This window comes from Phoca vitulina, unplaced genomic scaffold (assembly GCF_004348235.1).
Source record: "Phoca vitulina isolate PV1807 unplaced genomic scaffold, GSC_HSeal_1.0 scaffold31, whole genome shotgun sequence".
Classification (NCBI taxonomy): Eukaryota; Metazoa; Chordata; class Mammalia; order Carnivora; family Phocidae; genus Phoca; species Phoca vitulina.
This window is the reverse complement of record NW_022589734.1, coordinates 19572847-19786532: the sequence shown is the minus strand read 5'-3', so window position 1 is coordinate 19786532 and position 213686 is coordinate 19572847. Positions and strand designations below refer to the sequence as shown.

The following is a 213686-nucleotide window of genomic DNA, read 5'->3' as shown; positions in this document are numbered from 1 at the left end:
ATATATATATATATATATATATATATATATATATATATATATATATATCCCTAAAAGGTAATGCATAAATTGGACTTCCTGAGTGACTTACAGGGCTCTCTATTTGAAAGATTGCTTGTGATCAATTTTGTATTTTAGAGCAAAGACTCTTTACAAAGCAAGTTATCATCTTTTTAATTTACATATTTTTTTGGAAATCTATGCTTGCTTGAAACAGTGGTTCGACCCTGAACACACATTAGAATCATCTGGAAAGGGTTTAAAAAATATTGACGTCCTGTCCTACCCCAGGAGATTTTTAACTAATTGGTCTAGAAAACGGCCCAGGTATCAGTATTTTATTAGTGTATTTTTATTTATTTTTTGCTTCAAAGTTTTACTTTGAAATAATTATAAATTTGCAAGAAATTCCAAAAAAATAAAGTACTGGAGGTCCCATGTACCCTTCACCCAGCTTCCCCCCATGATAATCTTGCATAACCATAGGACAATATCAATTCCAAGAAAATGAACCTCTGCTGAGTTTATTCAGATTTTTTTAAAAAAAGATTTTATTTTTATTTTATTTATGAGAGACAGAGAGAGAGAGGCAGAGGCAGAGGGAGAAGTGGGCTTCCCACAGAGCAGGGAGCCCGATGCAGGACTCGATCCCAGGACCCTGGGATCATGACCTGAGCTAAAGGCAGACGCTTAACTGACTGAGACCCCCTGGCACCCCGAGTTTATTCAGATTTCATCAGTTTTACATATGCTTGCACGTGTGTGTGTGTGTGTGTTTCTAGGCAATTTTACCACATGTGTAGATTCATGTGACCACCCCACAAGCCTCGCTCATGCCCCCTCCCTCCTCTAACACCTGCAACCACTTATCTGTTCTCCATTTCTATAATTTGATATTTCAAGAGTGTGATGTAAATGGGATCAGAGAGTATGCAGTATGTAACATTTTGAGATTGGCTTTTTTCACTTAGCATAATTCCCTTGAGATTCATATAAATCATTGCATGTATCAACATTTTGTTCCCTAGTAGTCCATGGTATGGATGTACCACCATTTATTTAACCATCCACCCACTGAGGGCATATTTGGGTTGTTTCCAATTTGTGGCTGTTATGAATAAAAGCTGCTGCAAACATTCATGTAACAGGTTTTTGTGTGAACCTTAATTTTCATTCCTTTGGCACAAATGACCAAATGTGGAATTGCTGGGTCATATGACAAGTGTGTGTTTAGTTTGATAAGAAGTTGCCAAACTATTTTCCAGAGTGGCTGTACGTTCCCACCAGCAATGTAGGAGTAGCCCAGTTTCTCCCCATCCTTGCCAGCATTTGGTGGTATCGCTATTTTTTTTTTTATTAGCCATTCTGATAGTTGTGTAGTGATATTTCCTGGTTTTAATTTGCAGCTCCCTAATCGCTAATGATATTGAACATATTTTCATGTGTTTATTCACCATCTATATATCCTCTTGGGTGAAATGTCCCTTCATGACTTTTGCCCATTTTTAAATTGGATTGTTAAATTTAAATTTTAAATTTATCATGAGTTTTTGAGAATTCTTTATATTTTCTAGATATTTTCTGTTGTTGGATATATGGTTTGCAAATATTCTCTCTCTCTGTAGCTTGTGTTTTTATTCTCCTGAGTGTCTTTCACAGAGTAAAAGTTTTTAATTTTAATGAGACCCAATTTTTCAATTTTTCCTTTATGGATCGTGCTTTTGGCATCAAGTCTAAGAACTCTTCACCAGGACCTGAGTCCTGAAGACGTTTTCTTATTTTTTTTTCTAAAAGATTTATAGTTTCATATTTTATATTTACATCTGTGATCCATCTTGAGTTAGTTTTTATATAAGGTATGAGATTAATCTGAGATTCATTTCTTGCCCATGCATGTCCCATTGCTACAGAACCATTTCTTGGAAAGGCTATCCTTTCTCAACTGAATTATTCTATCTTTGTCAAGAATCAGTTGGGCATATTTATGTGGGTCTATTTTCTAGGTCCTTTTTTCTGTTCCCTTGATCGGTGTATCCCTCCATCATTACTAACACTGTCTTGATTACTGTAGCTATATAAACGTTAATATCGGGGAGAAGTGATTCCTTCCACTTTATTCTTCTTTTTCTAAATTGCCTTAGTGATTCAAGGTTCTTTGCCTTTCCATGTAAATTTTATAATAAGCTTGTCTATGTCTTGCTGGGGATCATCTCAGGACATTTTGATTTAATTGGCCTTCAACAAAACCTTGACCTCAGTAATTTATAAAAGCCACCTCCCCCCCCCCCCCCCCCCCCCCCCCCCCCCGCCAGATGATTCTGATGTATAGCCAAGGTTGTGAACTTTGGTTTAAAGCTAGACACAACTAAACAAAAATTGTTTTTGGAGAATGTATAACCCAAGTGTTGGCTTGAAATTTTGAATAGGTGGGGATCTTCTAAGAAAAATGGATCATGAAATGAAATTTCAAGAAGTGAAAGGACAAGAAATAATCTCTTAATGGCTGGGTAGTCTTTATCAAATGCTCATCCAAGGAGGTGGAAGCCTACATTTGAAAAAGTAGCTCAACTAATCTTTTTTTTTTTTTTTTAAGATTTATTTATTTATTTTAGAGAGAGTGAGAGAGTGAGCAGTGGGGAGAGAGAAACTTGAGCAGACTCCACGCTGAGCACAGAGCCCAACATGGGGCTTGATCTCACAATCCTGAGATACGACCTGAGCTGAAACCAAGAGTCTGATGCTTAACTAACTGCACCATGCAGGGGCCCCTGCTCAACTAATCTTTTTTTTTTTATTATTGTTATGTTAATCCCCATACATTACATCATTAGTTTTAGATATAGTGTTCCATGATTCATTGTTTGTGCATAACACCCAGTGCTCCATGCAAAACGTGCCCTCCTCAATACCCATCACCAGGCTAACCCATCCTCCTACCCCCCTCCCCTCTAGAACCCTCAGTTTGTTTTTCAGAGTCCATCGTCTCTCATGGTTCGTCTACCCCTCCGATTTCCCCCCCTTCATTCTTCCCCTCCTGCTACATTCTTCTTCTTTTTTTTTTCTTTCTTAACATATATTGCATTATTTGTTTCAGAGGTACAGATCTGAGATTCAACAGTCTTGCACAATTCACATCGCTTACCAGCCCTGCTCAACTAATCTTGATGAAGCTCCAAAGAGTGGAAAGAATCGCTGTCCAGCCACAGAATTCTCACTTGGCTTGAACGCACGAAAGACTTAGGTACCGTCTTGGCCACACCTATGGAGGCAAGATACTCTAGACGGGTGTGACACAATTTAAGAATGTGAAAGCATTTCCTCCTCCAGGAACATGGTGATAAAAAGAAATGTTGAAAGTTTAAAGGATTTTAAAAGGTGGGTTAGCTCTACAAGGTATTTTGAATCCTGAGTTATTAAGATGATACCATTTCAGAGCAAATTACAGTCCTTTTCCTATCTTCAACAGCATACCAGGTAGCTGGCACCACCAAAGTTTGGGTCTGAAAAGAGATAGTTTGGGGAAGCTGGATGTTTGTTTGCAGCTACATTTATATTTCTCGAGGCTGCTTTCTGCAGTGCTCACAGAACCGGGAAAGAGAATTCTTGACGTTTTCTTCCCCTTGCCCAGCTCATTACCTTCCCCTGCTGGTGATCTCTCTCACAGTGAAGGAAACTGGGCCACCTCGCAGCACAACCCTCACTTCCCGCCCTCAGAGACCCTTGCTCACGATGAAGTTTCCTGGTCTCCCAACTCCAGCCGTTCTGAAGGTCTGACGCAAAGACCCCAAGTCTGTGTTTTCTTTTGTTTTGTCTTTAAAGAAATGTAATAATTGATTAGGTATCTGGTGGTGTAGGCCAAAATGTTTGGGGAAAGCAAAATTTCTTTGAAGTTTTATGTAAAAGTCCTTATACAGTTTACATCATCCTAAGTCACAACATACTTATATTTGCTTCTGTTGACAGTGCATTTCTCCCAAATCTTTTATTTTATTTAAAAAAAAATTTTTCCCCCCAAATCTTGTATTAGAGTCACCCACTGTGACAAGAAGTCATGAGCATCCTGTGGCTTCGAGTCTCCGCCGTGGGTTGCAGTACGTCCTCCTTCATCGTTGGTGCACCAGTTCAAAGACAGGACTGAGAGGCTCTCCTAGCTGCCCGCTCTCTCCAGCGGACTCCCCCACAGAACGTTCCCCTTTCTGTCAGCAGCCACAACCCTCCTCTTTTCACTTCTCCCGACTTCATCAAGAACGTGACTGACCGTGATCTGTTCGGTTCCCATGGATGTTCCCCTTTTCTAGGCTTGCTACCCTCACAAGGAATGAGACAGAAGCGTTCTGGGGTCCGGCTTCTCATTTGAAATGTCATGAGGAAGCTTCCCGGCTCTGGCCGGCCCATGAGGCATCTTTACTAAGAAATGGTTCCTCCCCTGACATATAGGTTGCTGCCTCTCTGCCCCTGCCTCAGTCTCTCTCCATCAGCCCCCCTGCCCGCCCGCCTCAGCCTTCGCTGCCTCTGTGGCTTCCCCCTGCCCCTTCCTCCCCGGCCTTTGGGACCTCACTGCCCAGCCCCCGAATCAGTTCCATGGCCTCCTCATTTGCATTCAAGGAATTTAGAAAGTTGTTTCTTATGAACACAGCCGTGATAGAACTAAACATCAGTACTGGGCTTCCACAGCCAGAGAGTTTGTAAACTGACTTGGAGCTGTGGTGTTGTTATGGGGTTTGTCAACCACAGACCCAAACTGACTGTTGTACTTTATGTGAGTTAGTCTTGCTCCAACTCCACTGGAAGCTCCTGAAGAGCAGGGACCGTGTCTTCTATTTTTTCTCCCCACATTTTCCATAAGCTTCATTGAGAATTGAGAAGGATGGGGGCCCCTGGCTGGCTTAGTTTGTGGAGCTTTCGACTCTGGATCTCGGGGTGGTGAGTTCGAGCCCCACATCGGGGGTAGAGTTTACTTAAAAAAAAAGAATTGAGGAGGATGTCAGAGATGCAGCAAGAAGAGAGATGATAAAAGAAAAGAGCACGGGCTTTGGAGTCTGTGTGGGTAGAATAATGGCCTCCCCAAAGATTGGCCACATCCCAATCCCCAGAACCTGTGAATTAAGGTTGCAGGTGGAATTGGGGTTGTTCATCAGCTGACCTGAAAGTATATTATCCAGGTGGGCTCAAGAGAATCATGAGGATCCTTTGAAATACAGAGGCAGAAGAATCAGTGACAAAGTGATGTAATATGAAAAGGACCTGAGCAGCTATTGCTGGCTTTGAAGACAGAGGGGACCCACAGACCGTGGCCATCGTGGGCAGCTTCTAGAAGATGGAAAAGGCAAGAGGATAGATTTTCTAGAGTCTCCAGAAAGGAATGCCACCCTGCTGACACTTTCGTTTCAGCCCGGTGAATGAAACTCATTTTGGACTTCTGAACTCCAGAATTGGAAGATAAAAAGTATCTGATGTTTACCCTCTCCCTCTACTCCTCCCCTGCTCCTGCTCGTGCTCTCTCTGACTCACTCACTCTCTCTCAAATAAATAAATAAAATCTTAAAAAAAAAAAAAACAAACTGATGTTTCAAGCCACAAAGCTTAGGGTAATTTGTTATAGCCACAATAGAAAACTAATAGAGTCTGCCAGTTTCCTTGCTGCCACCTTCGAGCTTTATATGAATTTTGGCAGGCTACATGACCTTCTCATCTTCAAAGCAGGTAGAATGACACAAACTTTGAAGGACTTTTATCAGGATTCAGGGAAATAACTGTATATGTACTTCTGGCACAATACCAACACATAGCTGATGCTTCGTGAATGTTCTCTTTCCTATAGAAACGATCATTTCTAACTTATACTTGATCTATGGATTTCTTCTTTTTTTAAAAATTAATTTATTTATTTGAGAGAGAAAACAGCATAAGCAGGGGGGAGGGGCAGAGGGAGAGGGAGAAGGAGAGAGCAGACTCCCCATAGAGGGTGGAGCCCGAATGGGGGCTTGATCTCAAGACCCTGAGATCATGACCTGAGCCAAAATCAAGAGAGGGAGGCTGAACAGACTGAGTCACCCAGGCGCCCCCTAGGGGTTTCTGATAGATCCTTGATTCATGGTGAGTCAGCCTTTTCTTGAATACCCTGAATGACAGGGAGCCCACTCCACTATTTTTGTTTTCTACGTGATTGTTATTGCACTCTTCTCCCCAGTTTCTATGTACTAGTTTTATTCTGTCTTTTGGAGTTAATTGGAATAAATAGCCACGTGGACACTGCTAGCCTCTAAATTGCTTTTGTGCAAGTCAGAAAAGAGACTACCTCTTTCCAAGGCCCTTTTCTTTCATCTGTTAGAAAATTGTTATAATGTATCAATTTTGTAGAACCAGGCACTTTGTTGCCACCAGTCAGAAAAATGTTGCACTAGATGTACAGATCCATGGTGTCTCTGAAGTGAATGGTACCCCTTAAATGCAGCCCTATGGGCTGGGCATGATTTGTACATCCCATTGTGGGACCCTTGAGCGACCACTGATTTATACAATGCTTTACATTTAGATATGTTTTCACAAAAGCAATCTAATTTGCTCTTCACAGTAGTCTGTGAGAGAGGTAAATAGGATCGTCTTAATTTTATTAAGTGGGGAAATGGATTCAAATGTTTAACAAATGCCAACAATCACAGAGCAATGTGGTGGAAAACCGTTCTGACCTCCAACTTTCATCCAATTCCTATTCCTTTAGTTTCTTATCCTTTGTGAAATCAAGTGAATGTCTCCATGATTTCGGACAAGTGATTGATAAAAATGTTCATAAGGTCAGGCCTGTTGGAAGAAGAAGGGGGATTGACTGAGTGATTCCTGGTGCTAGCCGCTGTGTTTGATATAATCCCATTCTCTTGAGAAAAAAATCATTATAGCCATATTACAGATAAGGACATAGATAGATTAGCAAGTTGTTCAAATTCCTGAAACCAATGAATAGTAAGTATAGAGATGGTCTTTGAATCCAATTCTGTCTGCATTCAAAGGCCAGTGTTTTCCTTCTCTAATCCACGCCACATCTCACACGGCAGGCCTCAAATCGTTCTGGATTTTAGACTCCCTGTTATCTCTTATAGGTCAAGGTCATATTTTATTTGTGTTTGGTTGCTTCCTTCCTTCCTCCCACCTTTCCTGAATATCTTTTTAAAAATCAGAGTTAAACAGAGCCTGCAATTGAAACTATTTCTTTAGACCCCCTACCTCCAACCTCTAACCCTTTTGGTGATCCATTTGCAATTATGAAATCAGAATTCCTGTCTTGAATACTTCCCAAGAGCCTTTTTCCATTTAGAGGAGGACTTGCTGATTAATTGATAGTAGGCACTCAATGAAGATTTTTAGAATTTAATTTAGGGATTCCCAGGGAGCCAGCATACTTGGTAAACCTTATAACTACCGGAATTTTAATTTTATCATTGTTTTCATTTGAGAATACATTTTAAAGTTTTGTTTTCACCTCCTTCTCTCCTCCATTTTACAATAGCAAATTAACTCAAAGGGGTTGAATAAACCAAACCTGGGCAGCTAGCTGGTGAGGACATCAATATCGGAATGAGAAAAATGGGTTCAGTTTAACAGAGATAAATATATCTGAAATTTAGAGCTGAAGTGGGCATTTGTTTTTATTAAAAGTCTGATATCCATTGCCCCTTCTTTTGGTCAGAGAACCCTATTATTTTTTCTTGGAAAGTTACTCCCGCCCCCCCCCCTTTCCTTTTTCTTTTCAGTCTGAATGTGGTTGGAGTGAATTCAATCCCAGCTCCGCAGATGAGCATGTGGTACAGGCCTGGCCGATCAGAGTGGTGCATTCCTTGCTTGGGTCAGGGGAGACCAAGTGACCCATCCTGAGGTGGGCCCGTGAGACTCAGACCTGGGATTTCTGGTAAGAGGACAGAATCACTCTGGTTACTGAGAAGGTAGGACTTTTAGCCTGGAACTGCAGGCAGCCATCTTGCCATCTTAAGGGGAGCATTGCACAAGAATGGGGCCATTCTAGAGAAACACGAAGCCTAGATATGGTGGAAAGCCAGTCCTGAAAACATTGAGACCCTGGATCTAGAGGTCTTTGAAGTGTGAATACTCTTAGGCTTTTCAGTTATCCAACTAATTAGTTATGTGAGACAGTGAATCTCTGTCTTGTTTGTTTGTTTGTTTGTTTTAGTTGGGTAAGAATACTTGAGGGCGTCTGGGTGGCTCAGTCATTAAGCGCCTGCCTTCGGCTCAGGTCATGACCCCAGGGTCCCCTGCATCGGGCTCCCTGCTCAGCGGGAAGCCTGCTTCTCCCTCTCCCACTCCCTCTGCTTGTGTTCCTGCTCTCACTCTCTCTGTCAAATAAATAAAATCTTTAAAAAAAAAAAAAAAGAAAACTTGAAATGGGATTTCTGTCACTTGCAACAGAAAGAAACAATGAAAACTTGATCAAAAAGCCAATTGATAAGTATAGGATTGGGAGACATGGCCTAATAGCTATGCTATTCGTGTGGAAAAGGATCTTAGTAGAAATCCTTAACTCATATTTAGTTGAAATCTGACTTCCTGAAATAGGTAATATTAGGTCTCAGTTCTATACTGAGGAACCAAATGAAATAATGAAAATTTACTTCTATATGGCAGGGATATTATTAAGTTCTAGAAAAAGCTGATGATAGTTTCCATCTACACTGCACTGGCCATTTCTCATTTGGAAGGTTATTCTCAGTTTTGTGAAATGATTTTAAGAGAGATGGGGATAAAGAATAGGGTCTCAGGAGGAGGGGGCTAGGATGCGATAGGATCTTAAAATCACACCATTATTGAAGGAATAGAAGTTTAGATAAGAGGGGCACTGGGGTGGCTCAGTCAGTTAAACATCCAACACTTGATTTTGGCTCAGGTCATGATCTCATGATCTCAGGGTCATGAGATGGAGCCCCAGGTCAGGCTCTGTGCTGGGTGTGGAGCCTGCTTAAGATTCTCTCTCTCTCTCTCCCTCTCCCTCTGCCCCTCCCCATCTCCCTCTCTCTGAAAAAAAAAAAAAAAGAAAAAAAAAAGATTAGGCACCTGGATGGCTCAGTCGGTTAAGTGACTGACTCTTGGTTTCAGTTCAGGTCGTAATCTCAGGGTCATGAGATCAAGCCCCACTCCACCAGGCTCCAGGCTTAGCTTGGAGTCAGCTTGGGACTCTCTCTCCCTCTCCTTCTGCCCCTCCCCCCTGCTTGAGCATGTGCATACTCTCTCTCTCTCCCCTCCTAAAATACATAAATAAATCTTTCAAAAAAAGTTTAGCCTTCCTGTTTTAGAAGGAAGGCTTCTAAAACCTTCCTTTAGGAAGGCTAAGCCTTCACTTTCTTAGAATAAAGAAAGGATCTTTATTTTATTTTATATTTTTTATTATGTTATGTTAATCACCATACATTACATCATTAGTTTTTGATGTAGTGTTCCATGATTCATTGTTTGCATATAACACCCAGTGCTCCATGCAGAACGTGCCCTCTTTAATACCCATCACCAGGCTAACCCATCCTCCCACCCCCCTCCCCTCTAGAACCCTCAGTTTGTTAAAGAAAAGATCTTTAGAATAAAGAGGGATCTTTACATAGATTTTTAACTGCTGTCAATTGGAAGAAAATTTATTTTATCATTTTCTTTTCTTTGGCAGAACTAGGAATAGTGGTTAAGAGTTTCAGAAAGGCAGATTTTAACTCAATATGAGCAAAATTTTTAGATAGTATGCTCCTTCCCCTGTATCTATCATGGGTTACATATGAGCCCCATTTGTTGGTTATTGTCTTAGAAGAACCAGTTGACATGAAAGTGTTTTCACTGTTTAAACAGAGTTCCTTCCCGTCCTCCAGTTAATAACTGAGAGCAGACTGTGTTTGTCTGTGCATCATTATATCTGTATGGTCTGAGACAATGTTGGATAAGTGTTATAATATATATTCAACAAATGTATGAATAAAAGTGTTGTTGGTTTTCTAAAGTTACTTCAAAAACAATGTTCTACCTGTCTTAAGACTTTGTGAATTTATATAATTGACTTAGATTAGCGAAATATTAATTTATACTTTTATGCTACAATGCTAAGCACATAGCAGGACTTGACCTCTGTCTACTAAAAAGGAATTGTGGCTTCATTTAGTTTCCATATACTTTATATAAACTAGCCCTATGTCCTCTCATACTGTATCATATTGATGGGATAACTTCCCGCCAAAAAACACTTCTTGAAGAAGGACTATGTCTTATCAAACTCCATATGAAAGTACTGGGAGGTTCTAGCTCAATAGGATGAGAATAAGAAATGGAAATAGAACAATGAGAAAGGAAGAAATAAACTGTAACTTTTAAAAGAAGATGATATGGCTTTCTACATAGAAAACTTAAAAGAAGCTATATACAAATACATTAACAATAAAAATGTAAAAGGTTGCCATATATAAGATGATAAATCAATTTCAAGAGTAAATTACAGCAAACAGGACACGTAAGGTAAAAAAGAAAAATTTACAAGTGCAACAGAAAACATATAGAATTGTTGAATCACCTGTTGTACCCCTGAAGCTAATGTAGCATTGTGTGTCAACTATACTCAAATCAAAAAAATAATAAAAAACTATAAAACTAAAAAAAAAATTCAAATAACTCTTACCTTTGTGCGGCGGTGATGCACTGGGAAGGGGCACACAGGGCTTTTTAAGGCACTGACTTCCAAATATTTTATTCACTTTTTCCCTAAAAGAATTTTGAAAAACCATGCATTTGCTCCTACATTTTAAAGTTAACATCAAAAATATTCCATTATAAGTTGAAAAAGTTGCAAAGAATGTAGTTTCCAACATATTGTAAATATTGACATTTTAAAGTAAAACTGCTATATTTGGCTCTTAAAAGTATTTAATAGAATATAAAACGGTAATGATCTGATACCGTCACCAACAACCATTTAAAACACACAGAAATAAGCTCTTAATATGAAAAAACATGTAAATCTTCCCTCTTTCTCTTTGAATCATATTTGTACTCACTTCCTCCACAAATCTTTGTCCTGATAGGTGCGTATGCTTGAAAGTCTTCTACTGATTACCCTTTCAAATTTTCCAAAACAAGACGCATGTAAATGTAATTCTTGACATTCATCTAATTTCCTGGCATCATAAGGCTATAAGGTAAAAAAAAAATCCTTTGGGTGCCTGGGTGGCTCAGTTGGTTAAGCATCTGCCTTTGGCTCAGGTCATGATCCCAGGGTCCTGGGATCGAGCCCCATGTTGGGCTCCCCGAGCAGGGAGCCTGCTTCTCCCTCTGCCCACAGCCCCCTCCTGCTTGTGCTCTCTCTCTCAAATAAATAAATAAAATATTTTAAAAATTAAAAAAATTCTTCTAGATGGAGTTATCTTTTATAATTATTACTAAATGCTTGATCAAACTCAAATATGTTATAAATATTGATAAATAATAATTTAATATGAAAAGTAAAATTTACTAGAAATACATCTCTTTATAAGAATCATGATCTTATTTCTATGCCTTTAATGAAGAGAAAAGTTTCTACCGGTAAGAACTGGTAGGACTAGCAGTTAGTTTATTTAAATAAAAGATAGAGGGGCACCCGGCTGGCTCAGTCAGTGGAGCATGTGACTCTTGATCTCAGGGTCATGAGTTCGAGCCCCCTCTTGGGTGCAGAGATTGCTAAAAAAGAAAAAAAAAAAGAAAAACAAAGAAAAACTAGGAGATGGAAAATTATAAGCATTTTATAGGGTGAAATAGGAGGAATCTCAGTAATTACAAAAAGAATCATAATATACTCATTAAAATAGGTTTTAGTTACTCCATTAAGTGCCACATATCAAAATGGAACAAAATTACATAAAAGTTTTATCTTTGGGTTTTACCCAAAGTTATCCTGAAAATGTTGGCAGTCCCAGAAAACATTCCGGTTACATTGAAAAGAATCAGAATCATTCTGCTTCTTTAGCTGATCAAGATGTTTTTATTTCCAGCAAATGATACACCCTAGGAGAGAGTATTGAGAATAGCTGAAAATAAATGCTTACTTTTAAGATATGGGGAAAAAAGCCCACGTTTTGAGTGTTGAATATTTCTTGTCAATGTTCTCTTTGTTTTGGCCTCCAGGATGTTTTCCCCACTCTTTGAAAATGGTCCAGGGAAGGAAGAGGTGAAAATCATCACTGCTACCCCTCCATCCTTATCACTGTCGATCTGATTTCAGAGCATCTCCACAGGAACCGAAATGTTTGATTCTAAAACTCATGCTTTACTCTTAACAGAAATATATATAAAATGGGAAACAAAGAAAGCTCTGTGGGTTTACTGTACCCTTAATCCTTCAGGAGACCTGGCATCTGGAGATGAGAAGGTTTACACCCCAGGAATGGTCCACTGTGAGATTTGCAAGGGTTGCTCTGGTCAAGTGGAAGGATTATGTTGAACTCAAGAGTTCTTAGGCAAATTGGCTTTAGGTAGAGTATATACGGAATTTGGGTGTCTAGCAGTAGACTTCCTGAAACTGGTAGGTGCTTATGTATCCTAGAAAGTCCTTATGTACCCAGGGATGGGAGGGTGAGGGTGGGAGGTTGAGTCTCTATTTGAAGAGCACTATTGATGGTATTCCTGATGTTCTGTTTCTTAAAACGGGTTGAGGGAACATGCATACCTGTTTTACTATTTTTATTGAAATTACTATTACTATTTACTATTTTTATTTAAATTAAATATATGATAACACTTATAATATGATGTATCTTTCTATAAATATAGTTTAAAAAATCTATGATGTTTGCAGGCAGTTTTATTTCTCTCTCTCTCTTTCTGTCTCTCTGTCTCTCTCTCTCTCTCACACACACACACACACACATACAAGGGGAAACTGCAGCTCTGGAAGATTGGGTTCATAGTGAGAGAGGGAAGCTGAAGGACTCCATAAAAGTCTGTTTTTGCTCCTTTTCTTGCTTCTATTCTTGCTAGGCCCTGTACCTCACCCCACTTTACACAAGCCTCATAATGCATATAGGGTTTGTCCTCCTTGTAAGGGACAAAGAGTTACTGATTTCTTTAAAATCGATAACATTTAGGGAAGGACCAGATGAGAATGACCGGATAAAGCCATCATATGCATATTCCAGACCAAGTGCACTGGACATCTTGACACGAAGGCCTCATGGCTCCAAGGAACAACACCTGGGCCTTTGTCTTTGTTCTTTGTCTTTGTGCCTGGGGGACACATACACCAGACTACTGTCCTCACTAAAAACTTCCAGACCCTGAACAAAGATGAGACTCCCTCCTTTCCTTTCTGAGTCTCCCAGACACTCTGTACCTGCATTCTCTTTATACCTTTAATAAACTCTTTCACCTCCTGCTGCCTCGGGATTGATTTCCATCCTGGGGGAAGCCAAGGATCCTCTTAGTTGGTGCTGCAGGGGACCCCCTCTGGGTCCTCAGACCTGGCCTTCCTGCATCAGTAGGTGTGTGTTCTGTGAAAGGGGTCTATATGCAAAATGACCTCCAAAGGCCAAGGGAGCTGGAAGACTGAAGGAAAAGTTCGATAAGTCTAGCTTGATGAGAAATGGTTTATTAGGGGGACTTAGGGACAGAAATATGTCTTGCACTGCTGCAACAGGAATAGATCTTTGCAACCCCACCCCTGGCTAAGACCTGCTTTTATAGTCCTAGAGGCTGGGAATACATGCTGGGGACCACCCAGAAGGAGAATGTTTGAGAATAGGTGTGTGTCATCATCTTATCTCCAAGGCAGATCCAGGATGTTATGCCACCAGGGAGTACTTAAGGATGTGGTTAAACAAAAGGAAAGAATGTGCGGTGGGGGGCTGTGCTCAAGAAGGTTTTAGGTCACAAAAAGGCCATCATAGCAGATTTGTCCAAGATGGTGTTAGTCTGGTTCACACAGTGTGACAGTTGGGAAAAATGTAAAATTTTCATAGCTGGCAGGAGAATTCATCTCAGGGAAAGAACTGTCTTAAGAAGGAAAATAATAAGCCCTTTAATGGGATAGATTTTAAAGAACTTGGTAAGCAAAGTGATAGTTCAATCGTTTTACATTAAAAATAAAGGAATTTGGATAAACTGTTACATATATGGTTAAATGATATTCATATGGGCGTCAAGACCACTCAACGGGGAAATGACCATCTCTTCAATGAATGGTGTTGGGAAAACTGGACATTCACATGCAAAAGAATGAAATTGGACCTTATCTTCCATCATATCCAAAAATTAATTCAAAATGAATTGCAGACCCAAACGTAAGACCTAAAACTAAAAACTCCTAGAAGGAAACATAGGGGAAAACTTAATGACATTAAACTTGGCAACGGGGGTGCCTGGGTGGCTTAGTTGGTTAATCGTCTGCCTTTGGCTCAGATCATAATCTCAGGGTCCTGGGATCAAGCCCCGCATCAGACTCCCTGCTCAGGGGGGAGCCTGCTTCTCGCTCTCCCTCTGCTGCTCCCCCTGCTTGTGCTCTCTTGCTCACTCTGTCTCTCACTCAAATAAATCTTTAAAAACAAAACAAAACAAAAAAACTTGGCAACGTTTTCTTGGATACAGTACCAAATGCATAAACAGCAAAGTACAAAGAGATAAGTGGAACTACATCAAACTTAAAAACTTTTTTGCATCAAAGGACAGACTCAACAGAGTGAAAAAGCAACCTACAGAATGGGAGAAAATACTTGCAAATCAAATATCTGATAAGGAAGGGATTAATATCCAGAATATATAAAGAACGCCTACAACTCCACAACAAAAAATCAAACAACCTGACTTAAAAATGGGCAGAGGACCTAAATAGCCATTTCTCTAAAGAAGATATCCAGATAGACAACAACCACCCGAAAAGATGCTCAACATCACTCATCATCAGAGAAATGCAAATCAAAACCACAATGAGAGATATCACATTATACCCATTAGGATGACTACTGTTTAAAAAAATTACAGAAAATAGTAAGTGTTGGCAAGGATGTGTAGAAATTGGAAGCCTTGTGCACTGTTGGGGGGAATGTAAAATGGCATAGCTACTATGGAACACAGTATAATGGCTCCTCAAAAAATTAAACATAGAAGTATCAAATGATTCAGCAATTCCATTTCTGCGTATATACACAAAAGAATTGAAAGCAGGGTCTCAGAGTATTTACACACCCATGTTCATAGCAGCAGAATTCACAATAACAAAAAGGTGTCTGTTGATGGATGAAAAGCTCATGTGGTCTATACATATAATAGAATATTGTTCAGCCTTAAAAAGGAAGGCAATCCTGTCACAAGTTATTACATGCATGTACCTTGAGGACATTATGCAGTATGAAATAAGCCAGTAACCACAAGACACAACCATATGATTGCACTTACATGGGATATCTAAAGTAGTCAAATCCACAGAAACAAAGTAGAATGGTGGTTACCAGGGGCTAGAGGGAGGGGAAAAAGGGAGTGATTATTTAAAGGGTATAGACACCCCTGTGCTCAAACCCCTGCAGTGGCTCCCTATTGCAATCAAAGGAACTGTAGAAATTGTTATAATGGTCTCCACGGTCCCCATAGCCTATTCCCCAATGCCTTGCTGGCCCATCTGCTTTCTCTCTCCCCCCTCACTTACTCTGTTCCAGCCTTCCTGGCCAGACTGATGTTTCTCTATCCTGCCAGGCCTATTCCTGTCTTAGGGTCTTTGCTCTAGACAATTCCTCTTTCTGGAATGTTCTGTGCCCAGAAATCCTTGGCTTCCTTCAAGTCTTCGTTCAAATGTGACTTTCTCAATGCAGCCTACCCTGACCACCCTATTGAGTATGTACATTGTTTACCCTGCTGTACTTTTATTCTATGTACTCCTCATCTTCTGGCATACTAATATTATACTTTTTTATTGTTTATGTCTTCCCCTGCTAGAGTGTGAGCTCCATTGGGGGAGTGATTTTTGTCTGTAGCTGATGTGTATTCCAAGCACCTAGAATAGTGCTTTATAAATAAAGTCTCCTTAATAATTATTATATTTGTTCAGTGTTGAATCAGTCTTCACAAGCGAAAACACTGTTTCCCCAAGTGAATCTGGGGAATGCTAATTCTGAAGGATACATCATGTACACAAAAAATGTCCTGTGGTCAACTAAGCTTGATGTCCCTTTCTTGGAGATTGACAATTGACATGAGTAAAATTTTTGTGAAAAACCTAAACTTGTTTTACAGGATACTCCATGAGAATTGACCAATAATGATTGAAAAATGTTTAGGAATAAGTGAAAGTTGCAGAAATGGCCCATTAGGAATACAGGAAAAGATCCAAGGGAATAGGGGCAAATACCTACTTCAGTCCTATAAATAACAGACTTCACTGTCCACTCAGCATTTAGGGCTGGCCAGCCTAATGTGCTGACCAAAGGCTGCCCAGGCTCTGAAAAACAAGCTGGGTCATGAGGACTTAAATTAGTGGAAAAGAGACAGTCATGAGTCCTGTTGGCTGCATTGATTGCTAGGGAATCATCTATCCATTCAGTCCAAAATATGGTTGTACAAAAAAAAAAAAAATTAAAAAAATATGGTTGTGCTTGGCACTATCACTGGGTCAGGTGCAGAACAGAAAGTGAAGAGGAGGGTGAAAAATACAAGAGCTGAGAGAGATTCCAAGTGGTCTCCACGAGGAATACAAAGACTGGGCTTTAGAGTTAATGTTATGGAGTTCTCTGAAACCTATGATGAAGGTGACCTCGGCAGCCACACCCACAGTGAGGCTGGAGGTGCTGCAGAGAGAGTGGGGGCTGAGCATGTCAGCACACCCAAAGACTCCAGGGCCATCAGGCAAGGCCCTACCTTGCTTTTTTTTTTTTAACTGCAGCCAACCAGAGAATCCTGGCAGCATAAGCAGATAGGTTTCTGCCTATCTCTATATTCTCAAGTATTATCTTCGATCATACTTTATTATTCATAGAACACTTCTTTGGCAAGAGTGAATATTTGGAACACAGCCAGAGAAGCAGGAAGTAAGGGGGGGGGGGGAAGGTCTCTGAATATCTAAGATAGACAGTATGGAGTTTACTTAAGATTGAAATACTTCACTTCTTCCAAAACTCCTTAGGCACTAAGCCAAAGCCTAGTGAAGACAATCTATGGAGTTGCCCAGATCATGGGAGACCCAAAATGGCGGGCAAGGCAGCAACAACTGAAATATGAGAGCAGGAGACTGAAAAACTAGAAAGTAGACACAGAAATTGAGGAAGTTCACCTCTTTGGGCATAATTTTAGGGCAAGGACAAACTCTTGATGCATCAGCAGACTCCAAGACGTAGCTGTTATTGCAGGATGGGTTCTTATTCACCATAATGCCTGACTCACTGATAAAAATTCAGTTGTGGTCACTAACTCCATTTACGTATGTGGGGACGCATTTTGGGAAGCTCTCATGCCCAAAAGATTAAAGTTAAAAATAAAATGTCAGCTCATAAAGGGGAAGCTTCAGCTAAGCAGAGTTAATCAATTTGTTAATTAATCTGTTCCTTTTCTAGGTTCTAGGCTCCAGTCCTGACATTAAGAAGTTGTATAAAATCATAGTTATAAATATCGTTCTGAGTATTTTTAGTTAATGGAGTTTTGTTAGCAGGATTTATTTCTGCATTCCATTATCAGTGATTAATTTCTGCTTTGTATTTCTTATAAATGGTTTCTCTTTCAGAGGTTGGGATATTATTTTGGTTTCTTTTGTCTTTAGACATAATTGCATTTCCTTGGTGCATCCATAGGTTAGCACAATGAGATGAGATGTGTTGATTTATCTTGAATGACTAAATTGTACAGTATCCTTAGGGAAAAATGCTAATACTTAACAGTAATAGCTAAATTTGATAGATGCTCGGTTATATTAATTTATTCATTTTCTGAACATGTACACATATAAAACAATGTTTAACTGTGATCTCAAGTTTGAAAATATGCTAGGCAGGTAGGTGGCAAAATACTTTCCAAGCATGGACAGGTTGAGCTAGAATGTGAAGAAAATGGAGCACTCATTGCAAAATCTAAATTCCCTAAGGTTTTGTGGGTGATGTTTAAAGAATCTGCTCACAAAGCAAGAGCGATACCCATCGTGGGTCAATTTAGACCATTCTTCAGATTAGCTTTCAAATGTGAAGTGTGGAGTTTAATGTCCTATGCAGGCAACAATTTCTGCTGTTTTCCTGAAGGTGGACTCCTTGTATAATAAAAAGATTTCTGTATAATTAAAAACAACAATGGAATACCCAGGTTTGAATCCTCCTTTCGCTGTTCATTAGCTCTACATGCCACCTGCAAATTACTAGAAATTAGTATTATGGATAAAAATGGAGAGGATGATGGTAACATAATATTAAAAATGATAATATTTCCTGCCCTTCCAACTTCATAAACTTTTCGGGAGGATCAGAAAGGATGATACAAATGAATACGCTTTGTGAATATTATGTAGTATTATTAAGATGGTAACCTTATTTTTACATGGGTTAAATCACTGTAGATGGTGTTAATGTGGTTTGGTCGGTGATTATCTTCGATTGAGTCTCTTCTGAATGGATTATTAGAATTTTATATTCTCGAGGGACTAAGTTATACTTTTGTAAGCTTTGAGGACTGTTTTAATTCAGTTTTGTTGTCTGCTTATCTTTGGCTGGTTCTGGCCATGCATGTGACGGGTCTTGAATTTTTATCAGTCCATAGTATCATGCTGCCTTCCCTGAAACATGACAGAATTTTTTCCATATCTTTTTGTCTGGCCTTTAATTTTAAACCAGTCATGAGGATGAGCACTGGGTCTTCTGGATGAGTTCACAATCTGAGCATGGTTCTGTAAGGGAGATTAAATGACTGATCTTGATATCAAGACTTGTTCTACTGCAGATAGAAAACAGGCAAGACAGGGGCGCTTGGCTGGCCCAGTTGGTTAAACGTCTGATTCTCGATCTCAGCTCAGGTCTTGATCTCAGGGTCGTGAGTTTAAGCCCGCATTTGGCTCCCACACTGGGTGTGGAGCTTACTTAAAAAGAAAAAAAAAAACAAAAACCGAAAAACAGACAACACCCCTGCCACCTCATTTTTGAACAGTAAATGTAATTCCTGTCCACGGGGATGACAGGTGCGTCATGTGTGTGGGTGGGCCTCCTGATAGAGAAATGCTTGGTTTTAGAGGAGGCAATGCGACGTAAGGACTGAGCACCCAGGCTCCGGAATCAGACATGGTTTTGCTTAGCCTCCCTAAGCCAACCATGATACTTAACTTTGTAAACTCCAGTTTTCTCATCTGTAAAATAGAGATTATAATAACATGGGCTATTGAAACAATTTTTGTAAAGTTATAGCTAATATATAATAATCATTATGATGAATCTATAGTTGATAAAGGATGTGAACAGACATAAATGGGAAGGAAAAGAGAGTGATGTGTCCATGGTGGAGCTCTTATATGTCTTAGAATTGTAGCCCATCCTTCAGAAGCCCGTCTAATTAATCTGTAATAGAACTGTTCCGTTTGCTTGATATTGCAACATCAGATAGTTCTTTTAGCATTAATTGTACCACAGTATCAATAGAACAGAACTAGGAAGATTTAAGTTCTGTGACATTTTGTTTTCAAGATCTAAGCATAGTTACTGCATTTTTAAGGGAAAATTTTAAACTAGGTTAGAACCTGTTTTGTTGAGCTGAAGAACATCTGTAGAGGGCTACTCTCTTCACATCTATGTCAATGTGAAGACCATTTTGGGGAGTGTGAAGAGCAGAGATCTGTTTGTAGAAGATTACGAGTGGTCTGAGTACTTCCTTCATAAATACTACCCAAACAGGCCTACTTTTCCTTTCTGGGCATTCACGTCTAAGTGCTGATTTTTTTTTTTTTTTTAAGATTTATTGATTTATTTGAGAGACAGAGAGAGAGAGAAAGAGCGCCTAAGTGTGGAGGGGAGGGGCAGAGGGAAAGGGAGGGGGAGAGAAAGTCCCAAGCAGACTCAGCACTGAGTGTGGAGTTGGATATGAGGTTCAATCTCACCACCTCGAGGTCACAACCTTGAGATCTGGACCTGAGCCAAAACCAAGAGTCCCACGCTTAACCCACTGCGCCACCTAGGCGCCCGGATTTTTTTTTTTTTTTTTTTGAACAGTGCTTTCAAGCCCCTTCTGCCCTCAGACACCTCACTTCAGCTGTCATCCTGCTCAGGGTGCTTTCGTTCTGGTCAGTTTCCAGAACTGTGGTATCTAATGAGCCTGTCTAGCCTAGTTGATGGGCAATCATATGCCTGTGTCAGTGTGAATGTGGGTGTGGTGAGAGCAGAGATTGTCATCTGCTCTTGGTGGTCTCCCCATCTCCATGGGGACAGGGAATGGGGGTAGGGACATTTTTTTTCCCCCTCAGAGGGGGAACATAGGTTGAAAAACTCAGGCCTGACAAGCTTGTTGGTGATGAGCTCCTCCAGAAGGCAAGACTGAGGGCTGAGCTGTGGAGGGGAAGTTTTACTAGTGTCTAGGAGGGCTGCAGGTGGATCTGAAGCTGGAGGCCACATGGATAACGATAGAAGGTCGGCCTGAACGTCACTGCCCACCTGTTCGGAGTCTCCTTGGCTCAATAACAGCTCCCAGGTAAACTGCTGATGCAAAATCTTTGGGCCTCGTTTCCCCATGAATCCTGGGGGTTCACATCAGCTCCCTTTTCCCTGGTTTTCTACCCATCAGCTCAGAGCCCCGCTTTCCTGAAAGCTTTCTTCATCAGCGGGCACACGGCAATTCCTGGGAAGAATCTTCAAGACTTTCAGGATTCTCCAAACCCATTAATCAACCGAAACAGTTTTCCCAAGTGCCGGTGATACATTTGTCTCCGTCTGGGAACAGAGAGGAAGTGTCCCCCTTTTGAGAACCTGTGCACGAAAATATGTATCAGAATGCACACATAATAGAAACACCGTTTCTTACAGAGGTAAAATAATTCTCAATCCAAAGGGATGGGAGGAACGATCAGAGGCTGGCAGTCCTCTGCATTTGCTGGTGTGACACAGATCAGAGTGTAGGAAACTATGTCTTGCTCTGAGGAACGTGAAGAGAGGGAGTCTGGGTGGGGGGCTCCTTGGGCTTCCAGCCTCTGGCAGATTAACCCTCCGCAGCAAGGACTGCGAGGGAGAAACCTCGAAAGGAGAGCGCAGGAAATGCTAGCGGGCGCGGGGACACGGAAGGGGGAGCCGAGACTGCAGCGAGACCACAACAGGGTGGGGCCCCGGGGGCTCCCCAGGGAAAGGCGCCCGCCGGGGTGGCCGGGGTGGAGGTGGCTGCGCGGGGCGGGGGAGGCAGGCCGGCGGGCTCGGGAGGAGGAAGAGGACGGGCGCCTCCCGCCCCCGCGGCTGCCCGCCAGCAGCCGCAGGGCGAGGCGACGGCGCCCGCTGGCGTCGCTTTCCCTCTCCCGGTCGGCCGGGGTTCAGGCCGGGCTGGGCGGGCCGGGTGGCGCTCGCGGCCGGGCTCCGCTTCCCCACTTTTCCTCCCTCCCTCCTCCTCCCGGGGCCGTCCCGGGCGGCCGAGCCAATGAGCGCCGAGAGGAGGGCAGCGGGAAGCGGAGCGCGCCCGGCCGCGGCCCTCCTACCGCGCGCGGGGCCGCCGCGCCAACGCCAAGTTTGCACCCCGGGAGCTTGCGCGCGTCGCGGCCCCCCGGCCTGGTCGCTCGGTGCCCGCGAGGGAGGCGGCCGCGCGTGCCTGGGGCAGCCGCCCGCGAGCACTCGGGCTGGAGGCCGGCGAGCGGGGTGGCACGGGCTGGGGCCGGGACAGCCGCCTCCCGAAGATGCAGGATGGCAGCAGAGCCGCCGTCCAGCCTCTCCTACCGCACCACGGGCTCCACCTGCCTGCACCCGCTCAGCGAGCTCCTGGGCATCCCTCTGGACCAGGTAACCGCGGGCGGCCTGGCCGCGCCTGGGGCGAGGGGCGCAGGGACCCTCGTCCCGAGCCACTGCGGGCGTGCGGGCCGGGGGGCACATCTTAGCCACAACACCCCCCCCCCCAACCTCCCCAGCAGATTTTATAGCTACACGCACTCGACAGGTGGGCGTTTTTTCTAACTTGATGTTTTTGTTCTGTAAGTGTGGGGGAAAAAAAATTGGTATACCCTGCAAGACAGGTTCAAATGAACTTTTTTTTTTTTCTTTTTGAGGTTTTGGGTTGCCTCGTTTCCTGTAACCAAGTTCTAAAGTATTGTGTTAAGTGAATCAAGTGTTTTTTTTTTTCTCGCACCAGTGTCGTCGAGTCTTTATTATTTTTAATCTAGATACCTCTACTTAATATTGTGCTCGCTTCGGCAGCACATATACTAAAAAAATTGGAAAGATCTCCCTACTTAAAAGATAAGGTTGATTAGTCTGTAGGCTCCAGCCTATACCTTTGGAACAGAGACTTGGGTTTTCGACTTTGGCGGTGAAACTTGTCACATCAGGGGGTGGCAATGTTTTGTACCATGTGCTATGTCCATCGGAAAGGGAGGAGTTACACCAGGACCCTATGGTTTTCTGAGGGGCTTTACTTTATTCAGTGGGCTTATCCTTGAGGTCCCAGGCTCCTGAGTGAGTTCGGTTAGTGGGAGAAGAGAGGCACCGTGGAAGTTAGTTGGACTGTCCAGGAATTGTCTGCTACTATTAAAATAGAAAATGGCAGTAAAGAACAGTAATTCTTGGTAAGAAATCTGCTGGAGGGTTGAGGCTGTCTTACTCATTTTCCTGTCTCTTTAGGTGCTGCAAACTAGATCTGCTATGTATTTCATAGTGAGTCAATAAATACATGTTGATTTAAATGGAATGGGGAGTGCCGGAGGGGGGCCCATTGTATTCTCATTTGGTTTCATACTGAGGTTTGCTCCAGGTTTCTTCCTTTGCTTTTTACTAGTGATTTTTTTTTTCTTTCCTCTTCTTCTTCCCCCCCCGCCCCCCCCAAACGGGAGTATACCCGCTGCCCTCTCCACTCACATTCCTTCTTCAAGGAGGAAGTGAGAGCTGGCTGTTTGCCTTATTCAGATACTGTTTACTGAGCCACCCCTTCTACCTGGCTCCCTCCAAGGATCTGATGCAGAACTCCACCTCAACCGGGCCAGTTGCCTGCTCATCAGTTGCAAAATCCAGAAAGTTAACAAATTGGGAGAGGTATCAGATGCTAACTGGTGCTTCTGTAAATTACTCTTCAATTCCTAGTGAGGATGGAAGAGATCCAGGGACCTGGGTAAAGGCAGAGATACTAGCAAATTCTTTTGCTCTGAAACTACCTCAGCTCCCAGCTGAATTTCCTTAAGAGGAATGTGTTTTGTACTTACCCCTTCAGCCCCAGCCCCACCCCCATCAGAATTTATTTTAATTGCATTTTCTGTTTTAAGTTATTTGGCATTGCTAGAGAGAGGAATCCAGAGAGGCTTTTTGTTTGGAAAGGGATAGTTAGGGGACCCCCGACAAGTTACAACTGGGAGGTGCTAGTATGATGTTCTTAAGTGCTTTTTAACTGCATCCACCCCATACTCAGTCTCCTAGATTTCTGTCGAAGGAACCTTGTTTTTAATTTGTAAAAAAAAGAATAAAAGAGCCTTAAGGATGTGGAAGGCTGGGAGAAAGGGATTTCTGGGATAAACTGAAGGAGAAATGTGGGTGATGGGCAAGGAAGGAGCCCTTGTGATCTCTTGGATCTTCCGATGGCCCCAGCACCCTCCAGCAGGCTCACGTTCTGAGTGACTTTTGATGGGAGAAGCGTGTATAGGGCAATGCCCCAGCTAGCTCATTTAAGGCCGGGGGAAAATCCCAAACCATAAATAATGTGGTTTGAGGCTAAATTGTGGCTTGGGAATTTGGAAGCTTGATGTGTTTTTCTCCCTCACACTTTCAAAGCCTTTTTAAGGTCTTCGAGGTCAGACTGGACCTGCTCTGCCAGCAAACTTCTTTTGTGACCCGCCGGCTGGTATTCAGCCTCAAAGAGCCCCAGTGTCCTCATGGGTGAAATCAGATCTACATTTTGGAGTTGGGAAATTTTATGTAGATCTGAAATGCCCTACATCTGAAAGGTCCTTCATTCAGACAGGGTCCCAGCGGACAACAGAATTTAACTCAGTGGGTTGCAATGAAGAAACTTTAATGAGCTACTTAGAGGCATGTGGGCAGCATTCAGGGGATGGTCAGGTACCAAAACCTGGACGCGGAAGGGGAGAGGTGAGGGTGTCCTGTTGCCATCGCCCAGTGAGGGCTGAATCCAGTCCCTGCTGAGATGCAGGTAGGAGGCAGAAAGAGAACCTCAGCCCTTCTCCTCTCCACCCTACAGCCTTTCCTCTCCACCCTACAGCCTTTCCGTCTCTTGTCCATTACCCGCAGTGGTCAGACCCTGCCCATGGGTGGCTGATCTGGGGTGCCCGGCTGATGTGGTCTACAGGGGCTCCACCCCTGGGACAGAACTTGGAAGAGGAAGGTAGAGCCAGATCTGGAGGACAATCCAAGGACAGTAGCACAGTCCTTAATAAATGCTTCTGTCCCATTAGAGAGTGACTTTTTATTGGCCTGCAATATGCTAAAAATGATAAAACACGTACTTTTGGTTACTCAAGTAGCTCTTCATATGTCACTGGGAGACATTGAATCTTTCCCCCCCCCCCATCTTAACATTTCATGCTTATATTCGTAATTTCTGAATTGAAGGCGCTTCTGAGAAATGTCTTTGGCCTCTGGGTGTCTCCATGTGGACTAGCTCATTATTCGCAAAATAATAACATAGCATTCTACTACGTGAGTGAAGAACTCTTTCCTTATTTTTCATTTGCTCCTTTCGTTTGTTCTGTGAACTCCTGGGGGAAGCTTGTGTGGGATCGTGAGGAAAAGTCTATGGTTTTCATTTCCCAAGGACTTCACTAGTCTGACATCCTTCTAAAGATGTTACATGTAAAATCATCTTCTTTAATTAGAAACAAGTAGAGCACAGAATTCAGATGCAGAGGGTAGGAAATGAAGGATGGCCGAGGAAGCTCCACAGGTGCCTCACAGATGAGTTCATTGAAAGCTGCATTTCTAAAACACCAGTCTCTGTCTAGCAAGTATGATGCCCTGGCAACTGGTAGGATTATTCAGATAGAAAGCTTCACTTACGCAGGATAAATTAGGTAAGAACTTTTTCTTTCCCATTTAGAGTGAATCAGGGAGCAAAGGATAAGTGTTTTGCCTTATTTTTTAAGTCCTCTATCTGCTCATGCCCTCTCGACTTGGTCGTGGAGTGTGTCACAGTCTGCCTTTCAACTAACCATAGCTTTCAGAGTTTGCAAGACTGATGTGGCCACCGTGATGGACGGATATTGTTGACGTTATTAATTTGCATGGTGTGTGGTCATATGCTAGTGAAAGCTCAGGAAGAAATGGTTTGCTGGCTTTAAGGAATTTCCAATTGAAATGGGGAGGGGCGGGGAGCTCGGTGCCAAGGCTGTTTTTACCCACCGGTACCCCCAGACTTTTGTTTTTGCATGAAGTATCAATTCATTGTTGAATTAGGATTCCTTGTTTGGGTTTCATTCCCCGCCCCCAAGCTAATCAGAAAAAGGGGTAAGGGAAAAATAGCTCAGGACATAAGAACTCAGGAAATGATTTTGAGATTAAAGCAGCAAAGGTTTAGGGACGCCTGGGTGGCTCAGTCAGTTAAGCGTCTTCCTTCTGCTCTGGTCATGATCCCAAGGTCCTGGGATGGAGCCCCTGCATCTGACTCCTTGCTCAGCAGGGAGTCTGCTTCTCCCCCTCCCTGCTGAGCAAGGAGCCCCCTGCTACTGTTACCCTGCTCATGCTCTCTCTCTCCTTCTCTCTCAAATAAATAAATAAAATCTAAAAAAAAAAAAAAAAAAGCAGCAAAGGTTTAGGACAATTAACGTAAGCTTGTGTTACAGTTTAAAAGGCTGGGTGAACGAAGACCCGCTCTAAAGACCTGGCATTCTTGACTAATGGTGAGACCAGTAGTGAGTTTCCATTATTCCACTGGGGCCTCTGACCACAAGGTTTCTTTCCTTGCCTGGAGCTTTTAGTCACTGGTTGGTTCCCTTGCCCATTCTTGGAAAGCCCAACCTTCACGTCTCTTCTTACCTAAATCTTGCCCTTGGTTCAAAGCTCAGCCCACATTCCACACTCATTATTCAATCAATTAAATATTTATCTAATGCTCTTAGTGCCAGGTTCCTGGCCAGGTGGTAGAAATACAAGGATGAAAACAATCCAGGTCCCTGTCCCGGAAGAGCTTCTGTACCAGAAGAGGAGACAAAGGGCCCATGTAAGTCCCAGGTGCTGTACATTCCCCGGCTTGTGCGGGGGCTAACGGAGGTTTGCAGATGGCGCCTGGTGGAACGGAGAAGAGAAGGCCACGGGAAAGCCACGGGACGTGTTGGATTCCTGTAGAATTTACTATTTACCTTTGACATGCTTTACATTTGACACTTAGTAAGCATTACCTCCTATTGTGAGTTAGCTTGCTGTGTTTATATGCTGAATTTCCAACTAATTTAACGTCTCCTCAAGGGAGCGATTTTATCCCTTCTTGTGTTCCAAGGAAATAGTAGGTACTCCATAAATATGTATCACTAGTAACATGTGCCAGTGATAATGATATGCATTATCAAACTTCAGCATATGGAAGGGTGTTTTTAAAGAGGACAGCAGATCGGCTTTTGTGGGGGAAGGGTCCTTTGCCTAACCTACCCCAGCCACTGAGGCTGCCTGCAGGCTCTTCCCTTGGGCTTCTGCCTTGATCGGTCCGCTCTGCACCTTGGGGCTATCCAGTTCATCCCAGCTCAGGATGGGTGTGGGCACGTGGCAGGCCATAGAACATCAGCCCTGCAGAAAGCTGCTCTAGTTTTCTTTTTTGACCTCAGTAGTTCCTGCAAAGTCAGGTCTGCTCTCCCCTTATATCCCTTTCATTGCCTGATACTGGAAATGATTGGCTAGTAGGAGAAAAATAATTTGGTGAGACTGCAAACACATACTGAGTTTCTGCTGTGTTCCCCAAGAATTCCTTGGGGTGTGTTGGGCTGTGATGATTCAAACAGGAATAAAATGGGGCCCATCCTCAAAAATCTTGTTGGGTGAGGCGGGGACAGATTTGTCAACTGGTGTTAAATGCTGCATGCTGTTCCTGGACCAGCATCAGCCTGGACACTAGTTAGAAGTGTACATTCTCTGCTGAGTCCCCCTATCTGCTGCTCTGTGGGCAGACACAGCCCTGGGTGGTTTAGTGAGCCCCCTGCAAAGTCTGAGAACCACTGCTGCACACAGCTAACTGGGATACAAATTAATTGAGCATAGTGGAGGCAGAACGAGGGAAAGATCTACTCTGCTTTGTGGGGGGTGGATGAGATGTGGTTGTCGGAGAGCATCTCGCAGGTGAGGAAGGGCACAAATTGGGTCTTGCGGGATGAAGGAGACTTTATCAGGCACGGTGGGCAGAAAGAACAGCACATACAGAGGTGTGGACGAGTGAAACTGTGCTTTGTTCTAGGAACTGAGAGCCCACTGAAGTGGGTAGTGGGCTGCTGTGTGCGGACTGTGGGATCTGGGTTGGGGAAGAGACCCGGGGTCCCGTCACGAGGAAGCCAAAGGGCTCTGGTGAGGTGTTTGCACTTTATGCTACAGACCAGGGGTCTGCAAACCTTTTCTGTAAAGGGCCAGACAGTAGATATTTTCGGCTTCACAGGTCCTGCAGCCTGTCACAACTCCTCAAGTCTGCCGCTGCATGAAAGCAGCCATGGGTAGTAAGTAAGTATTGACCACAGCTGTAGTCTCATGAAACTTCATTAATGGACCACTTGTGAAATTTCAGTTCCATGTAATTTTTTTTTTTGGCTCTAGAAAATTATGTCTTTTTTTTTTTTTTTTAAGATTTTACCCATCCATTTGACAGAAAGAGAGAGAGCACAAACTGGGGGAGCGGCAGGTAGAGGGAGAAGCAGATTCCCCGCTGAGCAGGGAGCCTGACGTGGGGCTCCATCTCAGGACCCTGGGACCATGACCTGAGCCGGCTTCACTGACTGAGCCCCCTAGGCATCCATTTATGTCTTTTAAAAAAATTTGTATTTAAATTCAAATTAGTTGACCTATAGTGTATTATTAGTTTCAGGAGTAGAATTTAGTGATCCATCAATTGCATATAACACCCCGTGCTCATCACATCAGAGTTTCAGAGAATTTTTAATGCGTCAGAAAATTTTTTCTTTTGTTTTCAAACCCTTAAAAAATAAAAAAAAAAAACTTTTTTTTAAAATTTTTTAAGCAGGCAGGCCACACAAAAACAGGCAGTGGGCTGGGTTTGGCCCGAGGATTGGCTTTTGCAGACCCTTGCTAGAGACTCATTGTCTAACTTAGAGTTTGGTGCATGGACTGTCATGAGAATCCGCTGCCATGTGTCCTTCTGGGATCTGGCCCAAACTGGAGAATGCAGATGCTAGGGTGGAGGGGCTCCCCAGGTGATTCTCAGGCCAACTGAAGTTTAGGGCCATTGTTACCATCAAAGGGAAGGCCCCAAAGGGCTTAAGTCGTGGAGAGATTTTCATTTTGTGACATTTTGTGAAGTGGTGCGGGACTCATGGCTGAAGGCTACAGGGATGGAGGGGGGCAGGGGTCTGAGAATGAGTGAGGGCGCAGGGTCGTCTTTATGGGGGAGTGGAGAAAGAGCCGCCCCGGGTCAATTTAATGCACTGCTGAGCGTAACCAACCCCCTGAAAATCACCCATTTTTAGAGGCACAAGTTTGTGCCAAAATGTGATTTTTCTCTTTCGGCGGCTCCTTCTAGGAGCAAAAGCAAAACCGTTGGGCATTTGCAGAGAAGGTTGCTGGAAAGTTAAGAAGGACAGATGTTGAAAGATGCTGCCGAGTCTTGGAAGTGATGAGAATGAGAAGGGAAACAAGCCAGAACTTGGAGGGACGCTGAGGAGCAGGTGTAGAGGAAGAGAGGGAAGGAAGAGAGCTGGGAGGGCACTGAGGGTTTTTGGGTAGAGCAGTGGAGGTCAGCAGAGGGAGGGAGGTCCGCAGTGGGATGATGAGTCATGGAGGAGGAGGAAGTCAGGAGCGGCAAGTGGCTGCAAGTTGACAAGGGGAGCTTGGTGGCTGGGCACGAGGGTCGGGATGAATGGCAGGCTCCTGGGCAGGTAGGGGTGGCCCCCCTGGGATCCCGGAGTCCTGATAAGCCCGTGACCGACCCTGAATACTGCCGTCTTTCCTGGGACTGCACACAAATGTGGTGGAGAGTTCCTTGGTGGTTCAGCGGAGGTTGCTCTCCGGAGGTGGAGGGCAGCTTGCGGAGATGGTCTGAGAATATCAAGCAGTAAGCTGTGTGGAGGGCAAGACTCTGAGGAATAAACTCCAAATTCCATAGTATTGAGAGGACAGGGCTGGTGGAGTTGGGGACTGTCCCTCGGTCTTGCCCTGCAGGAGAATGAGCAGTCTCCATTCTAGGGGACTCTGGGGGAGTCCAGGAGTTGGGTGGCCCCACTGGAAAGTGCTGACCAGTGTCTCAATCTGGCGGCTCAATTTGACAATAATTGAAGGGAGGATGGAGAGAGTGTAGGCATGACCATATACTTCCTGGCATTTTAAGCAGAGGCCTAGTGGGTCCTGGAGCTTTAGCCCTCCTGCTGTGGGAACAAGAGGTGGTTCTTCACAACCTGGCCTCAGTTTACCTTTCTGGCTTAATGACACCAAAAGCTCTGTATATTGAGTGCTTGTGCTATCAGGCCTCCAGTCGGCTGCTGTACGTCCCGGTCTCCTAGGCACTGCACTGCAGGCCACCCACCACTTACTTCGCTGTGCACCGTGCTGTCACCCCAGTGGGCTCTTTATTTCCTGCACCTCAAATGCAGTATGCCTTTCGCCCCTGCCAGCTTCCTGCCCATGCCCTTCCTTCTCTCTGAGCCTAGTCCTTCCCGGTTCTTATTTCCTAGCTCACCTCCTCCTGCTCTCTGTCACCCTGGCCCTGCTGTCTCCCTCCGCTCCAGGGCCAAATGGGTCCCTTCTTTTTTTTCTGTCTCTCCACAGCATTCTGCATACCACATTGTGGGTCTTACCTTAGGTCTTCGATATTTACTGGTCTTTCTGCTCTGCCTGACTCTGGGAGGCTTCTTTCAATAGCTACTTATTCAGCATCGTATGCCAAATACTGGGTTAGAGTGGGGATACAGAGATTAGTGAGGGTCTGTGCCCCGGGCCTATCCGGGCATGGGGTAGTGGGGATTCCTGGGAGCTGCCGCTTTAGGAGGAGAAGGGGAATGTGCTGGGCTGGGATCAGGTGGGATGGGCAGAATATTCCAGGAAGAAGCAGCTGTTTGAGCAAATGTACTGAGTGAGACTTGACTGGAGAGAAGATGCACATTCTCTGTGGGCAGTGACTGAGGATGAATCTTTGTCGTCTTGGTGTGCTTAGTACACCTTAGGATTGTAATAAATGGCTGTTGATATGGAATTTTATTTACATTCTTGCATTGGAATGAAGGAGTAAATTAAGTTAAACTTGGGAGCCAGTTCGTTTTACCAACTGCTTATGTCTGTATCTGGTTATTTGGAACCTGCAATTCAGTTGATAGGCCTAATTTTTTTTTTTTTTTTTAAGATTTTATTTATTAGAGAGACAGCGAGATCACGAGGAGGGGGGAAGGGTAGAGGGAGAAGCAGACTCCCCATGGAGCAGGGAGCCCAATGCCGGGCTCCATCCCAGGACCCTGGGATCATGGCCTGAGCTGAAGGCAGATACTTAACCGACTGAGCCACGCTGGCGCCCCAATAGGCCTGATTTCTGACGGAAAATTTAACAGAAGGCCCAGTTGCTGATAGTTGGAGGTCAGGCTTGGCTTGTTTAAATATAAAATTCTCTGTTCCCATTTTTATCAAATGGGGTTGAGGTATGCATTGCTTGGAGTTATAAATGCAGATATTAATGTCAATTTAGGGCCAGTTTTCTCAGATTTGCGTGAACCACCCGGGGAAGTCTCCTTTAGCAGCCTGTGGTCAAGTCCCATGTATAAAAGATGCCAAAAACCCAGAACATCTAAGAGTCTTACAGCACGGCCTCTGAAAGATTTCTGAAAAAGATTCTGTCTCAGGAGATACAATCTGGAAATATGTTTTGTAGCAGCGACTTGTAAAAGGAATTCAGAATGTGTAATTTAATAACAGTACTTGGTGGTGTGCTTTCCAGAAGCTTTCTATTTTAAGTAAGTCAACCCTTTCAGTAAACAAGATAAAGGGGAAACTTGCTGCAGTCTTATTAATGGCAATTTCTAGCAGTTTCACCAAGGATCAGTGTCATCAGTAGGAAAAGAAACTTCATGTAGTTTATATGGGTGAAAAATGTGCTTTCCTGAAAGACCACCATCCCTTGGGCTTACAAAGTGTGAGCACCTACCAACACGATGAACTCATTAACCCATTTGTAATGTGTTTTTTGGTTATCCAGAAGTTGTGCCCTTGGTGAATCAGGTACTGACCCCCTTGTAATCGTGGGGCTCTGCCTACAACTTTCTACAGTAGTGAGAGGTTAATCTTTTATGCCTTAGTAATATCAATCTGATTCAAAGGAGGGTTTGGAAAGTCCACAGCAGCATTAAAGCAATTTTAAGTGTTGAACTCAGATTTCTGCTCTCATAGTGCCGGAGATTTCCCAACGTTCCTATTACAAATATTCCATTCTCAGGTGTATTTACCAAACAACAGCTCCGAGCTCAGGTTCTAGTCTCATTTGCAAAAGAGCAGGGGTACCTTTGAATAGATTTTGTTCAGGTGGTTCTAACTTCTTACTTCAAACAAGGAATGAAAATGAAAAAGACCGTGGTTTGTCCCCCCCCCCCCCCCGCCCCCCGCCAGAGCCCCCTGTGCCGCCTCCATCATCTGAAACAGCAGAGGTATTCAGCAGAAGGTTGCTAAGGCCTAGAGGAAGTTGCTAAATTCAGAAGTCATTTTGTGAAATTCCATGAAGTGGTTTAACTGTGAATGTCACCAAGTTAAAACTTATTCTTTTTTTTCCCCCTGGCATTGTATTTTACTCTGTCTTTGTTTTTATTTAATTTTATTTATTTAAATCTTAAAAAGTATTTTTAACTAATTAATTTTGTTCTTTTTATTTTGTCTAAGTACAGTAAAAAAAAAATTAGTTTTCTGACTAGGTAGCTTATATGCTTAGTATCAAAATCACTGAAAAGAGGCTATAATGAGGGGTCCCCCTATTCCCCGCCTTTGCAGCTGCCTGGATCCCCTCCCGCTGATCACGAGTGGCATGCTATCAGAGACAGGCTCTGCACACATGTGCACAAAATCTTTTTGTTTGTTTTTCTAATAATGTACAGCTCTTCCACTCCTTGCCCTTTTTTTTTTTTTTTTAAACTTAACCATGGTCTTTTAGGGAGTGATTCGTATCCGTATAGACAGAGCTTTTGTGACATTTGACTTCCTTTCTGCCTTTTACTGAGAGTTCTGTTTCTGTGCTTCCAGGAACAGCTTGTCCCTTAGCCAAGGCTGACAGTGTTGGCAGCAGTGGTGGGTGAGGAGGTTGGGGAGGGGTCTTCCCACATTGGCACCGCTTCCTCTGTTCTCATTCCTAGGGACTATGGTATTAAACAGCAAAAAATCAGCTGAGTGAATTTAAAGATCAAATTGGCTTTATTCAACCTTTCATGAATTGGGCAGCATCTCATCTAGCAACAGAAAGGAGCTCTGCCAAGCTGTGGAAAAGGAAAGATTTTTAAATGCAGAAACGGGAGTGGAAGAAGGAGTTTAATTAGCACAGAATGCATTGTTTCAGGCAAGGTCCCCTTCCTAAGGGGATCAGAAGGGTCTCTCGGGAGGGATTATCTCACTAGTGCTGACCAGGTAATTCCAAGTTGATTGGCTAAAGTTTACATTCCTAGGGAGTTGAAACTGCCATTAGGTAGATATTCAGTCTTTGCTGATTGGGGCTTAGCACAGGTGACTCCAATTTGGGCCTGCTCTCTCCTTTATAACAATGGAGAGCACCGAGGTTCCCTTCCAATAGCTACATGTGGTGGGGAGAGAGATTGAGGTTTGTTTCCAGTTTCCCCTCAGATGGAGAGAAGTACACTCTGGACTGAGGCATGAGAATATGAGAGATCCCCGCAATTCTTGAGTCACGGGGATGAAAATGGCTCTACCTCTAACCAGCCTGGCATCGGCTGCACTTCTCCAGACCTCTTGGTATGCCCATCTGCTGGAAACCTATTTAGCTCTGAAAGTCTGTGATTGCTGCATCTTCAGTAGTACCAAGGAAGGCTTGGTTTTACATCACAAAGAAACACTTTTTGAGGGTAAAACCCACAAACCAAGGCTCTTTATTTTCCACTTTTTAGTGGATGTAGCTAAAAGGATTGTACGTATAGAATTTTACTTATTTCTGCAAATGAAATGTGTGCGTTTTGGTGCACGTTGGTGGAAGTGAGTTAACCTTTGGAAATCATCTCTCTTCCCTCTGTTGGGGTGGAAGAAATTTTCTCTGCCCTTCACAGACCTTCTAGCTGGACTAAGAGTCAAATTGACATGAGACAGATTAACAGGAGAAAATCAAATTTAATAGTGTATGTACAAGGAATCCACACAAACATGGAAATGCCAAAGACAGGCCACAGGAAGCCTATATGACATCCTGAGCTAAGGAGAGGGGTAGGGTCTGGAGATAACAAAGGGGAGGAACACCATTAGCAGGAAGGTGAGGAGATGTTTGGAAAACAAATGTTGCCCTGGAATGCAAATGAATTTCTTAGGTAAAGAGGAATCTCTGTTAATAGCTCTCGTCCTGGTACCAACTGTCCTTTTCCAATGTAAATTTAGGCAGTGGAGGGGGAGGTAAAGAGCTTTTCCTACACCTGCTGGGTTTTGATTGCTTTTGACTCAAAATAATCTTCATGCCAAAGTGGCCCATCTTGGGGCTTTGTCCTTGACCACCACACCCCCTTGTTAGAACAAGATCAGAATTTAGGAATTGGTGTGCTTTACTCTAGAAAAGAGATCATGTAAGGGAGAACTGCTATTCCTTGTCCACTGGGCTGTTGAGCTGTTTGTCTTCCCTTCTCCATTCTTCTCCAAACAATACATGTTCACTTGTCTGTAGATTATTTAACAAAAGGGAAGCAAACGAACATTTATATGAAATTATATTCAGAGGGTCATCTTATACAAATGTGGAGGAAAGGACAAAATGATTTTTAAATTTTTTTAATGTAAAGCGCCTGTGATGTGGGAAACAAGGGCAAAAAAAAAAAATATTACATTTCCTTACTACATATAACCCATTGGCAAGTCCTTGAAACAAGCAGAGTGACCTTCCTCTAGGAGCTCAGCCTCGATGTTGACACTTTGCTAAAGGCAAAAGGCAATCTTAGCCCAACCCCCCAGGATCCTGTAAGTCTACTTTAACATGTAAAAATTCCTTTGGAAACTTCTTTTTCCTTTATCTCTTACCAGCCCCCCGCACCAAGATATATGTTAGCAAGCATATGGCCCACTGATATACAGCTAGCCCCCTCATGGTCCTGGGAACCTTGTTTCCAGAATACCTTGGAGGTTTGTGCTACCCCTAACCCCCACCCAACTTGAAAGTATATAATGAGTCACCTGTCACAACCCCAGTGCATCTCTTTCTGCCCACAGGTCCTGGCCCTGTGCTTTAATGAAACCACCTTTTTGCACTGAAGATGTCTCAAGAATTCTTTTTTGACCCTTTGCTCTGGACTCCATTTCCATATCACCTGGAGGTGGAGTTTACAAAGGGTATAGCAGTGGACTATCTCACATTTATTTTCATAATCTCAGCTTCATTGAGTTAACATTTACCTCAGTTTTATAGTTAGCTTTACCAAGTTGCAAAACTTAATTTGACTTATGTGGTTTTTATCTTTCTACTGAAGTATTTGAGTGTCTTTAGGCCTATCTTTATCTGATTGCCAGTTCTGTTATCTTAGTTTAAAAGAAGAGCAAAATGTGGTTGTAAACTAAAAATAATCATTTCATCAAGATTTAGGGTGGGGCTCAATTTCTTAATATTGATGAATAATGAATTATGAGTGTGCATCTTAGCTAGGTGGAATTGTAGAGAGAATTTGAAATTGGTAGTGAGCTATAAAACAATTTAGAAATTGACCACTTATGAGTTTTAAAGATTTTATTTATTTGAGAGAGAGAGAGAGAGAGCATCAGTGGGGGGGTAGGGAGAGGAGAAGCCCGCTGAGCAGGGAGCCCGGAGTGGTCCTCAATCCCCGGACCCTGAGATCACGACCTGAGCCGAAGGCAGACACCCAACCGACTGAGCCACCCAGGTGCCTCCACTTATGAGTTTTTATCAGAGCTGGAAAACCATATCTTGTGTACTTGGCAACCTTCAAACGTTTATTAGAGTTATATGTGTCTAGCTTTGGTCCTGTGTTGCAAAGTTTCCAGAAGAATTGGAATGTTAGAAAAGAGCAACGAAAATGGTCATAAGAACAACTTAACTTCACAATTATGTGAAGACTGCTAAACGAAAGGAAATAACTTTGAGTAAAAAAAAGTGACTAAGGTTAGCAAAAGCCACAGAGCATGGAGGGGCCATCAGTGAAGACCTTAAAATGCTGGTTAGGCAACTGTAGTAGGGGTGTACCCGTAATGCATCTCATTTCCCCAAAAACGCCTTGAACATGGTTGCTTCAGAGAGCTCCTTTGTTGTGTTATTTTGTAATTAGCCCTCAGAAGCTCAAGTGAAAATACCAAGGGTGACAACAGTATTTTAGGAAATGATGTGCACATCTTTTAAAGATTGCCCTTTGCTTTGTAGTAGATGGATCACATTCTTCGGTAACATTTTTTTTTTTTAACTTTTTGTTTTGGAGTAATTTTAGATTTATAGAAAAGTTGTAATGATAGTCCAGGGAGTTTTTATATATGCCTCAGCCAGTTTTCCCCAGTGTCAGCATCTTACATTACCATAGTACATTTGTCAAAACTAAAAAAATCAACATGGATATAGAACTATTCAATGAATTTCAGACTTTTCGAATTTCACCAATTTTTCCACTAATATGCTCTTTTTATTCCAGGATCCTGTACCTTGCAATTCACCCATTTTTTTAAAAAAGTGTACAGTTCAAAATGTTTTTTAGTATAGTCACAGAGTTGTGTACCCATTGTCACAATCTAAGTTTGGAACATTTTTGTCCCGCCTGCCCCAAAGAAATCCCCATATCATAGGCAGTTCCTACTTCTTTTCAAATCCTACCTCCCCTTGTCTCCTCCTGCACAGTCCCTGGCAACCACTAACCTACATTCTTTCTCTGCAAATTGACCTATCCTGGCTGTTCCTATAAACGGAGTCATAACAATGTGTGTTTTTTTGTGATTGGTTTCTTTACTTTTCAAGGGTCTTTGGTGAGTTTTGATTGGGTACTCATGCTCTGTTGTATTTTAACTGTAGGGATATTTTGAGACCTGGATTTAAAGCACAATCCTTTTAAGCAAATTTGGGTTTCCTTCTGCCAGGGCACCTGGGAGCACTCCCAATCTGGGCTCACTTAAATTGCATTTTCTCTTTGGATTTTTTTTTTTTTTTTTTTTTGGCCATACAGGGCATGTAAATTTAGGCCTCCAAACTCATTCTCAGGGGCATCTTTGTACATTTTGTCTCTCCACCGAGAGTCATAGCCCATATAAACACGCATCCCACTGTCTTGGCTGTGGGAAGAGCGATGTTCCCTAGTGAGGGGTTGCCTTTCAGGAGTTTAAGAGCAGTCTGGCTTCAAGACATGACTTCACTGCATACATGGTCTCCAGCCCTTCCTCCCACCTCTCCTTTCTTAGCCGGCTTTGTCCCTGGTGCCGAAACTCTGGACTCTCTGGAGCACGTACTCGCGTAATGTCTCATTTCTGCTTTTTTGCATTTCTGCTTTCTTGCATTTCTGGCTTCTGAGGAATTTTCTTACTTTCCCTCCAGTTCAGCTGTGCATGAACATGATCAAGCATGTCAACATGAGCTCATGTTTAGCTTAATAAGCATAGATGGTTTGCAGGTAGGAATATTTTCAGATGTGTGTATATTTAAGAGTTCATATATACACATATTTCCTTTCACTGTCTGCTGAAAGGGTCCGCAGGGAGTGACAATCCATTAGCAGTGAGTAAACCTGTACCCAGATCTTGGCTTCTAATACCTTTCTCCAAGACAAAATAAAAAAACAAACACAAAAACAAAGCTCCTAGTGATGAGAATGTGTCAAATTGACATAGGAACCCATCAAAAGAGCTTGGAACGGGTACAGCTGGAAACATTTGAGCAACCAAGTAAAGAAGCCTTATATTATAGAAGTATAAATTATTGATCTATAATCTGTAGATCATAAGCCAAAGTATAAAGCAAACATCAGTGAGTTCATGCTGACATAAATAAATAACTGAATAAGTAAATACATGGGGGAAAATAGACAAACCTCCTTGCAGAATTCCAAATAATGCTCTTCCCTTGGGGAGGGGGTAGTATAACTTTCCACTCCATGAGTGTGGGCCGTGCGTCGTGACTTCCTTCCAAAGAGGATAGTATGGAAAGGGAAGGTGGGGGGAGAGTAGTTGGACAGTGCAGGAACTTAATAAGCCTGACCTCAGCCAAGTGACAAAGGTCAACATCAACAGTGATAATTATATAGGTAGTGTGTTCCCCTTAATATGGTGTGGGGAAAGCGACACTCTGTCATCTTTCTTTCCAAAATCTGTCACCCTTGTCTAATGATGAGAAAAGCATCAGACAAATCCCAGTTGAGGGAGTCTACAGAGGACCAGACGAGTATTCCTAAAACCATCAAGGTCATCAAACACAAGGAAAGTCTGAGAAACTGTCATAACCAAGTGGAGCCTAAGGAGATATGACAACTAGATGCAATGTGGTTTCCTGCACGGGATTCTGGGACAGAGAAAGGGCACTACATAAAAACTAAAGAAATCTGAATAAAGTATGTGTTCATACATATTTGGAATTTTGGTATTTCAGGGCAGAAAAGCTGGGGCAGATAGGGTAAGTAAGTAAAGATATGGATGACAGGTGGAAGGAAAGCTCTTTTTTTTTTTTTTGGTAGGGACCATCGTGAAATGGAAGGGTGGCAACCTAAGCTGATATGTGAGTAGGTTTCGTGTACCTAGGAAGTGTGAAAGAACCTTTTTATCAGGTAAACATTACTTATCAACTGAAATGCTGGGGTTGTCAGTTTGGGTGTGTTCACAGCCACCAGAGTGGTTTTGCATGTGGGAATATTAGGAAAATCACCTGTTTTCTAAAGCAGACACTGAGGCAGTTTTTTATTTATCAGACAGGTGGGTATATAAAAGATACAACTTCTTTCTCTCTCTTCTGATGAAAAGGAAAATACAGCTTAAGCCCTGGGGAGGTATATGGGTCATAGATACCCTGATTCTATCATCTGGCAATATTTCTACTTTCAGCTTCCGGGCATAGTGCTAATCTAGCTATAAATAAAACTTTTTACAATGAGTGCTTCCTATATACTGTGCTAAATAAACACTGCACGAATTATCTCATGTAAGCCACACAACACCTCTGTGTGGTAAATCACATCCCCCCTGCCCCCATGAAAACCTGGGAAAACATATGTGACTTGTGTGAGTTCCCATGGCTGGTCAGCAGTGCAGCTGGGATTTCAATGCAGGAGTTTTGGGTTCCAACCCTGGACTCTTATCCACTCTTGTATTTTATGTCTAAGGGTATGAAATGCAGCCTCAAAGCAGGAATGGGTAGGAGAATATTTGGGAAATCTGGGAACGAACTAGAATGTAAAGCAGTTTTGCAACTGCCCCGTTTGGCCGTTGTGCAGTCGGGTACCATGATCAGGGGAGTATGTTCTGCTCTCCTGTCCATAGCAGGTGATAACACATAAGGGCAGGTGGCCCCAGTCTACTCTATGCTGGGGCAGTCACAACACCCACCCCCAGTGTTTAGTGCTGGGTTTTAAGAAGAACATTGGAAAACTGAGGTATAGCTGAAGGAAGGTGAGCAGCCTTGTACCTAGTTCGTATGAGGATCGTTGAAGGAAGAACGGGTGTTTGACTTAAAGAAAAGCCTCACATATGATATAACAGTTTTCAGATATTTGAAGAATGTAATTATGCTGTGTCCTCAGAATTAAACTCATGGGACAGAAACTTTAGGGAGGTAGGTTTCAATTCATCAGAAATTTCTTTATTACTGAGAGTTGTGTAGATAAAAGAATTGATGACCATTGAAGTTCATGAGTCCCCCATCCCTGGCAGTATTCAAGCAGAGGCTGTATGATGACGATTCCTGTCATCAGGAGCTATGCCCTTCCTTCCTGTTGTCCCTACCTGTGTGCCCTGAGTCCCATTTCTTATCCAGCTGACACTCCACATGATTCTCGTTTTAGTATTAGTTGACATTTCAGTGGTTTAAGGAGCAACATTTCTCTGTGGGCATTTATGGATCACAAGAAATGTAAGGGTTAAGCAGTAGAGGAATGGTTAGATTAAATCATGGTATTTTCAAGCTATGGAACCACATACAAGTATTAGAGAGAATGAAGGCAGATTTGAAAGATGTCCGTCACATTGAATAAAAGCAAGTTGCTGAATGACATGTATATTATGATCCCATGTCCCATTTAAATTAAAAAAAATCAAAATGCTCTTCCTCTCTCTCTAGTTCTGGAATGATAGTTACCAAAATGTAGCTAGTGGTCACAGTGACCTTGATGCTCTCAACAGTCATCCAGATTATTGGGGAGGGCCAAGGAAACTTTAACATTTTTACATCTCTATTTTTTTTAAACATAGTATTTTGGCAGGTAAAAACCTTAAAAGGAAAGAGCTTCAAGACCCAAAGGAGTGAAACAGTTGTGCGAAATAACAGTGTGGTGTGGTGGTTGCTTTCGGGCTATCCTGGTCATGGAGCCCATAGGGTTGCGGAGAAAGGTGTCAGGAGAAGAAGAAGATGGAGTTGTTATACACTTGGAGTCCCAAGGATCTTGGCAAATGGGACTATGCTTGACAGGAATGAGGAGACTGAAAATAGAGGCTGACTAACAAGGTGAAACAATGTGACTTCTGCTTGGGCTATGTTAAGATGAGAGCAGGATTTCAAAAATGAAATATCCTGAAGGGAAAGTGAGCTGTGATCGATCAGAGCTGCGGGAAGATGGAGGTTTGGAGATCACCGCATCTGAGGGCAGGTGAAGCCAGGAAAAGGCGTAAACTTGGGGGTAAAGGGCGAACTGAGACCATGGAGACTCACCCTGGCCAACGCTCCTGCTGAGCATGTGTGGAGGAGCCAGGAGGGGCACGTTAGAAAAGGTAATTTAGACTAGTAACTTGAAAATGGGTGAGGATAGGAGGGGTGTTGCAGGGGCCTCAGGTAGAAGGAAATGGACATATGTGTAGACCAGTCATGAGAGCAATCTGGTGACTTTGGAAGAGAGACAGGAAATAATGGCAGGAAGGATCAAGGGGAGTTTGGAGATTGTTTTTTAAGATGGGAGTTGTCCACGTTTGAAGACAGCAGTGAAGTTGAAACCTGGGGAAAAGAAGCTGACGGACGTGGTGGCGCCCAGTGGATTAAATGCGAGGACACCAGGTCAGCTGAGGACACCGACAGAAGGCCTCTTCTCCACCCAGGACGGGGCTGGGGATGGGTTTGACTTACTTCAAGGTGGAGACAGGAAGAAGGTGGGGTGCTCCTGCTGAATAGCCTTGGCTTTGGTCTTTTGGTGAAAAGATGAAAACTAATTTACCAGGGGCGCCTGGGTGGCTCATTCGGTTAAGCATCTGATTCTTGATTTTGGCTCAGGTCATGATCTCAGAATTCTGGGATGGAGCCCTGCGTCAGGCTCTGCACTCAGCAGGGAGTCTGCTTGAGGATTCTCTTCCTCTCCTTCTGCCCCTCACGCTCTCTCTCTCTTTCTCTCTAAAATAAATACATCTTAAAAAAACCCTCCTAATTTATCAGTATTTATTGTTCAGAAAGAGTGAAGTGGACGGGAGCCATCAAAAGGGTGGAATGGAGCTCAAAGTGTCCGAAAGATGTAAGGCATCTTAAGGGCCTAAGGCATTCTAAGGCAGTTCAAAGTATCTGGTTTACAGCACTCATTCCCAAACAGTGGTCACCATCGGAATCACCTGAGCGGCTTTTTAAACACAGGGAGGCCTGGGACCCACCCTGAACTTTCTGAGTCCAAATTCCTAAGAAGTCCCAGTCTAAGACTCTTAAGAATTTAAAGAATCAATGTACCCTTCAGGAGCTGCCTGGGATACGCCGGGGGCCTTTTAACAGAAAACATGACTTTCCAGAGTGTGAATACTCTGAGTATTGTGTGAAGGTTTGCTTGTCTGAGCATTGACCCCTTCAGGGACTTGTTCTAAATTTTTGCTCACTTGGGAATTTCAAGTCTCCCATGGTGATCAGGCAACTTGCTATTTCTCAGGCTGAGGCAGCCTCTCTGTATGTGCAAATTATGTGTTTGTTCACTGTTCTTAGCCTACCATGTCTCATTCCTCCATGACTCCAAAGCATCCCTGACTACCCCTCAGTCCTTTTTCTCTGGGTGCTCTTCCAATTCACAGAGTTGCCTCTTACTCATGCTTCCTGTGGTGTTCCCATTTTACTTTTAAACTTAGGGAGAAAAGCAGTGTTCTCTTAAATTTCTTCCTTTCTTGACCTAATGGAAATGATTCTTTTTCTACTTTTTCCTTCGTATGAATTCATCCAGGAGTCTCACTCTTAGTGATGTGACTCTTTTCTTTCTTCTCCGCTTTGTTGGAGATAGAGAGTGGTGAATCTCTTCTGGTTTTGTAAATTATCTTAAATTTGTAAAAATGAGAATTTGGAACTATTTTCGTAAGGGAAGTGGGAAGAAGAAAGGGTCCTCTGGGGGACCACAGCAGAGACTTGCCCTGGAGAACATTCCCCACTAAATGTGTGTGGAAGTGCCATTTAGATACTTGTGCTAAATATGTTACATATATTTTGTTATGGAATTTTCCAGATTATCCTAACAATAATCGTATTCCCTTCCTCATTTGGCAGACAAGATCCAGGCTCACTGAGATTAGATTACTTGCCCATGAACGCCCAGCGAGCTAGTAGCAGAACTGGTTGTCTCATACCGATGATGTCCATGTGCTTTCCAATATGGCATGCTTACCACTTTGTTTGTGTCTTCAGAATTAATAATGTGCCCATGGTAAGAAGGATGGACCTTTGAAATGGTTCTTGCAAATGCAGTTGTGGGTTTTTAAACATTCCAGACAGCTTAGGAATCCTCTTATATCCTTGGGAAGACTTTATGTTAATATCTGAAATGAGCAAATTGTGATGGTCAAAGATGTTTCAGAGGAATAAACAGGCTATTTTTATCCCAAAGATGTTTAAGTTTGAAGTAAATGTTTCCAAACAACCTGGTAACTAGTTTTATGACCATGTTTACAGGCTGCAGGTTTTGCTTAAAGCTGAATGGCTTCTCCTTTGCTTTCCACATGTCAGAGTGTGGAACTTGTTCAGTTAACTAGAAATTAATCATGGGGAATAACTCAAGGCTCTGTGGTTTTTCTTCTGAATTTCTGGTTCGTTTATTTACTTTCATAAGTAGATGGCTTTTTTCTCATGTGGTTTTCTTAAGTTCCAGACCCAGTTAGAGTTTAAACCCCTTTACATTGTCTGAGATGTATCTTTGATAGAATATTCCTGTTTGTGCTACTTCTTCAAGGACTACCCCAGGGCACTGCCTCAAAGCCATGGCAGTTCAGCCTGGCATCTTCGACTCCAGATTCAGACCAGCAGCCAGCCAGAGAAGAGTTTGTGCAGTAAACTTGCTTCAGACAGCAAGTTCTTATCCATTTCCTTCCTTCCTTCCTTCCTTCCTTCCTTCCTTCCTTCCTTCCTTCCTTCCTTCCTTCCTTCCTTCCTTCCTCCCTCCCTCCCTCCCTCCCTCCCTCCCTCCCTCCCTCCCTCCCATCCATCCATCCATCCATCCAATCTTCCTTATAGCCTCTCTTTCTGCTTCGCATTCCCTCACCCTGGGTTTTAGGAAGGGTGATGAAAGTCAGGGCACATAGGTTTTTAAGTGTTTAGGACTGGAGAGTAAGGACAGTGGGAATGGTATACCAGAATGACCACTGAAGATGGACTACCTGCTGGTGCAGGCACTGTGGAGAACAACATGGAGGGTCCTCAAAAAACTAAAAATAGAACTCCTCTATGATCTAGCAATCCCTCTTCTGAGTATATACACAGAGGAAATGAAATCACTATCTTGAAGTGTTATCTTCATGCCCCATATTCATTACAGCATTATTCATAATAGCCAAGATATGAAAACAACCTAAGTGTCCATCAATGGATGAATGGATATAGAAAATGTGAGATCTCTCTCTCTCTCTCTCTATATATATATATATAGTAAAATATTATTCATCCAAAAAAAGGGAAGGAAATCCTGCCATTTGTGACAGCATGGATGAACCTTGAGGATACTGTGCTAGGTGAGATGAGTCAGACAGAGACAAGTACCATATAACTGTTTCACTTATGTGTAAACCTAGAAAAACTAGATGTCTATAATCATATTGAAAATCTATAGATTCTTGTTCCAGAGGCAGAGAAGGGTGGGGTGAAGAGGGAATGAATGAATGGAATCCTGGCAGGTGCTGAAGCTTTCAGCAAATTCCAGCCCTCTTATCCCCATTTCCTTCCTCCTAATGATTTATTGATGTGAGGCAGTAGATAAAGGCAGGGAGTCGGACACAGCTGGTATTAATTGCCTGGTAGGCCTTGGGCAAGTTACTAACCCGCGTGTGTTGGGCACTGTCCTAGGTGCTGGGCTTACAAAGATGAGTTCCTTGCCTATAGGGGACTCAAGCTTAGCTAGAATACAGGCTACACAAATAATTGCAATTACATGTGGCAATTAAAATGTTAGGTGCAAAGAGGTGGTGCAGAGTTAGCATAGAGGCAGACACCCAGCCCATCGTATGTGTCCAGGGCTGGGAGTAGGAGGGTGGAGTGAGGAGGGAGAGAGGCAGAGAGTTGGGGGTCAGGTGATGGTCGGGGTGGGGGTGTACCTCTAGGGCTTGGGAGAGACATGGCTGGATTGTTCTAAGCAGTGCATTTAGTAGAGGATGGTTTGAGTAGGTACAGGTACAGATGAATTGCTCACCACAAAATTTGGGGGAGTTTTTTGTTTTTGTTTGTTGGTGGAGGGGATTTAGCTTTGTGATGGGAAGTGTCCTCCGGGTCATGCCCAAAGGGAAGTACTAGAGGAAAGTGGGTGCCACCACTTGGCCACACATGTCCATATGCTCTTGCAAGGCAGCTGCACCTGGTGGAGAACCAGGTCCTCTCCACATGCTTAGGGTGGAGAGGTAAATTGGTAGAGCCACTTTGAAGGACAGCTTTTGGCACAGTCTATGAAAATTTAAAAATGCACATGATTGTTACAGCAATTGCACTTCTCAGTATTTATTCCCAAACGTGCACAAGCAGGCCTGGGTGAGGATGCTCACTGGAGCAAGCAATAATGAGAAAATGCAAGCACCTGCTACGTATCCATCAATAAGGGAATTGCTAAATAAACCATGTTCATTGCATACCATGAAATATTATGCAGCAGGTTAAAAAAAAAGACAGTTGCTCTATATGGACTAACATAGTTCTCCATGACATAGTTTTGAATGGAAAGAAAGCAGGTTGTAGAATGATAACTACAACCTGGTACCCACTTATGAAAAATAAAACAGAAGCCTGTATCCATTTAATGTAAGGAAAAGGTCTGGGGAGACAAACACTTCAAACTGAAACCTCCCCTGGGAGGATGGGAAAGACTGGAGTTGGGTGGTTAGAGGAAATCAAAGGGGGCTTATCCGTAAAGTTAACACATTTTCAAACAAGGAAAAATTACTGATGTATTACATGCAAAACTCAACTTTAAAAACACTCCTCAGGCTATTTTTGGTGCATTAGATAAACTGTTTCCCAAACCTGCCTGAAGATAGGAATGGCCTGGAATGCTTGTCAAAAAACCCCCGGATTCCCAGCCCCAAGAATCTGTATGTTTAATAAGCAACCCAGGGGATCCCTACCCCCAAAGTTGGGAAACTAAGCTAGAGCCAGCCCCAGATATTACTCTGGAATTTCACTTTTCCTGGATATTTCTCAGCCTTGTTTGTTAAAGTGAAGCAAAAGTCACTGCTAAATGATGCTTGCTCTTGCTTTCTTCCCTGGGGATCACGTGGAATAAGAGAAGATCCAACATGCCTTGGTCCATCTCCAGAATCTAAAATCTGGAGGTAATGGTATGGTCTGTGCAATGTTGAGAGCTGGTCCAAATTTAGGGAGTCTTGTAGACGCACACGGGCTAGTGATCCATCTAGGGACTGAGTTAGCCCTCAGCCTTGGCTAGGTGACTGAGGGTCCTGCTTTCCAAGGGTGGCTGCTCATCCCTTGTCTACCTTCCTGCCAGTGTGGGCTTCCAGCTATTCCAACTGCCATCAACTATTCTCCGTCTCTCTTTCTTGTGAATGGCATCTCTGTAGACAGTGTCCCATCCTCCGCCTGTTCCCCCATCCACCCATCTGCAAGATGACCAGGGATGCTGTGATCATCAGACCTGGCTTTGCCGGCCAGCCTGGACTTCCCCATCAGCACCAGCAGCTGTACAGAACCCCGGAATGCTTCCCTGATGTTAGGTGGGGCCTCTTCCTGCCCATCTGGCTGTGAGTTCCTGGCCAGGGACCCCCCCCTGCCGGGTTCCTAAGATACATTTCAATTTTAGGGGAAGTGATGTCAAAGATTTTGGAGCTGGGTGGCAGGCCTTTCGGGGAGTGCCTTGCTGCGACCACGGAGGTCTTCAGGGTCTTGTCCTTAGCTTTGCTAATTAGTCTAGAGTCTTGATTTTAATTTGGGAACTTACACTTGATGGGGCTCAGGGATGGACACTAACCAAACAGAATACCTTTTTATCCATTCACCGTGACTAATACAACTGATATACAGGATGGGAATCCTGATGTTGGGCAGTCATTCCATTTATATCCCATACAGGACACTTGCCCTGCAAATTCAAAGTATAATAATCATAAGTAAAGGGAGTCAGCTGGGTGGGCGTCATGGTCACGGTGACTGAGCTATGCTGGTCAGATGGAGCCAGGTGCATCATATGGCTGTGGCTGGGTCAGCTGGTTATGGTACCTGTTCACCCATAGGGTGCTCACGTACTCAACTTGTTTTTCTTTTGTTTTTTAATAGAATCCTTGCAGACCTCCCCTTTCTGTAAATACATTATCTTTTCCAGGTGGATCATAGTACCGTGGATTAGATTATGGTTTTAGTTATATTCCAGCCTCAAGGACAGGGCAGCCTGCCAGCTACCTTGAGTGAGAGAGTAACAAAGGGGAACAGAGGCCAGGGAGTTCTCTGTGGCTGTAGTCCTAGCTTCACCTCTCTGGACAGGAGCGAGGGATAAGGCCAGGGGACTTGCAGTATCTGAAGAGCGCGTATGTCAGCTTGTTTTGATAAATGTAATACCAGTCCTTTCCATTGTGTTTTCCAAATTTTTCTCCATCAGTGATGACATCTCCATTATGTTCCAAAGTTATAATAACTGTTGGGGTGTGAGGGTTTCCATTTTCACCCCTGCCTGGGTGAATGGAATCAATTGAGAAATATCCACAGGTCTCAGCGGGGATGCTGGGTATCAGCTTGGATACTGGGAAGGCTAATATGGAGATGTTAGTATGGCACCGGGCTAAGGAGGAACACCTGCAAATCTGGGTTGAATGGATTTATCCCAGTGGCGGGTGGGGCGGCTGCCTAGCGGGGCGCCCCAATGGCGGGAAGAGGGTGGGGGAGACTGAGCAGCCTTTGGAGAGGCATCTCAGGAGAGAGTCTGGATTCTCAAGGTACTGCTCCCTCCCCTAGAGGAAGGAAAGTCCCCACTAATGTCAGCCATACCCTCCCTTGGACAGACTGAGTGAGGGGATGGGGGAAAGGAGAGGGTTTCAGCTCAGTGTTCTAGAAAGGAGAAGTCTTTGATTATATGTGGGCCCAGGAGGAAAGGTTATCGGCTTGTAAAGGTTTGAGTAACCTTTGGCTTGAGTAAATACTCAAATTCTCATAGCAGCTCTGGAAGTAGGCTGATACTCCCCATTTTATGACTAAGGAATTTGAGTCATTTGTTCACGGTGCCCAGGTCTATGTGGGGGAGCAGGGACTTAAACCCAGATCCCACCGATGCCAAAGCCCAAGCCATGCTATCACGCCAGGTTCCCTATGAGATGTGTGTGCTACTCTCCCTTCCTTAAATTCACTGTGGGTGGAAAATCATCTCTCTGTAATCTGAGGCACGGGATGGTACATATGTGTACCTGTGCCCTTTAATCGTGCTCTACACGCATAGCGTCCTCTTAGTGTGACTCCTTCTTCAACATCTGGTTCCCGTGCAGAGGTGAGCTCTCTCTGATGCTCACGGGGCTTGGGTCTTTTGCGTGTGGGGATCAGCCATACCTCGTGCCTGAGTGGTCTGTGGTGCCTGCTTCACGCCTTTCTCTAGAAGGCGGGTACCAGAGCACCTGCTGTTTTTGTGCAAATAGTAGCAGGTAGCCCAGTGCCTGAGCCCATCCAAGCTCTCGGGGTGACTTATTTAATCGAATAAGTGTCTTCATCCACTTTTGCATCCGAAAAGAGGACCCGAGGGAGGGAGAAGGCCAGAGGGAGAAAACAGAATAAAGTGGGAGCAGGAAGAAGGAGAGGACAGAGGGGATGATACTAAGGGAGTGAAAGAAAATGAATTTTAAAGAGGGGAAGAGGACAGGAGAGGTCCTACAGTGGGCATTTGACTTGGGCCAGGGTGTTGTGCCTCCTCCTCTCCCTGAGACAGTCCTGCCCCTTTTGGGGGGCTCTGGCCACCTTTGTCTCTGGCAGTCCTTGGAGGGGGGCACACAGCAATGGCCAGTGTGGTCTCTTTTGTTGTGTCCTATTCATAATTCATCAGTGGTGGCCACCAAGATGGGAAATGCCCTCAACAGGCAGGTATTTTGGTGGCTGACAAGTAGGCGAGGTTCAATCACCTGGTTTCTGTTTTTTAGCATGCTGTTAGCACTGCCTAAAGCTGACTGGTCCAAGGTCATCATTTGCTACTTTATTCTATTTTAATTATATATCTCATGAAACTCAGTTTCGGCTACATTGCACTGGTTTCTGGTCATTTCCCTTTAGTTCCTGAATTTCAAGTTCTAGATGTTTTGTTGTTTTTGGTGCACCCATAAGTGGGATTGTTTTCTTAATTTTACTTTCTGCTGCTTCATTATTAGTGCATAGGAATGCAGCAAATTTCCATACATTGATTTTGTATCCTGCGATTTTACTGAATTCATTGATCAGTTCTAGGCGTTTTGTAGTGGAGTCTTTAAGGTTTTCTGTCTGTGGTATCATGACATCTGTAAAGAGTGAAGTTTTACTTCTTCCTTACTGATTTGGATGCCTTTATCTCTTTTTGTTGTCTGATGGTGTTGCAAGGACTTCCAGTACTGTGTTGAATAAAAGAGTAGGGGCACCTGAGTGGTGCCGTAGGTTGAGCATCCTACTCTTGGTTTCGGCTCAGGTCATGATCTGGTTATGGGATTGAGCCCCACATCAGGCTCCTCGCTCAGTTCAGTCTGCTTCAGATTCCTTCTCCCTCTTCCTCTGCCCCTCCCTGTTCATACGTGCTCTCTCTTTCTCTCTCTCTAAAATGAATAAATAAAATCTTAAAAAAAAGTGGTGAGAGTTGACATCCTTGGCTTGCTCCTGACCTTAGGGGAAAAGCTCTCAGTTTTTCCCCATGGAGGATGATGTTTGCTGTGGGTTTTTCATATAAGGCCTTCATTACGTTCAGATATGTTCCCTCTAAACCTACTTTGTTGACAGTTTTTATCATGAATGGATGTTATGCATTGTCACATGCTGTTTCTGCATCTATTGAAATGAGCATATGGTTTTTATCCTTTCTCTTATTGATGTGACATATCATGTTGATTGTTCTGCAAATATCGAAGAACCCTCACATCCCAGGAATAAATCCCACTTGATTCTGGTGAATGATTTTTTTAATGTACTACTGGATTCTGTTTGCTAATATTTTGTTGAAGATTTTTGCATCTATATTCATGAGAGATATTGGCTTTTAGTTCTCTTTTTTGGTAGGGTCTTCATCTGGTTTTGGTATTAGGGTAATGCTGGCCTCGCAGAATAAATTTGGATATTTTCCTTCCTCTTTTATTTTTTGGAATAGTTTGAGAAGAATAGGTATTAGCTCTTCTTTAAATGTTTGGTAGAGGGGTGCCTGGGTGGCTCAGACGTTAAGCGTCTGCCTTCGGCTCGGGTCATGATCCCGGAGTCCTGGGATTGAGCCCCGCATGGGGCTCCCAGCTCCGCGGGAAGCCTGCTTCTCCCTCTCCCACTCCCCCTGCTTGTGTTCCCTCTCTCGCTGTATCTATCTCTGTCAAATGAATAAATAAAATCTTTAAAAAAAAAAAATAAATGTTTGGTAGAATTTGCCTGTGAAGCCATCTGGTCCTGGATTTTGGTTTCCTGGGAGTTTTTTGATTACTGATTCAGTTTCATTGCTGGTGATTGGTCTGTTCAAGTTTTCTGTTTCTTCCTACTTTAGAATTATATGTTTCTAGGAATTTATTCGTCTCTTCTAAGTTGTCCAGTTGGTTGGCATGTAAGTTTTCATAATATTTTGTTACAATTGTTTGTATTTCTGTGGTGTTGGCTGTTATTTTTTCCCTTGCATTAGTGATTTTGTTTATTTGGGTCCCCCTTCTCTCTTTCTCTCTCTCTTTTTATGAGTCTAGCTAGAGATTTATCAATTTTGTTGATCTATTCAAACAACCAGCTCCTGGTTTTATTGATTTTTTTTTTTCAGTTTCTATATCATTTATTTCTGCTCTAATCTTTATTTTTTCCTTACTTTTGTTGAGTTTGGGTTTTGTTTGTTTTTCTTTTTCTAGCTCCTTTAGGTGTAAGGTTAGGTTGTTTTATTGAGATTTTTCTTGCTTCTTGAGGTAGGCTGTATTGCTATAAACTTCCCTCTTAGAATCACTTTTGCTGCATCCCAAAGATTTTGGACCATTATGTTTTTTTGTTTTGTTTCTTTTTGTTTTTTAAAGATATTATTTATTTATTTGAGAGAGAGAGAGAGCACGAGCAGGGAGAGAGGCAGAGGGAGAGGGAGAAGCAGACTCCCTCCTGAGTAGGGAGCCCGATGTGGGGCTCGATCCCAGTACTCAAGGATCATGACCTGAGTCGAAGGCAGATGCTTAATTCAGCCACCCAGGTGCCCCTGGATTGTGTTTTGATTTTCATTTGTATCCATGTAATTTTTATTTCTTCTTTGATTTCTTGGTTGACCCATTCATTGTTTAGTAGCATGTTATTTCACCTCCATGTATTTGTGCTCTTTCCAGATATTTTTCTTATGGTTGATTTCTAGTTACATAGCATTGTGGTCAGAAAAGATGCATAGGAATGAACCAAAGAGATGAAAGACTTCTACTCTGAAAACTATAAAACACTAATGAAAGAAATTCAAGACAATGCAAAGAAATGGAAAGATATTCCATGCTCATGGGTTATAAGAACAAATATTGTTAAAATGTCTATACTACCCAAAGCAATCTACACATTTAATGCAATCCCTATGAAAATACCAACAGCATTCTTCACAGAACTAGAACAAATATTCCTAAAATTTGTATGGAACTACAAAAGATCTTGAATAGCCAAAGCAAGTTTGAAAAAGAAAAACACAACTGGAGGTATCACAGTTCCAGGTTTTGAGTTATATTACAAAGTGGCAGTAATTAAAACAGTATGGTATTGTCATAAAAATGGACACATAGATTAATGGACTAGAAGAAAACCCAGAAATCAATCCACAGTTATATGGACAATTAATCTTTGACAAAGTAGTAATGAATATCCAATAGGAAAAAGTCTCTTCAACAAATGTGTTGGGAAAACTGGACCATTTTCTTATGCATTACACAAAAATAAATTCAAAACAGATTTAAGACCTAAATATAAGACCTGAAACCATAAAAATCCTTGAAGAGAGCACAGGCGGTAATATCTCTGACATAGGCTGTAGCAGTATATTTCTAGATATGTCTCCTGAGGCAAGGGAAATAACAGCAAAAATAACCTATTGGGACTACATCAAAATAAAAAGTTTGTGCCCAGTGAAGGAAACAGTCAACAAAACTAAAAGACAACCTACAGAATGGCAGAAGAATTTACAAATGACATATCTGATAAAGGGTTAGCATCCAAAATATATAAAGAACTGATATAACTCAACACCTAAAACCCAAATAATCCAATTAAAAGATGGGCAAAAGACATGAACAGACATTTATCCAAAGAAATCATGCAGATGGCCTACAGACACATGAAAAGATGCTCAACATCATTCATCATCAGGGAATGCAAATCAAAACTACAATGAGATCTCTCTTCAAACCAGTCAGAATGGCTAAAATCAAAACCACAATAAACAATAAGCATTGGCAAGGATGTGGAGAAAAAGGAACCCTCATGCACTGTTGGTGGGAATGCAGATTGGTACAGTCACTATGGAAAACTGTATTGGAGTTCCTCAAAAATTAAAAATAGAACTACCAGTAACCATACTACTATACAAATATAAAAACACTAATTCAAAGGGATATATTTATTGCAGCATTATTTACAATAGCCAAGCTATGGAAGCAGCCCAAGTGTCCATCAACTGATGAATGGATAAAGATGTGGCATATATATGCACAGTGGAATATTACTCAGCCATAAAAAAGAATGAACTCTTGCCATTTGCAATAACATGGATGGAACTAGAGAGTATTATGCTAAGCAAACTAAATCAGCCAGAGAAAGACAAATACTGTATTATTTCACTCATATGTGGAATTTCAGAAACAAAACAAGTGAACAGTGGGGAAAAAAAAGACAAACCAAGAAACAGACTCTTAACTATAGAGAACAAACTGATGGTTACCAGAGGGGAGGTGGGTGATGGGATGGCTGAAATAGGTGATGGGGATTAAAGAGAACACTTATCATGATGAAAAACAATCACCACCACCACCACAACAAAACAAAAACAGAAACAAAACACAAAAAACAAAACAAAAAACCCTCACTTGCAAACCACCCAGGAGTTCAGGACTTTTGAGCCTTAGGTCCCCATTCTCCTGGGTGGTGCCACACCAATAAATAAATAAATAATTGCCTTTCTTCACTGCCAAAAAAAAAAAAGTTCTAATTAAGCCTTTTGGTGCCTCTAATTTGAAAATATTTTATAAGTTTACATAAGGTATGCCATTTATTAAATGAAGTTTTCATTTTATTCATTTGTCCATGGATACACTGTATGTTTTTAAATTTTAAAAAAGTAACAAATCATTGGTATTTGTTAAGTGGTAGAAGAGAGAGTGGGTGCCATATTTAAAAGCCAGAAAATCTATTTAAAGGCCAGAAATTCACATAATGTTTAGGGCAGCTCACAGTGGAATTTTGTTGGCAGATTCACCAAGTGCAGACAACTCTGGACTTTAGTTAACCAAAAAATCAGAGCAGCTGATTCTGTGAAGGTGGGAGGATAGAGTATAGATAGTCCATGGCCAGTGATGTTTATTGGAACAAGAAGAGGTTCGTGAGTGCCCCAGAGAGTCTGCACTGGGGCGTCTCAGAGAGATGATAGGAGTGAACAAAGATGGAAGATTGCAGGGCTGTGTGGGGAATAATGGACAGGAGATCCAGAGATAGCAAGTGTGGTTGGACGTGATTGGGAGAGGAACAGGGGAAAACTGAAGCACGTTGGAAGACGTCAAGCTACCTCAGAGGTTTGTTGAAAGAGCCCAAGGAGTATCTGCTTTCTGGGTCAACCAGATGAGGCTCCTCTCCTCAAGGAGGACACAGTCTACTAGTGGAGATGACCCGTCCACAGATACTTGAGGTACAAGACATGACGTGATGGGTGCAGTTGGCCCAAAGGAGCCAATCGCAATGGTTACCAGAGGGAGGGGGAGATTCAGTGTTTGCCTCTCCCCAATTCTTTGAGGGAAAGAATTGTTTTGTTTTGTTTTTTTAACAAAACATGGTGGGCAGGGCTTGAACTCAAGACCCTGAGATTAAGACCTGAGCTGAGATCAAGAGTCAGATGCTTAACTGACTGAGCCACCCGTATGCCCTTGGTTTTTTTTTTTTTTTTTTAGTCCAACTCTTGGCAAGATCCTGTTACCAATTAGACATCCAGAGTATGTTTGGTGGGCTGAACTTTAAGAAAGAGTGACTGATGGGATAGCCTTGCTCCACCCATTATGTTGGTGGCAGTGCAGTGTATTTATTTCCCACACTGTCTGTGTGGTTACCAGTGACCATGTGAAGTGAATCAGTTAATCGTTAGCTGGCAGATGACAGTCGGCCTGCTGCCTTCGGCTAGTAGTAGATAGCCATAGGAAGCTCAGTGTTCGCTCTGGAGGGAAACGGTCTCATTTGGGGATGGCCTAGAAGTGTATTCATTGAATAAGCAAGTTGTGACTGTGTCCGCATTATGTACAAATTTTAGGAACTTTGCTGTTTCATTATGTGCAGGTACCCTTCAGCCTCCTCTTCCCCATAGAATTTATAACCCTGGGAACTAGTAGCAACAGGCAGTAACTTCTGCCTTATACTGCGGAATGGTCCAATTCACACGCAAAACAGAAACAAAAAACCCACAATAGGAGAAAGGAAGTTGCATCTTGGCTTAGTGGGGTTGTGAGGTGAGTAGATTTCTTTTTTAGAGTTTATACCATTGCAAAAGCTGAATTATATACTCTGTAGGACTAAGGGGTTACACATAAAACCCATAGGACGTTTTCCTCCATATTGAGATAGACTACCTTTAATGCTCAACTGTGAGCTCAAAGGACATGAGTCTTGTAAGTGACACTCGGTGCCAGCTAATCTGCCCAGTTGTCATTCCTTCTGCCATCAGGGACTTAGAGAATCTGGTGTCAGAGGAAAGGGAAGGAGGAAGTGAGGTGGTGGGGGTGGCGTCCGGCAGGCTGGCTGCGCTTTGGCGGAAATAAAACAAAAGTGAGAAAATAAAGTTTTAGCGATAGCAAACATTTTAGGATAATTAAAAACATTTGCCAAGTTTCGTGAAAAATCTTTGTGCTTCACTTTATTGTCCGTATATATCTGTATAGCTTGGTGGACTTTTTTTTTTTTTTTTTTAAATAGACATATTTGTTATTATAGCATCCCCAAGGCAGGTCTGAACCTTCTGTTTGCTGCTTAAAATAATGAAGCAGGAGAGAATATTTAAGTTCCTGAAGGTCAAAGGCCAATGCACTGGCAAAAGGAGACTTTTAATTGTTGAAACACTAACAGTTAGGGTCTTTATTAGTGTTTTCCTCCGGATAATGACTGTGGGCAAATAATTCTTCATGGTAGGTTAGACTGTTAAAAAAGTTTTAGTGTTTCTCATATGTATGAAATAGCTTGGTAAACTGTCCAGTTCATTCCATCTTTAACATTAATAATTGTGAGGCCAGACCGCCTTACTGTCTTTGAAATGGAGTAAAAAACTGATAGTAAATACTCTCAGCTCCTTTGGGTCTTATTTTCTGACTGTTTAAGCCCTCACTTTTACAAAAATTAGCTATTTCTGAAGTAAAAGTAATTTATGATAATGATAATAATGAGTCCTTAGATTTGCCAGCACTATTCTAACTATTAATGTTTTACATAATTTAGTTCACTAAGACCTCAGAACCGCCCTAAGTGGAAGGGCTTATGTCTATGATGTAGATAAAAACATTAATAAGTAGTGGGTGGATACAAAATTTGGATCTGAACAGACCCTAGGCTGTGCTTCCAACTATCCAGTTACAACACTACACCATATTAATCCTAAAATAAGCAAAACCAAAAATGCACCCCCTCACACTCAAGCTCCAAAATTACCTCTTGCAACAACCCTTATGATGCTATTTGGCTTCTTGATATGTGTTGCAATTATATGTATGTTTTTCAACAGGTAATATTTTTTTTCTTGAATTTCTCTTGAAGGGGAACATAAAAATTTCACCTAAGAGCTTAAGCTTAAAATTCTCCACTTAAGAGAAAGCAGTGACTGTGTTGAAGATAGTTTCTTACCTTAGGCCTTTCTTGCTATATTATTTTATTAATTAAAGAAAAATTTATTGTGGGCTCTTAAAGGGGACCCACCTGTTAGGGGAGGGAATGGTGTTTCGATGCTTCTGTCTGTTTCCCCTACTTGCCCTCAGAAGTCTTCGTTTTGCATTTCAGAACTTCACAGGCCATGGCTTTGCTGGAACTTTCTTTTTTGACTGTCTTAGTAAATAATATATCCAGCTTGAATTAATTTGCCTCTCACGGATGTCAGCGCCTCTGTTCTGCCATATGCCCATCGTGTCAGACATGAAAATGGGAATTAAAGGAATTTTGAAAATAGTAACATTTTGCTTTGAGAATTCCTCTCTGTAATTGGTTACTTGATACTATTTTTAGTCCATGTGGGTCCCGTGAGTGGAACTGTGTGCAGGTCCTCTTGATTTCCTCAAGCTACTCACAGGAAGCGGCCCTTGCTTCTTGAGCCCCAATTCACCCGCCGGCTTGCACTTGGCAGTGTGATGGTGCGTGACTCTGGCAAGGGCCCCCTGGAGCTTCTGTAGATTGGTGGTCTGGGTACCTGGGCACCTGATACTACTTTTTTCCCCCACTTTTCCCTCTGATGTCTTAGTTTTTCTCTAGGGACACCCAGCAGCTTTGCACTGTATCATGAAGCTCACTTTGTATCTGAGATACGAGCAATGCAACCCCACCACCTGGAAAAGGCGTTGCACCGATGTCCAGGCACGTTGCACCTATGTATACATATTCCTTGCATCATGGTGGATCTGGAGTGCACCACAAGAATTGCAATTAGTGATTGCAGCACAGATTTGTTTAGTTAGTGTGCTACCATTTTGTAAGGTTCCTTCAAACCCTGTAGTTTATGTAAAACAAACATTTGCAGAAGACCTGACAGTTATTATTAGTCCTGCTTTTCATTGAAGTTCGTAGAGGCTCCAGTACATCGCCCCCTGAAGGTTACTGGGGCCAGCCAGGCAGCCTCTGGAGCTTGGCCCATGGGATGAGGAAGGCAGCAGCTTCACCTCAGCCTGGTCCACGCTGTGTTTGCTCAAGACTGACCGTGGGGCATTGAGAAGAGGTGGGAGGAATGGTGAGAACACAAGGTTAGAGATGTCTTTGCTTTTCAGCTCTAGAGAAAGAAAGAAATCAAGCAGTCTTCCCATCATTTAAGCCTGAGTATAATTTTGCCTTTACCCAAATAGCATGTGACCTACAGATGGGGTCATTCTTTGGAGCCACCAGTTGTGGGGGCTACTGAGTGAGGCCTGTTATAGCTATCTGTGTACTCCCACCCCCCTTCCTCCCAGGTTTTATTTCAATTTTCTAATTTATGTCTCCTTTGCTTCTTTACCATTAGATTTGGATGGTGTTAATTACATCCAAATAGTTATACATTCATTCATTCTACACAGTTTAAATACTTATTATGTGCCAGGCACTGTAATAGGTGCAGGGATCCAAAGAGAAACAAGCCAGTAGGGACGCCTGGGTGGCTCAGTCGGTTGGGCGTCTGCCTTCGGCTCAGGTCATGATCCCAGAGTCCTGGGATCGAGTCCCGCATCCGGCTCCCTGCTCAGTGAGGAGCCTGTCTCTCCCCCTGCTTGTGCTTTCTCTCTCTCTCCCTAATAAATAAATAAAATCTTGAAAAAAAAAAAAAGCCAATAGGTTTCTGTCCACAAGACCCTCACATCCTATTGGAAAAACAATTGGATTTTGTCAAGAATCTTAATTGTTTGGGCTGTCAGTTCTGATATCTGAGTTCTATAGTGGTGTGGTAAGAAGTGACTTTAACCATATCCTTTTGATCTTTTCCCTTCTTATTTATTTGCCCTTCCCCAACATTTTTGTCTTCATCATTTCTCTGTATTTTAAACCCAAGATTCCTAAATATTTACCAGCACTGCCTAGCTCTGTATGTAGTACTCAGACTTAAACAGTTGTCCGATTTTTGGTCTGTCTCTTCCTAAGTCAAACAGAATTTTAAATCTCTTTTGTGCCCTCCTATTTGTGAACAGCAAAATATATTGACTCTATTTCATATATTTTCCAAAATTAGACATTAATCATTTCTGATGACATATTTCCATTAAGTTGAGGTTTTTTTTTTTTTTTTTTTTAGAGAGAGAGAGAGCGTGAGAGAGCATGCACCTGCGCACCCCGGGGTGGGGTGGGGGAGGGGCAGAGGGAGAAGGAGATGGAGAATCTTGAGCAGACTCCACACCTAGCACATCCTCACCCGTCGTGGGCTCCATCTCATGACCCTGAAATCGTGACCTGAGCTGAAATCAGAAGTTGGTTGCTTAACCAACTGAGCCACCCCAGTGCCCCAATTCATGGTATCTTTTAAAAACCTGTTTCAATCTATGAGTACTTTTTTGGAATTTTAAGATTTAAATTTTAGATTAACTTTCTGAAGTATTTTTCTTCTGTGGGAGCCAAGGTCTAGAAAATACCAGTTTCTATTACTCAGACCACAAAGTTCCAATTTTGTGTGACATGGGATAAGAACGTGCCTTTTCTTCAGAGTCCCTCTGAGGAAGCTAAACCATGTTCATATATTTCTGCCTGTTTTGCCTTTTTCCCTATATGTTTTTATGTATCTTTTCATGTTGAAATGTCTATTTAATACACTACTGACATATATATATATATATATATATATATATGTATATATCTAGGTTATATATGCAGATGCATATTTTACACTTATGTGTTTATAGGACTTTGGTCGTTCTCCTTGGGCTTTTCTTGGAACAGAAACTTAGGCACACAGGGTACTTGCTAACTAAGATTTGGAAAGGCAAAAATGCTGACTTCACATTCTGTTTGGTATTAACAGCAAAAGTTGAGAAAGCAAGACAGTAGACCCTTCTTTGATTTCTTAGGTAGTGTAGCCATCCTTAGGAATCAGCTTTTCGTAGCAGTTGGTACCACAGCATATTTATTATCTTTCTCTTTTGTTTTCCTTCTGTTAAAGAATGGAATAGAGTTTCCTGCTGTCAGTGAGGCTGCTGAGGTCAGATTAAGGGGCTTAACTTGTTTCCTTTTGTAGTTGGGGGTGAAGATTAGACGGGAGAGACCATCAGGTTTGCAGTGTTTTAATTACATCTAAACAGTTGCACATGAGATAATTGATTTGATTATTTATTGATTTATAGAGAGTGCGCACATGCTCTGGGCAGGGGGGTGGGCAGAGGGAGAGAGAGACTCTTAAGCAGGCTCCACACCCCAGTGCAGAGCCAGACCTGGCAGTCAGTCTCACAACCCTGAGATCATGACCTGAGCCGAAATCAAGGGTCGGATGCTTAACTGACTGAGCCACAAAGGTGCCCCAATTTGTTTGATAATTTAAAGAAGTGACACCTATAACTCAAAGAACAACACTTCTTGAAGTCCTCCATGGCTCCAAAATAGTCCATTCTTGCATCTCAAAATGCCTTCCAGTAAACATTTTCTGAATGCCTAGCAGAGGTCTGACACTATGTTCGTTACAGAATAAAGAGTAAGCATCATCTTCAGAGCCTTCTCTTACGTTTTCTCTGCCCTGCTTTTCATTATCTACCTTTTCTTATTCTCCTAACATGCTGCCCACTCACCCCCTTGCTCCTGAGCATGCCATTCATTCGTTCTTTCATTCATTCATTGCACTATCGAGAACTTAATCTATAGCAAGCACTGTGCATACATTGATCAAAAGAATGGATGTGGCCTCTGCCTTCTTGAAGCTGTTGGTCCAGGTAATGAGATCATTAGAACAGAGCACAAGAAAGGATGTGATTGTGAAAGCTGAAGGTGTAGTGGGAGCAACAGGAGGGAAGGCTTCCTGGAGGAGGTGACCTCTAAGCTGAGATCAGAAGGACTGAGGAGGAGGAGAGATTAGTAAGTGGCTGTTGAAGTTGTCCAGGTGAAATGAATGGTAGGTAGATGTAGAGAGGGGAGCAAATGGATTTAAGAAAGATTTAGGAGGTAGAATTAATAGAGTGAGGAGATTAATTCTATCTGGGGGGCATGGAAGACAGAAGTACATTTCTCTGGTTTCTGGCCTGAACAGTTGGGTGGTTGAAGGGTCTCACCCTTAGAGCAGAGACCTAGCAAGAGGAATAGATGGAGGGGAAAGACGATGAACTCTGTTAGGAACATACTGGAATTTAGGTTTCTGTGGTTTACACAAGCAAGGATCCCAGTAGGCATGGCGTATATGTATGGGAATTCAAGGGGGGCATCTGGGCTGGAGAAAAAGACTTGGAAGTCACCAGCTGGTATTTGAGGTATGGGAGTAAGAGAGGTCCCTTGGCATATAATGGGGCATGAGAAGAGGAGCTGGCCTGGGATGGCCCCCCAAAGGACACCGTTTCAGCAGGAATGGGCAACAAGGGAGCAGCTCTCACAGGAAAGAGGTAAGGAGTGATCAGATGGGTAAAGACAACCAAGAGAATGAGGTGTCAGGGAGTCAAGAAGAAAGAGCATGGAGTAAAGCGCAGGGTCAAATGTGTTCCTGGCAGGCAAAGAATGGGTATGGTTCCTTGGCTTTGCAAACTAGGGCATGGTGGTGACTTGGGCAGAGCAGTTGTGGAGTGTTAGGGATATGCCATGGTTTACGGCATGAAGGGGAGGTTATGAAATGGAGCATGATTCTAGGGATTCTTTGGAATTCAATTTTTAAGATAAAATCCCAACCCCTCCCTTTTCTCCTATGACTGCATAGGTGGAAGAATTAATAGGCCCTGAACGAAAGCATGCTTACTACTGGAAAAAAAATTTTAACCTGTAGTTGGTGCTTTATTTCCTACCTTTGAACACTGTGTATAGGTTGCTGTTGAGTAGGCTAAGGTGTTTTTGTTTTTGTTTTTTCAACAGGATGCAGTTTCTTTGACTCTTGCTCCACATTGCAGTTTCCCTTTTGTTACAAACACATATTCTAGAGAAGGTGATCCCATAATAGGAGCTGAAAATAGCTTCGTTCCTAGGGACCAGGCAGATTTCCCTCTTATAATGGTTCCCCATGATACAAGGGTCACCAGCCGTTGGGTCTCTCTACACTTGGAGCTCTGATATCTGTGTTGTATCCCATTTGGCCCCACAAGGTCTCTTATAAAACCTAAACGGTGATGTGTTTTATTTTCAGTATAAACTAAATTAAAATTAATCCTGCTGTGAGACTTTGGAGAATTTCATAACATGCTCAGATAATTGGTTACACCCTAGGGAATTGCACAAGAAAATATAGTCCTGGTTCTGCATTTTCCGTTGTCCCCAAAGATCTCACTCAGAGTAGCATCTTCAGTAGCAAGTAGTATTAAGGGTGATAAGAAAGTGTATATTTCAATGGAGGGCATATTCTTTGGAGTGGTAAAGTTTTTACTTAAGTCCACCAGGAAAGAAGTTGTTCAAATCAGATTTTTTTTTTGTTTAGGAGACAACATAGGTTGTTGGGGAGTGAGGCAAGTTGTGAGTCGCTTTCCTTCCCTCTCATTAAATAACCTTATTTAACCTCTCCATGTTACCCACTGGGAAAACACTGATGCTATTTGTACTCTCTGACTCCTTAGTGATGTGAAATAACCAAATGCAGTGTGTGTGTATGTGTGTGTGTGTGTGTGTGTATGAGAGCGCATTTGTGTATATAGTTACTTTTTTATAAGAAAGATGACACTGTGGTATCATATAATTAATTCATGCTCCATGCTGGTTGGGCTTCTGTTTCTTGATTAATTCTATTTCCAATGTATATGCCTTAGAATGTTAAAATAAATAATGTGATTTGAAAAAAAAATGGTAGGAAAAAAATGAATGTGGCCTTTTAAAGCACATTCACAAACTCACCTCTCATTTGGGAAAGAAGGTGGGTTAATTGTGTTTTTCATCTAGGACAGGTCTTTGACTACACAGGAGCATGGTATGCATTTGGAGGGCCATCAGTGTTTTTTTGGTGGGGGAGGGGTGTTTCATCATTTATATGCTTTCTATTAAAGGATGTGTAGAGACATTGGTCAACTATAATTAGTACTTGAGCTTTTCTCCTTGCTACTGTGTTGGAAAAACAGCTTGATGGAAAAAAAAGAAAAAAGATAATATCTAGCACGCCCTGAACAGGCAGTGTGTTAATCACATGACATGTATGAACTCATTTAATTCAATGAGGGTAGCTATATTATCATTATCATTTGAGACACAGGTTAAGTAACTTGGCTAAGGTTGTCCAGGCAGGGTTTGAGTTAGGGTGGAATCTGTCTTCAGTAGGTTGACTTCACAGCGTGTGTTCTTCACTCTATACTAGCTCTCATCACTATTGATTAAATCTGTGTGCTTAATTCATCTGCATAACTCTCCCTTTTTATAGTAAATCCTTTTTAAAAATGTTAACGTAGTGGCCAATAAAGTCATTGGCCAAAGGTCAATAATAAATGAAAAGGTGCTCAACTAGCAGTCAGGAAAATTACTACAATACCAGTGTTTTACCATCTGGTTGAAAAAGTTAAACAGATTCACAGCATCCAGTGCTAGCAAGGCTGAGGGTTAAAGGAGACCTAGGCATATATGATGGTGGCAGTAAAACATTGCTTCAGCTGTTAGAGAAAGTATCTGTTCATATTTATTCAAATTTTAAATGAATATACCATTTGACTAAACTCCTAGGACTTTATCTTATAGACATAAAATCTCCAGTACATAAGGATATATATGTACAATGATTTTTTTTATGGTGCTATTTGTAAAGGTCAAAAAAACCCTGGAAACCACTTGGAAGTTGGAAACGGCTTGAGTAAATTATGTCACATACATAATATTGAAATTTTGGAAAGCTGAAAAGATCCTTTTCTTCCCTCCTGGATATGGACCAACTTGGAAATAAGACCTAAGAGACAGAGGAAGATAAAAATATTATCTTTATTAATGATAAAGCTGATTGACCCAACTGGTTACCTATCTCTTTACCATTGAATGAGACTGACTTACGCACCCAGCCACTGGTTGCTGGGCAACCATACAAGACCCCCTGGGAAGGACAAAGCAGGGAGCATAGAGCAGAAAAGGCCCTTTCTAAATGCAGACCTGCCTCGAAAGAGAGAAGTTCAGAAGGTCTGAACTAGGCATGCTCAGTGTTCCCTCTCAAATTCACAAGTTGGCTAAGTCATTCCTGCTTCCCAGGGGAGGAGGAACTGAGGGGGTCAGGGTGGAGACCTCTCATATCTTTCCTTCTAGGGAATGGAGTGGAAATTATCTTTATTTCTATGGAAAATAGAAAACATTCCCCACTCCAACACATATTATGGAATATCATGCAGCTTTAAAAAGTACATACTAGCTCAGTGTGAATAGATGTGGAAAGATGTCTGATATTTTGTTAAGTGAAACATTGAATTACAAAGTAATTTTTTTACCATGATTATATTAAAGGAGAAACCGATATGTATGGGTATGTTTTTATAAACATAGAAAAAAGTATTAAAAATTGACTCCAGTTTGCGAAGAAGTATGGTGGGTGGTGTGTGTAGAAGGTTGGGGATTGGGGGGGGGACCATGAGCTTTTTTCACTGTATATCTCTGTATCTTTCAGTTGTTAAAATGAGCATTTATTAATTTTTTATAAGAACATAAAATGAGATGAAAAAGAACCACCATGGCATCTTCAATTGACTCCATTTATGTGTAGTTTTGCTAGATGCCTGGGAGAAGGATGTGAAGTTCTTTTGACATATTTCATCTAGTCCTCACAATATAGGATAATAGTTTGATTAGTTTGGATGACTTTTGTCTGTTCTGTATGAGTCATTTGATTTTCTGATTCGTTTTTATTTTTATTTTTTATTTTTTTATTTTATTTTATTTTTTCTTTTTAAAGATTTTATTTATCCATTTGACAGAGAGAAACACAGAGAGGGAACACAAGCAAGGGGAGTGGGAGAGGGAGAAGCAGGCTTCCCATGGAGCAGGGAGCCTGATGCGGGGCTCGATCCCAGGACCCTGGGATCATGACCTGAGCCAAAGGCAGACACTTAACGACTGAGCCACCCAGGCGCCCTTCTGATTCGTTTTTAAACCTTCTACGAAAAGTGAGGTGTACAGTGAGCTGGACCTTTTTAGTAGGTCTTCTGCCAGTTGGCAAAGCTTTTCTGTGATGGGGTGGGGAGTGTCGGAGCCAAAATGTAGCCAGAGATAGTCAGCCAGCAGGTAAGTCAACAAAGTATTAATAAAGACATCTTAGGTCACATTGGGCATGGAGTTCTGAATCCATTTATAAGGTGGAAGCAGATCTGTCTGTAGAGTTAGGTGCCTCCAGCCATAGATCCCCCCGTCCAAGTCTGCCCTCTGTGGGCCAGTTTCTTTACCTATAAAATGAGGTGCTTGCACCAGATAATTGCTAATAGTCTAAGATTCTCTTGTCTATTTTATGCCTGATTTAAAATCTTTAATTACTCTGAAATAGACTTATTAAACTGCCTGTTACCTCCCAGTTAGCAATGTAAGTTGAAGTTGTGGTTCTCAGACCTGGGCTGCACATTAGAATCATCCAGGTACCTTAAAAAAAAAAAAAAAAAAAGATGACTGGTCTTCCCCCAAATTCAGAGTGGGGCCCTAGAATCAGTCCCTTTTATTTTTTGTTTTATAAATAGCTCCCTGGTTGATTCCAGTGTTTAGTGTTGAGAGTCATTGCCTTAGGTCTTGTGCAGTAGCTGACTAGTGGGCAAAATAGCATCGAGTAGTCTACATAGTAGCTCATTAGCTGACTTGACAGTTTATAGCTAACCTGATACACAAAGTACTTTCACCTCTTATTAATGTCCATTACAATCTTGTGAAGTGCATGTTGTCATTATCCCATATAACCTTGTAAGTGGTGGGAGACTCTTAGTGGAGGTTACTTTTCACTACGGAACCCAGTTGACAAAAGGCAACTGTAGGCTCAGCTGGGTGGATTTGGGTCATGTGAAAAATAATACACACACACATATACACACACACACACACACACATAAACACATTTATATAGGTTATATATTGAATATACGTTAATATATATACATCACCACCCCACCACACACCTGCTTCTGGTGGTGATCTCTATCTGTGTATAAAACTTGTTATACTCAGGATCTGGTCAAGATTATAAAGCCATAATCAAATCAGTAATCAAAAGCCTCCCACAGGAGCGCCTGGGTGGCTCAGTAGGTTGAACGTCCAACTCTTGGTTTAGCTCAGGTCATGATCTCATGGGTCATGAGACTGAGCCCTCCATACTCAGTGGGGAATTTGCTTGAGGACTCTCCCTCTGCCCCTCCTCTCTTTCTCTCTCTCAAATAAATAAATCTTAAAACACACACACACACACACCTCCCCACAAACAAAAATACTGGACCATATGGTTTCATTGGTGAAGTCTACTGAATATTAAAAAGGAGGATTAGTAACAGTCCTTTTTAAACTCTTTCAAAAAACAGAAGAGGAGAGAACACTTCCAAACTCATGTTATGAGGCCAGCATTACCCTGAAACCAAAACCAGACAAGGACACCACAAGAAAAGAAAATTATAGGCCAATATCCCTGGTAAACAGAGATGCAAAAATCTTCAACAAATATTAGAAAACCAAATTCAACAATATGACAAAAGTCAGATGCCATGATCAAGTGGGATTCATCCCAGGGATTCAGGGATGGTTCAGTATCTGCAGACCAATCAACATGATTCACCACATTAACAAAATGAAGGATAAAATCATATGTCAAATGCAGAAGCATTTGACAAAATTCAACATCCATTTATGATAAAATTGACAAGGTGGGTATAGAGGGAACATTTCTGACAATAATAAAGGCCACATATAACAAAACCACAGCTAATACCATATTCAATGGTGAAAAGGTAAAAGCTTTTCTTCTTAAATCAGGAACAAGGCAAGGGTGCCCGCTCTCACTACTTTTATTCAACATAGTACTGGAAGTCCTAGCCAGAGCAATTAGGCAAGAAAAAAAATAAAAGGCATCAGAATTAGGAAGAAAGAAGTAAAACTGTTTCCAATTGCAAATGACATGATGTTACATAGAAAATCCTACAGACTGCACCAAAAAACTGTTAGAACTGGTAAACAAATTCAGTAAGTTGCAAGATATGAGATCAATGTACAGAAATCTGTTGTATTACTATACATTAATAATGAGCTATCAGAAAGATAAAATAATTCATTTACATCACATAAAAAAAGAATAAAATACTTCAGAATAAATTTAACCAAAAAGGTGAAAGACCTGTACATTAAAAACTATAAGACATTGATGAAAAAGATTGAAGAGAACAGAAATAATTAGAAAGATATTCTATGCTCATGGATTAGAAGAATAAATATTGTTAAAATGTTTTCCATACTACCCAAAGCACTCTACAGATTTAATGCAATTCTTATCAAAATTCCAATTGCATTTTCGACAGCAGTAGAACAAACAGTCTTAAAATCTGTATGGAGCCACAAAAGACCCTGAATAGCTAAAGCAATTTTGAGAAAGAAGAACAAAGCTGGAGGCATAATGCTTCCTGATTTCAAAGTATATTACAAAGCTATAGTAAAACACCATGGCATTGGCATAAAACAGATCAGTGAAACAGAGTAGAGAGGCCAGAAATAAACCCTTGCATATATGGTCAATTAACTGATAACAAAGGAGCCAAGAATGATAATGGGGAAAGAACAGTCTTTTCCTTTTTCTTTTCTTTTCTTTTTGTTTGTTTGTTTATTTTATTTATTTATTTATTTATTTATTTATTTATTTATTTATTTATTTTATTATGTTATGTTAGTCACCATACAGTACATCATTAGTTTTTGATGTAGTGTTCCATGATTCATTGTTTGCATGGAGCACTGGGTGTTATATGCAAAGAACAATGTTTTCAATAGACGATGATGGGAAAACTGGATAGCCACATGCAAAAGAATGAAACTCGACCACTGTCTTTCACCATATACAAAAATTAACTCAGAATGGATTAGACTTGACTGTAAGACCTGAAACCATAAAACTCCTAGAAGGAAACAGGCAGCAAGCTCCTTAACATAGGTCTTGGCGATGATCTTTTGGATTTGAGGCCAAAAGCAAAGGCAACAGAAGCAAAAATAAACACGTGGGAATACATCAAAGTAAAAAACTGCACATCAAAGGAAATCATCAACAACGTGAAAAGGCAGCCTATGGAATAGAAGCTATTTTGCAAATCACGTATCTGATAAGGGGTTAGTAGCCTGAATATATAAAGATATCCTACAACTCAATAGCAAAAAATAATCTGATTAAAAATTGGGCAGAGGAACTGAATAAACATTTTTCCAGAGAAGACATACAGACAGCCAACAAACACATGAAAAAAGATGATCAACGTCACTCATCATCAGGGAAATGCAAATCAGCACAGTAAGTACCTCACACCTGTCAGAATGGCTGTTATCAAAAGGACAAGAAATAATAAGTGTTGGCGAGGATGTGGCTTAAAGGGAACCCTCATGCCCTGTTTGTGGCAACGTAAATTGGTGCAAACACTATGAGAAACAGGATGCAGGTTCCTCAAAAAATTAGAAATAGAACTACCATATGATCTAGCAGTTTCACTTCTGGGTATTTATCCAAAAGTAATGAAAACTCATAACTTGAAAAGATACCTGCACTCCTGTGTTCATTGCATCATCATTTGCAGTAGCCAACACATAGAAGCAACCTCAGTGTCCATTGATGGTTGAATGGATAAAGGAAGTGTGTGTGTGCGTGCGCGCACGCATGTGTGCATGTGATGGAATATTATTCAGCCATAAAAAAGGAAAATTGCCATTTGTGACAATATGAATGGACTTTGAGGGCATTATGCTAATGAAACAAGGTACAGAAAGACAAATATCATATGAGCTCACTTCTATGTGGAATCTAAAAAAACCCCAAACCTCACAGATACGGAGAACAGATTGGTGGTTGCCAGAGGTGGGGGCTGGGGGATGGGCATAATGGGTGTATGGCGTCAAAAGGCACAAACTTCCAGTTATAAAACAAGTAAGTCATGGGGCCGTAATATACGGCATGGTGCCTTGTAATTAACAATACTGTGTTGTGTATTTGACAGTTGCTGAGATAGATCTTAAAAGTTCTTATCACCAGAAAAAAAATGTGTAACAATGTGTGGTGATGGATGTTAACTGGACTTATTGTGGTGATCATTTCATAATATATACAGATATCAAGGGCGCCTGGCTGGCTTGGTCAGAAGAGCATGTGACTCTTGTTCTCAGGGTCATGAGTTTGAGCCCCATGTTGGGCATAGAGATTACTTAAATAGGTGAATAAATAAAAACTTAAAAAAATATATATACAGATATCAAATCTTTTTTTATACACCTGAAACTAGTGTGTTATATGTCAATTATATCTTAATAAGAAAAGATTATAAAGTTGCCCCAAACATTTCACTTCTTAGGTCAGTGGTGTTTCCTTCTGCAGGGTGTGTCCCTTCTTCCCACTGGCAGTCTAAGGCTCCTCACTCAGACCTTATTCTGAGATGGTCCTCCCTGACCTCCAGCATCCCATCTTACTTCCATCCCACATCCAAGGCTGGCAAAGAATTGCAAGCAGGTGTACTGGACCAGAGTCAGGACACCTTAGTTCTCATCCCAGCACTGACACTCTGTGGGCTTGTGACCTGGGCCAAGTCATTGACAGTCTCTGGGCTCCACGTCTCTTGCCTGGAAAATGAGATGTTGGAATTACAGGTGAAAGTTTAAGCAAATCATCCATGGTGGCTGAGCAGATGGACTCTGGAGCCAGATTCCCTGAGTTTAAATTCTAGTGTTGCTACTTACTAGGTATGCGGTGTTTGGGAAAATGTCTTAACTTCTCCGTGACTTAATTTACTCTTTTATAAAATGAATGCCTCAAAGAGCCTCAAAGGGTTGTGAATGTTGAAGGAGTAACACAGAAGGACTTCAAGCAGTGCCTGGAATCTAGTTCACGCCCTACTGCTAGTTATTATTATTGTGCTGCCACTGTTGTCCCTTTCAACTGGCTATCAATGGAATTAATTCTAGTGGGGAGATCACTTCTCCAGAGGATATGGGTGGGTGTTTGTGGACAGGGTTTTCAGGACTCCTCAAATGGTCCCGAATTCTTTTCAGACTTCCCTTCCTCTTTGGCCCGGGATTAGAAGGATATGATTTATGGGGTGGGAGACAAGCTGGAGTCAGACAGATCCTTACGAACCATGTCACCCACATATTTGAAGGTTTGACCCTGCCATGGCTGAGCAGACAGCATAAACATTTTTTTGCCCTTGTATCCACCGGAGTTCATTTTTAAAGCGTTTTAAATCTAAATCATAACTAATGCATGACATGATATTTACAGAATAGGGTAAGCCACAATTCTTCCTGTGCAATCTAAACGAACCAAGTACACAGGATGGTTTTTTTTCTTCTGCAAATTAAGAGAGGGATTATCTCATTCCAGAGGGACTGGATGACGCACTCTGAACCGGGAGAAGGAGGCTTCTGATGTGAGTACACAAACTCCGGAGAGAAAGTCTGTGGAAGCCTCAGAGAACAGTTGTGGCAAAGGGCGTTGAGCCCGGCAGCTTGATTCAGGTCCCCGCCCCCACCCTGCAAGCCTGAGGGGCGACCTCAGGCCGTGGCTAAGTTTAAGTCCCGGTCGTGCTCTGCACTTGAGGGGCTTTGGGGCCCTTCACTTGGTGCCTAAGATTCCTCAGTAGGACCTTGAGGCTTGCTGAGAAGATTAACTGAGGTAATGGGTGTGAAACATTTAGAATAACAGCCAACAATTATATTCAAAAAGGATAATGCATATAAAAAGCTCTGTAGTCAATACAGCATGTGATTTACATGTGATTTCTTCATTAATCAACAACTATTCATTGAATGTCCAATCTTTAAACCTTATAATACTTGGGTATCTTTATGTTTAACATAATGTATCTTTATGTTTATCTTTATGTTTAACACTTCAAGTATTATGCCTATAAAGTTCTATGCTATGAAATAAAAAAAATAGAATAACAGCCAACAGATGTGAAGCTCAGAAAATGTACACGCTCAATGAATGCCTATTATTACTTAAAACTTGTGTGTTTGAAACAAAGCCTAAGGCATAATGAACTTTCTCACCATGTGTAAACCCATTGTAGGCCAATGAGCTTTTTTTTATTAAAGATTTTATTTATTTATTTGAGAGAGAGCCAGAGCACCTGAGAGAGTGAGTGGAGGGGGGAGGGGCAGAGGGAGAGGGAGAAGCAGACTCCCCCCTGAGCAGGGAGCCTGACAGGGGTGGGGAGGTGTGGGGGTGGTACTCAATCTCAGGACCCTGGGATCATGACCTGAGCCGAAGGCAGACTCTTTTTTTTTATTACATAACATTTTATCTTTTATTTTTTTATTTTTTATTTATTTAAATTAAATTAGCCAACATATAGTAAAACATCATTAGTTTCTGATGTAGTGTTCAATGATTCATCAGTTGCATATAACACCCAGTGCTCATTACATCACGTGCCCTCCTTAATGCCCATCATCCAGTTACCCCATCCCCCCACCCACCTCCCCTTCTGCAGCCCTCACTTTGTTTCCCAGAGTCAAGTCTCTCATGGTTTATCTCCCTCTCTGATTTCTTCCCATTCATTTTTCCCTCCCCTGAAAGCAGACTTTTGACCGACTGAGCCACTCAGGCGCCCCTGCCAATGATCTTTTGACAGCTGTGGGGTCAGGGGGGGAGGCAGGGCCGGTAGCTGGGAAGCTCCTCTCCTGTGTAGTGGGTTGAGAGACCCCTCCAGGGAGTAGGAGGCTCCCACTGATGCCAAGACTCGCAGCTTCCTCACAGCTTTGCCTTTGGGGCTTGCTCACTTTCCACACGTGGGAGCAAGGAAAATGAAGTCTGTTTCATTCCAGGGGTTTGAGTAGAGGATTTTCACTGAGTGGTGTGATGGGTTGAATTGTGGTCCCCCACCAAATCCAAATGTTGAAGTCCTGATGGACTGTATTTTGGAGGGAGGGGCTCTAAAGAGAAAATTAAGTTACAGTGAGGTCATTTGTTGGGCTCTAATCCAATGACTAATAGCCTTATAAAAAGAGGAAATTTGGACACAGACTCGACAAAAAGGAGAGCACAGGAAGACACAGGGAGAAGGTGGCCCATCTACAAGACAAGGAGAGAAGCGTCAGCAGAAATCAAGCCTGCCGACACCTTGAATTCAGCCCCGTAGCCTCCAGGACTGGGAGACAATAACTTTTTTTTTTTTTTAAAGATTTATTTATTTATTTTAGAGAGAAAGAGCTCGTGTGATGGGGGCTGAGGGGCAGAGGGAGAGAGAATCTCAAGCAGACTCCATGCTGAGCTCAGAGCCCAACGTGGGGCTTGATCTTACGACCTTGAGATCATGACCTGAGCTGAAACCAGGAGTCGGCCCCTTAATTGACTGAGCCACCCAGGTCCCCCAACAATAACGTTCCTTTGTTTAAGCCTCCCGGATCGTGGTACTTTGAGGTGAGGGGAAGAGGTAGGGTGGACTGAGTGAGAACTAAGGTCAGGTTTTCAGCCCCAGCTCTGCCACTCGCTAGCTTTGTGAATTCAGCCACCCGACATAACCGTTTTGATTTTCATTCTCCTCCTGTGTAAAGTGGGAGTCAGCTACTTCAGAAAGTTGTTACAAAGCTTAAGTCGAATCATTTACATAAGGTTTAGCACTGTGCCCGACACGTGGTGAGCACTCAGTGAATGGCATTTATTGTTACGGTGGGATGAACTGTCCATTAGAAGCCTGTGTGGTTAGGGGCGCCTGGGTGGCTCAGGCGGTTAAGCATCTGCCTTCAGCTCAGATCATGATCCCAGGGTCCTGGGATCGAGTCCCGCATCGGGCTCCCTGCTCAGCGGGGCGCCTGCTTCTCCCTCTGACCCTGCTCATGCTCTCTCTCGCTCGCTCGCTCTCTCTCAAATAAATAAATAAATAAAATCTTAAAAAAAAAAAAAAAGCCTGTTTGGTTATAAATCACGCACATTGATGATCAGTTTTTTTTTTTTTTTAAAGATTTTATTTATTTATTTGAGAGAGAGAGAATGAGAGACAGAGAGCACGAGAGGGAAGAGGGTCAGAGGGAGAAGCAGACCCCCCGCTGAGCGGGGAGCCTGACGTGGGACTCGATCCCAGGACTCCAGGATCATGACCTGAGCCGAAGGCAGTTGCTTAACCAACTGAGCCACCCAGGCGCCCTGATGATCAGTTTTAAATAATATTTGCTTATGCACAAGCTTCGAAAAAAATCAGCTCATTACAAATTTCAAAGCATTTCTTGCTGATGTTCCAAACTGCTTGGAAATGGAAGCACAACAAGGATCTCTTTGAAAGCGCAAAGTAGCTGAAGAGTATGGTACAAACACTTTTTGTTCTGTGGTACTGAAGGGAATAGCATTTCGTGTCGTCTTCCCCAGCCACCTTTATTTGTAGGAGGTCATGCAAAAGAGTACTGTTTGTGGAGGAAGAATGGCTTGCCTTTAAATAAGGAATTGTTTAATTAGATTGGTTTTGTCTGGGAGCATATAAGGCTGTGTTGCTGAGAGAAACATTCCAGGCTTGGATGGTCGCCTGCGCCTCATTGGTGAGCCACTGTCGTAGAGGAAATAATTTTGGACTGTTAATATTTGCTGTTCAGTAAAAATAGACGGCTTGCATCTCTTCATTAGGACGAAGGCAACTTTTTTTTACTCCTGGCAAAGTTCGTTTCTTGGAAGAATATGAAGACCACGGAACAGAAATCCCCAAATAGGGGCACCTGGGTGGCTCAGTCGTTAAGCGTCTGCCTTCGGCTCAGGTCATGATCCCAGGATCCTGGGATCGAGCCCCTCATCGGGCTCCCCGCTCAGTGGGAAGCCTGCTTCTCCCTCTCTCACTCCCTCTGCTTGTGTTCCCTCTCTCGCTGTCAATCTGTCAAATAAATAAATAAAATCTTAAAAAAAAAAAGAAATCCCCAAATAACGCCTTTCTAGCAGTACATTACAGCAGGAGGATTTAAGACGTACATTTGAAAATTGCAGCACAGTTTGTGCTTTGGTGAAACAGGGAGTCAGACCCTTGGGTGTGTGTTTTTCTTGCAGTGACTTTGAATTCTTGCAAGAGCCTTGGAAATGGAGCTCTTGTTGAATCTGAGGTATGTCAGGCTTGCGTGTGTGGAGAGTGATCGGAACAGCAGCTCTACCGTTTCCTTATGCATAAGGACCCACACAATGCTTTAATTGTGCAGAGCGTATTGTTGAATATCACAAATAAAGTGCAGCTTTCTTTTCTGCTCGGGAGGGGGTGCATCAGCACAAAAGTAAAGACATCCCACATGTTCCTTTTAAATGTGAAGAGTTTATTCAAGAGCATCGTGGTACATATTTTTATTCTCTTTGGCCGTCCACACTGTTACCTTGACATTTTGCCACCTATAAACATGTTTTTCTTTAAGAGGAAGCTTGTGACAGGTTGTTTTTTTTTATTTATGCCCAGTTCCTCCCTAAACTTTATCTGATGTAGGTGCTAATAAATGCAACCTTGAAGCTAGAGTACGTAGAATTAAATGCGGATTTCTAGGAGTTTCTTAGATTGCCTTGGTTGTGTTGTGTGTGTAAGAAATTCCACATGGAGTTTACAACTATAAATTGTAAAAAGAAATTTTACAAAAAATTGGCCTGGATTCCGGTCACCCTGCAAAACAGCAAGATTCCGTTTTGGATGTTATGTTTGCCTTTTTCCTAATGCCACTATTGTTTTTTTTAAAACAGTTGTAAGCATACATACAATTTTATATTCTGTGTTTTTAACTAGTTATAACAAATGCTTTTCATTTTATCATAGGTGCTTTATAATGCCCATTTTTAATACTGTTATACTGTATGGGTTTACCATTAATTACTATCCGTCTTGTCCTGTGTTTGAAAGGTAGATCTTCCCTCATTTTGTCTTATAAATAATGCCTTCACATCTTCTTAGCATTTCGCTTTTTGTCATCCAATGAATTCATTTCCAGGAATTGGTTGAAAGTATAGTATTATAGCAAATACTACCACAGTACTTTCAAAAAGGATTATAACGCAAGGTGCATCCTTGAGTTGTTTCATGTGTTAACCAATGTCTTTACTAATTGTTGAACTTTTAGGTCCCTTCTTCTTGCTACTAGAAATAATATTGAGGTGAATATTTTTTATGTAAAATTTTGTGCACATTTCTAATAGGGATGATGACAATGGGTTGAAAATTTACAGCCACGGATAGAGATGCAAAAAAAATGTAACTTTCAAATTCCTTCCGGCTAAACTTAATCTAGCTTTCAAGCTAAATTGCCAGTTATGGGCAGCTCCCTTCCTGTTTAAGGCTGGTTATGTTAAAGGTTTGTCTACGTCTCCCGCTAGGAATAAGCTAAGCCCTGAGGGGTCTAAAGACCTTTGTAGCCTCGGTGAGGGCTTCGGGTCCCTGTGCTGTTGGCGCCTTGCTGGCCTCTACTCAAGTGGAGCCTCTCCTTTTGGTTTTGGGTGTCGTCCCCTGTACCCTGTAGCATCTTCTGTGGCTCCTGATGGCAGGTTCCTACTAGTGTTCTCAGTGCAACTGCGGGAACTTCTCAGGCCTGCCAGTTCTCCGTTGGTCTCTCTGCTGTCCCCAGAGCCTGGGAGAGGGGCCGGAGTGATGCCTCTGGTCCGTGTATTTCATCACCCTCTGAGCCTCCTGGAAACAGTGCTGGCCATCCATCTCCCAGGGCTGCATTCCGAGAAGCCCGGTGACCAGTCTCCTACAGAAATACCCGCATCCTTCCCCCAGACTCCTTTCCTAAATTTGTAGAGGCTGCTTTGACTTTTTTCAGATATATCTCTGCTTTAGGTTTATGAAACCCTGCTTGGGAGCTGGAAAACCCAGACATTGACTCTTTGTCATAAGCTGCATTGCCTCTCCCTGCGGAAGAAAGGACGCATGGAAAATTCTGGCAGCTGCCTGAATGTTGGGTGGGAAAGGGAATCGGTACAAGGGCAGCAGGGAGGAGACTGAGGAAGCCAGTTTGTAATAGCTCAACAGAAGTTACCGTGTATTGAATTATTCTACCCATAATTTGTGTGTTAATGTAGTGGGTGTAGAATAATATTAATAGCAGGTGCTTGTCAATGCCAGGCATTATTTCAAGTAATCTTAAGTATTCTTTAGTTCCAGCAACGCTGTGAAGTGGTACCACTGTTATTACCCCCGTCACAGGATCTAAGAGTCAAAATGCAGCAAGTTCTTGTAGCTCTTCGGCCAGTAAGTGGTGGATCCTGGTCTTGCAGCCAGGTATCGGCTCTGGGTCGACTCCTGCAACCATTGGATCTGTTGCTGGTTGTGGGATGGGCGGTCACAAATACTTCGTGTGATTATTATTATTATTTTTTTTAATTTAAATTCAATTAGCCAACATATAGTACATCATTAGTTTCAGATGTGTTCAATAATTCATCAGTTGCGTATAACACCCAGTGTTCATCTTCATGTATGATTATTGAAGGTATATCTTTTTCTCTTGTAATTCTTGTAATTTGACACTCTTCTTATGGAAGTTTGCTCATTTCATAAAAGGTGGGTTTTTTTTTCTTTCTTTCTTTTTTTTTTTTTTTTACTATTTAGGAAGACATGATCCCTTTATTGTTTTGGTTTGTTTCTATACATATATGTATATACATATATATATAACTTCACTAACTTAGGTGTTTCTCCAATTTGGATAAAGAGACCTTCCTAGTTTCAACTGCTAGTAGTCACCAGACTTTAATATCTGTATTATCTCAGGCCAGTGATTTGCTTTCCAGAGTTGTGTAATTTTTAAACCCTGTTTATTCTGGAAAGGCTCAAACATACACAGAAGTGGAGAGATTAGTGGGATGAACGTTCATGTGCTCAGCTCTTGGTTTTCAGCTCATTGCCAATCTTGTTTCATCTATACCATGATCCATGATTTGTTAACTATGGCTCTCCTGACACGTTGGGCCAAAAAATTCTTTGTTGTGGGGGGCTGTCCTGTGCCTTTTAGGATGTTTTAGCGGTATTCCTAGCCTCTACCGACTAGATGCCAGGAGCTTTCCCCTACCACCTCTTCTGGATTATGACAACCAAAACTGTTGCCTGCGGGGCAAGGCATCCCTCATTGAGAACCACTGATTTATACTCATTCCACTCTCCCCATTCTTTCAAGATTATTTGGAAGCAGATCCTATACCTCAAATCAAACCCATTGTGACTTATATTTCTGAAAAACAGTGCCTCCCATTTTATTGGCCCTATGTAGAGGAAAGAAGCAAGATCTCATCCTGTTCCTATATAAATTGTCATGGCAGCCTGCCACGGCTGGCCACAGAGATGGTCACAGTTCATACCAGCTACTGAGTTGATATGAAGTAGCAAACACAAAGAAATTGGTGTCATATTTTAGCCTATACTTTTTTTTTTAATTGTGGTAAAATAGACAAAATACAAAATTTTCCATTTTAACCATTTTTAAGCATATAGTACGGTTCAGTGACATTAAGGACATTCACATTGTTATGCAACCATCACCACCACCCACCTCCAGAACTCTTTCCATCTTGCAAAACTGAAACTCCATATCCGTTAAATAATAGCCCCATTCCTTCCACCCCTCAGTCTGTCTACTGTGAATACACCATTCTACTCTCAGTCTCTATGAATTTAATTACTGTATTCCAGGTACCTCACTTAAGTGGAATCACACGTTTGTCCTTTTGTGACTTATTCACTTAGCACAATGCCCTCCAAGTTCATCCATGTTGTAGCATATGTCAGAATTTCCCCCATTTTAAGACTGAATAATACTCCATTGCATAGATAGACTGCATTCTGTTTACCCATTCATCTGTTGATAGACACTTGGGTTGATTCCACTTTTTGGCTATTGTGAATAGTGCTGCTGCCATGGGTGAAGAAATATTCCTTCACGACCCGGCTTACAGTTCTAGATAGACTACATTCTGTTTACCCATTCATCCGTTGATAGACACTTGGGTTGATTCCACTTTTTGGCTGTCGTGAATAGTGCTGCTGCCATGGGTGAAGAAATATTCCTTCACGACCCAGCTTACAGTTCTTTTGGGTAAATACCCAGAAATGGGATTGCTGGACCATATATAATTGTATTTTTCATTTTTTGAAGAACCGCCATATTGTTTTCCACAGTGGCTGCACCATCCTACGCGCCCACCAGCAGCGCACAAGGGTTCTAATCTCTCCTCATCCTTGCCAACACTTATTATTTTGTTTTTGTTTTTTTTAAATAATAGCCATTCTCATGGGTGTGAAGTGGTGTCTAACTGTGGTTCAGCGTGTGCCTTTTAAGATGAACTTAAAAGTTCATCTGGTAGTTGAAAAGCAATTCTGTTAGAAGCCTCCTGGAGAACTGAGCGGTGCTGTTGTGTTTCCACTTTTGCCTTGGAACAGTTTGCCGGGGAACATTCAGATAGCCACCCGTGACTCACTCCCAGGAAGAGGACGGGGGAGTGGGTTGTTTCTGTGTGTGGGAGGGAGCTTTCAGTTCCTAACAAAGTCTTGCGTTTCGGCATTAACTACTGACAGTTAAGGGAAAGGATTCGGGTTAGGTTAGGATCAGAGACCATTAGAGCCAGAAGGGACATTAGAGATCAGGTCTCCCAAATCACACATTTGGCCCCTCAGTCCCCCAAAATATTGAAACCCAGAGCATGTAAGTCTTCTTTTCTTGACTTGCTGGTAGTGACAGTGTCTTGACCCTGTCCCCAGTATCTGGCATATAGCGTCAACCAGTAAATGTTGGCAGAATTAATCAATGAATTACCTAAGGTCGCCCAGCTGACACCTGAGAGTCAGAACTAGGGCATTCAGATTATGGTGGCAGAAAAATGGCAGATTGTGTCAGTGATCCAGTGAGCCTTTCTTTCCTCTTTATCGATCACTGGGGGTGACAAGATCAGATGGTGTTTGCACGGTGATCCTTATTCTTCCTTGGAGGGTTGCAAGGACACACCTTCTTTAAGACAAGCCCAGCTGACAAGACCGTCTGGAGGCTGAGGAGGTATGGGCCAGCTGAGTGACAGGCACCAAGCTGAGCAGGGAGCCTGATGTGGGGCTCGATCCCAGGACCCAGAGATCATGACCTGAGCCAAAGGCAGACACTTAACCATCTGAGCCACCCAGGCGCCCCCATAACTTTGACTTTCTACTTGCCAATTCCTTTACGTTTTGAACCTTGCTGAAATGGTTATTTTTCTCTCCAGTGTGTGTGTGTGTGTGTGTGTGTGTGTGAGAGAGAGAGAGAGGGAGAGAGTTGGTGGTGGCGTATTTAGGCTACATAAGAAGGTATGACCGTGGGGAGGTGGGTGGGGGGTGGGGTAACTGGATGATGGACATTAAGGAGGGCACATGATGTGATGAGCACTGGGTGTTATATGCAGCTGATGAATTATTGAACTCTACATCTGAAACTAATAATGTACTATGTGTTGGCTAATTGAATTTAAATTAAAAAAAAACTATGACCACATCATGTAGGCTAGGATCACAATTCACCTTCTCTCTGTCTTTCAGGGTAGAAAGTGATGGCGGGCAGTAGCGGGACTAAATTTTTGGAGAGACCAGTGAACACGAATGATCTAATAGAGGGGGAAACTCAGCACAGTCATTTTTTAAAAACGAAACGAAAGGGGCATCTGAGTGACTCAGTGGATTAAGCAGCCAACTCTCAATTTCGACTCGGGTCTTGATCTCAGTGTCATGAGTTCGAGCCCAGCATGGAGCCTACTAAAAAAATAAATAAATAAATAAAACGAAACAAAAAATTCTCCGAAGGTATTTCTGTGAATCATCAGGGGTCCAAAGTAGTCTTGGTTTTTACTGGGAAAACAAAGTGAGCTCAGGCGGAGCGAGTGTTCCTGCCTCCAACCCCACCTCAGTGGCAACCCTAGTGAATGTCACTAACAGCTACTGTTTTCTGTAGTGTGAAAAACTGTGGAGGCTGAATTTGAGGCTCTATTCAGATATTTGTATCCTCAATCCCTTTTCCATTAAGTGTCTTCCAAAAGCGAAGTTTTCACTCCAAATACTCCGGGAAGTTTGAACCACTCTTCCATGTGTCATTAATGATTACATAGCTTGATATATTTTGGTTTTAGGTTAAATCAGCTGATCTTTCCCACGGGTATCAGGGAATTACTTTATATTTTCTTTCAGGCCCAGTATTTTTGAGAGATAGACCAGTGAGATTTTTCTAAGGACATTTGTTTTTTTTTTTTTTTAAAGATTTTATTTATTTATTTGAGAGAGAGAGAACGAGAGACAGAGAGCATGAGAGGGAGGAGGGTCAGAGGGAGAAGCAGACTCCCTGCCGAGCAGGGAGCCTGATGTGGGACTCGATCCCAGGACTCCAGGACCATGACCTGAGCCGAAGGCAGTCGCTTAACCAACTGAGCCACCCAGGCGCCCTTTTCTAAGGACATTTGTTGCCTGTTTTGCACAATTGGACAGGGTTTGGCATTGGAAGTTTAAGGCGGGATTGTTTCTTTTTATGTGTGGATTTTCGCTCCACCCCTTGAGCTTGAGCGATGCTCTTGTTAATTTGGTGTTAATTTAAAATGAGCAAAATTAGATCAAAACAGCTGACTGATGACTTTGGAGAGAAGCATTTAGTTTTTTAGGTATTCAATGAAGGAAGCTTCATGGACTTGATTCATTTGCGACTCTACAGGAACAAGTGTTTTATCTTAGGAAAGTACTGGGGGTGGGCGTGGGGTGGGGGAAAGAGACCCAGCAAACTGACCCCGCAGTTGCTGAGGCCCTTGTACATTCAAAAGCACTCGTGTGTGGGTGGAAAAGCCACCTTGGCTAGCCTTAAAGGATTGGGAACAAAACTCCGGTTCCTCGCTTCTTACACCAGACGGGGGCATGGGGAATTTTCAGTCTCCCGAACCATTTCCAAACGAACACTCTGCTGAGGAAACAATCCAAGTCCAAGTCTTAGAGGCACCTTGGTGTGGAAATCTGGAAAGAGTAGAGAGAATCCGCACACAAGGAAAAGGGTAATGGTTTTGAGTCTCTCTCTCTTCTCCTCCCGTACAGGTGAATTTTGTGGCATGCCAGGTCTTTGCTCTGTTCGCTGCGTTGTGGTTTCGCATCTACTTAAGTCCTGGTAAAACCAGTCCCAATGTCCGGCACGCATTTGTCACCATTTTTGGCATCTATTTTGTCATCTTTTGTTTTGGCTGGTGAGTATGAGCCTCAGAAATTCTAATCTTTATCATTTGGGTGTTTTGTGGCAGTATTCTTGGCATTTTCCAGGCGCCGAGGAAAGAAATGTATTTACTCCTATTGTAGCATAATGGGGATGTCCCAGGAATGTCCATTTACTCTAAGAACCTAGAACCAATAAACTACCCGTTGGAAGTCAGTTCCGTGAATTTTGCTACAAATTATGCTTCTGCTGATCTCCCCCTGGGTCATGTAAATAGGATACTATAAAGTTTCATTTTCCAGGTGAGGAACCTTTCCTACCTGTTGTAGATATTGGTGTTTTTCTTGCATTACTGCTAGGGGTAATTGGTGTTAGTCCTATGCTGGGAGTAGAACAATAGTTTTAGTGCTGGTTTGAGGAAACACGAGTCATTTCTCAACAGAGAGAGCCTGTAGATGACACCTTCCTCTACTAGGTAAGCTGGCCAATTACCCTGGGAGTGGCCCTTCTGGGGCGGGGGCGGGGGGGAGTTTTAGGAACCAACCTTTCTAGAATGACAACTTAAGGAAATTTGTGAATTTATTCAGGATACTAGAATACTGCTCTTCAGCCTCCAATAAAAATTTGAGAAAGGATGATGAGTATTTTGAAGCAGCTACTAGGTGAAAGTCTTGGTATGTGGGAAAGGTCAGTTTGGGTCCAGGTGCTTTAAAATAAAAAAAACAAAAAAACAAAAAAAACCCACCAAAACAACAAAAAGTTCTAAAGAAAGAAAGAATGCTTCTGGACTCTCAGTTGTATGTGTGCAAAAGTATAAGCATTCCACTTATGGATTGCTGACATGACCAGCGCTGCCGTTGGCAGACTGTCATGACTTCCTCCTGCCGTTTCAAGATCTAGTACCTTAATTACGCAGAGTAAAATACTTGATTTATTTTCTCTTACACAAACACGAGTTAATGGCTCACGTGCTTCTTGGTGGGGGCGGGAGGTGGAGTGGCGGCATCATGGGGGTCCAGTAGGTCTGTTAATTTGGAATATAATTGGTGCTCCTCCTTCTCTCCGTGATGTCTTAAAGGTACTCCATACACCTTTTTGTGCTGGTGTTAATGTGCTACGGGATCATGGTCACCGCAAACGTATCCAGTATTCACAGGTAAGGTTCTGGGAGCAAGCCAGGCCACATGAGGTTTTTCGTGACCTCTGAAATGTGTTTCCAGGGTAAAGGGGTACCTTCCCCATTTTGCCGGCCACATGTGGCATATCCTAAGTTCTCTGGGAGTGTCAGAAGGAGAGGTGGTGACCCCTAAATGCTGGGAGTGTTCAGAGGACACTTTGCAAACGTATCAGAGTAGAAGCAGCTCTGTGGTAGCCTCCAAACTGGACACAGTCTAAATGGTCACCACAGCGGGATACTACTCCAAATAAAAAGGGGGGAATGATTGATAACACACAGTCACATGGATGAAGCCTCAAAATAAATAAGTGGAATGGGGCGCCTGGGTGGCTCAGTCGTTAAGCGTCTGCCTTCGGCTCAGGTCATGATCCCGGGGTCCTGGGATCAAGCCCCACATCAGGCTCCCTGCTCGGCGGGAAGCCTGCTTCTCCCTCTCTCACTCCCCCTGCTTGTGTTCCTGCTCTCACTATCTCTCTCTCTCTGTTGAAAAATAAATAAAATCTTTAAATAAATAAATAAATAAATAGGCGGAACGAAGGACGCCACAGAAATTCTGTTCTTGAAAATGCAAACTAACTTGTAGCGGCAGAGATCAGATCAGAGGTTACCTGGGCTGGGACGGTCCGGGGAGATGGTGAAGGGATCAGAGAGGCAGGAAGAAGCATGCAGAGCAGGTGATGGATATGTCTGTTACCTGGAATTTGGCTGTGGTTTGCTGTGTACTTATGTTGAAACTTTGTGTACTTCAAATATGTACGGTCAAATGTTAAAAGAGGAAGATGTATTCTTACTATGATATTTTGATTTAAAAGTTATAGAAGTAACTTAATTCTGCCTTGAAGGCAACATGCTTGGATCATCGATTCGGACACCTGGGTATCTGTTTAGCATTGTCTGTGTTTCCCAGGGTCTGTGTGAAACCTCAGTATTAATTCTGCCTTCCAATAGTGCCGGAATGTAAGCTCTATGAAAACAGAGTTTGCTGTTGTATCCTCAGAGCCTAGAACAACACTGGGCACAAGTAAGGGCTCAATAAATATTTTTGGAATGACTGACCGAACACCTTTGAAAAGACATTTGCCCTGTTGTGACTTCTTTTCTGATGACTTCTCTGAAAAAGCAGATGCCTTCTTTCAGCTCCGGAAGGCTCTTTGATTAATGAGACGATTAGCACAATAGTTTTCCTTCTGAAAATCATTGAAATTTAACTTTTTCATGTATAATCTTGTACATCACTTGTAATAAATGTCCGGTTTTCAAGGGAAAATATTTTTTGCATGATTCTAAGTTTTATTTTCACCCAACTCTGTCCAGATGAGCTCTGAAAAAATGAATTGTAATCATCTCTCTTCTGAATGCCTTCCTTGAAAGGGATTGTGTCACTCCTTCAGAAGGGAAATGGGAAATCCATATTTCTAAGAACAGGTTTTGGGAATGCTTGATATTATAGCAGAATGCTGTCTTTAGTGGGGGGTGGGGTGAAAATGTCTGGCTTTTCCCAAACTTGAGTTTCGAAGCAATTCAACAATGAATAAAAATGTTGTTGCATCTCTATAGCACATTTTTAACGACCTTACAAATTGTGACTTGTCAGCTCTCGCCACACTTGTGTGATGCTGACGGGGTGTGGACCATTTCAGAGGGTCAGGAACCTCCACGCACGCTCGCTCCGTGCCGGGCCCAGGGCTCGTCTCTGGCCAGGAATGGAACCCTCCAGCCTTGGCCAAGCCGAGTGGTTTCCAGACAGGCTATGACTGCTCCACCATCACAATATTGTGGTAGCAGAGGACCATGTCATAAGACGAGAAAGAATGCCCTCTTTCTTTGCTTGTGTGGTTGCCAAGATTGCAGAAGTAGGGAGTGGTTCATAGTTCCTGATGGAGGGAAGTTGCTTCCTGTTGAGCCAGGGGAAGAGCATTAGCCTGGAAATCTGGCTCTTTCTAGCAGCGTGAGTTCAAACAGTTCTCACAGCTTCTCTGTACGTCAGATTTCCCACCTCTAAAAGGTGGGGTTTAAGTTTTCTTCAGGATCAGGATTTCATGATTCTTTGTGAATTGTTTTCTTCCCCTGTCTGAGCCAGTTAGAAGAGTTCTGTCCTTTGGCTGGGAAGCTGAGGGGAAGGTCAGTCTTTGCTGCTACGGAGAGTTAACCCATTTCTGGACACATGGTTGTCTTTGTCTAGAGAATTCTTGGGGCACCAGCTCTGTTTCCTTCCCAAGCCACTATATGGGACGGAAAACATGGGTGTTAATTTATTATGTCTGAACCAGTTGGAGCAGAATATAGTTTGTATCTCCTCAGACTGACAGCCTCGTATCGGAATGTGGTAACGCAGTGACCAGTTGTGGGGGTTCCCTGCCTTGTGCCAAGTGCTAAGCCGGGCTCTTTTAAATAGTTTTCATTGTTTTTAATATGGAAAGTCTTATTTAGTGTATCATTTGATATACTTAATATTTCATATCATTATTGCAAATATATTCTTTCTAGGACAATTCTATGGGATTCAGATTTTTTTTCTCTGCCAAGGGGAGGAAATGAAAGTTCAGAGAAGTAAATAGGTATACAGATCCATGAATTTGCACAAATTGAATACATTCATGTTACCACCATCCATGTTACCACCCCCTGTCCTTCAGCTTCCCAGCCAAAGGACGGGGAGTATTATCATCACTCTGCCCCAATCTCTATTACACCCCTCCTTAAAATAACTACTCTCTCGACTTCTCACAGGAGTTTTGCCATTGCTGGGATTTGAAATCATGTTGGTCTCTCTCCAGAATATGTACTCTCTCTACCACTTCTGGATTCCTTAGATTTTTTTCAGGTTTGTCTAGACCATGAATACATTGCCCTGTTGTATTGGGACATAGTACTTGGCGCCATCCTTAATAAGTAGCTCTTATTATAACTAGTAAGTTGAACTTGCTTTTCTCTCTGGGTGGAGGGGCAGGGGTAGGTATGGGTCTAGCTCCTGTTGAGGAGAAAGAGGAAGGAAGCATGGCCGCATTCAAAAGCGCCCTGGGAGAATTTGTCTTCTGAGTTTGTTTTGTGATTTTTTGCCTTGACCCTCACGAACTGGCTAGAGAAAGAAACAGAGCCTGGACATGGACAGGCCTAACTAACTCCATTCTGCTTCTGCTCAGGTCTTCAGAAAGTTGCTTTCTCTTAGCCACTTGCTTTGTTCACCGTCTTCCTGTTTTGGAAAGGGTTAAGGATGAACCCGAGGCTGGGAAAGTCTTTTTTTGGGTTGTAACATCTTTGTTTGTAAATAACAGTTAAGAGAACATAAAGACATGTAGTGCTTGAGAGTTTTCAGAACTCTTTCACACTCATTGTCTGGTTCTCCCTTGCCACCAAATGAGTTTTTATTATTCCTACTGCACTATTCTGTAGGTTTAGTCTTCATGAGTTATTTTAATGTGAATTTGTCAAGTTCGGTATAATTTAATATGAGAAAATACATCTTCCCTGTTTTATGACCCATGTTTAAATGCTATACCTTCTGCATTTATGTCTGTCTCTGAGAGGCTCCTGAGCCATTTAAAATGTCGAATGTACTCCTTTCAGTTCATTTCAACTAACAGCGCCCGAAGCCCTTCCATGGTCAAGGGTGGGGATGCCCAAGGTCACCGTGAGTTGGCGTGACAGACACATGCATACCATTTCAGCGTTATAATTGTGTACGTTGGCATGCAGAGCTAAAGAAATACTGGCAGTGCGGCAAGGAATTGTGCTGGAGGAGGGGTGGGATAGGTGGGGTGAGCCCGAGCCAGGGGACTGCCTGGGAGCTGAGCCTTACCTGGTGCTTAGACAGTTCGCAGGTAGACGAGAGGATGGAGAAGGGGGTTGCAGGCAGGGGAAGGGGCATGTGGAAGACATTTGGCCTGAAAATGGAAGCTGTAATTGTGGAGAGTGAGCAGCTGGTGTAGTTTGAACATAAGGTGGACCAGGAGCGTCGTTGGAGAGGAGTCCAGAAGGGAAAGCTAGAACTCAGTGCATGAAGCACATAGCATGTCGCGTTCAGGAGTTTTGATGTGACTGGACAGTGGGACCCATCAGAGGCTTTTAAAACAGATAACATTTATTTAGTTATTGGTTCGTGCAGCACGCAGTCATCTACTCTTGTGAATGAAACACACAAGACATTCTTGGCCTTCATGGGGCTCTTGGTCTAGTAGGGGAGACAATGGTTGATTAGATTATCACTGTTAAAAAGAAAACCGTAGACCCACAATGGAGTCACTTGGGCCAACTCACCAAACTGGGGCTTAATACCTAACCTCGCTGCAGTTTTCAGCCTCCCCCAGAAATGTAAGTCCTCCTCGGTCAGCCAGGAATTTTCTGGTCAGCACCAAGGAGGATCTGTCACATGGCCCTCTCCATCCCCCAAAGGGAAGATGAGGTCATCCCGCATGGTAAGACGCTTCCCTCTAAGGGAAAGTGGCCTTGCTTGAAACAATCCCTTCTCTTTTCCTAGTCACTTCCTTATTCCACCCTTCTGCCTGTAAAAACCTTCCATTTTGTGCCACTCCTTGGAGCTCCCCTCTCCTTGCTAGATGGAATGCTGCTGCCAGAGCCAAACATCACTTAACGAAGATAATTAGATCTTCAGCATTTACTCAGTTGAGTTTTTGTCCTTTCACGTCACAGATGTAGAATTGCAAATTGATGATGTTCTGAAAGGCCCCACGTGTGCGTGCGCATGCATGCATGAGCATGCGTGTGTGGGTTTTGCCGGTTTATCCCATGAGGTCAGGGCCAGTCTCAGTAGGAAGCCACGGAGCGATCCGGAGTATGTGGTAACCGAAGCCTCAGGCTTGGGCAGGGAGGGTCCCGAGCAGAGCCCTTGGGAACGCTAACACCTAAGGAGTAAGTGGAGTAAGATAAGCTGAGTAAGAGCCGTGGAAGAATTAACCAGAGAGGTGGGACGCAAACACAAAGTAGAAGCCAAGAGAACAAAGTGTTTGAGGAAGGGAGTGGTCGGCAGGGTAACGCTGGCCTGTATTTTACAAAGATCTGGTATAAGCGCAATGGTTTGGGAAGAGGAGAATCTGAGAGCAAGACCTTCCAGGTCAGTGGTTCCCAGCTCCGGCTGCACAATGGACTTAACACCTGCTGGGGGTATCCTGTACCAATTAAGCCCGAATATCGGGGGTGAGGCCCAGCTGTCTGCAGTTCGTAAAGCTCCCTGGATGACTCCACTGTGCTGTCCCCGTGACAAAAGATGAAGGGTTCCAGGCAATGAGTGCAAAAGTGAGGGGGAGCGCACGGACTGGGTTGCAGATAGAGCAGAGCGGACTTTGGGATGGATTACATGTGGGGAGTGAGGGAGAGGAAGAGGAGAGAACTGATTGTGTTACCGCCCCGCGTGATCATCTGATCCTCTCTGTTTCTGGTTTCAGATACTCCTTTTTTGTAGCAATGGGATACCTTACAATATGTCACATCAGCCGCATATACATCTTCCACTATGGAATCCTCACTACGGATTTCTCTGGGTGAGTATCTTAATTTGGGCGGCGGGGGCGCTTTGACTGCGGGCTTTGACTCAGTCTCTTGGGGTCTGTGAAGATGAAGCCTGCCCAGGAGGCTCCTTGGCGGTTGGTTAAATCAGTTGGTAAGACCGTGCTATAAATGAGGTTGGGGTTGAAGATTTGATGAGCTCTGCCATGTTGTAAGGTAGGGGCTGTAAACGAGGGCCCGTGCGCTCTCTCTGTCCTGCCGCCTGGTTCTGTAGAGTTACCCTGGAACACAACCAGGTACCGACTTACTTATGTGTTGTCTCTGGCTACTCTTACAGAGTTGTGTGGTTGTGACAGATGACCCACACAGCCTAAGATCTTCACGACCTTGCTCTTTGCAGAAAAAGCTTCCCAACCCCTAGTCTGAGGCTCTTAACACAGGGTCGGTATTTATCTCATACTAATTTTTAATAATAGAGAAATTCTTCCATACTAGTTGAGAAGCAGACCCCCTTGGGTGGCCCCTGGCTGCCCTGGCCTCTCCCCCAGATTCCCTAGACTTCTAGCAACTGGAAGGTAATACCCAGCACAGCAAGGGTCTCCATACTAGTTGTAAAAATGTTGTCTGTCACCATGGCCTTAACCTAGTGGGCCACCCCTCTCCTCAGGGTCACCTGGTGAAGACCGGGGACAGAGCAGTGAAAATTTTGCATTCTGTTGATGTTTGTTTGGGAAGAGCTTTTTTTTTTTTTTTTTTTTTTAGTTTTTTAAAGATTTTATTTATTTATTTGATAGAGAGAGGGAACACAAGCAGGGGGAGTGGGAGAGGGAGAAACAGGCTTCCCGCCGAGCAGCAAGCCCGATGCGGGGCTCGATCCCAGAACCCCGGGATCATGACCTGAGCCGAAGGCAGTCGCTTAACCAACTGAGCCACCCAGGCGCCCTGGGAAGAGCTTTTTATGAATCTTGAGGAGCGGATGCTAACGCAGTGACTCCTCATAACACATTACAGTAGCCTTGTTACATCTTTGGGAGCGCGGGTCTGTTCTCCGCAGCTGTCTGAGGTCAGGGAGAGCCCGCCTTCTCCCCCTGAGGTTGGATTGCGCTTGATTCCATGAGTTACTGGAGGACAGGTAATGAAATAAAGGGGTTGCAACTCATGGCTCATTTCCCACCACGAAGAGGCTTAGGAAGGCAGAGGTGTTTGCTTTGAGGCACAAAGACCATTTGTTGTCCTCAAGTTTCTGTGTCTGTGGTTTGCTCCTTCAGGCATCCGTTCTTCCTACCCTCAGGCTCTCGGATTTTCCGTCTCTCTTTGACTCGTCTCCATTCTGCCTTCCCCTCCATGCAGGGTGTGGAGCACGGTCGTTCGGTTTTTCTGAAACAAATTCACAAACTTTCTAATCTTTACTTTCTAATGATGTGTGTGGGAAAATAAGGGAGCAACGAAGATAACCATGTAGCCAGGAAGTTACAGCATTAAAAATCATTTTTAAACAGTGATCATAACTCTCCCTAGTGTTTAATCAACAAACTTCATGTTTTGGTTTCACCCCCAAAACTGTACCCCACCGCTCCCCTCCCCCCACACACAGACTCAGAAGAGCTCCTGGCACTTACTAGGTGTTCAATGAATGAATCAGTGACCTACTGTAGTTATTTTGTCAGTTCTGTTTTCAGTGCTTCCGGGAGCCTCAGTTAAAGAGCCCCTCTGGCCATATTTTGGGTTGGGATAGGGAATGAAATGCTTTCACTTCAGCCCAAAGTAGGTTATTACCAGTTTCTCATCTATATCATCTTTTCTTTTGGGGGGCACAAAACACATATTCATGCATTGATTTCTGCCGGAGTTTTTGAGTCCCCAGTATGCTAGGCACACTGCCAGGTGTGGGGCAGGAGGAAAGGTGTTTTAGGCAGAGGGAACAACTACACGAGAGCATGGAATTATGACAGGTGCCTGCGGAGGGCCCAGAAACCTGCCTGCCTCTCCCTTACTGCCCATGTCCCTTTGTCACCGGGTCCTCTCAGGTGGGCAGCCTGGCTGTCACTAGGCTCTGTCCACTCCTGCACGTCCACGGCCACCACTTGGGACCACCACATGTCTGGCTATCTGCCTTTCCGCCCCGCCCCTTGTCCGGTCTGTGCTGTCTCTACCACCCAGAACGAGGCTCTAAAATATCAAAGCAGTGGTGCCTGGGTGGCTCAGTTGGTTAAGCATCTGCCTTCGGCTCAGGTCATGATCCTAGGGTCCCGGGATTGAGTCCCACGTCGGGCTCCCTGCTCAGCAGGGAGCCTGCTTCTCCCTCTGCCTGCCACCCCCCTGCCGCTTGTGCTCTCTTTCTCTTTCTCTCTGACAGATAAATAAATAAAATCTTAAAAAAATATATCAAAGCAGGTGATGCTCCGGACTGGATTCTTCTGCAGTCTACTCCAGCCATGCACTGAGCATTGCAGAAAAGCTTCTGGTCTGCACACACGCTAGGTTGGGTTCATGTCTCTGTGTCTCTCCCTTGCTCATTCCCCTCCTTAGAAAGCCCTTTTTCACCCTTGTCTGTGTGGAAATCTCTTACTTCACTTTCTACAACCCGGCTCAAAATCACTGCTTTGCAAAGCTTTCCCTGATTGCCACCCCCTCCCTCCCCTGTCTCCGGTCCCCTTCCTCCTGTTGGTCACTGCATTTTGGACCCTGCCTAGGAGGAGGGCTCACAGCCAGCTTTCACTGGCTGGTGCAGCCCATCCCCTGTAAATCCTACTCCCTGAGATCCTGGTGCATGGTGTTTGGAGTCAGGGGGCAAAGGTGCTTCTGCTCTCACCAACTGATCTGTATGCTTGTCTAGTGTCCTATGTGTTTTATTCCCAAACTTGCTTATTCCAGTTTGTACCTAACACAGAAACTGATTATATATGGATGTGAAAGGAGAGAGAGTGGTTTCTCTCAATCTCGGTCGGGTCCTTTGGAAAGAGACCAAGGCAAGTTCAATGTGTTACAGGTAATGGGTGATGAAGGTGAAGTGGGTGGGAGGCTGGGAGGGTAGGGGGGTGCACCGGAGCCGGGCAGGATTCTGCATTCAGGTCACTGCAGTGTGGGCATCTTGACTTTCTTTTACCTTCTCGGTCTACGTTAGAGGAAACGACTCTGGAGAAAGATGCTGTCACTCGGCAGATCCATGCTCCAAAGAAGGGCTTTGGTGCTGAATCAAAAGGTTCATTCATGCATCACTCAGCAGATGCTGACTGAGATCCCTGAACCCACTAGGCCGGGTTATAGGACACAGGGTCGAGCAAACGCTGTGGAATGAATGCACTTACAGTTACCGACTGCAAGTCTGTATGGGAAGTTCACCTGTGAGCTGGGTTGATTCATGTTCCCCCGAACTCAACCTCAGAACATGTTCTTCTTTGGAAAGAGGATCTTTGTAGGTGTAACTAGTTAAGATGAGGACATACTAAATTAGGGTGGGCCCTACCTTCATAATGGCTGATGGCCTCCTTCTAAGGAGGCCATGGGAGACACGATGCCGGGGACCCATATAGGGAAGGCCATGTGAAGACGTAGGCAGAGGGAAGGGTGATGATAACCACAGGCGAGGGAACTCCGACGATTGCCAGAAGCCACCAGAAGCTAGAGGAGAGCACAGAACAGGTTCTCCCCCAGCCTCCAGAAGAAACCAACTCTGCCAATGCCTTGATTTCAGACTTCTGGCCTCCAGAAAATAGTGAGGTGATAAGCTTCTGGTTTTAAGCCACCCGATTTGTGGGAATCAGTTATGGCACTTCTGGGACACCAATACACAGTGTTTTATGAATGCCTACCTTTTGATGGGCTAACAGCTGTCCCCCGCTCCTGATCATGCAGGGTAAGAATGCCTCCAGTGTCCCCAGTTCTCCCGCTTCTTGTCACACCTCCTCCTCCGTCCGTTCTGTCCATAACACCATAAACTCTTGAATGATCATTAATTCATTTTTAGTATAACCAGAACTGGTGGAAGTTACCAGTAGGAAAAAATAAAGGGGGTTCTTGGAAAACCGCAGTGTGCTTGTGAAATGTGGTGGATCTGGGGACTTGGACGGCAGGGGACAATGGGAATCCGTCACTGTCAACCTGACTTCCAATAGCAGCATCAGACACATTTCCTCAAGTGATGTCTGCACTCGGAGGGGCATTTTTTAGATCTCCTTGTATTAAGAAGTCTCTAACATTACACACAAAACCATAGAATGTTTGGGGGTGCCTGGGCGGCTCAGTCGGTTAAGAGTTTGACTCTTGATCTCGGCTCAGGTCATGATCTCAGGGTCATGAGATTGAACCCTGCGTCGGGCTCCATGCTCAGCTCGGAATCTGCTTGAGATTCTTTCTCCCTCTCCCTCTGCTCCTCCTCCCCCACTCACACACTTTCTCTAAATACAATCTTAAAAAAACAAACACACACACAGAATGTTTGAACTGGAAAGGACACTGGGGGAAAAGATACAAAGAAGGTGTCTGTTACCGGTCTCAGTCTCATGAGACTTAGTTCTCAGTGCCCGTGCTATTCAGTTCTTGGGCGTTTTTTTTTTTTTTTTTTGGTAATTATAGAACATTATTAAGCAGCATTATCTTTCCCTCCCACCATAAATGCATAAATGCCTCCCTGACATAAATCCATCTTCTTAGAGAAACAAATGGAGAGAGCCACATACCAACCTGAAAGTGACAAGATGTTTTAAATCTCAAATTTTCAGTTAGAGATTCTTGACCAACGTCTATTTTAATGATGAGCCTGCAGGCAAACACTAGTTCCCCTTAGGAATGGAATTCGTTTCACATGGCCATTTATTTCAGTTTTAAAATCTTATTTTGGGGAGGAATAAAGTAGTGTTTTGAAGCTGAATTCTGGTGTTTTAAAGCAGCCTGATGAGAGAGCTATTCTCTTTGGAGCATGCATCCAGGTCTAAGTGCTTAGCATACTTTATTACGTCTTTAGAATAAGAGCCCAGACAGGAATTGAATGGGATGAGATGAGATCAGTGTTTATGTCAAACAACATATATATGTTTTTAATTTGGGGGAACCCATAAACTCGTGCTTTAGATGATTCTGGTGCTTGAAATTTTATTTATCATTCTGAAAGTAATCAAGTTTTCATGGGCTGGACTGGCATTAATAGCGAGGATAACACACAAGATACAGTTTTATTATTGCTGCTAATACAGTTTATATCAATACATGCAGTGGCCGATGTCCTTTGTGTTTTCTCTGTGAATGTGGGCTATTAAAAATACCAGAACATTTACTGTTCTCCTGGGGGAAGCTCAACAATTCCTTGTAATAAAGCTGGTACTTGATTTCCTTTTAAGTTTGCGATAGTGAACGGATTCTTCTTTTTTGCTCACAGAAGGGTACAAATTGAGTTTTCTGAGGAAGCAGCAAGAAGAACCTTTATTTCCTCCTTGCAGGCTAGGCCAGATGCAGGCAGATAATTGCTCTCCTATCACGTTGGCAATTTGAGTTTCCTGTGTGTTTTCGAAAACAGTCTGAAATGAGAACTCTTACACACCGATAGTGGGAGTATAAATTGGTACAACCCTTCTGGAAGGCAACTTAGCCATAAAATTTCAAGCAAGGATTTTTTTCTTTTAAAAAATCATATTCTAGGGGCGCCTGGGTGCCTTAGCTGGCTAAGTGTCTGACTCTTGATGTCGACTCAGGTCATGATCTCAGGATCGTGGGATCAAGCCCTGCTTCGGGGTCTGTGCTCTGCGGGAGGCTGCTTGAGATTCTCTCTGTCCCTCCCCCGACTTGTGCGCGCGCTCACTCTCTCTCTCAAATAGATAAATAAAAATCTTTACAAAATCATATTTTACGATAGGATAAATTCCTAGGAATTGAATTACCTTAAGGAAATCAAATTTATTAATACGTGTGTTCAATTGTCAAGAGTAGTGAAAAACCCGGAAGCATCTTAAGTGGCTCTTTGGGGGGTTGGGGGGGTCTTTATTGGTGATTTTAATAATTTTTTTTAATATGATTATAATGAGAAATCCTAAATATTATTGAAATATATTTGCAAGTGTATTACAAGTGCGTATTATAGTGAACTATGGCCTCTAGGATTGGGACAATAGCCCTCTGTGTCCCCCTGTTACCTTATTGGGACATAATAGAAATATAACTTTCCTGCACCCCTTGCTGGTGGAGGTCATTTGCCTATTTGTCCATGGAAATGTGTTTTCCTCTGTTGGTTTATGACATCCTGACCCCTCCCCCTGACCAACCCTGTAGGTGTGAATAACTGGGTTCTATAATAGGGGCAGAGAAGTGATATTTGCAGGGAGATTTCAGGATTTGCTTATTTCATGTTTCTTCTTCAGGCTTCCGCCAGCTTTTTGATAACTAGCACAGTCACTTGGAATTCAATTCCAAGGACATGAGTTTAAGTTCTACCAAATATATTTGATGGGTTCCTATTAAAATGGAGAACTGGTGATTTTGTTGTTGTTGAGTGCCAAAGTATGGAGATGACAGCTTTGAAAAGATTAATGGGAAGGGTAAAAGCCCATTCTCCTCTGATTGACTGCTGGATGGTTCCCAGCAGATACTAGGTGAACGTTGAAAAGAGTTGAGAGGAGTTCCTGCTCCCTTCAGTTGTAGTCCTAGGGAGCCTGATGGGAGGATGTATTTTGTTTGCTGTGAGTCCTGGAGTCCTGTGTTTTCCTCCTCGATGCTGGCACAGTTGATAGGAGTTTGTGAGCATTCCACTAAAGTTGTAATCTCATCACTTCCCTCTTCAGCAATCTAGGGAGCAGTGGGTACGAGCAAGGCAGAAGCAGTAGGGAGGTTAGAAAGTACCGTCTGAGGCTACTAGTTGCACCATTTGTCTTGAACTTGGTGCCCCTGGTTGTTGTGCAAGATGGCAGTCCCAGCCGATGTTGCTGGAGATTGCAAGTGTGTTGTAGTCCTGTTCTCCCACCCTGTCAAACATAATTGCCTGACTCTTTGTTTTCCTAATGTATTAGTATTATAAGGGGACTTTCATTATAAAGAAAGAAGTAATAAAAATACAAATATAACTTTTTGGATCTAAAATTACCTGTTGGGGAAAATCCCTGAATGTCAGATCTGGCTTGATGTTGGCCAGCCAGCTGCGTGATCAGCTGTCTCTTGAACTCTAATTGAGGACTGCATAATACCATTGTTCTGTCCTAGTTTTACCAGGACAGAGAACATGACCACCCTAGGTCCAGAGAATAAGGTAAGCTAGAGAGGTTTTATTGGAATATTGTTCAAAATTGAGTTTTTGCTTAATGTTTTAAAGACAGGTTATTTTTGGTTGGAAGTTGATACGAGAAATAGATAGAATGCGTACCACTTCTGGCAAATTGCCCTGAGTCTGTCGGAAGGCAGTGATTTTTCTATATGTGTATATGTGTGTTGGGTGTGGCATTTTTCTGTCTTACTTTCTCCCCCAATCACATCTCCATCTGCCCATTTTTCCTTTTTCATTTCCCCCTATATTTCTTTATCCAAATGAGAATAATAGTGTTAGGTTCAGGAAGAAAAACAGTGTTTATATATATATACATATATATATACATACACATATATATAAAACTTTATATATTTTTTGTTTATATAAATTTTTTATTGATTTATTTTTAAAATTCAAGCATAATTAACATAGAATGTCCTATTAGTTGCAGGTGTACAGTATAGTGATTTAATACTTCCATTCATCACCTGGTGCTCCTTACAGCAAGTGTACTCCTTAATCCCCATCATCTCTTTTGTCCTTCCCCCCCCTTCCTCCTTCTGGTAACCATCAGTTTGTTCTCCATACTTAAGAGTCTGTTTTTGGTTTGTCTCTCTCTCTCTCTCTTTTTTTTTTTTTTTTGTTCATTTGTTTTGTTTCTTAAATTCCAAATAATGCGTGAAATTATATGGTGTCTGTCTTTCTCTAACTGACTTATTTCACTTAGCATTATACACTTTAGATCCATCCATGTTGTTGCATATGGCAAGATTTCATTCTCTTTTATGGCTGAATAACATATCACCTCTTCTTTATTCATTTATCTATCAGTGGACGCTTGGGCTGCTTTCATATTTTGGCTATTGTAAATAATTCTGCAATAAACATAGAGGTGCATGTTTCCGTTCGAATTAGTGTTTTTGTATTCCTTGGGTAGATACCTAGTAGTGGAATCACTGGATCATAGGGTAATTCCATTTTTAACATTTTGAGGAACCTCCACACCATTTTCCAGGGTGGCTGCACCTATTTGCACTCCCACCAACAGTGCAAGAGGGTTCCTTTTTTTCCACATTCTCACCAACACTTGTTTCTTGTGTTTTGGATTTTAGCCATTCTGACAGGTGTGAAGTTATATCATTGTAGTTTTGATTTGTATTTCCCTGATGATGAGTGATGTTGAGCACCTTTTCATGTGTCTATTGGGCATCTGCATGTCCTCTTTGGAGAAATGTCTGTTTGTGTCTTTTGCCCATCTTTTAATTGGATTATTTGGTTTTTTGGGTGTTGAGTTGTATCAGTTCTTTATATATTTTGGATACTAATCCTCTATTGGATATGTCATTTGCAAATATTTTCTCCCATTCTGTAGGTTGCCCTTCAATTTTGTTGTTTGTTTCCTTCCCTGGGCAGAAGCTTTTTACTTTGATATAGTTCCAATAATTTTATTTTTGCTTTTGTTTCCTTTGCCTCAGGAGACATATCTAGAAAAATGTTGCTACGGCCAATGTCAGAGACATTTTGCCTGTGCTCTCTTCTAGGATTTTGATAGTTTCAGGTCTCACATTGGGTCCATTTTGGGTTTATTTTTGTGTCTCATGTGAGAAAGTGGTCCACTTTCATTCTTTTGCATGTAGCTTTCCATTTTTCCCAAGACCATTTGCTGAAGAGACTTTTTCCCATGGAATATTCTTTCCTCTTTTGTCAAAAGATTAATTGACCATATAATCATGGTTTTGCTTCTGGGCTACTTTGTGTTCTATTGAAATATGTGTCTATTTTTGTGGCAGTACCATACTGTTTTGATTACTACAGCTTTGTAATATAACTTGAAGTCTGGAATTGTGATGCCTCCAGCTTTATCACTACATTTTGCCATTTTAATTTCTTCTGTCTCGGTGTGGACTTCCTTGGGTTGATTTTGGGGGTGGGGACTGCTCTCTGTGTCTCCTGGGTTTGGATTTCTGTTTCCTTTCCCAGGTTAGGGAAGTTTTCACCTATTATTTCTTGAAATAAATTTTTGCCACCTTTCCTCTTTCTTCTTCTGGGACCCTTGTAATGTAAATGTTGTTTCATTTTATGGTGTCACTGAGTTCCCTTAATCTCCTCTCATTTTTTATTATTTGTTTTTCTTTCTCTGTCCATCTTGATTGCTTTCCATTACTCTATCATCCCAGTTGCTAATCCATTCTTCTGCTTTCTCTAGTCTACAATTTATTCCCTCCTGTATATTTTTAATTTTAGTTATTGAGCTCTTTATCTCTGATTGGTTCATTTTTATGTTTTCTCTCTCTTTCTTGAATGTCTCACTGAGATCCTCCAGTCTTAAGTCCAGTGAGTATCTTTATGACCATTACTTTAAATGATCTCTCAGGCATATTACTTATCTCTGTTTCATTTAGGTCTCTTGCTCTGATTTTGTCTTGTTCTTTCATTTGGGACATAGTCCTCTGTCTCCTCATTTTATCTAACTCTTGTGTCTGTTTCTGTGTGTTACAAAGGTCAGCTAGGTCTCCTGCTTTTGAAAGTAGTGGTCTTATGAAGAAGAGGTCCTGTAGTGCCCTGTAGTGCAGTGTCCCCTGTTCACCAGAACCTGGTGCTTCATGGTTGTTTCCTTTGTGTGTTGAGTGCACTCTACCATTGTGCCTAAGCTGCATTTACCTTCAGTTCAGTTGGCTGCCATGGTTCTCTTTGCCTGTTGTGGGCAGGATTTGGGTCCTGTGTTGCTAATGGGCCAGTTGGGCTGCCTTGGGCTTGGGTTGTGTAGTTCAGACCAGGCATTTTCCAAGAGCTGTGGTCACACTGAACTGAAGGGTACCCTTCCTGTTTTGTTCCCTGACAGGCTGTAGGGGAGACCAGATGTCTTCCCCAGTCTACTGTTGGGGCCACAGTGTAACTGGTCTGTGTGTGGTTATTGTCCCCACTCCCCAAGGCAGGAGTCCCTTGGGAGTGGTGTTGGGCCCTGTTGCAGCTGCTTGCACAATGCCATTTTGTGGTACTGTTCTGAATGGACTCCTGCCAAGGGCAGATCAGATGGGGCCGGAGAGAGGGGATTGTGCAGTGTTAGCAAGCTTGCTGGAGAGTGTTTGAGCTGGTTCCTGGGGGTGCCCTCTTTAGGCAGGGGTGCGGGAGAGAGGAATGGAAGATTTTTCCTTTTGGAGAAGATTCCTAAAGATTCCATGCCTCTCAAGCACACGTTCTGAGACTTGTAAATAAATCTCCTTCTGTATACCACAGTATATTCCAGGCATTTCTCAGACTGCTGCTTCCATGCTGTATCTCAGCAGGGCTCTATGTTATGCTGTCTCTTTAGGGTTCAGGACTCAGTTTCCTATCACCCTCCAGCTGTCTGAGAGCAGAGCCCGCTGATTTTTTAAGGTTCTGGGGGTAAGCCCCGCTGGTTGTAAGAACTGGCAAAGTTCAGTCCCTGTGGTTTTCAAAGCCAGATGTGATGGGGGTTCATTTTCCCAGTGCAGGTCCCCAGCCTTGGGATGCCTGGTGTGGGGTTTGCTCCTGTTCATGCTTGCAGTGTCCCTCCCTCCTACAGACAGTCTCACGAATCAGTTTGGTTCCCAACCATCTCCAGCCTTCCTACTCTTTTCAGTGTGGCCTCTTCTCTATGTTTAGCTGTGGTAAGTCTGTTCTGCCAGTCTTCAGGTCCTTTTTTGGGTTATTTACACTGATGTGGCTATTTTCTAGCTGTATGTATGGGACAAGGTGAGCTTAGGATCCTCCTACTCTACCATCTTCCCCAGAAGTTGAGCTGATTATCTTTTTTTTTTTTTGTAAATCATGAAAAAATTTTGTAAGACAAGAGAAATGGCCCTACTTCAACCATGCTGGACTCAAACCTTGATTTCAGATTGATCAGATGGTTCCCATGGATTCAACTGCAGCACCTACTACTAGTGAGTGTGTACAAATCCATGGATGAGGCAGGGGGTGCAAAATCTGAGTACAACTAAAGTGCTAAGGCCTCATTGTTCTGAGGAAGTTCTTTGGCTACACCAAGGAGCCTTTTTGTGTCCTTTCTGCACTTGTAGTATGTGCTCCTGTGTGCTGGGTTTTGCAGCTTTGCAAAAGTTAGCATGAATTCTAATCATAAACCATCAAACACGTCTTGGATTATTTTAGGTTTTGACTGAAATACAACATGGATGGTATTTGAGTTTCAACTTTTAAGTCAGTAGCTTTTTGGATTTGACACTCATATCTCATCACTTGGGCATTCTAAATTTGGCATCTGATCTACTCATAAGTGTAAGTAAAGGATCAATGAAAAAATGTTGAGAGAGGAAGTCTTCTGAGCAAGAGCATATGGCACTCCTTCTTTCACCCATAGAAAAATGAGTAGGTAGGAGGATGCTAACTCCATCTCCTCTTAGTGAACAGGTTCTAGTTCTAGTTTGCAGATTTTAGATCTGCTTTTTCACCAGTTATTAGTGTATTGTGTTTAATAAACCCATGATCACATGTGTGAGTTCCTTAAGTTGCTTGAAACTTCTTGAGACGTTTAAAACAGAAGCAATATATTGTTGAAAGTAGTCTAGATGACAAGTAATTATATTTGGTCCATAGCTTTTTTTCTCTCCAGAAGGGACATTTTTTCCCAAGGTAATGACAACAATACAGTTTTTACATAGACCCAATAGTGCAGACTTCATATTGAATATTTATTGACCATGATCTAGAAATTCAATATTATGTATTGTATTCGTCCAGGTTCTCTGAGGAGCAGATACGAAGATGGGAACAGAAGTAAGAGATTTGTCATGTGAAATGCCTGTGAGGGAAACTGGGGAATCTGGAATAGATTGAAATGCAAGTCTGACCCCTGAGATGAGAGAGGGAAGGAAGGAAGACAGCAGTGCAGGTCTAAAACAATTTTGTGTTCAGTGAGAAGTCCTCTAGCAAAACTCGCCCTGTGGAGGAGTACCATGCCTCCTTTGCAGGGACCTGCCTGGGTACCTGCCCCGCTCTGTCATTGGCTGGAGCAGCTCAAGGGGGCGTGTTCCCAGCCTGAAGTTGGAGTTTGAATCTGTGGCCGCTGTGGCTAATCATTGATGCCCCCGCCCCCCAAAGCCCATAGATTTGAGTGACTTCTGCTCATGGCCATTGCATATATAAGACTACTTACTGCATTTTTGAACATGAGCCTTACTATGGAATACATTAAATGTAATGCCAGATAGAGGAAAACAAATGTTACATTTCTATAGAGAAAGAAAGGTAGGCTAATTCCGTAACATTTCCTTTTTTGATAAATCTATTTTTTAGACCCTTTAAAAAATGAAGTTAGGAATTGAAAGTAGGAACCTACTTGGTTTGCAAATTGCATAGTCACCAGGATGTGTGCCTCAAATTTTAAAAAATGTTGTACTGGACTTGGTGTAAGGAAAAATGGGGGCTTAGGTCCTATTACTGATTCCTAGGACTTTCGATCTTCCAGGGGAAAAAAAAAAAAAAGATAAAAAGGCTTTGGAAAGAAACTTTTGTGCTTTGAAAGTCATGTTTGGAAACTACCTTGAATGTGACAGAGTGAGCCCCTTTCAAAAAAGAAACAAAAAAACAATAGCTCTTGGCATCTGTTATGCATTCTGGGTCCAAAGTCTTGGTGAATATCACGAAGGTGAGATGCAAAATTATATTGGTCTGTAAGACCACATTGTATAGAAAGTTTCAATGTAGCTCTTATTTATTCTAAGGCCCACACCTCAGGGCTCTGGAAGAACGGTTATTTTTTTCAATCTGCAAGAGCACAGTCATAATCAGTGTGAGCTATGAGCATGTCTGGCTGTGCTCAAACGATTACCCGGATGGCTCCCTATTTTGCCACACCTAATTCTCACCAGTCCTGGCAGAGCGTGGCGGTCCTTCCCTTCTGCAGTCAGACCCCCTTTCTCTTCTGCTAGCCTCCTGTGTGATGTTAGGAATCTTGTTTCAAAAAGTGGCCATTGGGCTTTTGCCAATAAGATACAAGGTTGGGCATAAATGTTTAGATTTCAAAGGGTATTTGTTGGTACTTTAAAATAGTTTATTATATTGATAGTTTAAAAATGTTACATGGTTATTTTTTTTTTTTTTTTAAAGATTTTATTTATTTATTTGAAAGAGAGAGAGAGAATGTGCATGAGCCGGGAGAGGGGCAGGTGGGAGGGAGAGAATCTCAAGCAGACGCCACGCTTAATGTAGAGGCCCTGGCTGGGCTCAATCTCACGACCCTGAAATCATGAGCTGAGCTGAAACCAAGAGTGGGACGCTTGGCCGACTGAGCCACCCAGGTGCCCCGCATGCATATTACTTTACAGAGATGGAAAATGGGAACTCGAAGGGGAGGAATTAAGGAGGAAAAGGGACTCACAGACAAGGGGCAGAGTGCAGTTGTCACATAACAGACTTGGCCTAAAATGGTCTGTGCCCCATCCCATCCTCCCACACACTTGGGCTGGGCTCATGGGGAGTGTGGCATCCCAGGGTCATCCCAGGAGTGCTGTCCTTGCTGCCTGTATAAATGGGCCATCAGTCCATAGGGTCAGAGACAGCAAATTCAATAGGAAACCTCAACAATATGGATCAGAAAACCAGGCTAGACTAAGAAGGATTGAAGGATGTTATGGTTGAGCAGTGGGGTTTTATCTTATCTGGTTGGGCAAGAATTGAGCTATTAAGGGAACTAAATGGGGGTGGACGATTGGAAAAACAGGTGCCATTTATAAAAATTGCAGCTTTGTTGAGATAGAATTCACATATCCTTCAATTCACCTATTTAGAGAATACAATGCAGTTTTTTTTTTTTTTTAATTTTATTTATTTATTTATTTGTCAGAGAGAGAGACAGAACACAAGCAGGGGGAGAGGCAGGCAGAGGGAGAAGCAGGCTCCCTGCCGAGCAAGGAACCCAATGTGGGACTCGATCCCAGGACCCTGGGATCATGACCTGAGCCGAAGGCAGCTGCTCAACCGACTGAGCCACCCAGGCGTCCCTGGTTTTTTTTGTTTTTTTTTTTAAAGATTTTATTTATTTGACAGAGACACAACAAGAGAGGGAACACAAACAGGGGGAGTGGGAGAGGGAGAAGCAGGCTTCCCGCCAAGCAGGGAGCCCGATGTGGGGCTCAATCCCAGGACCCTGGGATCATGAACTGAGCTGAAGGCAGACGCTTAACGACTGAGCCACCCAGGCGCCCCACAATGCAGTGGTTTTGAGCATATTCACAGAGTGGATTTACGGGTGCAACCATTAGCATAATTAATTCTACATTTTCATCACCCCCCAGAGAAACCTGTATACATTAGCCATAAGTCCTCATTTCTTCCCAATTCCTCCAGCCTTAGGCAGCCAGTAATTTACTTTCTCTGTGGATGTGCCTATTCTGCTATTTCATATAAATGGAATCATACAATATAGGACTTTTATGTCTGGCTTCTTTCACTTAGCATAATGTTTTCAAGGTCCATTCATATTATACCACGGGTCAGTACTTCACTGTATTTATTGCTGAATATTATTCTACTTTATAGACATACCACATTTCATTCATTCATTCATCAGTTGGTGGGCATTTAGGTTATTTTCTTTTGGGCTATTATGAATAATGTTGCTCTAAACAGGTTTTTGTGTAGATATATTTTTATTTCTCATGGGTATATACCTAGGAGTGGAATTGCTTGGTTATACCGTCACTCTGTGTTTAACCTTTTAAGAAACTGCCAGATCTTCTGAAGTGGCTGGACCTTTTAATGTTCCCGCCAGGAATGTATGAGGGTTCCAGTTCTCCACCTTCTGACCAACACTTGTTACCTTTTTGGTGCTAGTCATCCTTGTGCTTGTGAAGTGGTTTGCATTTCTCTGATGGCTGATTATTGTTGAGCATCTTTTCGTCTGCTTATTTACCATTTGTGTATCTTTTTCAGAGAAATGTCCATTCAGATCCTTTGGCCATTTTTAAATTGGGTTATTGTCTTATTCTTATTGTAAGAGTTCTTTATATATTCTAGTACCAAGTTGCTTATCAGATGTATGACTTGCACATATATTCACACATTCTGTGAAAGGTCTTTTCACTTTCTTGGTGGTGTGAGTCATTTGAAGCACAGAATTTTAAGTTTCAATAATATCCATTTAATGCACATTTTTCTTTTGTTACCTGTGCTTTTGGTGTTACATTTAAGAAACCATTGCCAAATCTAAGGTCATGAAGATTTATGCTTGTGTTTTCTTCTAAGAGTTTTTTACTTTTAGCTCTTATATTTAGGTCTTTGGTACATTTTTAAATTACTTTTGTGTTCTTTTTATGTGGCTATCTAGTGGTGCCATCACTATTTTAAAAAGCTATTCTTGCCTCTGTTGAATTACCTTGGCATCCTTGTGGACATGGGTGCCACTTCTTAGACAAGCTTTTATTTGATGTCTTTTTTTCAAATTAGGATTGGTCTTATTTTTTGTCACTAAATGGTTTATTGACAGGTGGCTGCATTTTACAAAAGTATCTCTTACTATGTGTGCATAGAAGAATTACCTTTAATAGAACACGTGTTAGAACAATTAGGATGAAGAAGCCAGAATATATGTCTCATCCAGGTGGAACCGGGGCACTGAATTAGGTATCCCCCAAACTGGGGCTGCTCATACTTTAATGTGCATCTGAGTCTCCCTAGAGGTCTTATTAAAATGCAGGTCCTCATTTTCTCGTTCTGGAATGGAGTGTGTGAGAGTCTGCATTTTTAACAAACCCCTGAGGATGCTGATGGTGCTGGTCCTGGAAGTTACATTTGGAGGAACAGTGCAAGAGGGGCTTTCTGGTGTCCTCTCATTCAGTGCTGTTATATCTACTTATTTAAAGTGATTTGGAAGGGAATTTTTGAATTCCATCTTTTTTTTTTTTTTTTTCATTTTATTGAATAGCCTTCAAGATGAACAACCACCATGCAGGAAAATAGAATAAATGTTTCTTCTAGTGGTCCTTCTGCCAATCGATTCTCTTCTGTCTTCCTTTTAGGCCTCTGATGATTGTCACACAGAAGATCACGACCTTGGCATTCCAAGTTCATGATGGTGAGAAAAACAACTCTCTTTTCGGTTCTGAGAGTGAGCTCCTTGTTTAGACTATACCCATAGTCCAGAGTTTAGCCAAGTGCTGGCAGATCTTCTATAACTTGTCAAAAATTTACAAGCTTCTTTAATCAAAGCTCTTTACTTTCACAGCTATTATTTCTGTAATCTAAATTTGCTGAAGTATTTACACTGAGAACAGTTGGTTTTCTGTTTACATTTATAATGTTTTAAATTTATGGCGCTCTCTGCCCTTCATTTCCAAATCTCTTGAGAAGAAATGGCATCCTTTTTCTGTGGTTTACTCTGAGAAGCTCACAAGGTAATAAAAAATAGAATTGGCTGGTTAGCCATTTTTTTTTTTAGTGCTAGTTTTGTTTGTTTAGTGTTTTTGTTTTTGTTGTTTGGCTTGGAAAATTATCTAATGAGATTAGCCTGACCCTTCTCCTTGGAAGAAGGAAGAAGCTTCTGTTTGTATAAAACTGAACATTTTCTTTGCTCATGCCCTTCCTGAAAATGACGAGAAAGTGTGATTTACATGATTTAAAACCTGGTTCCAGGGAAGGAGGACGGCACTTTCAGCCGGGTGGAAGATTTCAATATGGGTGTAAGAGGTGTCAGGTGCAGTTAGTGAAAGTATACTCTGCAGATTTATACTGTTCTGGCAAATGCTTTCGGACTGTTGAAGCTTCTTTATGTGCAAACAGGTTGAGAAGATTTACAATCTCTGTTAGCTAGTCTTATTTTTCTTTAAAGCTTGGGAACTGATTTCATTTTGACCCTGGGTATTCCTAGTTCATACTTGGTGATTTAGTCATTCTGTAGAGAACTGGGTAATTTTATACTAAGGATGGGGTCTTTCTAGGGTGACCAACTGTCCTGGTTTGTCCAGAACTGAGCAGTTTCCCAGGACATGAGACTTTTAGGGCCCAAATTGGAAAAGTCCAGGGCAAATCGGGGCGAGTTGATAAATGTTTTTGTACCTAAAAGTCTAGTTGGTGGTGGTGATAGACTAATATTAGCACATAAACCAATAGCTAAAATCAGTTTAATTTCTAGGATTGCCAGAAATGTATTGTTGACATCTTAGAAAAAAGTGAGTGTGATTTTTTTTTTAAAAAAAACTCTTTTTTTTTTTTTAAATAGGCTTTTTGCCTAAATTACTTTTTAAAGCATTCTTAGTTTACCTGATTTTCTGGAACAACCCTTATGTGCAGCAAGATGTTTATTTGTCATTTCTTTTTTTCTTGTGTGTAGTGGGAACAGCAAACACTGTCTTCCTTTATGCATTTTTCTGAATTGCCTTTATGATTGGTGACCATCATCAGTCTTAGCTGGATATACGGCTTTATAGTCCAATGTCTATAGCTTATTAGATGGCACTTCAGTTTCTGCAACTATAAGCTAACCTAAATTTTATGAGAAGCACAAAGGTGATTTTGTTTTTGTTTTTTTTCTGGCATGGATGAATTTTAAAAGAAGAAGAATCACCTGATACATCTTTTATGTTTTCCCTGCATTCAGGATTACAGTTCCTGTGTTTTTGGAAGAGAAAATCCCCTGTTCCTTTCCCCATTCCACACCCGTGCCCTCAGCTGCGCTTAGCAGGTGTCTACAGCCAGCCTAATCAGAGAGGTCTTTGAGCTGGTGCAGGCTACAAAGGCAGGCTTCTCTCTCCCGTAGCAGTGAAAACATATGTACTTTGGTAAGAAGTGGAGGAGATGTCGGGAGTTCTCTGGGATCCGTGTCATACCATGCAGTTTAAATAGGAGTAACCCCTGCTTTCTCCCCTCTTCACGAGAACCTGCGGAGACTTTCCCCCTCACACGTGCACTTGCAGGTAGCTCTTTAATCCAGAGCATTTAAAAAAATGATTTTATGATTTATGAAATAAATGAAATGTGAAATAAATCATTTTTTTTTCAAATGACTTTTATTAGCCTCTTTTAGAATTTTCTACTTCAAACATCTTATTTCTACATTTTTTCTTTTTTATAGGATTAGGTCGAAGAGCTGAAGACCTCTCTGCTGAGCAACATCGACTTGCTGTGAAGTAAGTTTAACAATGTATTCTCGAGCCCTTTGTACATGAGCGTCTAGAAATCCTCCTCATTTTTCAATGCAGATTAACTCCACTATATGGTCATATTAGTGTTTATTAATGAATCTATTGATGGATACTTGGGTTGTCTGCCAATCTTTGGCTTTTACAAACCCTGTTCCTAGGTCATTTTAAAAAGGTTTGGGTATAGGCGCCTGGGTGGCTCAGTTGGTTAAGCGACTGCCTTCGGCTCAGGTCATGACCCTGGAGTCCCTGGATCGAGTCCCGCATCAGGCTCCCTGCTCGGCAGGGAGTCTGCTTCTCCCTCTGACCCTCCCCACTCTCATGTGCTCTCTCTCATTCTCTCTCTCTCAAATAAATAAATAAAATATTTAAAAAAAAAAAAAAAAAAAAAATAAATAAATAAAAAGGTTTGGGTATAGCGGTGGGATAGAGTCCCAGAAGCGGGGTTGCTGGGCGAGAGAATACACGGGGTCTGTAATTCTGTTAGTTTTGCAAGATTCTCCTTCACTGCCATTGTTAGGTCTCTTACAGAGTTACTTTTATTGGGTATGTGTCTGCCCAATAAATTATCAGTGCACATCAGTATGATTAAATGCGGCTATGAAGACGGATGGGAAGCAGGGCTGGAGAGAGGACTGTGAGCTGGGGAGTAGGAGACAGAAGGCAGGAAGCAGGAAGCAGGCTGAAGGCAGACTGTGGCTGGTGTGGGTGTTGGAGAAAGGGAGGCTGTAAGGGAGGAGAACAACATTGATAGGGAATGGAAATGGCTTGTGGGGTAGCACATCGGGGAAGGACGGGCAGCCACGGTGGAGGGTTCCTATAGGAGACTTTCAGGAGGTAGTCAGGGGTAAGGAAGAGAGGGTCCTGAGTGGTACGGAGATTGAGTGCCTCATTTTCACATTAAGGGATTGGGACTCTAAGCAATGGAGACCCACTGCAGGAGACTAATGAATCAGATTCTTTGCTCAGTATTGTGGGGATGTAAATGCTGTAGGGCGTAATTCCAGTGACTGGTTAGCAATGGTATTTTAGGGAGCCTTTCCCCACAATACTATCCTGCCCCTTTAAAAGCCATTTTAAAACACCACTACCTAGAACTGGTCTCTATAGAACCTTTCCCCACCACTACTTTTGTCTGTGGTTGGGGACCTCGTGCCCGGATGCCAAAGCAGACAGGAGACTGCTACAGTGGTGGTTTTTGTGTGTCCTCTTCAAGTGGAAACTGGTTCCACCCATCATTTGTTTTGTGTTTATTTTGGCAGTTGGGAGGGAGTTTTCCCATTTCACAGCATCTCGCTCAGCTCACATTAGGTCGGGTTCCCACCCCTGCCTGGTGTTTATTACCTTCATTCTCTCTTGCAGACAGCTAAGGTTGCTGAGAAAGCACGTCCCAGCCTCAGAATTACCCTGGACCTCGTCCTCCGTGTCTGTAGCCGCCGTCGGCCAGCAGAGGGCGCCACGGAGCACTGCACCTTCTCGGAGCCACCCACCTCTATTAACTTGTCCTTTCCACAAGGTTTCTAGCTTAGGTGGATTTTGAGAGAACCGGAACAAAGACAGACCACGTCATGTGTTATCATCTACAAAGACAACGCCTGTGTTTAGGATTGGATGACCTGCGGATCTCAGAGAAAAATCCAAGACTGAAGGCTTTTCAATTTTTTTTCACTTTATTTTCACAGAGTAAAACCCTCTTTTTTGGAATACTTAAGCTACCTTCTCAACTTCATGAGTGTCATAGCTGGCCCTTGCAACAATTTCAAGGATTATATAGCCTTTATTGAGGGGAGACACATACACACGAAGTTGCTGGAAGTGAACTGGAAGCAGAGAGATTTCCACAGCCTACCAGAGCCTTCTCCCACTGTAAGTGTTTAGTGCCAAGTATTTACCCAGAGCTCCAGAAAAATAGAGCTCCGTTGCCAGGGCTCACTCTCACTAGTAATTGTTCTAATTAAAAAGCCAAACAGTTTACCAGAAAGCTTGGCCAGTAACTCCCCCCAGCCCCGTTTCCCTCACAGCGCAGCTCATGGGCTGGAAATATTAAAGAATCGATCCACTAGGTCAACCTGCCAATATTTAATGCTTACAGTGTGCTCAGCACCGTGCTGGGTAACACATTCGGATTTATGAGTGCTTTTTTGTCTTTATGAATAGAAATTCATATCCAGCCAAAGGATAATGTCATGAAAGGGGGATGGGGAGGGAGTTGGAACCAGAAAAAAATGTGATTTTTTTTTTTTTTAATTGCAGAGCCTGCTTCTTGTGTGGGAAACCAGTTTTATGTTGGCATGCTTAAAGATTAGTTTTACTGATTTGGAGAGTTTAAGATGGTTTTTTGGAAATCCTATTTTAATCTTGGATTTTATTAATTTCAGATTAGTCAGCATTAGGATAACATGTCGAACTTGACAAATATGCTGAATTTATTCAGGTCCAATATCCTGTATTTAAGGGATGTTTGTAATTCGTTGAAGGAAGAGGGAAAATTGGAAAAAGGAGAAAATCAGGATGACTGAGTTAAATACTTTGTAAATGCTAAAATCTAGGCAAAATTATTTGAAAATTTAAGTGACTTACTAAGCATGAATTTTCAGATAGTTTTGACTGTCTGAACACAGGTGTCCAGCAGTGTATGGTTTGTCAACTGTCAGCTCTTCCTGCGTCATTGAAACAATGTGGGAGGGAGGTCACCGTGGCCATGAGACATCGAAGTACTCACAGGAGTTTATTGGCAGAATCCGCCACAGTAGTGCTCTGGTGTTTCACATGCTCTTACTTAGAGAATATGATCACAGAGTCTTAATATCACTCCCCGGGGAGACTCTTGCATTTTTGTGCACAGAGAAAGTGAAGCGGTCAGGTGGTATTTTGGCTAAAGACACATCGGGGGGAGGTGGCTGGCACTCCCAGGCTGGTGCCTCCCCAGTGTGTGGTCGATAATCGCAGCCACGCATGGTGAGCACTTGACTGGGAGCCCGATGCTGGGTACCTGGCAAATATTCAGTCACCTGAACCTCAAGCCGCTCTGAGGAGGTGCTATTACTATCCCCATATTACAAAAAATGTGGCCTGTTTTTATTTTTTTAAGACTTATTTATCTGATGGAGAGAGTGCACAAGAGTGCAAGCCTGAGTCGGGGGCGGGGCAGAGGGGGAGGGAGAGAATCTTAAGCCGGCTTGGCACTGAGTGCGGAGCCTGACGCTGGGCTCCATCTCCCGACCCACGACCCGAGCCAGCACCGAGTTGGATGCTTAACGGACTGAGCCACCCAGGTGCTCCACCCAGAAAGTGGCCTGTTTTTATAAAACTGGGAACTATAGTTCTATTGATGTTAAATGACATTCCCTGGAATGTTGGGAAAACTGGGCAAAATCACTTGGTCCAGAGGCATTTAAAATGTCAGTGCATCTTAATGTTAGAGCAGACTACATGTAAACCATCCTGGAAGGCTTTCTAAAACTCTCCATTACCTGCTCATGTCCCGGCTCAGGCATTTCAAAACTTGCACAGAATCCTTCCTAGCTTAAGCCTCTGTCCTCCTTGTGGTGATTCAGACCCATTTCCTTAACTCTGCTGGCAACAGAAGTAGAAGGCAAATTGTTATTCCTTTCTGATGGAAGATTGCACTCTATAATGCTCTTTTTTTTTTTAAAGGTTTTATTTATTTATTTGACAGAGACAGTGAGCAGGAACACAAGCAGGGGGAGTGGGAGAGGGAGAAGCAGGCTCCCTAACGACTGAGCCACCCAGGTGCCCCAGTAATGCTCTTTCTCTGATGTTTTGGGTAATAAAACCACCTTCCTTTTGGGGGCACCTGGGTGGTTCGGTCAGTTAAGCGGCTGCTTTCAGCTCAGGTCATGGTCCTCTGGTCCTGGGATCAAGTCCTGCCTCCTTGCTTAGCGGGAGCCTGCTTCTCCCTCTGACCCTCCTCCTGCTCGTGCTCTCTCTCTCTCTCAAAGAAATAAATAAAATCTTAAAAAAAAAAAAAAAAAACAACTACCTTCCTTTTGTCAGTAGAATGTGCTGGTAATAGTTTTCTTGCATTTAGCCCCTAAGCCCAGCATCCAGTTTGTGTCCTAGGAATGCCTGTTGCCGCTCCTTGTAAGGAGTATTACCAAAGCAGCTATTGGAACCGCTTTGTCCCTAAGGTACCCTTGCTGAAATTGTTTTCCTCATACGGGAGTCTTGCATGGTTACCCTGATTTTTTCCACATTTTCAGAGAGCTGTGATACACAAGCTGTGCATGACCTTGGTGTCTCTCCTCCTGTTTTTGACGCTCACGAAGTCCTTCCCTGTCACCTGCCTGGTCGATGACTGGTTTGTTCATAAAGCAAACTTTCTGACTCGACTCTGCTACTTATATATTGTCATGCAAGCCTCAAAGCCCAAGTATTACTTTGCCTGGACATTAGGTACGTTTGATGGAATGGCCCTGAGTGAATGAGGGAAGAGGGAGGCTCCTTGGATGGCCTACCCAGAACAGCATTGTGGATCCCCTAACCAAAAAAAAGCTCAGTGCATGATGCAGATAGCTGAGCCAGTATCATTTTGTACTTTCCAGCAAAGCACCCCTGTCCCGCCATCCATAAACTCAATTATCCCTGATAAGAGAAAAGCAGTCCTAGCTGTTGCTTCAACTCAATGTTATTAACAGATGTGCAAACTCGGAAGCTTCCTCCACCAATCAAAGCTGCCCATTAGTACAGTGGAAAGTTAGGGGAAAATTCCAGAATGATCTGTTTGTCATTTTTCTGGGTGGTGAATAACAGAGGGGACATGCTTAAAAAAATGTACCAAAATATGTGCTGGTTTAGGGTCACACTTTTTCTTTAAGAACTTGTTGGTTAAAAAAAAAAATTGTTGGTTAAGATTTATGCCTTAGAAACTGACTTCAGGTGACTTTTTTTTTTTTAAGGTAGAAAGTTCAACTTGATTTGTTTTTCTCTCTTTCCTTTCAAACTGTTTTAGACTGGAAAAGTTTAAAGCTTTGCTGGAGTGAGCACTAAGTCCTCCTATTTACTTACCAGGAGCGGTAAGGGATTTCTGATAAGGCACGGCAGCTCAGGAATGGAAAGTTAAGTTCTTAGCTGAAGGTGACCTGGGGCTTGATGTCAGGGAGCCCTGATTTGGTTTATTAAGTCAAACAGATGATTAAACTCAGCGCCTAGTGCTTAGCCTCTGTTCCATGAGTGAAGGCATAGCACTTAATTGAGTTCCTTTTCTCTCATTTCATGCTCCAAGTTTTTATCCCCGAATTAAAGCTGGTAGCTACTAAATTACTTTTTTACTTTTTATTATGGTAAGATAGAACACAGAATTTATTATTTTAACCATCTCTAGTGTACAGCTTAGTGGCATGAAGTTCATTCACAGTGTTGTGCAACCATCACCACTATCCATCTTCAGAACGGAATTTTCCATCACCCCAAACAGGAACGCTGTACCCATTAAAAAAAATAAGAACTCTTCATTCCCCAAGTCCTGGTCTAAATTATTTTTTTTTTTTTTTTTAAAGATTTTTTATTTATTTGACAGAGAGAGACATAGCGAGAGAGAGAACACAAGCAGGGGGAGTGGGAGAGGGAGAAGCAGGCTTCCCGCGGAGCAGGGAGCCCGACGCGGGGCTCGATCCCAGGACCCTGGGACCATGACCTGAGCCGAAGGCAGACGCTTAACGACTGAGCCACACAGGCGCCCCTGGTCTAAATTATTTTTAAAGGTCGAAATGTTCAGGGAGAAGTTCAGTCCAGTGTGGTATTTATGTGACACTTGGCCAGAAAGATCGAACTGAGGGCTTTTAAAACATTTGCAGCGTGGGAGGTTTTGTTTGTCACCTTTGGTTCAATTCAGGGAGTTTTTGTCACGCACCAGGTTCTGTGCCAGGAGGAATGCAAAGGTGAGTAAGCCCTCTTCTCTGCCATCAGAATTGTTAACAGTCCGTGGGCACAGGGACAGGCATACCGACCAGGCAGGAATGTGGCAAGCTGTCCCAACGCCAACAATCCAGAGGGGATGATGAATAGAGACCGGTTGTTTTGGGAGGCTTCAAAAGCCTTATTCCTCTTTCTGCACTTGCTTTATGACTTAAGAATGATAATTTCTTCAGTAGGTAGGCATGATACATACTATAGTTGGAACCCAGCTTGGAGCACCAGGTTTATTTTCCTACGTGAAATACTTAATATTTTCACTTTGCTCTAACCTGAGTGTGTGTGTTTGCAAATGAGAGAATGAGAGAGAGAGAGAGAGAGAGAGAGAGAGAGAGGAAGAGATAACAGCTCACTCCCCTTGGCTGCCTTCTACGTCTTCACTTACCCTTCCTTTTCTCTCTCCTCTCCCTACCTCTCCCGCTCCCATATTCCATATCCTAGGGCTTAAGGGCTGGCTTCTGGACTAAATCAGCTCCCGCTTTAGGAGGAAAGCAAGGCCCTGCATGGCCTCCTAGGGAAAGTCTAACTCGAGGTGGGTTGTGCTGGTGGGGGCGTGGGTGGGGAGGGGGTTCTAGGCAACGGGGGGCGTCTGGCATCGTTCTGCCGTTTTGGGAGTGCCCTGGATACTGGGAGCACCCTTTTCTGTGGGTAGCTTTCTCCATGGGCTTGGCTCTTTTCTATACCCCTTTCCATTTATCTTTTCTTTTGCGGGGGTTGGGGAGGTAGCTTCAGGAGAAATACTTCATTAATTTGTATGGCCTCAGTTCGAACTTTGTTACAGTTTAGATTGCACGGGCTGGTCTGAAATTAACCTTTGTATCATTTATGAATAAAGAAGCAATGAATAGTCTAACCGGGATTATTTAAACTGCTTAACCAAATAATTGTTTTATCCAGTTCCTTAAAACATCATTTACATATAATTGATGCACTAATTCTACGTGATTATGAATTTAATCCTTAAAGCTAGTCTCTTCATGAATCTCAGCTGAGCTCCACCGTGTTAGCCTCGCTCTCATTACTGTTTATATTGAAATAATTAAGGCAATTTTCTTTGGACTTATTGTAAAATTCTGGTTGTTTTCCCCTAATTAGTACTGATTAGTGAGACTCAACTTCAGCCCGGGCTGTGTTCCAAGGATCACAACCTCCAAAATATGGGTGTCCAAGTTAATTTATCTGTAATAATACAATAGACAATACTAGTAAAGCCAGTTTGGGGCTGGTGAACTTAGAACCTCTAACTGCTCAGAGACAAAACCACATTTTGGATAAACGGTGGTGAAATGCACGACGGGGAGCAAGCACGTCCCCAGCCTCTCGACGCAGCCTCTGAGAGCCACCCTTCTGGTCCTTCCTTTGTCTTTCAGAGTGACTCCTAGTGACTCAGGTGGTGGGATCAGAATCCTTTCTAGCATTCAGAGCCTGGCGCTGTTGACCACCTGAGTGAACCGAATGTTAGCATCACTAAGCCTTGGCAAGATGGGTCTGGGAGAACAGCTAACATTTCTCGAGGGCTGACTTGGGCTAAGCACTGCGCCAGGAGCACCATTCATGCCTCATTTAATTCTTCCAACGTGGCTTTGAGATAGGTACCATGCTCATACCCATTTTCTTATCAAGGGAATGGGTTTCTAGATGATAGACAACTCTCTCGAGGCCATACGTTCAGTGTGTTGCTCAGCGGAGACCCAGAAGCCAGGGGCTCTGCCTCTAGAGCTGGCCCTCCCCCGGCATCTTCACACCCCGCTGGGAGTGCTGAATGAGAGTGCTTGGAGAGTGCTTATAAAGTCCTGGGAAGATTGTGGGCACCCGAAAGAGAAGTTGTTGTTCTGGGTTTTAGACGAGCCTGGAGGTAGGAGGGGGAATTGAAGGGCTGCTGGTCCCGTACTATCCGGCCAGCCCTTGGTTTTCGTGTCCAAAACAGACCCCAAAGAGTTCCTCTTCTCCTGGTTCAGCTTATCTTGTCATCGACAGTTTCTTCCCACACATTTAAAACTTCGTTTCTTAACGGGCTCACCCCCTGCTTCGTTGTTCTTTTCCTTTTCCACTGAGTTTCCATCCTGTTGGCTTGGGAGAATGACCCAGCAGCTCTCAGTAATTCTCATCCTTCCTTCTAAAAGAAACTAGATCATTTCCCAGTGAAGCCAAGCATAAGATAAACAGTGTTAATTCACCAACTATGCCAAAAAGAAAGGAGACAAACCTAGAACAGGTTGTTTTTCTTTAGAGTAACCCTTCAGAAGTCGCTCTGGAGCTGGACCTGAATTTCTATGGGAAAGAATGAATAGTGCCTCAAGAAAGAGTTCTCTAAGATCTCCCCAGATCTAAGGCCTTACAGTGCTGTGATTTAGTTTAATTATTTTTTATTTTAATTCCAGTATAGTTAGCATAGAGTGTTATTAGTTTAGGTATATAATATAGTAATTCAGCACTTCCATACGTCACCTGGTGCTCATGATGACAAGTGCACACCTTAATCCCCATCACCTGTCCCACCTCCCTTCTGGGAACCATCAGTTTGTTCTCTGTAGTTCAGAGTTTGTTTCTTGGTTTGTCTCTTTTTTCCTTTGTTTGTCTTCTTAAATTCTACGTAGGAGTGAGATCATATGGTATTTGTCTGACTGACTTATTCCACTTAGCATTGTAATCCTCTAGCTCCATCCATGTTGTTGCAAATGGCAAGATTTCATTGTTCTTATGGCTGAGTAATACTCTATTGTATATATATATCATCTTTATCCATTCATCTATGGATGGACACTTGGGCTGATTCCATAGCTTGGCTATTGTAAATAATGCTGCTATAAACATAGGGGTGCATGTAGTTCTTAGTATGTTTGTATTTGGGGGGCAAATACCTAGTAGTGTGATTACTGGATCATAGGGTAGTTCTATTTTTAATTTTTTGAGGCACCTCCATACTGTTTTCCACAGTGGCTGCACCAGTTTGCATTCCTACCAACAGTGTAGGAGGCTTCCTTTTTCTCCACATTCTCACCAACACTTGTTGTTTCTTGTGTTTTTTAGCCATTCTGACAGGTGTGAGGTGATATTTCATTGTAGTTTTGATTTGCATTTTCCTGATGATGAGTGATGTTGAACATCTTTTCATGTGGCTATTGGCCATCTGGATGTCTCCTTTGGAGAAATGTCTGTTCATGTCTTCTGCCCATTTTTTAATTGGATTATTTGTTTTTTTGGGTGAAGTTTATTTCTTTTTTAAAGAAAATATTCTAACAGAATTAACTTGAACTAAGTGAAAAGAGACAATTAGCCTTTTTGGTCATCATAATAAAAGTATGTTGATTTCATCAGGTCTCTATTTGATTACAACATCGCATAATTAAGGAATTAGAAATGTTATACTCACTGCAGGGGGACATTTTCTTAGAGTTCCGTGAAGTGGAATAAAGATGGAAATGGGAGCTTTCTCAAACTGACTATGGGTAGGATGCTTTGGTAATTAGGTCCACGTGTGGTCTCCGTGGTGGCTGGCCCCAAATTCACATCTCTAGCTCTGCTCTTTGTCTTGTGCTCTAAACTTGTCTAACTGTATCTTGGCAGCCCTGACTGATACCTACTGGCATGTCATGCTTAGTATGTCCAGAATGAGCTCCAATTTCTCTTTCAGAACTGGTTCTCCTCCTGACTTTTAATGCAATCCGTTCTTGTCATGAGAGCTTTAATGACAGCTCTTGGACCTGTCCAAGTCCTCTGGGTCCCCTCTTTCTTCTGGCCTCTGCTTCTGAGCTTAGATGTATGTTTACCTTCTTCCCTTTCTCCCCTTCCATCAAGTGGGTCACTAAATCCTGTTGCTTTGTTCCGGTTCATTTTTCTTTTATTATATCTCATTTTGCGTTTTTAGGAGCATCTCGTGCCTTCTGACTTAGCAGGTGCTCACTAAGTGCTAATGAATGAATAAAAATGAATGAATAAAAATTAAGCCCACCAAAGAGCCCAAAAGGTTTCTGTGATTTCTAATGGTACCAGGTCCTTTCAATTGTTTTGGTTTCTTTTCCAAGGAGAAACTACTGCCCATCTCTCAGTCTTAAAGCTAGACAGACAGTTAATATCTTTTAAAGCAGCAATGTGACTTTTGTTCCATATCCTAATGTGTTGTTTTAAAAACCATAGCTGATGCCGTGAATAATGCAGCTGGCTTTGGGTTCAGCGGAGTGGATAAGAATGGAAATTTCTGTTGGGATCTGCTTTCTAACCTAAACATCTGGAAAATTGAGGTGAGTTCATTGTGCTTTTGAATCAAGCTTCCACGGTGAATAAAGCGAATAGTTTGCTCTGCGTTATCCCTGGAAGCTCTTCCTCAGAGTGTCCAAGGGAAAGCGATCAGGGCATGCCCGGTCCAGCAGCCTCCTGGACATTCTGTGTCTTAGAATTTTTCCTGTTTTTTAAAGATACCTACTTTCTTGACAGTTGTAATCGTTCAAGGAATGACATGCAGAAATCTGAAAAAGAGCCAGGAAAATCTTTCTGTGGCTTACATTCCTGTTCTCTCAACTAGAAAGTACAAATGTCATTTTCTCTTGTTTCACCTTCTACTTTCTTCAGTCAATACAGACAGGAAGCTCCTGTATTTAGATTTTTAATATTGCAAGCATTCGCTGTGGTTCCTTTTGAACCATTTCTAATCCATTTACTTTTACGAAGAATGGTCATGGCACATAGCTTTTAGGCCACTAGACTCTGTGTGGATTTTGTCTTTCTCTGGCTTTGTTCATGGACCGCAGCACTGAAGATGTTCTCATCTTCAGAGGTGGGCTCTTTGGGGCCACATCATTCTTGGCTTTCCTGGCATTGTGAGCCCTCAGAGCAGAGGGGAAGGCCCAGGCTTTGACCCTTTCCTCCTTTCTGCTAGGTGGGAGTAAGGACAATGTTCTCAACTTACGGAAGGGCTGCTTCTCTAGCCAGGTGACTCAGATGTGCTGTTGGTCATGGTTTTCCACCCACCAGAGAGCAGGCAGGTGCCACTGGAGAATCTGAGCAGAAGGGGATATGCATCTAGAGCAAGAAACCAGGGATGTGGAGAACGACTACCTGCTTACCGTTAAGTGGACACTCGGCCAGAAGGAGACATGGTGGATGTTCTCCACCTTCTTAATGCCTGAGGCTTCTCTTCATCTTAAATGGCTTAAACCAAGTTGCAGCCTCCAGAACAACCTTTCTCATTTTTGGGAAAGCAGTGTAGATAATCTTCAAGGTTCTCATTTCTTTCTTTTTTTTTTTTAAGATTTTATTTATTTATTTGACAGAGAGAGACACAGCGTGAGAGGGAACACAAGCAGGGGGAGTGGGAGAGGGAGAAGCAGGGGGAGTGGGAGAGGGAGAAGCAGGCTTCCCGCGGAGCAGGGAGCCCTATGCGGGGCTCGATCCCAGGACCCTGGGATCATGACCTGAGCCGAAGGCAGACGCTTAACGACTGAGCCACCCAGGCGTCCCAGTGTTCTCATTTCTATACAGATGATGATCCAAGAGAGTCCAAATGTGTTATGATTTTGTTCCCTTTTCCCACTAAAATTCTTCTCTTCCTCAAAAGTCTTGGATCACTGCTGGCTGCCTCAGAGCGCTGTGGATACGTGTCCTTTACAGTGGTTCCCCTTTGCCTTTGGCTGCCCACCAGTACACCAAGACACAGTCCTTTCACTGTGGGTGTGTGGTCAGAGTAAGGGGCTAAGTTATTAGGTTCTATCTTTATTATTAAAGAAAACCAGAAGGAGGGAGTTTGCATACTCAGTAGCGTTGATCGAGAGCAAAGAGCTAAAAGAAAACCAAGGAAGTCTGATTTAGGTAAGGTACATTGAAGCTGTGCATATAACATTTTATTAGCCAGCGAAGACATAAATAACACCCCTCAGGGTTTTGAAATAAGAAGTTATAATACAATTTATCTAACCTCTATCTATTTATAGCTCGCTCCATCCATCCATCCATCCATCCATCCATCTCTCTCTCATCTCTCTCCTTCTTTCCAAGCATACTATGTTAAGCCAGTATGTGGTCTAAGATTTTCTTATGGTTGAAAGAGGAAAATGGGGCACTTCCACCTTTATTAGGAATCCTGGTTCTTGAATGTTTGCTTTATGCTTTCTACTACCAGCCTTTGATAAGACCTTTTTCTAAAAAATTTTTTATTTTTTTGAATTTAATGAGAAAACCCAATTGATGGCTTATTTTAGAATCTCTCTTCTTTGGTACCCATATCATTGCCAGTTGGGTGATGTTTGTTTTCTTTTTCATATTGAGACCCCTTCATGCATAAAATCTCTCACTCTTCTAAATACAACTGGAAGCATTTGAACCTGAGCAGCTATTTGTAGAATACCTTCAAAAGACTGACCTAGTTTATAGATGGCCACGTAGTGAATGATGACAAATGTAGGCTGTCTCCAGAAAGGCCCTAAATTGACATGATTAAACCTTTCCGGTGGCAAAGCCCCTTTGAGAGAGTGTTTAGTTTTAAAACTCAGATGACTTAAAAAAAAAAAATTTTTTTTTTTAACCAGAGTGGAAGAAAAACCTACAAGACATTCCTTCAATTTTCCTCTAATTTGAAAATATATTTTGAGGGAAATGAAGACTTTGCAAGCCAAGTTTTGGTGCAAAGTAAATCTTATAAATACTGGAAAATTTTACTGCATGGGATAGAACAGCTGATCTACTCTTGATGGAGGAGTCTCTGTTGAAATTACACATCTCATCTGCCACCAGGGCAATTCTGGGGACGACTTTCCATTACTTGGGGTATTTTTAAAGCTAATGACAGGTGTTATTTTCTTCTTTCTAGACTGCCACAAGTTTCAAAATGTACTTAGAAAACTGGAATATTCAGACAGCTACTTGGCTGAAGCGGTAAGAAAAATACAAATGACCTCATTCCTCATGGCATGGGGATATGTTTAGATGGGAGTCACCAGACGAGTGGCAGCTCTGCCAGGCATGATGTGTCACCTGACACTTTTGTTTTGTATTAACATCTATGCCCTGGAAATGGAAAAGTAGAGAAGTAGTAATGTGAGAAGGTTACGATGTAGCATATTTATTTTAGTGGATCGCTTCACAGTACCATTCCCGTGTACCAACCACTCATTTCCTTGTCATAGCAATCCCATGAGAGGTTGGTAGTTAGCCCCATTTTACAGATGAGGAACGTGAAACACAAGAGAGGTTATGTCACTTGCCCAGAGTCACACAGCCAATGAGGACTAGAGAAGAGCCCCAACAGACTGTCTCCAGAGCCAGGCTCTTAACCTGTGTGTTGTGCCCCCTCTTACGTAGAGGAGGGTACATTGCTCAAAGGTCAAGGAGGGTCAACGTTGACATCAGATCACTGACGATTTCCATTTATCCCTAGCATTAAAAGCTTTATGGTACCCCAGATATTTATGCTTTTTCACTTTGTGTTTTTTGTTCATGTTTCTATCCTTTTGTTTCTCTACACGTTCCAGAATTGGAAACATGACTTAATATAGAACTAGTAATATGCTATCCTTTTTTTTGTTTTTTGTTTTGTTTTGTTTTCAGAACTCACATGAATTGATTTTATGTTCATCTTTTTTTTTTTTAATTTTATTATGTGTAATATGCTATCCTTGAAGCAACAAACTCTAGCTAGTGAATATTCCTATCTCATGAGTGCAGGGAGAGTATGAAACTATGAGGCTGGAGATTCTGGTTTTGATCCATAGCATTTTTCACAGGTCACAACATGGGGGTAAGAGACAATAGTAACACCTCCAAAGTAAGCTCGTGCACCATTGTCCGAAAGTTGATCTGAACGTGCAATTTTAGGAAAATTTGCACCTATTATTGCTATTAAATTTGTCAATAATTTTTTTTTTCACTTTTATTTTTAAAGATTTAAATCTTTAAAGAGAGTGAGGGAGCACAAGCAGGAGTAGTAGCAGAGAGGGAGAGGGAGAAGCAGGCTCCCCGCTGAGCAGGGAGCCCAATGCAGGACTCGATCCCAGGACCCTGGGATTATGACCTGAGCTGAAGGCAGATGCTTAACCAATTGAGTCACCCAGGCACCCTGTATTTTGTCAATAATTTTAGCATAAAACTCTATTTCTGTATATTGGGTAATCCCAATGTACCAAGAGTCCTACTGTCTCCATTAGGATTTTATGTTCTAAGATGACTGAACATACATGAGCACATTATAAATAAAAAGAATTTTAAAAAGTCATTTTAGAAAATGAAATGTCTTATTTGTACTAAAGATACAGAGTGTAAGAAACAAATACCTGGGCAAACTACCCCATTTCAAAGAAACATTGCAAGTGGCTTCCCAGTCCTGTGTTTCTCTCCCCAAATTCTTTCTCTTTCTTTGTATGAAAAGGGAGCCATAATCCTTAGTTTGGTTTCAAATCAGTTACTTTTGACAACCCATACAGAGCTGGATTGGTGTTAACTCTTTGAATTCCTATCTTATTTTTTATTTGGGTGCTCTTGTTTAGTAAGCCACATAGTGCCATTGGCGATTTGTAGATTGAATTTGCTTTAATAAACAACCAAGCGTCAAAGATCTCCAAGGTCTTTGCAGACAATTTCTAGATCCTCACAATATCACTGTTTAAAGCAAACTCATGGATTGAAATCCAACGGACACTGGAAGAGCTGAAAAGTCAGTAACCGACACGTTGATTTTGGGCTGGAGTCATTGCCAAGAGAGATAAAAGGGTTTGCAGCACTGCCTAGTTGGATGGCATGGGGGCCAGGTTGGAAAGATGAATTGAGGATATTCTAAAGAGGCTATCCTGATTTTAAAATTCTTAGTGCCAGTGGCACTTATCCATAAGTACTCCCAGTAGATTAGGGTATTGGTGGAGTAAGCTCCTATAAGGCAGGAACTCCTACTGTATAGAGTGACCACTTGGACTTTTATTAAACATAGTATGATGGTGTCTAGATCATTTAGTTTCATGTAGGTTACAACTTCATATTCCTCTCCCCAAATGACTGGACTGTGACTGGCCCGTCTGGTAGCATTCAGCATGTGGAGTTCAGGCAGCTGGGATTGCATTGCAAGTCCCCAAGAGGGGACTGATCAGATGATTTTGGTCTGAAGACACAAGTGTAGGTAGATGCTTTTGGTCTGACCTGTGACTCGTGCCTTCCTCTCTTCATAGAGTATGCTATGAGCGGGTTCCATGGTACCCCACGGTGCTAACCTTTGTCTTGTCTGCCTTGTGGCATGGTGTCTATCCTGGATACTATTTTACCTTCTTAACTGGAATCCTCATCACAGTAGCAGCCAGAACGGTAAGCTTCTTTTGGTTGTAGGATCTTTTCCTTAATAATCTGATGCCTCTGTGTTTGTCATTAGAGAACTCCTTAAATATATAGGAATTTTTGGCCATAAAATGAACTGTTTTCATGTTGTTCACAGACGGTGTTTGCAAAAAGGAATTTCAGGAGTAATGAATGTTTAATACCTTAAGAGATGAAAAAAATTTTTTTGAAGATTTAGAGAGCGAGCACGTGAGTGGGGGTGGGGAGCAGAGGGAGAAGGACAAGCAGACTCTGTGCTAAGCTTGGAGCCTGACGTGGGGCTTGATCCCACAACCCTGAGTACATGACCTGAGCCGAAACCAAGAGTTGGATGCTCAACTGACTGAGCCACCCAGGGGCCCCATTTCTATAGAGGCTGAAAAAATTTTTAATCATTAAACAGAAAGTCTACCGATTACAGATGAAGATTAGTAATTGAGGCTCTGTAGGCTTCATTTTGCTTATACTCATCTTAATTTCTCAGTTCATTATCCTAAGCTTAGAAATAATTCACAGTCTGTGCAGACAGTAAAATTGTAGCCATAGGAACTGTGTTGTTAGAGATTGCTCTAACTTTTCATGTTCTTGTGCCTGATCCAGTAAATTAGTTTGTGTGAAATTCTTTGTGAATTTTATAAATTCGGTTCTCTAGGTTTTTGGGGGTAGCCTTCAGTTTGTCCTAGAGTGTTCCTATCATCTGCTGGTTGTAGAGCAGGATGATAAAGACATAAAAAATACGCCTGTCCTTAAAGAATGAGATGAGCATGTATGTAAGTCATTACAACTCCATGTGCTCTGATTGTCAAATAGAGTTTTGTATTGATTTAGTTGCAATTTGATAATGATTGTTGCTTTCCTAATTCAGGTGCCAGGAATTTCTAATGACATTTGTCAAACTGTATTTTGGGTGTGAATTTAGGAGCCCGAACAGAGCTATTCACTCGTTCCGTAATTCATGTATTCTATGAATATTTCCGGAGCCCACCTATGTGCCAGTTTGGGTTCTAGGCACTGGGATACCACAGTGAACAAGAGTCCCTTCCCCATGGAATTCCTGTTTTAGCTAGGTGAATGTTTGCTGGAATATATGTGTGAATAAGAATGATAATTGAGTTTACTTTTAAAAGTAAAGTATATATTGTACATGGGAAACAAAGAACACCTTTTCTCTTCTCCCATTTATCTACCTACTTGGATTATAAAAGAAATGTGAAGAGCAGATGACCAGGACAAACTAAAACAGGGACCAAAATTTTGTTTATTAATATATCCAGAGTATTATTCCTGAAGATGTCTTTAGCTCTGTGATCTCAGTTGGTATAAAAGCATTGATTTATATAAAGCCTTTCTTTTGGATGGCCTGGACATATTTTTCACAAATGAGGTAGGTAGGGGGATGGAAAAGGTTGATAGAACAGGATTCCCAGGAGAATGAACTCAGTAATGAAGTGTCTTATGGGCTTTCTGATACCTCTCATGTATCCCCCATGGATGGAGCTCTGGCAGTATCTTGAACCTGGGGCCAAGAAGGAGTTTGTAACCTACCAAGGCAGCCTCGGGAAGCCTTTCCTGCTTTGGGGCTAATCTGCTTCTAAGCCAGCCATTGTTTTAGCTCTGGCTTTGGTTCCTGAGTCTTGGAATTAGGTGTCTTTCTGGAGGCAAATCTAGTCCCATATGTCAGAAGACCTACAAATTAACTATGGAAAAGCTAACTTTTCCATAATTAAAATTATATCAGATTAATATTTCCTGACATGGAATAAGATTTTTGACCCATTACTAAATGAAAACAGGCTAGAAAATCCGTGCCCTCAGTGAAAATGCAAATATGGATATGCATGAATAGAGAAAGGCTTGGAAGGATATGTGCCAAGTTTGTAAACAGTACTTTTCTCTGAGGAGAGGTCAAAAAGTAAATTCTTTTTTTGTTTAGTTCTTTGTTCTTTGAACATTTGTCTGCAGTGGACATAAATATATATATTGATAATAATAAAAACCGCAACGGTACTTTTGATCACCTATATTCCTGAAGTATAACGCCTACATGCACAAAATAAAAGTTGTTTCTATTTTTCATACCCGCCCCTGGCTTCCTTGGCTTGCAGGTGAGGAATAACTACAGATGTTACTTCCTTTCCTCAAGAGCCCTCAAGGTTGTGTATGATGTGGTCACCTGGGCAGTCACTCAGCTGGCTGTCTCTTACACCGTTGCACCCTTTGTCATGTTGGCAGTTGAGCCAACCATCAGCTTATACAAGTGAGTTTCCATCCTTCTCAATTGCTGTTTGGCACACTGTTCTGTCTTCTCTGTGTTTGACTTAGGAGTTGGTTAATTGGATCACTCGGTATTAAGAATTTCTAAATACAGCTTCGACGTGAAAATGTCCATAGACAGCTTTGGGAGGACATGGTTATCCCAGGGATCCCAACAGACACACAGCAATACATCGCCTTTTTTTTTTTTTTTTAAGATTTTATTTACTTATTTGAGAGAGAGAGCATGAGAGGGGAGAGGGTCAGAGGGAGAAGCAGGCTCCCCACTGAGCAGGGAGCCCGATGCGGGGCTCGATCCCAGGACGCCGGGATCATGACCCGAGCCAAAGGCAGTCGCTTAACCAGCTTAGCCACGCAGGCGCCCCACACAGCAGTACATCTGAGCGAAGCTGGCGGGCAGCCTTTCAGACATTCCTAACGTACTGAAGGGATGCTAGGACCATGAATTTTGAAGGGCTCTATCTGGATGATAAACTCAGAGGGTGAAACGTGCTGCCCTTGCCTCTTTTTCCTGGGGGTCAGGCTATGTTGGAGTCTTGGGGGGGGAGCCTCCTGAGAACAGGACAGAAGGCGACCGCAGCCGACTGGGATGACCTGCGGGGTCTGCGGGTGAGCTCGGTGCCCTAGGGGATGCCAGTGCGGGGGTGGGGGGGGGGGGGTTGGGGGGTGGGCGGCGGGGGGGGGGGGGGGAGATGGCTCACACCAGACACAAGAGGCCTTTTAAGGAATGGGGGTCAGGCCTTTATATTCAACCCCCAGTGGTCCTGAGGAGCTGTGAACCTCCTCTTGCTTGCTTTTATTATTTTCCTGAGGTTGGTGTAGTATTTTTCTACTGTTGCTGACTGGTGTGTGACCTGTAACAAGTGATGAACTCTCTTACCTGGCTCGAGTCTATCACAAAGCACCGTTGTTAGGAATGAAATGAAGTAAACGTGCAAAGGGCACAGCCCACTGCCTGGCATATCGTCTGTGCTCCGTCAGCGCTGACTTGTATTACTGAATACTTGTGCAGGCTTTTCTAGATTATTTTGAAGTCCTAGCTATGCTCCAAACCTAAACAACGCAGACATGCCCTATTCGTCAGTGGGGATTTCCTGGTCATTGTTGCACTGGTCAGAAATGATCAAAGAAGCTTTTATTACTCAATACACAGATAGCAAGGTCTAGAAGCAGAGAGATTCCCCCCCCCCCCCCCCGGCCCAGGTTATAGGCCAAGAAGGTGGAGGAAAGTATATAATGCTAGTGAAGTCTGTTTCTGTACCACCAATTAGGTCATAGGAGTTATGTCAGTATAATGTGGCAGTTGAGTTGGTTTATATACAGGTTTCTAGACAAGGGATGCCAGAATAGTGGGAAAGAATTCTAATCCGTGTGGCTGCTACAGAGGGAAGAGCATGAGCCCCTGCAGCTCTGGAGTAAGAACATGGACACTGGGGGGTCCCTCTCAAGGTACACCGCTCCCCCCTCCCCCACAGCACCTGCTCTGCCCTGGCTCTCAGCTGGCTTCCTTCCTCTATGCCCGCCTTGAGGGCAGCCCCCCTTGCACACAGCTCCATCTTCCTTCCCCTCATCTCTGGGCCCTTCAGCCAATATTTGCCCTTTCCGGTCTTCTCCATTTTAACATCAAGCTATCTGCCTGGCTTCAGTGCTAATTGTTCTTGTTAGTGCTCCGGTTACAAGGTCTCACAGGTTTCGAATTGTCTGCTTCTAACACGACCCCCCCCCCCATACCTCCGTACGCCCCAGTATTTTAAGTGCATGATACTGCTGAGTGGGAGATTTTTTTTCACGTGATAGCAGAAATGGCTGCATTCAACTCAAAACCATTTAATACCTTCTGTCTGATAGGCACCGTTCTAGAAGCATTCCAGATCTGTTCCCCACTTGGGGCTAATTCTGTAACCAGCAATGAATGGCAGGTGTATGCAAATCCACTTCTCAGCCTGTCTTTCATTGCCTACCATTTAAATTTCAGACCTGCTTTATTTTTAAGTGTAGTCAGTTTTCAATCTATAGTGACTTCATAGCTTTAAATTCCTACCTAATCTTCTTTAAGTTGTAAATGAGTCCCAAGTGAACACTTAAATGTGTTATGAAAGAACCTGTCTTAGCTCAGGATGCTAGGACTAAGTGTAGACTGAGTGAGTTCAACAACAGACATTTCTCACAGTTGTGGAGGCTGGGAAGTCCAAGATCAAGGTGCTAGCAGATTCGGTTTCTGGTGAAAGCTGTCTTCCTGGCTTAAGGAAGGCTGCCTTCTTGCTGTGCCCTCACTTGGCAGAGAGAGAGACACGAGAGTGAGGGACAGCTCTGGCCCCTGTTTATCCTCTTAGAAAGGCACTAATCCCATCATAGGGCCCCACCCCAAACAGACTACCTCTACTTCTCCAAATACCATCATATTTAGTCCACAGCAGAATCTTTCTGTGAACTCATTTTGAAAAGCAAATCCATATACATTAAGTAGATGACCCTTTCTTAAATTCAGTGTGTGTGGATGTTAGAATTTGTGTAGACATTTTTGAAGAGAACAAAGTCCTTGAGAGTGGGAACTATGCTTTATTCATCTGTGCCTCTGGGGTAACTAGTTCAGCCCTAGCATGCTCAATAAATGTTGAGTTTTTCCATAATAAAAAGATAGGTCTTAAAATTTTAGAGAAATATGGTGGGTCAGAATAGGTTCCTAAACTTTGGAAGGGGATTGAAATATTTTTTCCCTTGACTCCCAAAATATTTGGCTTTAATCTAACATAATTGTTCCATTGTAGATCTGGCCACATAGGAAAAGAACAAAGTACATAGGTGTGCAGACTTTGAAATCTATGGCTGGGGTTGCCTGTTGAGAACCCTAGTTTACACCTGTTGAGACAGTGTTTCAGTGCTCTGGTTTAGACACTAAGTGAGTTGCTCACTTGCCGGGGGCTGTTTCAATTGTAGGAGTGCCCCCCCGCCCCCCGCCGGTTTTACTTTCCATGGTTTCAGTTATGCATGGTCAGTTGCTCTCCGGAAACAGATGATTCTCCTTCTGATGTATATGGTCAGAAGGTCAGGAGTAGCTCCATGCTACTGATTTAATCATTTCCCATCATCACAAGAAGGGTGAGTACAGTACTGTTGTACTGGATTTTGAGAGAGGAGAGACCACATTCTCATAACTTATTATGGTATATGTTTATAATTGTTCTATTTCATTATTATTGTTAATCTCTTACTGTGCCTAAATCATAAAGTGTATCATAGGTAGGTACATATAGGGAGAAACATAGTATATAGAGGGTACAGTACTATCCACCGTTTGAGACATCCACTTGGGGGTTTTGGAACATGTCCTCCAGCTCGGTCGGGGGTGGGGTCGGGGAACTACTCTACCTTACCTCCTATACTTGTTTCCCATTCCCCTGAAGAAAGAGATGCGGGCTTTGCCTTTTTATAAATCCCGGTTTAATGCTTTGTACATCCTAAGCAGTAAATGCATATTGAAAGAAAAGTCAGTGAAGATGTGTTTGCTTCTGTTAGAAGTCCTGACTATTCTGTAGACATTTTCGGGGAAGTTTAGGGAATATGTGAATTATCGGATTCTAATGGGTCTGACCTTGTGATCACAGAAGCTGAGGAATGATGCATGAATCCATTGTAGGGTTTTTTCCCTCCTTTTAACATTATTTTTCCTTTGATCTTCAAAGAGCGTTGGAGAAAGTCTAAGTTCAGCCTTTTCAAAAGGATCTAGAACAATTGTACAAATGCAAGCTGTTTCTAATTACATTTACAGATATGCCAGTATTTACTGTCTACATTGTGCTCAGCGTGCTGAACACCACATTTACGCAATAAAAGCCCACAGACTCAAAAGCAACACTTGTTTCTTATTAGTTTGGATGAAAGCTATTTTCAGAGTCATGGAGTAGGTTTTGAAAATCTGGATTCTTCTGGCTCCTCACACACACGAGAAGAACCCCTTATACTTGAGTACATCGGCTAAAGTATAAGTTGCATTTGTACAGAATACAGGGTTTGAATTTTCCTGTGTGTCCTTATATTTTGAACATTAGGGGATTCTGGCTGTCGTGGGATTAATGTTCTTAGTTTGCTCATAGCAGTGGGACAGCACTATGGGTCTATCTGTAGATGGGCTGATGGGTTTGCTCTACCCAGTCCTGTGGTTTTGGTCCATCTCTGGCCTGCTCACCTACTGGAGTTTTCATGGGGTGGACTGAAGCAAGCTACTTGCTGGACTGCAGATGATGTAATCACATCCATGCGACATTTCCCATTTGTATCCTTGTATGCAATTTTTGCGTATGTTTTATTCTAGGTCCATGTATTTTTATTTACACATCATAAGTCTCCTGATAATACTCTTTCTGCCAATCAAACCACACGCTTATATCCAGAGGCAGCCTCAGACTCTGAACTCCGTTAATAAGAAAAAAAAAGACTGATACCTCCAAGGAAGCTGAGCAGGTAAAACAGCAAAACATCAGAAAGAGGAGATCAAAGGCTCAAGGGTTCGCCAGGGACTTAGAAGTGATGTTTACATGCCTTTTTTTTTTTTTTAAATGCAGGGAGTATTTTATAAAGCCTTTTCTATGATTAAGTTAGCCATGTCCAGTTGATTTAATATTGCCGAGGACATTTGAGTGGTGTGGAGGAATGTGGAGACTGCTGGTGTTGCAGAGACCGTCCATTCTGGGCTGCTGGGTCTTTGCTTTTCTGGCATGATTTCCAGCCACTGGAACCCGGGCACCTGCTCCAGAAGGCAGAAGGTGGTTGCTGACGGAGCTTGTCTTCCTGAACATACCCAGACACAGTTGTTCTTGGGGAAGCCCCAGACCCTTTGACCACAGCGACTACACAGAAGACCGTGGAGGAGAGGGATCCTGCAAAAAGGACCCCGGAGGACTTGCCGTGAACACTTGAATGGACTGAAAGTCAGGCATGCCCTGAAGTAGGCTGCATTTTTTTTTTTCCCCAGGGATAGGACTCTTCCCTTTTTTCTTTGAACTGAGCCAAGATTGGAAATCAGAAAGCCTCCTGGGCACGTACCCCAGGAGTCTAGGAAGGGCTACTGTTTTCCATTTCACATGCGCCATCTGCCTTGCCCAGGGATGGCCCTGAGAAAACACCCAAATGTTTGCACCATCAGAGGCAGCAGAATGTCTTTTAAATAATTTTTTTAAAGTAAATTTATATAGGAGCTTGGTAAGAAGCAACATTTTTCTCTTTGCTCCCCCCATTTCATAGAGAGGTGAATGATCATGGCTATGATGCACACATGGGCTGATTTTCACTTTTCTGATTTTGCAGCTGATGAAACCTGTTTTAGTTGAATCATCATATTGGAAAGCAGACATTGAAGATGATTTTCTATCTTTGTTATGAATGTGCTGTGGTTCCTTTCAGGGACTTCTATTGGGTGATAATTCTATGTGGCAGAAGGAAACATGGTATTAAATGTGCAAAATAATAATGATGATGCTGATAATTGTATGGTACAATGGTGTGCCCTCAAATAAATGCCTTGGGAGGAGAGAATTTCTTCAAATCAGATGGTCAAAAATTGGTTTCATACTGAGTGAATACTGTGTTTCTATATAAAGGAAATGTTTCTGAACAGAAGGTTGTTTTATGTTTCTGTGAGTGGAGACTCGGCATTCTGAAGCATGTGTATATATTTGTGTGTTTCTCTGTGTTTTAACAAATATGCACAAACTTAAGGCTTTACTTGTTTCAAATTTGAGCATTTATAACATGTTCAATTTGTCCTCTATGTCAGGCGCTTGGACGGTTTTGATTTTTGGTTTGATTTCCTATCTTCATTCCCACCTTTGCAGGTAGGCTTAAGCCCTTTTTACAGATGAGGAAATGGAGAATCAGAGGGACGTTTGTTAACTGTCCCCACAGTCACAAAGTTAGTGAAGGAGCAGAGATTAAAATCCAAGGCAGTCCCAAGAGAGCTGGTGGCAGTTGGTATTTCCAAGAGGTATCCTCCTGCTGCTTCTCTTAAGACAATGACATGTGAAGTGATGTGCTGGTCCCTTGAAGAGTTTATATGGTGCTAGGGGAGAATACTAGAACCTGAACTCTAGGCCTTATGTAAGGTAATGGAAGTTGAAAAGCAGCACATTTTGGCCAGTGTTTGAGGCTCACCCCAATTTAACCAGGTAACATTGAGGCAATCCTACCTTTCTGGTCCATGAGGGAGGTTACGGGGAAGGAGATGTAGGTGCTTAAAATCTGTCTGGGACTTTTTCCAACAAGAACATTTTGAGGCTCAAGACCAAGAAAACTGCACACTAGTAAAAATGGTATATATCACCATGGGCACAAAGTGTATCATCGAGTAATCCATGTTACAGAGAAATCTTTGAATTTGCAATATGATTTATGTTCAGGTTTCACTGTATTTAAACATCTTCATTTCTGAATGAAGAATTTTGGTAGCAAGAAGATTGGTGATCTCTAGGGTGACCAACCATCCTGTCATGCTAGTGACTCTACTGACCCTTCAGTCCTGGGCGAACATGGACCATTGGTCCCTCTAGTGTCTGCTAGGAATCACTCATTCATTACTGAATGGAGTCAAGTTCAAGCCTTTGGAATCCGGGCTTATAGATGTTGTATGTCAGACAGAAATGGGCCCTTAGGCACATTTTTCTTATTGCAGGGCTTTATTCAGTGTAGGCATGTTTCCTTTCATGCACTTCACTTTCTTGTGCTTTGCTTTGCCAAATTTTTTTTTGGGTGCCATTTTTTTTTTTTTTTACAAATTGAAGGTTCACGACAACCAGATGTCAAGCAAGTCTATTGGCACCATTTTTTCCAACACTGTTGCTTACTTATGTCTGTCACATTTTGGTAATTCTCACAATATTTCAAACTTTTTAACGATATCTATTCTGGTGATTTGTGATGTTACTATTGTAACTGTTTTAGGGTGCCATGAAGCCCACCCAAATAAGACAAGGAGCTTAGCTGAGAAATGTGTGTGTTCTGACTGCTCCACCAACCACTGTTCCCCATCTTTCTCCCTCTCCTCAGGCCTCCCTGTTCGCTGAGACACAACAACACTGAAACTAGGCCCATTAACCCGACAACGGCCTCCAAGGGTTCAAGTGAGAGGAATAATCACACATCTATCGCTGTAAATCAAAAGCTAGAAATGATTAAGCTTAGTGAGGAAGGCATGTTGAAAGCCAAGATAGGCTGAAAGGTAGGCCTCTTGCACCAAACAGCCAACTTGTGAATATAAACGACAAGTTTTTGAAGGAAATGAAAAGTTCTTTTCTCGTGAACACATGGATGATAAGAAAGCAAAAGGCTTATTGCTGATATGGAGAGTTTTAGTGGTCTGGAGAAATCAAACCAGCCATAACTTTCCCTTAAGCCAAAGCCTAAATTCTGTGAAGGCTGAGAGATGTGAGGAAGCTGCAGAAGGAAAGTTTGAAGCCAGCAGAGGTTGGTTCATGAGGTTTAGGGAAAGAAGCCTCCTCCATAAAGTGCAAAGTGAAGGAGCAAGTGCTGATGGAGAAGCTGCAGCAAGTTCTCCAGAAGATCGAGCTGAGACCGTTAATGAAGGTGTCTGCACTGAGCAACAGATTTTCAGTGTAGATGAAGCAGCCTTCAATTGGAAGAAGATGCCATCTTAGGACTTTCATAGCTACAGAGAAGTAAGTGCCTGCCTTCAAAACTTCAAAGCACAGGCTGAACCTCTTGTTAGGGGCTAATATAGTTACTAAGTTGAAGCCAATGCTCCTTCACCATTCTGGAAATCCTAAGGCCCTTAAGAATTAGGCTAAATCTACTCTGCCTGTGCTCCATAAATGGAACAACAAAGCCTGGATGACAGCACATGTTTACAACATGATTTCCTGAATATTTTCAGCTCACTGTTGAGACAGGAAAGGTGGAAAAGAAGAAAGAAGGAAAGAAGATTCTTTCAAAACATTACTGTTCATTGACAATGTACCTGGTCACCCAAGAGCTCAGGTGGAGATGGACAATGAGCTGAATGTTGTCTTCATGCCTGCTAAAACAATATCCATTCTGCAGCCTGTGGATCAAGGAGGTAATTTAGGCTTTTAAGTCTTATTAAGTAATACATTTCATAATGTATAGCTGTTGTAGTTAGTGATTCTTCTGATGGATCTGGGCAAAGTAAATTGAAAACTTTTTGGAGTTCTGGATCAAGATGGTGACATAGGAAGACTCTGAGCCCACTTCCTCCATGGATACACCAAATCTACATCTATTTATAGAGCAATTCTCCTGAAGAGCTGAGGGGTGACTGAACCGCTTCTGTACAGCAAAAGATAAGACCACATAGAGAACAGCAAAAGAGATGGAGACATGATAATGAAGGGAATCCTTCTTCCTCAGTGTTGCAAACTGCAGTGGGGAGGAATGGTATTGAGGGATCTTAAGCAGATTCATTTGCAGTGGGGCAAAAAAAAAATCTATGGTTTAAAAGACCACCTAGGATATAAAGGAACTGGCCCTAGACACTACCAAATGACTGGGGAGCTGCTGGAACTTTCTCAGGGTTGCATTGGCTGGTGAGTACCGTGGTTTGTATTTTCCTTCCTTCTTGACAGCACAGATGGGAACAGGGTTCTGGCACGATAGCTGACCTGCCACCCAGAAAGCCCTGGGCCCCTAGTCCATACCAGCCCCGGATGCTCTGGGGCACAGGAAAAAAGCCATAGCTTGAAGGATCAATTGGAATACAAAGGAGCTAGCCTTAGAATATTGCCAAATGGCAGGGAGCTGATGGAACTCTTGAGGTCACAGAGGCTTATGAGCACCCTGGTTAATGTTCCTCCACCACCATGATAGCATGGGTAGGAGCAGGGTTCTGGGCACCCTAGCCAGCCTACCTCTTCAGTGAGCCCCAGGCACCTAGCCCACACCAGCTCCAGCCATCCCACTAAGGTGGCCCCAGCATGGCACACACCATGACACCCGTAGTTGGCACTCACTACAGCCTTAGCTTTCTCATCAAGGTGGCACAGGCACAAAGCACCTCAGAACAATCCAGGCCTATCTGAAAAAAAGAAAACCTACAACCAGGAATACCCTGCCTGGCAAGGTTATCCTTCAGAATTGAAGGAGAGATAGAATTTCTTATGCAAACGAAAATTAAAAATGCTCATCACCACTAAACTGGCCTACAAGAAATGTTAAAGGTACTTCTTTAAATGGAAAATAAAAGGCCATAATTAGATGAAAATTATAAATAAAAAGGTAAAGTAGGACAACATATACATAAAATGTGGAAAGGGAAATAAAAAAGTTCTTTTAGAATGTGTTCAAACTTAAGTGACCATCAACTTAATATAATATACATAAAAAAATAAGTAAAAGTGTAATACTACAGAAAGTCACCAATCATAAGGAAAGATAGCAAGAGAAGAAACATAGCAAAGCTACAAAAAAATGACCAGAAAACAATGAACAAAATAGCAATAAGTACATACCCATCTATAATTACTTTAGATGTAAGTGGTGGAAGGAGCCAAGATGTCCTTCAACAGATGAATGGATAAAGAAGATGTGGTTCATATATACAATGGAATATTATTCAGCCATCAGAAAGGATGAATACCTACCATTTGCATCGACATAGATGGGACTGGAGGGGATTATGCTAAGTGAAATAAGTCAAGCAGAGAAAGACAATTATCATATGGTTTCACTTATATGTGGAACATAAGGAATAGCGCATAGGACCACAGGGGAAGGAAGAGAAAACTGAATGGGAAGAAATCAGAGAAGGAGACAAACCATGAGAGACTCTGGACTCCAGGAAACAAACAGGGTTACAGAAGGGAGGGGGGTGGGGGGATGGGGTAGCTGGGTGATGGGTATTAAGGAGGGCACATGTTATGATGAGCACTGGGTGTTAAATAAATAATAAAGGTCCAAAGAAAAATAAATGTAAATCGTCTAAATGGCCCACTTAAAAGACATAAGGTGGTTGAATGGGTCGAAAAAACAAGACCCATCCATATGCTGCCTACAAGAGACTCACTTCAGAGTAAAGACACATATAGACTGAAAGTAAAGGGCTGAAAAAAATTCCATGCAAATGGAAGAAAAAAACCCACACCCAATGTAGTAATTCTTATATCAGAAAAAATGGACTTTAAAACAAAGACTCTAATGAGGGACCATGAAGGACATTACATAATGATAAAGGGATCAATCCAACAAGAAGATATAACAACTGTGAATATCTATGCACCCAACATTGGAGCACCTAAATACATAAAGCAAATATTAATAGACATAGAGGGAGAAACTGACAGTAAGAGACTTTAACACCTCACTTAAATCAATGGATAGATCATCCAGGCAGAAATTCAAAAAGAAACAGTATCTTTGAATGAAACATTACATCACATGGACCTAACAGATATGTACAGAACATTCCATACAAAACCAACAGAATACATGTTCAAGTGCATATGCAACATTCTCTAGGATAGATCACAAGTTAGGCCACAAAACAAGTCTTAATAAATTTGAAAAGTTTGAAATCATATTTTTCTGACCACAATGGGTTGAAACTAGAAATCAATCATGAGAAAAAAATGAAAAAATACAAACACGTGGAGGTTAAACAACATGCTACTAAACGACCAATGGATCAACGAAGAAATCAAAGAGGAAATAAAAAAATACATGGAGACAAATGAAAATGAAAACACAACAGCCAGAATCTTTGGGACACAACAAAAGCAGTTTTGAAAGGGAAATGTATGGTCACCTGCATGTCTCGGTTGAGCATCCGGCTCTTGATTTCAGCTCAGGTCATGATCTCAGAGTCCTGGGATTGAGCCCCAAGTCAGGCTCCATGCTCAGTGGGGGGGTCTACTTTAGGATTCTCTCTCTGCCTCTCCCCTTGCTCTCTCTCTCAAATAAATAAATAAAGCCTAGGGTACCTGGGTGGCTCAGTCAGTTAAGCATCTGCCTTCAGCTCAGGTCATGATCTCAGGGTCCTGGGATCAAGTCTCACGTCAGGCTCCCTGCTCAGCAGGGAGTCTGCTCCCTCTCCCTCTGCCCCTTCCCCCTGCTCATGCTCTCTCTCCCTCTCTTTCTCTCTCTCACACACACACATGCACTCTCTCTCAAATAAATGAAATCTTTAAAAAAATAAGTCTTAAAAAAAATAGAAATTTATAGTGATACAGGCCTACCTCAAGAAATAAGAAAAATGTCAAACCTTACACCTAAAGAGGCTAGAAAACAAACAAACCCAAAGGTTGGTAGAAGGAAGGAAATTTTTTAAAACCCACAAGAGATCAATGAAACCAAGATCTAGTTCTTTAAAAAGATAAAATCGATAAACTTTTAGCCAGATCCATCAAGAAAACAAAAGTGGGGAAAGAACCCAAATAATAAAATTTGAAACAAAGTGACAGCTGATACCACAGAAATACAAAGGGTTTTAAGAAACTACTAAGAAAAATGATATGCCAACAAATTGAACAACCTAGAAGAAATGGATAAATTTCTAGAAACATACAATCTTCAAAACTGAATCAGGAAGAAATAGGAAATTGGAACAGACCAATTAGTAGTAACAAAATTGAATCAGTAATCTAAAAACTTCCAACAGACAAAAGTCCAGGACCAGATTTTGTCACAGCTGAATTCTACCAAATATTTAAAGATTTAATACCTATTCTCCTCAAACTATTCCAAAAGAAATAGAAGATGGAAGAAAGCTTCTGAATACACTCTGTGAGGCCAACATTACCCTGGTAATCAAAACCAGACAAAGACACAACCAAAAAAAGAGAACTATAGGCCAATATCCCTTATGAACATAGATGCAAAAATTCTCAACAAAATATTAGCAAACTACATTCAACAATATATTAAAAGGGTTATTCACCACTTATCAAGTGGGCTTTATTCTTGGGACAAGGATGATTCAATAGTTGCAAAAAAAAAAAATGTGATTACACAACATTAACAAAATGAAAGATGAAAATCATATCATCTGAATAGAGAAAACACTTAACAAAATACAACATCCATAAAAACTCTTAATAAAGTGGGTTTAGAGGGAACATATCTCAACATAATAAAGGCCAGTTATGAAAAACCCACAGCTAACAACATACTTGTGAAAAACAGATTTTTTTCATCTAAAATCAGGAACAAGACAAAGATACCTACTTTCATTACTTTTATTCAACATAATGCTGGAAGTCCTAGCCACAGCAATCAGAGATGAAAAGGAAATAAAAGACATCCAAATTAGTAAGAAAAATTTAAATTGTCACTGCAGATGATATGGTAATATACTTAGAAAACCCTAAAGACTTCACCTGAAAACTATCAGAATAAATGAATTTAGTAATGTTGCAGGATACAAAATTAATATAAAGAAATCTTGCATTTCATTATGCTAATAATGAAGCAGCAGAAAGGGAAATTAAAAAAACAATTCCATTTACAATTGTACCAAAAAGAATAAAATACCAATGAAGAAACTTAACCAAGAAGATGAGAGACCTATACTCTTAAAACTACAAAACATTGGTGAAAAAAATTAAAGATGAGCAAGCAAATAAAAAGATATACCATGTTCATAGATTGGAGGAATATTATTTAAATGTCTATACTACCCAAAGTAATCTACAGATTTAATGCAATCTCTATCCAAATACCAATAGCATTTCTCACAGAACTAGAAAAAATACTAAAATTTGTAGAGACCCACACTGTCCCAAATATACATTAATTAAACAGTTTGGGTCAATGAGCTTTCAGTTTAAGAGAAATACATTTCATTTTGAGTTTATTTTTGTGTCTGGTGTAAGAAAGTGGTCTAGTTTCATTCTTTTGCATGTTGCTGTCCAGTTTTCTCAGCATCATTTCTTGAAGAGACTGTCTTTTCCCCATTGCATATTCTTGCCTCCTTAGTCAAAGATTGACCATATAATTGTGGCGTTATTTCTGGGCTTTCTATACTGTTCCATTGATCTGTGTCTATTTTTGTGCCAGTACCATACTGTTTCAATTACTATAGCTTTGTAATATAACTTGAAATCTGGAATTGTGATACTTCAGCTTTGTTTTTGTGAGACCCAAAACCATAAAAATCCTAGAAGAGAACACACAGTGATTTCTCTGACATTGGCTGTAACAACATCTTTCTAGATAGGTCTCCTGAGCAAGAGAAACAAAAGCAAAAATAATCTATTGGGATGACATCAAAATAAAAAGTTTCTGCACAGCAAAAGAAACTCAACAAAACCAAATGACAACCTATTGAATGGAAGATGTTGGCAAATGACATATCCAATAAAGGGTTAATATCAAAAATATGTAAAGACCTGAAACACCCCAAAAATAAATAATCCAATTAAAAAATGGACAGAAGACATGAACAGATATTTCTCCAAAGAAGACATACACATGGCCAACAGACACATGAAAAGATGCTCAGCATCACTCATTATCAGGGAAATGCAAATCAAAACCATAAGATATCACTTCATACCTGTCAGAATGGCTAAAATAAAAAATACAGGAAATAAGAGTTTACATGGATGTGGAGAAAAAGGAGCCCTCCCACACTGTTGGTGGGAATGAAAACTGGTGCAACCACAGTGGAGAACAGTATGGAGGTTCCTCAAAAAATGTAAAAATAGATTTACCTTATAATCCAGCAATCGCAGTAGTGGGTGTTTACACAAAGAATATAAGAACACTGGGCACCTGAGTGGCTCAGTCCTTAAGTGTCTGCCTTCAGCTCAGGTCATGATCCCAGGGTCCTGGGATCAAGCCCCACATCAGGCTCCCTGCTTGGTGGGAGGCCTGCTTCTCCCTCTCCCTCTGCCCCTCCTTGTGTTCCCTCTCTCGCTGTGTCTCTGTCAAATAAAATCTTAAAAAAAAAAAGCTTTCTTAAAAACATATATATAAGAACACTAATTCAAAGGGATACATGCACTCCAATGTTTATAGCAGCATTATCTACAATAGCCAAATTATGGAAGCAACCCAAATGTCCATCAGTTGATGAATGGATAAAGAAGATGTGGTATACACATATGATGGAATATTATTGAGCCATAAAGAGTGAAATCTTGACACTTGCAACAATGTGAATGGGGCTACAGGGTATAATGCTAAGTGAAATAAATCAGAGAGACAAATACCATATGATTTTATTCATATGTGGAATTTAAGAAACAAATGAACAAAGGAAAGAGACAACCAAAAAACAAGACTCTTGACTATAGAGAACAAACAGAACACCAGAGGGGAGATAGGTGGAGGGCTGGGTGAAACAAAGGGAGAGGATTAAGAGTACACTTAAGATGATGAGCACTGATATAGGGAATGGTTGACTATGTTGTACACCTGAAACTAATATAACACTACATGTTAAGTACACTGGAATTAAAAGAACAAAATAAAATAGATTTCATAGTTTGTTTCTGAAAAAGCTAAATCTAAAATATTTTCTTTTTGGATCTTCTCTTTCTCTTTAAGGTAACCACAAGGAACATTATTCAGTAGTTGCAAAAGCAATAAATAATTCATTGAGATTTTTACCATTTAAGGGAGCAAAGGTAGAAACTGGGAAATTGGGAGAAGAAAAGAGGGATTGGCCTGTGGTCTTCAGAACTGGTGGGTACACTCTGTGTAGGCTCTCGGAAGACAGTGGTCCTGGGCAGCCCTTCCCCACCCTGGCTGCACAGAACCACATAGGAAGTCTAAAAAAACTGACCAATGCACAGCCCCCCTCAAGGGACCACATTTTATTCCTCTTGTCTCCATCAGTTGGCATGGTGCCCGGCATGTGATGATTTAGTAAGTGTTGAATGAATGAGGGATTGAATGAACTAGTTTAATGCATCATTGCACTTGACAGTATTGTTGGAGTCACTTTTGCACTGGGAAACATTTTCTGGTTTTCAGAACTAGTTTTTGAAATAAAGGCTTGTGTTTTCAGGGGATTCTGAAAGCCTGTTATGTGAAATAACCACTTAGGTGGTCAGTTTACATGGTCTGAAACTCCCTCATCTGTCCACCCATCCATTAACAGATGTAGTCACTTATTTCTTAAATGTTATTATGTCTGCTATGGGCCTGGTACTCTGTCAGGTAAAAGATGCTGAAGACCCATTCTTTATGTTCGAAGAGCTCACAGTGTGACTAAAAAGACATGATCTAAGTGTGTGCTGTAGGAGTGCCCAGGACAACCCCGGAATTCAGAATTATTCAGTGATTGGTTGCCTTCCATCCTGTTCTCCTGTAAGTTTGGAACTACCTCATTTCATGGTGCCTGATGGTTGTCGAGCACAGCAACATTACTGTTTTCCAGCCTCACGTACAGGACTCCTGTCCTGTCCTTTGCAGTCAAGCTTGCCTTTGTCCTGAGATTAGATGTTGACCTTGCAACATATCATTACCTGTTAATGCAGAGACCACCCAGAGGAGCAGGCTGTACCTTCACAGTTTCCCATAGTGGTAGTGGGGTATCTAGTCCTCCTCTGGAAGGATGTTTAGTAAAGGTCCCATGCTCAGTAAATGACTTCGCGAGGCCCAGGAGAAGAGGTATTTGCACAACAGAACTCATGCCACATGAGCTTTGTCTTAATTCCTTAAACTTATGCAAGGTTGCCTACTGGATGCTAGGAAGATGAAAGCTAGCTGTTACTGACAGTTCCCATCATATCTAATGTTACCTCACATAGTTCCGTGAGCTTAGTCTTATTACCCTATTTTTTGCAGATGTGGAAGCCAAGGCTCAGAGACCTTAAGTAACTTGCCCAAGGTCACCCAGCTAGTTAGTGGAGGAGCTGGGCTTGAGTCCTGGTCTGGGCAACTCCAAAATCCATCTCACCCCCTGGCACAGAGGCACTTCTGTTTTCAGAGAGACAAAGAATCTTGGCAGCAGACTGGCTGATCCTGTCTCAGAGAAAATTTAGGAAGCTCGTCTTAGGCCCATTTGTCCATGAGGTACACTCTGCTGGGTCAAAGAATTTGCTTCTGTCCTCAACTCTGCTACAGAAGAGCCCTGTGATACAATGGACCTCATCAAACTCCCTGGGCCTACTTTTTCTCAGATGTAAGAACATGAGAGGAAGCCTGTCGTGCCCACACCTGGCTGCACATCAGAATTCCTTGGGGAGTGAGTTGAGACTACTAATTCCTCGACATAACTCCAGACCAATGGAATCAAGATATCTGGGGAAGGGGACCCTGGAGACTGTAACCAAGTATCTGTCAAGGCATCTGTTACCTGTCTATCTCCAAGGTCCCTCACTTAATAAGATATCCCTGTACTTACAAATTCAAATTATAGGAAGCATAGCACCATCTCTAACCTTATGGTCAGTATTTTGGCCAGAATTCTGGGGGGGTTCTCACAAGAGGCTTAGATGACTCCTGGACATATCTTGCTCCATTCTCCAGCACTTACTGCACTCTATCACACTGGGTCTGGTTCCCTTCTCTCTTCCAATGCCAGCCAAACTAGACCCAAGTCCACCTTCTTTAAGATTAAACATGTCTCCAGCCATGGCAGTAAAAGACGAATATTCCATAACAATCCAGCAATTCTACCACATCCAATTCTTAAAGGTCCCCTTGACCAGTCCACCCACAGGGATTTCCCTTTCTCCTCAGGCCCCTAATTCTTGCCATGTCACTCTTCTCCCAAGCAGTGTGTGCCTAAATTTCTTCCAAGTTCTATTTCTCCCACAAAGCAGTTTGCTCCACACGACCTACATCAGGTCCTGAAAATCTGAGCCAACCTTTGCATATTTCAAAATGCACTAAGGATCACGTTAAAAAAATCTTTGAGGAGCACAAACACTGACAGAAGTTTCAAAACACCTCTTGAACAGAATCGAATGATCCACCTTGACTCTCACCTCACCGGTTTGCTCCTTCCCGTAACTAGCAGAGACTAATGTCAAGGTTACCACTACCTTCCATTGATATTAATTCTGCTCCTCCCCTGAGAAGATGGGAACAGTGGCAATTGGTACTCTCTTTCCAACTGGCTTCCATGTGCCATGGTGTACTATTAGCTACTCAGTTTTTCCCAAACTGCTGATCCAACCAGTGGAAGCAGATGAAGAGCACTTTTCTGGACAGCACAGCACTTTTCTCTATGGCTTTCTGGATGCGCATAACACTGGGGATCAAATGGCCCCTATTGTTCTCAAAGAAAATTCATACGCAATAAGCACTTTTGACATTAAAATGTACACGGGTTAAGCCATTGCCAGCTACAATCATCCATTCTTTCTGGGCCCTCTTTCTATTGTCTTGTGTTCCACAGGCAAAACGACCTTTCAGCATTTCCAGCTGCAGTCCCGAGTCACAACTATCTCTGTGTGCACTGGCCTGGAAAAGCCCCAGATGCTGGGACAGGACAGACCTGCCAGGCTACCAGTCCCTTCTTCCTCTAATCCTTCGCAAACAGCTGCCAGAGAATCTTCCTGGACAGCCCATCAGGCCAGACTTCTTCCAAAAAAATTGTCGACTCCTACTGTCTACAGCTTAAAACCCACCTCTTCCCCTCTGCCCCTGACCAGCCTGGTTCCCACCCCTCCCACCAGACAATGCAGCTGCCCCACTGAGAGCCCTGCTCCAGCTGCCTGGGGTGCTTGTGACTCTGTGCCCTTGGACCCTTTATTGCCACTGCCTGAGAGACCTGCCTTTTTTTGAGCAGACACTTCCCAATGTAAAAAAGATCTTTCCGGCAGAGAAAATATGATGCACAAGGTGCTGTTTTCACTGTGATGTCTTTCTCCACTCACCTCTGGGTTCTGCTCATAGATCCCCAGTAATACATTCTGCAGTGACTTGATTTCATTTGTCTCTGCCCAACCAGGCTGCCAGCTCCCTGACAACAGTAAGTTGTGTTTATCTTTATATCTTCATCCCTAGCAAGGCTCTGGACTCAAAGGGGTAGTGGAGTCAATGTTGGTGGAACAAATGATTGAAGGAGTGAATTCCATTCACCCTCGCAAGATTGTCTGGGGTGAGGGAGAGGGGGCATCCTGGAGAGGCAGGCTGGCTTTGGGATTCCTCTACTTTTAGAGACCAACCCTATAACTGGCCTTAGTAATGACCAAAGGCACCGTGTTTCCTTGTCCTTCAACATCCAGGCTTTCCCTTGAATATGGTGCTAGATGAAACTCTTCTGGCCACTGGGGTTCATGCTTGAACTAAATTCCTGGGGGTTATCCACTCATGGGACTCTATATTGCTGGGACCCTCATCTTTTACCACTTTCGGTAGTTAGTGTGGGACTGTTGTTTGCATAACCATGGCTTTATTTATCCATCTTCTACTGATGGACTTTCCATTCATGTGCTCAGGCTACCATAGCAAAGTACCACAGACTGGGTGGCCTCAACAACAGAAAGTTATTGTCTCACAGTTCTGGAAGCTAGAAGTTTGAGATCAAGGTGTTGGCAGGGTTGATTACTCTTTTAAAATTTTTTTGAGAGAGAGTGAGCAAGAGAGCACAAGCAGGGACAGGGAGGGGCTGAAGGAGAGGGAGAGAGAAAGAATCTTAAGCTCCACGTTCAGCATGGAGTCTGACACAAGGCTTAATCTCATGACCCTGAGATCATGACCTGAGCTGAAATCAAGAGTCAGACGCTCAACTGACTAGCCACCCTGGCGCCCAGGGTTGATTTCTTCTGACACCTCTTATTGGCTTGTAGATGACCATCTTCCTCTATCTTCACATGGTCTTCTTTCTGTACATGCCTGTGTTCTAATCTCCTCTTCTTATAAGGACACCATACTGGATTTGAGCTCACATCAGTGACTTCATTTTAACTTAATTATCTCTTTAAAGACCCTGTTTCCAAATATAGTCACATTCTGAGGTACTGGGGTTTAGTTAAGACTTCAACAAAACAATTTTGGGGCCACGTGATTCAGTCCACAACAGACCTTTATAGGTTGTTCTCACTGTTCCCATAGTATTAAACCATGCGGCAGTGAAGACACCCTTTCGTATTTCTCTGTGCACACATGGGGTGATAAGGTAAATATGGGGAAGTAGAATCACAGGATCTCAGTGTAAAGGAATGGATTTTTGAGCTTGCCTATGTGTGATTGCTCCAAAATGGTTATAGGAATTTCCATCTGCCCTGCAATGTATAACAGATCTTTGTGCACATTCTCATTGGTACTTGGTATTACTAGACTTTTTTTTTAGCCAATCTGATCAGTATTAAAAAATATACAGAGAGGGGAGGAGCAAGATGGTGGAGGTGTAGGAGACCTAAATTTTGTCTGGTCCCAGGAATTCAGCTAGATAGGGATCAAACCCTTCTGAACACCTACAAACTCAACAGAAGATCAAAGAAAAGAATAGCAGCAACTATCTGAACAGAAAAGTGACCACTTTCTGGATGGTAGGTCGTGCAGAGAAGTGAATCCAAGGTGCTATTCGGGAAGATAGACGGTGGGGGAGGGGGCCTCCGTCAGCTGCTACTGGCAAGTGATAGAGACACGGAGCACAAAATCGGAACTTTTAGAAGCCTGCTCCGCTGAGGGACATCACTCCAGTGGCTAAGCATGGGGTGGAACCCTCGCGGGACAGTGTGGTCTCAGGACCCTCAGGGTCACAGGAAGACCGGGGGTGCCTGAGTGCAGCAGAGCTCCCAGGTATCAGAGCGGGGAAGCTGACTGCAGAGACGGAGCCGAGGAGTGGGCTCTCAGCTTGGGGTTGCCATAAACCGTGATCCGCGGCATAGTCGGGCCACCGCTCCTCCAGCAGGGACCCAAAAAGTGGCAGATCCAGGGAGACTCCCCTGCCTCCCCTGAGAGGAGCAGCATGGGAGCACACTGTGGGGATCTGCTGGGTTTGGAGACTCCACACGAGTTTGGGTGCCAGAGATAGAAAGGCTTGGTCACAGGCCAGGTGAGCACAGAGTGTGGCCGGAGACTGGGGAGACAGTAGTGATTGACTGCTTTTCTTTGGGGTCTCACTGAGGAGGGGGCCCCGAGTTCTTGGCTCCTCGGGGCAGGGATTGGGAGGCCGCCATTTTCACTCTCGTCCTCCAAAGCTGTACAGAAAACTTGCAGGGAACAAAAGCTCCCGAGAGCAAACCCGAGGAGATAACTTAGCCCGGATCGGCAAGGGCGGGGCAATTCCGCCTCCGGCAAAGACATTTGGGAACAATGGCAACAGGCCCCTCCCCCAGAAGATCAACAAGAACAGCCAGCCAAGACCAAGTTTACCGATCAATGAGAATGGCAGAACTCCAACGCTAGGGGAATACTGCACTTAGAATCCATGGCTTTTTTCCCATGATTCTTTAGTCTTTCAAAGTTAATTTTTTTAATTTTCTTTTTTTTTTTGAATTTTTCTTTTTCCCTTTTTCAATGAGCAACTTATCAATCCCTTTTTAAAAAAATCTTTTTTTTTTTTTTTTCATTTTTAGAGCCATATTCTATCCCATCATAGTAGTTAACCTTATTTTTGGTATATATATAAGTTGTTCTCTCTTTAAAATTTTGGGATACAGTTTCTTCTAACAGACCAAAATATACCCTAAATCTCTAGTGTATGGCTTTGTTCTAGATTCCTGCCTGATCACATTCTCTCCCCTGCCTTTTTTTTAAATCCTCTTATGTCTTTTTTTAACTGACTTCTTATCAATTCCTTTTATAAAATCTTATTATAATTTTCATCTTTACAGTCATATTCCATCCCTTCATCGTATTCACCCTTATTTTTGTACATATATAAGTTTTTCTTTCTTTAAAATTTTGAGAGGCACTTTCTTCTAAAAGACCAAAATACGCCCAAAATCTAATGTGTGGCACTGATCTATGCACCAGCCTGATCATATTTGATCATATTCTGTTTTTTTTGTTGTTTGTTTGTTTTATCTTTTTTTTTTTCCTTTCTTTCTTTCCCTTTCTTTTCCCCTGGTTTCAGGCCTCTTCTGATTTGTTCCGTGTATATTTTTCTGGGGTAGTTATTACCGTTTTAGCACTTTGTTCTCTCACTCATCTATTCTTCTCTGGACAAAATGACAAAATGGAAAAACTCACCTCAAAAAAAAGAACAAGAGGCAGTACCGACTGCCAGGGACCTAATCAATACGGACATTAGTAAGATGTCGGAACTAGAGTTCAGAATGACGATTTTAAAGATACTAGCTGGGCTTGAAAAAAATCATGGAAGATATTAGAGAAACACTTTCTGGAGAAATAAAAGAACTAAGATCTAACCAAGTCAAAATCAGAAAGGCTATTAATGAGGTGCAATCAAAAATGGAGGCTCTAACTGCTAGGATAAATGAGGCAGAAGAGAGAATCAGTGATATAGAAGACCAAATGATGGAAAATAAAGAAGCTGAGAAAAAGAGAGATAAACAACTACTGGATCACGAGGGCAGAATTCGAGAGATAAGCGATACCATAACACAAAACAATATTAGAATAATTGGGATCCCAGAAGAAGAAGAAAGAGAGAGGGGGGCAGAAGGTATATTGGAGCAAATTATAGCAGAGAACTTCCCTAATTTGGGGAAGGAAACAGGCATCAAAATCCAGGAGGCACAGAGAAGCCCCCTCAAAATAATAAAAATAGGTCAACACCCCGACATCTAATAGTAAAACTTACAAGTCTCAGAGACAAAGAGAAAATCCTATAAGCAGCTCGGGATAAGAGATCTGTAACCTACAATAGTAGAAATATTAGATTTCAAAGAGACCTGGCAGGCCAAAAGGGACTGGCATGATATATTCAGAGCACTAAATGAGAAAAATACGTAGCCAAGAATCCCATATCCAGCTAGGCTGTCACTGAAAATAGAAGGAGAGATAAAAAGCTTCCAGGACAAACAAAAACTAAAGGAATTTGCAAACAAGAAAACCAGCCCTACAAGAAATATTGAAAGGGGTCCTCTAAGCAAAGAGAGAGCCTATAAGTAACATAGACCAGAAAGGGACACAGACAATATACAATAACAGTCACCTTACAGGCAATACAATGGCACTAAATTCATATCTTTCAATAGTTACCCTGAATGTAAATGGGCTAAATGTCCCAATCAAAAGACACAGGCTATCAGATTGGATAAAAAAACAGGACCCATCAATATGGTCTCTGCAAGAGACTCATTTTAGACCCAAAGACACCCCCAGATTGAAAGTGAGGGGGTGGAAAACCATTTACCATGCTAATGGACACCAAAAGAAAGCTGGGGTGGCAATCCTTATATCAGACAAAGTAGATTTCAAACCAAAGACTGTAATAAGAGATGAGGAAGGACACTATATCCTACTTAAAGGGTCTGTCCAACAAGAAGATCTAACAATTGTAAATACCTATGCCCCTAACATGGGAGCAGCCAATTATATAAGCCAATTAATAACAAAAGCAAAGAAACACATCGACAACAATACAATAATAGTGGGGTACTTTAACACCCCCCTCACTGAAATGGACAGATCATCTAAGCAAAGGATCAACAAGGAAATAAAGACTTTAAATGACACACTGGACCAAATGGACTTCACAGATATATTCAGAACATTCCATCCCAAAGCAACAGAATACACATTCTTCTCTAGTGCCCATGGAACATTCTCCAGAATAGATCACATCCTAGGTCACAAATCAGGTCTCAACCGGTACCAAAAGATTGGGATCATTCCCTGCCTATTTTCAGACCACAATGCTTTGAAACTAGAAAATCACAAGAGGAAAGTCGGAAAGAACTCAAATACATGGAGGCTAAAGAACATCCTACTAAAGAATGAATGGGTCAACCAGGAAATTAAAGAAGAATTTTAAAAATTCACGGAAACAAATGAAAATGAAAACACAGCTGTTCAAAATCTTTGGGATGCAGCAAAGGCAGTCCTAAGAGGAAAGTATAGAGCAATAGAAGCCTTTCTCAAGAAACAAGAAAGGTCTCAAATACACAACCTAACCCTACACCTAAAGGAGCTGGAGAAAGAACAGCAAATAAAGCCTAAACCCAGCAGGAGAAGAGAAATAATAAAGATCAGAGCAGAAATCAATGAAATAGAAACCAAAAGAACAGTAGAACAGATCAACGAAACTAGGAGCTGGTTCTTTGAAAGAATTAACAAGATTGATAAACCCCTGGCCAGACTTATCAAAAAGAAAAGAGAAATGACCCAAATCAACAAAATCATGAATGAAAGAGGAGAGATCACAACTAACACCAAAGAAATACAAACAATTCTAAGAACATTACTATGAGCAACTATATGCCACCAAATTAGATAAAATGGAAGAAATGGATGCATTCCTAGAGATGTATCAACTACCAAAACTGAACCAGGAAGAAATAGAAAACCTGAACAGACCTATAACCACCAAGGAAATTGAAGCAGTTTTCAAAAATCTCCCAACAAACAAAAGCCCAGGGCCAGATGGCTTCCCAGGGGAATTCTACCAAACATTTCAAGAAGAATTAATACCTATTCTTCTAAAACTGTTCCAACAAATAGAAATGGAAGGAAAACTTCCAAACTCATTTTATGAGGCCACCATTACCTTGATCCCAAAACCAAAGACCCCATCGAAAAGGAGAATTACAGACCAATATCCTTGATGAACATGGATGCAAAAATTCTCACCAAAATACTAACCAATAGGATCCAACAGTACATGAAAAGGATTATTCACCACGACCAAGTGGGATTTATCCCTGGGCTGCAAGGTTGGTTCAACATCCACAAATCAATCATTGTGATACAGTACATTAATAAAAGAAAGAACAAGAACCATATGATCCTCTCAATAGATGCAGAAAAAGCATTTGACAAAGTACAGCATCCTTTCTGATCAACACTCTTCAGAGTATAGGGATAGAGGGTACATACCTCAATATCATAAAAGCCATCTATGAAAAACCTACAGCGAATATCATTCTCAATGGGGAAAAACTGAGAGCTTTCCCCCTAAGGTCAGGAACACGGCAGGGATGTCCACTATCACCACTGCTATTCAACATAGTAGTAGAAGTCCTAGCCACAGCAATCAGACAACAAAAAGAAATAAAAGGCATCCAAATCGGCAAAGAAGAAGTCAAACTCTCACTTGTTGCAGATGATATGATACTTTATGTGGAAAACCCAAAAGACTCCACCCCAAAACTGCTAGAACTCATACAGGAATTCAGTAAAGTGACAGGATATAAAATCAATGAACAGAAGTCAGTGGCATTCCTATGCACCAACAAGAAGACAGAAGAAAGAGAAATTAAGGAGTCGATCCCATTTACAACTGCACCCAAAACCATAAGATACCTAGGAATAAATCTAACCAAAGAGGCAAAGGATCTGTACTCAGAAAACTATAAAATACTCATGAAAGAAATTGAGGAAGACACAAAGAAATGGAAAAACGTTCCATGCTCATGGAGTGGAAGAACAAATACTGTGAAAATGTCAATGCTACCTAGAGCAATCTACACATTTAATGCAATCACTATCAAAACACCATCCACTTTTTTCAAAGAAATGGAACAAATAATCCTAAAATTTGTATGGAACCAGAAAAGACCCCGAATAGCCAGAGGAATGTTGAAAAGAAAAGCAAAGCTGGTGGCATCACAATTCTGGACTTCAAGCTCTATTACAAAGGTGCAATCATCAGGACAGTATGGTACTGGCACAAAAACAGACACATAGGTCAATGGAACAGAATAGAGAGCCCAGAAATGGACCCCCAACTCTATGGTCAACTAATCTTTGATAAAGCAGGAAAGAATGTTCAATGGAAGAAAGACAGTCTCTTCAACAAATGGTGTTGGGAAAATTGGGCAGCCACACACAGAAGAATGAAACTGGACCATTTCCTTACACCACACACAAAAATAGACTCCAAATGGTTGAAAGACCTCAGTGTGAGACAGGAGTCCATCAAAATCCTAAAGGAGAACACAGGCAGCAACCTCTTCGACCTCAGCCACAGCAACTTCTTCCTAGAAACATCACCAAAGGCAAGGGAAGCAAGGGCAAAAATGAACTATTGGAACTTCATCAAGATAAAAACCTTTTGCACAGCAAAAGAAACAGTCAACAAAACCAAAAGACAACCGACAGAATGGGAGAAGATATTTGCAAATGACATATCAGATAAAGGGCTAGTATCCAAAATCTATAAAGAAGTTATGAAACTCAACACCCAAAGAACAAATGATCCAATCAAGAAATGGGCAGAAGACATGAACAGACATTTTTCCAAAGAAGACATCCAAATGGCCAGCAGACACATGAAAAAATGTTCAACATCGCTCGGCATCAGGGAAATCCAAATCAAAACCTCAATGAGATACCACCTTACACCAGTCAGAATGGCTAAAATAAACAAGTCAGGAAATGACAGATGTTGGCTGGGATGTGGAGAAAGGGGATCCCTCCTACACTGTTGGTGGGAATGCAAGCTGGTGCAGCCACTCTGGAAGACAGTATGGAGGTTCCTCAAAAAGTTGAAAATAGAGCTACCATATGACTCAGCAATTGCTGGGTATTTACCCCAAAGATACAAATGTAGGGATCCGAAGGGGTACGTGCACCCCGATGTTTCTAGCAGCAATATCCACAATAGCCAAACTATGGAAAGGTCAAGATGTCCATCAACAGATGAATGGATAAAGAAGATGTGGTACATATATACAATGGAATATTATGCAGCCATCAAAAGGAATGAGATCTTGCCATTTGCAATGACGTGGATGGAACTGGAGGGTATTATGCTGAGCGAAATAAGTCAATCAGAGAAAGACATGTATCATATGATCTCACTGATATGAGGAATTCTTAACCTCAGGAAACAAACTGAGGGTTGCTGGAGTGGTGGGGGGTGGGAGGGATGGGGTGGCTGGGTGATAGACATTTGGGAGGGTATGTGCTATGGTGAGCGCTGTGAATTGTGTAAGACTGTTGAATCACAGACCTGTACCTCTGAAACAAATAATACATTATATGTTAAAATAAAAAAAAGAAGATAGCAGGAAGGGAAAAATGAAGGGGGGGGGGGGGAGCGGAGGGGGAGGCGAACCATGAGAGGCTATGGACTCTGAGAAACTGGGGGTTCTAGAGGGGAGGGGGGGGGGGATGGGTAGCCTGGTGATGGGTATTAAAGAGGGCACATACTGAATGGAAAACTGGATGTTATACGCAAACAATGAGTCATGGAACACTACATCAAAAACTAATGATGTAATGTATGGTGATTAACATAACATAATAAAATAAAATAAAAAATATACATAGAAAAGTAATTCTACCACCTAGGTCTGTCCTCAGTTCTCTAGTTCCATTCCCTGGAGAGTGCCATATTATCTTTCTGCGTGTGCAGTCTTTCAGAGAAATTCTGTACCCTGCCTCTGGCTTTTCAGAAATATAAGCATTTCTCATGTTATTATATAAACTTCCTAAAAGTTGTTTTTAATAGCTCTGTACTATTCTGTGAATAAATGTGCCATAGTTTTGACAAACATCCCGTTGTTGGACATTGATTGTTGCTTCAATTACAAAAGAATTCCTTTTAGAAAAGTTTTAAATTCATGAAAAGAATAAGGCACCCATAATCGTAGTACCTGTTGACATTTTATTGTATTTCTAGTTTTTCTTTTGCAGTTTAAGAACTTTCTTCTTCTTCTTCTTCTTCTTCTCCTCCTTCGCCTTCTCCTTCTTCTTCTTAGAAGGCTCCACACCCAGCATGGAGCCCAATGTGGGGCTTGAACCCATGACCCTGAGATAAAGACTTGAACTGAGATCGAGAGTCAGATGCTTAACTGACTGAGCCACATAGGTGCCCCTCTAGTTATTCTTTTTATAGAAACTTATTTTTACTACAGTCTAATACTTCCTACAGAGTTTGGATTTTTTTTTTCTTATTTAACTTTACAGTGTGAGCATGCCCCAAGTGATCAAAATCTTCCATCCCTTTCTCTTCTGCTCCAGTGAGCACATCGAGGAATGAAAACCAGTGAGGCCATAATGGGGATTGGCTTGAACATGGTCTATAATTTTTAAAAATCCTTAAAAGGTAAATCAATTGCCAACTTTATCTTTTAAAATTACTATCAGTAAGAAATTACTTTGACAGGTGGGGAATACGGCAGAATAGGAATATCCTGAGCTTACCTTGTCCCATGGATACCCTGAGGCAACAGTTACATCTATGCAACTAACGCTGAAAACAACGCAAAGACTGGCAGAACAGATCTTCCACAGCTAGTCATAGAGAAAAGACCACATCAAAAAGGGTAGGAGGAGTGGAGAGGCCATTGGGATCCAAACCCTCAGCACAACTAACCACAAATAGGAGGGACACCACAAGCACAGAAGAGGTAGAGGACCAGAACCCACATTAGGTACCCCTAGCTGTGGGGATCCTCACTGGGCAAAAAAATCCCCATAACTCTGGCTTTGAAAATCAGTGGGGCTTAACTTTGGGAGCTTTAGAAATTGGTAGGGCTTAGCTCCAGGAGAGCTAGAGGTGATAGGAAACCGAGTCTGCACCCTTAAGGAACCAGAATGATAAAAACTTATCATGGGAGGTGGGAGACACAACATAGAGCAGCAGTTTGAACAGTGCCTGGGGATATATGTGAAGGAGATTTATTAACTAATCTTAAGGCATGTGCTGGAGGGGCAGGGATCTGCAGAAGATTTCTCTGGGAACAAAAGTGCTAGTGGGTGCCATTTTTCTTGCCCTACCACCAGCTTAGTCAGTGGCTGGCAGGAGCTGATTCTAACACTCTCCATCTAAGTTTTTGGCACTCTGTGCCCCACCCTGGCATTCCCCTGCAGACCTGTCCCAGCCCAACACACCTACTGGGGCAGGTATCCCTCCAAAGCAGTTCCTACCCCACCCAGTCATCCTGCCAAAGCAGGTGGCCCCAACTAGGATCAGCATCACTCCAAAGCAAGCCCTGCACTGAGGAGGTGGGGGGCGATAACACCACACACCAGCATGCATTCAGTTCCTGCAAAAGAGTCTTTTCGCTGGCTGTGCAAGGAGAAAGTCCTGCCCTGTGGTGCACATGCAGCTGCCACAGAGGTTAAGTGCAAACAGGTAGGCTGAACGCCAGCCCACCCATCAGTGAGCCCCTGGTGGCCACAGCCAGGCCTCACATTATCATGAAGAGCAAATCATGCCAATGTGCCCATAGAAGATGAAGTGGGTCACGGTAGCCAGTTGGGCTGAAGGCCAGACCCGTCTACCAGTATGTCCATCGCAACTGTGGCTCAGCCACACAGTAGTGGGCACAGAACCCACATATAGAATATCCTTAGATGCCTGGTCCTAGTGACCGGGGGGATTGCAGTATAAGAAACCACAGGACTCCTTCTTCAAAAGACCACTACTTTGAAGACCAGGAGACTCTGGTAACCTACCTAATACATAGAGAAAACCAGAGAGAAATAGACAAAATGAGGAGACAGAAAATATGTTTCAAATGAAAGAACAAGGCAAAATCACAGAAAAAGAGCTAAACAAAATGGAGATAAAAAATATGATAAACACTTCAAAGTAACTGTTATAAAGATACTCACTGGACTAAAGAAAAGAGTGGATAAACTTAGAATTTCTTTTTTTAATTTAATTTTATTATGTTATGTTAGTCACCAGACAATACATTATTAGTTTTTGATGTGGTGATCCACGATTCATTGTTTTTGTATAACACCCAGTGCTCCATGCAGTATGTGCCCTCCTTAATACCCATCACCGGGCTAACCCATCTCCCCACTCCCCTCCCCTCTAAAAACCCTCAATTTGTTTCTCGGAGTCCATCGTCTCTCATTGTTTGTATCCCCCTCTGATTCCCCCCCTTCATTTTTCCCTTCCTTCTCCTAATGTCCTCCACGCTATTCCTTATGTTCCACAAATAAGTGAAACCATATGATAATTGACTTTCTCTGCTTGACTTATTTCACTTAGCATAATCTCCTCCAGTCCCATCCATGTTGATGTAAAAGTTGGGTATTCATCCTTTCTGATGGCTGAGTAATATTCCATTGTATATATGGACCACATCTTCTTTATCCATTCATCTGTTGAAGGAAGGGCATCTCGGCTCTTTCCACAGTTTGGCTATTGTGGACATTGCTGCTATGAACATTGGGGTGCATATGGCCCTTCTTTTCACTACATCTGTGTCTTTGGGGTAAATACCCACTAGTGCAATTGCTGGGTCATAGGGTAGCTCTATTTTTAATTTTTTGAGGCACCTCCACACTGTCTTCCAAAGTGGCTGTACCAGCTTGCATTCCCACCAACAGTGTAAGAGGGTTCCCCTTTCTCCACACACTCTCCAACATTTGTTGTTTCTTGCCTTGTCAAGTTTTGCCATTCTAACTGGTGTAAGGTGGTATCTCAATGTGGCTTTGATTTGAATTTCCCTGATGGCTAATGATGAACATTTTTTCATGTGTCTGTTAGCCATTTGTATGTCTTCTTTGTTCATATCTTCTGCCCATTTTTTTACTTTATTTGTTTTTTTTGGGTGTTGAGTTTGAGAAGCTCTTAATAGATCTTGGAAATCAGTGCTTTGTCTGTAGTGTCATTTGCAAATATCTTCTCCCATTCTGTGTGTTGCCTCTTTGTTTTGTTGACTGTTTCCTTTGCTGTGCAGAAGCTTTTTATCTTGATGAAGTCCCAAAAGTTCAAAAAGAAATTAGAGAAATGATTCCATTTACAATAGCACCAAAAACCATAAGATACCTCGGAATAAACCTAACCAAAGAGGTAAGAAATCTATACTCTAGGAACTATAGTACACTCATGAAAGAAATTGAAGAAGACACAAAAAGATGGAAAAACATTCCATGCTCATGGATCGGAAGAATAAACATTGTTAAAATGTCTATGCTACCCAAAGCAATCTATACCTTCAATACCATCCCGATTAAAGTTCCAATGACATTTTTCAAAGTGCTGGAACAAACAATCTTAAAATTTGTATGGAATCAGAAAAGACCCTGAATCACCAAGGAAAGGTTGAAAAAGAAAAACAAAGCTGGGGGCATCACGTTGCTGGATTTCAAGCTATATTACAAAGCAGTGATCACCAAGACAGCATGGTACTGGCACAAAAACAGACATATAGACCAATGGAACAGAACAGAGAGCCCAGATATGGACCCTCAACTCTATGGTCAAGTAATCTTTGACAAAGCAAGAAAAAATATGCAATGGAAAAAAGACAGTCTCTTCAATAAATGGTGCTGGGAAAATTGGACAGCTATATACAAAAGAATGAAACTCGACCATTCTCTAACACCATACACAAAGATAAACTCAAAATGGATGAAAGACCTCCATGTGAGACAGGAATCCATCAAAATCCTAGAGGAGAACATAGGCAGTAACCTCTTTGACATCGGCCACAGCAATTTCTTTCAAGATACATCTCCAAAGGCTAGTGAATCAAAAACTTAGAATTTCAACAAAGGTTTTAAAAATTTAAAAAACAACCAGTAGGGCACCTGGGTGGCTCAGTCAGTTAAGTGTCTGACTCCTGATTTCAGCTCAGGTCATGATCTCAGGGTTGTGGGATTGAGTCCCACATCAGGCTCCACACTGGGTGTGGAGACTGCTTAAGATTCTCTCTCTCCCACTGCCCCTCCTCCCACTCACATGCTCTCTCTCTCTAAAAAACCAAACAACCCCCCCCCCCCCAATTCCAAACAGTCAGACCTGAAGAATACAATAAGTAAAATGTAAAACACACTAAGGGAATCAACAGTAGATTAGAGGGTGAAAAAGAACAGATCAGTGGTCTGGAAGACAGGATAATGGAAAGAAAACAGGCTGAACGGCAGAAAGAAAAAATAACAAAAAATGAGAATAGGTTAAGGAACCACTATGACATCGAGCATAACATTCACATTATAGGGATAGTGGAAGGAGAAAAAGGAAGAAGGGTGCAGAAAATTATTAGAAGAAATAACAGCTGAAATCTTCCCTAATCTGTGGAAGAAACAAACATCCAGGTCTAGGAAGCAAATATATAAACTTAAGGAGATCCACACAAAATCACATAATAATAATGAAAAAAATTAAAGATAGAATCTTAAAAGCTGTAAGAGAAAAGAAAACAGTTACATAGAAGGAAGATTCCATAAGGCTACCAGATAATTTTTCAGCAAAAAATGTTGTGGATCAGAAGGGAATGGCATGATATATTCAAACTGCTGAAAGGAAAAAACCCACAACCAAGAATACTCTAACTAGCAAGATTACCATTCAGAATTGAAGGAGAGATGAAGAGTTTCCCAGACAAAAGTTAACAGAGTTCATCACCATTAAGCCAACATACAAGAAAATGTTAAAGGGCATTAAGTGGAAAGAAAAGGCGATAACTGGAATAAAATTATGAAAGGAAAAAATTTCACTGGTAAAAGCAAACATATAGATAAGGTAGTTTCATCACTTATAAAGCTACTATGAAGGTCAAAACACAAAAGTAGTAAAATCATTTTTTTTTTTTTACAAAAATTAGTCAAGGGATATGAACAATAAAAAGATGTAAAATATGACATTATATACATAAAACATGGAAGGGGTAAAAATATAGTGCTTTTAGGATGTATGTGGACTTAATATAGTCTGCTATACACATAGGATGTTATATATGAACCCAATGATAACCACAAACTAAAAGCTGTAATTGATACACAAAAATAAAGAGAAAGTAATGCAAGCAGTGCAATAAATAAAGACATTAAACCACAAGGGAAGACAGCAAGAAGAAAAAAAAACCAAGAAGAACTACAAAAACAACCAGAAAAAAATTTAAAAAAAGCAATAATACATACTTATCATGATTACATTAAATGTAAATAGATTATATGCTCCAATCAAAAGACATAGGGTGACTGAAGAGATAAAAAAACAAGATCCATCTATGAGTTTTACAAAAGACTCAATTTAACCTAAAGCACATACAGACTGAAGTTGAAGGGATGGAAAAAAGACATTCCATATAAGTAAAAGTGTGGGGGGCAAAAGCCAGGGTAGTTATACTTCTATCAGAAAAAAGAAGTGCTTTAAAACAAAGACTGAATCAAGAGACAAAGAAAGGCATTACCTGATGATAAAGGGATCAATCCAAAGAGAATATAATAATTATAAATATCTATGCACCCAATATTGGAGCACCTAAATACATAAAGCAAATATTAATAGATATAAAAGGAGAAATTGACAATAATATAGTAACAGTAGAGGACTTTCACATCCCACCTACATCAATGGATAGATCATTTTGACAGAAAATCAATAAAGAAACAGGCTTTGAATGACACATTAGACCTGATGGATCTAACAAATATATACAGAATATTCCATCCCCCCAAAAACCAGAATACACATTCTTTTCTAGTGCACATGGAATATTTTCCAGAATAGATCATGTTAGGTCACAAAATGAGTCTCAGTAACTTTAAGAAGACTGAAATCGTATCAAGTATGTTTTCTGACCATAATAGTATGAGACTAGAAATCAATTATAGGAAAAAACAAAAACAACTGAAAAAGAACACACACACATAGAGGATAAATAATATGCTACTAAACAACCAATGGTTTAATGAAGAAATCAAAGAAGAAATAAAAAACACATGAACACAATTGAAAATGGAAACAATGCTGCAAAATCTTTGGGATGCAGCAAAAGCAGTTCTAAGAAAGAAGTTTATAGTGATACAGGCCTATCTACCTCAAGAAACAAGAAAAAAATCTAATAAATAATCTAAACTTACACCTAAAGGAACTAGAAAAGAAGAACAAACAAAGCCCAAGGTTGGTAGAAGGAAGGCAATAATAAAGAATAGAACATAAATAAATACAATAGAGACTAAAAGAATACAAGAGGTGCCTGGGTGGCTCAGTCAGTTAAGCATCTGACTCTTAATTTCAGGTCAGGTCATGATATCAGGGTCCTGAGATCGAGCCCTCTCTCAGGCTCCATGCTCAGTGGAGCCTGCTTGGGTTTCTCCCTCTCCCCTCCCCCCTTCCCCCACTCATGCACGCTTTCTAAAATAAAAAGAAATAAAAATAAATAATAAATAAAAGAATACAAAAGATCAATGAGACCAAAAGCTGGTTCTTTGAAAAAATAAAATTGATAAACCTTTGGCCAGACTCATCAAGAGAGAGAGGACTCAAATGAAGTGAGAAATGAAGGAGGAGAAATAACCACCAAGATCACATAAGTATAAAGGGTTATAGAATATGATGAAAAATTATATGCCAACAAATTGGAGAACTTAGAAGAAATAGATAAATTCCTAGAAATGTACAATCTTTCAAAACTGAATCAGGAAGAAATAGAAAATTTGATTAGACAGATAACTAGTAATAAAATTGAATCAGTGATAAAAAATACTCCCAGAAAACAAAAGCCGAGGACCAGATAGCTTTACAGGTGAATTCTGCCAAATATTTAAAGAAGGATTATTACCTATTCTTATCAAACTATTTCAAAAAATATAAGAGGAAGAAAAACTTCCAAATTCATTCCACAAGGCCAGCATTACCCTAAATACCAAAATCAAAGACGCTACAAAAAAAATAAAACTACAGGCCAATATCCCTGATGAACATAGATGTAAAAATACTCAACAAAATATTAATAAAGGAAATTCAACAATACATTAAAAAAATCATTAGCCATTATCAAGTGGGGTTTATTCCAGAGATGCAAGGTTGGTTCAATATCTGCAAATCAATTAGACAACATCAACAAGAGGAAGGATAAAAATTATATAATCTCTATAGATTCAGAAAAATCATTTGACAAAATATGATATCTGTTCATGTTAAAAACATTCAATAAGATGAGGTTAGAAGGAACATACCTCAACATAGTAAAGGCCATATATGAAAACCCCACAACTAACACCATATTCAATGATGAAAAACTGAAAGCCTTTCCTCTAAGATCAGGAACAAAATAAAGATCCACTCTCCATTTTTATTCAACACAGTACTGGAAGTTCTAGCCACAGCAATCAGAGAAGAAAAACAAATAAAAGGCATCCAAATTGGTAAGGAAGAAGTAAAACTGTTACTATTTGCAGATGACAGTACTATCTATAGAAAAGCCTAAAGATGCCACCAAAAAACCATTAGAATTGATAAAAGCACTCAGTAAATTGGCAAGATACAAAATTAATATACAGAACTCTGTTGCATTTCATTACACTAACAAAGCAGTAAGATGAGTTAACAATCCCATTAAAGTTGCACCAAAACAATAACTAGGAATAAATTTAACCAAGGAGATGAAGATAACATAACATAAATAAATGCAAAGATATACCATGCTTATGGGTTGGAAAGATATTGTCAGAATGTCTATACTACCCAAAGCAATCTACAGTTTCAGCACAATCCCCATCAAAATACCAACAGCATTTCTCACAGAACTAGAAAAAATAATACTAAAATTTGTATGGAATGACAAAAGAGTTCAAACAGCCAAAGCAATTTTGGAAAGCAGAATAAAGCTGGAATTATCACAATCCCAGATATCAAGATAAACTACAAAGCTGTAGTAATCAAAACAGGATGGTACTGGTACAAAAATAGACATATAAATCAATGGAAAAGGATAGAGAGCCCAAAAATGAACCCACACTTATATGGTCAATTAACCTATGACAAAGGAAGCACAAATATACAATGGGCAAAAGACTGTCTTTTCAAAAAGGGTGCTGGGAAAACTGGACAGTTGCATGCAAAAGATAAAACTGGACCATTTCTCACACCATATACTAAAATAAACTACATATACATAAACTAAAATAAACTACATATACTAAAATAGACTATTTTATGGATTAAAGATGTAAATGTGAGACCTGAAACCATAAAACTCTTAGAAAAAAACATAGGTGATAATCTTTTGGACACTGGCTTTAACAATATATTTATGAATATGTCTCTTCAGGAAAGCAAAACGAAAGCAAAAATAAAGTATTGGGACTATGCCAAAATAAAAAGGTTTTGCACAGCAAAGGAAACCATCAACAAAACAAAAAGGCAAGCCACTAAATGGAGAGTTATTTGCAAGTAATGTATTTGTAGGGGTTACTATCCAAAATATATAAGGAATTTATGCAAATCAATACCAAAAAAACCCCTAAATAATTTGATTTAAAAATAAGCATTAAAAAATGTCTAAAGGCACTTTTCCAAAGAAGAAATACAGATGGACACATGAAAAGATGCTCAACATCACTTATCATCAGGGAAATGCAAATCAAAATCACAATGAGATATCACCTCACATCTGTCAGGATGGCTAGAATCAAAAGAACAGGAAACATCAAGTGTTGATGAGCATGAGGGGAAAAGGAAGCTCTCATATACTATTGGTGGGAATGTGAATTGGTATATGCACTCTGGAAAACATGGAGGTTTTTCAAAAACTTAAAAATAGAAATACTATATGATCAAGTAATTCCACTTCTGGATATTTACCCAAAGAAAACAAAAACACTAATTTGAAAAGAAAACCCTTGTGTTTATTGTAGCATTATTTACAATAACCAAGATATGGAAGCAACCCAAGTGTCCAATGATAGATAAATGGATAAAGAAGATATATATATACACACATACATACTCACACCATGGAATTTTATTCAGCCATATAAAATATGAAATCTTGTCATTTGCAACAACATAGACGGACCCAGAGGGTATTTTGCAAAGTCAAATAATTCAGAGACAGAAGGACAAGTATCATATGATTTCACATACATGTGAAATCTAAAAACCAAAACAAATGAACAAAGAAAACAGACTCCTAGAGAACAAACTAGTGGTGGCCAAAAGGAAGGTGGACTGGGGGAAGGTGAAATAGGTGAAGGGGATTAAGAGCTATAAACATCTAGTTATAAATAAATCATAGAGATGAAAAGCATAGGGAATATAGTCAATAATATTGTAATAATGTTATATGGTGACAGATGGTGATTACACTTATTATGGTGAGCACTGAGTAACATACAGAATTGTCAATATGTTGTACACCTGAAACTAATATAACTGCATATCAATTATACTTCAATAATAAACATATTAGAAATTATTTAGATATATCTCACAATCCATCAGAACAGGAGGCTGAGGTCTGCTTCTCCGCGGCCCCATTTAACCTGCTGCCTGCTAAGCAACTTGATTTAGCGTCTTGGTAAGTGGGATGTGTTTGCATAGGAAATATGGTCCTTTAAAGCAAAACTGCTCTTTCAGTCTATAAAGTTGAATGATCTTCCGAAAACCGAAGAAATGTCTTTTTATGACAGAATGAGTTCACTGCCTTCTCTGGCTCACCAGACTTGAATTGCTATTAATAAAGATAATTTATCCCAATGTCAATAAAAAAGACTAGGAGAAAGAATCTCAGTAGAGAACAGTAATAAAGTACATAAAACCTTGAAGTCATCTGAGACCTTTAAAAATCTCCAATCCACAAGCATATTTTGCATTGGTAGATCTTGTATGAATAAAGTATTTAAATTAAACTTAAGGTATGTCAATACTAAACATAGCAAAAGTTAAAATATTGAGCCTGGTTAACATAATTTTGGTGTTTTAAAAATGTGTAAAAACTTGTAACAATGACTTGCCAACTAGATGCTAATTATACTGGGAAAAAAAAAAAAAACCCAATAAGCATAGGATTGCTCTGAACTGGATAAATGCATACATAACACACATAAACTCACTGCAGTCATTTGAACATCAGTCCTGGCGAGGGAAAGTGTGAGAAGTATTTCAAGAAGAAAGCACAATTTACAACTGCAATGTGTTGTCTTTTGAATGTTGCAGCATCACTGTTTCCCATGAATCTGAAGCAGGGAGGGTGGTAGAATTACAAGAAAGGGCTGAGAGAAGCTTTGCAACTGAGCAGGTTAAGGGCTTAATGCACGGTCTCCAGTGCTGCCATTGTTTTTGCTGAGTCACATGGGGACCCGGTGAATGGGTGACCTCTTACGGTTTCCCAGCATTAGAATATTAAGTCTCAAACTTTAAAGTCTAGGTTTTATAGTATTTCTTGAGGTAGATTTAAGAGAAAGCAAGGAAGCAGTCAAAAGGCATTAGAAGTGACAGAACCTCTTTCAATTATAAGTTGTAAGTTATATCTTGGTTCAAAGATCTAAAATTCTTGAAAGTGGGTGGTTTTTCTGAATTGGTGGAAAGTAATGACATCTTGTGGACATTTGCAGTAATTGCAGGCAACTCATATTGCATAATAAAGCCAAGTTTTCATTCATTTTTTTTCCTCCCACTGTTCCTTCCTTGTTAGGTTTGTTAGTTCATTCATTCACACTTTTAACACTTAAACAGTAAATGAAAGTCTATTGGAGTAAAGGTCAGATTTGATGACTGTTCCTGTAGGGTCAAATACTACACTATCCTCTCTCTACCTTAGGAAAAACAGAAACAAGGTGTTACTACACATTTTTAAGTTAGGAACCTGATATCTGAAGAAGTCGAGTAACTTTCCTACAGACACACAAACAGTGAGTGATAGCGTCAGCACTGGATTATTGGGCTGCCCTCTTGGACTGAGGTCTGGTGTTGCCAAACCATGTAAGTTAATTTTGGGACTTATATCAAAAATCATATCTTCTTGTGCTATTAGTTTGAATAAGTTGTAGCTAGAATTTTTTTTAAGGCTTGTTAATTTTTTTTTTTTTTTTTTTAAGATTTTATTTATTTATTTGACAAAAAGAGACACAACAAGAAAGGGAACACAAGCAGGGGGAGTGGGAGAGGGAGAAGCAGGCTTCCCACCGAGCAGGGAGCCCAATGTGGGGCTTGATCCCAGAACCCTGGGATCACGACCTGAGCCCAAGGCAGATGCTTAAAGACTGAGCCACCAAGGCGCACCTTGCCTTGTTAATTTCTAAATGAAAAATGATCCCTTTAGAAACACAGAAACATCCATAAATGGTCATGGGTTTCATCTCCCCAGAAGCACACTTGTGTTGGGGATTTCACTTTAAGTAGAAGAAATTTGTTTGGGAAGTGATAGAGGAAGGATCTAGAATGTGGGAGACAGAGAGGAGACAGAAAATAATACAAAGCGCTTTGATTAGTAGATTACCACTGTGGGCAACTGGGGCACAGTCTGTTGAGGATCTCTGCGAGACTGTGTAAAGCACATCCCAGAGTTGTCCCACCTGAGAAAAGAGAAGGCTGGGGTATGGATGGAGCAAACCTGTTTTGTTATTGAGATAACTCCCAAGCACCATGGCATGTCCTGCAAGCGGGCAAGACATGATTAGTAACACAGGGCCCTCCGCATCGTTGTAGGGGATTTCAATTAGAAGCTGCTGCATGCACAAAGGAGGTGAGTGCTGAGAGGAGATGGGTGGGCAGTTGCCACACAGAGCTGTATATCCCTACACAGATACACCTGCTCTTCCTATACCTGATATTATTACCACTGTGATTCACATGTCTGGCACCATACAACATGATGAGATACATAAAATAAATTTAAAGATATGAGATCTCTACATATCACAATAGGCTAGTTGAAAAATGCATATACACTTGAAAAAAGTAATATTAAGTTTATTACTAAGTGTCAAAATGAGTTATCAAACACTATAGGTTCAGAGAAGGGAGAGAAGGGAAAGCCTTTCTGAGGAAGAACTCCAAGGAATGATAGGATTTGGGCAGGGAGAGGGAAGGGGGAAGGGGAGATTGAAGAAAAAGTACAGGCAAGTGCACATGGAACATTTCTCAGGATAGATCAGCTGTTAGGCCACAAAACACGTCTCAATAAATTTAAGAACACTGAAATTATATCAAGTATCTTTTCTGATCACAACACTTTAAAAGTGGAAAGCAATTACAAGAAAAAAACTGGAAAAAAACCACGAACACATGGAGGCTAAACAATATTCTATTAAATAACCAATAGGTCAATGAAAAAAATCAAAGAGGAAATAAAAAAAAATCCCTGGAGACAAAAATAAAATGGAAAAATAATGGTTCAAAATCTTTAGGATGCAACAAAAGCAGTTCTAAGAGGGAAATTTGTACATAGAACTACTTCAAGAAATAAGAAAAATCTCAGATGATCTAACCTTACACCTAAAGGAACTAGAAAAAGAAGAACAAAGCCCAAAATTAGTGGAAGAAAAATAATAAAGATTAGAGTGACAATGAATAAAAGACTAAAAAAATAAAGAGCAGTGAAACTAAGAGCTGCTTCTTTGAAAAGATAAACAAAATTGAAACTTTAGCCAGATTCACAAAAAAGAAAAAAAGGGAGAGAGAGAACTCAAAATCAGAAATGAAACAGAAGTTACAGCTTACCACAAGAATTCAAAGGATTATAAGACAATAGTATGAAAAATTGAAGTAAAGTCTTAGAAACACATAATCTTCCAAGACTGAATGAAAAAGAAATACAAAATATAAGCAGACTGATTACTAGTAACAAAATTGAATTAGTAAAAAATCTCCCAAGAAACAAAAGTCCAGGACCAGATGGCTTCACAGGTAAATTTTGACCAAATATCCATCCATCCATCCATCCATCCATCCATCCATCCATCGACTGTGCACATGGGTGTGTGAGTGGGGGTGGGGAGGGAGAGAGGGAGAGGGAGAGAGAGAATCTTAAGCAGGCTCCACACTCAGCATGGAGCCCAACATGGGTCTCAATCTCATGACCCTGAGATCATGACCTGAGCCGAAATCAAGTTGGACTATTAACCAACTGAGCCACCCAGGTGCCCTTGACCAAACATTTAAATAAGAATTGAAAGAGAGGGAAGGGGGCACCTGGGTGGCTCAATCAGTTAAGTGTCTGGCTTCGGCTCAGGTCATGATCTCAGGGTGCTGGGATTGAGTCCTGCTGGGCTCTCTGCTCAGTGGGGAGCCTGTTTCTCCTTGTCCCTCTGTGCTCTCTCTCTCAAATAAATAAAATCTTTAAAAAAAGAAAGAAAGAGAGGGAAGATGGCAGAATAGGAGGATCCTGAACTCACCTTGTCCCCCAGACACACTGAAACAAGAACTGAATGTATTACAACTCACTCTGAAAATGACCTGAAGACTATCAGAACAGATCTTCCACAGATCATTGTAGACAGAAGGCCACATCAAAAAGAGTAGGAATATACACAGTCAGGAACCAGACCCCCAGACTGACTAGCCACCAACTAGAGAGACATTACAAGCACAGAAAAGTGAGGGGAGCAGACCCCACACTGGGCACCTGTGGCCTTGGCAACCTGCACAGGAGAGACAAGTCCACATGATGTGTAGCTTTGAAAATCAGCAGGGGCTTTACTCCAGGTGAGCTGGAGGACTGTGGGAAATCAAGTCTCTTGTCCTAAAAGAGCCAGCATACTAAAAAATTGCATGAGACACAGCCTACAAGCACAGATTGAAAAGTGCCTGGGGTATACAGGCAGATTTACTGACTAATGTTGGGACAAGTGCCAGAGGAGCTGAGAACTGCAGATTTCTCCAGGAACAAATGTGCTGGTAGGAGCCACTTTTCTTGCCTTCTCCCAGCCTAAATAGCCAGATGCTTATGAGAGCCAGTTCTAACACTCTCCAACTACCTTGCTAGCATCTTATGCCCTGCTCTACTGTTCCCCTGCAAACCCACTCCACCCAACCCACCTGCCCTAGAAGGGACCCCTCCAAAATGGCTCCTATCCTGTCACACCCAGCAGGCAATTTTGGCCAAGACCAGCACCACTCCAAACTGACTCCAGCCCTGGGGAGGAGGGAAGCTAACCCACCCCACACAGCAGAGCTCCTACTCTTCCTACAGACAGGCCCTTCAGTTGGCTGTGCAGGGAGCAAGTCCTGCTTGTCAGTGCACCCACAACTGTCATAGTGGCTAACTGTAGGCAGCCAGGCTTTGGGCAGACCCCTTCCATGAGCATGTCCATAGCAGCTGCGGTAGTGCCTTTCAGCAGTGAAAGGAGAAAACTATGCCTCACAGTGTTCCCTAGAAGGTGAAGCATGTCATTGCAGCTAGCTGGATTGAAGGCCAGCACCCACCATAAGGGAGCCAACACAGAGGACACCCCTAGAGCACCTGGTTATGGTGACCAGGGAGGATTGTGTTACAGGTCACCCCAGGACCCAATGATCAAGTGGGATTTATTCCAGGAAGGCAAGGATAGTTCAATAATCACAAATCAATGTGATAATTCTAATTAATAAGAGAAAGGATGAAAAGATATGATTATCTTAATGCTTTTTGCATTTTTAAATACAGCATATATTCATGGTTAAAACTCCCAACAAAGTGGGTATGGAGGGAACATACCTCAACATAATACAGGCTGCATATGACAAAACCACAGCTAACACCATACTCAATGGTAAAAAAACTGAAGAATTTTTGTTCTAGAATAGGAGCAAGACTCTCACCACTTTTATCCAACACAGTATTAGAAATCCTAGCCACAGCAATCAGACAAGAAATAAAAAATATTTAAAATAGTAACAAAAAGTAAAACTATCACCATTTGCAGATGACATGATACTATATTCTACTATAATGCTATTAGAATAGATGAATTCAGTAAAGTTCCAGGATATAAAATCAATACAAAGAAATATGTTGCATTTCTGTACACTAAAAACAAATTGGCAAAAAGAAATTAAGAAAAAAATCCCATTTACAACTGCATCAAAAAAATACTTAGGAATAGGGGCACTTGTCTGGCTCAGTCAGTAGAGGATGTGACTCTTGATCTCGAGGTCATGAGTTTGAGCTTCATGTTGGGCATGGAGTGGAATGAATGAATGAATGAATGAATAAAGTAAATAAAATACTTAGGGATAAATTTAACTGTAAAAATGGTGAAACACTGAAGAAAGAAATTTAAGAGGATACAAATAAACGGAAAGATACAACATGCATGAATTGGAAGAATTAATATTGTCAAAATGTCCATCCTATCAAAAGCAGTCAGCAGATTCAATGCAATCCTCATGAAAATACCAATATTTTTCACAGAACTAGAACCAATAATCATAAACTTTCTGTTGAACAACAAAGGACCCCCAACTGCTCTTTCCTGAGGTCACTGCAGAACCATGCTAAGAGGTATCCACTGGGCCCATGGCTTTTCCAATGTGAAGAGAGAGTCTCAGGTGACATACAGTTCCCTCTAGTATTGTGGGTCATGTTGTGAGGGTCTACTCTGATTTTACCCCATGGGAATAGCAGGGGAATATGCCAAGCTCAAGCACTGGGAACCGATTATGATGGAGAAGGGGAGAGGGTATTGTAAACACCCACACTTTGATATTGGCAAACCGAATTCCTACCTACAGAGCCCAGTTGTAGTCCCAACTTGTATCTTTGCTCATCTGTAGAACCAAGCTGGTGGCACACACTGACAAGGGAACTAATGGGATATATGTCTGCTTCATTCAGTTCCTCAAACAAGGAGTTTTACCAGTCCTGGAGCATGGTCTGTCCATGCCCAGGCAGAAGAGCTCGTCATAGGCACACTGACTAGGGAGTAAGTATGGCTCTTGCTCCCTCCCCCTACTCTCAAACAGAAAGCCTGTTTGGAAAATTTGGGAGTTGCCTGAAGTGGGCCATACCAGCCCCCACCTGGGGCAGGAGGACTAAGTCACAGCTCCCTTTGCCTTAGAGCATGGCCCCCAGCTCTATCTGACAAGAAAGGCTGGCAAGTACACCTGGCAAGGCTCAAGCTGAGAGGTGGATGGGCAGAGCTAATCCCTCGCAGGGAAAATCCAGCACCGGGCATAGAGGCTTCTCCTGCTAAGCGTAGGTTATGCCTCTGCCATCCACTGTGGAATGTCTCCCAGATCCACCTGACAGGAAAGGCTAACAAAAACACCTGGAAACTGCTATGTAACCCAGCAGTGCTGGAGCCAAGAGGCATGAGGGCAGCACTGATCACCCTCAGAGCCAAGCCATGGCCCTGTTCAGCCAGGAAATTTGGAGTAGAGGTCCGCTTAACTCAAGACCCCAAACAAAGAGCCTTACTTATAAAGTGGCTTGGGAGCTGCTTCTCCTGCTGTACCCAAGCAGGAATTCTAATTCATAGCCCCATTTATTGCTGGATAGAGACTTCAGTCTGCCTTACCAGGGAGACTTACAGAGCACCTGGGAAGCTGCATCACACATCCCACAGCTGTGCTCAACAGTGGAACCTGAACAGAGAGCACAGCCCATGGCTGCAGAGGAAAACAAATGGCCTCACCCGCTCAGTGTGCATTCTTGCATGACGCTGTTTCCAAACAATGAGCCCTGCAGAACCTCAGAACTGTTCTGCTGCCCCACTAATTCAAGGAAACTAATTGATAGCCCCACTTATTGCTGAGAACAATACCCAGTCCTAACATTGTAAGCCTGATGAGAGAATCCAGGAAACTCTGGAAACAATCCTACAGCCTCACTTGGGCAGGGAACTGGGTTGCCATCATCTGCAGCTGTTCTCAGTAAGTAACACATCCCCACTCCATGCCTGACCTTGGAGCTTGAACAGTGGCCTTGCACAAAAATAACCCCTAATATCAGGCACCTCCTGCCCAAGTAAGTTACCAACAGACATCCCGAAACCCAAACTCAGTTGACTAGTGAAGAACTGTCTATGCCAAAACAAACCTGCAAATTCTGAAAGAGAAGCCTGCTTACTCAGATGTGCAGATACCAATGTAAGGAATCAAGGACCACAAAAAAATAAAAAATAAAAAATCGGGTAAATATGACACTACCAAAAAACCAAATAAATCTCTAGTAAATAACCTTAAAAATGTGGAGCTCTAAGAACCATCAGACAAATAATTCAGAATAATCTCTTAAAGAATTTTCACAAATTACAATAACACACAGGTAACTAAATGAAATTAGGAAAAAATGCATGAACTAATCAAGAAGTTCAAGAAAGAAATAAAAATGGTAAAACAAAAACAAAAATACTACAGCTAGGAAATACAATAACTAAGCTGAAGAATTTAATAGAGTTTCAAAAACAGACTTGACAGAAGAAATTACTGGCAACCTGAAAAATAAGACATTCAAAATTATCTATCCAGAGAAGCAAAAAGAAAAAAAAAGAACAAAAAAGGAAAGTCTACAGTACTTATGGAACAGAATGCAAAGAAACAGTATTCAAATTGTGGGAATTCCAGAAGATGAGAAAGAAAAAGTCATAGAGAGCATATTTAAATAAATAATGGCTGAAAATTTACAAACCTGGGAAAGGCACAAGACATCCAGACACAAGAGGCTCCAAGTACCCCAGATAGGTTGAACCAGAAGAAGGTGATATAGAGATACAGTATAATTAACCTCAAAAATCAATGACAAAGAATTTTGAAAGCAGCAAAAGAGAAAAGCTACATACAAGGTAACTTCCATAAAACTATTAGCAGATCTGAAAATGGAAACTTTCCAGGCCAGAAGAGAATGGGGTGACATATTCAAAATATTTAAAGGAAAAAGATGTCAACCAAGAACACAATACCCAGCAAAGCTGTCTTTCAGAAATAGAGAGATCAAGACTTTCCCAAATAAACAAAAGCTGAGGGAATTCATCACCAGTAGTCTTGCTTTACAATAAATTCTAAGGAAGTTCTTTGCTTGTAAATAAAAAGATGATAAGTAACATCATAAAAACATAAGATGGTAGTGTAAAATCCCCTGGTAATGGTAAATATATAGTCCAAATTAAATTCTGTAATATGGTAATGGTGGTGCATAATTCACTTATAACTCTAGTTTAAAAGTTAAAAACAAAGATAGTAAAAAAAAATCATACTACAATAATCTGTACTAGTTATACAATATAAAAATATGTAAATTGTAACATTAACCTCAAATGTGAGGGGGATGAGAAGTAAATTGTAAAGTGTAGGAATTCTATTGAAGTTAATTTGTTATTAGTTTAAAATGGTTATAATTTTATATAGTTGTAATTTTAAGATATTTTATATAAGTTTCATAGTAATTACAAGGGAATAACCACAAGAGAATTATAAAGAAGTCAAGATTATACTGATACCACAAGACATCAAAACACAAAAAAGATAGCAGGACATGAAATAAGGAACAACGGATTTATAAAACACAGAAAACAATAAGATGGCAATAATGAGTCCTTACATGTCAATAACAACTTTAAATGTAAATGGATTGAATTCTCCAATCAGGAGGCACAGAATAGCTGAATAGATGAGAAAATAAAATCCAATTATGTTCTACCTACAAGAGATTCACTGTACCCTTAAACTCAGACTGAGAGTGAAGGGATGGAAAAAAAATTTTTTCAAGCAAATTACAACCAAAAAATAAATTCCCCCCAAAACCAGGGGTAGCTATACTTATAACAGACAAAGTAGACTTTAAACTAAAAATGATAAAAAGAGACAAAGATGGTCTTTGTCTCGTGGACAAAGGTCTTTATATAAAGGGGTCAATACATCAAAAAGTTATAAAAACTTGGGGTATCTGGGTAGCTCAGTCAGTTAAGCGTCTGTCTGACTCTTGATTTCAGTTCAAGTCATGATCTCAGGGTTGTGAGATCAAGCCCCACGTTTGGCTCTGCACTCAGCATGGAGTCTGCTTGAAATTCTCTCTCTCCCTCTCTCCCTCCCCCCACTTGCACATTCTCTCTAAATAAGGAAACATTTTTTTTTAAAGATTTTATTTGACAGAGAGAGAGAGAGAACACAAGCAGGGGGAGCAGGAGAGGGAGAAGCAGGCTCCCGGCTGAGCAGGGAGCCCAATGCAGGGCTCCATTCCAGGACCCTGGCATCATGACCTGAGCCGAAGGCAAGTCACTTAACCAACTGAGCCACCCAGCTGCCCCTAAATAAGTAAAATCTTTTTTAAAAAGTTATAACAACTGTAAATATCTATGCAACTTTTCTGTAAGTTTATTTCAAAATTAAATTAAAAAAGATTGCTTGCTCTATATAGAGAGAATCCATGAGAGAGCAGACAAAAGGTAATACGTGGAACCCAGTTAGCAGACAGTATGGTCATCCAAGAGAGTGCTTCTTGTAACTTGATAGTGGTGGCAGTGATGGAGAAAAGTGGATGGAATCAAGAGGTATTTAGGACACGCAACAGATAGGAATTAATGTAGATACAGGGCTGACAGGTGACGGTGATGCCATTCACTGAAATAAGAAACAGTAGAGAATATCCAGACTTAGAGAGAATGATGAGTTACATTTTATACAACATATATGAGATGCCTTTGACATGTCCAGAAGGAGAGTTAGGTTAGGCAGTGAAGATTAACAGTTCTAGAGCTCAGGGAAAAGTTCAGACCTGAAGATAAAGTTTGAAACTGTTTAGAACATGGGTGGTAACTGAAGTCATGACTACAGGTGAGGTTTTCTAAGAAAGCAAGTGGCACAGAGAAGAGGGCTAAGAAAGCCCAACATATAGAGGTTGGGTGGAAAGGAAAACAGACATATACAGCATTCGAAGTGGAAATGGAGATCCAAACAGAGCTATGTGCATGGTGAAAATAATTATAAAGGGATATCTACAAATCCATGAGCTGTTTGAAAACGTAGAGGAAATGGATAATTTTCTAGAAAAATACAAATTAGCAACTATGAAACATGAATAGACCCTAACAACAGAACAAATTTTTAAGGTGACTAAAGATCTACTTTCCACTGAAAAAAGGAGCCATTCTCAGATATTTTTTATAGTTGAATTCTTTCTAACCTTCCAAGAACAGAAAACTTCTGTATCTAAGGTCTTTACCTTGGAAACACACCTAACTTGGGGGAAAATGAAAAACTAGGAAGAAATTATGAGAAAAATTAAGAGGAAAACATAAAGGGTGCAATGGTATGATAACCAACAGAGACAGGGGAAGACTGACTCATGGCCTAGTTCCTGCATAAGTACTCATAGTAATCATTCCCTGCTTGATACCCAATGATAGTAGTTTTCAGTATTTCTAACTTTGGATCAAGTCAGAACATGAGGACTGGGACCTTCACACTGGCCACCCTGTGGCTTATTACATAATGTAGAACATCTGTAAGGCATTAAAGAGGGACGTTGTAGTACATAAATGCAGGACAAGTTATAGTCTTATTTTCTAGGAATCTTCCATAAAAGATTTGGGTCCAAGTATCTTCAAAAAGTTGAGCTTATGTTTGGAGTTGGGTTGTTTCCCTTCTCTCTCATTTGCCAGTCTTACAAAGCAAAAATGGTGTTATTGTATAAGGTGACATAGTTTGAACTCTCATTGGGTGGAGAACTGGAAACCATTTTGGAAGCCTTGGAAACAGACCACAGTAACAACTAACCAGGCTGTTAGCAAAGGAGGTTGGTTGAGGAAAGATGGCCATGAGATTTGCAGACTGTGGAGCCCCTGAGATCAGTGTGGCTGAACAGAGACACTGGGTGACTGTGTGGGACTTTTGACCCGACTTGGAGGGCTATGACAGTCTCTCCTTGCTGATCTTTGGTCTTGGGTACTCTGAGAGCAGAGTTCTGTTTCTGATGCTAGATCTTGGGGTGGGGGTGGGGGTTGGACACACACATGGGTCCTGGAGCTCTTCTTACTTGGTACGTGCTTTCCTCACTGTATAATTCTGGACCAGGACATAAAACTGGAAACTGTTTTAAGTTCATATTATTAAGTTCTCAAAGGTAGTTGAGTGACATCAGATTCAGGGTGGTGTAAGATACTCCATCTTTTTGTCCACCATTTTAAACAATAAATAAGACATCTATCCATGAACAGAAGTGCCTTGTGGGTGTTGTAGGATCCAGCATCATATGTCAAGGGAGTCTTATTAACCTATATATTTGGTAATAGGCAGATAAGCCTTGGTACTGGCTCTGGAATAAGCAGAGCTAGCAACATACTCTAACCCTCTTGCCATGGTTAGTAAAACCTGAAGAATGCTGACCTAGGCAGATACCCACAGATAAGAAAGAATTTGCAGAAGTCCATCCTTCCCAACTGGAGATCCAGAATGCCATTGGAGTAAAAAAAAAAAGTATATATTTATAATCTATACAAATATACTTATATTCATAATCTATACAAATATGTATTTATAATCTATATGTACACATATATATACACATATTTTATTTTAAGGTTTGGTCATAGTGCAGATGGTAAGAGGAATTTTTCTAGCACTGCCGATTCCCCCAAGGCAACACTGCATGGAGCTGAACTATCCAAATAGTGGAGACCTCTCCCACAGTGGAAAAAGAGAGCAGTGAGTGAGTTGTGTGGGACATGGTTGAACAAACCTATTTCTCTCCAGCAGCCGCCAGAGTACTGATATTCCCCTGATGGGAATATCAAAGGGTATTAAATGGGTGCAGTTCTTTCTGACTATACCCATGACTTCAGCAGAGAGCACAGTCATGAGCCTCTGGGAGTACCTCAACCAAAGATCTCCCCACAAGGTCCACAGGCACCCCAATTGCTCTGAGTTCTAAACCTATATTTCTCCTCAGTGTGTGGCCAGCTCCTTGTGTGCAGTTCCTAGTGCTGTGATGGGAGAAAGCCTAGTAAGTGGAGATGGTACGAGGAATTTTTCCAAGAAATGGAAGATAAAATAAGTAAACTAGAATACAGGAATTTTGAAACAACCAAGTCAAAGCAGAACAAAGGAAAAAGAATGAGGGCAGAAAAAGCCTGTGTGATCTATAGGCTCCAACAAATGAACAAATATTAGGATAATTGGGATTCCAGAAATAGAAGGGTAAGAGGGGAAGAAATTTATTAAAAAAAAATAGCTGAGAACTTCCCAAACCTGGGGAAGGACTTAGACATCCTAGTTCACAAAGCTAACAGATCACTCTTATCTAAATGCAAAAAAATCTTTTCCAAGACACATTATCATGACACTGTGAAAAATTAAGATAAAGAGAGGATTCTAAAAGCAATCAAGGGAAAAAAAAACTAACCTACAAAGAAGCCCTATTAGGCTGTCACCATATTTCTCAGCAGAAGCCCTACAGATCAGGAGAGAGTAGACTGGCATATCCAGTAAGCTGGAAAGAAATTGCCAATCAAGAATAATCCTTCAGATGTGAAGGAGAAATAAAGACTTCCCAGACAAACAAAAGACCAGGGAATTCACCACTAGATCTACCTTGCAAGAAATGCTGAAAGGAATTCTTTGAGGTGAAATTAAAAAGATGTTAATCAGTGACATGAAAACATAAGTAAGCACACAGTACATTGATAGAGGTAAATATACAGCCGGACTCAGAAAACTAATTCTGTAATAAGATGGTGTGTTAATCATTTAATTATACCATAAAGATTAAAGAAGAGTATTAAAATAATTATAGTTACTATGATTTGTTAATGAATACACAACATGAAAAGAGGTCACTCATGTCATCAAAAATATAAAAGGGAGAAAGAAAGGGTACATTTTTTGTGGGTAATCAAAGTTAAGTTGCTATCAGTTAAATTGAACTATTTTTTTTTAAAGATTTTATTTGTCTGGGAGAGAGAACGTGCACAAGCAGGGACAGCGGCAGGCAGAGGGAAAAGCAAGCTCCTGCTGAGCAAGGAGCTGATGCAGGACTTGATCCCAGGACCCCGGGACCATGACCTGAGCCGAAGGCAAATGCTTAACTGACTGAACCACCCAGGCGCCCCTAAATTGAACTATTTTATCTATGAGATGTATTATATAACCCTCATAGTAACCACAAAGCAAAAACCTAGAGTACGTTCATAAAAGAAAAGTAAAAGGAAACCAGAGTGACATCTGCAAGGTGGAAGGTTAGGAGGTCCCAATTCTTGTCTCCTCTCCACACTCAAAAAATATTAAGGGCAGTAAATAAATATAGACTGAAGAAAGAGCTCAGGGAAAGCTCCGGACTACACAGAACAAGCAAAATCCCATTAAAGCTTTAAAATTAAGGATGGCAGCATGGGAAATACAGGAAGTACGTTTTCTGTGTCTCTCCACCCCCAACTCAGGAGTCACCCTGGGCAGGGGGCAGAGGAGATCCCACCAGAGAAAGTACACAACACAGAGAAAAGGAGAGCAGAAGAAGCAAGCCCCACCACTCTAGAAGTTTGCAACCTTTGCTATAGAAGTTATCCACAGTGTTCATCCAACACTCACCCTTGTGACAGAGTGGCCTAAAATGCCGCTCTGCATCAACTTCCAGAGGCTAGGACTGTTGCTGAAGGGAGACTTGTCCCTAGAGGCCACAGTTGTTCCTGTGCCCTGCATTCAGGGGTTGGGTGCCACACATAGCATCTCACCATATAGGAGATCAGAGATGCTGCTCCTCTTTGCCCACCTCTGGTCCCATGTCATGGCTTTGTCCCACCATTACTGGGACAGCATCCTTTGCCCTAAGGTTCACATCCAGGACCTCAAGTCAAGCTTTGGCTGCCATTTTGGTTGCTGCTGCCATCCTGAGTCCCACCACTGGGTTTTAAGTCATAGCTCTGAATTGTCATTGCAAAGGGCACTGCACCTGCCCTAAGGCCTATCCCCACATTGGCAGTTTGAGGTCCTGACCCATCATTGCTAGGACTGGGCTGCTACTACCCTGAACTCCACTCCCCTTCCAGACTGATGCTCTGAATCATTATTCCCAGGGGTGGTATTCCTGCCCTGAGCCCCACTCTGGATGCATGTCATAGTTCTGCCAGTCACTAGGTCCAAGTCAACTCCTTGGGTCCAAAAATCACAGCACTGAATATTGCCAGGGCCATGCAGGCACTACTGTGAGCCAAGCACTTCAGGTCCTTCATGTGGATATAAGAGACCACCTTTGGAATCATGCTATCTTGTGACTGCCCCCTAGGGCCAGAATTGAGACTTTGACCCAACATCCCCAGGCTGTACTACTAATGCACCCTGCCCCTGGTCCCAAGATACCACTCCATCTTGCCATCCCAGGGCCTGTGCCACTGCTGCTTCACCCCCTCCACCCGCCAGCCAGAGTTACAGTGGTGAGTCCCTGAGAACTAGTACTATGGGATATCTACACACTTTCACACCCTAGACACCAGTACCCGTGCTCAGCAAGTGGCCTGTGCTCTAGGCCCCAGGTGCTGTGGTAGTTCCATGTATACCTGATCCTAGGATCCTGGTCCCAATACTGTTATGAGTGCTCTGAGTGCCAACAAACCAGAGCAGGTGCCAAGAAGGCTAGAACTAGAACTTCTGCCCATTGGAAAAAAGAAGAGAAGCATCCACAGCCTTCACCTCCAAAGATCCCAATAGCTCTACCTGTCACTACCACTTACAGGTCCTATGTAGTCATAGATACAGAAAATCTCTGCAGTCAGATAAACATCACCCTCAACTGATGGAGTAGAATGGAGACTACATCATTGTGCCTTTTGAGCAACAAAAGATGCTGCATTCCACTAAACTGGTGCCCTTATAGAAATTGCTAGGTGAAAGTCTTTACCCACTGAAGCCATGCTGAAAAGACTAGGTCACTGAACCTTTAGATGTGCAGACATCAACACAAAGCCATCAGAAACACAAAAAGGCAAGGAAACATGACATCACCAAAGGAGCACAATAATATTCCAGTAAATGACCCCAAAAGAAATAGAGATTTGTGAGTTATCTGAAAAATAATTTGAAATAGTTATTTTGAGGAAGCTTTGTGAGATTCAAAAGAACACGAACAAATGAATGGACTAAGGAAAACAATAAATGAACAATACAAGAAGTTCAACAAAGAAATAGAAGTCATGGGGCACCTGGGTGATCAATCACAGTTAAGCGTTTGATTTTGGCTCAGGTCATGATCTTGGGGTCCTGGATTGAGCCCCATGTCAGGCTCCCTGTTCAGTGGGTAGTCTGCTTCTTCCTCTCCCCCACCCCCCACTTGTGCACACACGCTCTCTCTCTAATAAATAAAATCTTTTTAAAAAAAAGAAATAGCAGTCATAAGAAACAAACAAATTCTGGAAATAAGAAATACAATAAGTAAAACAAAAATGCAACAGACAGTTTCAACAACAGGTTCATTTGGGCAGAAGAAAGAATCCATGAGCTGGAACACACATCTGTTGATATCATCTAGTCGGAAGAGAATAAAGAAATTAGAATAAAAAAGAGTGAAGAAGAACTATGAGACTCTAAGACACAATTCAAAGAAGGAGTATCTGCATTATGACAGTGCTAGAAGTAGAAGAGAGGGAAAAAGTGAGAGAAACCTATTTAAAGAAATAATGGCTGAAAACTCCCCAAATCTGAAGAGTGCTAATGGCCATCCTAGTACAGGAAACTAAAATATCCTCATATTTAACCCAAAGAGATCTTCAGTGAGACACATTATAATCAAGCTCTCAAAAATCAAATACAAGGATAGAATTTTGAAAGAAGCAAGAGAAAATAGAATCATCTTATACAAGTGAATCCTAATAAGGCTATAAGCACATTTCTCAGTAGAAACCTTGCAGGCCAGGAAATAATAGTAGGATATATTAAAAATGTTCAAAGAAAAAAGTCAACCAAGAGTATCTTGCTCAGCAAGCTCTCATTCAGAAATGACAGAAAGATAAAGACTTTCCTAGACTAACAAAACTTGAAGGAATTTATCACCATTGTACCTGCACTATAAGGAATGCTTGAGTTCTTCAAGCTAAAACAAAAGGATAGTAATTAGTAACATGAAAACATGTGAAAGTATAAAATTCACTGGTAAAAATAAACACATAGTCAAATTCAAAATAGTCTAATACTGCAATGGTGGTGTGTAAATCACTTTGAAGACAAACATAGGTTGAGACAAAAATATTGAAAATAACTATAATAGCTATAATACTATTATTATTAATTAATGAATACACAAAATAAAAAGATATAAATTGAGACATCAGCATGAATCATGGGGGTTGGTTGAAAAGTAAATGGATAGAAATTACTTATGCAACTGAAATCGTATTCAGCTTAAAATAGACAATTATTAGATGTACTATGAAATCCTCATGATAACCACAAAGCAAAAGCCTTATTTTATACATTTAAAAGTGATAAAATAAGAACAAAAGCATACCACTACAAAAGATCATCAACTCACAAAGAAAGACAGCAAGAGAGGAAAAAATAAAATACAAAACAATCAGAAAACAATAAAATGGTGATAGAAATTTCTTATCAATAATGACGTTAAATATTAATGCTTACATTTTGCCATTAAAAGATACAGTGGCTGAGTGATGAAAAAACAAAACTCTATGCTTCTTACAAGAGACTCTCTTAAGTTTTAAGGACACTCACGGGCTGAAAATGAAGAGATGGAAAAAGATACTTCAGCCAGATGGAACCCAAAGAGCACAGAGGTAGCTTATACTTATACCAGACAAAATAGATTTTCAGTCAGAGTGTACCAAGAGAGAAAGGAAGTCATTATATATTGATAAAGGAGTAAGTTCATGAGGGAAACATAACAATTCTAAACATATAAGTGCCCATATTAGCCTACCTAAGATATTAAATAATTAACAGATCTGAAGCAAAAAATAGACAGCAATGCAATAATAGTAGGGGACTTCAATACACGACTTACAACAATGCGAATTATTCAGACCGAAAATCAGTAAGGAATTAATAGACTTGAATGACGTTTTAGACTAAATAGACCTAACAGACGTATACAGAAATTTCCACACAGCACCAGCAGTATACATTCTTCTCAAGCATACAAGAAATATTCTTCAGGAGAGTTCACATGGTAAGTCACCAAACATGTCTTAGCAAATGTAAGAAGATTGAAATCATACCAAGAATCTTTGCAGACCACAATGCAATGAACTAGAAATCCGTAACAGGAGGAAAGCTGGAAGTTTCATAAAAAGCTGGAGATTAAAACACATGTTTCTGCACAACCAGTATGTCAAAGAGGAAATCAAAAGGGAAATCAAGAAATATCTTGAAACAAATGAAAACAGAGGCACAACTTACAAAACTTACAGGATGCTGCAAAAGCAAGCTCCAGAGGGGAAGTTTATAGCAACAAATGCCTACATTAAGGGACAGGAAATATCCCAAACACCCACACTTTACATCTCAAAAACTGGAAAAATGACAAAAGTTAGCAGAAAGTTAGAAGAAAGAAAATCACAAAGATATGAAATAAATGAGACAGAGCTCAGAAACAGAATAAAATAGATGAAAAACAAGATCTAGATCTTTGAAAAGCAAAACTGAGAACCTTTACCAAGATTAACTGAGAAAAGAAGAGAGAATTCTCAGAATCAGGTATGAAAGAGGATACATTATAAATGATGCCACAGAAATAGGATTATGAGACTGCAAAGAATGATTGTATGCCAACAAAGTGGATAACCTAGAAAAAATGGATGAATTCCTAGAAATGTATTACTTACAAAGACTGAATCAGGAAGAGACCATCTAAACAGACAAATAAGAAGATTGAATCAGTAACAAACAACCTCTCAACACAGAAAACCCCAGGACCATATGGTTTCCCTACTGAATTCTAACAAACACTTAAATAAGATTTAATACCAGTCATTCTCAACTCTTCCCAAATAATAAGAGGGAACACTTCCAAACCAATTTTACAAGAGTGTCCTGATGCCAAAATCAGACAAGGACATAACAAGAATAGAAAATTACAGGCCAATATCCCTGATGAATATACCTTCAGAAATCCTCAACAAAATATTAGCAAACCAAATTCAATAACACATTAAAAAAATCATGCTACATGACCTAGTAGGATTTATTACTTGGTGCAAGGATGATTCAACACCTATCAGTTAATAAATGTGATACACCACATTAACAGAATGAAAGATAAAAATCATATGGTCATCTCAAGTAATACAGAAAAAGTATTTGACAAAACACTTTTCCTGATAAAACAATAAACAAATTCCACAGTCTGTCTCTGAACATTAAACTCCTTTGATTTGAAATAATCAGTTCAAAAATTATCTTAGAAACAACAGCAACAAAATAACATCTATCAACAAATTGGGTAGAGAAGGAATGCTCCTTGGCACAATAAAGCCCACATATGATAAGCTCCAAGCAAACATCACACTCAGTGTTGAAAAGTTAAATCTTTCCCTTTAAAATCAGGAACAAGACAAGATTGCCTATTACCACTATTTCTATTAAACATACTACTGGAAGCCCTAACCAGGGTAATTAGGTAAGAAAAAGAAATAAAAGGCATCCATATCAAAAAGGAAGAAGTAAAATTACCTCTATTTGCAGATGACATGATCTTATATAGAGAAAACTATATATAAATATAAAGACTCCACTCGAACGGAGAGAATAAATGACTTTAGTTAACTTGCAGGTTACAAAAATCAGCATACAGAAATCAGTTGCATTTCTTTTTTAAAGAAATTCTATTCATTTATTTGAGAGAGAGCAAGAGAGAGCACGTGTGCATGTGAGAGAAACACCAGCAGGGGGTGGGTGGGGAGAACCACCCAGAGAGAAGCAGGCTCCCTGCTGAGCAGGAAGCCCAAGGTGGGGCTTGATCCCAGGACCCCAGGATCATGACCTGAGCTGAAGGCAGATGCTTAACCAGCTGTGCCACCCAGGTACCCCATCAGTTGCATTTCTATACAATAATAATGAAGTCTCCGAAAAAGAAATGAAGAGAGTAATCTTATTTAAAATAGCATTGAAAACAATAAAATACTTAGGAATAAATTTAACCAATATGATGAAAAACCTGAACACTGAAAATTATGATACTGATGGAAGAGATTCAAGAAGATAAAAAAAGATGGAAAGATATCCCATATTCTTGGATCAGAAAATTAACATCATGAAAATGTTCATACTACTGAAAGCAATCTACAGATTCAATGCAATCCTTATCAAAATTCCAGCAGCATTTTCACAAAAAACAGAATAAGCAATACTAAAATTTATATGAAACCACAAAAGAACCCAAATAGCCAATGCAATCCTGAGAAAGAATAGAACTGGAAGGATCACAATACCTAATTTTAAGCTATATTGTGAAGCTATAATATTCAAACAGTATGGTACTGACATTAAAACAGGAACATGGATCAGTGGAACAGAACAGAGAGTCGAGACACAAACCCCCACATATATAGTTAACTAATTTATGACAAGGAATGAGAAAAAGATAATCTTCATTATATGGTGTTGGGAAAAGAAGATATTCACATGTAAAATAATGAAACTGTGCCTCTATCTTATCCCACTCACAAAGTTTACTCAAATTGGGTCAAAGTTTTAGATGTAAGACCTGAAACCATAACACTCCAAGAACAAAACATATGGAAATTTTTTTTCTCCAAATTTTAATTTAAATTCTACTTAGTTAACATATAATATGATACTGGTTTCAGGAGTAGAATTTAGTGATTCATCACTTACATATAACACCCAGTGCTCATCACAACAAGTGCCTTCCTTAATACTCATTACGCATTTAGCCCATTTTCCACCCACATCCCTCCATCAACCCTCAGTTTGTTCTCTATTGTCTCTTATGGTTTGCTTCCCTCTCTCCCTTTTTTCCCCCATTCCCATATGTTCATCTGTTTTGTTTCCTAAATTCCACATATGAGTGAAATCATATGGTATTTGTCTTCCTCTAACTTATTTCCCTTAGCATAATACACTCTAGCTCTATACACATCATTGCAAATGGCAAGATTTCATTCTTTCTGATGGCTGAATCATATTCCTATATATATATATATATATATATATATATATATATATATATATATATACCACCTCTTCTTTATCCATTTATCAGTGAACAGACATTTGGACTCTTTCCATAGTTTGGCTATTGTAAATAATGCTGCTATAAACATCAGGGTGCATGTACCCTTTCAATCTGTATTTTTGTATCCTTTGTGTAAATGTCTAGTAGTGCAATTGCTGGGTCACAGGATATTTCTATTTTTAATTTTCTGAACAACCTCCATACTGTTTTACAGAGTAGCTGCACCAGTTTGCATTCCTACTGACATTGCAAGAGGGTACCCCTTTCCCCACATCCTCCCCAACATCTGTAGTTTCTGTGTTGTTAATTTTAGCCATTCTGACAGGTGTGAGGTGATATCTCATGGTGGTTTTGATTTGTATTTCCCTGATGATGAATGGTGTTGAGCATCTTTTCATGTGTCTGTTAGCCATCTGGATGTCTTCTTTGGAGAAATGTCTATTTATGTCTTTTGCCCATTTCTTAACTGGATTATTTGTTTTTTGGGTGTTGGGTTTGATAAGTCCTTTATAGATTGTAGATACTAACCCTTTATAAGATATGTCATTTGCAAATATCTTCTCTCATTCCATAGGCTGCATTTTAGTTTTGTTGATTGTTTCCTTTGCTGTGCAGAAGCTTTTTATCTTGACAAAGTCCCAATAGTTCATTTTTGCTTTTGTTTCCCTTGCATACAGTGATGTTTCTGGTGAGAAGCTGCTATGGTCGAGGTCAAAGAGGTTGTCGCCTGTGTTGTCCTCTAGGATTTTGATGGTTTCCTATCTCACATTTAGGTCTTTCATCCATTTTGAATTTATTTTTGTGTATAGTGTAAGAAAGTGGCCCAGTTTCATTCTTCTGCATGTTGTTGTCCAGTTTTCCCAACACCATTTGTTGAAGAGACTGTCTTTTTTCCATTGGATATTCTTTCCTGCTTTGTTGAAGATCAGTTGACCATATAGTTGTGGTTCCATTTCTGGATTTTCTTGGAAGAAAATTCTTGATATTGGTATAGGCGATTTTTTTTTTTTTTTGGATAAGTACCCAAAGAACGGACAATAAAAAGTAAAATAAATAAGTGGGATTACATTAAACTAAAGAGCTTCTGCACAGCAAAGAAAACAAGAAATAAATCACTAGGTTGAAAGGGCAACCTACAGAATGGGAGAAATTATTCACAAATCTTATATTAAGTAAAGGACTAATATCCAAAAATATAAAGAGCACATACAAGTCAATAGCTGAAAACCAAATAATCCGATTGAAAAATGGGCAGAGGACCTGACTAGCATTTTTCTAAATATGACTTCAGATGGCCAACAGGCACATTAAAGAATGCTCCACACCACTAATCATCAGTGAAATGCTAATCAAAACCACAGTTAGATATCACCTCATACCTGTTAGAATGGCTTTTATCAAAAAGACAACAGATAAACAATGTTGCCAAGGAGAAAGGGAACTCTTACACACTGTTGGTAGAAATGTAGATTGGTACAGCTATTATGGAAACAGTATGGTGGTTCCTCAGAAAATTACAAACTGAACTACCATATGATCCAGCAATCCCACTCCTCAGTATAAATCTGAGGAATTGAGGTATCTCAAGAAATACTGGCATAATCATGTTTATTTCAGCATTATTCACAATAGCCAAGATATGGGAAAAAACCTAAATGTCTGTCAATGGATAATGGATAAAGAACACACACACACACACACACACACACACACACACACAAATTGTTCAACCATGAGAAGGAAGGAAAATCTGCCATTTGTGACAACAGGGATAGACCTTGATGGCATTATGCTGAGGTAAATCGGAGAAAGATAAATACTGTTTAAATTTGCTAAGAGACTAGATCTAATTTGTAATCAACACACAAAAAGATGAAAATTATATAATAAAGGAGTTAGCTAATGCTACTGTAGTAATCATATTTGAATATAAAAATTCATCAAAACAACAGGTTGTATACCTCAAACTCACATAATGTATATATCAATTTTATCTCAATAAAAAAAAGGAAGGAAAACAGAGCATATCACCATGGAAAATCACCAGGTTACAAAGATAGGCAGAAAGAGAGGAAAAAAGAAACAATGGTAATACAAAACATCAGAACACTTAATAAGATAACATTAGTAAGTTCTTACACATAACTATAAATGTAAATGGATTGAATTCACCAATCAAAAGGCACAGAGTTGGTAGACAGAAGCAAGAGAAGATCCAAATATATGCTGACTACAAGAGATTCACTATAGCTTTAATGACACACATAGACTCATAGCAAAGGGATGGAAAAAGGTATTCAATGCAAGTGGAAACCATAAGAAAGCAGGGATAAAATTTATCAGACAAAACAGACTTTCCACCAAAAATGGTAACAAGAGAAAAATAAGATTATTATATAATATAGGGGTCAAACAATATATAACCATTATAAACATATGCACCCAATATCAGAGCACCTAAATATATTAAGCAAATACTAACAGATCTGAAGGGAGAAATACACAAGAATGCAATCATAGTAAGGGATTTCAAACCCCACTTTCAGCAATAAATATGTCAACAAGGAAACTGTGGACTTGAATAACAGAAAAACTAGAAAAAGAACCTACCAGACATTCTAGAACATTCCATCCAACAGCAGGAAATCTGTGTACCCAGAACATTCTCCATGGTTGATTATATGATAGGACACGAACAAGTCTCAGGAAATTTAAGAAGACTGAAATAATAACAAATATCTTTTCCAACCATGGTGGTATGAAACAAGAAAACAACAGCAAGAGGAAAGCTGGAAAACTACAAATATGCGGAAATTAAATAACACAGTCCTGAACAACGAATGGGTCACAAGTGTAGAAGGGAAATAAAATACACACACACACACACACACACACAAGAAAATGGAAACACAATATGTCAAAACTTATGGGGTGCCGCAAAAGCAGTACCGAGTGGGAAATTTATAGCATAATTAATTAAGAGAAAGATCTAAAAAAAAATCCTAACTTTATACACCAAGAACTAGAAAAAGAGGAACAAATAAAACCAAAGCCAGTAGAAAGAGGGAAATAATAAAGATTAGAGAAGAAATAAATAGACTAAAACCCTATAGAATGGATCAATGAAATCAGGAGCTAAATTTTGGGAAAAGATCAACAAAACTGATAAACCTTAGCTAGTCTCATCAGAAGGGAAGCAGAAGAGAGCTGAAATAAATAAGAAATGAAAGAGGAGAAATACAAAGAATTATAAGAGAATATTATGAAAATTTATATGACAAAAATTGGACCACCTAGAGGAAATGTATAAATTTCTAGAAACATATAACCTCCCAAAACTGAATTGGGAAGAATTAGAAGACTTGAACAGACCATTACTAGCACTGAAATTTAATCAGTAATCAAAACTCCCAGCAAACAAAAGTCCAGGACCAGATGGCTTCACACATGAATTCTACCAAACATTTAAAGAAGATTTAAATACTTGTTTTTCTCAAACTATTCCAAAAAATAGGACAGAAAATCACCCAAATTCATTCCAAAAGGCCAGCATTACCCTGATACCAAAACCAGATAGACATTACCAAAAAAGAGAACTGTAGGCCAATATCTCTGAAGAACATAGATGCAAAAATCCTCAACAAAATATTAGCAAACCAAATCTAACAATACATTAAAAAATTATCCACCATGATTACATGGGATTTAATCCAGGGATTCAAGTGTGGTTCAATACTCAAAAATGAATTAACATAATACATCACATTAAAATGAGAAAGAATAAAGACTATATGATAATCTTAAAAGAAGCAGAAAAAGCATTTGACAAAGTACAATAATCATTCATGATAAAATCTCAACAAAGTAGTTTTAGGGGGAATATACCTCAACATAATAAAGGCCATATATGAAAAACCCACAGGTAACATACTCAGTGGTAAAAAACTGAGACCTTTCCTTTAAGAAAAGGAACAAGATAAGGATATTCATTCACTCTCACCTCTTTTACTCAACATAGTACTGAAGTTCTACCCATAGCAATAAGACAAAAACAACAACAAAAAATAAAAGGCATCCAAATTGGTAAGGAAGAAATAAAACTTTCATTATTTGCAGATGACAATGATACTATATATAGAAACCCAGGAAGACTCCACCAAAAAACTAGTAGAACTGCTCAGTGAATTCAGTAAAGTTGCAGGCTACAAAACTAATGTACAGAAATCTGTTGAATTTCTATATGTTAACAATAAAGTAGCAGAGAGAGAAATTAAGAAAACAATTCCATTTACAATTGCATGAAAATGAATAAAATACTTAGGAAGAAAATTATGCAAGTAGGTGAAAGACCTGTACTCCAATAATTAAAAAAGATTGATGAAAGAAATGAAAGATGACACAAATAGAAAGATATTCCATGCTCATAGATTGGGAGAACAAATGTTAAAATGTTCATACTCCCCAAAGCAATCTACAAATTTAATGCAATCCCTATCATAATACCAACAGCATTTTTCAGAGAACTAGAACAAAAAATCCTATAATTTGTATGGAACCACAAAAGACCTGGAATGGCCAAAGCAATCTTGAAAAAGAAAAAGCTGGAGATAGCACAATCCGAGATTTCAAGATATACTCCAAAGCTATAGTGATCAAAATAGTATGATACTAGCACAAAAATGGACACATAGATCAATAGAACAGAATAGAGAGCCCAGAAATAAACCCACCATTATATGGTCAATTAACCTACAAAAGAGACAAGGACATACACTGAGGAACATAGTCTCTTAAATAAATGGTGCTGGGAAAACTGGACAACTACATGCAAAAGAATTAAATTGGACCATTTTCTCACACCATACACAAAAATGAACTCAAAATTGATTAAAGACCTAAATGTGAGACTTGAAAACATAAAACTTCTAGAAGAAAACATAGGTAGTAATCTCTCTGACATCAGCCTTGGCAACATTTTTCTAGATATGTCTCCTCAGGGAAGGGAAACAAAAGCAAAATTAAACTAGTGGGACTACACCAAAATAAAAAGTTTTGTGCAGTGAAGGAAACCATCAACAAAACAAAAAGACAATCTAATGAATGGGAGGAGATATTTGTAAGTGATATATCTGATATGGGGTTAGTATCCAAAATATATAAAGAACTTATACAACTCAACATCAAAAACAGAATCTGATTAAAAATGGGCAGAGGACCTGAAGAGACATTTTTCTGAAGAAGACATACAGATGGCCAAATCTAAACCACATGAGCTATCACCTCACACTTGTCAGATTTTAGTCAGATGGCTAAATAACAAGTGTTGGTGAGAATGTGGAGAAAAAAAGAACCCTTGTGCACTATTGGTGGGAATACAAACTGATGCAGCCACTGTGGGAAACAATATGGAGGTTTCTCAAAAAATTAAAAATAGAATTATCATATGATCCAATATTTTCACCACTAGTTATTTACCCAAAGAAAATGAAAATACTAATTTGAAAAGATATATGTACCCCTATATTTACTACATTATTTACAATAGCTAAGATATAGAAACAACTGTCCATTGGTAGATGAATGGATAAAGAAGTGGTGTGTGTGTTTGTGTACAATAAGTCAGAGAAATACAAATACCATATGATTTCACGTATATGTGGAATTTAAGAATCAAAACAAATGAACAAAAAAAAATGAGACAAACAAAAAACCAGACTCTTAAATATTAAGAACTGGTGGTTACCAGAAGAAGGATGGGGGGATGGGTCAAATAGGTGAATGGCACTAAGAGTATACTTATTGTGACAAGCACTGAGTAATGTATAGTATTGTTGAATTATTATACTGTATATCTGAAACTAATATAATTCTGTATGTTAATTATACTTGAATAAAAAATGAAGTTGTAATGTACAGTGGGATATTACTCAGCTCTAAAAAAGAATGAAATTTTGGCATTTGTGACAACATAGATAAACCTACAAGGAAGGTATTCAAAAAGAAATAGGTTAGACATAATAAGATAAATATCATAGGATTTTCTTTATATACAGAATCTAAAAAAAAATGAACAAACAAAACAGAACAACTCACAAGAGAAAGAACTTGTGGTTGCCAAAGGGGAGGGTGTAGGGGCACGGGCAAAATAGGTGAAGGAGTTTAAGACCTACATCTTCCAGTTTAAAATGGAGATTTTAAAATGGAGGGGCACCTGGATGGCTCAGTAAGTTAAGTGTCTGACTCTTGATTTTGGCTCAGGTCATGATCTCAGGATCGTAAGAGTGAGCCCTGTTTTGGGCTCTGTGCTGGGCATGGAGCCTGCTTAAGATTCTCTCTCTCCTTCTATGTGCCCCCACCCCCAAGATCATGTGTGCTTTCTCTCTCTAAAAACATAAAGTAAAATAAAATAAAATTTAAAAATCACAGAGATGTAAAATTCACCCACAGGATTACAATCGATATTATTGTAGTAACTTTGTATGCTAAGAGATGGTATAACCAAACCGATTGTGGTAATCATTTTGTAATGTATATACATACTGAATCACTATGTTGTACACCTAAAGTTAATATAATATTGTATATCAACTCTAATTCAATTAAGAAAAGCAGTATGTTACTAGTATCAAAAGAGATGAATGAACCAATGGAATACAATAGTGACCCTAGAAATAAACCCACATACATATTATCAATTAATATTTGACAAAGAAGCCAAAAACAATCAATCAGGAAAGTATGGTTTCTTTAACAATTTGTGTTTGGAAAATTGAAGAACACATGCAGAAAAATGAAATTTGTCCCCTATTTAACACTTCTTACACAAATAAACATGAATGGAATAAAGACTAAAATATAAGTCCTGATATCATAGAAGTCCTAGAAAAACTTGGGCAATAATTTTCTGAATATGACATCAAAAGCCCAAACAACAAAAGTAAAAATCAATAAATCAGAGTATAGCAAACTAAAAGGCTTATTTATGGTGATATACCAACATGGCTACATAAGTCATTTGTGACTTATGTATGTGACTTATGTAATGAATGACATTTCATTCATTAGGAGAACCATGAACAACTACTAATGGCAAGACACCACCTAGAACATGTGGATAAGGTTAAAGTACTCTTTTGAACCACAGAAACCAAGACAGACTAAATTAGGAGGTTAAGAAGAGTGGCTATATGCTGACCAGCCTGGTGCAGCACCACACTGAGAGGTCCCCCTGAGCTTATAGTTTCTACAAAGGGAAAAGAGAGCCCATGGTAGACATCCAGCTCCCACAGCATTGTGGTTCTCTCTCCTAGGAGCCCCTATTTCAGCCATGCCCCACAGGGAGTCTGTAGGGATTGACCACTGAGAATCTTATTGTGATGGGAAAAGGGCAAGAAGCTTGCAACCACCAACACTCAGATCTTGGTTGACCATGTTCCTATCTACAATGCCAAAGTAGTAATCCCAACAAATAGCATCTCTGCTCATCTGCAGAGCAAAAATGGTGGCACAGTCTGACCAGGAAACTCAGTGGGGTGTGTGTATACCTGATTCAGGTCCTGAAATGATGAGATTTTCTGTCTTGGCACCTAGGCTGCCCCTGTCCAGTCAGGGGACCTGAATCATATCCTGGCCCATTGCTGAGTATAGCTTCCAGCCTCACCTGATCATACAGGCTGTCCAGAACACCTAAGAATCTGGACAGTTGAGCAACACTAGAGAGAGAGTATGGCAAGCAGAGCTGAGCATCTGTAGAGTAATGCCAGTGGCACTATTTGGAAAGGGAACTTTGAGAGTGGGTCAGCTTGGGGCAAGACCACAAAAAAAGAGCTTTTTCAGGCTTAGAGTGATTCTCCCACTAGACTCAGGCAGGGGAGCAAATTCACAGTCTCTCCCCCTCCCTGCCTGACATCCCCTGCTGCTGAATTTAGCTTCTGGCCTCCACCAGCCAGAAAGCTTGACTGGAAACACCCAGGAGGCTTCTTGGAGCTGGCCCTTCCATTCTACCAGGCAGGGGAACTAATTCAGAATGCCTTTACTGAGCAGAAAACCTGTCCAAAACACCTGAAAACCATATGGTTTTGCCTGATTCAGGTCTGCAAACAATGAGTTATGCAGGCCCTGGGGCCTGTCCTGCTGCCCCACCATGGTAGGGAAGCTTATTCATGGCCCCACCTGCTTCTGAGTATAGCACCTGATCCTGACTGTTTAGTAAGCCCAATCAGAAAACCAAGGAAATTGCAAAGCCTATCCTAAACCTTGTTTGGGCAGGGAACCAACCCAGTAGTCCTATCCAACTCTTCCTAGCAAGTGCCATTTCCCCTTACCTCAGAGCTCAGACAATGGCCTCACCCCAAAATAAACCTTGATAAGCCCACCTGTCCAAAGATATTACCAGCAGACCTGTTCAGAAATCCAAGCTATGCTAAACTGATGCACTGTCTCTGGCAAAGGTAACTGGTAAATCTGAAAGAGGAACCTGCTTGTTCAAATGTGAGATACAAATATAAGAAATCAGTGATCATAAAAAATCTGGTAAACATGACACCACCAAAGAAAACTAATAAAGCTTCAATAACTGACACTAAAGAAATGGAGATCCATGAACTGTCACATATAGAATTCGGAATAATCCTCTTAAAGAAGTTCAGTGAACTCCAAGAACACACAGACAATAAATGAAATAGGAACACATGCATTAAAGTTCAACAAAGACACAGAAACCATAAAAAAAAGACCCAAACAGAAATTCTGAGAGCTGAAAAGTACATTGAACTTAAGAATTCAATAGAGAGCTTTAAAAGCAGACCACAAAATACATCAAATAGTCGAAGCAATCCTGAAAAAGCAAAGCAAAGCTGGAGGCATCATGATTTTGGACTTCAGGCTATATTACAAAGCTGTAGTCATCAAGACAGGATGTACTGGCACAAAAACAGACACATAGATCAGTGGAACAGAATAGAAAACCCAGAAATGGACCCACAACTATATGGTCAAATAATCTTCAACAAAGCAGGAAAGAATATCCAATGGAAAAAAGACAGTGTTTTCAACAAATGGTGTGGGGAAAACTGAACAGCAACATGCAGGATGAAACTGGACCACTTTCTTACACCATACACAAAAATAAATTCAAAATGAATGAAAGCCCCAAATGTAAGACATGAAACCATCAAAATCCTAGAGGGCAACACAGGCAGCAACTTCTTCCTAGACATGTTGCAGGAGGCAAGGGAAACAAAACCAAAAATGAACTATTGGAACTTCATCAAGATAAAAAGCTTCTGCACAGTGAAGGAAACAATCAACAAAATTAAAAGACAACCTACAGAATGCGAGAAGATATTTGCAAATGACATATCTGATAAAGGGTTAGTATCCAAAATCTATAAAAAACTTACTGGGGTGCTTGGGTGGCTCAGTCAGTTAAGCATCTGACTCTTGATCTCAGCTCAGATCTTGATCTCAGTGTACTGAGTTCAAGTCCCACATTGGGCTTCATGCTGGGTGTGGAGCCTACTTAAAAAAAAAAAATCAAACTCAACACCCAATAAATAATCCATTTAAGAAATGGGCAGAAGGGGTGCCTGGGTGGCTCAGTCGTTAAGCGTCTGCCTTCGGCTCAGGTCATGATCCCAGGGTCCTGGGATCGAGCCCCGCATCGGGCTCCCTGCTCTGCGGGAAGCCTGCTTCTCCCTCTCCCACTCCCCCTGCTTGTGTTCCCTCTCTCACTGTCTCTCTCTGTCAAATAAATAAATAAAATCTTTAAAAAAAAAAGAAATGGGCAGAAGACATGAATAGACATTTCTCCAAAGAAGACATCCAGATGGCTAACAGACACATGAAAAGATGCTCAACATCACTCATCATCAGGGAAATACAAATAAAAACCACCATGAGATATCACCTCATACCTGGCAGAATGGCTAAAATAAACAACATGGGAAACAACAGATGTTGGTAAGGATGTGGAGAAAGGGGAACTATTGGTGGGAATGCAAACTGGTGCAGCCACTGTGGAAAACTGTTCCTCAAAAAGTTAAAAATAGAACCACCCTATGATCCAGCAATTGTACTACTAGGCATTTACCTGAAGGACACAAAAATACAGATTGAAGGGGTACATGCACCCTGGTGTTTATAGCAGCATTATCAACAGTAGCCAAATTATGGAAAGAGCCCAAGTGTCCATCGACTGATGAACAGATAAAGAAGAGGGTGCGATATATAGATCTGTAGATATATATAACCCAGTAGATATATATATCCCAATGGATAAAGTATATATATTAGATAATATATATATTAATGGAATATCACTCAGCCATCAAAAAGAATGAAATCTTGCCATATGCAATGATGTAGATGGAGCTAGAGTGTATTATGCTAAGTGAAATCAGTCAGGGAAAGAAAAATACCATATGATTTCACTCATATGTGGAATTTAAGAAAAAAAACAGATGAACATATGGGAAGGGGAAAAAAGAGAGGGAAACAAACCATAAGAGACTCTTTTTTTAAGATTTATTTATTTTGAGAGAGAGAGACAGCAAGCACAAGTGGGAGGGGCAGAGGGAGAGGCGGAGAATCCCAAGCAGACTCTACCCTGAGCATGAAGCCTCATGTGGGGCTCGATCTCAGAACACTCTGACCATGAGCTGAGCTGAAACCAAGAGTTGGATGCTTAGCCGACTGTGCCACCCAGGCACCCCACAAAACATAAGAGACTCTTAATGACAGAGAACAAACTGAGGTTTGATGGAGGGAGGTGGGTGGGAGGTGGTCTAGATGGCTGATTGGTATTAAGGAGGGTACCCGTTATGATGAGCACTGGGTGTTGTATTTAATTGATGAATCATTGAATTCTACTCCTGAAACCAATATTGCACTGTGTACTAACTAACTAGAATTTAAAAAAATATATAAAAAATTAAATTATTTTTTAAAGATTTTATTTATTTATTTGACACAGAGAGAGAGAGACAGTGAGAGAGGGAACACAAGCGGGGGGAGTGGGAGAGGGAGAAGCAGGCTTCCCACCAATCAGGGAGCCCGATGCGGGGCTTGATCCCAGGACCCTGAGATCATGACCTGAGCCAAAGGCAGACACTTAACGACTGAGCCACCCAGGCGCCCCTAAATTAAATTTTTTAAAAAGCAGACTTGTCCATGCAAAACAATCAATGACATGTAAGACATTTGTAGTTATCCAATCATAGGAGAAAAAAGTATGAAAAAGAGTGAAGAAAGTCTAATGGACTTATGGGACATAATGAGACAAAACAATATTCACATAATGGGGATTCCAGAAGAAGGAAAAAAGGGACAAAAACTATTTTAAAAGCAATAATGTTTGAAAACATCCCAAATATTGGGAGAAACAGACATCCAGATCCATGAGGCCTAAATGATCTCCAATATGTTGAACTCAATTAGGGCCACACCAAGACACATTACAATTACATTGTCAAAAGTTAGTCAAAGAAAGAATTTTGAAAGCAGCAGGAGAAAAGAGAGAAGTTATATACAATGGAATCTCCATAATACTATTGGTGGATTTCCTAACAACACTTTTCAGGCCAGGAAAGAATGGGATAACATATTTTAAATATTGAAAGGAAAAAAACCTTGTCAATGAAGATGTCTATTGCCAACAGAGCTACCCTTTAGAAATGAAGGAGAAATAAAGACTTCCCTGAACAAAAACTGAGTTTATCACCACTAGATCATCCTTATAAGGATTGCTAAAGGAAATTCTTTTAATGAAAGTAAAAGGACGATAACTAACATCATAAAAACATAAGAAGATGGTCTAAAACTCCCTGGTAATAGTAAATATATAGTCAAAGTTAGATTCTGTAATATGGTAATAGTGTCATAATTCACTTATGACTCTAATTTAAAAGTTAAAAAGCCAATATAGCAAAACAACCATAACTATAGTAATCTGTTACTGGATAAACAATATAAAAAAATTAAAACCTGTAATATCAATAACCTAAAATGTGATGGAGAAGAGAAGGAAAAGTGGAAAGTTTAGAGATACTATTGAAACTATTGTTAATTTAAAATAGGGTGTTATAATTTTAATATATTTTATATAAACCTAGTAGTAAATGTGAGATAATAGAAAATATATATTAGTTTCTGGCCCTGGTTCCTGGCACAGAGCTCCTGAAACCCTTGTAATTTCCTGCAATAAGAGCACTAGAAGCATCCTTTGTTCTAATATTTGGTCTTTGACCCTAGTTTCAGACATGGGATCATAAAATCCTTTTAATTTCTTGGGTAATAGGAGTGTCTTTTGTTCTAATGAGGCAACTTTGGGTGGGGGCACGGATGACTCCTGATTGATGGCAGATCAGTGGAAAGCTATGATTAGAGGCTTGGAATTTTTAGTCCTGCCCCCCAATTCTCTTGAGGGGAGAATGGGTGAAAATAAAGTTACTGATCAATTCTGCCTATGTGATGACACCTTCGTAAAAATCCCAATAGCATGGAGTTTAAGGAGCTTTCAGTTTGGTGAATACATCCTCAATCCAGATAGGTTATATACCCCAACTGCACAGGGACAGAAGCTTCTGTGCTTATGATTTTTCCAGACCTCACCCTTTTGTATCTCTCCATTTGCTGTTCATCTGTAACCTTTATCATATGCTTTAATAAACTGTTAAATGTGTTTCCTTGAGTTTTACAAACAGATGTAGCAAATCAATCAAACTTGAGGAAGGGGTCATGGAAACCCCTGATTTGTGGCAAAGTTGACAGAAGTGTAACTTGAGGGCCTACTACTTATAATTGGTACCTGAAGTGGGGTGGTAGTACTTCTGTGGGACTGAGGCCTTAATGCCTGGTAGGTCTGACATTATCTACAAGTAGATAGTATCAGAAATAAGTTAAATTGTAGGATACTCAACTGATGTCACAGAGAATTGCTTGTTTGGTTGGTGGGGGGGGGGGGAGGAAAGTCCACCCTCATTGTATATGGGTCTTAGAATAATTTCAGTAACCACAAAGGAAAAACCTACAGTAATTACACAAAATAACATGATGAAGAAGTCATCCTGATAACAAAATACATCACACACACACACACATACACACACACACACACAGCAGGATGCAAAACAAAGAGTAATGAATCTACAAAACGGCCAGAAACAATTAACAAAATGCAATAATAAGTTCTCATTTATCAATAATTACTTTAAATGTAAATGGATTATATTCTTCAATCAAAAGACACAGAATGGCTGAACGTATGAAAAAACAAGATCTAACAATATGTTGCCTGTTAGAGACCTACTTTGCCTTAAAGACTCATATATATATATATATGGAGTAAAGGGATGGAAAAATATATTTGAAAGAAATAGTAACAACAAAAAAAGCATGAGTAATTACTTATATCAGACAAAATAGACTTTAAGCTACAAATGATGAGTCAAAAAGGTCATTAAATAATAATAAATAGGTCAATCCATCAAGAAGATATAATAATTGTAAATATTTATGCACCCAACACAGGAGCAGCTAAATATATAAAGCAAAAACAACAAGCTAAGAGGAAAAAATAAACAATACAGTAGTAATTGGGGACTTTGATACCCCTTTATCAAGAATAAATTATCCAGGCAAATAATCAATAAGGTAATAATGAATTTGAACACTACAGAACAAATGGACCTAATAGACATATACAGAACATTTTTAACAACAGCAGAATATACATTCTTCTCAAATGTAACATGGAGCATATTCTGGGATAAACCATATGCTCTGACACAAAACAAATCTTAGCAAACTCATGAAAATTGAAATCATACTAAGTATTTTCTCTTACCACAATGGTGTAAAACTAGAAATCAATAATGAGGAAAACTGGAAAATTTATATATGTGGCAATTAACCAACACTCTCCTGAAGAACCAATGGATCAAAGAAGAAATTAAAAAGGAAATGAAAAATACCTTGAAACAAGCATGGGATACAGCAAAAGCAGTTCTAAAATGGAAGTTCATAGCAATAAAAACCTATATTAGGAAAGAAGACCTGAAATAAACAACATCACTCTAAACCTCTAGGAAACAAAAGACAAATTTGGCCCAAGGTTAGCAAAAGGAAAGAGATAATAAAGAAGAGAAATAATGACATGGAGGGAAACAGTAGAAAAGATTAACCAAACTAACAGTTGATTCTTTGAAAAGATAAGCAAAATACAAACTTTAGCTGAACTGACAAAGGAAAAAATAGAGGACCAAAATAAAAAATTTATAAATAAAAAAGGAGACTGACACCACAGAAATAAAAAGTGATTATGAACGACTGTTTTGAACAAATTGGACAACCTGAAAAAAGAATTCTTGGAAACATACAACCTCCAAGACCGAATCAGGAAGAAATAGAAAATTTTAACAGACCATTAATAGTAAGTAGATTCAATTAGTAATCAAAAATCTCCCAAAGGAGTAGAGCCTAGAATCAGATGCCTTCAGTGCAATTTTATCAAATACTTAAAGAAGAATAAACACCAATTTTTCTTAAACTCTTCAAGAAATAAGAGGAGGAAAAATTCCAAAACTCATTTTTTTAAAAGATTTTACTTATTCATTTGAGAAAGAGAGAGAGAACGTGTGCATGGGGGGGGGGGGGGCAGAGAGAGAAGGAGAAGCAGGCTCCCTGCTGAGCAGGTAGGCCAATTCAGGGCTTGATCCCAGGACCCTGAGATCATGACCTGAGCCAAAAGCAGATGCTTAACTGACTGAGCCACCAAGGCACTCTGGCCCAAACTCATTTTACAAGACCTGCAGTACTCTGATAGCAAGGCCAGAAAAGGACACTACAAGTAAAAACAAAACAAAACAAAAGAAAACAAGCAAACCACCGCAGACCAATATCCCTAATGAATATAAATGCAAATGTTCTCAATAAAATATCAGTTAACTGAATGAAGCAGCATATTAAAAGAATCATTTACCATCATTAAGTGGGATTTATCCCTAGGAAGCAAGGATGGCTCAACATGCACAAATCAGTTAACATGATACAGCACATTAATAAAATGAAAGAAAAAATCATGTTTATCTCAATATGTTTATCTCTATCTCAGAAAAAGCAACTGACAAAATTAATATCCCTTTATGTTAAAAATTTTGAACCAGTTAGGTATAGAAGGAAGGTATCTCAACATAATAAAAGCCACATATGAAAACCCATAGCTAATGTTATACTCGTTGGTGAAAGATGGAAATCTCTTCCTCTAAGATCAGAACAAGACAAGAGACCTCATTCTCATTGCTCCTATTCAACATTGTCTTGGGAGTCCCAGCCAGAGCAATCAGGCAAGAAAAATAAAATAAATGACATCACAATTGGAAAGAAGAAATAAAATTGTTTCTATTTGCAGATGACATGATTTTATATATAGAAAATCCAAGTCTCCACCAAGAAACTGTTAGATCTAATCAACAGATACAGTAAAATTGCACAACAAAATTAACAATATTAACTACAAAATCAGCAGAGTTTTATATACTAACAATAAATTATATGAAAAAGATATAAAGATATAAAGATCCCATTTTTTCAGCAGCATCAGAACAATAAAATATGTAGGAATAAATTTAACCAAGGACATAGAAAGATCTCTAGTCTTAAAACTATAAGACATTGATGAAAGAAATCAGAGAAGATGCAAATAGATAGGCATCCCATGTTCATAGACTGGAAAAATTAATATTGTTAAAATGTCCATAGTACCCAAAGCCATCTATAGATTCAATGCAATCCCTATCAAGATTCCAGTGGAATTTCTTACAGAAGTACAAAAGACAATTTTAAAATACATATGAAACCATGAAAGACTCCAAATAGCCAAAGCAATCCTGATAAATGGTATAGTAATGGTATAGTAATCAAAACAGTATGGTAAGGGCATAAAATCAAACATGACCAATAGGACAGAGTAGAAAACCCAGAAATATGCCCATGCATACATGGTCAACTAAAATTTGACAGGGAAGCCTGGAATAGTTCATGGAAAACAACAGCTTCTTCTAAATAGTGGTGGAAAAATTGGATATTCATATGTAAAGGAGAAAATAATATCCCTATTTTCCACAACTCACAAAAGTTAACTCAAAATGGATTAAAGATTTATGTGTAAGACTGGAAACCATATAACTCTTAGTAGAATATAGGTAAAAAGCCCCCTAACATGGTCTTGGCAATGATTTTTTGGATGACTCCTAGAACACAACCAACAAAATAGACAAATGGGACTATACCAAACTAAAAGCCTTCTGCACAGCAAAAGAAATGATCAGCAAAATAAAAAGACTACCTATGGAATGGCAAATACATCTGACCAGGGGTTAATATCTAAAATATACAAAAAGTCATATAGTTCAATAGCAATAAAATAATCAAATTTATAAATGGGCAAAAATACTGACTAGGCATTTTTTTTTCAAAAAAGATACAGCATATGTAAGAGGTATACAAAAAGGTGCTGAACATCACTATCAACCACGGAAATGAAAATCAAAACCACAGTGATATCACCTCATGCCTGTTAGAATGGCCATTATCAAAAAGACATGAGATATTAAATGCTGGTGAGGATGTGGAGGAAAGGGAATCCTTGTGCACTGTTGGTAAGATTGTACATTGGTAGAGCTACCATGGAAAACGGTATGGAAATTTCTCAAAAAGTTAAAGATAGACCTACCGTATAATCCAGCAATTCCACTTCTGGGAATATATCTGAAGGAAACAAAAACACAATGTCAAAAAGATATCTGCATTACCACATTCATAGCAGCATTATTTACAATAGCCAAGACATGGTAACAACCTGTGTCCATCAACAGATGAATAGATCAATAAGTTGTGGTGTATACACACACACACACACACACACACACACACACTGGAATATTATCAGTCATAAAGAAGGAAATCTTGACATTTATCACAACATGGATGGACCTTGAGGGCATTATGCTAAGTGAAGTAAGTCAAAGATAAATACTTTATGATCACACATATATGTAGAATCTAAAAACAAACAATGCCTGCCCCCTCCCAAAAAAAAAAAAAAAAAAAAAAAACACAAAAAACCCAAAACAAAACACCAACCCCAAACCAATAGAAAAACAGATTAGATTTGTGGTTAACAGAGGTGGAAGGTTGTGGGAAGGAAAATTGGATGAAGCTGGTCAAAAGGTATAAACTTCCAGTTGTAAGATAAATAAGTACTAACAATGTAATATACATTATGACTAATGTTCACAACTTCCAAATATACCATATACTATTGTTAGGAGAATACCTCCCAAGAGTTCTCATCACAAGGTAAAAGAGGAAGAAAACCCTTGTCGTGTGTGCATATGTGTGTTTATATTTGCTTTTTCTTTTGTCTATAGTAGATGATGGATGTTAACTGAACTGTGGCAATTATTTCACAATATATGTAAGTCCAACATGCTATACATCTTAAACTTGTATTACTGTATAAAATCATATCTCATTAAAACTGAAAAAATATAAAAAGTTCCTTCAAGCACAAGAAACAATAAAACAGGGGTGCCTGGGTGGCTCGGTTGGTTAAGCATTTGATTTCTTGATTTCAGTCCAGGTCATGATCTCAGGGTCTGGGATCAAGCCCATCATAAGAGTCTGTGCTGGGCATGGAGCTGTTTAAGCTTCTCTCTCCCCCTCTGCCCACCTCCTCCCCACTTTACCCCCCCAACTCTCTTTCTAAAAAACAAAACAAAACAAAACAAAAACAATAAAACAAATGAAGTGGTTCAGGGAAGATGGCAGACTAGGAGGATCTTGAGCAGGTTTTCTTCCATGGACATATTGAGATAATAGATACATCTTTGCAACTAACTCTGAAAATGACCTGAAGACCAGCAGAACAGACTTTCCATGGTTAATCATAGAAAGAAGGCCACAAAAATGGTTGGGAAGCAAGACTAACCACAAACGGGAGGGACATCACAATTATGGAGGATAAGGTAGGACACTACCCCCCACACTGGGGACCTGCACTGGGAAGATGAGTCCCCATGTCTGGCTTTGAAAACCAGTGTGACTTAACTTCAGTAGCTTTTAAACCAGCATGACTTAGCTCTGTGTATTTTACAAATGAGCAGGCTCAACTCTGGAAGAGTTGGATGCAATAGGAAACTGAGGCCCCACCTTAAAGACCCAGCACAATAAATAACTGTCCCTGAGACACAGCACATAACAGAAGTTTGAAAAGTGCCTGGGCTTTCTGTGAAGATTTATTTACTAATATCAGAACATGGACTGGAGGGGTAGGGAGCTTCAAGATATTTCTCCAAGAGCAAAAGTGCTATTGGGTGCTAGTTCTCTTCCCCTCCCCAGCCTAGATAGTCAGACGCTTACAGGAGTCAGAGCTAACACTCTCCACCTAATCTTGCTAGTACCACATTGCATGTCACAGCATTCCCCTGCAGACCTGCTCCATTCAACCTGCCTGCCTTGGCTGGCAATCCTCCAATGTGGCTCTTGCCTCACTACTCCTTGTTAGCAGCCCTAGCACAGACCTGCACCACTCCAAAATGACTTCTATCCTGGGAAGAGGAGGAGGTAATCCCACACACTAGCATGCCAGCAGTCCAGCAGCCAAGCCTTTTAGCTGGCTGTGCAGGAAGAAAGCTCTGCCATTTAATGTACTAGCAACTGTGGCAGAAAGGCTAATTGTAGATTAGAGGAGAGGAGAGAGAAGGGGTCACAAGTTTTATTAAAAGAAATAATAGCTGAAACCTTTCCTGATCTGGGAAAGGAAACAGAATTCAGGTACAGGAAGCACAAAGAGCACCTAAGAGGAACCTAAGGGGGTCCAAATAGCAAGTCACATAGTAATTAAAATGGCAAAAATAATGATAAAGAGATATTTTTAAAGCAGCAACAGAAAACAGTTACATTCAAGGAAAATCTCCTAAGACTGCCAGCTGATTTTTCAGCAGAAATGGGAGTCAGGTTCAGAAGGGAGTAGCATGCTATATTCAAAGTGCTGAAAGGAAAAAAACTGCAACCAAGAATACCCAGCAAGATTATCATTCAGAATAGGAGAGATAAAGAGTTTTCCAGACCAAAAGAAAAAAAAAAAGTTACAAGTTCATTACCACTAAACCAGCATTACAAGAAATGTTAAAGGGAATTCTGTGAGTGGAAAGAAAAGGCCATAATTAGAAGAAAATTATGAAATTAAAATATTTCACAGGTAAAAGAAAACAAATAGTAAAGGTAGTAGTTTAATCAATTATAAAGCCAGTATGGAGGTTAAAACACAAAAGTAGTAAAATCAATTATATCTACAAAAATAAGTCAAGGGATACATGAAATAAAAAGATGTAAAATATCACATACATAAAATGTGGAGGGGAAAGTAAAAATTCAGTGCTTTAGAATGTGTTCAAAATTAAGCAACCATCAACTCAGTATAGACAACTATATGAATAATATGTTACATATTAACCCAATGTACCATAAACCTATAATAGACACACAAGAAGTAAAGAGAAAGAAATACAAGCATAACACTAAAGAAAGTTATCAAACTACAAGAGAATAGAGCAAAAAAGAAGAAACAGAAAAGCTACAAAACTACAAAAACAACCAGAAAACAATTTAAAAATGGCAATACATTTATACCTATCAATAATTACTTTTAAATATAAATGTACTAAATGCTCCCCAATCAAAAGACATAGGGTAACTAAATACATAAAAAACAAGACTCATCTACATGCTGACCACAAGGGATTCAATTCAGTCCTAAAGACACATACAGAATGAAAGTGAGGGGCTGGAAGAGCATACCATGCAAATGAAAGCAAGAGCAACAACAAACCAGAGTATCAGTACTTATATTAGACAGAATAGACTTTAAAACAAAGGCTGTAGCAAGAGATGAGGAAGGGAACTGCATAATGATAAAAGGATCATCCAACAAAGAATATAACGCTTGTAAATATCTATGCACCCCACTTAGGAGTACCTAAATATACTAAAGCAAATATTAATAGACATAAAGGAAGAAATTTACAATACTCCAATAATAAAAGGGGACTTAAATAATCCACCTACATCAATGGAGAAATCCTCCAGACAGAAAATCAGTAAGAAAAAGTGCTTTGAATGACACAGACCAGAAGGACTTAAAAGATATATACAAAGAATATTCCATCTAAAAACAGCATGTTCTTTTCCAGTTCACATGGAACATTCTCCAGGATAGATCATATTAGGCCAAAAACAAGTCTCAATACATTTAACATTATTGAAATATCAAGCATCTTTTCTGACCACAATGGCATGAAAGTAGAAATAAATTACAAGAAAAAAAATCTGAAAAGAACACAAATACATGGAAACAAACAATATGCTACAAAAAAATAAGAGGGTTAACCAAGAAATCAAATAAAAAATAAAAAACATGGAGACAAAGTAGACATAATAGTTCAAAGTCTTTGAGATGCACCAAAAACAGTTACAAGATAGAATTTTAAATGATACAGGCCTACTTCAATAAATAAGAGAAATCTCAAATAAACAATCTTACCTCACCTTTAAAAGAACTAGGGAAAGAAGAAAAACCAAAGCCCACAGGTAGAAGAAAGGAAATACTAAATATTAAAGTAGAAATAAATGAAATATAGACTAAAACCAATAAAACAGATCAATGAAACCAAGAACAGTTTCTTTAAAAAGATAAAAAAATTTAAAAAAAAGGATAAACCTTTAACCAGACTCATCAAGAAAAAAAGAGAGAGGACTGAAGTAAAATAAGAAATGAAGGAAGAGAAATAAAAACCAACAACAAAGAAACATAGAGGATTATAAGAGAATACTATGAAAAATTATATGCCAACAGATTGGACAATATAGAAGAAATGGATAAATTCCTAGAAACATATAATCATTCAAAACTGAATCAGGAAGAAATAGAAAATTTAAAAAGACTAGTTACTAGTAATGAAATTGAATGGGTAACCAAAAAATTCCAATCAAACAAAAGTCAGGACCAGATGGCTTCACAGATGTATTCCACAAACATTTAAAGAAAAATTAATACCTATTATTCTCAAACTATTCCAAAACATAGAAGAGGAAGGAAAAATTCAAAATTCATTCTGTGAGGTCAGCATAACTCTGATACAAAAACTAGACACACACAAAAGAGAAAACTATAGGGCAATATCTGATAAACATAGATGCAAAACTTCTCAACAAAATATTAACAAACCAATACCAACAAAACATTAGAACATCATTTACCACCATCAAGTAGGATTTACTACAGGGATGCAATATTTGCAAATTGATCAATGTACTATACTACATTAAGAAGAGAAAGAATAAAAACCATATGATCATCTCAATAGTTGCAGAAAAACATTTGACAAAATAGTATATCCATTCATGATTAAAAACTCTCAATAAAGTGTGTTTAGAGAGAACATACCTCAACAAAATAAAGGCCTTATATTAAAAACCAGAGCAAACATAATAGTGAATGGGGAAAAACAGACCTTTTCCGCTAAAATCAAGAACAAGACGAAGATGTTCACTCACTACTTTTATTAACATAGTACTGGAAGTCTAGCTGCAAATCAGGCAAGAGAAATAAATAATAGGTATCCAAACTGGTAAAGAAGAAGTAAAAATTTCACTATTTGGAGATGACATGATACTATACATAAAAAACCCAAAAAACTCCACTGGAAAACTGTTAGAACTGATAAATGAATTCAGTAAAGTTGCAGAATAGAAAATTAATATACAGAAATCTGTTGCATTTCTAAATGCTAATAACAACTTGGCAGAAAGAGAAATTAAGAAAACAATTCCATTTACTATTGCACCAAAAAGAATAAAATACCTAGAAATAACTGTAACCAAAGAGGTGAAAGACATGTACTCTGAAAACTATAAAACACTGATAAAAGAAATAGATGATGACACAGAAAAATGGAAAGATATTCCAGGTTCATGGATTGAAAGAAATATTATTAAAATGTCCATAATATCCAAAGAAATCTTCAGATTCAATGCAATCCATATCAAAATACCAACAGCATTTCTCACAGAACTAGAACAGATAATCTAAAATTTGAATGAAATCACAAAGACCCTGAAAGCCCAAGCAATCTTGAGAAAGAAGAATAAAGCTGGAGGTATCATAATCCCAGATTTCAAGATATACTAGAAAGCTGTAGTAATCAAAATGTATGATTCTGGTATAAAAATGGACACAGATCAATGAAACAGAATAAAGGGTCCAAAAAACCCCTTACTTATATGGTCAATTAATCTAATACAAAGGAGGCAAGAACATACAATGGGAGATATATTAAATGGTGCTTGGAAAACTGGACAGCTTACATGCAAAAGAATTAAACTGGACCATTTTCTCACACCATACACAAAAATGAACTCAAAATTGATTAAGGACCTAAATGTGAGACCTGAAACCATAAAACTCCCAGAAGAAAACACAGGCACAAATGTTTTTGACGTCAGCCTTAGTAACATTTTTCTAGATAGGTCTCCTCAGACAAGGGAAATATAAGCAAAATTAAACTATTGAGACTACACCAAATAAAACCCTTTTGCACAACAAAGGAAACCATCTACAAAAGAAAAGGCACCCTACTGAATGGAAAGATATTTACAAATGATATATCCAATAAGGGGTTAATATCCAAAATATATAAAAAATTTATAAAATCCCATACCAAACCCCCCCCCCCCAAATAGATGGTATTATGCTAAGTGACATAATTCAGATATAGAAGGACAAATACCATATGAATTTATTTATGTAGGTGTGCTGACAATACCCACTCCATCTTTGGCCCTTTTATCTTTTTCATGTCAACTCAATGACCTCTGTTTGTGATCCAGGCCTATTGGAGATTAATATACATACCATAGAAATGCCTGCCAAGGCTGGAATGTGTGGAGGCTTGCTTTGGCCCTCCATACATTTTTTTTTTTAAAGATTTTATTTATTTATTTGACAGAGAGAGAGAACACAAGCAGGGAGAGTGGCAGGCAGAGGGAGAGGAGAAGCAGGCTCCCAGCTCAGCAGGGAACCTAATGCGGAGCTTGATCCCAGGACCCTGGGATCAGTCCTGGGATCATGACCTGAGCTGAAGGCAGACGCTTAACCGACTGAGCCACCCAGGCACCCCACCTCCATACATTTGTTAAAGATAACATAGTATCTCTTCTTCCTGATGCACAAATGGCACAAGATCTAATTAAAGGTTACCTGTCAATTAAATGCATGCAAACTCTTTGATTTCACTACAATGTCCTTCTGTGCATTCCCTTGCTCTATAAAATCTATAGACTAAGGTCAGGACTTTGCAGAGAATAGCTGCACAACTCTGGATCATCGTCCACCTGATCCTCCTTGTAAGTAAGTTACTCTGAATAAAATTATAATGTATAGAATTGCCTGCTTCATTTTTTAGTCTCAATGTGCCTTCTCAGTTTGAGGGATAATTTATAGCCACTCCTCCATCTTCTAACAATTGATGAGCCAAACCAGGAGACTAGAAAGTGAAACAAGCATGGGTAAAGGGGCCATGCTGCGGGAAAGTCTGTTGTCCATGGAGGAAATCCATTGTTCCTGGGGGAAATTAGGCTGACCAGCCACCACCATGTGGGGAGATGTGGCCAGGTTTTTTGAGCATTTAGGACCAGTGCATGCATATGGGGACAACTCAAATATTCCTAACAGATTGTTAGATATTCCACACAAAATGGTGGAGAAAAGGAAATGGAAAAGAGCACGTGAATAAACTATTGCAACAACATCTCAGCCATTGCTCTGTGCATTATGAGATGCCACAAAAAAGGAATGACAAGAGACAGTGCTTTGAGAGCTATCGCCCTGTCTTCTTGCTTGTAACAAGGAATAAAAAATTCTTTGCTTTCAACATTTCATTTGGTAATGTTCAATTTAATGCATCCCAAGCTGCAATCCCTTTGAATTCAGTTACAAATTTTGGTGACCCGCATGGGACACATGGTTTGTGTTGTCTACATGATCTGAGAGCCGGAGGGAAGCAGTAGGTAACAGCAGCTTGTACTAGCTCTGGGCTACTGGCCACCTAAGGTTCAAGACTAGGAACATTAGGCTTGGTGCCTATGGAGCTGAGCGGTGAAGGGGCCACCTTGAATACCCATTGTTCAGCACGTCAAGAGACTGGCAGATGAATGAGCTGCAGCTCAGCCACAATTAGTGCTCCTGTCTTGTTAATTGCAAAGACTAAAGGAGCACTCAGGGGAAGTGTTTTAAGAGAAAGGCAGGCTCCTTTGACAAATGCCCTAGGGGATTAAATCCTTGCTCAACTGGAGCCTAGAAATCTCCAGGTCAAGGAGGTCAAAAGAAAGGTTTTAAGATTATACTGAAAATGATTTAAACATGCAAATGGCCTAAATGAAGATCCTTTAAAATACTTAATTATTGTATTTGCACATCCAACTTGAGAAAGCTGGCTATTAAACTAAACAATTTGAGTGGGATGTGTATTTTGATTGGTATTTGGAATCTTCTAAAAATACTGACAGGGTACTATTCACGCAAGAAACTAAGAAGATGTACCCCCTAGAGAAAGAAGCAGTTTGAGGAAGATGTAATCAGGTGGGTAGATCAACCTGTGTCATCTGTGTTGCAAACCAGTTCTTTGAGGAATTGAAAGACTTTCTTTATCTTACAAAACTTTGCAAAGCTAGAAATGCATTTCAGTTTACCTATTCCTTTACTCTTCCCAAAGCTTCCCTTATTTATCTTAAATGGCCTGTAAATTAGTGGTGTTAGGGAACCAAAGCCCTTCTTGGAAAAATTTGCATTCTTTCTGTCTCTTATCTTGTCTTTGAAATGTGAACACAGCCCACAGTCACCTGAGGCTGAAGGGAAAAAAGAATGGGGGTGGGGGGAGAGGGCGGGGAGAAACCTTTTTAAAATGCAGACTGCTAAAAGAGCTCTGCTGCCCAAACTCTAGTACAATCTCAGGATTAATTCCAGGGACAAATACAAATCTTGAAAATCTCCACAAATATTAGTAACTATAGGGTCTTTACATCTGTCTCTGGGTGTGTCCATATATGTATGCTGTAGCTGTGAGTTACTTTTCTACCTCTGATGGTATTGCTAAAATTAATTTGTAAAAGAGCTCTATATAGTTGGTTTGAAGGCAAGCACTTGCAAGGATTGGGCATTCTAAAACTCAGAAGGATAGAAAGTACCCCAAATTTTTGTTCAGGCTCATGTGATCTTGGATAATCTCTGGTAAATTAAAGTTTTAACTTTGTTGGTTTAACAAATAGGTTGGATAGATAAAAAGGTTTGTAGGTAAACTTTTAAATAACTTCCAAAATCTTTCAAGTTGTGCTAGGTTAAATGATAAATTGTGTTGAATTCATTGGATATTGAAGTCTTTTCCAAGTAAGATGAAACACTGATTACTAACACAGGTTTATATACTTTTGCATTATTACAGAGAAACTAAAGAAAAATTTGGATCTGTTAGTAAACATGTTTTATGCTTTACTGAAAGATTGTACTATGGAGAGGCACGTTTCTAGAAATTATGAAATGCATTAATAAATTTGCCAACCTAGAAAATCCTGGTGTAACAGTTTACAATTGCTTACTACTTAGTTTTCACAAAAATTTAAGGCTTGTAAGCATTAAAAGTTCTAATAAATGTAGTTAAACTACTAGAAACAGTAAGGAAAACATCTCTGTTTCCTAAGAGAGTAAAATGTATGTTTTTGGTAAGAAAGGCATGAGGAATGGGAATACATATTGTTGAGGGAAAAGAATGGAATTTTGTCCTAAAATAAGACTAGTATTTTACACAGAGGGAAACCTTAGGACAATCTAAATGAAAGAGTTGCAGAAAGTTTGTGAGAAGAGAATCTTTGGAAAAGAATTTTATGAATGGTCAGAACTAAGACTGGAATTGTCACCAGCTAGACCCTAAGGTCTGACCTTTACTGCCTACCTGCTTGTGCTCACTAATCTTTGTCTTATATTTTTTCCTTTAGCTCTTTTTTCCAGTTTATCTCTTAACTCAGGCAAATGAAACCTGAAACCACCCCTCAGGTGATGGCAATTTCCCTGACAAGATCTCCCACTCGCCCAGACCACCCAGACCTTTTGAGCTAAACCCCCGATCTTGTGCCTGAACAGATGGACCAGAAATGACTCCTGGAATGACCAACAATTACCTTTACCTCATTATAATACCCAAGGAGGAGGCACCCAAGGAGGAGCCTCAGCCTCATTTACATAGCATGCAATGTATGTATAGGCATGTTTCCTTAAGGCACACATGTGACCTTATGCCCGCCTCTACATAGGATGACAAGACTTCCCTGTCTAAATACTCATCCTAACCCTAAAAAATGGTACCCATTCACCCTCTCTTGGAGTCATGGCTTTGACAGTTGCTGCAAATAAAGTTTTCTTTGTGGGACAAATCACCTGGTATAATTTCTGTGACACACCAAGAAGCAAACTCAAGTTGGTTCAGTTACATAATGAATGAGGGGCGCCTGGGTGGTTCAGTCATTAAGCATCTGCCTTCCGCTCAGGTCATGATCCCAGAGTCCTGGGATTGAGCCCTGCATCCGGCTACCAGCTCAGCAGAAGCCTGCTTCTCCCTCTCCCATTCCCCCTGCTTGTGTTCTCTCTCTTGCTTCTCTTTCTCTGTCAAAAAAAAATAAAAATAAAAAAAGTATGATAGGATAAGATTAGAATTTGGTTTTTCCCTCTGTTAAGATGACAAAGTTTTTTGTTTGTTTTTTGAATTGTTGGTCTGCTCTTGATAGAACACTGTAATTAAAGGTTTTTCTTTATCTGCCTGGAAAAACAGTTTCTAATGACTTGTCTTTCTCAGGTCCTCAATTACTTAAAGTTAAATCTTCTCAATATTAGAAGAGCTAAGATTTGCTAACAACTATGTAACCAGACTTTAGAAGCTCTTATTTCTGCCTTGGTTAAAAAGATTGTTTTGTAATGATCTGTGATGCTATTTAGGTACGTGCTCTAAAACCTTCTGATATTTTTAACAAACTTCTCAAAGTTCAAGTTTAAATGAAGTCTATTTGATTAATTAGGTTTGTTCATTTGGCATGTTAAGTTACATGGGAGGCATTGTTAAATAAGTGATAATAAACCCTCTTAGATTATATTGTTTAGATAAATGCTATAACTTTTGTAGAAATTACATAAAACTCCTAAGATTTTGATATGTCCTGAAGTAACATCACCACTTGTAATTCTAATTATTGAAGTGTTGTGTCACAGAAATAATGAAATTTTCCTTGTCAACTGCATTAAAATGAACACTCATCTGATCTTCAACCATAGCCTTTTTTTTTTTTAAATGGGGCAGGAGGGAGGGTCAGAGGGAGAGGGAGAGAGAGAATGTTAAGCAGGCTCCATGCCCAGCTTGGAGGTTGATGTGGGGCTCAATCTCACAATCTTGAGATCATGACCTGAGCCAAAATCAAGAGTCAGATGCTTAACCTACTGAGCCACCCAGGTACCCCGAACCATGGCCATTTTTTAGTCTTTTGTCATTTACAGTTATTGTTCAAATGCTCTTGTAAATGCTGGAAGATTCACAGAAAGGACTTTTGATGAATACAAGTTTTTGATACCCTTAAGATCATGCAACCAACCTGCGTAATAATTCCTGGAACTAATGGAAAAACTGTATTCAAACAGAATAGGAATTAGTAACATGAGACTAAACAAATTGAAGATGATTATAGTTTTTATGACTCTTGTTTGAAACATCTCTGGTTCTCTAATATTTGCTCTCTCAGATTTAAGAAAACATTTATCTTTTTCTCCCTACCTCATTCCTACAGAAATCAGAAACTCTCAGGGAGTATTCTTTCTTTCATGGCAATTATAATTACTTACATAAGTTTAATAAGAATTTGTACTTTTGGTAACAGAACACCATTGGAAACACTGGTCATATTACCAAGGCTTTGACTGGAATGTCATTATAGAGATAAATATGCATAGGCTCAGATATGACCAGAGTAAAGGAACTAAAGTTGACTTTATGGAGCCAATAAAACCCTTGAAAAATATCAGCCTGGTACCTTGGTTACAGGGTTCCCAGGAAATTTAGCAGGTGAGTAAGGAAGGTTCAGGAATCTCATGATATTTTGGGGACTTCAAGAAGAGAGGAAGTAACCCAAATCTATAGATATTGAAGGCAAGTCTGATGGCAAGTATTTGGCTTGGCTTCTTAGCCCCAAGAGGCTGATAAAAGCTCAATCTGACATTCCTTATAAAAAGTTCCAGCAAAGCACATTTGAAAGAACCTATATGGTCAAACACTGTTCTTTCTGCATTTATATAGAAATTAGGCCAAGTTTGTTAAAACTGAACTTGTTTTACAAACAAATTAATCTTAATTTGGCTATCTTTGATGGAAATGGGGTTATTTTAGAGAGAAAAAAATATTTTTCAGCAACACATTTATGGGTGTTAGATTCTAGTTCTGATGAATTGTTCTTGAATGTGTGTTGTTTACTTATAAAACTGGGCTGGATCCTGAATCTTTATGGATTCCTTGCATATCTGGCTAATTTTCTACCAAATTGCTTGCACACTATAGACCTGACTTTGCAAGCCATCCTGTAGAACTGCCTCCTAAAATGAGATAATTGTTTAACTGAACTGACATAATTCCTTGTTATGAAATGTGAAATAAAATGCTAAAACTATACATGAGAGTTCCAAAATAATGGCTCTATAAAGGGTGGGGGCTCAACATACTACTAGGGAGTATCTGCAATTGGACGCAAGGCAGTTTCATTTCTCAAATCCTGACCTACACCCCTTTTCAGCAGGAAGTAGCTAGAGTCACCCTATTCCTCAAGAATAAGAAATAGGGGGTCTACAGAATGCTGAACTTAAAGCATAACATACGCAAAAGGTTAGTGATCATATAGAGATCTTTTTTTGCTGATGCCTTCACTAGATAGTGCACCTCCTTACCAAGTCATGGGGGAACTGTAGTTCTAAGTTGTTTTTCTTTTGGTCTTATATTAATCTCATGTTGCCGTCTATATTGTGGCTATGGCATAAGGGTACAAGTCACCTTCTGATATCTGGCCCTAGGGTCATTATGGAAGAATGCATGTAGAAGATTGCATGGACCACAGAATACAAAGAAGAAACTGGAGGTTGTTATCTGAGGTCCCCCAGAAGGGAGGTGGGTGGGAGGATGGGTGAAAGAGGTGAAGGGGATTAAAAGGTATAAATGTCCAGTTATGAAAATAAATAAGTCACAAGAATGAAAAGTACAGCATAGGGAATACAATCTATAATATTATAATAATTTTGTATGGTGACTGATGGTAAATACACTTATTGTGGTGAGTATTTTGTAATGTATACAATTGTCAAATCACATGTTGTATGCCCGAAGCCAATATAACATTATATGTCAACTATACTTTAATTAAAAAATAAAATTCAAAAAACAAAATAAAGTATAAGCAACACTGTGTATAAACTATACTTCAATAAAATATGTAGGCAAATGTCCTTATCTTTCTCATGTATCTTTTAGACAATGAGAAATTGAAAGTCCCCTCTTTCTATCTATCTAGCTAGATAGCTAGCTATCATCTATCTTGCTATCATCTATCTATCATCTATCTATCACCGATCATCTATCTATCATCTATCATCTATCTATCATCTATCTATCGCTTAAGACAATTAGAAGTTGAAAGTCCCCTCTTTGTCAATAAAAAAATATAGTTTAGAGGCTTATAATGGGATGTAAATAAAAGTAGATGTAATATTTTTAAAGTGGTAAAATGTAGGCCTATGCATTCAAAAATACAAAGGTACTACTGTTACTAATAAAATAAGTCAGTGAGGAGCAGTTAAAGCCATGCTTAAAGTTTCTAGCCTCAAGTTTATATATTTGTAAAGAACAAGATCTAAAAATAAATGAGCTAAGGATTCTTCTTAATAAGTTAGAGTTAGATAAGGGAGGTAAGCTCCCCAAAAAGTAGAAAGAAGGAAATAAGGTAAGAGAAAAAATTAACAAAACTAAATCATCAAGAAAGACAATAAAATTAAGTGTTGGTTCTTTGAAAGGACTAGTAAAATTTTATTTATTTATTTTTTAAAGATTTTATTTATTTATTTGACAGAGAGAGACACAGCGAGAGAGGGAACACAAGCAGGGGGAGTGGGAGAGGGAGAAGCAGGCTTCCTGTGGAGCAGGGAGCCTGATGTGGGGCTCCATCCCAGGACCCTGAGATCATGACCTGAGCTGAAGGCAGACGCTTAATGACTGAGCCATCCAGGTGCCCCAGGACTAGTAAAATTTATTAAATCTAGGTTAGACTGATTAAGTGAAAAGACGTAGAAAACACAAATAACTAACATGAGGAATACAAAAGGAGATAACACTATAGATCCTGCTGCAAACATTTAAAAGATTGTAAGTATATTTGAGTAGTTTTAAACAGTGTTTGAGAAGGTAGATGAAACTGACATGTTCCTAAAAAATGTCAGTGACAACTGACCTTAACTGACACCAGAAGAAATACAAAAATCAGAATAATATTAAATACATTGGATTTATAATTAACAACCTTCTCATAAAGAAAGTTTTAAACTCAGAAGTCCCACTCATTCTTTCAAACATTTTACAGAATTAAAGCTAAACTTTACAACTCTTTAGAGATTAAGAAATTAAAAAATATAATCTCCAGTGGGTAAGGAAACTTGACACCAAAATGTGACAAATCTTATTTAAAAAAAAAAAAAGTTGAATCTCAAAAATCCTAAATAAGATATTAACAAAGTGATTTGGGCAATATGTGAAAAAGTGTTTTTCCTTGCTTTTTTTGGTTTATTTTGGGAATACCGACTTGGTCTAGTACTCAGAAACTAACCAAAATGATTAACATGCTTACTGAATAAAGAGGGAAAATTATAATGATCATTTTAACAAATGCATAAAGTATAATTTAAAACTTGTTCAGTATCTACTCATGACTTCAAAAAGCCTTGGCAATGCCACACTAATACAAAGGATTATAACACTACCACAATTAGGGCCAACAAATTGGACAACCTAAAAAAATTGGATCAAATCCTAGAAACATATAACCTATCAAGACTGAATCATGAAGAAATAGGAAATCTGAAGACCAATTACTACTAAGGAAAACGAATTAGTAACAAAAACCTCCCTACAAACAATAGTCCAGGAACAGGTGGTTTCACTGGTGAATTCTATCAAATATTTAAAGAATCTCAATCCTTTTCAAACTTTTCCAAATAATGGGGGAGTAAACACTTCCAAACACATTGATGAGTATTACCCCGATACCAAAACCAGACAAGGAAATGACAAGAAAAGAAAATTGCAGGCCATTATCTCTGATGAAATGTAGATGCAGGGGGCGGAGCAAGATGGCGGAGGAGTAGGAGACCTGGATTTCGTCTCCTCTCAGGAATTCAGCTGGATAGGGATCAAACCATTCTGAACACCTACAAACTCAACAGGAGATCAAAGAAAAGAAGAGCAACAACTCTCTGAACAGAAAAGCGACCACTTTTTGGAAGGTAGGACGTGCGGAGAAGTGAATCCGAGGCGATATTCGGGAGGATAGACGGCAGGGGAGGGGCCTCCGACGGCCGCTTCTGGCAAGTGATAGAGCCACGGAGCACAAAGTCGGAACTTTTAGAGTCTGCTCCGCTGAGGGACGTCACTCTGGTGGCGAAGTGGGGGGTGGAACCCTCGCGGGACAGTGTGGTCTCAGGACCCTCGGGGTCACAGAAAGCCCGGGGGTGCCTGGGTGTGGCAGAGCTCCCAGGGATCGGAGCAGGGAAGCCGGCTGCAGAGACGGAGCCCAGGCGCGGGCTCTCAGCTTGGGGTTGTCATAGACCGTGATCCGCAGCACAGTCGGGCCACTGCTCCTCCAGCAGGGACCCAACAAGCGGCAGATCCGGGGAGACTCACCTTCTTCCCCCGGGAGGAGAGGTGCGGGAGCGCACCGCGGGGATCTGCTGGGTTTGGAGACTCCACCCGGGGTCGGGTGCCAGATAGAAAGGCGCGGTCACAGGCCGGGTGAGCACGGAGTGCGGCCAGAGACCGGGGAGACGGGAGTGACTGACGGCTTTTCTCTGGGGGCTCGCTGAGGAGCGGGACCCCGAGTTCTCGGCTCCGCCGGGGCGGAGACTGGGAGGCCGCCATTTTCACTCTCCGCCTCCAAAGCTGTACGGAGAGCTTGCAGGGAACAAAAGCTCCGGAGAGCAAACGCGAGCAAATTACTTAGCCCGGACCGGCAAGGGCGGGGCAATTTTGCCTCCGGCAAAGACATTTGGGAACCACGGCAACAGGCCCCTCCCCCAGAAGATCAGCGAGAACAGCCAGCCAAGACCAAGTTTACCGATCAGTGAGAACGGCAGAACTCCAGCGCTAGGGGAACACTGCACATAGAATTCATGGCTTTTTTACCATGATTCTTTAGTCTTTCAAAGTTAATTATTTTTTTTAACTGTCTTTTTTTCTTTTTTCCTTTTTTCTTTTTTTTTGAATTTTTCTTTTTCCCTTTTTCAACCAACATCTTATCAATCCCTTTTTTAAAAAAAAACATTTTTATTTTTCATTTTTAAAGTCATATTCTATCCCTTCATAGTAGTTACCTGTATTTTTGGCATATATATATAAGTTGTTCTCTCTTTAAAATCTTGAGATAGTTTCTTCTAACAGATCAAAATATACTCTAAATCTCTAGTGTATGGTTTTTTTCTACTCCCCTGCCTGATCACATTCTCTCCCTTTTTTCTTTCTTTCTTTTTTTTTTAATCCTCTTCTTTCTTTTTTCAAACAACTTATCAAATCCTTTTTTAAAATTTTTTATAATTTCCATCTTTACAGTCATATTCCATCCCTTCATCATATCAACCCTTATTTTTGTACATATATAAGTTTTTCTTTCTTTAAAATTTTGGGAGGGACTTTCTTTTAACAGACCAAAATACACCCAAAATCTAGTGTGTGGCACTGATCTATAATCCAGCCTGATCATATTTGATCACATTCTGTTTTTGTTTTGTTTTGTTTTGTTCTGCTTTTGTTTGTTTTTATCTTTATCTTTTTCTTTTTTCTTTTTTTCTTTCCTTTTCTTTTTTCTCTCTTTCCCTTTCTTTTCCCACTGCTTCAGGTCTTTTCTGATTTGTTTAGAGTATATTTTCTGGGGACGTTGTTACCCTGCTAGCATTTTGTTCTCTCATTAATCTATTCTCCTCTGCACAAAATGACAAGACGGAAAAAATCACCTCAACAAAAAGAACAAGAGGTAGTACCGACTGCCAGGGACCTACTCAATACGGACATTAGTACGATGTCAGATCTAGAGTTCAGAATCATCACTTTAAAGATACTAGCTGGGCTTGAAAAAAACATGGAAGTTATTAGAGAAACCCTTTCTGGAGAAGTAAAAGAACTAAAATCGAACCAAGTAGAAATCAAAAAGGCTATTAATGAGGTGCAATCAAATATGGGGGCGCTAACTGCTAGGATAAATGAGGCAGAAGAAAGAATCAGTGAGATAGAAGACCAAATGATGGAAAATAAAGAAGCTGAGAAAAAGAGAGATAAACAACTACTGGATCACGGGGCAGAATTCGAGAAATAAACGATACCATAAGACGAAACAACATTAGAATAATTGGGATCCCAGAAGAAGAAGAAAGAGAGAGAGGTGCAGAAGGTATAATGGAGCAAATTATAGCAGAGAACTTCCCTAATTTGGGGAAGGAAACAGGCATCAAAATCCAGGAGGCACAGAGAACCCCTCTCAAAATCAATAAAAATAGGTCAACACCCCGACATCTAATAGTAAAACTTACGAGTCTCAGAGACAAAGAGAAAATCCTGAAAGCAGCTCGGGAGAAGAGATCTGTAACCTACAATGGTAGAAACATTAGATTGGCAACAGACTTATCCACAGAGACCTGGCAGGCCAGAAAGGACTGGCAGGACATATTCAGAGCACTAAATGAGAAAAATATGGAGCCAAGAATACTATATCCAGCTAGGCTGTCATTGAAAATTGAAGGAGAGATAAAAAGCTTCCAGGACAAACAAAAACTAAAGGAATTTGCAAACACGAAACCAGCCCTACAACAAATATTGAAAGGGGTCCTCTAAGCAAAGAGAGAGCCTAAAAGCAACATAGACCAGAAAGGAACACAAACAATATACAGTAACAGTCACTTTACAGGCAATACAATGGCACTGAACTCCTATCTTTCAATAGTTACCCTGAATGTAAATGGGCTAAATGCCCCAATCAAAAGACACAGGCTATCAGATTGGATTAAAAAACAAGACCCATCGATATGCTGTCTGCAAGAGACTCATTTTAGACCCAAAGACACCCCCAGATTGAAAGTGAGGGGGTGGAAAACCATTTACCATGCTAATGGACACCAAAAGAAAGCTGGGGTGGCAATCCTTATATCAGACAAATTAGATTTTAAACCAAAGACTGTAATAAGAGATGAGGAAGGACACTATATCATACTTAAAGGGTCTATCCAACAAGAAGATCTAACAATTGTAAATATCTATGCCCCTAACATGGGAGCAGCCAATTATATAAGGCAATTAATAACAAAAGCAAAGAAACACATCGACAACAATACAATAATAGTGGGGGACTTTAACACCCCCCTCACTGAAATGGACAGATCATCTAAGCAAAAGATCAACAAGGAAATAAAGACTTTAAATGACACACTGGACCAAATGGACTTCACAGACATATTCAGAACATTCCATCCCAAAGCAACGGAATACACATTCTTCTCTAGTGCCCATGGAACATTCTCCAGAATAGATCACATCCTAGGTCATAAATCAGGTCTCAAC

General features: G+C 40.8%; 1 protein-coding gene across 5 annotated transcripts; it reads left to right on the top strand.

Moving 5' to 3' along the window:
- The first annotated feature begins 21704 nt into the window (after positions 1-21704).
- MBOAT1 (membrane bound O-acyltransferase domain containing 1) lies at positions 21705-131106 on the top strand. Of its 5 annotated transcripts, none has more exons than XM_032424774.1 (14): positions 21705-21923; positions 79356-79501; positions 80546-80623; positions 86047-86142; positions 102335-102390; positions 104386-104440; positions 106135-106318; positions 108676-108868; positions 114524-114627; positions 117189-117253; positions 119533-119665; positions 121780-121931; positions 126261-126409; positions 128987-129027. In XM_032424774.1, the coding sequence occupies exons 1-13, from the start codon at positions 21828-21830 to the stop codon at positions 126385-126387; spliced, it is 1485 nt and encodes a 494-aa protein (XP_032280665.1). In that variant the 5' UTR covers positions 21705-21827; the 3' UTR covers positions 126388-126409; positions 128987-129027. The 5 variants fall into 5 exon arrangements, with proteins under 5 accessions (XP_032280665.1, XP_032280664.1, XP_032280661.1 ...); XM_032424773.1 differs by lacking the exon at positions 128987-129027 and adding an exon at positions 126511-128606; XM_032424770.1 differs by lacking the exon at positions 126261-126409 and having other exon boundaries at positions 128987-131106.
- Positions 131107-213686: the final 82580 nt, after the last annotated feature.

Excerpts from the sequence above, each read along its gene's own strand:
- MBOAT1 (XM_032424770.1), top strand. The coding sequence starts at position 21,828 with ATGGCAGCAGAGCCGCCGTCCAGCCTCTCCTACCGCACCACGGGCTCC. Across the intron at positions 21,924-79,355 it reads TGGGCATCCCTCTGGACCAG|GTGAATTTTGTGGCATGCCA; the intron begins GTAACCGCGGGC and ends CCTCCCGTACAG. Across the intron at positions 106,319-108,675 it reads TACCAGAGCCTTCTCCCACT|AGAGCTGTGATACACAAGCT; the intron begins GTAAGTGTTTAG and ends CCACATTTTCAG.